This window comes from Vicugna pacos, chromosome 35, assembly GCF_048564905.1.
Source record: "Vicugna pacos chromosome 35, VicPac4, whole genome shotgun sequence".
Lineage (NCBI taxonomy): Eukaryota > Metazoa > Chordata > Mammalia > Artiodactyla > Camelidae > Vicugna > Vicugna pacos.
This window is the reverse complement of record NC_133021.1, coordinates 10857540-11121537: the sequence shown is the minus strand read 5'-3', so window position 1 is coordinate 11121537 and position 263998 is coordinate 10857540. Positions and strand designations below refer to the sequence as shown.

General features: G+C 44.1%; 2 protein-coding genes and 1 pseudogene across 3 annotated transcripts; all 3 read right to left on the bottom strand.

The window, feature by feature from the left end:
- Nucleotides 1-37613: 37613 nt before the first annotated feature.
- Nucleotides 37614-161973, bottom strand: FAM171A1 (family with sequence similarity 171 member A1). The gene is made up of 8 exons (XM_072955035.1): nucleotides 161666-161973; nucleotides 89255-89482; nucleotides 83962-84054; nucleotides 69755-69913; nucleotides 64683-64859; nucleotides 44186-44302; nucleotides 41146-41260; nucleotides 37614-40578 (listed from the first exon to the last, which is right to left on the bottom strand). The coding sequence occupies exons 1-8, from the start codon at nucleotides 161760-161762 to the stop codon at nucleotides 38874-38876; spliced, it is 2691 nt and encodes an 896-aa protein (XP_072811136.1). The 5' UTR covers nucleotides 161763-161973; the 3' UTR covers nucleotides 37614-38873.
- A 46733-nt stretch (nucleotides 161974-208706) lies between these two features.
- Nucleotides 208707-211437, bottom strand: LOC102530229 (NEDD4-like E3 ubiquitin-protein ligase WWP1 pseudogene; annotated as a pseudogene).
- Nucleotides 211438-234040: 22603 nt separating this feature from the next.
- On the bottom strand, nucleotides 234041-237546 carry LOC107034305 (cell adhesion molecule CEACAM16-like). 2 transcript variants are annotated; one of them, XM_072955109.1, is made up of 3 exons: nucleotides 237225-237546; nucleotides 235638-235964; nucleotides 234041-234460 (listed from the first exon to the last, which is right to left on the bottom strand). In XM_072955109.1, the coding sequence occupies exons 2-3, from the start codon at nucleotides 235948-235950 to the stop codon at nucleotides 234396-234398; spliced, it is 378 nt and encodes a 125-aa protein (XP_072811210.1). In that variant the 5' UTR covers nucleotides 235951-235964; nucleotides 237225-237546; the 3' UTR covers nucleotides 234041-234395. The 2 variants fall into 2 exon arrangements, with proteins under 2 accessions (XP_072811210.1, XP_031526850.1); XM_031670990.2 differs by having other exon boundaries at nucleotides 234041-234265.
- Nucleotides 237547-263998: the final 26452 nt, after the last annotated feature.

The following is a 263998-nucleotide window of genomic DNA, read 5'->3' as shown; positions in this document are numbered from 1 at the left end:
CCATGGAAATCCATAGTTAAAATCCTTACCGTGGATTTTCGTAAACACTTAAGGTACCATGATGGGAAGTAGAGACAGTTTTACTTGTTTCTTCTAAGAACAGAGATCTCTTTCAGGAGTCATATGTGAGCACATGATTCTCCTTCCCACTTTTTCAAAAGTAAAATATGAAGGGAGAAGAGAGAAGGGACTCTATCCAAATAGTAAAGGAGGAAAGAATGTTTTCTCATTGCTAAGACCTTTAGTCTTTAGATAAGCTAATACCACCTCTGGTGCCATCATCTGCTGAAACCCTGTGCGTGGGGCTCCCCAAGAACCTCCCGTTCAGACTGAGTTCATCTGCAAGGAAAGAAGCCTTATGTATCTCACCGAGCTTGCTCAGATACAGAAACTCATGGGCTTACACTGGCGCTCCCGTTGTGGCAGAGCTTGGTGAGAGAGTGCTTGGGAAAGCCAGCTCTATTTTCTCAGAAATTTGAGAACAGCATGAAGATAAAGGCTAGTCCTTGCTCCTCATCTGGATAAATTTGAGATGAAAAGCTGGCTGGAGCACTCAGGGTTGTGGGAGTGTCCCATGGGTCAAGCAAAGACCAGGAATGGCACCTGGATTTGGGCTGTCTTGCTGGCACCCTGCCCAAGAGAGCAGCCATCTAGCCAAAAGGACCCCAGCAACAAGGAGTCGGGAGTGGATGATCACATACAGGGGCTGGTGGAAGGGATTAGATGCTAACTAGATGGAAACATACGGGCTGTCCAAAGGGTTTGTGTAAAAGCACCACCAAAGAATCAACACTTAGATACCGGTTGTCACCCAGCCGGGCACTGATAAGCAAGAGGAAATTACACTTGCACCAATTAGCTAAAGCAGGTTACACCCTTTTCCTCTAGTCCCTCTTCCCTACCAGCTGGACTCTGGAGGAACCAGGCCCCGAAGTGTGGGGAGATCTTATGAGCCATGGGAAGAGCCAGATCCAAGGGTGGGGGTGAACTTGGCATTGGACAGAAGATTAAAGATTCAAACAGAATGTGACTGGAGTGAACTTTTTAATACTTAAAGTCACTGAAAGCTCTGGAATCTGCCCAAGATTTCACTAAGGTTGGCAGAAGGGAGATTCGAAAGAGCAAGTTTGAAAGCTATGATTAAAGAAAAAACACACCCATTTTATTTTATAAAAACAATAACAAAGCAAAAAAACCCCCACATAGGTATCATTTTATTTGTAAATAGTGTCTCCAAGCAAACAAAAATGGTACCATCCTTTCAAGAAGAAACTACAGATAGATTCAGATACCTGCACCTTCCTAATTTGTGTTTGTAGCCAAGGAAGATTCACATTCACAAGATATACACAGAGTAAACTCCAGTGTTAAAAATTTGTTGTGGTTTATAACCTGGTTGAATTTGTAGAAATACTGAATTGGAGAATGCTTTCAGGAAGTTTATAGAAGGTGATTTAGGTCACGCTTTTTCATTAGACACAACCACCACCCACCCACAGAGATTTCTCAGGGTTATCCTTCTTGCCCACTTGGGACGGGCACTTGAGTTGTTTGCTCTGCAGTGGAAATGGGTTGGTGCCAATTCAAACACACTCTCTCATCCTCGGTTGTCTCAATCATCCCCTCTTTCAAGTAACCAGAATCTTGCCTATAGGCAATATAGCATGTGGCCGTCAACAGAGTAAACTGATTTGACCCTTGAGAGAAGCCAATGCATGGTATTGGAGCTATTTCTTCTCCATAGCTTAACTTATAGAAAAAGAACGGGAACAGATTTGTAGATACAGAGAACAAACTAGTGAACACCAGTGCGGAGGCAAGATAGACGTAGGGGATTAAGAGGTACAAACTACTATGCACAAAATAAATAAACTATAAGGATATATTGTATAGCAGGGAAATATAGCCATTATTTTGTAATAAACTTTAAGTAGAATATAATCTATAAAAATATTTGATCACTGTGTTGTATACCTGAAACATAAAATATTGCAAACCAACCAGACTTCAATGAAAAAAGGAAAACACTAATTCAAAAAGATATACACATCCCAATGTTCACAGCAGCATTATTTACAATTGCCAAGATGTGGAAACAACTTAAGTGTCCATCAGCAGATGAATGGATAAAGATGTATATATACAGTGGAATACTACTCAGCCATAAAAAAGAATGAAATTTTACCATTTGTAACAACATGGCATTATGCTAAGTGAAATAAGTCAGACAGAGAAACACAGATACTGTAGAATATCACTATATGCAGACTCTAAGAAATAAAACAAACTAGTGAATACAGCAAAAAAGAAAAAAAAAACCCAAACCAAATAGACACAGATTTAAAGAACAAACTTGTGGTTACCAGTGGGGAGAGGGAAGTAGGGAGGGCCAAGATAGGAATATGGTATTAAATAGGTACAAACTGCTATGTGTAAAATAAATAAGCTATATAATACAACACAGAAAATATAGCCAATATTTTATAATAACAATAAATGGAATATAACCTTTAAAAATTATGAATCACTATGTTGTACACCTGTAACATATAATATCACACATCAATATACTTCAAAACACAGGAAAAATAAGAAAAAAATGAGGCAAAACACTTAACAGCTTGTTTCCCAAATAAAGACACAATAGCTAGCTAAAAGGTGGATAGATTTTTCCCATTTTCTTTCCCATCTGCAATCTTTTTTTTTTCTTGACAATCCTTCATTGAATAGAAAAATGCTAACGTAAGTGGTGTCCAGTCATATTATCCTAAGTTCTACATTAGTAGGTGGATTCTTCATGTGCCATGCTGCATCAGAGCAAATTATGTGTCTCCCTATTGCAAGGCACTGCCTAACACAAAAGCCAGATTAGACATTCTGGGCATATCCATGACCCTCATTGTAGTGACAGAGTCTGTCTGTAGTGAACAGATTTATCTTTCAACAGGCATAGAACCAACAACACAGAAAGACTGGAAGTAAACTCAAGCGATGTTTGGGTTTAAGTGGAGATCATGTCAGGAGGATCATTAAAAAGTGTCTGATTATCCTGAAAGTCTTGTCCTACATGACATCCTGGACATAAAGAGCCCTGGTTTTAAGATCAAATAGTTATAAAAATAAAAACAACAATGTCATCCTTCTATACTTTTTTCTGCCTCTGTGATCTCTTATTTAAGATAGATTCTCTTACCGCCTACAAATTGGGCTCACTTAAAATAGCTTATGAAGAAGTCCATATTATGTGTTCAAATTTTTCTTTAGCAATTGTATATCAAAACAATGACTTTCTCAGGAAAACTGAAAAAGGGAGCGTTTGAGAGTATGAGTCTGCAGTCGATTCTGGCCCCGCTGCTTGTTAGCTGTGTGACTTAAGAAAAGCTACCTAACTTTTCTGTGCTTCTATTTCTTTTCTTAGGGGGAAAAAAGAGCAATTGGGAACATTTAAACATTACTGAGCCTTCCCATGTGCCAGTAAATCTGATAGAATCTGCTACTATGTTGGATGGGGGTGAACAGGGAAAGGCAGGAAGCAAGAATGAGTCCCTGGATTATTTTATTCAGAGAGAGTTTTATACTGAGTCAATTTAGCTAAGCTGGAACTACATTTCCCAGACTTCCCTTTGCACATAGTTCTGATTTGCATGGGCTCCAAGAGACATTCTGTGTGAAATTTGGAAGGTGGAAGTAAAGCATCAGCAATCATTTTTGACTCTCCGAAGGTGGATGCAGGGCACCAGCTGCCAGGGCAGCTCGAGCCCAGTGTCACTCACCTTCTAGCTCACTCTCCGGCAAGAGGAAGCACTGGGACCCATAGCTCCTCCAGTTCCCCAAGACCTCCTCTTGCAGCTTCTTGGAGTTCTAGGCCAGGTGCATGAGCTGCTGTGCATGAAGCTCTGAAGCTTCTCCTGAAGGTCAGCCTTAGCAGTGAGAGTAGAGTGGATGAGAAGCAAACACTTATTCCATGGAGTTTCATAGTTTCCAGTTGTCCTCCACAGGACCCACTTCTCCCTCGCAGGTTCCCACTTGTCTGTGTCCAATCCACCTTCCCTTTTCAACCAGCCACAGGGCTGAAGGTTCAACAGCTGAAGCAAAGGTGAGATCCTGCATAGAATTCTCCCCCATAATTCAGCACTCACACTTGTAAGGTCTAACTCTGGTAACAAGGCCTTTTTTTTTGTTGTACCAGTCAGAGACTCTGCCTTTCTGATCAAACCCTGACCAATACAAGAAGTCTTGCTTCTTGATATTCCAAAATTTGCAGAATCAGCAGCAGGTAAAAGCATTGATTGTGTTTTCAAAGAAAGTAGTTACCTAAATATTCCTTATCAGGTGGGGCAGTTTCCTAATCTAAGGACGCTTATTCTAAAGCACTGGGTTTGCCCTATAAACAGAGGGAACCATTATGCAAGTGTACAATCATTCGTAGAGATTTTACCTCTATGAGAGGAATGAGAAGGTGATAGAATTATTAAGCCTCCTTTAAACACACACACACAGACTGGTTCTTTATATGGTATCCAGATTATTTTTAAAAAACAGAATCTATGATGGTGGTTAAGAACAAACAGGAGGTGAGGAAGGGAAGGAAAGGGGAGAAGACAGAGAATCAAATATAGGAAGCCCTAGTCAAGGGGTGGGCAGAGCCATGACCCAGGAAGAAGACTGGTCTACTGACCACCCAGGTAGAGCCAGGAGAATGTTTTATAACCTAGGGAGGAAGAAAGTTTCCAGGAAGCATCAACCTGTCAGTGGAGGAGAGAGGAGCAAGGTAAGAACTAAACGCTGAGCATGGGCATCTTACCAGAAGCAGTTTCTGAAGAAATCTGAAGCAGTAGCTGGATCACAGCCATAAGATGCGACTGGAAGGCGAGAATTTTAAGGCTGGTGAGGAAAGAGAAGGAAGACACAGATAGAGCGGTAGGATTGGGAGAAGAGAGGCTTAAAAAAGTTAAGGGGGTGAATGGGGAAGTAGTGAGCTGAGGGGCAGAGACTGCTGTCCAGGAGCGAGGGGGGTTGCCTGGAGGTTGTGGGACAGGATTAGGTGAAGGCAGCAGTAGACGAGTGGGCCTCCAATCCAGCAGAAACACCCTTCCCTGGAGGGAGGAACGATGGCAGACGGATGTCGCTCACCCAACATCCTCCTCATCCTTTCCTCCTTTGCCTGCCTGGGAACGCGTGTGTCTGTCAGGACTCTGCCCTCTTCCATTTCTAACTCTACACCACCTCCCCAGGCAAGCCCTCCTCTGTTTAACAGCCCTATCCATCCACCCATGGCTCCAACATGTTTAACCTCATCTGTTTTCCCACTAGCCTTTCTCATTATCAACATGTCACCAAACTGTGTACATTAACCCACCACTCCCTCCTAGTCCAGCTCAAAGGAGAACACTACGTTAAGTCCCCTGTGACCCCTGTATTTTCTAGCTGCACTAGTTATCAGTGTTAGTTGCATCACCATCGCCTCATTACTTAAACTAGGAAACTGGCTGTTCTTTGCTCCACAATTACCTTCCCTCTCAACATTCATCCATTTACCAAGTCTTACTGAGCCTACCTCCTAAATCTCTCAAACGTATTTTCTCTCCATACCCAATGCACCTGCCCTATATCAGAGTCTGATCATTTCTTGCCTGCCTCCTTCCCATGCAATCTACTCTCCAAATTACTCTAATGATCTTTGACAGTTTTGGTCCTTTGCTTAAACCCTTCAATGGTCACAGAAAAAATCCAAACCCCACTATTTAGTAAACAGATCATTTAGTTCCTGCTTAACTAGACCTTTGTTTCTTGCTTATCCTCTGCACATTTCTATGTTTGAGGAATACTCTTCATGGTTTCACAGTGCAGAATCTTTGCACATGGTTTTCACTATGCTTAGAGTATGTCCCCCCATAACCCTGATCACATTCACGATATTGAAATCCTTCAAAGCTCAGTTCCCTTTTGACTTCTCCTGTGAAATTTTCCTTGATTTCTCCCCAGAGTTGTCACTTTCTGCCATGCTGCCCCAGTACTGGGTAAATATTGCAGTTCTTACACTCCATTACATTATTTGTCCTGCATCTGCATCTCTTCTGGACAGTGAGTTCCTTGACAAGAAGCAGCACTGTCAGTCATGTTCAGTGTCTTAAAGAGGCTTCAGCATAGAGCAGGCACGTAATGAAATTTTGCTGGGTTAAATTGAATTTTGGCTTCCCTCCACCACTGTGGTCTTTCCCAGGAATCACACGCACGATTTTCTGAGAGCCACATGTGAGGGCTAGTAGGCAGAGCATTCCAGGGCTGGGGCATAGGCTCCTAGGCTCAGCACACACAGTTTTATCTCCACTTGTTAAGAGTGGAATGCAGTAGAGGGTGTCAAGGACTGTGAGGGATCTGAGGCATTACCTGCCATGCAAGCTAACAAGTTTGCTAGAAGATAGGAAATTCCTCGATCAGAGACAAGGGACTTTGTCTCACGGTGAAGCAAGCAGCAAGAGCATCAGCCTATTTATGTCAATTCCCCTTGTCCCCAGGTCCCATGGGGCAATGCAGGTGGATGTCTGTACTCTCAGGAGTGTATTTCTCAGAGGAATCCTGAACTGAGGGAATCAATTATTTAAAATTTTTTAAATAAAATTTAAAAAATTATAAAATATATGCAATATAAAATTTGCCAGTTTAACCATTTTTAAGTGTGTGATTCAGTGGTATCAAGCATATTCACTTTGCTGTGCAGCCATGACCACCATCCATCTCCAGAACTCCTTTCATCTTGCAAAACTGAAACTCTGTGCCCATTAAAACTCCTCCTGTTCTGCTCTCCCAAGCCCTTGGCAACCACCATTAATCTTTTCATCCCTGTGAATATAACTACTCTGGGTACTACATGTAAATGGAATCATACAGTGTTTGTCCTTTTGTGATGGCTTATTTCACTTAGCATAAGGTCTTCAAGATTCATCTATGCTGTAGCATTTGCCAGAATTTCCTTCCTTCTCAAGAAGAATAATATTCCATTACGTGGGTATACCATTTTTTTGTGCATTCATCCACTAATGGACCCTTGCATTGCTTCCACTTTTGGCAACTGTGAATAATGCTACTGTGAACAGGAGGGTACAAATATCCGTTCATATCCCTGCTTTCAGTTCTTTGGGGCACATACTCGTAAGTGGAAGTACTGCATCAGATGGCAGTTCTATTTTTAAGTTTTTTGAGGAACTGCCATACTGCTTTCCACTTTCCATTCCCACCAACAGTGCACAAGGTGGCAACCAAATCTTTTACAACGAAAGTCAGTATGCCTGCCCATTCCTCTAGAGAGAGATGCTAACTCTACCGTATAAATATCCTCATAAGATAGTCCAGAGCAAAGGGCAGTCTGTGCCTTTCTTGCCAAGACATGGAAAAACATGAACAATGCACAGAGAATCATCTCTAAACAGTATACCTTACTTCCTCAACCCCATTACATCTTCTTGGGGTCAGCAACCATGTCATACTTTTTCTGTAACCCACATTTGTAGTGAATTGAATAGCAGCTCCACAAAGGTAAGTCCTTGTCCTCTGCTCTGGAACCTCTGAATGCACCCTTAATTGGAAAAAAGATCTTTTCAGATAGAATTAACTTAAGGATCTCAAGATGGGATCATTCCGGTTTGATTGGGTGGGTCCTAAATCCAATGACAGGTTGTTCTAAGAGCAAAGCAGAGAGAAATTAGATACTTCTAATTTCTAGAAGGGGACCACATTAAGTATTCAGGAGTGCAAATCATTGTAACCAGCTCCAGAAAGAAAAAAATTAAAGAATGTAAGTATTGATCCTCTTCCCTCTTGTGGTTGATAAGACACTGTCAGAAAAGTAATTAACACATCCATTGTGGAACAGCGACTTGGCAGACATTTCCTTGGACCATACATATGCCACCAGGGTCAGCTGGGGTAGACAGAAGGAGTTCTGGACTGAATGATGGAAGGTCAATGGGCACTGAAGGCTCAGCTTTACTAGCTCTGGGGCCTTAACCCCACAGAGTATCTCTCAACCCCACAGAGCATAGGTTATATTAGGGACAATACTGTCTACTATCTAACTACCTGTACCATATGGTTGCTGTAAGTCTGTCCAGCTCATCTAAGAGTTGGTGCAAAGGAAACTATTTCAGAGATCTTCGAGCACTTCATAGATGGATAGAATTACCAAGAGGCTAGGTTTTACAGTGAGTATAGCAGTGCTTACATTCCAGTGGAAAAAAAACCTAATGATGTATCACCTTCTATTGGCCTGCCTTGTTAAAGACCAAATGTTCAAATGGTCTTGTTCAGTGGGACAGATACTACTTCACAGCATCACTGGTATGAGTCTCCTGGAGAAGGTGGGCTTGGAGATGAGTTGTGCATAAAAAGAATCTGTGGGTCTTGCGTAGAGAGATCAGGAGCCTCTGACGACAAATCGGAGCAGGAAAAAGAAAACCCAATGTCTTCTGCATGATTGTCCGGGAAAGGACTCGTGAGTGGAGCTGAGAGGTGACATAATTAGGATAATTCGAAAAACAGTCTTGAAATCAAGTGTGAATAAATTGAATCCACTGCAGATGCATCCACCAATTATGTTGTCAAGGATGCAGGTGGGAGAAATGGATTTAACTACAGTGTTTTGAACCTCTCGCAAGGAACAGAGTCTGGAGGCAGAACTGCCAGTGAGTGTGATTTGTTTCGGATGAGAAATGATCCCAGAATGGTCCAGAGATGCTACGGTGAAGGAAAGAAAAACACCAAGCAAACCGCAGACACAAACAACAAAAATCCCCCAACATTTTAGCAACAAGAGCAAGTTTCAGGAAGGGATGGGAGATTATTCAGAGGTTCCATGCCTGCAGGAAGGTCCAGTGGACACTCAGATGATCCAGGGGGAATGTGTTAGATGCTTAAACATAGTTATAAACCTTTCTTGTAAATACGGGGAAGTATGACTGCACTTAAAATTAATTCCTACCAGGCCAGCCTTTGAATTCCTTATCTTTATTCTTCTTTGGCATGTCAAACTGATTTTTTTGAAAACAGGAGGCTTATGTTCCAGGTGAACACAGTTCTATTTAGTTACCAAGAATTTACTGCGTATTTTCTCTGCGAGGGGTTGGGAGGAGGAAACAAAGTGTATTTATTATGGCAGGAATTGAAGCAGGGAGTTTCCCCCCTTCTTGAAATATACTTGATTTATTTATTTTTATTGAAGTATAGTCAGTTACAATGTGCCAATTTCTGGTGTACAGCATCATGTCCCAGTCATACATATATACATATCATCATTTTCATATTCTTTTTCACTAAAGGTTATTACAAAATATTGAATATAGTTCCTGTCCTATACAGAAGAAATTTGTTTTTTAAATCTATTTTTATATATAGTGGTGAATATCTTCAAGTCTGGAACTCCCAAATCCATTCCTTCCCATCCTCTTTCCCCTGGTAACCATAAGATTGTTTACTACGCCTGTGAGTCTGTTTCTGTTTTGTAGATGAGTTTATTAGCAGAGTTTTTTATGTATTATTTCCTATTAATCTCTGCTAGAGCTCTGTGGTGTAGGCATTATTCCTGTTTTCCATTTAGAAATCTGAGCCTTGAAGAGGTTATGTAACTTATCCAAAATAGTGTCTTAGCAAATTCTTGTAGCACTTAGAGCCTTGGGTTGCAAATGCCTATTTTCTTGTTAGAGCAGGCACTTGTCTACACAGCGTGCCAGTGTATTCTGTCATCAGAACCCACTTGCCTCTGCAGACGTTGCAAATGCCAGCTCTGCACCTTTGCTGCCTCTCTGTCACTTAGAGGTGGCACCATGATCCATTTAGTCCATGAGACATGAAGACCCCTCCTGGGAGCTGTCAGGGGAATTTTAAGACATGATGCATTCACTGAGCAGCCACAATGACTGTCCCGCCACTTGGCAGAGAGAAGATATGTGAAGGGCTTGGTCTTCAGTGGGGGTTCCTCGCAGAACCTCCGAGCTCTGGGACTACCACCTGCAGGCTTCTTGTTAGGGGAGAAAAATCATCTCCTCATGTTTAGGTTCCTTGTGTTTGGATGTTCTCTTACTTGCAGCTGAGAGCACTCCATCGGTACAGGCATGCCTTGTATTCTCATTTCAGTGCCCCTGAATTCTCACCACCCGTTTTAAGGGAGAGGGCCCTCCCCGCCTGCATGCGGGGCTGCACAGGGGACAAGCAGCCTGCCTGGGGCCAGCAGGACCACCCAACTACCTTGCATGAATGCATCACCCCTAAACAGGTGTGTAGGTCAAATTGGATTCTCTCTTTGGGAATTTGAACTGGAGATACAGGGAGATGGTTGTTCATTTAACAGAAGAGGGAGAAATAAAAATGAAAATGAAACAGGGGAAAACCAAAAAACAGAGGCTAAGGGAAAAACGGAGTCCTATCAAGGTGGTGAGATGCACTCCAGGAACATCCTCCCTAAACTCCCGATGCCCAGAGGGAGGGATGACCTGAGGAGGGGGATCGCGGTGTGGACCTGATGTTCCCATCAATTCCAGGCAGGCCTGAGGCCTGAGTCCTCCGCCCCTGCCTCAGCTGAGTTCTGCTGTCTGATGATCCTCTTCTCCATTTCATTGTTAGTTTCTGGGGAGAATGGGCCGAGAAGGGAGCTGGGCAAAGAGAGCCCAGGCTGAGAGTGTTGCTTGGGTTGGTGACTCTGTTCTTTGCTCCTTAAGTATCAAAGAGACCAGGAAAGCAGGCTGTGGTGTCAGGGGCTCCCAGAAGCCCTTGGATTCTAGGAACCCCCCTGAGATCCAGGACAGGCCCCGGGGTACTCACAGCAGCCTAGGCCTTCCTCTCCACTGTAGGACCATGCCATTTAGTTGCCAACTATACCAGCATATTTTTTAAATTGAAGTATAGCTGCTGAACAATATTATATATTATATAATTGTATCATATTATATAATATTATATAAGTTACAGATATATAATATGGTGGTTCACAATATTTAAAGGTTATACTCCATTTATAGTATTATAAAATATTGGCTCTATTCTCTGAATTGTACAATATATCCTTATTTTATTTTATACATCACGGTCTGTACATCTTAATCCCCTACTTCTATCTTGCCCCTCCCCTACCCCACTGGTAACCACTAGTTTGTTCTCTATGCCATGAGTATGCTTCTTTTTTGTTATATACACTATTTTGTTATATATTTTAGATTCCAATTGTAAGTGATATCATATGGTATTTGCCTTTCTCTGTTGTACTTATTTCACTTAGCATAGTACCCTCCAAGTTCATCCATGTTGCTGCAAATGGCATTTTTTCATTCCTTTTTATGGCCAAGTAGTATTCCATTATATATATATATATATATACTGCATCTGTATCCATTCCTCTATTGATGGACACTTAGGTTGCTTCTATGTCTTGGCTATTGCAAATAATGTTGTTATGAACATTGGGGGTGTATGTATCTTTTGAAATTAATGTTTTTGTTTTTTTCAGATATATGCCCAGGAATGGAATTCTTAGGTCATATGGTAGTTCTAGTTTTAGTTTTTCAAGAAAACCTGCTGCTTTCCACACTGCTTTCCACAGTGGCTGCACCAATTTACATTTCCACCAACAGTGTCTAGGGTTCTGTTTTTCCCACATCCTCACCAACATTTGTTATTTGTGTTCTTTTGATGATGGCCATTCTGACAGGTGTGAGGTGATACCTCATTGTGGTTTTGATTTGCATTTCCCTGATGATGAGTGATGTTGAGCATCTTTTCATCTGTCTGCTGCCCATCTGCATGTCCTCTTTGGAAAAATGTCTATTCCTTTCTTTTGCCCATTTTTCAATTGGGTTGTTTGTTTTTTTGATGTTGAGTTGTATGAGCTGTTTATATATGTTGGATATTTAACGCCTTATCGGTCATATCATTTGCAAATATTTTCTCCCATTCAACTGGCTGTCTTTTTCATTTTATCAATGGTTTCCTAGGCTGTGCAAAAGCTTTTAAGTTTCATTAGGTCTCATATGTTTATTTTTGCTTTTATCTTCTTTGCTTTAGGAGACGGATCCAAAAAGATATTGCTACAATTTATTAGACCAGCATGTTCTTAAGTAGCTTCAGACTTGCATGTCGTTCATTGTCCCAATCAGTCCCTATACCTGGGCACCCAGGCATCCAGGGCCTGGAGTAGCCAGTGGTTCCCTGTTGTCTCCATGAGGCTGACAGCGAGGCAACTTCTGGATTTCTTGATTGCTTCACTGTCACATGTAGCTGTGGGGAAAGCTCCCACCAATCTGATGTCCACTAAGGCATGTCCTGCAAACAAGCCAGTCTGCCTAGCTCAACTTGCTGCCTGTTCTGCTAGATTCTAATTTCTTTATGTATTAGTCTGATCAGGGTGCTGTAACAAAATACCATAGACTAAGGGACTTAAATAATTGAATTTTATCTTCTCACAGTTTTGGAGACTGAAAGTCCAAGGTCAAGGTACCAGCAGGGTTTGTATCTTGTGAGGCCTCTTTTCATGGCTTATAGATGATCACCTTCTCACTTTGACCTCCTGTGGCCTTTCCTTGGCGGGTGTGCAGAAAGCAAGGGAATGACAGTGAGTTGTGGAGTCTCTTTTTATAAGAATACTAGCCTATTGGATCAGGGCCCCACGCTTAGTGACCTTACTTAACCTTAATTACGTCCTTAGAGCCACCGTCTCCAAATACAGCCGCATTGGATGTTAGGGCTTTAAAATCTGAATTTGGGGAGACACAACTCAGTCCATAGTGCCCTGAAAGTTGTAGCCATGTCTGTCTCAGCTTTCAATCTCCCATCAGAGCACAGACCTGACATAACTTGTGTCCAATAAATGCCAGTTCAGGGAAGTCATAAATGGAATGACAGAGCTTGGATTTTAACTCAGGTCTTCTAGCCATCAAATCAACTGCTGGACACCTATGGGCAGTTAAAGGAAGAATAAGACATAGTTTTCCCTCTAGGAGGTCAAACAGTTGAAATAAATGATATCATGAAACATCATGCCATGGTGAGTGAGCCTACTGGGATGCACAGAAGGGGTTCTAAAGGGACAGGACATGAGCTGGTCCTAAGAGGCTGGCTTGCTTTGAGACTTTGGAGAGTAAGTGGGAGGAGAAGGGAAGGCACTCCAGCCAGGAAACCTTGGGATCTCAGATCTGAGATCTGAGGTCTGAGATCAAAGTCTGAGTTTCAACACGATGGGGGCTGGAACAGAAGTGCAACACAGGGTGAGAGTTCAAAAACATCAGGACCAGAGGGACCAGACAGCAGGACAAAGATGTGGAGAGTTCTGGAAGATTCTGAATGAGAGGATGACATTTTAAAGTCTAAAGTAAAATTTCCACTCAGAACAATAGTTCTGACATTTCAATCAACTGTTTCAATCTTACTAGGAAATGCAATCCTTTCCTCAGGAAAAGGAATTGTTTCATGGTTGTGATAACTAATAATGAACAGCTTAGGAAAGTTTTTATTTTCATCATCTGGACTGTTGATACAATTGTGCAGACGGTGTACCATTTTAAAGTTAGAAGTGCATCCAATATTCATGATGAAATTTTAAGTGAATTCTTTATACAACCAAGTATATCTTTTCACATACTTTTTTCAACCCATATATTGGATTGTATAACACCTGCAGTCATGTTTTATGCTTTTACTTGTACTTTATTTTTCTAAAATTATTTGTTATTTGGGACAAGTGAACTCATGGAAATACCTTTCCAAGATCAAGCCTGACTTCAGAATTTTCATATACACATTCCAGGAGAAAACACCAAGAACACCATATTTTTCAAAATAGAGTGACATGAAAGATTGCTCTTTCAGCTACATGCCACTCCTCAGCAAAACTATTGGAAACCATACCTGCTCTTGGGAAACTATTCAGATAGTGTGATAAGATGACCTGCTCTGTAAATATTAAGAAATTCAAACTTGAAGAGCACTACACTCTCACCCTCTACTATCTGCAAAGTGTCATCACATCCGCCCCTCAACACCCCCAAGGGTCCACCCATGGAAACAGTGATGTTTGAAAATTATTGTGAGACATTAAGGGTTTCTAAATACAAATGTAAGCAAAACCAGAAGCTTTTAGGATGTGTGGGTGTTTAAGAGAGCTCCTTCCCACGTGGGTATGGATGTCTGTGACTCTCTTAATGGGTTAGAGTTTAGAGAAGTCAGCTTTTTAATTTTCACGTGATTCTAAGATGATCCTTGTGGATGGTGTCACACAACTTTCCACATTTAGTTGATTGGCTGGTTCATTCATTCTGTTTATTCTCCCAATATCTCTGTGCATACCATCACCCCAACTTTGGGCATATTTGGGGCACAGAAGAATAGCTATTGGGATTGTAAGAGTCATGCTAAATACCCCTTCAGCACTGAGTTTAACAGTCTATTTTGGATCTAATGTTCTACACCCTCCTGTCTCACATGAAACCCTTTCATTCCTCCTCCTCATTCAGATCAGCACGTGGCTGCCTTGTGGTCTCTGCTCTTTCCCTGCTCCCTCTTTCTTTCTCTCCCTTTGGATAAAGGAAAAAGAAATGGTAACAGATGCCACTTACTTTGGGGAGATTTTTCAGGAACCAGACCTCCCTGGAGGGCAAATACACTGCAACAGAAAGTAAAGGTCAAGCTGAGTGCTGGGAGGCTCAGGCTTTTGGTTGGCTGTCCTATGGATTCTTCTACTGGGGACTGATTCTTCAGTCACTGCAGCTTTTAGCAGAAGAGGAACAGCCCGGTACTTAAAAACCCTGCACCTGCCTTCATCTCAGACTAGCCTGAAGGAAGGGACAAAAAAAGACCATGCTTGGGTTTCAGGGAAACCAAATTTCTAGTGGCCTTTCAGACTTCTGGTGGGTCGTCTTTTAGTTTTGGACAAGTAAGAGTATGGATGCTGAGAGGCTGAGGGGAGGCAAAAATGATACCTCCCACTAAATCTGGCCTCCTGCCTGAGCATCACGTTTCCTCACCAGGCCCCAGCTCTGACCTGACACTTTGGAATGTTAAGACAGGTTCATTTAACTCCTGGATCTGAGCTTCCTGCTTCTTAGCTTACCCATGTCTGGCTTTGATCCTGGATTTCAAAGCCTGGTCCGGCTTGCTTTATTGTCTAGCATTGATTTATTCCTCCTGCTGTTCTGGATTCTCAACCTTGGTTTCTGATAGGACAGGGCTAAAAAATACAACGGGGTCCCTGGGAAGCACCTGAGTCCTCTGCTCAACTCTGGGCCATTGGCTACTAGATGGGGCCACACAGATGCAATTTGGGTCTCAGGCTCTAGGACCCTCAGGTCCTCTAAGCAAGTCCCCAGCAAGTGACTGTACTTGGTCACAGGCTGCACAAGGTCTCAACTGAGTTCCTGGATGGGGATTTGAAGGCCCAGCATTATCTGGGCAGAGAGCAAGTGTCAAGGAACTTGCCTTGCCAGCTGTGAAGGACATCCTTCTGCTTCCAGATTGGGGTCAGGAGTTGTAAACAGTGGTTCTTGTGGCTTGCAGGGCACCCTGGCCTTATACTTGTGCAAAGAAGGGCCACCTTGAGCCTGCACTGGCCCCTTTCCACTCCTGGCATCCCAATTTCCATCTTCAGGGTCCATCAGAGGCAGTATGCCACCCACCCCCAAGGCTCCAGTGTCCCAGAAGACTTGTGTTTCAACAGCTTTACAAACCCTTCACCTGCCATGCTCTATCTCTACCCCCACATTCCCGGATAAGCAAGAGAAGGTCTGTGCCTGTCTCTGAGCCCTTCCATGACTCAGGACTAGGGATCTCTGGATGCAGACTTGCCTACCCCACCCATCGTTCCCAAGAGGCTCCAGACAGAGCTGGAGGATATTTCAACATCTCCCGGAAGTTGGTTGCTCCAGAACAGGCCTCCCTGCCCCCCAGGTGCCTGTAAGGAATTCAGTTCTCTGCTCTCCACTACTGCTCTTGACAGGAAGGGTCCTCACCTGGGGCTTTCCCAGACAATTCCTTCCCTGGGGAGCCAGCCTGCCCCCAGAACTGGTTTGCTACTTCATGGGCAGAATCACTCCTGCCTTGATTTCCCTTCTGACAGAGCAGTGGCCAACTCGCGGTTCTCATTTCTTCCAGTCCTCATGGTCATTTTATTCCAGAGACCTTACACTTTTTTATTGTTATGAGAGTTTGTTGGTTTGTTTGTTTTTTTCCATAGCTAACGGGTCCCTCCACTGGCTTCCCTAACTTTAAGTACTGCAGAGAAGGAACCAGGGTGTAAGTCTCCACTCCCAAGGGCCCCCAAGCACCTTATGTAGATGAGACTCGTCCCCAGGAAGACAGTTTTGTCAAGCCAAAGATAAAGGGTCTGACTAGCTCTTTCTCCCAGGTCAGTGGATGCTACCTGCCTTACACGTATGCAACTTAAACGATTCTTCCAAGAAGTGGAAAGGTCTAGCCAGGTGACATCTAGTCATTGCAAGTAAGTAGGAAATTTAAATAGCAGCTTCTGCCTCTATGAAAGTCGAAGGGTAATGCCTTTCCTTCTGCTGATTACCAGGAGAGGGATATTAGAGTCTTACTGCCAGCATCCCTGAGCTCTAGAACTGCTACATCTTATTTTCAAATCCTCTCTCTTTTACAGGGTAGAGGGTTCTTCACGTCTGCCTGTGGGTAGAACACATCTTTTGTGCTGCGGATAATGAGAGATGATGCGAGAAGGCTTGTTTTCATCAAAATGTTCTAAACGGCCTGGTGTACTGGTAGCTCCAATCACACCTGACTTTCTTTTCCCGTAACTGTGACAGTGTGAGCTACAGCATAGCACACTCTGCATACCTCCGTGGTGGCATTTCTCAGCGTTGTAATGCAGTCAGAGTGACTTTTGGGGACTCATGCGAGTCGTCTACAGACATTCAGTTTCAGTTCTCATACATCAAGGGACCGAATCACATGACATGTTCTTGAACAACAGGCATTAGGGAAAAAAAAAAGCCTCCTTAGTAGTAGGTGAGCAAAAGGAAGCAAAAAAATTTGCAAATGACAGCAGTGGCCCAACTCTAATTTCATACCCCTTACCCTGCAGTTAGAAGGTTCTCAAGAGCTGGACATCGCCCCTCAAGGCACGTCTGGTGGGAGGAGGCAATGGTGCTGGTGACTTTGTTCAGCTGGGACGTGGCTACCTCTGGGCTTTCACTCTCAGTGACTTTTTTGGTCCTTATGGAAGGTTGGGAAGGGCCGAGTTGGCTTTTAATAGATCATCTGAATAAGCAAGATTTTGCTGCAGCAGCCCCTGTGTGGGGCTCAGCCCTCTTACAGAACTTCAGATCCCACTGGCTCTTCTCGCCTAGGCCCATGACTGCAGACAGGAATGGCCCGTCTTTAATTGTTCCCTTCATTTTCGCGTGGGAGTACAATATTGATTGATACCAGACCTTGGTACATTTCTCTGCACATCTTGTGCTGACCAGTACTTTGCGAGGCGTGTCTTAAAGCATTTCTGTCTGAACCCTGAATGCCAGCGTCCCTGTAATGATTTACAACAGGAAAAGCCCCCAAACCTGGAATACTATTCCACCTTTCCTGATTCTAACAAGGTGAGATACTCACAAACAGAACTTTAAAAGTGACCTGTTATGCTTGACGCTCACCTGCTTGCATGAGTGAGTGTTGAGGGCAGAACCTTCATTTATTTCTGCACCTCAAGAACTCTGTTTAGTGCATATTGCCTGGCTACTGCTTGAGAAATAATGGCTTAATACCGAACGAGATTGCATGAACTAAAACAGCACATGCTGTTGTAAGAGAATTTATCCTCCAATGATTCAGCCTTTAAGGATCTCGAGAAGTGCAAGAGAAATCATTAGAAAAACTAGAAAGATAAAAATGGACCAAATCTGCCACTTTTTCAACAGGAAACTATTGCTTAGCACAAGTCACCCACCTTCTCCAATAAAGAAGGGAGCAGGGAAGAGTTAATGTGAATTCAAGGTAAAAATAGCAACTTGTAACTGATGCATATTTTTTTCAGCAGTTACTCCCCCCAAAACCTTCAGTGTGGAATGCTTTGGATAGATTATGACAGGGACTCCATATGTCGGGCGAATAGTGAAAAAACTCACCAGCTGTATCAAGTTCCTGGTGTATTGTCTTCAAAGTTTCTCAAATGATTCTCTTTAAAGGAGAACAGCCATTCTTAAAGGGCTTACCTTGGGCATGTTCTGTAGGTGGCCTCTCTATGGGCAGGGAAACCAGACTCAATCTAACCCTTTATTAAATCTGCAAACAGGCAGGCTGGGCCAGGGGACCCCTAAGGGCCTTTAGCTCCTTGTTGTGTGATGACATCAAACCATCCGACTAGATCTGGAAGCAGAGCCTCTTCCTCCGCATGTTTTTCTCCTTACTCCTCTGACTTACAGCTGTGAGGGCAAGTGAGAAGTTGATTTTTAAAATCCCATAAGTGGCTCAATTTTGGCAGCTCCTGCTCTCCCTAATCCTCACCTTGAGAGCCAACGTAGAGATCTTGCTGCTGCCCCAGAGGACATGGAATGGATACAGCCTCCCCACGTTGTTTCTTCTTCTGGATGTGGGCCCCCAATCCCCCTGCTGCAAAGCACCCTCCTCTGTCTTGGGACTTCTACTGCCATCCTCCATGGCCTTCTTCTTCCCAGTTCTTTACTTCTGATTTTTTTTTAAAGCATAATAGCACAATTATAAACTAAGAACGAATCCTTGTTGCCACTGCCTAGGACAGTGGCAAAATACCAAATGGTATTTTTTTTTAAAGTGAAATCATTTAAAAAGTAATTACACAAGGCCCCTAATATATAAATCAGTGAAGATTGGAAGATCCTGTCTTGGCTTCCTACCTTACAGAACCCCTGTATACTTTAGAATAATTTAAAAGCCAGTTTCTTAAGATACTGAATAAACAGAAATTATGAGGGAAAAAATAAGCATCAGTAAAAATATTCTACCTGCCCCCTTCGCTGTTACACATGTACAGTAGAAGGAGAGAAGACCAACTTAGGCTACTTTGAAGAGAGCTGTCTTTGGGTTCTTTCATTTTCCCATTCATATTTATGATGGCATTATGACCCAGTCAACCAAATAAAGAAAAAAAAATTGGAGTAGGAAGTCAAAGACTGTGAGTCATATCAGTCATACTTTTCAGATTGTTTTCCATTATAGGTTGTTACAAAGTACTGAATACAGTTCCTTGGGTTACATGGTAAATCCTTGTTGCTTATGTACAGTTGTCTGTATCTGTTAATCCCATACTTCTAATGTATCCCTACCCCACCTTCCCCTTTGGTAACTTTATAGTTTGTTTTCCATAAGACTAATTCATTCCTTTTTTTAAAATTTAATTTAATTTAATTTTTTTAAACATTTTTTATTGATTTATAATCACTTTACAATGTTGTGTCAAATTTCAGTGTAGAGCACAATTTTCCAGTTATACATGAACATATATATATTCATTGTCACATTTTTTTCTCTGTGAGCTACCATAAGATCTTGTGTATATTTCCCTGTGCTTTACAGTATAATCTTGTTTATATATTATATAATTTTAAAATCCCATCTATCCCTTCCCACCCTCCACCCTCTTGGCAACCACAAGTTTGTATTCTATGTCTATGAGTCTATTTCTGTTTTGTATTTATGCTTTGTTTTTTTGTTTTTGTTTTTTAGATTCCACATATGAGCGATCTCATATGGTATTTTTCTTTCTCTTTCTGGCTTACTTCACTTAGAATGACGTTCTCTAGGAGCATCCATGTTGCTGCAAATGGTGTTATGTTGTCGGTTTTTGTGTCTGAATAGTAATCCATTGTATAAATAAACCACTTCTTCTTTATCCAGTCATCCGTTGATAACATTAATTCATTCTTAAGAGAGTAAAGGCTGATGTTTGTAAGTTAATCTGCCTCTGGCCAACCTGAGGTCTCTGAACTCTGTGCTTCATGTGGCTCTGACATTATTTAGCAAGAGGTGTCCCTCTTCTGCTTCCACATGGAGGCGGCTGTTGTTCCGGTCTCAATAATTCCACTACATGATTTTCTCTGCCAGAATTTGTCTTTCAAAGATGCTCACTCTGATCACAACTTTAAGATCTCAGACAGACATGTTGACTGTACCTCTTTTTTCAATTGAAGTATAGTTGATTTTTAATGTTGTGTTAGTTTCAGGTGTACAGCAAAGTTACTCAGTTATGTGTGTGTGTGTATATATATATATATATATATATATATATATATATATATATTATCTTTCAGATTCTTTTCCATTATAGGTTATTACAAGATATTGAATAGTTTCCTGTGCTATATAACAAGTAGGTCCGATTTTATAGTAGTGTGTATATGTTAATCCCAAATTTCCAATTTATCCCTCCTCTCCCTTTCCCCTTTAAGTTAACTAAAAGTTTGTTTCCTATGTCTGTGAGTCTGTTTGGTAAATAAGTTCATTTTTCTCATTTTTAAATTTAAAAAATTTTTCCTTTCAGTTTTTTTTTAATTGAAGTATAATCAGTTTGCAATGTCTCCGTTTCTGGTGTACAGCCTAATTTTTCAGTCATACATTTACATGCATATATTCATTTTCATATTCTTTTTCATTATAAATTACTATAAGACATTGAATATAGTTTCCTGTGTATCATTTTTTTTAGATTCCACATATAAACGATACCATATGATATTTCTTTCTCTGTCTGACTTACTTTACTTAGTATGACCACCTCGAGGTCCATCCTTGTTGTTGCAAATGGCATTATTTCGTTATTTTTCATGGTGGAGTAATATTCCATTGTATATACACCACATCTTCTTTATCCAGTCAGCTGCTGATGGACACTTAGGCTGCTTCCATGTCGTGGCTGTTGCAAATAGTGCTGCTATGAACATTGGGGTGCATGTGTCTTTCTGAAATAGAGTTTTCTTCAGATATATGCCCTGGATTGAGATGACTGGATCATATGGTAACTCCATTTTTAGTTTTTAAAGGACCCTCCATGCTGTTCTCCAGAGTATCTGCATCAATTTATATGCCCATCAGCAAGGTAGGAGGGTTCCTTTTTCTCCACACCCTCTCCAGCATTACTTATGTGTAGACTTTTTGATGACTCCCATTCTGACCGGTGTGAGGTGATGCCTCATTGTGGTTCTGATTTACATATCTCTAATAATTAGTGATGTTGAACATTTTTTCATGTGCCTGTTGGCCATCTGGATGTCTTCTTTGGAGAAATCTGACTGTACCTGTTAACCTATTAACTAGTCCCATAATCTTCTGGAGATTCAGGGTGTCAATCCTACATGAAACCTACACTACTCTTTACCTGTAGTTTTTCTGTGTGAATTGACTTAAACTCAGTCATCCTTCAGGGTGAGTGAGTTTCACATACAGATGTCAGAGTCTTATATCCTGTGTGCTTGCACTCTTAATGTCTCAAATAGGTATTTTTGTTTCCTTAGCACAATTGCAGGTTTATTGGAGAACCAAGGAGGAGAGCCTGGGATTCAGGGGGAGGCACCCACTCTTAGTGGACCACGGCAGTTTCATACGTAAAGTGGTTGAAGTATTTTCCACAGAGGCAGATGTTATGGCTCCAGGACTTGGGGCTCTGTGGGTTTGTCAGGAGTTTCACAGCCTGAAGCAAGAGTGCCAATTTTCTATTCACAATCATTTCAAACAATTTAAGACCTTTTATAATGGGGCTGATTGATAGAGCCATTACCCTGTTACTATCTTAGTCATAAGTACAGGGTATGAATAGATGATAGAAAAGAAATGGGATGATTTTGTCCGTACATTGAAATATTCAGAGTGACTTTATCAAAGCAAACAGATAGCAGATAATCATCCTTGTGCATAGTCTCACTGAGAATGTGGTGACTTAATCCACCAAGAGTTTCTGGAATCCTGAGTTCCTAGGGTAGGTCAGTGTTACAGGCCTCAGAAGACGGAGGGAGAGAAAATGTTGAGTTATACCAGGCGTTTTTCTAATTATTTCAAAGGTTGTTCTCAAATGAAAAAAGAAATTGTTGTTACTATGGTATTCCTGAAAACAGAGAAATTCTGATTCGTAAGAGATGCCATCGTCCGACAGCCAATGTCCCCAAAGATAAAGTTTAAGACACTTTTGTTGTGAGTGTGAGAAGATTCCCACCTTTTAATGAACACATTCATCACCACTTCATATATTTATCTTTTTTTGTGTGTGAGAATGTTAACATTTTACTCTCTTAGCAAATTTCAATTACTATGTAATAGGCATTATCAACTACAGTCACTGGGGTTTTTCACCCTATAACAGAAAATTTGTACCTTTTAACCAAACTCTTCCTCTTTCCCCCTGCCCCCTCCCCCTGCAGCAAACTACTTTTCAATCTTCTGTTTCTACGAGTTTGATTTTGTTTCTTAGGTTCCACATATGAGTGCTATCATGAAGTATCATTCTGTGTCTGTCTTGCTTACTTCACTTAGCATAATACCCTCAAAGTTCACCTGTGCTGTTGCAAATGGCAGGATTAAGTTTTTTTATTCAATTAAACTAAATAATTAAGGTCCATTTGAAAAATTCATGATGCTTACACGGTAGTAAGTTCAGCGTTATATATTCAAGGCACATCTGTCTAGAGTCTTAGACACCGAGAATAAACATCCAAAGAAATGCAGCTTTGGAACTGGAGAGCTGAGTCCTGGTAAATAAGACTGTAAACCAACCACATCCTACCCTTGGTTCCCACTGCCTCCTCTCCTCTTTTCTCAAAAACCCTCTCACTTGACTTTCTAAACTGAGTGCGAGCCTCTCCTCCTTCTTGGACCTTCCCAGGCTCTCTTAGCCTTCTTAGCCCTTATCTGTTTTACCTGTGGGTTTTGGTTAAGTCATGCTGGGCTTTGTCTCAGCAGAAAAGGCACCTGTTCCTAAATTGACAGCTGTGGTTGACACTGACGTAGATGCCTTGGCCAGGAGAGTTGGTTGTCTGTTCACTGCCTGTGCTTTGGGCTTTTAGTGTGGGTGCATGTTAAGGCAACATGTCATCATAAAGTCAGACACAAATGGATTTGTCCCTATGAAATTGACAGGTGTACCTGCCAAGGGGTATAGAAGGCTTAAGGTAGAGCTTAAGGGGAACAAAGAAGCTTAGCTAGTTAAGACAAAAAAGGAAGAAGAGAAGATTTTAAAAAATTAATTAAAAACAGATCAATGCAAACATGGGATTTAAAAGACAAGTAAATTCATTTTAAAGCACACTCTGTTAATCAGACAGTTTCTGCATCTTAACTTTGATGTCTTTGTTCTCACTCCGTCCTTGACATCAAGGGCAGACACTATGTTTTTGTGACCAAGTTACAAAATAACTTTTATTATCATTCACAGAACTCATGATTCTTTTGTACCTTGTCTGTATCTATGATGGGAAATTACTATAATTCAAAGGCAGGGGAAGTCAGGAATACTTCTTTGTTCTCATTTGTAGACTGGAGAGCATCTAAAATGCAGTGAAAGGAGACTTTGTTGTTTTGTCACGGTGACTTATGATCACTACTGTGGTGACTTATATGTGTAATACCTGGGTTATAAGCTATGTGGGACTTTATGATGAAAATGTTCATATCCTTCCACAATGAGACAGAAGGGAAGGGGAGCAGGGCACATCTTTAAAAGAATGACACAGTGATTGAAGATTCGACTCCCAGTAGACCTTGGGCTTTGTTATACACTCATTGTAATACGTTAACTGCTACATGGCACTCCCACAGGTGCCACGACAGTTCTGAAGCTGACCGTAAAAGGTCAGAAAGTGGGGCGCTCTCCTACACTGTTGGTGGGAGTGCAGTTTGGTGCAGCCATTGTGGGAAACAGTATGGAGATTTCTCAAAAGACTGAAAACAGACTTACCATATGATCCAGCAATCCCACTCCTGGGCATATATCCAGAGGGAACCTTAATTCAAAAAGACACCTGCACCCCAATGTTCATAGCAGCACTATTTACTATAGTTAAGACATGGAAACAACCTAAATGTCCATCAACAGCAGACTGGATAAAGAAGTTGTGGTACATTTATACAATGGAATACTACTCAGCCACAAAAATAATAAAATAATGCCATTTGCAGCAACATGGATGGCCCTGGAGAATGTCATTCTAAGTGAAGTAAACCAGAAGGAGAAAGAAAAATACCATATGATATCACTCATATGTGGAATCTAAAAAAGAAAAAGACAAATGAACTTATATATAAAACTGAAACAGACTCACAAACATAGAAAACAAACTTACGGTTACCAGGGGTGAAAGGGGTAGGAAGAGATAAATTAGGATTTCGAGATTTGCAGATACTGACTGGTATATATAAAATAGATAAACAAGTTTATACTGTATAGCACAAGGAATGATATTTGATATGTCCTGGTGAAAAAGCATATGAAAATGAATAAATGTATATTCATGTATGACTGAAGCATTGTGCCGTACAGCAGAAACTGCCACAACATTGTAAACTGACTATATTTCCATTAAAAAAAAAGGTCAAAAAGTGGGTGGTGGCCTAATTCCTGGGAATCCTCACCCCTTCCTCAAAGTAACTGGAATAATCTTCCCACTTGTTAGCATATGAATTTACCCATAAAAATGAACAACCCCCCACCTCATGATCACTCTCTTGCCTCCTGAGATGGCTGACATTCTGTCTACAGAGTGTGTATGTCTCTGAATAAATCTAGTTTTACTCAATAATGGCTCGCTCTTGAATTCTTTCCTGCATGAAGTCAAGGACCCTCCCTTGGCAGGGTGTGTCCCAGAGACTTGCCCGAGATCTGGGACACGACCGTCCTCTCATACCCCATTTTCCTCTATCAGTAGAAATCAGGTTAAAAACTCCTAGGAGTGTATACTCCAGTTGATTTACCCTTTCAAAGCACAAGCATGTCTTCAAGTGTCTAAGTTGTATGTAATGTGTTTGCATAATGTAATGCAAATGGAAATCCCATTCTCACTGACTAGTCTATTTAAGAGCTGGGTTGCCAAGTGTTGAGGTGCACAATTAAGACCACACACCAAGAGGAAAGTAGAAGTCGAGTGTCCAAACACTGTACTAGGATAAGCAAGAGGCTAAACAGGAAAATGTACCAGCCTCCCCTCACCCTTGTTCCACTTTCCCCATGGAATACATGCAGGTGTGGGCATCAAGTCTGGTGTGGGAGGGCAGCTTCCTGACCAGCAAGTTTTGTAATTGCTGATGGTTGGACCTGAAAAATTCCATGTAGGTTTTTAACCAGGTGCTACATCTGGCTGGTAGAAGGCTTTGTTTCTGGGCTCTGTGAGATACTAGTGACAGACAAACTTGAATTTGCTGACCACAAAGGGGAATTTATTAGAACGCTTTTAATGATGAAAGGGAGGGGATGAATAATAAAATTACAGTGGAAGGACAATGATACAGGTGAGCTTTGGAAGCCAGGATTTTCCTTTTACTCACTGCTTCCCTGTGTGAGTCAAGTTCACTTTCTCTTATTGTGGCTTGGCTGCCTTAGGAAAATGGGGGACTTCATTGGAAAGTTAGTAGGGTGGCTCAGGTCATCAAAGGAATATGACTATTAACAACTTTAGAACTTCATATATGCAGCTCTAGCTTGACCACTAGCCCCAATTTTCCCAGTTATAGTGAAAAAAATTTAAAAAGGCAGAGAAGAACTCTGATTGATTCCTATCTATCAATCACGGGTATATGGACCAATCACTGTACACCCACAGTGGAGACATGGCCTCTGGGCTTCACCCTCACTACTAGCCATCATTTTCCTAGAAGGAATAATTAGCCAGAAAGAGGCAAAGAAAATACCTCTTTAAACACATGAGAAGAAATGCTGTTTTGGTACTGTATCTAAGAATGTGAAAGAATTATTGAGAAAAACTGAGCAAACATCAGCCAAACAACTTGTAGAGAAAGCATCAACAGTCACTACATGGTTCAGTAACTTTATTCTTATATTTTAAAGTTAATTCGTTTGTGAGCCAGTGGGTTTTTTTTTTTTTTGAGCTCTGTATATACCATCCCTCTTCTCCTTTGTACACACACACCCCGCTGTGCAAGTCTGAGGTTACCAAAGGAAAGAAAGATGAAGCTTCTGTTCTTAAAGGAAATGACATTTCCTCTGTCTCTCTTGATTTTCACCTTCAAGATGCTCAAGTTTTAGTTGACTAGCCCGTTTCATTCCATCTGCCTCTTGAAGTATACCTGCTTTCGAACCACAAATTTTTTCCTGAAAGTCTAAATTCTATTCTATTTGCCCAGTGTGTTGTCTTCTCAGTAGGCTAGAAGGACCAACTGTAGTTCTGGTTCACATGAGATGCCCACAGAAATCAATGCTTCACTGCAGTTAACGATGATGTCTTTGGCTGTTTATTGCTGGATGCCCTGTCTCATCCTAATACCGACTGGCGATGAGCCAAGGTTAGTATGATAGAGTAGTAACCACTGGAAAAACAGCTACCTTTCGTATGAGACATTCCAAGCCTTCTCTGGCCGGGAATCACCTCCATGCTGGGAAGCTCCTTCTCTGAAGATGCCTCTCTCCAGCCTTCTCTTACCTTCCAATCTGGAAAAAGGCAAACCTCCCTGAGAAAGAGTTCCCATTCTTCTTCTCTCACTCAAGACAATGAAAATCTGTCTTTCCAGCCTCTTTGAAGGAAAAAGGTAATTGACCTCTGATACAATTTGAGCTGCTCTCTATTTCCAGGGAGTTCTTTTATATTTGTCCCCATAATGCTCCTTTTGTGTGTCTCCTGATATCAAACATGAAATTTTTTTACAGCTGAGCATTTGATCTCACCTTCGTCTACTTTCCTACCTTGTCTGGCTTTTTAAGGGGTGATTAAAGTCACAGGACTCCAAAATTTCTCACTTTGGGGAGTAAGTATCAAGTTATCTTTCTAAGACTCACAGGATCCCTTAGGACCTCAGTGACTAGCACCATGTTTCTTGAAGGAATTTATAGTTATGGTATACTCCTTATCAAATTGTCGGCATTCTAGAGAACAACATTTTTAGCTTTCCGTAAGACTCTAATAACGCTGTTTCATAACCATGCAGAAAGGCAGAGGGCATAGGTCTGTGGGTGAAAAATATCCCGTGTGAAATCAGTAAACAAAGGACACTGCATCCATCAAGCCATCAGCCACAATTGCTGTCCCTGACTTTGCGCCCTGAGGGTTTTAAGGATGGAGAAAGGCAGGACACTGGCTGGATAGTTAAGGTGCAGATCAAAGGAATGGTTCCAGTGAGTCCAGACTCTTACATCTTCCCATACATAGAAAAGCACTCAGTTCACTACCTTGAGATGTCTGTCTGTTTGTTTTAATTAACAGCAATCTTTTGACTATCGGTTTTGTTTTGTGTTTTTGCAAAAACTCCTATGTATCCTGGCTCTTCCCTTACCTCTCGGGAGCAGTCCCTCAGAGCTACCCGAGAGGCTGCCTACTGGGCTTGCGTCCACAGTATGTCCACCAAGTAGAAACATCATTCTCAGCTTTTAGCTTGCTCATTTTTTTTTCAGTTGACAGGGCCATAGGCAAGTCACCCTGCTCCTCCAGTTTCCTTGTCTGTGAAATGACAGAAGAAATGACAGAACCACAGGTCACAGTGAGGACTAAATGAGCTGATGCGCAGGAAGCATTGAGAACCTGCCTGAACGCAGCAGGTACTCCGTGTCCCCAGAAACAGTCTCAGTGAGGCTGCTGGCCGCAGGGGGCGGGACACAGCGCCTCCGGGCTGGAAGTCTGCAGTTCTGGGTTTCTGTTCAAATCCTGGATCCTTACCAGGGTTTGGGCAACACATTTCCTTTTAGTATCTTTGGATGCCATAGTGGAGTCACATCACCTGCTTTGGCTATATTTATTTGGACCTATTTTTATTCATATTAATGTTTTCGTTTTGTTTTGTTTTTAAATACAATCAAATAAGCAAGGGGAAAAAACCCTAATGCCTATGGATATCATTCTTTGCCTTTTATAATGTCCTTTTTTAAAATGAATTGGCTCTTATATATGTAGTGGAACACAACTCACCCATTAAAAAAAAGAAGGCTATTTTGCCATTTTGCGGCTTTTCATTCACTTTTTTTTCCACTTCAAAAACCAGAATTTTATCTCTGGCAGAAACATTTCTATTACATCAAAAACAACAAAATACCTAGAAATAAACTTAACGAAGAAGGTTACCTATACCCTGAAAATCTAAATTACACAAAGAAATGGGAAGATTTCTTGTGCTCTTGGATCGGAAGAATCAACACTATCAAAATGGCCACACTACCCAAAGCAATCCACAGATCCAGTGCAATCCCCATGACAGTACCCATGACATTCCTCACAGAACTAGAACAAACAATTCCAGAATTTATGAGGAACCACAAAAGACCCAAATAGCCAAAGCAATCGAACAGCAAAGCAAAATATGTGTGCTGCATCTCCATTATCTATTCAACTATTGATGTGCACTTAGGATGCTTCCTTATCTTGGCAGTTATAAACAATGTTGTTGTTAATAGCAGGGTGTATGCATCTTTTTAAATTAATTCTTATTTTGTGGTTGGCTTTATTCCTTTGATAACTAAGTTTAAAAAGCTAAAGCTCTAAACGTTCTTAGAAACAATGAACAGTACATACATGTAAATTTAAAAATATATGTGCAGTAAAAAAAAAAATCTATCAAGCCCTGAAAAACATGGAAGAAACTTAAAAGACATATTACTAAATGAAAGAAGCCAGTCTGAAAAGGCTACAAACTGTATGATTCCAAACAAGTGACATTCTGGAAAAGGCATAGCTACAGAAACAATAAAAAGATCGTGGTTTCCAATGGTTTGGGGAGGGGGAGGGAGGGAGGAATGAATAGATGGAGTACAATGGATTTTTAGGGTGATGAAATTATTCTGTATAATACAGTGGTGGCTACATGTCATTATGCATTTGTCAAAACCCATAGAATGTACAGTAACAAGTGTGAGCCGTCATGTAAACTATGGGCTTCGGTTGATAATAATGTGCCCATGTTGTTTCATCGATCGTACCGAATACGCCACACCGATGAGGGGTGTTGAGGGTAGGGGAGTATGTATGTGTGGGTTGGGAGGGGTATGTGTGAACTCTCTGTATTTTCTGCTCAATTCTGTTGTGAACCTGAAACTGCTCTAAAGGAATAAAGTCTATTAAAAGAAAAAAGAAAAAAGAAAATGAATTGGCTCTCCTGTGTGTGTTTAATGAGCTCATAGGGTAGGGAAAAAGGAGCTTTCCAGCCTTTTAAATTTGTAATGGAGGCAATTTTTAAAAACAGTTTCACATATCTGAAAACAAACAAGCAAACAGGGACACCGTGACAAAACAAGGTCATGTGCGTGAAAGTCGTGCGTAAACAAGAAACCCTTCCCGGGGCTCCTGTCGTGCAGGAGAAAGGGAGCATGGCTTTCTTGGCAGAAGACAAGCCATTTTAGGCCTAAGCCGTTCTGTGATCTAAGCCTAGCCACCGTGCTCGCCCTGGCAGAAGAATAGGTCTCAGCAGTGAACGCTTTTAAGGGGACAAAAGAAAAAGGACAACAGCTATGACCAGGCCAGGGAAATAACTTCACATATCAGACCATAAGTCAGTTGCAAAGACTCCCAGTGCTTTTTCAAAGGTAAATATTAGCCTGTAGCACTTTCCTGAGCTGTTTTGCAGGCTCCAAACCCCCTCGGGCTCTTGAGCACCTGGCTAGAGCCTAAGGATTGATGACGCTGACTTTGGTGACCCTTGTGACATCAGTCAACTAGAGCCTGGATGCTGTCAAGCTTTGCCCCAGTTCTATGCTGAATTCTGCTCTGCCCAAGCCCCTTCATGAGTACATATGCACCCTTAGCTTAAACCTTCCCCAGTTTTGCTGTTCAGAGAGACGCGGTGTTGGGAGATACTCCTGGAGTTCTCACTGCTGTAGGTGCTACATCCTTCCTTCTCCTGCTCTCTGGCTTGGTTGTGTCTTTTGGCTCAACACCCACTAAGAGGCGAACTCAGTTTTGGGGTAACAAGATTACACTTTGTCTTTTGTGGTTTGGCTCCCTTGTACAATTTTGACACCAATTCTGATATGCGGGTTTTCCACCGCTACCAAGCAGCTCTCCAACACCAGCTAGTTGTCTTACAGCTGAACTCAGTTCTGGCACCTCCTGCCTGGAAACAGCATCAGATCTCATGGGTTAAGGGCTCAGTCCCATAAGACTGCCCCTGATACAGATGCCACTCTCTGTCCAGGTTGTCACTTGGGCTTCTGATCAAACGGCTATAGTCAGAGGTTCCCACCACCTTCTCCTTGGGTCCCACTAATTTGGCTAGAGTGGCCCACAGAACTCAGAGACATGTTTTACTTACTAGAGAACTGGTTTGTTAGAAAAGGATATAGCTCGGGACAGCCAGATGGAAAAGATGCACAGGACAAGCTGGGGAAGTGGGTAAGAGCTTCCACGCTCCCTGGTCGCATCAGTCTTCCTGAACCTCCACGCGTTCACTGGCCTAGAAGCTCTCTGGATCCTGTCCTTTTGGTGTTTTACGGGTGCTTCAAGACATAGGCACTATTTATTAAATCACTGGCCACTGGCAATCAATTCAACCTCCAGCTCCTCTCCACTCTCCTGAGGTCGGGGGGGTAGGACTGAAAGTTCCAACCCTCTAACCACAGGGTTGCCTCCCCTGGCAATAAGCCCCCATCCTTAGCTGTGGTTCCAAAGTCACTTCATTAACTTGAACTCAGGTGTGGTTGGAAGTGGTTTGTTATGAGTAACAAGGCACCTTTATCACTCTCCTCACTTGGGAAATTCCAAGGGTTTTAGGAGCTCTGTGCCAGGAATAAGGATGAAGACCAAATATATATTCCTTCTTAGGAATCACAACATCACACCTTATTTCGCTCGCCTCCCACATCTGATGAAGTTCTTCACTTAACTTATGCTAGTTTGAGTTTGGTTTCTGTCACTTGCAACCATGAGAACACTTTGTTGTTTAAGTGACGTGACTGGTTTGGCTCTCACACTTGTGGACAGTGAGGCAGTGAGTGGCTGGGACAGCAGTGCTGCTTAGAAATGGGGCGGGGCAGGAGGGACAGGTCTGGGAGAGATTTAGCACGTAAGTCTTCATTTAAGCATGTATTTACTTTATCCTGACAGCAAAAACAAGCTTTCTGGATCAGAGGTAGACCTATTGTTTACTGAAAAGATATCTTTACCCTACGCTTCATTTTACCCTTTGCGGCAACGTGATGAGGACAGACGTCACAAAGTGGGGTCTGTACTACAGGAGAGGAATTGCTGAATTATGAATTTTGGAGCTTGTAAAACAATCCTCTCTGGGAAGAGAAGGAATGGTCCCTTGATGTTACAATGAATGTAAATGAAGATGAATGAATGGCAAAGCAATGGCTCCAGAGGAGATAAACCTATAAATCTATTTGGAGTAATTCACACAATGTCTTTCAAGGAATGGTTACATTTACTTATCCTAAAACTTAGGATACCAGTAAGTTTTGCTCAGAAAGCCCTGGCCAGCCAGAAGCATGAAACAGTCACGTTGCTTCCTGACAGCAGGTAAAATTGTTAGGGTGTTGTGCCTGAGCCTGAGTGGTGCCTGGGTGGAGAGGTTTCCGGCTGGGGAAATTGTGTATGGTGAGGCTATTTCCTGGGGTAGCAGATGTGGGAGGAAAGTAGGAGAAACCAGCTTTTTTGAGGGTGCTGGCAGGGAGGTTCATGGGATGATGTATGATGATTCCATCTCTGGGCAAGTTGGTTTAGGTGCTGGAGGACCATGTGGATGGAGATGCCCAGTTAACAGTTGGAAACTGAGTCTGAATTTCAATAGCAGATCTGGCTGCAGATGCAGCTGTGGGAATCCTTCACAGGTGATGCTGTGGAACAAGGTGTGATGATAAGGGGAATGTGTAGTACGTGAGCAGGACAGGGGACACTGCCCGGGGTGGTCGACGTCCTGCTTTTCAACAGGCAGTGTGAACAAAGCAGAGAAGAGCCCTGGTCACATCTCTTAGGCACGTGCTGCTCAGCCTGGAGGATTGTTATTGAACGCGTTTGCCCTTCCCAGCTGCAAATCTAGGGCAGGGCAACCAACCTACCCTAATCTGTCATTCCCTGAGCTACCCAACAGGAGGCGCTACCAAACCACAAAGTAGCTTCAGAATTTCTAAGGCAGTGGTTTACAAGTCTATGTATCAGAATCAGCTGAGGAAAGTATTTGTTTGTTTTGTTTTAATATCAGTGCCAGGTTTCCCCTGCAGAGATTCTGATTCTGATTGGTCTGTGGTGGGGTCCACATACTTGCCACCAGCTCACAGGCGATTCTCCTGTGCTTCTGGGTTGGAGCACCCCATTCTCAGGTTACAAACACATGATCTTCCTACAAAACCAACTCAATGAAGGAATGAAGAGGCTACTGCTCTGTTTTCCAAAGGTATTTATCTTTGTGGCAGGTAGCAAGTAACTGTGGATATTGGGCACTTACCCGAAAGTTATTGCCTTGTAATCAGCATCCTCACACATGTTTCGAGACCACCATGTAAGGAAGACGCATCTTTATTGAGCTCCTGGGTTGATGTTAAGCACCTGGCAAATCATTTTGTGCAGAGAGCGAGCCATCACTCAGATGAAGCTTGGGGGAAGCAATAAGCACGGGAAAGAAGAGATCTTGTTGTTTTGTCTATTGTTTTCCTAAAAAGCAGCAGAGAAGCTCCCGGGATAGCAACAACAACAAAAGATCATTGTTACACTGTAGCAACAAGATTAGGGAACTACAAGATTGGAAGAATAATTAAGAGAAATCACAACTTTTATTTGTACCGTAATTTACACTTTACAGGGCACTTTAATGTTGTCTCATTTTAACTCCCCCCTACCCCTGCTCTCAGGTAAGCAGCACAGGAAACACCATCCCCCTTCTACAGCCCCCGAAGTGTTACCTGTCTGATTCCAGGAGCCAGGTCTGATGCCCAGGTGTTCTGCATCCAAATCCAGGGTTCTTCCCACAGCCTTGGAAGTTTAATAACTAGCATGGCTTACGATGCCTTACACTCTGGTTGTTGAGTATCTATCATACACAGGATGTGAAGAGACAGTGGAAGCTGCAGAGGAACTGGCCAGAAAGAGCAGGGGATACAGAAGCCTCCTGAGGAGGTGGACACATGCAGAACCAGGCATCAGGAGATGAGGCCCTGTCTTGTGCAATGGCCTGAATGTTTATGTCTTCCCCGAATTCATAATTTGGAACCCTAAAGCCCAAGGTGATGACAGTATTAGGAGGCGGGACCTTTGGGGTGATGAGGTCATAAGGGTGGAGCCCCCATGAATGGGATTGGTGCCCTCATAAGGAGGCCCCACAGAGCTCCTACCCCCTCCCACAATGTGAGGGCAATAAGAAGGTGCCAACTGTAAATTAAAGGGCCCTCCCCCACTCACGCTGGTGCCCTGATCTCAGACTTCTGGCTTCCAGAATTGTGAGGAATAAATGTTGTTTATAAGCTACCCAGTCTATGGTATTTTGTAATAGCAGCCTGAACAGACCCAGACACCCCGTGTGGTCACTCACTGCCTGCGTAGGGGAGGTCATCTCAAACCTCTTGGCTCCAATCCCCTCTTGTGGGAGATTATCAAGGCTCTCTCATGTTCCACACTCTCAGTGGCTCTAATTCCTGCTCCTCCTCCTGCTGAGGTGAAACAGTCTTACAGGAATTACTAGCCACTTTTCAGGGACCAGAATACCAGCCTTAAACAAGTCACAATCATAGTAAAGAGCGATAAAAGCATGTATCAGGGATTTTGGTGTACATTTGTGCCCACAGCTTTGAAAATAGTTTGCAAGGGAAAAGAGAAGGCTTGAAATTTCTCCTTCCCCTAATCGATTGGGACAATTTCTCCCCCCCTCACCAGCCTTCTTCTCCTGCTCCAGGATCACGACGACCATCATGCCCACCTCCACGGGTTCTCTGTGATGTCCAGAGTCCTCATAAAAGTTCCAAAACATAACTGCAACTTGCTTTAATTAGTGTCAAAACAGCAAATAAGAAACCATGGAAAACTGCAAACTTCCAGTTATAGGTTATGAGGATGTAATGTACAGCATGGTGACTATACTTAGCAACACTGTACAGCACGTGTGAAAGTTACTAAGAAGAGTAGATCTTAAACGTTCTCATCACAAGAAAAAATTTTGTAAGTACGTGTGGTGATGGATGCTAATTAGCCTTCCTGTGGTGATCCTTCCACAATATCTACAAACATGGAATCGTTACGTCGTACACCTGAAAACAGAGCAACGTTGTGTGTCTATTATACCTCAATTAAAAAAAACTTTAAAGACAAAAAAAATTGTGGAACTTTGAAATAGTTGAAAAATCACAAATTTCTATCTGTAACTTTACTCATTTTTATCTTGTTGTCCTCCAAATACAGAGGTCTACATGTAAAATGTAAGAGGATGAACATGAGAAATCAAATATCGTTTATTGGACTTGTGGCCTGATTAATTTTAGGGCTTATTGTCTGTTTCTTTTTTGGTTCTGGTCTCATTTTCTTGGGCGCTTTGCCTCACTGTTTTAGCATTTATCTGTTTTAGTTTAGACTAAATCAAGTTCCCAAAGCATAGGAGCTCTGTCATTTAAATGAGGTTGCATATTACCTAGCATGGTTTAGGGCACATAAACTCATTTCCTTCATAAATGCCTCCCAAGTCCTGCAGCCAGACCTGAACCACAAGAAGGTGCATGGTGCTCTCCCCAGTGAACACTGCCCATCTTGCATCCCAAGTGATGCTATTGCTTGGAAAACAATTGCACTTTGAATTTTCTGCTCTAATTAGCGGTTTCCCTGTGAAAATTCACAAAGCAAGAGACCAGGTTTTGGAGTCAGGTAGACCTTTGCTCCTCTGCTCTTGCTTTCTGGCTCATGGTCAGCCTGGGTGCTCTAACTCACGCCTGAACCAAGCTCATCTAACACACGTCTTCTCCCTATCAGGCACACCACAGCCTTCCTGCACTAGGGACACTAGCCAGCACTTCAGCACTACACTTGCAGGCCGTTTTCGACAGCAAGATCACCAACAAAAAGCACAGAACTGCAGACAATGTGGCAATAGACAGATTGTAAAATAGGGACACTTGTTTACAGTCTGAGGGCTGAACCAGGAGGGCAGAGCATCTCCTGGTTCAGCCTCAGCTGGGAACATGCATGCTGGGCAGCTCATTGCTCCGTGCCTGTGTGAATGATCTTGAAAAACACACTGAGGGTTGCTCTGGGGGCACAAGTGCATTTCAGCAAGTAGTCAGACTTGTGAATATGGAAATCCCAAATGAATATGGAATCCCCAAGATAATTAACTGTATATTTGAGGTTAACCTCTGTACTCAGAGGTTATCTACCTTTATTGTATCTGGTGGACATAGACCTCTGCTACTGTTATATTCGCTATCACTGAAAGCATCTCTCCTAACTCATGTGCAGTGATGTCAATCTGGAGAATTGAAAGCGGCCACATGGGAGTATTTACATCACAGAAATTGGCCAATGCTACAAATTGAGGCTTGATTTGTTGACTGTCTAGATTCAAGAAAGGGATGGAGAAGATGTTAATAATGCAGATTCAACCTAAAACTGTATCACGTCTGGAGTTATTACATTGCCAGTAGTGCAAAAAAAATGAGAAACTGTTCTTCTAGGGTTCAAAACACTATTTTCTAAAGCAGCAAAGAATCCGTGATTGATCAGTGAGTGAAGTTCTGACATGTATCTTCGTTATTTCAGTTACATTAATTAATCATTAAAGTAAAAAAGTCATGTTAAAACTACACCCTTTGGTCAACTGCAACAACAGATTGGCTACGACTGGAATCAATGAAAGCATTCTTTGAGAATCAATTATCAAATGGAATTTACAATTATGCATCTTATTACAATTTGTAAGTTGTATCCAGTACATCCCTTATCAGAAACATTTATAACTTAAATGCATTCATTTCCAGAGTGCTGGCTGTGTAAGTGACACACTGCTGATTCTAGCTGACCTCTAGTTGGGTGTAAAACAAAGAATAAACCTCACAAAATTTTGAGTACTGAATGAGTTATTGTTTCCATGTACAGAGTCAACAAATGTCAGTCCCATCTCCTCACGCATCTCACCTGGAGGACCGAACCAGCGTCTGAAGCATCCCTGTGCACACGCACCTGTCTTCCCAGCCCTGGCCACAGAGAGCAGTTCGTCTAGGTTAGTCTCCATAAGAGGCAGGTGAAAACTCACCACTAGGTGGCATAAGCAAGATACCTTTGCCAGCTTTAGTTCTTCACACAATTTAATTGATTCGGAACACTGTGATGAGATAAATACAATGTTTCAAGTTCACCCAGTTATGGTGAACTTTCCAGACAATTCTAGTCTGGTGATCACTGTTGGCACCCTGAGCAAAACCTTTAGCCTCTGAGCCTCTTGGACAAGTGTAAAACGAGTAAGTTTCATCTTTAGCAGAACCATTTCCCTTTGGCAAACTCACTGTCTTGTCTTTCTAGGGACATAATGTCTTGTGACCACTGCTGGCTGCTCCACACTTTCCGTAATCCTGAATGATCCAGGTATGTCCTAATAAGCAGGGATCAGAAAAGCCCCCTGTCCCCCAACCTTCCTTCCACGTCTCCCATAATCAGTACTGACAGGTAATGTGTCACCTACAAGTCACAGGTAACACATTGTAAACGAGGCTCTTCTGGAAACCAGTGCTTTAAGGAGGTGATGGCATTCGCATCCTTGAAGGAAGGGCTGCAAAGGGGTGGGGACCTCCTAGTGTTCCCCCATCACCTATGTCTGGCCTCAGGTATTCTTGGAGAGGCCACGTAGTTTTTTTTTTTTTTTTTTGGAGCGTAATTGACAAATGACTCTTACCTAGAGTCTTAGGGAAGTCTGCAAGGGTTTCTCTGCCACCTATTGGTCAGAATGCTCACTTGTAAACAGTCCCTCACTTGTTAAATCACAGACTCCCATCCACTCAGATGCTTCAATACTGTTAAGGATTCTCTCAACCATTTTAAAAGCAGAAAGACTAAACATCAACGTTTGAGAATTATAATAATAAAAACCAGCTTGATTCGTTTTCCACCTGTGTAGAACTCATAATAAAGATTTTACAACAAAGCAAGCTAGCTTAATTTCCACTGATCTGTTCTATGTTCTGATGGCCCCATTAATGATTTTGATTAACAGTTCCACACGTCTGGGATGGTTCTGGTCATTTTAATGACATCTTTTTGGAGCTATTTCAAGGTGGATCAATATTAAACATAAAAAAAATCGGTTTCTTGTAAAGTGCAGAAACACAATAGAATGTTACATTGTGTTCTTGAATGAAACTAACCAGCAAGGTGGATTTTTAGGATTTAACCATCGTGCAAATTCCTCGGTGTCTATGTGTTAGTCTCTGAAAAAAAAGGTCCCATTGGCATTTCAGACTGCCCAAGGAATGAAGAGTGAATTCTTAATGGCAACTCTGAAACTAATAATGGCTCAGAATGAATGAAAAGGACCACAAAATAGTTTTTTTTTTAAATCAGAGTTTATTCTGAGTTTTCATTTTTGGATAACCAAGCAGCTCTTCAAGGAGAATGCACAGAAGAGTCATTCTGGCACTTTTGGATAGTACATAAGATTTTTTTTAATAGTCACATTCAGTCTACTTGCTCAGCCCATACTCCATGTTTGGCGAGCAAGATCAGCCCATAGGATTCCAGAGTTAATACGTAACCATATATACAAACAGCCAAGAAAACCATAATGGTGGCTAGTGGCCAAAGGGGTGGCACAGGGGAGGGGATTGCTAAAGCGTCCTCTAGTCTATCTCCGCTAAACAGAATCCACGTCACACGTGAGAACGAGAGAGTACACAGAGTTGAAATGAGAATTCTGAGCACAAATGGGCACTTGGCAGCATGCAGTTTAAAGAAAAGGGGTATCGTTTAATAGCTTTATAAAATCCAGGCTGTTCAATGAAAGAAATTAAGAAAAACAACAACGAAAAAAAGCAAAATAAGGGACTGTCTGTTGTCACTGTAAAAAAGGCACTTGGAGTTAATGGGACCAGGATTGAAGGACTGGCAGCTGATAAAAACTTCAGTACTATTTCATTCAAAGGCTTGGATATTATGAGATGACACTCAGGAGTTCCTGAAAGCAGATACCGAAATAAACCACTGAGAAGCAGAACAGATGAAAATGAAGGAATAAAATCCTTACAACCAAATTGCGTGTGTGTGTGTGTTTTAAGCAAACCAGAAATGAAACCTAACCAAAGCAAAAATCTAAGCAAAGTAAGACCAAGAGGCAGCGATGCATAGTTTCCCTTGGAGATGATGCATACCTCGAGACACTAAGTGCCAAGCTAGTTTCTCAGTAATAACTTCACAGGAGCATTATTGTGATAAAATGGATTCAAGCAATGAAAAGAGTTTCATCTGTTCCCAGAATCTGGGGGAGAACTGAGGTTATCAGCGGAACCTAGCGACATCACATGTGATGTTTTGGTGTCCTCGGGGGTGGACACAGCAGGTACGTGGGACGACATTGACATTCAGACACTGAGGTCAGCCATCTCCCTGGAGGTGAGGCATCCGTTAACATCACCTTTTCTTCTGAGTAAGACCTTTACTTCCTCTCTAACACTTACACAGCCAACGGTAATGCAGAAAAAACGTCCACTTCCCTTAGCGGGAGAGGTTCATCTTCCTTCACAAACAGGTAAGCGCTTCTGTAAGAAAGAATTTTTGGCAACTGTATCATATTCCCCTGGGGGGTGGCTCTGTGGTCACTCATTTGATGTTGAACGCCATCAGGGGCCTCTCCTCCCGTCTCTGCCATGGGCTCTTCTTGTCTTCCCCTTGGTCATCATCGTCCTCTTCATCTTCCTCGTCCTCCTGAGCAGATCGCCTCTGGTCAGGACTGGCTGTCGGCTCCAGGGGGACATCGGAAGTTCGTTTTGTTGTCTCCTCCTGCAGGCTGGGCAGCTGGCCGCCACTTCTCCGGCCAGAGCTGTCCAGCAGGCACCGCAGGGCACTGTCCTCAGGGGTCCCGACCGTGGTGCCACACTCACTGCCGCTCTGGTCCATGTCATCCAGGTACATGAGCTGCGTGTAGGTGGAGCTCTCTGCGGCCCTTGGCTCTTTCTGCGGATGCTCCTGGACCGGTGGGTGGCTCTGCGGCAGAGATAAGGGGTCTCCTCTTCCCTTCCGGGCAGATTTTGGTTCATTCATATCCACGCCAGAATCCAGACTGGCATCATTACTTCCGTTCCTCCCAGCTCTTTGGAGATCAATGTAGGAATGTCTGACATGTGCGTTGGACCTACCATCCAGGGAGACGAACCACGCCCTGGGGTGAGGGAGGGGCTTCCCACCCCCCAGTTCCAACAGTGCCTTTTCGGTCAGAAGCTGGACCTCACTGTTCATCTGAGCCAAGGCTGCGTCATTCAGGGACGCTGGGATGGAGAGGGACTCCGACATGGACGCATTCTGCGGGGCCCACTCCCGGGCGCCGGCGTCCTGCAAGTGCTGCTGTGAGATCGCCTGGCAAGACAAGGGCTGGGCTTGGGTCTGAGAGGAGGGGTGTGGGAAGATCCCTGCGTGAGGACTGGAGAGCTCAGCCTGCAGTCTTTCTATCTCGAGCTGCTGGTCAGATGGAACGACCAGGGGCTGGCCTACGTAGGAGTGGTCCCCTGGGAGTTTCATGTAATGAGCTGGGATGACCAAGGCAGGTAGAACTTTCCTGTAAACGCTGTCATTGACCTGGTCCACAGAACTACAGCAGATCAGCTGGCCGGGCCGCGGGAAAGAGGTAGGTCTTTCCAGGTGGTCCACTGAGCGCGACATCATACATTCAGCAGGTCTGCGATCCAGCAGCTGCTCTTTCTCCGGAGATGAAGGCGTAGGGTACTTATGTTCCTGAATGGTGAGCTTACTTCCTGTGGAAATATGGTTTACGGAGGCCTGACCGTCTCTGTCTTGCTTTTCAAATAAGGGCTGTGAGAGCATGGCGTTGTAACTCCTCCTGTAGTCACTGCCGCCAGGGGACTCATAGCCTTCCCTTTCCATCGATTTCCTGGGCTTTAAGGGGAAAATCTCCACTGACTTATGGTAATCTTTTCCCAACGTCCCGCTCGGTGTCAGGTTATCAAAGGAGATTTGGCTTTTATCCTCCTCCTTGTGGGACAGGAGTTCCTCCCGAGAGCTGAATTCCTGTGAGGTGCTGTAGGAGAGCTTCAGCATGGGCGTATGCATGTCCGCTTCCCCGCTGGAAGACATCACTTCTAAATGGACTCCGCCCATCAGCTCCTTTGAGCCTGGGACGTCCGGGCGGCCCTGACTGGTGACAGAGAGTGGCCCGGGGAATTCTGACTCCCGACGAGAAAACAGCAGGTTGATGTGTGACATGGAAGTTGACTGGTCTCTTTTGGAGCTCTCCAGGGTGGCAGGGAGTTGCAGTTTTCTGGGGTGCTGGCGGGGCTTCAGGCACTTCCGTCTGTGAGCAAAGATACAAACCTGAAGGTTAGAGGTCCTCAGAATGCTGAGTTTTCAAGTCAAAATCTCATTCTCAATTCTCGCAGGAAGATACAAGACAAAACAACTAATGGAAAACCAGAAGCCTTCTCACCCCACACCCTCAGCCTTATTTTGATTCTGAGGGTCTCAAACCGCAGCTTTCACCCTGAGAACATCCAAGTTATTCATTCAAAAGTGGGTGCCCCAGAGTCGGCAATAAACATTCTTGCAAGCCGAGCAGACGAGGCATCAAAGTAAGAACAATTCTGCTTTGTTCTTGAGAATATCACCTCTTAATTACCATTTAGGAATATTCTGAACAAATCTTCATGATGATCAAACCTTTTTAATGACTCCTTCCTAAGAAACATCATGCATGCATGCCTGTCACGTCCTGTGTTTGCAACTTACATGACATACATTTGGTTCTTACGTATTTTCTTATGAGAAAAAAAGGACCTCGACTCAGAGAAGAGAACTCAATATCAATGCTTGTGCAAGAAATTTCAAATTTAAAAAGTTAGCACCCCGACTGGTGAAACTTTACCTGCAATAGTACAAAAGGAGACACAGCAAAACCAAAAGTATGAAAGCCATTCCTCCCAAGATGGCCAAAAGAAACACCGTGTGATACGTGGTGATGTCCTGTGTGACAACGGGACCTAGAAGGTCAGAAACGGGCATTTTAGATTTGTGAAAGCCTTTACATAAAAAGAGGGATTAACTAACTGAGAGCGTGACGTTTTTCTTACTCTTCTTGGCTGGGGCGTGGAGCAAGGCCAGCAACAAATGCATCACCGTGTGGCTGCAGCATCATCCTAGCCTCCCTCAATGAAAAGGGATCCCCATACCATCACTGAGCACTGTGAGCACTCAAGAGTCTACGTGTAGTGACCATGTCCCTCCTTAGCCAGGAGGAGAGCTGCACCCAGTGCCATGTTCATCATGCTGAATATGTGGCCTTTTAATACCAGAAAACTGGATGCGTAATCATACAATGAGTGGGACTCATCGACTCAGAGACCTGGCCTGAACACCTGAGGATTTTATGATCCCGTGGGAGAAAAAAAACTCATGAGATTTTATCCTCACTTTCTCTGGGCAATGATTACTATGTAGAGAGCCCTTGGCCGAAATAAATCGGTTGAAACGTAGGAAATAAATTTCCTGTGACTTAAAAAAAAATCTGCAGCTCCTTACGGGGGCATCGAGAGTTTCTAAAATGTCTCCCATTTACAAAAAATAAAATCTTCCTCTTTAGCACCTCTTCAAAATGGCAAGTCTGAACTGGCCGCAGACGTCTCCAGAGCTTACAGACAAGCTTATCAGAGGCAAACATGTTTTCTTCTTAATTTACATTGGGAAGAATCCCAAGAGGCAGTTTAACTTACTGTTTATGTTCAATAGTCGTAAGAACCTATCTTAACGTCCCTGACAATGGATTGACATCGAAAACAAAAATCCCCCCAAAGTACAATATTTGGGCACAGAATTATTGGCATCCAGGTATCCTGGCAGGGCACCAAAAGATGAGAAGGTAGGAGTGTGGTTACACATTCCGTCGGAGTAGCGTGGTTATGATCACCAAACATCATAAACACCCATTGATTGATTAATGTTTGATATTCTAAGGGATATCGTTCTTCAAAAATCTTTAGAAGGAGCTATATCTCTTAAAAGCTACATGAATCCAGGGGGACTTGTTGATTTTTGAAAATAGTGACATCACTTAAGTTCAAAAGATAACAGCATTCTCTCCTAACTATAAATCACTTCAGTAGGAGTGAGTGGGAGTTACCATTTACAAAAGATGGAAAAATTACTGACAACTATGCATGGCCTTAATTGTTCAGAGAAACTTTTTTTTTTACGTAGAGACCACCCCACAGACATAGGTAATGCCTTGGCAGGTAGTCACCAAGAAATCGGGGTACTCATAAAAATCATTCACAAATAACTGAAGCCTGGTCCTTTTAAGCACTTAAAATGTTATTATTTTAACTTCTGCCAGTGGAAATCTTGATAAAATTCATAGCCATACTTCACTTGCTTCTTAGCCAGAGAATGAAAGAGAAAACTCTAATTATGTTCTTGTTGGTTTCAGGCTCATGAAAGCACAGTGTCACTGTGATTTGTTTTAATAAAAGTGACAGGTGTGAGGACACCAACAGATGTGTTTCTACATTAAAAGCCACCAGGGGCTGTAATTTGTATGCTTTTTAGAGCTTTTGGCCTCTTCCTTCCCTCCTCTCAGGAAGCTTGGGTCAACCTACATGGAGTCATTCTTTTTCCCTTCATTACAAAAGCATCTATTAATCTGTCTCATGATGGGAAAACTGAGAGCCACAGTTGTTTGAAATGGATCGAAAATAAAAGTTAACTCTAATGTGTGGGCTTTGTGGCCTCTACGATGGTGCTTAAGGAGTATCTTTTCTTTCTTTCCTTACTCAGAGTCATATTCCAGGCATTCCAGATTTGGAGACGGGGCATTTCTGAAGCCGGTGCATGCCTACATGGCTACGAGACCATTCTTGTAAAGGGAAACATATTTCGAAAACCCAGAAGTGAAGTGACATATTCTCAGGATGGGAGTCTAAAGTACATGGAACAGATTTTTCAACCCTCATCTTGGATTGACTTCCGTCAAATTAGTCACGTTGGAAGTCTAAGTGTTCATTCCAGTGAAAACTCCATCGCTAAAATATTCTGGATTCCCGTTTTGGAACTGCTTTCATGGGTAACTGACAAGAGACAACTTTTAATCCTAGCACATTTTGGCCTAGCTCAATTACTTACTCTATTCACCACATGTGGAGGCGGGTGACTTTTAGATGCGTTGAAGAAAAATCAAAGGGACCCTCTGAGTATAAAGAATGGCCACCCATGAACAGTTTCACTAATGAAGACTGTCCAAGGGAGGTAGGTCCAAAAGGCATTTTGAAGTAATAGAAGCCACCACTGGAAAGACTTCTTCTAAGGTGACTATTTTGGAAAAAAAAAAAAATTCTGGAACACTCACAGGGATAAATCAGGGCGGCTAGGTTAAAAAAAATAAACTTTTAGTCACACTTTGAACAATACAAATTAATTCACATATCCTAAGTGGAGATGAATATTCTTTTAGACATAAAGTAACAGGCTTGCTTTTAAGCCTTTCAGAAATGCTCATTCCAGGTTTTTGCCCCAAGAAGCCTCCAATGAATGGTGACTTTTTGCTAGCTCCTCTGGTGAGTGCCTTTCGCTACACGTTCTCTTCCACCAGGCCACAGCTGTTTCAGGAATTAGGGAGGAGGTTGAAACCACGTCTGTGGGCTTCAGATTAATAATTCCCCATGGCAGCTGTCTGAGCAAGACAGAGACTGGAGACAAGACTCTTTCCTATGCATTCTTCTTATCCCAGATGGGAGAGTTCCAACCAGAACTTCCCCACCCCCACAAAATACCTTTGTCTCGTCGTTTGATTTTCACATTTCCAACTGGTTGGAGGAAGATGTGACTCCCTGCTGAAGTCACTCTCAGAATCCTACTTAGCCTGAAACCGCAAAAGAGTCACTCTCCATCACTGCAGGCGTTGGGGATGCTGTTACCTGGACTGGGAGGAGACATGGCTGCCACCCAGTACCCCAGCTGCGGGGCAATGTACGTCCACGTCAGCTGGCTGTCTTCCTGGTGCACAAGGCCGAGACCACTCTTCAACCACGTTCCTGTGGGATGCAGGAAAAGAACTTTAGCCAGAGGCACGCAAAACTCCTAGTTAAGGTTTGTACAAGTCACCTTAAGTGTCATGTGTATAACCCATGAGAGCCCAAAGGGTCCAACCGTCGTGGAGGGACTGCATTTCACTTTCTGCAGAAATTCTTTTCACCTCCTTTCAGGAAAGAGTTGGACTTTCATTTCTCTTTGTCTTCCTGACTTAATTACTTTCAGCCTCTCTATCACACAGCCCTGCTTCCAAACACAGATCATTTTGGCAGAAGCATTTGGAGGTTATGACTTCTGCCATCATGGCCGATCTCTTCCAGAAGCCTTTGGAGTTTTGAAGCAGAATAAAGGTAGCATGAAAAAGGTTGGTGGGAGGGGAAAGAAGAGGGGAAACTCCAGCGCTATTTATATTCTTCATCCTCAAGCAAATAAACGGATTTCCTACCCGAAGTCTCAGACTGGTGACATCAGAGTTACTTCAGGAAGCTTTAAAAAATACATAGACATCTTGGTCCCACCTTGCAAGCTTGGCTTAGTTGAGTATTTTAAAAGCTTCCAGTTGGTTCTGATGCTGAGAGACACCGAGTAAGCCCAGGGCGGTGCTGTCTTTCAGTTACTACTTTAACTAGTATTTCGCATTAATGAGCACCTACTACAAGCTAGCTAATCACAGTGATGTCTTTTATATATATTACCTACAGTTCTCACAACGGTCCTACAGAGTAGGACTTATTCCCCCCTTTTGGACAGGAGACTGGTGAGACACGGAACTCTTCTGAGGCCCCCCGGGGTAGAGAGCAGAGCAGGGGCACACTAGGTCTGTCTGTCTCTCTCTCTGTCCTCAAGGCCAGTGCTGCTGCTTCCGCTCTGCCCTGCTGCCTCTCCCACAAAGCTCCCCAGGGTTTGGTAACTTTTTCACTTTGTAAGGTTCCCAGGAGCAGACCCCATTGCCCAAGACTCTGGCTATCACCTGTCTCACCTGTAGAAGCCCGTGCTTTGAGGTGGGGGCGCAAAAGAGAGTGCTGGCTGGGCCCCCCACGGCCAGTGCGCACCCCGCCGACTCAGTAGCCTGGAGTCACAGGTACCTTACACCAGGCTCCAGCTCTCCTCTGGGCCCACAGCGCTCCGCACCCACAGGCCCACCCCCTGAAATGGCTGTGTGTGGAACCCTGACCCCTCTAGGCCTAAAGGCTCCAGCTGTGCACCAAATATGCCACCTTCCAGTCTCCAAATCCTTGCCTTTCCCAGGTACACACATCACTGAGATGCCAAGAGTGGATTTCTTCCCCTCCTGAGGAAAGAAACAATACTTGGCGCTGCTTCTAGGGCCTCTCCGTTGCCATAGCAACATTCAAATACAGTGGATGGAAAGGTGCCCCAGCCCCGCCCTCCCGTCCCTCCTCCCAGCCCCCCCACGCCCCCGCCCTTCACTGATAGCAGCTGAACCAAGAAGGAAGATGGGGGAGGCCAGGCAGGTGCCTGGCGTTGTCTGACCTCCCCACGCAACGGGCTGAATCATGGCGCCAGGGCATTTCAATTCAACTTTGACTAGACTATAAGATGGAAGTTTCAAAGATGAGCACGAGGACAAGGATGCTCAATTCAGCTTCACTGGCTGAAGAGCATCCACCCAGAGATGGTTCAGTCCCTCCAAGCACCACTCACTCCACGGGGCTGCTGAGGAAAGGGAAACGGAGGGCGTTTGACAAGTGCAGCTAGATGGGTTCTGTGTTGGGTCAGAAAGTTTTCCTGAAGGCAGAGAACAGACTGTTTGCCACCACTTCCGGTTTTCCCCTGGGGGTCCCGTGCTATTTAGCTCAGGACTTCCACACCCCACCGCCCTGCCCCCACACGGTCTCCCGCAGGAGCAGCCCGGCCAGCCTCTCCTATCAGCCAGGAAGTGGCCTGCATTCCTTTGGTTTGCAGTTTCCCCCAGATTAGATTCTTGAGTCACTGCTCTTCAAGGGGAACAGATACTAGGTTAGGCTTACGGGACCCAGAGGAAAAGAGCTGGAGCCTCAAAGAGTCCTGATTCCTGCTCAGTCAAGGGCAAAGCTCCCTACGTGGATGGGCCACATTGCCTTGGCTTTCTACAACACAGCCAAAATGGGCTTTTAAAACACTTCCCAGTTATACTGGGGGGCAAATCTAGTGGGCAGATACACACACACACCCGCACCCAGCTAACAGGACCCCAAGTCCAGCCTGAGGGCCCATGTGACGCTGGTGGGAGACGGGAAGATGGAACACAAGCTGCTTAGGGAGCGTAGGGAGGAGTGTGCCACCTGGGGCGGGCAGGGAAGGCTGGGGGTGAGTCGGCGTCTTCGGAACAGTCAAGCTGTCACCTGGGAGTGGGAGGCGGGAGGCGGGAGGGAGCAGCAAGAAAGGAATCAGAACAGCATGTACAAACACAAGATGCCCAGGGAAGGAAGGGGAGGGCTGGGCAGGGCTCCCAATGCCATCAGCAGTGGGAGGCCACCAGGACCTGTAACTGGAGGCACAGAGGAGGTGAGGTCAGAGCTTTCTGACCGCCCGCCCTTCCAGGTGCGGTGCCACCCACCCCCCAACCCGCTCTTCTCAGGTCGGTTCTCAAAACATACACTTTTACCTGAGCCAGCGACTTTGGCCCCCAACTGTTGTTCCAACCTCACGTGGTTCTCCTCTCTCCCAAAAACCTACCCATCTTTCAAGATTCAAGACACATCCTGTGTCTATCCTGAGTCCCTCCAGCATGTGTCTCAGGGGTCCCAAGGCACAGATTACTACCTCATCCATTTTCCAGAAACCTACGCTGTCTAAGTTGCTAACCTCTCGTCCAATGTCTGATGTCCTCGGCCAGTGTGGGCCTGTGTCCTGTGCTCCTTTTGTCTTCTCGTCATCTAGAAATATCCTTGGCGTGGGAACGAGGTAGTACCTGAGCGTGAAAGCCCCAGACGTGCAGCCCCCCTCCCCCAGTAATACCAGGTGACCTTCCGTGCAGGGCTGGGTGTGGCTGGCAGGGAAGGTCTCCTTACGGAAGTGCAGCTGAGATTGGGATTCTGCCCTTTCAGACCAGAGGGAACTAAGCCAGCTGGGAAAGAGGCATTTATTTTGGCCTAAGTTTTCCACAAAATGTGCATGCATTCAGTGAATCAAGGGTGACACTGTCTTAGGATTCAACAATCACGCTGTTATTGGCAAAAGCCTTGTCCAAGCTTTCTGTGTTCTGCGGGAGGAAATTCACTACAGGGAACACAAGAATTAATGAATTGTGTACTAGGAACATATGCTTCTCATTACTGAAATCCTGATGGTGTGGGAAGAGGATGTTTTCCCACCTGAGCTGCACACACGAGAGATTCTTGTCCTCATGGCCAGGGAGCCAGTGCCGGGAATCTTCACTGGTGATGGGACAGAAGGACAAACAGACCTCTGTAGAGTCTCTTCTGCTGAGTAACGTCATATGACTGCTGGACTCTTGGCCAGGGTGCAAAGATCAGGTCCTCCCTCATCCCCGTGGGGGCCTTGGCACTGCTCAGACAGACTGGGGAGGATGCAGGTTGCTCCTGCTCTGTGGAAAATTCCAAGTGGGAGGCCTCCTGCTTTTTCTCCTTGTGTCTGCCCACCTGCCTCCTGGGTGGGGCCAGCCTCTGGGTACTCCTGGGTCAGCACAACGGCCCGGAGGGCTGTCCGGGTGAAACTTGTCTCCTCTGTGGTCCAGACATGAGGGCAGGCCCTAAGGTATCACAGCACGACAGGGCTTCCTGATGGCTCTCTCAGGTGTCTCTTGACGAACAGGCAGTCCAGGCAGCTGCTGGGACACGCAGAGTCTCCAGGCTGCTCCGCTGGTGAAGGTGCATGGGCAGGAGGACCCCACGCTTTCTCATGCCCCACCCCATCCGCCCGGCCAGGCTGTGGCTTTCACGCACAGCTGCGACTGCCCCGGCTGCCCGGGGAGGGTAGCCGGCTGTTAAGTGGGTGTGGCAGGAGCAGGCAGGCTGGGGACCACGAGCATCTCTGTGCTCTGTCTCTTACCCCCTGGCATATCTATTCCTGGGACTGCACGTGTGTGGGGGTTGCAGAGACACCCCCGGCATCACCAAGGAACGAAACTCCACATCACTGAAACTTCTAGATCAGCAGTTTTCAAATAGTTTTTAAAGCATTTTAACACTGTCTCTTTACTGGAATCTTTATATTAAGAAAATTAAGAAATTATTATAGAAAACAGATAAAAGACAGGCTTCTCTGCAAACAGGTCACAAGAACCCTCCCACCCCAACCCTGCAACCCCCGGGACATCACCTGAACACAGTTTGGAAGTTATTCTTCCATGTAACTTGTTTCCCAAAGTTTGAAAAGGCAGTTTTACATAATTCTAAAAAGTATCATTTACTTCTGCCTTATAATGTTGAGTATAGTTTTGATTTTTCGTGATCATTCAGGGTCAGGATTATGATTAACTGATGTTGGTCCTAAATTCCTGATGCTCTTAGGTCTCTACTGAGGAACGAAGTTGTTTGCTCTTATGCTAAATACTCCCACCCACAGCCGCCTTCTCCTTCCTTCCCCGATTCCTTCCACACTTCCTCCCTCCCCTCTTCCCTCCCTCACCCTTCCTACACGCTGTCATCAGCATTTCTGTTATCAGCTTTGCTCCTTCACAATCAACAGCCCCCAACTCCCAACTAGGGGCATCTACTACTGGGAACCAGATAACCCACTGCGTGAAGACTGCATCTAGAATAAAGTCTGCAGGCTGCAGCGTGAGGGATAAAAGCAGAGGAACAGAGCTCCTCTGAGTCCAAGCTCAGTGTCTTGTTTCTTCAGTACACACCCTGAGATCAGTTTTTGTCTGAATTTTCATTCTCTAAGAGTGAAACCTCGCACATTGGAAAGATTTAGAGATCCTTTCAAGGATAAATGCTTTGTTAAAAAACCATCTTCATCTTTTGAGACTGTGTTAGTTATGTATTTAGCTGTCAAGATCTGTTCGGGGTATAAAGCACCATGAGTTCTTAACTTGGAAGCTACATTTAATCGCAATGATGATTGCACACAGTAATTGACAGGCTGAAAGATATGCCTTATGCTCACCTGTGAGATCTGATGGGGTCTCATAGCAATCACCAAGGGTGCTGCTTTTTTGCTTGGTTACCAAGCAGGAATGAAACCAGCTTTTATTTGCAAAATATAAAGAAAAGTGAGTTCAAAACAATAAGGTCTTAATATATAGCACAGGGAACTATAATCAATATCTTGTAGTGGCCTATTATGAAAAAGAATATGAAAAGGAATATATATATATATATTCATATATATTCATATATATATATATATATATATATATATATATATGAATCACTATGCCATACACCAGAAACTAACACAACATTGTAAATAGACTATACTTCAGTTCAAAAGAAAAAGTGATTTCAAACTGTAAACAAATGCCTATTAAAGGGGAAAAGAACTCTTAAAATATGAAAAAAGCAAAAACATAATGTCTAACTTGAAAACGACCTCTGGGGTTCAGATTTACCTTGCTTTTCCTGCCTGGCCCACTTATTCTGCCTCGAAGCCCCCATTTTATCAGCCTTGCCAGCTCATCTCAGCATTTAGTAACAAGTAGAAAAATCTGTTATGATGAGCACTGTTGATTTTGAGAAGGAAATTAGAAGTGAAAACCTGCATTCTAACAGATGACAAGTTGAAGCTGGCATCTGGCACCTTAGCCAATATATAGAGAAACAAGTCATTGCTCTTACACTGGGACTTGTGACCACGTCACACCCCAGGACACTGGGCAGATCCAAGTCCAGCACAATCAAGGGCTGACTGACCACATCGATGACTTGCCTGGATGAAGATAAGCCCGCCTGGGAATTCTAGCTCTGCCCCTTTCTAGCTGTGTGACCCCAGGACATGCGAGGGTGGCCCCAGCTGAGGAATGGAAGGTCCTTGGCGGTCTCACGGAACCCAGGGCGCAGTCCTGGAGCTGGTGGCTTCACATTTCCTTTGTCACGTGAACAATAAACAGCCTCATCACTTAAGCACTTGTAGTTGGGTATTCTACTTTGTGCCACTAATATATTCTGACTGATACATTTTTCCTGAAAGAGACAGGAGTGAGTTCCACTAGGTCTACAAACTGGGACTCGAAGCAACTCCACAGCCCCTCAGAAAACTCATCTCAGACAAAGTTCTATGGGTTAAAAGGTGAATATCACACTGAGAAACAGAGCCATTTCTATTCCAACAACTTAGTTGTTCACTGCGAAATATTTGGCAACATTGGTGTTGAGAGGTGAGCCACATGCATGCATGACACAGGCACAAACTTGGACAGTAGGAACCTCTGGTGGTCTTGCCTTTCAGCTGTTGGTTATGGCCAGTGACCCTCTTGCTTGGGTGGTGGTGACTCCTGCTGAATGATCAGGATGGTGTGGGCATTAGCTTATCTCAGGGCTGTCTCCTTAAGAGGCATGTATCTCTCAGATCCATAGCTATTGTTTACTATTATTGCTGCTACTTATAATCACAGGGCCTCCCCAGATTCCCAAATACACTGGATTTCTCTAGAGACTGGCAGTGACTTATTTTCCAGGACTTCCGTCTGCATTATCTTAAACTATAACTTCTACTGCCTTTTTTTACCAGCTGTACGGGTAGAAGTGTTAAGCTCTGAGTCTATTTTATTGCATGCTGCAACAGAACTTCAGCGGGACAAGATCACCTGTGAAAGTCAGAACAGGAAAGTCCACCAGCCCTTATGTCCCGTCCATCAGCACAGCAGAAACAGCAGCAGCGCGTATTTTTATGATATTGTGGAGTAGTCTTCTCCCCCGCTGCCCCCCCACCCCAATTAAAAGCTATGCCTTTCAATAGCTATGTTCCTGTTTTTGGAATTACTGTTTGTGAACTCTGCGAGGTGGATACATTCCTTGTTAATGACACAGCAGAGTGTTTCACCTGGTGCTCTATTATCTGATGGCTCCTGTTGAAAGCAATGGAATTGATGGGTGAAAGTTACATACAGATGGTTGGATTCCTGCAACTTTGGGCAATTATATCTCAGGACCAGTTCAAACAGAAATAAAATTAAGGGCAACTCACTATCACCGATGACCTTCTGTTCAAAGCATAAAATCACAGCTATATTGAATTATTAGAAATTAAAACAAGAAATGAATCAGTGTTCAAATACAACATGTTCCCTGGGTATTTTTAGGGTTAGTTTTGAGAAATGGATTCTTAAAAATAAATTTAATCCAAGCCACTGATTTTTTCCCCCTTTAAGCTTTAGCTGAGCTATCACAAGACTTACTGAGACAAATTTTAGGAGAGAGCAGTAATGGGAAAACCATAAAGATTCTGGCAGAGTTATAGAAAGCGTATGCCTTAAATAGGTAGCCAGAAGTATTAGGATGCATAATAGCATTAATAAAACTTAATGAGAGAATTTTGAGTTTACAACAGGTATATATAAATTTCCAGAAAGCAGTATCAGAGTGCAGGATAATTAAGCCCATTTGGAGAGAAATTCTGTTCATTACCCACTAAATCCAATATCCATCTTGCAATTACATGTCAGAAGGGATTGGGTAGGGAAGGCAGATGAGGATTATGGGGAGCACAGCCACTAATCCCCAGCATTAAAAAACTCGCTCAGAATGAAGGGTGGCATAAAAACAAGTAGATGAACATCTGGACAGAGGTGGTAAGATGCTCTTGACCACTGCTTGTAAAAAGAGCTCGTTACAGCGGACATCTTGTTAACATGAAGATTCTGATTCAGTGGGTCTGGAGCACAGCACGAGATTCTGCATTTCCAACAAGCTCCCAGGCCGTGGACCACTTTTGAGTAGCAAAGCTCTAAATTATTTTCACAGTTGTGGGCGTGACGATCCTTTCAGAAAACGCTGGTACCATTTCCCACAATGTTGCCGGGGTGCATCTACTGGGTGGCCAGTACTTGAAGCAATTTCAGGAATATTTCTCTCAGGAATATTATTTCAGAAATAATTCAGTCACTTGCCAGACTACCGACCAGTAGTTGACAGCCATTTAAAGGAGGCAGTGCCTCTCCGTGAACTGGCTGCTGCAGGTCTGGCTAAATTGGTTCCAATCTTCAGACTTTGTGTTGGCCATTTTTTTTTTCTGCCCAGAGTGTTCTGCCTGCAAGACATTCCCATGTTAGGCTCCTCGGTGTCTCTGGATCTCAGCTCAGATGTCATTCCTCCAAAGGTTCTGAGCAGCCAGTCACCTTCTCTGACATCACCCCACTTAACCGTCTTACAGCACTTAAGCCAGTGAAGTAAACTGATGGTCTGTCTCCTCCATTTAGAACAAAAACCTCATGATTACAGGGACCTTCCCTGACTTGTTTTGTCATTGCTTTATCCCAAGAGCCTTGAACAGTGAAACCTGGCGCAAAGAAGATGTTCACTGTCTGTTTGCTGAAATGAGTAAAGTGTTCAATTTTTAAAAAGGGAAGCCAAGAACAGAATTCCACAGGAGATCTTTCCATTTTTAAATGTTGGCAGTAAATTAAAACATAACAAACAAATAAATAACCCCGAATCAACTGTATGGGTCAAACAAAACACATCTGGGAATGGACTATGGTTCCGCAGCCCCAGATCCAGTCCATTATTCTATTAAAGCCACATTAAATCTTGGCATAGACGCAGGAATGCACAAAATCGGATACTCTCGAACAGGAAGGGGATTTAAGTCTGAAGGAAATCGCGTTTTGCATCTCCCCTGCTCCATTCCTAGGATACTGGGCATATGTATCAAGTACTCCCCTGTGCTAAATTTTGGCTTCTTTCTGATTAAGAAAGAACGTAGCCCCCTACTTCCAGGGTTTCTCTGAGAATAGTAATGAAAAATGTTGGTCTGTGGTCATACCTGTTTTGCTAATAAATAAGCCCAGCTGAGAATGAGCAGACAAAAACATCTTTCCACGAACGATCCTGTTTTTCTTCCCCTTTGATCTAGGTGAACTTCCCACATGTGAAATGGCCAGGCTGTCACGTACAACTCCTCTATGGGTCGTAATGCAGAGCCAGCAAGCACGCTTCTGCAGAAATCTTTAACAAAACACATCCTGCGCGGGCTGGGTTTGCTCGATGTGCGTGTTCTGTGTACGCATGTGCTTGCGCATGCATGCAAATCATTTTTAAGGGGTGATTCAAGAGAAGGGGCAGCAAGAACCAAGACATTAAGAACTTAATACACGCCTGGCAATGCGCTAGGTGTTTACGTACATTATCTCTCTCAAGTCAAATTAAAAGGCAACATTTATTCTGAACTTTGAATCATTTGGAAACAGGGAGACAGCAATGACATTCAGAATGTGGGATAACTCGCAGAACAAGAGTACTGACCAATCAGACTGGATGTTCTGGCAAACCAGCTACAAAGCTTCCTTGGATGAGACTGGGTATTAAATTTGAGGACACGAAGACTTCATGGTACCCGTCCTCCTCCCTTATATTATGCTTTACCCCCAAAGCACAAACTAAATATGGGCTGAATAAGAGCAAAGGTGATTATAACAATGGCCAACATTTATAGAGCACTTTGGCCAGTACCAGGCACTGTTGTAAGGGCTCTCCATTCACAGCCACTCTATGAGGCAGAGGTGACAGCTATTATTATTCCCATTTTATAGGTGAGAAAACAGGCCCAGAGAGGTTAAAGGACTGGCTCAAGATCAACAGGAACCAGCGTCCACGTCCAAGCTGTCTCAGTTGCTGGGCTACAGACCGCTTGTGTTCTAGCCGCTCCTGCCAAATGCCGTACAATGTGCAATATTCAAATCTATCAAAAATAATTCTACCTTTTAATTACCCATTTCAGTGGAGATAATTGAAAACAGAGGCATTTTAAAAAATACTCGGTTTTAAAATAAATTATGGCAGCTTTGCCTTCCTGATTATTTTTCACCCAGGCTGATATTAGACCGATCATCTGAGATGCTGTGCTTAAGACCAAGGCCAAGTGGCAGCAAAGCCAGAAAGCTCTGAGGCTTCCAGGTGATGGGGGAAGCCAGCCGGGGGATGCACACTTGCCACAGATAATCTACAAATTAGATATTCCATAAGTGGTAATGAAGGGCTGACTGTAACATGAGACACTTACTTTCAGGCAGAACATATTGATGTATACACTCTAAGGCCACAAAATGAGCAACGGTCATTTGTAAAGCTTGCCAAAAATTGTTTCTGTTCAACTCAAGCGTGAGAAGTTCTCGTTCTGTATAAAATGACCCTTTAGGAAGATTAAGTCTCTCTGAATAGGGTTTCAAAACAAAAGTGGCCCTGAACCACAACTATAAGATTGCTAGTATGATGGTCTTCTTTTCTGAAAATTCTCATTTTTTTTTTTTTTTGGTTGTTGCAGGAATTGGGTGGGCAGGGGTTCTGCAAATACAAAAGGCTTAACAATTTTTAGGAATGGATTAGTATTACAAGAGTGTTTTTTGAGTTGCTAGGCAACGTCAGAAAGCAAATGTCCATGTTCTGAGATCACTCAGCATTCGGTCTCTCCATGTTTTCTGTGGCCTGACTCCATTCCACTTGGGCAGCAGGAGTGGAACATCACAACTGTGATGCTGATGGTCCATGGTGACCAAAAGATACCAATCTGTGTCTCAAGAACAGATCACAGTTTGTTGGCCACCTGGCAGCAGAGATCTGTGGCCAAAGTTTTCGCTGGACTGGTGTTTGCCAAATTAAGTCCTGCATCTTCAGAGTTCTTTTTGTTGCACTGCTTCAAAGTCAGCTTTCTTTGCAGGTAAATTACCTTTTCTTCCCCCTTCTATATGTCGAAGAAAAGCCCGATTCACTTTTATGGGCAATTTTAACATCTGGAAGTGCAGAGACTCTTTTCCTGAGAATTATTTCTTTGTTTCTAAGAAATTGCCTTCATCCTGGCAAAATCCATTTCAGATCAATTTTCTTTCTTTCTTTTTAATGGAGGTACTGGGGGTGGAACCCAGGACCTTGTGCATGCTAAGCATGTGCTCTACCACTGAGCTATAACCTCCCCGCTCAGATCATCTTTCTTAAAGACAGATTGACATTACACTTAGATAGGTAAGTCTGCTTGCTTCTTTGATTCCCTTAACTACTGAGTCTGTTCTTTTTGGGGAAAAAAAAAGATAATGTGTATTGTTCTAAAATTAATATCACATCATGTAGAAACATGAATGCCCTTCTTTCGTCCTAACTTTTGCCCACCCAGTGCCATGGAGATCCCTCTTGTAATTCACTCACTGCACCTCTGCATGGCAATATACCACCTTCTATGTAAAACATGTGGCTCATGATCTACAGAGAAAAGGACACCCCAGTAATACTATTTTCATCTTCTTAAAGTTACAGACCTAATTTGGTGCTTCAAGAACTCCCATACCTTTCTTCCCTGGAAAAACCATGAGATGGAATCAAATCTTACATCTGTATTTTAAATCAAGTTCCACCTTCAAGAGCAGGCTGGCCATGACTCACCTAAAAGGACTCGTTCAAATGAATACAGCATCAGCAGTAATGTTCCCCATCTGATGCAGAGACAAATCCACCGCAGGGCAATTAGGAGCGAGTATTCCTGAATGCCTGACACACGTGAGCCATACAGCAGAAGAAGCTGGCTTAGCATACACCATTTCTATAGCAACGTGCACGCACTCTGCAGGCTGTGTTTTGGGAAGGCAGTTAAAACTGGATTCTACAACAGAGCTTCCTTGGAATCTGCTTTTCCTTCCCTCCATCTCATTAGAAGGAGGGTATCCAAACCAAGCACCCTAAGTTATTGTGAAAAAGCAGAAACTTACCCCATAGAAGAGCTTAAGTTGTGATTTCTCTGCCACTCAGTGTCGGTGGGTCACTCTCAGTGCAAACCACTGACCTGGTCTGCTTATTCACAAGCGGCCGTTCCCCAAGGCACTGAGTCAGATTGCAGCTGACAACCCAGAATGCGGGACAGCCATCTGCTGTCCCATTTATAGACTAAGGAGAGGGGATGTCTGTACGAGTGAGCTGACGTCTCATCTCCTACTGTCCAGAAAGCCTCAGCTAAGATGCATTCACCATGACCAACAAAACTACATCTGCCAGACCAGGGAAGGAAAGCTGCTTCCTTCAGAGGTCAGCTGGACCCTGGACACAGCTGACAAGGTCACTTCAGCCCAGCGCCTCAGACGTGCCTTGATGCCAAGGACACAGGCACTGGCGTCACACTACTTTTCCAAAGACAGAGCACCGTCAGAAGGTCTCAAGTTAGGGAAATTTGCGAATGCTCCAAAGGAAAAGACTGATCCTCACCAAACAGAGCCTTCCCCACACACTTTAACACGACAGTTTTTTGCACAGCATGTAAATGTGGCACCATTTTTGATTCTAATATGTACAAGTCAGGCTTCTTAAAAAAAATCATTTTTTGGGGAGAGAGTATAGCTCAGTGGTAGATCGCAGTGCTTAGCATGCACAGGGTCCTGGGTTCAATCCCCGGTATCTCCATCTAAAAACATAAATAAATAAACCTAATTACTCCCAATAATACTAAAAAAAATTTAAAAAACCAAAAATTAAAAAAAATCATTTTTTTCTGAGCATACACACAGTCAATTCATACTGTTGTAACATACTAAACAAATCCCAACTTATGTTCTAGGGGAGTGTTAGTAAATTAGGTTACCCCCCAATGAACAAGGGGGTTAAAATATGGATATGATAATTTTTATAACGGAAAATTCTTCACTGGTTCCAAAAAGTATTAAAAGGACTGTGGCCACTAGAAGGGAAAAAAAAAAGCAAAGGAAAAAGATAACTGTGATAAATGGCAGCATCAAATATTGACCCACTCTAACGACGTTTGGAATGGAGCACCTCTACTTCTCTCATAAGAGCCGACTTTCAGTTATCCAGCAGTCAGAGACGAAAGTATTAGAGTTTGCATTAAAACGTGGATTTATTTTTCAAACAGAATTCCCGTGGAACTAAAAAACAATTTCATTCTTCTTTACAGAGTGTGAAATCTTGCCCTATACCTAAGGTGTTATCACTGAGCATCAATTGTCACTCTGGCAAAAAGCCGGAAGGCTGCCTGGATGCCAGGCAGTATGCATTGGGACTGAATCAGGCACCCCAATTTGGCTCTGCAGAGTGAAGAATATACTTGCATTTTAATATGAAGTGGTAAGAGTTTCCCTGCTGAATGCATCTTAGATCAGGGGTCACAAACGTTTTCTGTAATAGGCCAGATAGCAAATACCGGTTGGGAACCATAGCCTCTGTCAGAACTCCTCAACTCTGCAGGGGGCAGGAAAAGCACTCACAGACCACACACGAACAAAGGGCATGGCTGAGTCCCAGTGTCTTAGTGCGTTTGGGCTGCTCTAACAAAATCAACTGGGTGGCTTATGAACAACAGAAATCCACTTCTTACAGTTTGGAAGATGGCAAGTCCAAGACCAAGGTGCCAGCTGCTTCTGTGTCTGGGGAGAGCCCTCTTTCTGGTTCACAGATGGCACCTTCTTGCTGCGTCCTCACATGGGGAAGGGGTGAGGGGGCGCTCTGGGACCTCTTTTCTAAGGGCACTAATCCCAATCTTGAGCACTCCATCCTCATGGCCGAGTCACCTCCAAAGGCCTCACCTCCAAATACTATTTATCTGGGGGTTAGGATTTCAACATACACATTTTGTGGGTGGGATACAAAAATTCAGTCCACAACACACAATAAAACTATTCGGGGGGCTTACATTTCATAAAATTTTCTTGCATGATGAGATACTCTTCCTCTTTTGATTCTGTCTTCAAACATTTAAAAATGTAAAAGCCATTCTTAACTTTCAGGCCATAGTTTGCTGACCCTTAATTAGATGGAAAATTCTTAATGGATTCACACATTGCTATTTCTGGCTGTTAAACATTTTGAAATTGTAATGACTTTGATTTATCTCAAAAGCAGATAATTTAAGGTATTAAACTGGTTTGAAGTGGTTATCCTATCTGAATTAATTATAAAGAGCAGACAGTAAATAGTGTTACATGCTTAAGATGTGTTCCTATTTTTTCCTGATCTTATAATACACTCTTAGAACTTTTCATTTTACTGCAGTAATTTAATTTCTACTTAAATAAGGACATTTTTGATCACATATAATAATAGTAGGAAAACCCCTTATGAAATATGTAGATTTCTATTGAGTTTAGTAAGTTAAAGAACATATGGTTTCTTTGAAATGTCCATCCAATCTTAAAGTTTTCAGAAAACATATTTTAATTCATTTGATCATTTTTGAGTGACTATTCAAACGCTGGCTTTTCTCTGCACACATACAATCTGTTAGAACCAGGAATTAGGCAGTTACGTTTTTCACTGTAGATGATAAGTTAAAAAAGAATGCTTAAAAGAAAATAGATCAACTACACAACGGAGACAAAAGGTTCAAAGCCGTGGGGGTAATTTGCAGAGAGGAAGGGGAGAATTAGATAACCTACATTTTAGAGACTTCATAACCATGCACATTCCTTTGTTTTCACTGATCTCCATTGTTTACTAATTTCCTTTTGCTCCTGTAATAAATTACCACAAACTGAGGGACTTAAAACAACACAGATTTATTCTCTTACTGCTCTAGAGGTCAGAAGTCCAAAAGCAGTTTCACTGCGCTACAGTCAAAGTATCAGCAGGGCTGGTCTTTCTGGAGACTCTGAAGGAAGAATCCATCTCTGTGCCTTTTTCCAGCTGTTCGTGGCTGCCTCTGTTCCTTGGCTTGTGGTCCCTTCCTCCATTTTCAAGGTGCATCACTCCAACTTCTGCTTCCATCATTATGTTGTTAGCTCCTCTGATTCTGATCCCTCCTGAATCCCTCCTATATGGACTGTTGTGATGACAGCGGGCCCATGTGGATAATCCAGGAGAATTTCCCCATCCCAAGATGCTGAACTGAATCACATTTGCAAAGTCCCTTTACCATAAGGTAATATTCATAGGGTCCCAGGATTAGGATGTGGAGATATTTGGGTTGGCGGGAAATCATTCAGCCTGCCATATAGATCCGAAATTATTTTAAAAATAAACTTTTGTTGCTTGTGAGCTGTGTACAAAATAAAATGATGAGAACAAAGATGCTGCTTCTACAGACCTGTGACAACTGCAATGACAACTGCACGACTCCCTAGCAAAAGCATCACTGTATTAGGAACACAGCCTTTTATACTGCTTTTCATCCATATTCAGATCTGTTCATTCAGAAATGAAGAGGCAGGAAGGAGCAGATGAATCATCACAGTGGGGATGGAAGCTCTAAGATGGAGAAAAATCCAATATAGCTGTTCTCTCCCTAGACGAGCACTGAAAGCATCATACTTGTATAGATATATAGATACATGTTTACTATAAGTATATAGACATGTAAAGGTAAGTTCTAGGTATAGAGTAATCTTAAGTGCAAATGTTACACTGTAATATCTTAAACTGCCCTGAACCTTAAAACATCTAAATGCTTCTCATCTGATCCAATCATCCAGCAAAAATTTTAGTTGGGAATCTAGCACGTGCCAGGAACTGTCCTTGATCATGAGGATTCAAAAATAAGGAAGACTTGGGGAGGACACAGATAATAACTGAGAAGCTGCCAGGCTGTGTCCTCACATATGTCTAGTACCACCGCTAAATGTACAATGAGCTTAGGAGCGGCCAAATTACTGTTCAGGGCATAGAGAAAGGGATTTCAAAGGAGAGCTCCTACTCACAAGTGTGACAAGCTATGAGAGAGACCTAGGCTCCTCCAGGGAAGGGCAAATGGCTTGGTGTGGGAGCGATGGAAGCTGTGCCATCGAATGGTTGGAAGTGAGCCGGAGAGCCGGGTAAGGGATGGCTCTGAAGAGATCTGTGTGCCATGTGAATGAGTATGGACAATGAGAGGTTCTGAGATGTTCTCTGTGGGAAAAGGGTCTGTGGTTTTGAAAGACAACCCAAGGAGCAGCACAGAAGACCTGGTGGAGGGAAGGCGAGGTAGAAGATAGTCAGACACTGCTGGAACTGGCCAGAAAAGAGGGAAGAGACAGACAGAGGTGACACAGAGGAGGAGAGGAGAGGAGAGGCTGGAGAAATACTGACTTGACATCCACAGGACCTTGCAAGGGACCAGACGTGGCGGTGGGTGGGGCAGGAAGGAGAAGCAGAAGAATAAACGGGGGATAACTCTTGGGTTTCTGCTTCGATGGTCTGATATCCTTAGCCAAGAGAGGAAACATGGAGATGAACAGGTACAGGGGCTGAAATAAGGGGAGTCAACAGGTCTGTTTCAGGCATGTGAACCTGAGTTTCCCACAGGATATGCGGGGACAGATGTCTAATAGACAGAAACACAGAGATCAGATTTGGGGGCACAGGTAGCTATGGAGATGTGGGAAGCCAGGAGGTGCCCCAGCGACTGCATTTAAAGTAAGTGAGGATCTGGGCTTAGAGCAGAGCCCAGGGTACTGCAGGAGAGGAGGACCCAGGGGACACTGAGTCACCGAGCCAAGGGAAGAGGGTCTTCATTTCGAAAGAGTGGAAACCATCTCACGCTGGAGAGACGTCCAAGAGGATGAGGGGGTCGCTTGATTCTATGAACATGCAGCAGCTGCTGAACTTAGTAACTGTGGTTTTGGGAGAGTGGATGTGGACTGCAGGACTGCAGTGGGTCAAGAAATGGAAACAGCACATAAAAATCCTTCAAGAAATCTGAGCTAAGAGGAATTTGGGAAAGTGGTTTAGATGTTATGGTTTGAGAAACACTTTCACAGAATGGGGAAACCTTTGCTCACTTAATAAACTTTTAGGATGTACTAGGTATCAGGCACTGAACTCAGCTTCTTACAGATCTCACCAAATTTATTCCTTGGGGTGGTTAATTTGTTGTGTCTACTTAGCTAGGTCACGACACTCAGCTATTTGACCAAACAAGCCTGGATGTTGCTGCAAAGGTATTTGTAAGATGAGACAAACATTTAAATCAGTAGACTGAGTAAAGCAAATTATTCTTCTTAATATGTGTGGGCCTCATCTAATCAACTGAAGGTCTTAAGATAAAGACTGACCCTCCCCAGCTGAGGAAGAGGAAATTCTGCCAGCAGAGGTCCCTTTGGATTCAAACTGCAACATCTTCTCTGGGTCTCCAGTCTGCCCACCCTGCAGATTTTGAACTTGCCAGCCTCTACGATTTCATGAGCCAGTTCCTTAAAACAGAACTCTCTCTCTTACACAAACAGATACACACATAACACACCCACCCACACACCCACATCCTATCCATTCTGTTTCTCTGGAGAACTGCAACTAACAAATACACTCTTCATTTCACCTTTAGGTACTATTTTTATCCCCATCTCACAGTTGGCCCAGAGAGGTTAAGCAGACTGGCCAAGGCCACACAGCTAGTGGGCAGCAGAGCTGGAATTCCAATCCATTGCGCCTCAGAGTCCCTGCTCTGAACCACATGCTCTGCTTCACAGCACTGCCTTGACATGCTGGGGGACGACCTGGACAGACAACAGTGACAGGGAGATTACACGAGGGAGGAGAATTGACAGACGCACATCTTACACAAGTGAGGAAACAGGTGCAGGTGATCTGTCCAAGGTGGGACTTAGAGTTTTCCAAGTGGCAGACTCAGTGCAAGCTTTCCCCTCTCCTTCATACTTTCTGTCCCTGCTTTGTTGTCCACATCCTTTCCTCCCTTCAGAATTCCTATCTTTCTCAGGGGTTCTCTCAGGCACACCCCCTCAACTCATTTCCTCTTGGGAGCCCAGGGCTCCTTACATCCTGACCAGGACCACATGCCTCAAAAAATCACCAAGTCATGAAGAATGGACACCAATGATAATGTGCCCATGTGACTTAGTGTATCACATTTCCTTCTAACGACGTCAAGTTTGGTACATCTGATAAAGTCAATGACTTCTACATAAAGAATTATGCAGTTTGTTAGCAACTGTCTGGAAAGTAAAACACAACAATCCTCTCCTCCCCAACTCCAGAAAGCCCAACAAGCCTTTATTTCCAAATATAAATTCCTAAAACTAGAATTTGATTACCGAAGGAATTAGGTGTCTTTGATTTGATACCAAAAATCTCCCCATTATTTTTATGCATGGTCTATCAGTTTAAAATTCTGTACTGGGTTACTTGAAAACTGGCATTTTCAAGGGGAGAATAGGAACCAATGTGCTGTCAAAATCCTAAGCACAAGCATGTTCTCCCATATTCTTATTATGACTGTCAACTGGAAAACTTCCTGGAGGAAAATTTGGAAATATGTATCAAAAGCTTTAGAATTCTGTGTATCTTAAAGTCAGCTGTTTCACTTTTAAAATTTTCTCCCAAGGCAACAACCACGACTGTGCATAAAGATTTCACTACAAAGATACTTATCACAGCACTGGTAAGAAAAGTGACATCTTTTACTTTTTGAAGGGAGAGGGAATAATTAGATTTATTTGTTTCTTTATTTTTAATGATGATACTGAGGGCTGAATCCAGGACCTTGTGCATGCTAGATGTGCTCTACCATTGAGCTGTACCCTCCCCATCTTGTGTAATTTTTTTTGTTTGATTGATTTGTTTTAGCAGAGTATTTTTTTTTTGGTTCTTTTATTTTTTAATTAAAAATTTTAATTTCTTTTTTTTTTAACAGAGGTACTGGGGATTGAACCCAGGACCTTGTGCATGCTAGGTATGCACTCTACCACTGAGCGACACCCTCTCCTTGATGTTTTTTCTATTTGCAGGGGATCGAGCAACTGAACTATGGCATCTCCATGTAAGGGCATACTATGCACTCTTAACGTGGACACTGTAGAATAATAGTTGCTATGGAATAATAATGCTATGGAAAGACGCTCATGACATACAATTGGTTTTTTAAAGGCAAGTTATAGAACAGTACATAGCATACATTCCCCTTTCTGTTAAATACATATTTTTGGAAGGCAGCCTCCAAAAGGGCCCAAGATGCCCACTCCTGGTGTCCACACACCTGTGTGGTCCATGCCTGGGCTGCACCAGTATTGGGCTCTGTGACCAACAGTACATGGAAAGAACTGAGGGGAGGCCACTTCGACATTAGGTTATAAAAGACCTTGACTTCCATTTTGCCCGCTTGTGCTTTTGTATTTTTAGTTTATTAGGTAATTTCTCTTGGATCACTCACCCCAGTGGAAGCAAGCTGTCACGTTGTGAGCGGCCCTATGGAGATGCTCACGTGGCAAGGAAGTGGAGCTTCTAGCCAACAGCCAGGGAGGAACTGAGGCCTGGAAGTGCACTCACCAGCCCCTGCTGAACCCTGGGACATGCTGGCTGACAGTGTGACTGCAACTTTGCTGGATATTCTGATCCCAAACCACCCAGCTAAGCTGTGCCTGAGTTCCTGACCCTCCATATGGTGAGGTAACAGATGTCTGCTGGTGTTTAAAGCTGCTGAGTTTTAGCACCACAAAATAACTAATACATACATGCCTAGTGAAATGGCGGGAAGGAAATACTGTGGGTTCACTTCCAGACCGGCTGCACTATATCCAACATCACAGTGAAGTGAGGCACAAGATTTTTTGGTTTCCGAGTGCGTATAAAAGTTATGTTTAGGAGGGGCTGTATAGCTCAGAGGTAGAGCACATGCTTAGCATGCCCGAGGTGCTGGGTTCAATCCCTAGTACCTCCATTAACAAAACCCTAATAAGTAAGTAAATAAATAAACCTAATTACTCCCCCCAAAAGTTACTATTACACTGCACTGTAGTCAAATAAGTATGCAATAGCATTATGCCAAAAAAAGTACATATTTTAAATAAACAATACTTTCTTGCTTAAAAATGCTAACCATCACCTGAAAACACGGGATTGCCACTAATGTTCCATTTCTAAAAAATGCAGTATCTGCAAAGTACAATAAAACGAAGTGTAATAGAACAAGGCCTGCCTGTAACCCGGAATACTATTAGTGGGTTTCCCTAGGTGGTGGATCATGCGAAATTTTTATTTTCTTTTTTCGTACAGTGGTGGCAATGCCTTTTCGTTCTTCAAGAAATAGAAAAAAGAAAGCCATGTGACCAAAAGAGATCATGTGACCCGCAAAAGACTAAAATGATAAAGATTAGGAGAGCCAATTTAGCTCTAATAACCTTGAAAGATTCTCTTCAAGCAAATTAGCTTAAACATGCAAAAAAAAAAAAAAAGAACTCCAAAGAGCATGTACACCTTAGCTACCAGAAACCACACAATGCACTGTGAGCAGCAGCATTCAATAACTTACAGGAAAAGAGACTTGTATAGGCTGCTTAGACGGGGAATCAAACAGTCATGAAGACATCTGTTAGGGGACAGCCGGCACAGGAGTCTTGCTTACCCAGCTTCTGGTCAAACCGCCATGCTGTGACATAGGCATTGTGCCTCAGATTGCTCTGTGTGGCCAGGGGCACGGTGACATAAATGGGGCCATCCACCAGCACCGGCGTTCCATCACTGCTGAGCAAGTGGACGCTGACAGCTGTGACCGGCGTCAGGTCGTACCTGGTGCTGTTTCCTGGAAGCAAGAGGCACTCTCCATCACATGCACACAAGGGACCTACGTGGGGTTGCAGAAACTGTTTACAGAAAAACATAACAGCTACCATCTACTGAGTACCAGACCTCCTGTAAGCTAGGGACTGTATTGAGCACCTGACATATATAATCCTCACCATGACTTTCTAAAGTAGGTAAAACCCCCATTTTACACATAAATAAACTGAGGCTTAGAGAGAGTAGTAATGGGAGCTGGTCTACAAACATACATTAGTCTGAGGGTAGGGCTGAGATCCAAGTTCAGCTTTTCCGTTTCTAACCACTGTGCTGTGCTTTCAAAGAGAGTCTCCGAAAGGAAGGGAATGTCGATAATGTGAGAGGAGGTGTGTGTGCAAATGCCTGAAATCGACTCCTAGACAAAGTGAGCCCTGCGCACATGTTAATTACTTGGCCAACGACCACAATGAAACCATATGCTTCAAATCAGACTCCTTAAAAAAAAAGAGATAATTTCTTCAAGGAGTACTTCAAAATGTCAGCTTACTTCTTCTAATAGTACACTACTGAAAACTTGGACTTGAAGTGTTTATGAGTTATTTTGGTTGCCATTGTTATTTTGATCTGTTTAAAAGGAACTTAATAGACCTATTATTCTACATTAGAGGCCTTTTTTTCCCAAGCCAGTGCTTTAATGACTGTCTGCAGATAAATTGGGGAACGCTTATGAGAGCGATACTGTATTTACACACTTAAGTGATCCATTTGAGAAAAAAATTTCTCCAGTGAAGTATAATATTTCATACAAAATGTATTTTGTCATAATTTAAAATCTCGCCTTGAACACAGCAACAAAAACACAGTGATAGGAAAAGTTAAGCTATATTAGGAGATAATTTACAGGATTTCTTATTAAACTACTTACATACCTACCTACCTATCAACCACATGAACTAGTGCAAATACCCAATTAGGAGTAAATTTAAACATTTAAAGCAAAGCTAGTGAATCTTATTTAATTTTTGTTTAAAAATTTTTTTCAGGGGTGGTAGTTAGGGTTTTTCTTATTTTTTTATTTTTTAGAGGAGGTACTGGGAGTCGAACCCAGGACCTCATGCATGTTAAGCATGTGCTCTGCCACTTGAGCTGTACCCACCCTCCCCTTCTTGTGAAAATTAAAGTTTCAGCGAGTCATCGCTAACTCCTTCGTAGAGCCATTGCTATACAGCTAGTGAGAGCACTGTCTTTCATGATTTACAGCCATCTCTCTTTTCCAGTGAAGGGAAAGGCATGGAAATGAGGATTTCATCAAAACGTCCACATTGGAACCATGGATTCAAGTTCTGAAATCTTTTATTCTGGCCATTTCACTTTAGGGCGAAGAAAACCAAAACCTAGAATTTACCATATTGCTGGTCAACATGGAGATGACCTTGAGATGGGGACCTAAATGTGCCAATTGCCCAAAGTTGACCCAGAAGCAAAGCCAGGTCTCCGGTGGATCTCTCTAGGCTCTGTTAGACTATCTGGATGAGACAGAACTTAAAACAAAGAGGAATTAAGTAACTTGAATGAGTTCCGAGGAATGAGGTCATGCCTCCAGCTTAGGGTTTTATGTTGGAGCACTGTGTTGCTGGGGAGGCTGGATAGAGGTTTCCTAATGGTCTCAGAACACACACTTTAGCATGTTCCCCTACTTTCCTTTCAGTCTGTCCATTTAAAGTCAACATTTTCCCCCTAATAATGTTCAATTAAAATAACCAACATGCCTCTGTCTGGTGGCATGTACTAGCCTTTGTATAAACAATTTAGAGATAAGGTTTTCAGTTAGTGCTGCTCCTTTCATCAAACCTACAGCAGGAAGTCTGTCCAGGGACGCAGCAGGTAGAGCAGAAAGGCACTCTGGACTCATCCTCCATCCCTTCCTCCCACTTAACGCTGCCTCTTGATTCCTGGAAATGGAATCCCGTCATCCCCAGATTTTCCCTTCCGATGGCCTTGCACATCCCTGGCCTAGGAAGCCAAGGTTTCAGTACCAGATCCGCCACCAACTGCTCAGGTGGCCCCTGGCACGTTACTTCATTCCTCTGGGGGGGTCTGTTTTATCTGCAAAACTAAGGAGGTTGGACTAGATGCTTTCCTCTGAGTCTATGGAAAGAAATGACCTTCACCATAAACATTCAGAAGTAAGTAAAACACTGCAGAAAGGGGCACATTCATGTAAAGCAATTTCGCCAGGTGCATGTGATTTAACAATCTTTAAGGAGTTCTCTGTTTGAAGACATCGCAGGCGCCTGTATCTGCCTTCTGGAGGTCTCTTTCCTCTCTTAGTGTTTCTGCTCCTTCCAAAGGCCCCTCTATCCTCCCACTTTCTTTATTCTGGAACCATTCATACTTTGAAGGGCTAAATTGTTCCCTTTCCAGCCCTCATTTTGAGATGGCAACTCTTCACAAAACACTGAGTTCTACATATAACAAGTCTTCCCTTCCTGCTCCACGTTGATGGTCCCTGACTCTTGTCATGTCTGAATAAAGACAGGTGTCTATCAGGCAAAAGCAGCACCACTGGACCAAGCTAGGAGGCCTCCAACTCATCACTTAGAACAAGAGGGGCTTTGCTCAGACAGCATCTAAGGTTCTTTTGGCTTTGCGCTCCATCATCAAACTTTCTGGATTGTGGGGAAATCTCGCACGAGTCATAGACTCATTCTTCTCTGTCTTCCTGGAGCTACTAGCAGAAGGTTTCTTAAAAACCCCTTGAGAACATCACAGATCAGTTCTGTGCTTTCTTAGCAACCACCAGGGAGAGCGTGATGCTGAGAAGATGGGCAGGAACGAATGAGATGGAGTGGCGGAAATCTCCACACGGCTGTGTTTCTCTGTTTACAACTCTGGAAACTCCCGCTAATGTCCTAGGAAACTCCCTCTAATGTTTAGGAAACAACTTCGTTTAGGACATGCCAGGGAAACCAGCCCATCTCCAAGTCAATTTGTGGCCTCCATTCACTTCACTGGATTCCAGTTACGACCTGTCATCTCACATGGGTTTGTGTGGTCCAGGCTCTCACGTGAAGTTGAAACCTCTCAGATGCAAATCTCTCAGATATGAAACATAAAGCCGGAGGCAAACGTGGGGCAGAACGGAAGCCCCAGCTGGTGGGCTGCTGGGATGCTAAGCAGAACCCACACTGTGACTGCCTTTCCTGCTAGGGGGTCTGCTTCTTCCTAAGTCAACTGGCCAATTACTTCAGCAGAAAACAAGTTGAATATAGCCTTGCAAACACCTTCTCTCTTCCCTCTGAAATAACACAGTGATTTTAAAATAAAACAAACTCCCCTAAAATCAATAGTCCTACGTCCTTGTGTTCCTCTTCCCCCCGTCGTTGTCCTGGATTTCATAACTTATTCAAGAGCTCTTGGAATTGGGGCACAGAAAAATGATTGCGCTCTGAGGAATGAGGTCATCCCTCCAGCTTGTGGTTTTATGTTGGAGCACTGTGTTGTCGGGGAACCTGGACGGAGGTTTCACGATGGTCTCAGACTGTACTTCATCATGTTCCCTGAAACACTACTTTCCTCCTAGGCCTGTCCATTTAAATTAAAAGTCAACATTATTTCCCCTAGTAATGTTCACTTAAGATGACCAATATGCATCTGTCTGGTGGCCAGTGACTGACATATTCATGGCATCATTATCATACAAAAACTAATGGGAGAAGAAACATTTCTCAAAACAGGTACCGCAGAAGGAAGAAAAGCAGGTAACAAATCACTAGGTCACCTCGATTCATAACCAGAATATTTATTAACATTCTACAAAAACAGATCAGATGTTACAGTTCTAAAAAGCTTTTGCAGAATGATTCATTTATGTAAAGCACTGGACAATTAAGTGAAATTCAATCAAAATGTCCCTGGGAAATGCAATAACGTAGTTTCCTAGCAGGGATTTAACCCAGAATGGTCTCTGGTTTTCTAGTTTATGCTGCGACAAGTATAAAGTGTCGGGGAAAAGAAGGGAAGTGGAAACAAGAAAATGGTTCAGGACTCCAGACTCTACCACCCTCCTTCATCAGAAGGATGACCAGGGACCACATTTGCACCAAGTTCTGCTGGCCACGGACAGAGGTAGAAGGTAGTCTTTTACGAATAAGGAATTATTACTTATTTTCTGGCTGGTGGCTTTGAGTTTCTCTGATCTTCGGGCAATGTGTGTCCTGCCAGCACAGGGTGAGAATGACTGGGCTGACTCAGAAGTCTGCCAGGAGACAATTCACAATCAGCTATAAAGACTGACCACTCTCTGCTGAGTGGAAGGCAGAGAGATGGCAAACTCAAAGAAAGGGAGGATGGGAGAAAAGGCTGGCTGGACTCAGCCAGCAGGGCCCAGAGGCTCCCCACTCTGAAGGGCTTCACTGGTGGGGTGGGAGCACTAGTGTGCTCCTCTCTGAATCAGACCCAGTGCCACCCGCCCCCTCCCCTCTTAGCTGTGACAAGCGGCAGGGCAGGGCCTCACACCTCTGCACAGAGGACAGGCTGCTCTACCAAATGCACAGTCCAGGAACAAGTGGGACAAGGCTGAGGACAGGTGGACAGGAATCCTCTAACTCTGATCTGACTCTTAAAAAAATTCAATTAAAAGAACTTCTGGGCATTAAATATATTTAGTCTGCCCAAAAGAGAGCTCGGAGAAGGTGCTTAAGGAAACTGGTACTAGCAGAAAGGCTCAGGGAGACAAATTCACTGAATTTCAACCCTGTAGTGGTACAGACTGAATTCCTCAAATAACAGTTCCCATGCACTTGGATCTGGACAGATCTCCTGTTCTGGACCTTCTCCCACTTAGGACTCACACCTCCGGCCACATACAAAGGTGCAGCTGCTACGCCAGCTGCAAAGAGAGGAGACTCCGATTACCTGTTCCGTTTCCATCTAATCCTCGCAAATAAGGAAACCCGTCCACCTCTGAGGGAGAGCTGGCGGCCGTGAGAAAGGCAGTCAGGTCACTGTAGCTGGTGTTCTCAGGCAGCCGCAGGGCCCGTCTCTGGAAATGCACACGAGGCTGTGGCCTGGCACCTGTGGAAATTAACGTCTGAATTACCTCCCAGAGGAGCAGTTTCTGTTTTTAGAAAACGCAAACCCCAGGAAAGGCTCCTCTAAGATCTCAGTGTGCCTTCCCCCGCCCCCACTCCTCCCCACGTCTCCTCTCCTCGCCCATTCACGCGGGCACAAAGATGTGACAACATGCTATTATGGGGAGAGGAATAATAGCCCATTGTCACATTGGCTTGACACAGGATATGATTTAGGTTTTTCACAAAAAGCTCTATTTGTGAAAGGTCTTTTCACTGGCCGGCCTTCGCCTCTGGATACGGGTAACGTTTGGGGAAAGAAAGTCCACGTAAGTGAAACGAGTAGATGACAATTAATCTCTTGATACAAACAAGGCAAGAGAAACCCTTTGATACCATTTCAAACACATTCCTGGTCTTCCTGGTAAAATCTGGTGTAAGTGCACAGACCAAACTGCAGCAGAGCCAGGAGACAGAGGTGCAGCCGGACAAGAACTGCACACTAGAGCCCCCAGTCATGAAGCCGTTCCCGCCAGTGCAAGCTGCCTTTCGGAAGCCCGTCTGTTCCGGTGGGGAGCATACTACTCAACAGGGATTACACTGCGGTTTTTATGATGAGACTCTTGCAAGGATGCGGGGACTGCTCCCTTTGGCAAACTCAGTTCTATGCAGAAAGATGGGTGGAGCCCACGGCCCCGTTCAGACAGTTCAGACAGTTACGCTTGTGACACCATCGGTACTTCGACTTGGCACCAGATGTTGTTTTGACTGTAAAACCTGAACCTGTTTTTAATCTGTGCTGTAGCGACAGTCACAAGATGTAAATGTGCTAAATCATTTTGCACTAACCCAGCAAACACATCATTAAGACAAAAATTAATAGAGATGAGAGTTGTAGCATTTACCAACAGAAATACACATTGTTGAAATAAAGTGGTTCCTTAAAAGTGGTGGTCTGCCCTGATGTTCTGATCATCGGCGGTCCCACCCCAGGCTTGAGGGAGCCCACGTTTCCATGTGGTTGGCCGGGGGCTCCCTCTCCCCAACCATGGCTGTCCAGACACAACAGCCCTGCCCAGGGTTCATGGTCTTCATGTCAACACCAGAGCTCCCTTTCACTCTGGGTCAGAAACTTTCAAGAGGGGAACAAGCCTACTAGAAATGTTCTAGAATAAAGGAGTTTTGGATCTCAAAGGATCAATTAGTCCAAGTCTCCTCCTACAGGTGAGGCCACAAAAGCCGAATGGACTCACCACCAAGACAGATTTATTTACAGGGCAGGCTGCCTTGACCACTTATGGCAGAGGTGGTCACGTCACGATGCCACCCCATCTCCTGAGAATCACTGATTACACTTTGCAAGTGACTGGTTGGTTCTCCATAAACACAGATCCAACTTTAGAGCTCGTGGGAGCCAGGTGCCCAAACTCACCACAGTCCTTTCGAATCCAGTTGCCTCCTGAAACCAAGCAGACACACACCTCAGTCCTGTTTCAGATCATCAGTGCCCTTTCTTGGTCCCTACCATAAAGCTATGGTGACACACTGGCATCCATGTAGCTATGTCCTTTAACTTTCAGTTCTTCGTCTGCTCCTTCTTTCCTCTGGTTTCACAGGACATTGGTGTCTCCTGCGGTCACCTCCTTGGACCACACAGAGCTTGGACGCCTCACGCTCCCGGGACTGCTCCACGCTGGGCTGGGAGCGGCGGCCTCCTCTGAGCCCTCCCCTCCGCTTCCTGTGCCTGCTGCCTGCCTGGTCTCCTTCTCCCAGCTGCCCTCAGACATGGAAAGTCAAAGTGAACCCTTTCTTTTCCACCTCCGCTCCCCCAACTCCCTGACAACACTCTCTGTTGCTATTATCATTTTCATTCAATGATAGTGAACGTTCTGTGACTTATTTCCCTTTCTCCGCTGTCTTTCAGTCTAAACAGTGCTGCTGACTCCTGGGTTTCAGACACAGGGAAACAGAGAACTCGCTACTATGAAGAACAGGATGGCATGTCTGAAGTGCGACAGTGCAAGGAGGGGCTGTCCTCACAAGGGTCAAAGCAGAAAGCAGAGGCCAGGCCGGCTGCCCCAGAACAAGCCCCCTGCGATGGGCAGTTTGAGCTCACTGGGAAGGCTCCGTTGGCTGTAAGGCACAGAAACCCACTCAGACTAGACCATGGAAAGGGGGAGGGTGCAGAAAGATGAAGGGGAAACACACTGAACCCCAGGAAACCAGCCCAGCCAGGACCTAAAGGGACCAGCCTTGAACCCAGAGACCACAACCAAGGTTATTCCCAGATCTCCAGCCCCTGGAGGGTCTCATCCAAATTCTTTTTTTTTTTTAATTTCTATTTTTCACTGGGACACTATTCACTGATTAAACGTAATGAACTACTAATACATAACCTACAGGATACATGAATGAATCTCAAAAACATTATGCTCAATTAAAGAAGCCAAACACAAAAATCTATACACTATGTGGTTTCATTTAGATGAGATGCTGGAAAAGGCAAAACTATAAAGGCAGAAAATAAATCAATGGTTGCCAGGAGCTGCGAGTGGATGCAGGCAATTGATTATAAAGGATTTTGAGGAATTTTTGAAGGGGTTGGAGATGCTCTATATATTGTTTGTGTTGATGGTTACACTATTATATAATTTTGTCAAAACTGATCGAACTTAACAATTATAATCTGGGCTATAAATTATATCCCAATAAATCTTCTTTTAAAAATAAAAAGTAAATTTTTAATAAATTGAAGTCTTAGTTTTAAAAAGTTCTGCTTAAATTCTATCTAAAAAGGTATTCCTTTCAGATTGAGGGCAATTTTAAATAGGTGACTTTTATCATGGGTTCCTTACTTAAAAAAAATTGAAGTATAGTTGATTTACAATGTTGTATTCGTTTCAGGTATACAGCAAAGAGATTCAGTTATATATGTATATTTCGTCAGACTATTTTCCACTTTAGGTTATTTATTACAAGATACTGAATTTTGTTCCCTGTGTTACACAGAAATCCTCGTTGCTTATCTCTTTCATGTACAGTAGTTTGCATCTGTTAATCCCACACCACTAAGTCATCGCTCCCCGCCTCCCGTTCCCTTTTGGTCCCTGTAAGTTTGTTTTCCATGTCTGTGAGTCTGCTTCTACTTTGTAAATAGATTCATTTGGATTATTTTTTAGATTCCACATATGAGTGATGTCGTATATCATCTCAGTTTTGTCCTTCTGTCTCTATGGGTGTCTGCCTCTGTCTGTCTCTGTGTGTCTCTCTCTCTCTGCTTCTCTGTTTCTGTGTGTATGTCTCCATCTCTGGCTCTGTCTCTATCTGTCTCTCTCATGGTTTCTCTTCGTCTCTTGCTTTAGCATGCATTTCAGTGGCAGATGCAACTCTCCCCTGGCAGCTCTGCCTTCCCTCTCTCCCCAGTGCCTCCCTTCCCTTTTCTGGGCAGGAGAACTTGCTCCTTGGCCAGACATTCGAGTCTGTCTTCTGTGGCTAGGGGAGTGGGGGGGCACAGAACGTGATGCTGGGACAAGCTCACCAGAAGCAGGTGTGCCTGGTCTAGCGGATTTGATACCTGCTGTGACCAGCATGCCCTGATACCTCTGCAGGATCAAATACATTTCCCCTGGAGCACAGGCAAGACTCTGACTGGTGAACTGACCAAAGGAACATCTGAGGACTGTAAGCGTCGAAGTATTTTAAGCCAGAGTGTAAATAAAATCCAAAGTAGGGATATGTGGGGTTGGGGAAGGCAGTTATGTTCTTAAGCCTAAATTCATGTATGAAAGCTGCCAAATGCCCACACATTTCAGGAGGGACATGATTGGATGGGGTGGGGGGTAGGAGGATGGAGGGGACAGGATGCATCTCCCCCATCTTTCGACAGCAGCTGTTTCAAATGTCCTCCATTATTCTCAAACTTGGGGCTCCACCGCCCCAAACACTCACACCAAGCCCCACTGAAAACACTGGGGCCACCACTTCCTGTCTGCACTTCAAAATCTTTCTTCCCTCTTCTCTTCAGCCTCTTCTGTCCCTGCTCCTCTCCAAGGTCAACCCGACTGTCCTAGTTTTTGCTTGTTTTACTGCCAGCATTCTTGCCTTCGCCTCTCTGTACCAGGTTCCCTCCCCAGTTCAACATGGCTTTAATCCTGTCATCCCCATGAGCCTCCTCTCCTTCCACCCAACCCCCAGTGATGTGGCTGTTGCCCCCAACACACACTGCTTTTGGAAATGTCTGCTGACGACTGTATAATCTGCTAACCCTGTGACCCTCTCTCCGCCTCCAGGCCCTCGGCTCCTCACAATGGTGTACACTGTTCACTGCCCTTGCCCAGAAGCCCCCACTCCTGGCATTCACCGTCCTGGACTCTGCTCTCTCCAGAGCTGGCTCGCTTTCTCCTCTGCAAGTGCTTTTTCCTTCTCCCACATGCAGTGAAGCAGTTGCCAGAGGGCTCCACAGCGGCCTCTGCCAAGCCTGGCCCCCTCCTAGCTGACGCGTCTCCACTGCTGCAGTCTCCATGGTTTCTTTCCTGTCCCGCCTGGGACTCTGCCAAGCCCACGTCTGCAACTCCTCTGCCTTCCAGACACCTTGGCCTGGACGCCTGTCAGGCCATCTGAAATGATCACTACCCTCTCTCTTGCTTAACAAAACCCCATTCCCCTCAACACCCGGCTTTGACTCTGGGTCATCACCATCATTCTCCCTTCTCCTCTTCTGCGCATTCGCCCAAGTGTCAGGGCTGCCCAGTCTTCTCTTACCAATGTTTCTAGCATCATCTTTTCCGCCCTTTCTGCCTCCACCCGACATTACCCTACTTACCCCCGTCTCAGCTACCGCCAGAAATCTCCTAAGTTCCCTTGAGCTTCAGCCTTACCCCATTCCCACCTCATCTACTGACAATTCTTGAATTCCTCTCTAATCACGTTGTTTCCTCGCCCAGAAACCTTCAGTGGATCCACCACTTACCAAACCAACAACGGCAGCAACAATCATAGACCAACATAGACCCAAACTCCAGAGGCACAGTTCTGTGCTTTAGAACTTACAGAGTTCTTATGCACACACTATTTCACTTCACAGCCCACAAAAACCCTGGGAAGAAGGGGCACTCTCCTCTCTTTATGGAGGAGGAAGCCGAGGCCAGAGAGGCCCAGAGTCATTCTGTTGGCTTCTGTGGGTGAGGCCACGTCCTTCTCCACGGCAGAGCGTCTCCCCGTTGTCTCTGTTGCAGATCCTACGCCTCATCCAAGATGCACCTGAAAGGCCCCCTCTCCGTTGGACCCCACCCCAAGCTCTGAACTCCGTTTGTATACTTTTGCAGCACTGAACTTTCTGTGCCTTCTATTATGTTTCTTTGTATATTTGAGCATCTCCCTAACCGGGGGCACCATGAGCAGGCAATACGAGCAGCAGAATCACTGTTTAAGTCTTCCTTTTCCAACTCTGAGCTGCGTGGCTTTAGGATTTGGGTCCTCTATCTGTGAAACGGGCATGGGTCACACCTGTTTCATAATATGGCTGTTGTGCTTGATGTTACGCCATCACACTGCTGCCTGGTACACAGTGGGTGTGGGATCGGCAATAATTTCTCATCTCTTCTCCCCTTTTATTTTTAAAAAGTTATTTACTTTTGTTTTTTGGTGACGGGGAGGTAATTAGGTTTATTGATTTATTTATTTTAATGGAGGTACTGGGGATTGAGCCCAGCACCTCGTGCATGCTAAGCATGGACTCTTCCACTGAGCTACCCTCTCCCTCCTTCCTCTCCCCTTTTAGATGGAGCTCTTGAAGAGCAGGTGTTCTGTGAAACACATGGCATCATGTCCTGGGAATATTCACAGAATTAAGTGTAAAGGTTAGTTATTCCGGGCAATTTCTTGGATCCTAATGGTGGTCTGTCTCAGTTCCGACCAGGTCAGGGTCCCTCATTCTCAGCACTGTTAGCATTTTGGGCCAGAGACTTCTTTGCTGGGACCCAGGGGCTGTCCTGTGCACTGGGGCATGTCTAACAGCATCCCTGGCCTCCACCCATTAGATGCCAGCAGCGGCTCCCAAGTTGTGACAATCAAAGATGTCCCCAGACATTGCCCCGGGGGTGGGTGGGGTATTGCTTCTGACTGAGAAGACTGCACGAGATACTGAGCATCCTCAGAACGACCCAGAAAACACGTATAGGGTCTCCTTGGCTGCAGGCATAGGATATGTGAGGAGGAAGAGGATGGAGGCCCTGACGTCCTGGAGCTCAAGGCTAGAGAAGGTAGCCATGGAAATGGCTGAATCATCATAGCACCTTAGATGCCAAAATAGAGAACTATGCCCCAAAAGTTCAGCAGAAACTTCAGGAGACCGCCACCCACTGGCCAGGACAGAAGTTCCAGGGGTGACATCTAGACTGTTTCTGGAGGCTGAGAATTCCTTAGGCGCCTGGTGCAGGCTGCATGGGCTCTGGGCAAGGGGGAGGCTGTGAAGGACCTGGTACGTCCTGATCAGGAGTATAAACTTGAGATGACCTGCAGAGGAGAGTCTATGGGGGTTACTGGGACGGGAATGAGAGAATTGAGTTTGTTTTCAACCAATTCTGGTAGCGAAGTTGGGGAAGGCAGTGGGTAGAGAAAGTGTAGAGTCAGAGCCATCAGCCAGGAGGCTCTTGTAAAACACCCAAGTGAAAAATGATAAAGCTCCAAATAAAGACAGTGGCCCTGGGCACCAATACAGAAGAGGTGACTGGAGTTGAAAGCTGCTTTTGGAATAGGTAGATGCAGGGAAGAAAGAGCCCAGGGAGGAGGAAGAGAAGCAGTGAACGAGAGATGGGCACTGGGAGTCAGTGAGGGAGGGGAGATTTAGGAGGAAGGACAGGCTTGGGTGAGGCTGGGAGGACCAGGACCAGAAAGAGGCCATGGGAGCTGGCAGCTCCATCTCCATGAGCTCAGCATGAGAAATCTCTGAAGAAAATTCTCAAGGGCAAATGGCTCCGAAGTTTGGGTGGAAAAGGAAATGAGGAATAGGGACTGAGAAGGATTTCCTAGGACAGGAAGACATGTCAAAAGTCCCCTTAGGAAAGGGGGCAGAAGGAAGGCTACCATAGGCAGTCTTCCCTGATGGCCTCCATGTTCCCGGGAACCGTCGTCAAGGTCATTGCTAAGAGGAGGGCACGAAAGTGGGGAGTGTGGGGTGGGAGGGCTGACAGGAGCTGCCTGGGGAGTGAAAAAGGGACTGTCCAGGGGACAGTAAGAAGAACAGCAAAGAGGACGGACACCACTGTCAGCTGGCCGGATGCAGTGTGGCTGTGAGCAGCCTGGGGAGTCTTTGTGGTACCTTCTTATTTACCATCATCACAACAAAATACTGTTTCTCCTGAGACATCTTGAAGGTCTGCCAGGTGCTTTGGGAGGCAGAACTGCAGGCTGGCTGCCACTCCAGTCTCCAACATTGCAACAACTCATACCTTATGGTTCCTAATCTTGAGATTTAAAGTTTGGAATCACTGCCAGACTCCTTCCCGAAAGGTTTCAGTGTGGGTGCGTTTCTCAGCAAAGTACAAAACACTCTCCAAGAAGATGATTCTTATGAAATCATTGACAAATGTTCTCTCTCTCCACTCTCCTAGGATCTCACTGCAAAGTTTAAAAGTCCCTTGTATTATTACCATATCATCCAGGAATTTGACTCTTGGGTATACAGCCTATGAAAATGAAAGCACTATTTCGAAAAGATACATGCACCCTAATGTTCATAGCAGCATTATTCACAATAGCCAAGATACAGAAGCAATTTAAATGTCCACCAATGGATGAATGGATAAAGAAGATGTGAGATACACACACACACACACACACACACACAATGGAATACTATTTAGCCTTAAAAGGATGAAATTTTGCCATTTGCAACAACATGGATGGACTTAGAAGGTATTATGTTTAGTGAAGTAAGTGAGACAGAGAAAGGCAAATAATGGTATGTTTTCACTTATATTTGGAATCTAAAAAATAAACAAATAATATAATAAAACAGAAATTGACTTACAGATACAGAGAACAAACTAGTGGTTTCCAATGGGGAGAGAGAAGAAGGGAGGGGCTACAGCGGGGTAGGGCATTAAGAGGTATCAACTACTAGACATAAAATAAATAAGCTACAAAGGATACAATATATAGCACAGGGACTATAACCAATATTTTATAATAGTTTTAAATGGAGTATAACATGTAAAAATATCAGATCACTATATTGTGCATCTGAAACTAACACAACATTGCAAATCAAATATGCTTCAATAAGAAAATAAAAGTAAAAATAAAAAGTGAAAGTAATTTGCAAGCGTTCTGTGACAAGGAGCACATTTTCAGACCCAGCCTCTGATGGGAAAAATCCCTACAGTTAATCAATGACTACATCGGCCCTTCCCTTCACCACAATGTAAAATTGCTCTGGGCTTTCTTTATAAAACAACGTTAGCGATGATAACACAACCACTTTTCCTCACGTGGTTTTTCAAATGAAATCGACTGCTAAGGCCAGTTCCACTGGAAACTTGCGCTCGCTGTGCGTGTGAAGGCATTCCACACGGTCTCACCTAGTCTGATGAGAATGGTTTCAGGGTGCATACAGTCAGAATCTAAATAGATACCATACCTCCAGAGAGCAAAACAAGTGAACGGTCTTTGGATTTTTCAAAAGGAAAACTCTCACCAACCATGAGTTTATTCTGTTTTATTTGGTTGTAAACATTTGAAAACAGAAACTTCACCTGAAGCCTTCAGCATCTTCCCGAGGACTACATCCCTGCCTCTCTCATCTCCATCTCTCAGACAGTGGCCTCCGTTCTGTCAAATCTTTTACTCCAGTGTCACGGAGAACCAAACAATGGGACATCACTCAAAACTATGTGCATAACGTGTGTAAGGCTTAGTCACCAAACTATCACCACATTACCTTTCTTTCCTTGGGGGAGTCTAACCTATGATAACCTCCAAGCAACACAAAAATTCCAGTGACTGGCAGTACTTACATTTCTGATTGGCAAGAATTTATTTTCCTCCTCTGATTCCATTAAACAAATGTACCTAACCCTCCAGCTTGAGAATACAAATTTGATATATCATTTACCAATTCAGTTTTACGATGGTTTATCTACATATGACTTTCCTTCCAAGTGTCAAAACCATCCAGGTGTCATTCCTGCCATCCCTCGACTCTACTGTGACAAGGAAAAGCACGACCAGCAATAATTAAACTCATGAAGTAGGATAAGTTAAAACATGAGTGAAATATTGATCATTTGAAAAAGCTGGAATGCAAACGAGATTTTTAGAAAGGGAGAAATAAATGGTTCTCTGTTCCTGGTTATATACAGGAGGGGAGTAATACACTAGATTGAATAAATTAACCATAACAAAAACTACCTGAATGGCTTACATCCTGGGACTCATCCTACCACCATACTTTTAACTCCTTAGAGAGAGAAAGAGCTATTTGGATACTCTGACGGTGTGTTGGTGTGTGTGTGTGTGTTTATGTGAACTGTACTTCTTGTAGCAGCCACAACAAATAAAATAATTAACCACAGTGTGAGTGATCGAGACAGGAAGTGCAAAAAGTAGTAGGATTTGGACGATTTTTAAATATTTATTTGCTCAATCTGCCAATGAATTGCTCATTGTGTACCAATCATAAGGTGGGCATGGGCCTGGCTCTGGGGGTGTTTAGATGAACAGAACCCCCTCCTTGCCCCTCAGGCTTTACAGTTTCAGTCAGGGAGGTAAGGTACACTACTGAATATGGCAGAAAGGGCAGTATTGTGGTAAGACACACAAACCCCCGGCTGGAGGGTTGCTTTAATCCACCCTTCTGGTTACTGATAAGGACAAGTGGGGGAATAAGGAAGTCAGGGATGTGTGGACTCCAAGGCTGGAGTCAGAGGGATGGAAGGTGCAGGAGTGGCTGGTTCAGGGCTCAGGGCAGCTCTGGGACCGCATGGCAGGAGTTTGTGGGTTTCACTTGAATGCTGTGCTATCAACATGACTCCATGAAATCTCCAGGATGCTACCAACTGGCTCCCTTCTTCTGACTCATACTTTCTGTTTCCTTCTAACCTGGGCAAGGCACGGCATGACTCACATCTCCAGGGAAGACACAGAAAAGACCTCCTGTGAGGGGTGGCCCTGAAGATGGTCTTGATGTCCAAGGAGAGTCTGAAGACAGACGGGAAGATGGGGTGTGGAATCTCAGGTGGAAAACAGGGAAAGAAATTCAGTTAGGCTAGAACACAATGCATGAAGGAGAAGAGCCTTCAGCAGGGAGGTTGAGGCTGGTGCACGCTGTGTAAGGAGATGGGATTCCAATCTCTGGGCAAAGGGGAGACACAAGGGGAGTGGGAGAAATGCAACCTGCCCCAGAAAGATGACTGGCAGCTTGGTGCAAGGTGTGCTAGAAAGGAGATAAAAGAGGTGGGAAGTCTGTTCATGTTCTCAAGTCCAACTCCAGTCCTAACTCAGAGGGTGGACACAAGCACACTAATTGGAAGCTACTGCAGTGGACTGGGTGGAGACTGATCAGCGTCTGCAAAAGGGCACGAGCCATGCAGTGCAAATGGACAACACATGGGCAGCAGAAGGAATTCGAGTGTGGGCAGACCAAGGAATAATCACTGTGAAATTACTGGGGTTACCAGCGCCAGGCTCACTGTAACTCTATGTTCTATGACATGGATGCTGAGGTCCTTCATGAACCCCTCAGAGCCACCAGAGGGAACAACCCAGTGTCAGGGCTGGCAGGGGACAGTGAGGAGCAGAGCAAGTGGTGACAAGGAGGTTTGGAAGCCTCCATGGGGTGAAGTGTGGCCCTAACAATGGACTCCATAGGCTGCAGTTTGAGCCCTTGCCACAAACACTTTGCTAAGGTTGGTGACACTCCCAGGAAGGAGACTGGGAAGGGATGACCCACATGGGTGCCGTGCCTGTCAAAGGTGGATGTGAATGAGAAGAGGTCGACAGTGGGAAATGGAGGGCTAAAGGGGAGGTATGGGGGGAAGGGACAGGGAAGCTGCTCTGTGGGATGCTCTGTGTATAAATACAACCTCCACCCCTTCTCATCAACGCTGACCTTCCAGATGACCGCAGCAGCCACCAGAGGCTCAGGGCAGGGTACTGTCCAGCTCTGAGTGTACGGAGTTTATTCCAAGGACAATGGGAGAATGAGAAAACCGCTGGTGAATGGAAGCCAGGTGACTTGGTCCCTGTAACATTGTGGAGAAAAATTCTGTGGATAAAAACCTACTGCAGTTTCCTAAGGGGAAATGGTGGCAACACTGACAGAGAGAAGAGGTTCTGTAAGAGAATCAGAAGTGAGAAGAATCAAGGGCAATTCTAAGTGTCCTAGCTTGAGCACTGAGGTGTATGTTTATATCATTTATTGAGATGGAAGGTAAAAAACATTAAGCAGTCTCTGCGTCTGTGCTGAGTTTGAGATGCTGACCACATGTCCAAGTTGAGATGTTAAATAAGGGTCCCCATCTTGGAGGAAATTGGGAGTAATCAGTATCTAGGAGCATTAAAGCCATGAGTCTATGAGATCTTCTAGGGAGAGCACTAAGAAGAAGAAATGCAGGCCCAGGACAGTCATGGGAGTGACTGGGAGCTGGAGACAAGCTCAGGGGGTGATGTCATGGAAGTGACAGGAAGAAAAGTCTAAGACGGAGTGACTAGTTGTCAGTGTTGAATGTTGTGCAGACATCCAGGGAGAGGAAGAGAGACAAGTCCTTGGGTTTGTCTGTCTAGGGGTTGTAGAAGACTTCAGCAAAGCAATAAGGAAGGAAACTGGAACAAGGTATTGCTGAAGAAGCAATGAGAGATGAGAAAGCAAGATGAGGACAGCAAAATCCTTCCAAAAGGACAGCAGAGAAACAGAGCAGTGTCTGGAGCACAGGATGATCAAGGAAGCATCTTTTGGAGATGCATGAATGTGAACACTTGCCCACTACACAGTGGGAGAGAACAGTGGTGTGGGAGTGAGAGGTTATAAATAGTCATTTGGAGAGTCAGAAAACAAGTAGCTATGAAGTGTCTTCAGTCCTGCGCTGATATCCAACTTGAGGTCTGTGGAGCCAGAGGATGCAGCTGTAGGGCTTCCTCCAGCCACGTGTGGGTGTTCTGGTGTGGCAAGGAGCAGCTGAGGTCAACCAGGGTCAGAGGTTACTTATTCAGGCAAAGATGGCAGTATTATTCACAACAGCCAACACATGGAAACAACCTAAGTCTCCACTGATGGAGGAATGGATACAGGAAGTGTGTGTGTAAACAATGGAATATTACTTAGCCATAAAAAGGAAATCCTGCTATTTGGGACAACATGGGTAGACCTGGAGGGTATTATGCTAAGTGAAATGGATGACAAAGAAAGATTAATACTGTCTGATCTCACTTACAAGTGGAATCTAAAAAAAAAAAAAAAAGAACTCATAGAAACAGATTGGTGGTTGCCAGAGGTGGGAGGTGGCGGGGGGTGAGGGGAATAGGTAAAGGTGGTCAAAGGCGCAAACTTCCAGTTATAACATTAATAAGTTCTGGGGATGTAATGAACAGCATGGTGACTACAGTTAACAACACTATATTGTAAATTAGACAGTTGCTAAGAGAGCAGATCTTAAAGGTTCTCATCACAAGAAAAAACTCTGTGAGGTGATGGATGTTAATGAGGCTTACTGTGGTAATCATTTTGTAATATATACATATATCAGATCATTTAAGGTACATGTCAATTGTATCTCAGTAAAAGTAAGGGCTGGGAACCATTATCCTTCAGCTGTGAAACAATAACAATAAAGCTAATTAAAGAAACATTGAAGGTACCAAGGCCAATGGGTTTAGGCCACCATGTGGTTCTGATGTGAAAGGATACTGAGGACCCAGGCCTGCCCTGCTCTCTCTTAGGGGCAAAAAAGATGATAATTTAGGGCTTTCACTGTACAGATGACATGAAAATTTGTATCTCTGTTCTGTTTTCTCTCCCAAACTCAACTCAAGGCGTTTCTACTTATGTTATCTTCATATACCTCTTTTAAGAGCAGCAGCTGCGTGTTAACTTCTTTGAATTTTTCCACAGCTATTCAATTAAAAAAAAAAGAATAAATGAGGTCACTTCACCTGCAAATGGCACATGAATATGGTAGGTGTAAAATAGTATTAAAATAAAGGAATAAAGTAAAAAAAACCTACTTTGATGAAACATTAAAAGCCAGCAAATATCATCCTCAGGCCCATGATTTAGATGTTAGAAACTGATCATCTCAGCACAAGAATATGTTTGACACTGCCTTATTCCCAATTCCAACCCCAACACCTAACCCTAACCCAATACCACCCAAAGGGCGAGTCCCACAAACCTTCTACACCAGCTTCTCTGTAAGAGAAGTTATAGGGGTGAGGTCACATTTACACACATCCTTGCATGTGAGATGAATTAAAAAATAAAAGGACAAGAGAGAGAAAAAGGGCACACTTAAATGCCTATAAACTAAACCTTTTGTTTTTTTTTTAGTGGAGGGAATTTTTTTAATTGTAAAAAACATATAATACTAAATTTACCTTCTTAACCAGTTTGAAGTACAGTGCAGTAGTGTGGAGTGTATCTACATTGTCATGCAACAGGTCCCTAGAACCATTTCGTCTTGCAAAACTGAAACGCTATACCCTCAAGTGCCCGTGAACCGTTTAAGAGGGACCCCGCCCACTGGTCAGTGAGGCCCATGGGGACCCTGATCCCACAAGGAATATTCTCTCCTTTGGAGAGGAGAGATGCGGTGTGGACAGAGGGGTGGAGCCCCTCTTTCCTCTCGTACACTGAAAGGCTGGGTGTATAAGGAACCAGGTCATAGCCAGCAGCTTCACCAGAATGCCAGTGTGTTGTCCATTCGCAGAGACAACAGACACTGTTACATTCAGCTGTGACACATTCACTGCCCTCACTCCCTGACAACAGCCATCCCTCATAGGAATTTAATAGTTGGCCCCAAAGTTACCATTGCTTCTCTTTTTAAACTTCAGACGTACCTTGGAATCCTGAGACTATCTGGACAACATCTTCATATACCATCAGGGTGGCAGATCTTTCTGGAAGCAGGCCAAGGCTCAGTGAAGAAAATACTGCAGAAACAAAAATGGATATGAGGGAATTCTCACGTTTAAATCACTCCAATTTTTTAAGTACTCGGCATTCTTTGGATTCTCTGAGTTCAAATCCATCAATGACATTGATTTTTAATAGTGTGACATAATAATTATGCATTTGGCTCCTAATACAGAGCTCCTACATACCTTGGAACTTTCTGAGTGATCAGAGTCTCTCGTTCTGATGAGGAGACCCTGGGTGGGCTCCTGGAGGGGGGCTGGTCACCAAAAAGACCAATCCACATTAGAATTTTGGAACTTTCAGCCCTACCTCCCATCCTTCAGGGAGGGTAGAGGGGGTGGAGAGTTCACTTAATGATTGATCATGCTGATGTGATGAGCTTTACATGAAAGTCCCAAAGATACAGGCTTTGGGGAGCTTCAACCCAGGTGTGAGAGTTTTTTTTGGAGGCGAAGAAGATAGTCTGGAAGTAGGCAGTGGTGACGGTTGCACGACATTGTGAATTACACACTTTACAATGGTGAATTTTATGGTTCTATGAATTATATCTCAAATAGAAACACAGAAAAAGAAAAGAAAAAAAGAGAATTCATGTTGGGGGTTCAAAGTTGGGAGAAAAATCTCTACCAAGTTGGGGGAGGAAGGATGTGTGTGAGCCAGGACGCAAGGGAGAAACCCTAACTTGGGTAAATCCTACATAATCACTTCATGGGTAAATTTAAGCATCTTTAACAACGATCCCTTTGCCCAATGACAGGGTACCTAACAGTCAGAGAAAAAGAGCCAGATAGCTCCTGCCTCTAAGAAACTACTCACCTCCAGACTCTGGTTTTATTTTCCCGCCTCTCTAAGTGCAGACGCCTGGACAATTCTGCTCCCTTCAAGAGTCCACACAGATCCTGAAGGCTTTTTCTGCGCCCTGAAAGCCTCTGGGGCACTCCGAGCTGGAATCACCTGTGACTGGCCTTGCGAGATGTATGCGACCATCACAGAGGGTTTTGAGACATTTCTAACCTACAACATTCGGTACTTCCAAACATAAGGCATCTGCTCTAGCACACTGTTCCTCAAGCCCTACTATGTGTAGGAGAAAAACTGGTTTCTCCTATTGAGTATGATGAGAAGGAGCGAGACACCTGCAGGCGCTTCCTGGGCAGGAGGGAGGGGACTACAGAACTCACAGGGCCTGAGCGCGCTGGTGGGTGGAAGGTGGCAGAGAGACGCTCAGATCTGCAAGCAGATGGTATTTTAGCTATCGGAGAGGAGAGACCGACTGATGTCTTGTTTTTAGTAAGTAGAGAGAGAGGAACATCTAACTACCTGGGAGAGGCACGAAGGCTCCTGAGAACAGAAAACAGCCACACTGGGCATTAAAGGACAGAAGACAATCTTGCAGAGAGAACAGTAAAGGAATAACAGTGCAGACAAGCACAGAGCGGGTATCTCGTTATGTGGACAAGGCACACAGAGAAAAAGAAAGAGGTGGGGGGGTCCTTGAAGTGTATTCAGTCTAATTGATTTAGTTTTAGAAAGGATTCAGGCTCAGAAAGCTGTGATGGGCTTACATGTGTGGGGATAGCTGGGGGCGGGCAGGCCTAGAACCCAGGTGCCTTCAGGCCTAGTCCGAAATTCTTTGAATTAAACAACATTTTAACCATTATTTACTCATTTAAGAAAAAAATGTGTACGATGAAAATGGTTGCTTTTCCCCAAACGATCATATTAACAAAGTCAAAGTGAACGTAACTACAGCACAGCAGATCCTTATTTGTGGATTGAGTATTTGCATATGTGTCTACTCACTAAAGTCTCTGTAACTCTCAAATCAACATTCATGATGCCTTCTGTGCACATGTGCAGAATGGCCAAAAATCTGAGTTCCTGACATGCATGTTTCCAGCTGAGGTCAAACCTGGCCACGCTCTGCCTTCTTGTTTCAGCTCTCAGACTGCCAGGGTCCTTTTTGACGCCTATTTAACGCCAAGTTTTTGCACTGCTGTATTTTCTGTTGGTGATTTCGCTATTTCAAATGGCCCCCAAGAGTTGTGCTGAAGTGCTGTCCGGCCTTCCTGAAGGCTGGGGTGTGCCTTAGGGCAGAAACACACATGAGACAAGCTTCACTCAGACAATGTTTATGGTGCAATGTTCGGGAACCACTGATAAATACTGAGTCAGGCATCTCCAAACAGAAAGACACGTAAAACAAGGTGATGTTCTGATCGGTTGATGAAAGTGTTGTGACTGGAGGCCTTCAGGAACCTAACCCTGCATTTCCCCTTGGGAGAGATGACTCGGGATTCATGAATTCAATGTTCTTGGTGACTTTGGGGAACCTAGCTACCGGGACAGAATCAGTGGTATTTTGTGCTGCTGCCCTCCAGCAAAGGTGGAGCTGTGGTGTGTGGATACCATTTAAACTCCACCCCTTCCTCCCTGCTCTGGGCTGTTTCCAGTGATTTATTTTTGGTGTGAAAAATGGGGGTGGTCAAACATTTTCTTTCATTGTAACTTAGTAAGGATCATCGTTCCTATTGTGCTGGCCTCCTCAGGGTTATGACCCAGGCGCACTCCCTTCCACTCTCTGGGGGAGCTCACAGTTTGGAGCCTCCCCTCAGTGCTGATAATGACCTCAAAATACACCTCCACCTCTGAATCGTATAAGTTCCAAACTCTTTGCAAACTAAAGGCCGACACCCTTGGCATCCCACAGGCAGCTCAAATCCAATCTATGCTAAATTCATCATCAGTGGTGACCCCAACACTCATTCCCTTTCTCCTGTCTCCCCCACCTCCACCCCTACTTCCATCCATCTTTGCCTGGGCCTCAAGCCTGGGGAGAGGGAGGCACACAGGGAGGGAGGAAAAGGGTCTTTCAACCTACAGCATTAATGGAGTCAAGTTTAGGGACCCACAGGGTGGCAGGTCTCCCAAGCCAGTGCCCATCTGTTATTCTACCCACTATCACTGGCCAGAAACCTGAGATTCAACTTACATTTGTTCTAATTCATCCTTTCCCCCATGTCTTTCCTATCCATTCTCCAAGGCTTTTGGGATTTTGTGGGTTGAGTATTTCTCAGATTTCTCTTTTTTTCTCTAAAATTTTCCTAAAGGACTTCTTCAGTTGTACCTACTTCAAATTCACTTTCCATAACTCTCAAAGCAGTGGTCACAAAATTTAGTGAACATTTTTATCCATAGATGTCCAGCGGGGTTGGGAGGGGTAGGAGATGCTTTTTGAAATACACACTCCTGGGTCAATCTCCCCAGTTGAACGACTGAGTCCTGGAATCTGTATGTTTTCACAAGCACCTTCTGATGCTAATATCTATTCATCTTCAAGACTCAGATCCCCTCTCAGCCTCTCCAGGAAGCCTTCATTCACTCATCTCGCTGGCTAACTGTTCCTCCCCAGCATCCCCTACGTCCACATGCACATAAATCTATCAAAGCATTTATCCCATTCGAAGGAATTGGCTTCTGTGGCTGACTTTATAACTAGATGATAAACTCCGTAGGGGCAAGTTCTGAGTTTCTAGATCTGTATTCTCAATGGCCAGGGCAGTGTCTGGCACATAGTAGGCATTTAATAAGTATAAACTGAACTAAAGAGAATTTTGTGAATGAGGGTAGACTCGGGGGCTGGATAAGACTGGCACAGTCACACTTAGCTCCCATGTGTCCCCAGTGGCAGCACGGACACTGATGGGGCATGTCCAGGGGCACAGACATGAGCACTAATGTTGGTATTTTGCCAGGCACTGTGCTGGGTGCTGTATATTTATTGAGCACCTACTAGGCCCTGAAAGCTGGTGCACCTTTGTTGACTACTTTTAAACCCAGAATCACTCTACAAGGTGGTATCAGCTCCATCTTGCACAGATGGGCATCAGAGCTAGAGGGGCTCGAGCACATATTTGGAGCCAGAACCCAGGTAAGTTCGTTTCCAAGGCCTACGCTCCCCCAACCCCTACCACCCTGGCAGCAATGGTGCCTGAAGAAAATGTGGTCCAGGCATAAGACGGAGCCTGAATTTATGGGACAGAGAGGGCACCAGCTGCTGCTCTCCACCTCCACCATCCCCAGCTGAACCCATGGTCAGGCACCATCCTTGCCCCTTGTGGTAGACTGATGGCTTTTCAGTGGTGAATGGTAACATGATCTTGTGATTTATAATAAGAAATATATATTTGGTCTTGGTCTCATTCCTGACTCAGAGTTCCTAAAACCCTTGGAATTTCCTAAGTGATATGGGCAATAAAGGACCATTTGTTATTCATAACAAGTCCCTTTTAATGGGAGTTTAAGTTAAGACAGTGATTTTTGGAAAGCCCCTAGATAATCCAAGGATGGGAGCTGGTTTCCAGGGATTCCAACCATGTGATTAGAGGATTGGAACTTTCAGTCTCATCCCCCTGACCACCAGGGAGCGGAGAGGGCCTGGAAGCTGAATCAAACACTAATGACCAATGACTTAATCAGCCATGCCTATATAATGAAGTTTCCATAAAAACCCAAAAAGATGGGGCTCAGTGAGATTCTTGGTTGGTGAACACTTGGAGGTGCTGGAGGGGTGGCACACCTGAGGAGGGCATGGAAGTTCCATGCCCCTTCCACATACCTTGCCCTACACCTCTCTTCCATAAAGCTATGCCTTTAGTAGCCTTTGTAACAGGCTGGGAATCTATTAAGTAAGTACCCTGCTGGTGTCACAGAGTCTGCAAATTGCTTGATGTGTGGAAAAATCCGCACACATTTGGTGATAAGAAGTGCCCAAAGTGGAGGGGAGTATTGAGAGTGGAGGAAACACACAGGATTGTTCTTCCTTAGCAGGTAAGAAGGTGGGAAAGACAGTCTCGCCATCATTCCCCATCTTTTGGCCAGCCTTGCTCTCAGGCCCCTAAAGCAAGATGAGGAAGCCTCATTCCAGAGCACTGCCCCAATTCCCCTGGCTAGTTACAATCAGTAAGGTTCAGAATGGAGATGGGGAGATGAGCAGAAAAGGCTTCGGTTCCACTGTTCATCTAGTAACACAAAGCCCCAATCAGCTTCGTACCAGGATCCCACCTTTCCTTCACATAAGGGGCCCCAAGAGATAAGGCAGAGAATGAACAAGTATTCTCCTGATAGTCTGACTTACAAAATTGTTTCTGTATCTGACTCCACCCCTAGTCTGACCACGAGCCCTGTTTTAGAGAAAGGTTAAGACCACCTTACCGGGTAGCCGGATTGGCTTCCACGGGGCAGAGTTTGGTACGTAGGCGTGCTTCGTGGCGGTGACAATCAGCTGACTGCCCAGCTTATACTGGAATTTGATGAAGGCAATGCCATCTGTCCCCGAGGTGCCAGAGGCGACGGAGACCTGGTTGGTGAAAATCTCAATGAGGGCATCTGGGATGGGCTGATGGGTGCTGGCATCACTGACGTGGACCTTCAGGGTAACCTCTGGAAGAAGTACAAAGCAACAAAAAAACAGTAGCTATTAATTGGGCAACTTCAACAGCCATTCTGCTACAACCACAAAGGCAGGAAGAAAGCAGAACATGCTAAGAAAATCTAGAGCTATATCCAAAATATGAATCATTTTAAGAAGGAAACATTTTCTTCTTAGAGATCATTTTTTACTTTACATGATTTCCTGTTTGCTTCAAAACCACTGCCCATCACACACTGTTTCCCTCTTGGCTCCTGCTCACACCAACACTTATTTGAGAGAAAAATTCTATCCCTTTAAGACGCTGTGCAACAAACACAAAGCTCTTGTATCCTTCCCAGTGTTGCTGGCAAACACAGCCCAAGCAAGGCTCAGGCTGCTACAGAGGGACCCTGCAAGCACTAAAATCTGCAGTCATTTTCTTCAACAACCCTAGTGAACATGGGTATGTACAGCGTGGGGTTGCTATGCTGGTAACCATAAAGACTAGATTAAAACATAGCCAAAATGTCTTCAGGAGGGAGGATACAAAGAGTGAGAGGAGAGAAGGTTAGAAGAAAAAAATGAAAAATAAAACATTTGAAAAGATAGCTGAAGTTGAGTTAGTAATACTGGCAAGACCAAATAATGAATATGGGAAATGGACAGATGCAAATTAATGTTAAAAATTAAAATGGAGTGGGAAACTCTCATTCATTCATACAAGAGACATTTATTGAGCTGACACTCCAAGACTAGAATCATGAGTAAATGCACAACTACAGTGGTGAAGGAAAGTGAGTAGACAGGCAAGCACCATGCCTGGGAGATGTACAGTGGAGGCACAAAGGGAGACTCATGGAACAGCATGTGCAAAGGCTCAGAGGCAAGAGGAAGCCATGCTTCCTGGAGAAATGGAAATAAGTTCTGCAAGCTGGATGGGGAGTGTGAGGGGCATGAAGCCCAGGGAAAGACAAGGCTAGGGAGGCCAGCAAAGGCCAGATCAGCTATGGATTTATAAGCTAAAAGGATGATTCTTTATCCTAAGGGCAATAGGAAGTCACAAAGGTCTTAAACAGGGGATTGAAAATCAAACGTATGCATAGAAACACCTGGCTTTGGGTGAAGGATGGACTCAGGGAGATGCAAGACTGGAGACTGTACACCTAATTAAGAGAATTCTATAATAACCCAGCAAGAGGTGGTGGTGGACCACGGTGGACATCAATAAATGGACGCTGATTCCAGATATATTCCAGAATGATCAATGTATTCTGCTCTAAGAAAGCCCCTTTGCTTAGGTATGAAGGGAATAAATGGTGCCCAGTGACCTAAATCCACTTGTCACTTACAGGCATGACCTGCCAGACATTGTGAGCTGCCTCAGATCTGAAAGCATTACTGGTGACTTGGGATAGGGAGGTGGGACAAGGAAAAGCAAAGAATTGCCAGGTGAGCAGGGAGCTCACATTCATAGAACCACTGAAGTCCAGCTCGGCAGAGAGACTATTAAGGAGGCTAGGTCAAGGCAGGCTGGGGAGCAGCCTGAGAGTGAGGGGAGGAGGCGTGCCCAAGCTGGCCTGGTAGGAACTGTCCAGTGTATGTGTCTAGAGTTCTATGCAATTCACACTCTGGGTTGGAAACTCAGCTCCACCCTATTTTAGCCACATGGCCTTGGGCAAGTTACTTATGCTCTCCAGGTCTTGCTCCTCATTTATAAACTGGGGATAATAACAATATATATATATCTCTCAGGATAAGCACAAACACAAGCTGGAGCCATTACATTATTCCAAACACTATGTTTGAAAGCATTTGGTCATAGTGTCCAATGGTCCCAGGAAAGGGCACAGAGAAGAGAGTAGGAGGGGAGGAAAGTTTAAAACAAAGTGGAGGGATGAGACATCCCTCTCAGGGGTAGTAACTTGACAGCCCAAGCTCTTCCTCACCTGGGGCAACCACACTGAGAATTTCTTTTGGTTCGAGTCGGCGACTTATGATGATAAAGCAACCTTTTCAATTACTGTAAATGTCAGTTAGTTGATCACTTTCTCACTCATTTTTTCACATACTGATGAGATAGGCTGGGATGTGGGACCCTTTACTGGAGTGCTTGCATCTGTACAAACATTTCCTCAAGCAACAGAATGCAAAGAAACTATAAGGGATTGAAAATAACTGCAAGCATGCAAGGTTGGGGTAATTACAAACAAAAAGATACAAAAAGAACACAGACCAACTGCCACTTCTGAGCTGCCAAAGCAAAGGCAGGGTACTGCACACGATTCCCACACAAAGCAACAGCAAGAAGGTGGGTGGAACACTTAAGCCACGCCTCCTTCACCACCCATGGACCTGCTGCCCTGTTGTTACCCCATTTAAGGAACCACCTTATGCTTCCTTGGGGAGTGAGCAAGGGCACATGATACTTATTTTTGTTGCCTCGTGCTGCAGCACGAGCCCCAATAAAGTCTTGCTGGAATTTCTCATCTGGCTTCTTCTCAATTTCTATTGATTAAAGACTTCAAGAGCCTGGGTTGGTATCACTGACTTAAAACATTTCTTGAGTAGATGACCGTAAAAAACTGCTAAAGTATCCTAGATCTACGTACTATATAAGGTCTGCATCAAATAAATCTCTCAAAACCTTGTAGGGAAAAAAGTAAGTGCTACAGAAACTGAACCTGGTTACTTCATACTATAGGAGGAGAAAACTACTGCCAAAAGAGGGATACAATCAACATGAAGGAAATCAGGACATAACATTACAAAACATAATTAGCCGATTCCTTCCAATCTTATCAGTGTTATCTTAATGCAGACTTGCAGTACATACAACCACACATGTTTTCTTACTGAACTGGGTCTTCCTTGTCTTCAGGTGGCATGGGGAGATATCACATGGATGAACTCAGCTGTCATTTGTACCTGCATAGCAGAAATCCTCTAGAACAGGGCAAGCGGGACGGTGAATCTGCAGGGCTGCACCGATGATTTATGTAACCTTATGTTTATGCAACCCTTACTAACAACTGGGATTACAAGGCTTCTGCTTCTCTTCAGTGTTTGCTGGAAAGGCAAGAGCAGCTGAGATTTGGACAAAGCCAAAGGATTGGTAAATAACCAGAGAAAGAAGGACTTTTCCTATAATCGATATCCTAGATTCTACCACTTGAACTTCTTCTAATACAGAAAGCCTAGTTTATGTTCTGCAATTGTATACCTTGGAAGGAATTATTTAGCTACTTTTTTTTGGTGTGATAGGATGTGAAAAAATGTCACTATGGTTAGGTAATCATTAGAGACCACTGGGGTATCATTTTTTTTAAAATGTGCAGTTTGCCTTATTCGTATGACAGTATAGCATGAACAGTAGCTCTCATTCAGTTAGACTTTATTTTCTTTTAGAGCAGTTTTAAGTTCACAGAAAAATTGAGCAGAAGTTATAGAAATGGCCCATTGGGGTATTGTTTGTATAGAGTAACACTTAGATTGTCCATTCAACAGCAAACAAAATTATTTGAATTAAATGACAACCAGGAGACTGATCTCATGATGAGGAGGGACACTCTTTACTATTTATTTATCTAATTTTGCAGATGAAAGGAAGACTATATCAATAGTCTCAGACCTAAATATGCATTAAGATGCATTATTTTTCTTTGTTGGTCAGTGAGAACTTTATGGATCCTGCTGAGCTGGAGAACCTGATTACTAAATTGAAGCTGGGACATTATTCTTGTACTCTTGACCCTGAACATCAATCACCAAGTTCTGCTGATTCTGATTCCAGAATATAGGTCTCAAAGCCAGTCTTTCTTTCCCATCCTTGTTAACTCTGTCCTAATTCAGGCCCTGGACATCTATCTCCCAGACTGCTGTTCCATCTCTCTACAGAAATTGCCACTGTCTTCAAGACCTGATCGCTGAAATCCCACTGAAGCCAGAGAGACAATCTGAAATGCTGATATGACCATGTCCTTTCCTCTTCAAACCCGTTAGCTCCCCACCAACTGTGGCTGAGGGCCAGATGTGGCCAGATGCCTGTTTGGCATGGTTCATCAGCCAAGAATGGTTTTTACACTTTGAAATGATAGGGAAATGTTAGGGGAAAAAAGCAATAATAGTTTGTATCACATGAAAATTACCTGGAATCCAGATTTGTGTCCATAAATAAAGTTCTACTGAAACAGAGCCATGTCCAGTCATGTACATCTTGTCTAAGGCTGTTTTGCATTTCAGGGGTGAAATTCAGATGTTTTGACAGAGACCAAAGGACTGCAAAGCCTAAACTATTTCCTTTTGGCCCTTTAAAGAAAAATCTGCCCATCCCTGACCTACAGGATCCATTTCAAGCAATCCAAGGTCCTCCACAATCAAGCCCCACCAGATCCTCATGTACCATAGCCCCAGACACAGTCCTGGACTTTTCCTATTTTCTTTCCTATTGCTGCTTCTCATCTTTGTAGGAAATGCCTTTCTACAACCTTGCTTTCACGTTGCCAATTCCTGACCACACTTTGAGAGTCCTAGTTCTGGTGTATTCAAAAACCTGTTCCAGACTTACCAACCCCTCCCCAAACTGGGTGAGTGGCTCCTCACCTGGGCCCCCAGAACTGGGAACACTGGCACTGCTCCCTCTCTATTTTCATCTCAGTCAGGTTTTTTTCATACATATATACACATATATACAGAAGTATAGTCAGGTTACAATGTTGTGTCAATTTCTGATGTACAGCATAATGCTTCAGTCATATATGAACATACATATATTTGTTTTCATATTCTTTTTCACCATAAGTTACTACCAGAAATTGAATATAGTTCCCTGTGCTATACAGTCTGAAATTGTTGTTTATCTATTTTATATATGTATTAGAATCTGAAAATCTCAAACTCCCAATTTATCCCTTCCCACCTCCCCCCATAACCATAAATTTGTTTTCTATGTCTGTTAGTCTGTTTCTGTTTTGTAAATATGATATTTTTCTTTCTCTTTCTGGCTTACTTCACTTTGAATGACAATCTCCAGATCCATTCATGTTACTGCAAATGGCATTATTTTATTCCTTTTTTATGGCTGAATAGTATTCTATTGTATAAATATACCACATCTCCTTTATCCAGTCATCTGTTGATGGACATTTAGGTTGTTTCCATGTCTTGGCTATTGTATATAGTGCTGCTATGAACATTGGGGTGCATGTGTCTTTTAAAATTTTATTTTTCTCTGGGTATATGCCCAGGAGAGGGATTGCTGAATCGCATGTTAAGTCTATTTTTATGTTCTTGTCTCCTTTATCAAAGATCAATTGACCAAAATTTCGTGGGTTCATTTCTGGGCTCTCTATTCTGTTGTATTGATCCATATGTCTGTTTTTGTACCAATACCATACTCTTTTGATACTGTAGCTCTGTAGTATTATCTGAAGTATTGGAGGGTTATTCCTCCAGCTTCATTTTTTTTTCTTCAGTATTGCTTTGGCAATTCTGGGTCTTTTGTGATTCCAAACAAATTTTAGGATGATTTGTTCTAGTTCTGTGAAAAATGTCTTGGGTAATTTGACAGGGATCACATTAAATCTGTAGATTCCTTTGGGTAGTATGGCCATTGTAATAATATTAATTCTTCCAATCCAAGAACATGGGATATCTTTCCATTTCTTTAAGTCATCTTTAATTTCCTTAGTCAATATTTTGATGTTCTGCACGTATAAGTCTTTCACTTCCTTGGTCAGGTTTATTCCTAAGTATTTTATATTTTTGGATGCAGTTTTTAAAGGGATGGTTTCTTTACCTTCCTTTTCTTATATTTCATTGTTAGTGTAAAGAAATGCCACTGATTTCTGTATGTTAATCTTGTATCCTGCTACCTTGCCAAATTCTTTTACCAGCTCTTGTTATTTTTGTGTGGTGCTTTTAGGGTTTTCTACATATAGTATCATGTCATCAACATATAGAGTCTTACGTCTTCTCTTCCAATTTTGATACCTTTTATTTATTTTTCTTGTCTTGTATGTCTTGACTTCCAACACTATATTGAATGGAAGTGGTGAGAGCGGGCATCCTTGTCTTGCTCCAGATTTTAGTGGAAAGGCTTTCAGCTTTTCACCGTTGATTATTATGCTGGCTGTAAGTCTGTCATAAATAGCTTTTATTATGTTGCGATATGTCCCCTCTATACCCACTTTGGTTAGAGTTTTTATCATAAATGGGGGTTGAATTTTATCAAATGCCTTTTCAGCATCTATGGAGATGATCATGTGATTTTTGTCCTTTCTCTTGTGATGTGATGTATTACATTGACTGATTTGCATATGTTGAACCATCCTTGTGTCCCTGGGATGAATCCAACTTGATCATGGTGTATAATCTTTTTCATGTGTTGTTGGATTCTGTTTGCTAATATTTTGTTGAGGATTTTTGCTTCTATGTTCATCAACGATACTGGCCTATAGTTTTCTTTTTCGGTAGTGTCTTTGCCTGGCTTTGGTTTTGGGGTGATGGTGGCTTCATAGAATGAGTTGGGGAGTATTTCTTCCTCTTCAATCTTTTGGAAGAATTTGAGAAGGATCAGTATGAGCTCTTCGTATGTTTGATAGAATTCCCCAGTAAAGCCATCTGGTCCTGGACTTTTGTTTGCAGAGAGGTTTCTTTATTGCTGATTCTATTTCACTTCTTGTGATTGGTTTGTTCAAATGATCCATTTCTCCTTGATTCAGTTTTGGTGGACTGTGTGTTTCTAGAAACTTGTCCATTTCTTCTAAGTTGTCCAGTTTATTGCAATATAGTCATTCATAGTGTTCTCTTATGATTTTTTTTTGTATTTCTGTGGTGTTGGTTGTAATTTCTCCATTTTCATTTCTTATTTTGTTATTGAAAGTGAGAGGATGGAAAAGATGTTTCACACAAATGCAAATGACAAGAAAGCAGGAGTAGCAATACCCATATCAGACAAAATAGACTTTAAAACTAAGGCCATAAAGAAAGATAAAGAAGGACACTATATAATGCTCAAAGGAAAAATACAAGATGAGAATATTACATTCATTAATATATATGCACTCAGTAAAGGAGCATCTAAATATATAAAACAAATACTAACAGACATAAAGGGAGAAGTTGATAGTAATACAATAATAGTAGGAGATTTTAACACCTCATTAAATCATTGGACAGAACTTTCAGACAGAAAATAAGGCAACAGAGAAACTAAATGACACAATATAACAGTAGAACTTGGTTAATATTTTAAGACATTAAACACACCTCCCCTCCAAAACAGAATATACACTCTTTTCAAGAGCTCATGGAACACTCTCTAGGATAGACCACAAACTCAGGCACAAAAGAAGCCTCAACAAATTTAAGAGAATAGAAATTATTTCAAGCATATTTTTTGACCACAATGGCTTGAAACTAGAAATCAACAACAGAAAAACAAATGAGAAAAAAAGTGACAGCATGGAGACTAAACAATATGCTACTAAAAAACCCAATGGATCAATGGTAAATCAAAGAAGAAATTATAAAATACCTTTAGACAAATGACAATGAAAACACAACCACACAAAATCTATGGGATGCAGCAAAAACAGTTTTAAGAATGAGACCTTGACTGACCACCAGTTCATAGCGATACAGGCTTTCCTCAAAAAACAAAAACAATCTCAAATAAATAACCTAACCTACCACCTAAAAGAATTAGAGAAAGAAAAAACAAAATCTAAAGTCAGCAGAAGGAAAAAAATAAGAAAGATTAGGGAGGAAATAAATAAAGAAGAGGTTAAAAAAAAAAGAAAAAAATCAATCAAACTAAGACCTGGATTTTTGAAAGAGTAAACAAAATTGACAAATCTCTGGCCAGGCTCATCAAGAAAAAAAGAGAGATGACTGAGTCAGTTTTATTCAGTTTTACTGTATGCCGACGATGTGGTTAGTAGACAGTGGTGATCGGACCCTTGAATTGGAGGGGCTCTGGGCTTGAGACATTAAATACCAAGTGTAATTACAAATCGGGGAAAATGCCTCAAAGGAAACCTGGGTGCAAAAGGCCAGCATGATGGAGGAGGCCTGACTTTCACCTGTGAAGGCCATTTGAGGAGAAGTCATTTAAGCTCAGGCCTGAAGGAGACGCAGGAACTGGCCAGGCAAATGGGCGCAGGTGAGCTACAAGTGCCTTGAGGTGAGAATGGCTTGGTTGCTTGAAGGAAGTAAGAACCAGCATGGAGGGAAATATCTCCACACTAACTATCTCCTAAGACTGCAGTGTGGGAGCTGCCAGGCACAGGCAGGTCCAATTCAAGTTTAAATTCGGTTCAATGCCAATTCAAATTTAAATTCCTTGTAATTAAATTAAATTAGAAATTGAGCTCCTCACCACACCAGACCCATGTCAAGTCCTCAACAGTCACATGGGCGCTAGTGGCTCAGATACTGGACAGCACTGGGAGGACATTTCCATCACTGCAGAAACTTCTTTCAGATGGAGATGTAATGTGTTACAAATGTTAATCTCAGAATCTGGATAAATAAATCCAGGGTATCCAGGTGGTTCAACAAACTCCCAAGGAAAACATATCAAGTATGACTGTAGCACTCCCAGATCTGACCTTCACTTGAAGTCCTTACAGTGACTTACAGACTCCTGGTGCTCTCCACCCCACAACCGAATTACCCTCTAGCCTCATTTCCTATACCTCTGCCCTGCCCCCATTCAAGGAGTGGCAAGGTGGCCAGGGACCTCTGTGTTGTTTCTTTGCTTGGCACGCTCTCCCTTGGACACCCATCCACCCAGCTCCCTCTCTAACCTCCTCAGCCTCTGCTTAAATGTCACCTCCTGAATGAGACCTTGACTGACCACTAGTTATTTTTCTTTTTAACTTTTATTATGGAAATCTTAGAACACTTACAAAAGTATAAAGTATAGGGAGTGGGTATAGATCAGTGGTAGAGCACAGGCTTAGCATGTACCAGGTCCTGGGTTCAATCCCCAGTACCTCCACTGAAAAAAAAGAAAGGGAAAGAAGGTAGAAAGAACAGTATGAGGACCACCCCCCACTCAGCACTAAGTTTCAAATATCAACTTTCTACCATTCCTGTCACATCTGTGCTCCCCTCAACTGATTTCACCTTCCTTCCTTCCTCAATTTTTTTTTTTTTTTTGCTGAACCATTTTGGAGTAAATCCCAGACATCCTGTTAGGTCACATTACTTCCCCATATATACATCAGTTTACAAAAGATAAGGACTTTTAAAAAACATGCCCCCAAATGCCATTATCAGGTCCAATTCATAGAACAACCTCATACCCAGAAACTATTCAATTTTCTCTGATTGTCTAAAAACATTTTTTCTTTACAATTCTGACCATCCTATCTAAAATGTCAATTCCAGCCTCTCCCTGAACCCCTGATATTATTGTGTTCTGCTTTTTCTTTTATGCATTACGCGGATCAATTCCAATATGTTTATCATTTGTTATCATTTATTTATTATCATGTGTTAGCTGTTGGACCCTTCTGGAACGTAAGCTTTGAGAGAGCTATTTTGTCTTTTTCTCTTTTCTCCTCTATTCAAGTATCCCAGGCACACAGAATAGCATCTGGCACAGAAGCACTCAATATACATGTTGAATAAATTACTAAAACTAATAGGCATTTCTGGATACCATCTGATACCTGCCTAAATATCTCTGGGTTTTTTTGTTCCACTTATATCTTATTCATTATTGTTCTAAATAGAGACTACCAAAATTCATTTGAGAAGCATTAATCAATTCAGATAACTAATTAATTGTACTTAATCAGAAAATACTTCTTGATCAGCTACTATGTGCTTGGTATGATGCTAGGAACTGTGTGACTTTAAAAAGAGAAGAATAAAAAGATATGGTTGGGGGGACAGTAAAACTTAGTGGTAGAGCACATGCTTAGCAAGCACGAGGCCCTGGGTTCAATCTCCTTAACTCCATCAACCCAGGACCTCCATTAAAAAAAAGATATGGCCACTGTTTGTAAGGAGTTTATAGTATTTTGGGGGGGGCAGGGGGTCCTCGGGAGAGGTAAGACCAATTCTTGTGCTAGAGAGCAAAAAAGATGAAACTGGGTGAAAAAGAGCAAAGAAGAGACTAATAGGGTCTGGAGTTTGTAAACATAAACACAAACAAATAAACAAAGAAAAAAGATCTGACAGTATCTGTATACAGGTAATGTAGGTGTGACAGTAAACATTTAAAAAGGGGTACCTTTGGCTCTGCAAGCATGTCTGGCATGAAAATTGGCCATGATTATGCTTTATTGACTTCAATGGGGAAATGCTTCTTGGAAGAGAGCAAGGCTGAAGCTGAGATTGGAAGGATGGGTAGCAGGGGAAGGTAAGCCTGGATGGCCAGCATCTTCTGAAGATTTCAGTAGGTTCTTATATCATGCGTTTGGTCTAGGGCATAAGCCAGAAACTTGTTTTCCCAGCTTCCCTGGCAGGTAGGGTGGAGGAACGGATTTTGGTTCTGCTAACATAACTTCTGCTAATCTGCTCCTCCCTCATGCTGGATTTTGATTTAGAAGACAGCAACATAAGGAAGCAGGTGTTTTCTCTGACTGCAGGGACCACAGAGGAGGCAAATTATTTAGGAGCAGCAGTGTGAGAGGTCCTGTCTCAGTGCAGGAGGGCAGTAAGGTGTCCCTGGCTCAGTCTCATCATATGGCCAGGAGTCTTGTCCTCCCAGGAGTTCTGTGAGCTAGAGTGGGTGGGGGGTCTGCACTCCTCAGGTTGTTTGCTGTCCTGGCATGACTCTATATGGCTGAGGACCATCTTTTTGAAACTGCACCCACCTCCCACCCCCTGGCTTTCCTTTCTCAGTATCTGTGATGGTTAATGATATGTGGTTAATGGCCCATCCTCACTGGGCCATAAGGGTGCCCAGATATTTGATCAAACATTATTCTGAGTATTTCTGTGAGGGTGTTTTTGAGGGAGATGAACATTTAAATCGTGACACTGAGTAAAGCAGACTGCCCTCTCTCCTGTGGGTGGGCCTCATCCAGTCAGTTGAAGGCCTGAATAGAACCAAAAAGGCTGACCCTCCCAAAAGTAAAGGAGACTTCTTGTCTGCCAGCCTTTGAACTAGGACATTGGCCTTTTCCTTCTTTCAGACTTTGATTGACATATCAGCTCTTTTTGGATCTCAAGCCTGCCAGCCTTTGAACAGAAACTCCACCCCACTACTGGGTCTCCAATTGCTGACTCACCATACAGATCTTGGGACTTGTCAGCCTCCATGGTCATATGAGCCAATTCCTTAGAATAAATCTCTTCCTATGTGCGTGGACATCCTAGTGGTTCTGTTTCTCTGGGGAACCCTGACTAACACAGTGCCCATTACAAGTTCCAATTCTGCAGTGCATGGTGGGTGGAGCCCTGGAGGGGGGGTGTTGTGCTCAGGTCTCTTTTTGTTTCACATTTCTAGTCAGCATATTATTTCATGATCAGGAATTCAGCCCCTCTAAAGCATTCTTCTCAAATTTTCATCAGCCCGTGGCAGACTCAAGAAGAAACAAGTGCTGAAGAATTCTTCCTCAGAAGGTGGAGGTATACAGCTTGGTGGTAGAGTGCATGCTTAGCATGCATGAAGTCCTAGGTTCAATCCCCACTACCTCCATTTAAAAAAAAATTAATAAATAAACCTAATTACACCCCCCCCACAGAAAAAATGGAAGATGGGTGCTGTTATACACTGAATGTTTGTGTCCCCCTGGCAAAAAAGAATTCTTCCTCCACTATGATTCAGAACTCCCTTGCTCTGGGCAGATTTGAAGAGTTTGGCTCTGAGGGCACAAGCCAGTCCATTTTCAGTAGTGCAGAGAGCATCTGCTTGGTGGGCAGAGTGAAACATCATCTTTTAGTCCAGCATTATCTTTTCATCATCTCCTTTTTCTCTGCCACAGATTTAGAGCTAAATGCAACAAGTCTGTTTCAAATTGTGGGTTGTAGAGGAAGTACCTACACAGCAAATTTAGAGCAAACACAATGGCAGGGACGAGAGCAAGGAATCACAGTGTATACTTCACAAGTGCACAGCATTTAACAGAACTGCTTGCAAACCCTGGGAAGCCATGCAGAAAGCATGCCTCGTCTTCCCTTCTCCCTCTCCATCTTCAAACAAGAATTTACAGCTTTAGTTATTTTTCTACAAATGACAGAAGGCACTTCTCATGCAAACTCCAAAACCAGCATTCTCAATCTCTCCTACATTCTCGTGCTAACAGGTACACCTCCAGATCACAGCGCCCTCTGTGGTTATCTCTGGGAACACAGCTAGGAGGATCACTGTCACCTGCGGTCTGAACAGCTTACATGGCTCGGTTTTCTATCAGTTCGAACAAACTGACTCATCGTGGAACGAAAGTCTAGTGTGGGCTCCTTTTTTTGTTTTGTTTTCTTTCTGTGAAGTTTTTGGCTCCCTCTGACCGTTTTTCATGCCTTTTTATATTCCCTCAAATTGGCCTTTATTTAGGGATTTTAATTTTTTTCTTTCCTTTTGGTGTTTAGAGCTGTTGGTTTCCACAGCAACCCACCTCATCAGGAACCCAGTATTTGCTGGGTTGGTCACTGGGCTCCGAAGAAAGTCCATTTCCACCAGCAGATCAAGCCAAGGCTTTTATCCCAAGCTGCCTGGAAACCCTGTGGCTGCTGACCACCAAGGAAAGCAGGGGAAAAGCAAGTCACTCAACTCGGCCTCCAATGCTATGATTAGCTGTATTTAACCCAAATTCAGGGGAGTCTCAATGGCTTTCCATCTGCTAAGTCAAACAATAAAAAATTGCTTGCTCATTTAAAAATGTTTTCTAAATGGGAGGCTATTTTTAAAATGTTGCTAGGCCTTTTTGCTCTAAGAGATTTTGCCCCATATTATTTGGTGCTAACATTTAACATTATCTGTATATTCACAGAATTGCCATGTCTTTCAATTACAGGCACATCCGAAGTGCCCAACATGTTAAAGAGCAGCTTCTATTCATTTATTTTAATTCTTTTAGAAACACGAAAGGTTTATTTTACTTTGCAATCTGATGAAATTAGAATGCGCTTTGTCACACTAATGTTTTCTTGTAATTTATCTTCTCTGGTCTCATAGAGTGCATATGCATCTTATATTGTTCAATTTAATTTTCTTCTCAAAATTTAGTGAATCATATTCTTCAAGCAAATTAGATATTTCCTAAAAAAGATCTATAATATTATAGATTGTGTAATTTTGAGTATCACATAATATTACTCATTATATAATCTATACTAACATATAATGCATTATTAATACAATTTATTATTATATTAATGTAGTTTAAATATATTATTACATGATAATAATATATAAATATATTAATAATCAATATATTATATATAAATTATATAGCTATATTCTGTATCAATATATTACATGTATTATTTATTACCATTAGTTATATTATGTATTACATAAATTAATATATAACATTATATAGAATATCATATAAATATTATATGACATATTATTATATATTATCTATTACATATAATATACAATATAGTTCAATAAAAGCCTGCTACAATTCGTAAGTTTCATCCTAGGACTCCCTTGCATCCAGTTTCTAGCTGCACTAAGGCATTAGGGAATTTTTGTGTGTTTTATTATAAAAGGAATATTCAGTTCTGTGTTCTGCAAAGACGAGAAGGGACAGATGCAGACATATGCCAGGGGGACACATCTGCTGGCACCAGTCCCTCCTGGTTCCACTGATGGTCCCTCCCATCCATTATCTATTTGATCACCTTTTGCTGGATTGTACTGATAGCTGCCCTAAACCTTCCTATTAATCTGAGGTCACAGTATCTGACACAGATTTCTAATCCATGAGGGGCTTATTTTCCTCATAAATGTGTCTCTTAATTTTCAGTGAAGGATTATGATCTCCATTCTTCCATTTGAATTTCCCACTTGAAAAGGCAAACAAGAGATATGTTTGCTACTGTGGCCCCTGGGAACACAGGATCCCATTTTGTGCCTTTCTGTGTTTGACAGCCTCTGGCAACTGACTCATATCTGAACTTCATGGAAAGATGGCTTCGTGGGAAACTCACAGTCACAGCTTCAGTCTGGAATGCAAGGGAGAGACCTGTGCAGGCAGCCAGTGAGTGCTGCTCACAGGAGCCGCGTATGCTGGCTGCCTGCCCTTTGTAGGGCACATGCTTCCAGCTTATTCCCCATCACCGTCTCCACAGACTCTTCCCACAACACATCCTCTCCCCTCAACCCCTCCTGCCTGTCCCTCTCATACATGAATTGCTGCCTTGGCAGGGCTGCCAGGATCTGTGGGGCCATAAATCAGTGGATTCCTCCCTCTTCCCATAAGAAATCTGTATGATGATCAAACTGACGATCATCTCGTTAATAACGCTTTCTAACCAACATCAAGTTGCCAAGAATGTCGAAATATGCAGTAAACATTCACAAAGTCACAGCAATTAAAGAAGCGATGACACATGCATATAGACTACATGATACATATACATGTATGACATTGATTTCCTGTTTTTCTCAAGTGACAGGATGCCTTCTTCCCCCCACTGAAACACTGTATAATGTAAATAAAAATGCAATACTCAAATACTAACAACTTCTTACAACTTTTTGGCTAAGGATGCTATTAAGTCTACCTATTCATCAGTAAGTCAAATGGCAGAAGTCATTCTCTGTCATTACACCTGTATAAAACGAGGCTTTGGGGGACTGGTTGCATGTATAGTATATGCTATAAACACAACTATAAAGTGACTACACTCTTGCAACTAAACAAGGGGTTATTTAGGTTAAACGTCCCAGGATAATCTGAAAACTATTGCTGGATTTGCCTGATTCAACTGTAAAACTTATTTATATAACCAAGTGCTCCCAAACAAAATAATTTCAGAATGTTACTATGCTATCTGACAGCGAATGAAATGGACACAATTCCACTCTTTTTAAGTGGCATATTATATGAAAATATGATCACTTATCTTGGGGGAAAGGTCTCCCAAACACTCAAACCAGTTTAAAATTAGAGAATGCTTTAATCCTTGAAAAGGAATTAGAATTGAAGCAGTTATTGAGCAGTTGAACCAAAACAATGCTAAATACAGCTAAAAAGAAAAGCTGCAGTTCCAAATCAATGCATATGTTTATGAACCTAACAACACCATCATTTTAGTCAGATACAGGAAAGTGTGTAACGACTACAATGTGGAAATGTAAATATGGTGGATGTTTCTCTAAGCTTCACACAGTATCCTTTACAATTAAACAAGAGAGTTAAGCTGATGTAACACTGTGGTAACAAGAGGCCCCACAAGTATTTGTAAGGAAGTCACTGTAAGAAGCCACTTTAAGACAACTTTGCTTTTTTGGTGTCTTAAACTTTTCACAAAGGCACAAGGTCCCCTTAAGAGAATCTGGAAGGATCTGGAAACTGTGAAGTTAATGAGCAATATTAAGCATGTCTATAAAATTAACATACACACCTCAGCCAAGCTTTAAAGATGTGTTGGAAGATGCTAGTGGAATGGTTGCCAAGGGAACGCAGAGGAGGAGAAATTCTCTGTGTGTGTTTTTCCAGATCTCCTTCTACATATGCACTTTTAATAGCTTGTCCAGGGCTAGGTTAAGAGCAAAACTATACCGCACATATTTTGAATAAAGAAGCCTTCAGATGTTTATTATTAAAAATTTATTTTTAGCAAGTCATTTCTCTCTCTAGGAAGGAGATCAGTTGGAAAGTGCTAAGTGGAGTTGGCTGTGAGGAAACTAACATTAATTACTTTTAGAATTAAAAAAAAAGGGCCAAAAAAGCAGGCAGAAGAAGTTTCTGGAAGGCTGTGAATGGCCCAAGTGTGTGAGGCTGTCTGGCACTTGTAGTTATTTATTATAAAAGAAAAAAAAGTCTTTGAAGCAGCTGTAGTCAGAGCAGTGATTACATTATACATACTTGCTTATCTTTCCAAAGAAGCAGAGATATTTAACAAGCTACAGTGAACCTACAATTATTTTTTTTCTGAACTGTAAATGGAAAGTAACCTTTAGAAATTGTGTAAAAATTAAAAAAAAATTAAAATAAACAAATAAATTTGGATCCCTCTTATTTCTCTCCCTTGCCTGATTGCTGTGGCTAGGGCTTCCAAGACTATGTTGAATAGGAGTAGTGAGAGTGGGCAGCCTTGTCTTGTCCCAGATTTTAGTGGGAAGCTTTTGAGTTTTTCACCGTTGAGTACTATGCTGGCCGTAGGTTTGTCATATATAGCTTTTATTATGTTGAGATATGTTTCCTCTATACCCACTTTGGTGAGAGTTTTTATCATAAATGGGTGTTAAATTTTATCAAATGCTTTTTCTGCATCGATTGAGATGATCATGTGGTTTTTGTCCTTTCTCTTGTTGATGTGACGTATTACATTGATTGATTTGCATATGTTGAACCACCCTTGTGTCCCTGGGATGAAGCCCACTTGGTCATGATGTATAATCTTTTTTATGTGCTGTTGGATTCCATATGCTAATATGTTGGTGAGGATTTTTGCATCTATGTTCATCAGTGATATTGGCCTATAATTCCCTTTTTTGGTGGTGTCTTTGCCTGGTTTTGGTATCAGGGTGATGGGGGCTACATAGAATGAGTTTGGGAGTATTCCCTCCTTTTCAATCATCTGAAAGAGTTTAAGAAGGACTGGTATGAGTTCTTCTTTGTATATTTGTTAGAATTCCCCGGTGAAGCCATCTGATCTGGGACTTTTATCTGTAGGGAAGTTTTTTTTTTATTGCTAATTCAATTTCATTTCTAATGATTGGTTTGTTCAAGTGGTCAGTTTCTTCTTGGTTCAGTCTTGGTGGACTGTATGTTTCCAGAAATTTGTCCATCTCCTCTAGGTTATCCATTTTGGTTCCATATAATTTTTCATAATATTCTCGTATGATATTCTGTATTTCTATTTTATTTGTTGTAATTTCTCCCTTATCCATTCTTATTTTGCTGATTTGTGCTCTCTTTTTTTTTTCTTCTTTGTGAGTTTGGCCAGAGGTTTGTGGATTTTATTTACTTTTTTAAAAAACCAGCTTTTGGGTTGATTGATTTTTTTCTATGGCTTTTTAAATCTCTATTTTATTTATTTCTTCCCTGATCTTTATTATTTCCTTCCTTCTGCTGCCTTTTGGGTTTTTTTGCTCTTCTTTTTCTAATTCTTTTAGCTGGTGGGTTATGAAGGAAATTAAAGAAGACTTTAAAAGATGGAAAGATATCCCATGCTCTTGGATTGGAAGAATCAATATTGTTAAAATTTCCCAAGGCAATCTACAGATTTAATGCAATCCCTATCAAATTACCCAGGACATATTTCACAAAACTAGAACAAATCATAATAAAATCTATATGAAACCACAAAAGACCTAGAATTGCCAAAACATTACTGAAGAAAAAGAAGCTGGAGGAATAACTCTCCCAGACTTCAGACAATACTATAGAGCTACAGTCATCAAGACAGCATGGTATTAGTACAAAAACAGACATATAGACCAATGGAACAGAATAGAGAGCCCAGAAAAGAACCCACAAACTTTTGGTCAACTAATCTTCGACAAAGGAGGCAAGAATATACAATGGAATAAGGACAGTCTCTTTAGCAAATGGTGTTGGGAAAACTGGACAGCAGCATGTAAAAGAATGAAGCTAGAACACTCCCTTACACCATACACAAAAATAAACTCAAAATGGATCAAAGACTTAAACATAAGACAAGATACAATAAACCCCCTAGAAGAAAATATAAGCAAAACATTATCTGACATATATCTCAAAAATGTTCTCCTAGAACAGTCTACCCAAGTAATAGAAATAAAAGCAAGAAGAAACAAATGGGACCTAATGAAACTTACAAGCTTCTGTACAGCAAAGGAAACCGTAAGTAAAACCAAAAGACAACCTACGGAATAGGAGAAAATTTTTGCAAGTGAAACCAACAAAGGCTTGATCTCCAGAATATATAAGCAGCTCTTACGACTTAATAAGAAAAAAACAAACAACCCAATCCAAAAATGGGCAGAAGACCTAAACAAGCAATTCTCCAAGGAAGAAATACGAATGATCAATAGGCACATGAAAAAATGCTCAGTATCACTAATTATCAGAGAAATGCAAATCAAAACTCCAATGAGCTTTCACCTCACACCAGTCAGAATGGCCATCATTCAAAAGTCCACAAATGACAAATGCTGGAGAGGCTGTGAAGAAAAGGAAACCCTCCTACACTGCTGGTAGGAATGCAGTTTGGTGCAGCCACTGTGGAAAACAGTATGGAGATTCTTCAACAGACCAGGAATAGACTTACAATATGACCCAGGAATCCCGCTCCTGGGCATATATCCAGAAGGACCCTACTCCAAAATGACACCTGCACCCCAATGTTCATAGCAGCACTGTTTACAATAGCCAAGACATGGAGACAGCCTAAATGTCCATCAACGGATGACTGGATAAAGAAGAAGTGGTATATTTATACAATGGAATACTAATCAGCCATAAAAACCGACAACATAACACCATTTGCAGCAACATGGATGTTCCTGGAAAATGTCATTCTAAGTGAAGCAAGCCATAAAGAGAAAGAAAAATACCATATGAGATCGCTCATATGTGGAATCTAAAACAAACAAACAAGAAAAAAACTATTAATACAAATCAGAAACAGACTCACAGACATAGAATACAAACTTGTAGTTGCCAAGGGGGCAGCGTGTGGGAAGGGACAGATTAGGATTTCAAAATGTAGAATAGATAAACAAGACTATACTGTATAGAACAGGGAAATATATACAAGATCTTATGGTAGCTCACAGAGAAAACAATGTGACAGTGAATATATATATGTTCATGTATAACTGAAAAATTGTGCTCTTCACTGGAATTCACAACACTGTAAAATGATTATAACTCAATAAAAATGTTAAAATAAATAAATAAAATACTAAGATCCTCTATATACCCATTAAAATGTTTTCTTTTCTGTTTCAGAAGAAGCTTAATTATCGAGAGCACTTTAGGGTATTTGACATGAACAATCATGACTACTGGGGAGTGTGTACAGATCATGTGTTCAAACAATCGGGGTTGGCTTCCAGGCTCCTGACTTAGGAGCTGTGTGGTCTCAGTCAAGTCCATCGGCCTCCTTGAGCTTCCAGTTCTTCAATCTTCTAAAACAGGGATTCCAACTGCTTTGAAAACACTATAGGATTAGGAGGAAGAGGCCGGGTGATGACGTTTATAAGGCTTCTGCTAGCACAAGGTCACCCCCAATCTTGCCTCCTGTCCAGCATTCCTCTAAATTTACCTGGTGAAACAAAATCTCAAAACCACCACTAACACCTCCTCCTCTTCCCAAAGCCTCTCAATGAAAGAAAAATTAAAAAGGAAAGAGAATGTGTTTCTCAGAGCACAGGGCTTAGGACTCTGATCACCTGTATTGGAGTCTCATCTTCACTTACTGCTTAATGCTCTTAACTAGGGTTTTTCATTATCTCAAAAATGGGAATGATGCCCTCCTTAACCATGTCAGAGGGCTGTCATGAGATAGTGAGTGTAAGGTGCTTAGCATATAGTCCAGCATACAAGGAGGGTTCAATAATGGTGAGTCATTTTTATAATGAGCTTACTCTTTCCTACATTTGACTCTGAAACAGGGATCATCAAGGGTCTTTAGAAAGTTTACAAAGCCTTCCTGAAAAGGTTCTTGGGAGGAGCTGACCACAGCTGCCTACCATTCGTGGAAGATTCTTTTTCTTCTTCACATCCACTGCTGACAATTCTCAAGGATACAGAGAGCTGGAGGGATGTCAGGAGCCATCGCTAGGCTCTGCCTAGTGTGGATTCTCTGCTGTCTCTTGTATTTCTGCACACTTTGTAGGTGAGGCACTGACTACCCTTTGTCGTGGACTATCTCTTTAAGGATGTTTGTTTAGTGAACATTCATGCAAGACAGTCTCTCCCTCTGAAGCAAAGGACAGTAGAGGTCTGATCACAATTCCAATGTGTGTGTGGTAGGGGACAGGGGGTTTCCACACCACCAAGAAATTCTTGGACATCAGTTGGGTGTCCTCCAATTAAACCGAATTCTGACACTATCTACCTGTAGACAGCATCAGATCCCCCAGGTTAAGGGCTCAGTCCTACAAGACTGCCCCCGCTCCTACATCAGACACATCACAAGTCCAGTTTGTCACTTGTGCTTCTGACCAATTGGCTATAGACTGGAGGTTCTCAAGACCCCCTCCTTGGGTTTGATTAATTTGCTAGGGTGACTCTCAGAATACAGAGAAACATGTTATTTATTAGATTTATGATAAAAGAATATCATTTAGGAATAGCCAGATGGAAGAGATGCATAAAGCAAGGTATGGGAAAGGGGCTTCCATGCTTTCCAAGTGCGCCACCTTCCCCAAATCTCCACGTGTTCACCAACCTGGAAGCTCTTCAAACTCCCTCCATTTTGAGTTTTTATGGAGGCTTCATAACATAGGCATGATTGAGTAAATCATTGACCACTGGCAACTGATTCGATCTTCATCCCCTCCTCTCCTCCCTGGAGTGCATGGGGGTGGGTAGTGGGACTGAAAATTCCGTGACTGGTCCCCATCCTGACTTGTGTTCCAAAAGTCACATCATGAACATAAAAAAAGACACCTTCATCACGCTTATCACTTATGAAATTACAAGGGTTTCGGAGTTCTGTGCCAGAAAATGGGATGAAGATGAAACATCTACTTCTTCTTATGAATCACAGTGTCACAGGCAGGCATGCCTACTGCCCATTACAAAAGATTTGAGTTCCCTAAGCTCAGGGTTTCTCTCCTGTAATGCAACCCACTGCCTATACAGGTGTCATCTGGCCCACTCTGAGTTGCCTTATAGGACATGGGGCTGATACTGTGGCTACTGTTACTACTGTAATAAACAATTCCTCATCTCTGACCTGAAAGTGTTATGTCTTCTGCCAGCATCTATAAAACCATGGCAGATTGGCTTCCCAGCTGACAAGGAGAGTAGAATCTCCTTTTTACAGTTCTTAACAGTCACTCAGGAACCCAAGGGAGTCAGGAATTATGAAGGCACTCAGGCAGGAACGGAGGGGGCTAAGGTCCTGGGAGAAGGGCCAGGAGAGTCAGAAAAAAAAATACCAGAGACAAGACAGTCGTCCTAAGTCTTGGGTAACGCCTTTTGGCTTATGAAGGTTTGTTTTAACTATCAGAATTTCAAATTCTGTGTTAGCCCTCTATCATGGATAACCAAGGATTTCCTTTTCTCTTTGAAAATGCTAACCACTTCCACACCTCTCGTGACACCTACTCTCACTTAGCGGCCCCTCTGTTCCAGTTATCTTCCATGGTCATTCCAGTGTGTTAGACATAGGCTTAGCCCCCCCTGCAAGGATGGTAAGGAGAAGCAGAATCTGGGGGTTTTCCCCTCCAAGCATTAGGGAGCATTTTGTTTGTTCTCAAATGACTGATCATTTTAGTTCTCTTTTAAGCTTTAAGTGTTGAAAAGTCATACTGATGTCATCACAAGCAATAACAGGAGTGGCATGAAAATTCTCTGCTGATTAGTGGCTAGCTGCTATTCATTTAGCATCTGAAAATGGACATTTGTTTAGTGAAATACCATTTCTACTTTTTATATCTGTTTGAGTAAGTGCTGTCTTCATGAGGCAGCACTGTAAACTATGCTCATGCCTACACATTACAAATCCTTATAATGTTCTAATTAACACCTATATTTATGAAATCCAATTTATAGGGGTTTTCCAAGAAATTTAGATGTTTTCACAACACATTTTAAATTTCCTGCTTCATCTGAAGGGGAAAGAAAATCTGACTATTCTGAACAGCAGAATACTTGGTCCTTGTGATTTTTTTCCATAGTGAACACCAACATATAATATTTTCCACACCACTTATGTTTATAGAATGGTTCTTCTTTGTGCCAAATGCATTAACATTTCGCCTTCTAACTTTCATAGCTCACGTACTGGCATCAATGTCAATAAAGGGGTTTTATTTTCCACTCTCGCCTTGAAAAATAAGTGTTCCCCACTCCTCTTCTCTGCCAACTCGACTAATAATTCTGTAACATAAAACGGAGATTTATTCTTCCAAGTTGTAATACAGAAGATCTGCCATATTTTGACTTATACTTGGAAGTTGATGATATTTTTAGCTCTGCCTTCACAAAGGCATTATTAAACGTCACCTGTTAAATGGGTCACAGATGTATAGGTACAGGGAGTGAATATTTGACTCAGGCCAAGAACTCAAAAGTTACGAGTGGCCAGGCCAATGACCGCATCCCAAAGAGAGCCCATTGGCCAAAGGCGCTTGGGATACAAACAGAGGCAGAAAAGTCCACATATGGAAGAGATTAAAGTGAAGTCCCAGGCTGGCCCACCGCTGATGGCCTTCCTTGTACATGCATCAGGGAGGGAGAGTGTCGGTTAGTGAAACTTCCCACTGGGAACCTGGGAATTGGGACGAAAGCAGCAGGAAGTGTCAGAGGCTTCATCCCCACAAAGAAGAAAGAGTGAGCTCTTGGCTGTGCTATAACCTTGAACCCTCCACTGCAGATGAAGAACTTGAGGTTTTCATTCAAGGTGACATAGCTGGTTTGTAAATAAGATGGGACTGAAAGGGTGAGCAGGTGTATTAATCATGTCTTTTTATTCTGTATTTTGAAGCTTTGACATCTTGGGGCTTTGGTGACCCTGGAAGGAATGCAGTTTCTAGGGCTAGTTAATTACTAGAGATAGCCAACTACTTTCTTCTAGGGCTGACCTGTGAGCATGCCTTCAGATGCAAACTAACCCACCCAGAGCTCACACCCCCAACAACCTCCTTTATACAGCTTGAATTCCAGGCCCAGGGTGCTATCCACCTGCCCTGATCTCCCCAGGGCCTGATACCAGGCAACTGGAGACAGCCCCCATACCCCAGAGCCTGCTGAAATTATTCAAACTAGCCAATCTGAACCCTATCTAGCCTGCTTACTCTGCTTCACTGATTCCTCCTCAGGGAAGCCATAAAAGAGATTCTTGTCTATATTCCCCCTTCACTCCCCCTGCCTCCTAACTGACCTTGGGGCTTCGCTGCTTGTCCTCCTGGGGAGTGGTATACCCCTTCCTCTTGGGAACTGTGAGTATAACAAATTATCTCTTCAAGGGCAGTCATCTCCTGGTCTGCTGGCCTCTGCATACATCAATAATGATATAATCTATATTTTTAAAACAATAGATAACACAGTTTTCCTAGCTGAGGATACACCATGAGCAGAGAATTGGTGCAGAATTAGGTAGAATTACACTTGCTATGAAGAAGAACTTTCTAAAAAGTCTTGGCTACATGAATAATCAGTATGTTCTTCATCACAGCAAATACTTAGCAGTGAGAAGAGAAAATGGCTTCAGGGAGGCACGAGAGAGGATGTTCAGTGCTGATGAACCTCTGAGTTAACTTCCAGGCTCTGCAACAGCCATAAAAGGACCTCATGTCTCAGGGCAGTAAATGAGAAATGGCAGATCCTCAACAGCAGAGGATCACTGAAGATCTCCGAGCAAGAGAGTGAAGCCATTCATCTTTTAAGAATATGCAAAGTGGACTGCAACAAAGGGACGCTGTAGGTGGAAGAAATAATGTGGAGATTCCTGTTGAAGTCCAGTCCCAAGACCGTCTTGCTGGTCCATATGTGGGGTGCATAATGGTGGGACAGAAATAGGAGGAAAGGGAAACCTGAACTTGAACTGATCCCCCCCCCCACACTCAACACAGGTGAGGAGAGAGACCTGGGCAGAGGCTCTCAGTGGAACAGGTGTCAAAACATCAAGAGGGCAGGGTCTGACAGCCTGGATGTTGACCTGCCAAGGACCCACCCAAACAGTCCATGCATATCATGCTCAATACGTCATGGGTTTCACACTCAAGTGCAACTTGACTGTACATTTCTTGCCAGGGCCAGCCCCTAACTTCACACTCAGAAGCACATTTATCTGAATCAGTTGATACAGAAAGATTTTAAGTTATGGATTTAAGTTCAGGTCTTCAGGCTAAGGCTAAAGGCAGGTAATGTAGTTTTGGTTCTCCTTTAAAAAGTCATGTTCAAGTATTATAACTGTGCAAGGGAAAATCATCCTGTCATCAATATCTACACATTTACAGTGATTTACTTAGCTTTTTCAGGATGAGATGTTTTTTGAAATTGATGGTCACAATCTTCTGATTTGGGGTGAAGACTCTCAAGGACAACCCAAAAAACGTAAGTGAGGTTGGTGGCAAGCAACTGCATCCTAAGCACAGCAATCTGCACACAAACAACTAGCAATTGCTTCCAGATTCTCATCCTTCTGCTCAACTAGGTCAGATCTACCTTCTCATCAGAACTAAACTCAGCAAACATCCACCATGGCACATACTTCTGCCAGGACAAGCTTCCCAGAACTAGGCATTCTACGGTAATTCCTGCGTGACCTGGTGATCCTCTCCAGGACCTCGGGTGGTGACATCACGTGGGCGCAGACACACACTTAGATCCAGTGTACTGCTGAGATGGCCTCTGCTGAGTGATCTTATTTCCTGTTCTCATGTGCTGACCCAGGATACAGATGACAACGCCCACACATCCTCAGTGGGGCCAGTACTTTGACAGGTTTTCAGGAAGTTGTGAATTAGCACAAATCCTACAACTTCCCACTCGCTTGCTCAGTGCAGTTGGACGCCACATACATGGGCCAGATGGGATCTGAACCCACGACCTTTGCGGAACACCTACAGTGTTGTAAAAAAGCTTGCACTAATGGGCTATATACAGGATTAAACAGTTATGATTTCATCCTAAAGTAGGAAGGGACTTGAGGAAGACCCCCAAGCAGTAACACTGACCACCATAAAAATGTAAATACATTCTTCCAATATTGTGATGCTTCTTTTCCAATCAACCAACTAACTGAATATTTAACGCTTACTTAGGGACATGGAGGCAAAGTGGGTACTTTTAATTATTAGAAAGGATTCAACATCTTTATCATCCTTGTGCTTCCATATTCACATCATAACCTTTCAAAATCAGTGGTTGCCATGCACACAATCCAAATACAGAACATCATGCTCCATGTCCAAGTATACAAAGTACACACAGAGGATTCTCTTAGGAAGAATGTGTCCCCATAATTAGCCAGAACGCAAAACTGTTACTTCATTGTGAAAGTTAATAAAAGCTAGGAGGGTAAGGAGAAAGTCTTGTAAATAGAAAAACATCTGCTAACATTTAGTTTTTAAAAGCAGAAAGTTCATTCTTAAAGGTATGGAACAGCTTAGACATGTTCAACAAAGCCTATTTTGAACAATATTTTCATAAATAGCTGCCCTAGTTTTTCAACTTAAAAAAAAAAAGGCAATCTTAACATGAACAGCTACTTCTTGTTGCAAATCTGGTCCTACTTTAAACTTTGAACATTCTGTGTTCTTGCTCATTTCTTATTATTATGTAATTTGTAAACACTAAATTAATAGATGTACAAAATTTAAACATGAATATAATACATGTTAGAGGCAAAGAGACACCAAGTTTACCTAATTTTCTAGTGCTGAATTAACTTATATTTAATTCACTGAAATAACTGATATTCAGGTAACTCTATACAAACTTACAGCTCACAAATTAAAAGCTACTTAAAACAAAACCCGTGATTGCCCAAGTTTAAAATAAGAGACTCAGTAGCAATGTGAACTTAAATCCAAAAAGAAAACAAGACATTTGAAAGTGAAGACTCTAACCTTTAAATGCTTGCTTGAGGACTTAAAAGAATTCACATTTGCTATGCTTTTATTCATTAAAAACACAGGAAAATGCTAATATTTTAATGTCGAAAGCTTTCAGCGATCATGAAATTATTTTTGCTTAATGACAGGGTAAATCTTCAATTCAGAGGAAAGAACATAAAAGGTACGTTTAATTTCTAGACTCTGATCTCTAACTTCGATGGGTCTCTGGGGTTGGGTTTTCAGCGCCAGAAATAAAGCTGCCTTCTGGGTCTAGGACCAACCATTCTGATCATAAGAGAAAGCTGAGTTTCACCAGTCAATTGTACGCGATAGTTAAATTGCTCCTCTAGCCCTGAATAACCAAATATTTACATTATTTATTTCCAAATACCCTGTTTCCAACTTCTATTGCCAAGCCTGCATGGGGGCAGGTGTGGCTTGAGGGAACAAGTTTGGTGAGGAAGGAATTTGGTGGGAAAGAGTACCATAAAAATGACTTAAAAAAAACCTTATAGATGTATGGAATATTACAGTTTACAAAGAACTGTCACACAGGCTCTGTTATTTGCTCTTAGTAATAATCTCATGACACAGCAGGTAATGTCCCTCCATGCCCCTGCCTATAGTAAAGGTAAGTGTGGCCTAAAAAGCTTAAAATACCCTAAAAATGGCAGAGTTGAGAGGCAAGCTGGACTGCCTTGGGGCCCAGCAGTGCAGTACCTTGTGATCGGCCTGGGCTGGCCCTGCAGAGATGCAGCAGCTAGCCCCAACTTGGCTACAACCCTACACTAAAAGCTCTGGAAAAGCTCTCCCTACTTGACCTCTCCTCAAAACAAAACTATCTTCTTGAATAAAGATGTGTTGGATTTAAGCATCAATTGCCCAGACATCTTCTCTCCCACCTCCACCTCCCTAGACCTGGGAAGCAGCTCTGTGGTAGGACGGACCTTAGCCATTCAGTATGAGAAGGGAAGGGAGAGTCCCAGGAGGGATGGAGCCCAGGTTGCACTGGGCACAGGGAATCCGAGGGATGCAGGATGGAGAGTTCTGAGCATCACCTGCTTTTCATGTAGTTACAGCCCACACGGTCCTCCCTGTCCCCTCAGACGACACACATGTACAACTATTGCCTTCCTTTTAAAAAATGGGCCACTTATATTCCAAGTCTAAGCATTCCTATTTGACGACTGAGTTGGCTTTTGTATTTTTATAAGCATGATATGGGACAAGCTTTCTGCCAGCTCAGGTATAATCTCAACGTATCGGGTTTCCAAAATTTCCATTTGCATTTAACATTTCAGTGAATTGGAATGGAGGGATGAGAAAGAAAACAATTCAACCAGGATTCCCTTTTAATTATTTTTAACCCATTTGCTGCAAAAGGAGGTAACAGTGTTTAAAGGTTCCAGTCCGTGGGAAGTGACCTTCTCCGTGCAAATGCTTTTGTTTCCTCCTTTAAACAGATGTGATCTTCCTCTGGCCATTAAAAATGAGTAGCAAATAAGTAGTAAATAATCTCCATTCACCCTGGGACTCTCCTCAAAGAAGTTCTACGGGGCTGCCCTGGGGGCTTGGACTGAAATCTCGGCTCACATCCACTAAGTCTGAACTTTCTATTCCACCAAAGCTGCCCGCCATCCAAGTCCCAGGCACTGCCTTTCAAATCTGATCAGATCGGAATGTCACCAAAAAAAGGAGATAAAGAGTCCCCTGCTTGTCAAAGTGCTCTTGAAAGAACAGGGGGAAAGAATGTACGTTCAAGGTCCAAAGAAGCAAGTTAGACATGGACACGATACTCCCAGTGACATGTTATCCCTACACCAAACTCCCATCGCCACGTTGCTGCTGCGCTATGAAGGGAGTCAGCTGGCAGGTGGGGAGGTTTCCAATACTGTTTGGCCTTAGAGTCCCTTCTTTAAAATACTCTGCTAAAGCTAAGTGAACGTGGAGACTGCTCTGGTTGGAGCCAGCGGAGGGAGGCAGGAGAGAGCCTGGTGGCCTGGAGCGCTGCCTTCTCTGAGACCCTCACCTGTCTCTCCACACCTGTGTCTGTGCCACTTAGGCCGAAGTCCACAGAAGTGCTCTCTGCAAATTGAACTGTGACTTTAAAAAAAAAAAAATGGCACCAGAACATAAATTGACTACGATTCTGAGTTCACCACTTTTTCTCGATAAAGTAAGCAGAGCACTGATTTCATCCTGCCGTGAACTCTGTGCCTCACTGGATGCCAGGAACAGAGCATGGGTCTGGGGAACCAGCTCCAGGAAGTCCTGGAGTCTTAACAGCCCTTGAGCAGAACGTGTTTCCTCCGCCATGGAAACACATTTGGAAATCCTACTCTGAACAGCAGGGGCTGCTTTGCAGCAATAGAATCTTCTCTCTGTTCCAGGAATCAGCAGCTGGAGAAAGAGAATCTGAGAGATCCCAGGAGCCTCAGGGGGCAGAATTCCAGCACCTGTGGCTGAAATGCCACCAGCTTCCCTGTCTATTCTATGACTGGATAGCTTTGGATATTAGAAAGTCCTTCCTTTTCTTGGCCTAATATTTTCCCTTTTGTAATTTCTCTCTCCTTATCACCCTAACTGGGGCCTTGGGAGTCAAAGATGAACACTTAGCCTCCTCCTAAAGACCCAGCCCAGCAAGAATCCTGGAGACAAACAGTATCTCTGTCATAGATGGCCTCTACATCAATTAGGTATACTTTATTGTCAGCTTTATTATAATAGAGGAACTGACCATTTTTCAAATATAGGAGACCTGTGCACACTGATAGATTTTAACTTTTGTGCTTTTGCCTATTTCCAAGTCTTTTATAATTAAGCACATCCAAACTAAAAGGAAGATTAAGGTTCATAAATAAACATTCCAAGGGTAAAAGAGGATAGCCCACATGAGTGGATAACTTCATTCACTCTTTACCTTGTCATACTTAGTTTGGAAAAAATGAAAAACAATGTATTTCTGGATTTGTAGGAGTGTGTGACCTCAGAAAAACAAGTCTCCACTGTTCCCAAAGAGCAGAACTTTATTGAGGCCACACTCTGAACAAGTAGGAATTGCTCCTGTCCTATATCCTCAATCTGGGAACACAAGAGCAGGCAGGGATCTGTCTTGCCTGAATCTTCTCTGTCTCGCTGATAGATATTTCCTGTTGACAATGTGCTTCTCTGATCAGAACCAGAGAAGCCAACTCCCGTTGCTGAAACCCGATGATATGAAGGGTGAGATGCCAAGAGTCTGATCGCACGGTCTATGGTAGGACAAACCATCACCCTGTCATTGGAAAGGACTTCAAAACAGGAAGCCACATACAACAGTATAGAAACACAGGCCTGAATGCACACCATCATCTTCACTGAGACCTCAACATCATTGGCAAAAAACAAAAAGAGAAGAGAAACCCATTTGGCATGTTTTAGAATTCTTTAATTTAGCTGATTAACCAAACATGCATTGTTAAAAATGCAGTAGACTTGGGTACTTGTAGATTTTAACTTTTGTAGTGTTGCCTGTTTGGATGTCTTTTTTAAGGCCAGATATGTGAGGAAAACCACAATCTGGGGCATGAACCTTGTTCATGTATAAGGAAGATGGTTATTGGGCCCGACTGGCCAGATACCCAACACCACAGGCATAATGCGGCAGGGAACTCTCTGAGAGTATCAAGTGATTTTCGGGGAAAGAATTCAAGGGACTCCCACCCCTCCTTGTCCCTGAGGCAGATCAAGGCATTTCATCCCAATCCCACAGAGGGGAGCATGACCTTTGAATGGTCTGCCTTCCCGCTGTGCCAGGGGGAAAGGTCAGGGAGCACGTGGTGCAAGGCTTCCCCACCCCGGACTGCCCCACAGGCCCCAAGCCTGCAAGGTGGCAGCAGCAGGAAAGGGGCTGAACCAGCTCCGTCTGGGCTCTCTCCCTTCTTCTCAACCAACTTGACTGAGGTATAATTTTGATGCAAACAAGTCCACCCACCTTAAGGGTACAGTTGGAAGAATTGTGACAAACATACATACCCATGTGACTGGCACCACAATTCATATGAATGGGAAGTTTCCATCACCACCCGAAGTTCCTTGTCCCCTGGACTGTTTAGACCCATTTTATCCAGGTGATGAAGAAAGAGTGGTTTCTACTCTGGAGCTAGGCAGCTTTGTCGTTCATCAGCTGTGTGACCGGGCTAAATCATCTAACCCCTCTCTATCTTGGTTTTTCCATCTGCAAAATGGGGACAGTAATAACACTTAACACACTGTACACTTTGTGTGTGAATTACTTGGTATGACGAAGTGACAAGGGCCAGAACACTTAGAGTTGTGCCTGGCATGTAACTAGCCTTCCGTACATGTCAGCTGGTACTGCTGCCGCCACCATCACCACCACCATCATCATCATCATCATTACAAGAAAGAGCTGCACTTTCTTCTCTGTGACTGATTTTCTCTACTGCGGAGGGTGCTTGTGACCAGGCCCGGGAGAAATCACTTTTAATGCCACATTATCCCATGATTCTACTAGACTTAGTACAACTACAAATACAGATGTATTCACAAACGTCTCAGTAACACTCTCCTCAACTGAAAGAGTTGACTATACTTTAACATCAGGTGTGCTGAGACGTTGGTCACGTTGGCAACCCATCTCTACTCCTCTGAGACCAACCTGGTGTCTCGCTCAATTCCAAGCTCAGGTCTTAAGATGGTCTGATGTCCTTTCTATTGTGGAAAAGGAGGGCCTGGAGTCAGCTGAGATTTTTACCTTTTTTCCCTTAACCATCAATGTAAGATAGGAAATTAATACAGAAAAAAAAAATACAAAGAAGAAGAAAGAAACAAAAGCCCACATACACAACCCCATCTCCCAGAGGCAACTAAATCTAACATGCTGGCATACTTCCTCTCAGGGCTTTTTTGGTTTGTTTTTTACTTTTAATTTATTGCCATTTTTCATTACATAGCAAGAAGGTTATATTTTACATGTACATTTGTACATTTTTCACTTAAGTTTAGCCAATAGGTATTTTCCCTTGTCAATAAAAATGCATGTTAATGATCACATAACATTCCATCCTAGGGATGTGTCCTATCACCGTCCCCTATTCTGGACTTGCAGGTTGTTTCCAGCTTTGCATTACTACAAATAATGCCATAAGTGCCCTTGGTATAACTTGCCTGTTTGGAATGACAGGCATTCCTTGGTTTATTGAGAAGGTGTATTTTCTGTTGCGACTGTCTGGGCTGCCTCTGGGAATTAACAGATACCAACCCAGAGGGTGGCCTTCTTCTTCACCAAACTGGCCACTCTCCATGTTTTGGAAGGGCATGCTTTGTTGTCCATCCAAATCGCAAAGTTGGCATTTGCTAAGTGAAGGGGTTCTTATGGCCCTGCTCTTATGAAGAGAAGATTCTTCTAAGGGATCCAGTGCATTTGGTTCTTGAATTCTAAGAAGCCATCCCAGCTTTTAGGGCCAGCCTTCTAGATACTGCCATAGTGACTAAGGCAGGAGGGACACTTCCATCCAAAAGGGGCCTTTTTGATTTCTTAAGACACAATCATTTTTTTTTCCAGTCCTCAACAGGAGCAAAGTTTTCAGCAGAATCACAGAAAAAGCCATATCTGTCAGATTCTATTTTTCACCCATCTGACTGGCAAAAATTGAAAAGTTTGATGATACACTGTGTTGGCATAACTGTGTCAAAAAAGGCACTCAACATTCATTCCTGGTGGGAACACAAGTCAGCGTAACTGCTTTGGGGGGGCAACTTGGCAACGTCCATCAAAGTCACAAACGCACATACGCTCTGACAAGCCAGTCTCTTTTTAAGAATTTATTCCACAAATAGACTTGTGCAGTCTCTGACACAATGTCAAAAAAGACGTTCTGTTCATCAGGGGTCCTAAAGCAGGCCTGGGTGACACAAGGGGGAAACATTAAGCCAATGTTGGGGATTCTTGTTATCTAACAGGAGAGCTCTCTCAACAGACACATTCTGGGGGAAGCTGATGAAAGATTACAAGGTGTTGACAGTTGGACAGGGAAGAAAAATAGACTTATAAGATTCAAGGAAGCAGGCCAGAGGAAGGTCATGGCAGACAAAGTGAGTGTGTAGAAAGAAAGGCTCTGGTGAAATGGGAGGGCCTGAGGACAGATAGGGTCAGGAAGGCCTCAACAGAGGCTGCATAAATTGTCTGCAGACAGAGAGCAAAGCAAACCTGGATGGTTGGGGGGTGGGGCTGCAGTTAGCAGCAGCAGATCCTGAGGCCTGGGGTCACTAAAGTGAACTGTGGAACTTCGGATTGATTGATTGATGATTTTTTACGTCTTTAATCCATTTTGAGTTTATCTTTGTATATGGTGTTAGAGAATTTTCTGATTTCTTTCTTCTACAGGAAGCTGTCTGATTTTCCCAGCACTACTTATTGAAGAGACTGTCTTTTCTCCATTGTCTATTCTTGCCTCCTTTGTCACAGATTAAGTGACCACAAGTGTGTGGGTTTATTTCTGGACTTTCTATCCTGTTCCATTGATCTATATGTCTGTTTTTCTGCCAGTACCAAACTGTTTTGATTACTGTAGTTTTGTATATAGTCTGAACTCAGGGAGCATGATTCCCCCAGCTCTGTTCTTCTTTCTCAAGGTTTCCATGGAACTCACTTATATGCACTGTTGTCTAAAAAAAAAAAAATTCCAGGTGTACTAGTATTTTATACAGATACATATGATATAACATAATTTATAAACTTATACACACATTAGGGGCATATGTTCCATTATTTTGCTTGAGGTATGCAATGCGAGAGGTTAGCAATGAATGATCTCAGTGAATGGGGAAGGCTGGAACTTTCTTAGCATGAAAGTAACATGGCGAAATTTGTTGTCAGGCAGGACACCAAGAGCTCAAGACTCCTCCACCTTAATTCCCAGAGCAAATGAATCTGGAGGAGGAAAGGGATCAGGGACCCTTTCCAGGCAGAGCTGAGGTCCAGCTTGGCCCTTTGGGGATGGAAACAGCTACTCAGATCAGAGACCAAATCCCACTGCCACACAGAGAAGGGTCCTGAACCTGACTGCATATCTGTGGGGAGCACATCGAAACAGAAAGATGGCTGTTAACTCCAGCCTCTTGCAGTGAAAGCCATTCACCTTCTTCCAAGCAGCCCGTGTCACCCACTGGGACCTCGAAGGACAGGAATCTCAGGCCAAGTCCCCTAGCAAGTGCTAAAACTGGCTCCTCTCAGGGGCTCCAGAAAACATCAACTTGGTTGGTTATTTTTTAGGAGTTTTGAGGTGTATGCAGTCTTAGTTTTCCTCTGTTAGGTTGTGCTTAAGTCTTTCCTTCATATTCTTTTAGGTGTGCCTAAGACTTTAATTCTCTTTCCATCCCTTTGAGACCTTCTAGGGGTGTACGTGTGGCTACTGTAGGAGCACGGCTCCCTGGCCCACACACTGGGGGTGTAGAGATTCTTCCTCTTTGGGGGTCATGTCTGTACTGTCTCTCTTGCTAAAAGCAAAACGTGAGGCAGTCCCAAACTCTTCCAGGGAAAGCAGTGACATTTGACAAGTCACAAGAGGAAAACTCGGAGACCTCTTGATGGTTCATGAGGGATAAGAAACTTCAGAGGGAATTGAAGAGAGAAAAGAAGAAGAACCATGAAGTTGCCAGTGGGATGTTCACTCCCACCCCTACTTCAATATAAAGACCATCACGGCATTCAGAGTACAACCAAGAAGGCTGAGGTGTAACATATCTGGAAGGAGACAGCCAGACTCGAAAGGATGGTGCAGAGACTTCGGGAAGCACAGGGCACATGTCCATTTCTATGCCGAAGCTTGTGTTTGGGATGTATATTTAAAACCAAGCGGGACCCCACAGGGCCATCCCAGGACAGAATCCCACATGTCTTCCTCCTGCCTCTTGTCGGCAGAAAAACTTTAGTCAAAGAATAAATTTAATCAGAGAAGTGAGAAAATGCAGAAGCAAAGAAAAGCAACTAAACAGGACAAAATAATTATACTTTAGTCATTAAATAAGGTTTGAAGATCTTTAGTTCCTCTTCAAGGGCTGTAGACAATATTCTGAGCCTTACCCTTTGAGCAGGCAGAAGAAGTTTACACGATGACCAGACTGTAGCCATGACATGAAGCTGCCACAATTCCAAGAACTGGCTGCAAAGAAATCAGAACAAACTGACCCTGGAACTGAAGATTAACTGTACTTGAAACAATCAGTATGACAGTGATCAGACTACCACATGACTGATTTCAAGATGACTGTCGGAGCTGACTGTGCTATTCTGCATATAGCCCTCTCCCCCAACCTAGGTGCCCCTGAAATTCCCCTTTAAAAACTCTTGCCCTCTTAGCAAAAAGGCAATCAGCCTTTGGACAGGAGTCTGCCTTCTCCCCAGGTTGTCAGCCTCCTCAATAAAGCAACCAATACTTTCTTTCTATCAACACTTGTCTCTCAAATACTGGCTTTTGAGCAGGGAGCAGCTAAACCTGAGTTTGGTAACATATTGAACTGAGTCACAGAAACTTGGCCTCTCTTGTCCATCACTTGTTCATTCCATAAGAAAGCCCATGTTTGCCACAAAAGAGAAAAGATACATCTTCTCTCCATTAAAAAATAAGACATGGCCAGAGATTTTGAACACACATGGGGAAGACTCTTGAAAGTGGAGTGGGAGTGGGGAAACCAACAAAAGCAAAAAATAATCTCTCAATTCAACAATGCAAGGAAGGCACAGAACATATGCAAAAATATTTTTATAGCTTTCTTCACCATCTGGAGCCCTTTTAATTAAAGATATAAAAACAGCAGGTAAAACTATTTAAGATTTTATATTAAATAGATCATTTTCTACCACACAGCAGTCATGCCTGTAGGAAACTGCCTTCTCTTCCTTCCACCTACATAGTTACAATAATGTTGTGCAGTGGATGTACTGACAATTCTTAGTGAAAGGTATGGAACAGTTTGGGTAATTCAGCTACTTTCAATTTATCTAAATTAAATGGTTTCTAGATAACATATTTAGAAAGAGAGTTTAATGCTGATGGAATGTGGAGATTTTTGTGTTGATCTTGGCATTGAAAGTCATATCACTGTCACAAGGACACTAAGTTACATTTGGTCATTTTGTGGCCTGACTCAGACTGGCCACCATATAAAAGAATTTCCTTCTATGTTCAAGTTTGCTACTGGGGAATGATGATATATGATCTCTTAAATATTCAAAACACATTATTATATTCTTTAAGTAAGAGATAAAGTAGCTCATCTGATCTCCCTTCGGGAATCAGCTTTGAATCTTAGAAGCCACCCAATAGGCTTGCTCTACATTTCTTTCCCCACTAAAACTATGACCCAGTTTCACAGTGAAATAGCCAATTTACAATTCTGTACAACTTCCACTAAAATAAAAACATTTTTGGCAAACATTCAACCACAAAGAAAAACCAAAACACAAACATTTTCAACTTTTTCTAAGTCTTGAATTTCAATGTATTCAAATACTAGCCTTCCGAGACAGAAACCTAAACCTTCTAATTAAAACAGAGGGAAAAAAAAAATTGACGCTTTGAAATTGTAATGGTTTGTGCCTCAAGTCAAAAAGAAAGACCATCTCAACTGCATTTCATATCATTATAAGCTCATAAAACTATACAGATCCAACCCCTTTATTAGATAAAATGTTTAGACTAGAAATTGACCCAATAGTTGTTTCCAGCTCTGTAGTTATGCAAAGAATACATCTAGCTCTGATTTTATCTTATGTTATTTATCATGTATCTGAGAAACAAATAGATACTGTTGCTGACTTCTAGTCAGGACAGCTATACATGACGATGTGCCACAATGCAAAATTTTGCAGGAAATAAAACTTTAGTGGTTATAATCCCTTTCACATGAACACTCACTGTGCGTCTCTGTAGGCTCAAGTGCTAACATCAGGCCTGATAGAAGCGTAAAGTATTCAATCTTTAAAACCTTTACTGAGATTAGAAGACTGCAGAAAAATACTACTGGGGGTTAAAAACAGCTTTCTGAAATTGTTCTAAATGGACAAATAATGCTTTGCTTTTCTTGACAGCTGTTCAGTAACGGAATACAGCTGGGGAGAGTCAGCTGCCAAGAGATTTCTATTTGGTTTGCTACCAGGTTTTCTTTTCCAGAATGCTTTCCAATACTCAGATGAGTCTTAAATCTTGAGTGCATTAAAAAAGATGATTCTTATTTTAATTTTTATCCATCACGTTCCACCCTTGTTAGATAACATAAACCGTGGATTTAAAGGAGACAGCCTTAAGGTTAAGGCTAGTCCGCTCACCTAAACTTTCGCTGGACACAGTGAAAACAGAATGATTGTCTTTAAGTTACTTCCAGCAGGATACTGTACTCATCCAAATGCACCGATCCCTAGTTGACAGTATTAGTCACTGTTACCAAGACATTTAATAGTAACTATTAATGTTCAAATGAAAAGCATGAGGATGGTAGAGCTCTTCCAGAAGTAGCAAGGGAGCTGTTCACCATGTGGTCTCCTAGAGTGGGGATATTCTGGGAAATTGATCTGTGTCTGGGTCTGGTCTTCAGCCCTGATGGAGCTCTTGCCCCCCGATGGACTCACCTTTACCAGGCTGACAGAGGCTGATGTATGAAAACAAAATGCCAGCATCTTAATGTGCAATAAAAAAAAATACCTCTTCTTAAGGTGGCAATACTCTCATCAGATAACTGGTACACTCTCTCCCTTGTAAGCCCACCAACCCAAGAAGGTAACTTATAATCAGAAATTTACTTGGTGCATCACATAGAATTAGAAAAACTACAGCTAACTATAGGATTCAAATGCATATCAACTGCATCAGGCTAAAATAAACCAATGCATACATCTCTGCAAACAGACAAGTCCTATGAAAAGGACTGTGATATCTTCTACCCTACCTGTTATGGTTTTACTTAAAAGTAAGTGGAAGGCAATATAGTCAAAAGAAAAGAACATGGTAGTGGGATTTGAGCATGATACAGCACCTAGTCTAGTTTCAACGATTTAAAAAATCCTTAAACACAGTGCAAACACTTTCAAAGTAACAGCCATTCACTTAACAGGAAAAGATTCTACTTTCAGGATGACTAAAAATATAACGGTGAAAAAGTCTATAGGGAGCATAAACTATTTCAAAATGGAGCATCCAAAATGGGAAGGCTAGCGGGTAATCAATTTTGCAAGAGTGCTATCATAGAACTTTTAGCTAGAATTCTTGAAATTCATACATTGATGGCAAATGAAGTGAATGACAGCAAGATAAATATGAGCCTTAATCTCCACCCCAAAGTATGTAAGATTTAAGATGGAAACTGACACACATAATGGTGTGATTTGGATTAACAGGGAGTTTAACATCTAGGTATCTATCTGTCACATCCAGTTGTCATGTGTCCAGCTAAGATCCAACTTTTTCTTCCATCTCTTCCTCAGAGACGACGAAGTTATCTAAGCAGAGAAGTCCACCCCAAGTAGGGCATGAATGGTAGACCATCCCAGTGCAATGCAGATCCTTCTCCAGTCCTCAAATGACTCACTCTTTAAGAGGCCCACCCTCTTTCTTCTTTGGGGGAAACATTCTTTATATATTGTAACCAAATGTATTTTATTCTCATAGCATAACATACTGTTAATGCTCCAAATTTTAGACATTGTCTCCTGGCAAACAGCAATCTCCACATTGCAGTAAAGCATTTCTGGTGGCACTAACTCCAGCCGACCACCTGCCTTGCTCACAACCCATCTATCACACATTATCAGCTGAGATTTACTGTTTGTATTCAGTGGTTGTTTTACTCACATCACACACATCTACCCAACAAATGGTTAACAGGTTTCCTGTCAACAATCTTAAAATCTAATCACACACCAATGTCTATTAAAGCCTTAGATGCAAGGCTGAGGGGATGAAAAGGAATCTATGATAAAGAACAAAAAAACACTAGCCCATCAGTATCCTCACTGTTAGGACAGGATTCATAATTCAGTCATGGATCTAATAACAAATCACAAGCAGACCAACGTGGACTAAACAAAAAGCCTTTACTCTTCTAATAAGTCTCTGGGTGAACCCTTCTGCCGGGATGCTGCCCACCCAGCACTCGTCCCCCACAGCCCAGGACTCAGAACAAAATGGAAAAGCAAAGTAAGGGACAAGACTTGGGGAAAGTTGGAGGCACATCACAGAACACAGCTGTCTAATGATCCATAACTAACAGGAATACAATGGTTAGAATGAAACAACAAGATACAATCTGCACTCCCTCCCTCCTTCCCCAAGAGCTGGTGGAATCCCAGGTCACCTCTCTTGCAAAATAATCACACAGAAAGCACCGTCTACAATTTCTAGTTTCTCTTAAGTGGAGAGAGAACTTTTAAAAACCCCTGAGAAGCCACCTACTGCAGAATCTTTTCAGCTTTTAACAACTGCCTGCCTTCCGATCTTTTTTATGATTGTTAGACTCAAATCTTTTTTTTTTTTTTCCAGTGGCTGGCCTTTACTGAATCTTTCCCAAACGTCAATCTAGTTTTATGAAAAGATAACTTTCTCTTTGCATGCCTATGGTTCATGTAATGTTTAATTAAAATCAGCTATTTATTAACAAGTTCAACTATCAATAACAGTTTGAGAATGAAATCCTCTAAACAAGCTCCCAGGGCAGTACTGCCAGTGGAACAGGGGGCCAGCTGACCATGCTTCAGCCAGACCCAGGCACCAACTGCATGTTCCAAACGGGGATGTGGGTCAGTTTGGTAAGCTTGGAGGGTTTACGACACCCCAATCTATCACAAGGTAAAAAGAGGATGACTGTCTGGTTTATATGGTAAAATGCCTCTAAATTATATCAAGAGCTCTCACTAGATCACCTCTCTGCTCAAGACTGGTCTTTGGCATGTCTTAACTGATTTCCTCGGCTCTCGGACCCCACCGACTCTGGCCCTGCCAGCTTCATTCCTCCCTCTCTGGGGACTCCTCTCCCCCATCTCCACTGCAGGTTCCCTGACTGCCCCTGGTCCAGCTGGTCCTTGGCTTCAGCCCTCCTCCTGGCTTTTCCTCTTCACTCTGTCCATCCACACCCTACCACCCTTCCAGGCCTGGCTTAGTTTCATCTTCTCCTGCCCCATTTCCAGGCTTTTCCTCCCCCAACACTGTACCCCAAACAAATACTCCTGGTCTACATCAGAGCTTTTTATGTTCTGCTGGAACTCAGGGTTTCCAAAAGCTTTCTGTGTTGTGCAGGAGCCCTCGAGTAGAATCATGCTTGAAGACTCACTAAATCCCAGAACGTGTGTGCCATTTCTTCTCATCTCCAACTTACACACTCATCTTCACTTATGGCAGGCTTGGCTTCTGGGTCCAGTCAGGCCCAGAAGGGAGTGACGGAGGCGGACACTGAGTGTGGGCCCTTGTAGGTAAATGCTGTTAGACTCTGACCTGGGTGAAGATGAGTCACGAATAGTCAGGAGAAACTGCTCTGCCCAATCCCATCCCTCTGTCTTCTCATATTCGGTTTTCAACAATGATCACTTCCGACTCCTACTTGTAAACCGCCTTTCTGACTTCAACTTAGTGCAGATGAAATACATCCAGGGCCAAGCCTGTTCTAAACACTCTAAGGATGCACAAGATTAGGAAATGTATGATGAACTGTGCGGTAAAAGAATCATTTTCCATGGCAGCTAATTACCTAATTTATCTGTTGGGCAAATTTAGAGTCTTCTATGTGATGTTCTATCATGAACTCATGCAAGACTCAACTGGACTCACTTATCTTCTCCCTGCCCTGACCCCTCCCCTGTAACCCACGATTTCATTTGCAGTGGGTTTGTTGATGCAGACTCAATAGTAATAAAAATAAGTCTCAACTGGCTGCTTCAAGTGGGAGTGAGAGCTTCCTTCCTTCCTTGGTTTTGGGTCAGGAGGACACAGCCACACCTGGCGGTTTTTTGCCACGAAAATGTGGCAACGATGTATGTGAAGTGATTAACCATCTCTTTCTTCCCTCAAGGACACATCAGAAATTAATATACACTCTAGATTTCCGTGAAACATTCCCTGAAAAAAAAATTACCTGAGATCCATCACTAGGAGACAGTATAGTATAGGGGGTTAAAAGCTCTGGAGCCAGAATACCTGGGATCAATCCCAGCTTGGCCCCTTGCTTGCTGAATACCCTGGAGCATGTTGCCTACCCTTCCCAGACACTTCCTCACGGGTATTAGGGAAGGAACAAGTCAGTGCATGCACAATGCTTAGAACAGTGCCTGGTGTGCATGCTATGTGCTCTGCAGGTCCTAGCTGCTATTGTCATTTCCATGAGGACAGCAAAGATGACCCAGTTGGCCACTCTCTCCATCTCATAACTTGCCTCAGAACAGTCTAGATAGGGATAGCTATGTAGATGCTGGGTAAATCTACCAGTGCTTTTCCATCCTTTAAGAAATATCCTTTTAAAAACAACTATGGAATTATTGGTTTTCCAGTATGGAGATTCCTCAAAAGACTAAATATATACCTACCATATGACCCTGAAATCCCAATCCTGGGCATATACCCAGAAGGAACCCTAAGTCAAAAAGACACTTGCACCCCAATGATCATAGTAGTACTATTTACAATAGCCAAGACATGGAAACAACCTAAATGTCCATCAACAGATGACTGGATAAAGAAGTTGTGGTATATTTACACAATGGAATATTACTCAGCCATAAAAATAACATCATAATGCCATTTGCAGCAACATGGATGTCTCTAGAGAATATCCTTCTAAGTGAAGTGAGCCAGAAAGAGAAAGAAAAACAGCATATGATATCACTCATGTGTGGAATCTAAAAAAGAAAAAAAAAAGATGATGAATAAACTTAACTATAAAACAGAAACAGACTCACAGACATAGAATACAAGCTTGTTCTTGCCAGGGGGATGGGGGGTGGAGAGGGACAGACTGGAAGTTAGAGATTTATAGATACTGACAGGTATATATACAATAGGTAACAAGCTTATACCATATAGCACAGCAAAATATATTCAAGATCTTGTAGTAGTTCACAGTGAAAAAGAATTTGAAAATGAATATATGTATATTCATGTATGACTGAAAAACTGTGCTGTACACCAGAAATTGACACAACATTGTAAACTGACTATAACTCAATAAAAAATATTGATATGGGAAGAAAGAGAGGTTCTCCATGCTGGGGTGCAGAATAATGTGAAAAGCCAGCAACAACATATTTTTGGACAGATCTTCATTTATGAGTTTAAAATATGTATACTAACTTGAGCTAATAACTAAGAGTTTATCAACAGGAGTCCTGACCAACTATGTCACTGGTGATTTCTGTCCTGAGCACATGACCAGAGAAGGTCCAATAAGAAGGAATGGCAGAGTTGTTTCTGGGGATGCTGGGAACAGGATGGATATGGCCCTATTACCCACTGGAAATCATCTGAGAATCACCAGGGGACATCCTTAGAATAAAGTTGACACCAAGGAAAGCAAAGCAGATAGAAAAAAGAAATCACGACCCTTAGTGAGTCTGCTGAGCCATATGAAGATTTTCCTGATGCCAATAACATGCCTTTTGTCTTTTTAGTTTAATAAACCAATACTCCCTTAACTGTTCAAGCTAGTCATGAGTTGTGTTTCTTTTACTTGCAATTGAAAGAGTCCTGTTTCAGGATGCATTTAAGATAAGCACTTTATTGCAAAGCATGGCACTGCAACTGCCCGATGTCTGTAGGTTTAATTCACTTGGTAAACATTTCCCCCTTCAGAGATGATTGGTATATTCCAGACTGAATTATTTTATTATACTTTCAAATTTATGATTCCCTACTATTTTTTTTAACTTGGGGGTAATTAGATTTCTTTCTTTATGTAACCGAGGTACTGGGGACTGAGCCCAGAACCTTATGCATGCTAAGCACACGCTCTACCAACCTCATGATTCTCTACAATTTTTAAAGGTACACAAAGCCATTTCTTTGGGAGCCATGGAGTAGGCAAATGGAAGGGAAAGGGAAAAAGCAGGAAAGCTTCCATGTAATGGCCCAGGGAAGAGAGCTGACAGGTAACCGGATTCCACAGATTCGCACAAAGACACCTTTCAGTCGTTATTAATAAGATCACCCTAATAATAAAACATGAACAGTTAATTCCTTCTGGCACAAATGTAAATGCCACCCACAGGTGGTCTTTTATCCCCCTTCCCCACTGTTGCCTGAGAAACGCTCACTAAGAACTCATGACAGTAAGTAAGGCTCCTGCAGCATGTTTCCACCCTCCCCCGCCCTGTGATCTCCCTGCAAAGTAAGGATATTCCCATGGACTGGGAGGCATTCTCAAGCCTGCATTGTAAACGGAGAAACTGAGGTCTGCAAAAGCTGGACTTCCACAGGACTACAAAGTGGAAGGAGCCAGATAATGGAAGACCCAGGTCTTTGAACTCAAACCCACAAGACCTTTCACCGTATTGCTTTGTGTCTCCCCAATAATTCTGGAATTATCTCTTGTCTATGGAAGCCAGTCGGTTGCCACAAAAGAATTCTTCCTCAGACCTCACATAAAAGCAAAAGATTAAGAAACAGGCGTGCCGGACAGTCTAAAAAGGGAACCACCAACATCTGAACTTTAAATAATTTTAAAATTATTTAGAAACACACCCGTTCATCATACTTCTGGTTCCAGCAGCCATTCCAAATCCCCACAGGGCACAAAGCTTTGGCTGGTACTTGGGATACCCCACATTCAAAAGTCAAATATACGCTGATGACAGCACCCATTTTATAGTTTTTGAAAATACAATTAAGATCCAAGATCTCAAGTACTGTTATCTAGAATACCTAAAAACATGCACTAGCATTTTTAGAGGGATTTGTAATTTTAAGCTCAGTTTTTTAGAGACATAACCAAGCATTGATCCAGGATTTTCCTTTCTAGGACATGAGATACAGTATTTGGTTTACTTGGAATTTCCTCAGTTTTGGTGATGCCCAATACTTTTATTCTTTTTAAGCCAGAGTTTTCACATTTCTCAGTGCCAGCTGGGGTCCAGAAGGAAATGGGGCTATATTCTTCCATAGAAAGACAAATATTAATGTGGGGTCTGCTTGTACAACACTCTCTTTCCTGTGATATATAAGTGGTTTTCCAATCTTACCGCATGGAAGTGATGGTACAAATATAAAGTCCTCATGTGCTAGACAGAACTTACAACCCTTCAAATAACTAATATCATTAACTAACTCATAAATGTAGCCTTTCCAGTACAAATCAAGTAACGGCGACCCATTGCTCAGGCTCACGGTAGGTCCCGAGCTTTCCAACAGCTCTGTTCAGGGTCCTCTGTGATTTGACTCCATTTATTCTCTCCTCATCCCCTTCACAAATGTTTCTTCAAATCTCCTCTGCAGAATAAGCAGGCTGTAACGAATTGCAGCAAATCTGTCTAAGTCCAGGTAGGAAGGAAGAGTTTGGAGTCACTTTGCAATCTTAGGGTCTTTATGGGAAGGAAAAGTGAACAGAGTCTGTTAAGGGATGATCCAAGCAAACTGACCACCCTCCCGCCGCCCTCACCTACCCTCCAACACATCCTCAACACAGAGCTGACCACACTATACAGTACTTTCCATTGTATATTCACAACCACCCCATGGATCAAGTGTTGCAAGTCACCAGTGAAACCTCCCCCTGGCAGTTCCCAGCTGCCCACCTTACAGCACTGAAACCCCATACTCGGCTCCTGGGGGAACTCTGTCCACTCTAGACATCACTTTCCTTTTGAGGCTCCTGGGATCTGGGACCAGGGACCGCTAAGGCTTTTAAAACTCTCTCTTTTGGCTCCTCCTACAGCTTCTCAGCCTACCCTGGTCACTGCTTCCATGCCCTCTGGGACATCCATTTCAAAGTCCAAAGTTTCATCATTAGCCTTCCTACCTGAATCACTGGCCAACGTTTGCAGATCTGCCACCTGAATATCCCAGGGAGCCTCTCCTCCTGAATCCTCAACACAAGCTTACAAAATAACTCACCCAGATATTACAGCTCTGCTGTTCTGGCCTCAGCCAGGCTAAACTTTCTCCCTACAGAAGCCTTTGAGGAGTGGTTTAACTACAATAGTTTTTTTCTAGAGCCCTTCCCCCTTTAATGAGAAATACAGCTCTCAAAAAATTGAAACCATCCTCTAACTTTGGACTTTAGAACTTGGTTCCTTGATCCACAGGAGACACAATCACACCTCTTTGTGTGCCATTTTATGGACTGATAAACACTCCTGGCATCAAAGCTGCTATAGGAATTGGGGGATCTGGGGTTAGCATCTCTTAGACCTCAAGTAACTGATTAACAAAAACTTCAATGGATGAAATATTTGGTGGTTAACTACTGAAGTTATTAGCCTTACTTCTGTTTATAATCTGCTGCAATAGTTAACTAAAATGAACCAGATGCAACCATGCAATTACAGGATATTCCAACTACATTTCAAGAGGCCAAATAAAAGTAAGATTTCAAATTTTCAAAATGTTGTTTCCCAAACTGTGTTCATAGGACATCAATAGCCCTCAGTGTCATGGGAAGGGAAGGCATAAATACATCTCAGGAATGTGGGTAAAAATGTGGGCTGTAGTCTTGATGGTGGCACGTAACTTGAGCTGTGGGCAGGTCTTTTGATTCAGGTCCAAAGTTCTTTCTACCATATCCTCTTGTTGCCTTCTGAAAATGGCTGAATTCACAAAAACATTCCTAGAAGCTTTCATGATTCAGGACCCACTGCTCAGGAACATGGCTAAAGTGCATCAGGGATTCTGCAAAATCCTGATTCAGGACATGCACAAAAACTGATCTAACCTCTTACACTGTGGTAAGAAATCAAAGCAAACTCAAATAAGTTAACATTTTAACAGTGCTCTCATATATTTTATAAGGAGGAAATTATATAAATTTGTACTAATAAATAAACCAGATTGGTGGTTGCCTGGGCAGGGTTGTGAGGGGAAAAAAATGGGTGAAAGTGGTCAAAAGGTACAAATTCCAACTATAAGAGGAGTAAATCCTGGGGATGTAATGTACAGCACGGTGACTAGACTTAACAATACTGCATTGTATATTTGAAAGTTGCTAAGAGAGTATGCCTTAAGAGTTCTTATCACAAAAAATTGTAACTCTATGTGGTGATGGACAACTAAACTTATTGTGATAATCATTTCTGAATATATACATGCATCAAATTGTTATGCTGTACACCTGAAACTAATACAATGCTATATGTCAATTATATCACAATTGAAAAAATGAATTATTAAAAAATAGTAAGTTACACAACCTAAGTGTCCACTGAATGTTTAAAGAAATTGTGGTGTGTGTGTGTGTGTGTATTTATTATTCACCATTATTCTGCCATTAAAAATGAAATTGTGCCATTTGCCACAACATGGATGGACCTCAAGGGTATTATGCTAAGTGTTATAAGTCAGACGGGGAAATAAAAATACCATGTGATCTCTCTTACATGAGGAATCTAAAATGAAAAACAAAACCAAAACCTACCAAGCTCCACAGATACAGAGAGCAGGTTGGTGGTTGCCAGAGGTGGGATGTGGGAAGTGGAAGTGGAAGAAATGTGTGAAGGGGGTCGAAAGGTAAAAAGAAAAAAAAGGAAAAAAAAAGCCCCTACATTTTAAAATGCTGCTTTGAGGGGGCGGTACAGCTCAGTGGTAGAGCACATGCTTAGCATGCATGAGGGCCTGGGTTCAGTCCCCAGTACCTCCATCAATAAAAATGAAATGAACCTGCCCAAAAGGGGGTGGGTATGCCAGAGCATAAGGAACTTGAGCTGTCAATCAACCTGAGCGCAAGGAACCTGAGCTGTCAATCAGCTTGACCAATCAAAGGACCTAAGCCATTAATCAATCAATCAATCACAAAAAATGCCCCTAACCCAGGATATAAGAAGGAAAAACAAAAGGAGCAGTGCCATTTCCCTCTGTTGGATGGGCCTTCTCCCAGTTCGCAGGAGTGTACGATCTTTTACTACCTTTTTACTTCACTAATAAAAATCTTGCTTATATTAGAAATAAATGAATAAAGAAAAATAAAATCAGTATAAAATGCTGCTTTATACCAAGCATATTTGCTTAATGAAAGGTTTTGTTTCTAAAAAGTACATAAATTAAAAAATCACGATCCTAAAGTAGGTACCTCATCAGAGCAAGCAGAAGGAAAATAAAATGTGGGCCAAAGGAGATTATTAAATTTTAAACAGCAATTAAACATGTACAAAATATGTGTTTCTATTTACGATAATGTTGACGTTTGAAAAATAAAATGCTAATGAGCTCGTCTGATTCACAGCCTGAAAGTGACAAGGAATTTCCCATCTTTCTGTCATCTGTTGTAGAGACTCCAGGGCACATCTTTGTGGGTTAACTTTTCAACAGAAGCAAACAGTGCATACAATTGTACTTTTTTTTTTTCACTTTTTCAGTTTTATTAGGTAGAATTAATACATTTTGACTGCAAATATAGATTATATTCCATGTGAATACATATATACAATATACTGCACATACTTTTAGTTTACATATATGTACTGATCATTGTTTCTAAGAACAGATTAGAGCTTTAGCTCTTTAAACTTGAGTAGTAATCAAAGGAATAAAGCCAACCATAAAATAAGAAACAACAGAATGCAGTAATTCAATCAAAAGGACAGTCAAATATGCTTATAACATATTCAAGAAATCAATCATCTAAGTTATTAATAATAAGTAGTTCATTCGTGTACGTATTTTTAAATTTTATTTTATTCTTAAATTCCACCTATAAGTGATATCATATGGCTTTTTTCTTTCTATTTCTGGCCCATTTCACTTAGAAAGACAGTCTTCAGCTCGAACCATGCTGCTGCAAATGCCATCACTCATTTTATGGCTGAGTAGTGTTCCATCGTATATATGTACCACCTCTTCTTTATCCAGTCATCTGTTGATGGACATTTGGGTTGTTTCCATGTCTTGGCTATAGTAAACAGTGCTGTTATAAACATTAGGGTGCATGTGTCTTTCTGAATTTTACTATTCTCCAGGTATATGCCCAGGAGTGGGATTGCAGTATCACATGTTAAGTCTATTTTTAGTTTTTTGAGAAACCTCCGTACTGTCCTCCATAGTTGCTGCACCAATTTATACTCCCACCAACAGTGCAGAAGTGTTCCCTTTTCTCCACACTCTCTCCAGAATCTATCATTTGTAGACTTTTCAATGATGGCCATTCTGGCTGGTGTGAGGTGATATCTCATTGTAGTTTTGATCTGCATTTCTCTGACAATTAGGCATGCTGAGCATTTTTTCATGTGCTTATTGGCCATTTGTATGTCTTCACGGGAGAATTGCACGTTTAGGTCTCCTGCCCAGTTTTGGATCAGTTGCTAGTTTTTTGTTTTTGTTTTTGTTTTTGTTTTTGTTTTTGTTTTTGATATTAAGGTGTATGAGCTGTTTGTGTATTTTGGAAATTAGTCCTTTGTCAGTCGCATCATTTGCAAGTATTTTCTCCCATTCTGTAGGATGTCTTTTCATTTTGTTGATGGTATCCTTAGCTATGCAAAAGCTTCTAAGTTTAATTAGATCCCATTTGTTTATTTTTGGTTCTATTTCCATTACTCCAGGAGTTGGTTCAAAAATATATTGCTGTGATCTATGTCCATGAATGTTCTGCCTATGTTTCCCTCTAGGAGTTTCATAGTATCTGGTCTTACACTTAGGTCTTTAATCCATTTTGAGTTTATTTTTGTATATGGTGTTAGAAAATGTTCTAATTTCAGTCTGTTACAGGTAGCTGTCTAGTTTTCCCAGCACCACTTATTGAAGAGACTGTCTTTTCTCCATTGTATATTCTTGCCTCCTTTACTGTAAATTGACCATAAGTGTGTGGGTTTATCTCTGGACTTTCTATCTTATTCTGTTGATCTATGTGTCTGTTTTTATGACAGTATCATACTGTTTTGATTACTGTAGCTTTGTAGTATAGTCTGAAGTCAGGAAGCATGATTCCCCCAGCTATGTTCTTCTTTTTCAAGATTCTTTTGGCTATTCAGGGTCTTTTGTGTTTCTGTACAAATTTTAACATTTTTTTTGTTCCAGCTCTGAAAAGAATGTCATTGGTAGTGTGATAGGGACTGCACTGAATCTGTAAATTGCCTTGGGCAGTATGGCCATTTTAACAATATTGAATCTTCCAATCAAAGAACATGGTATATCTTTCCATTTGTTTATGTGGTCTTCAATTTCCTTCAGCAGCATCTTATAGTTTTCAGCCTATAGGTCTTTTACCTCCTTGGGTAGGTTTGTTCCTAGGTATTTTATTCTCTTTGGTGCGATGGTAAATGGTATCATTTCCTTAATTTCTCTTTCTGCTATTTCATTACTAGTGTATAGAAATGCAACTGATTTCTACATAGGAATTTTGTATTCTGCAACTTTCCCAAATTCATTGATGAGTTCTAGTAGTTTTTTGGTCACTTCTTTAGGGTTTTCAATGTATAGTATCCTGTCATCTGCAAACAGTGACAGTTTTACTTCTTCATTTCCAATTGAGATTCCTTTTATTTCTTTTTCTTCTCTGATTGCTATGGCTAGGATTTGCAAAACTGTTGAATAAAAGTGGTCAGAGTCGACATCATTGCCTTGTTCCTAATCTTAGAGGAAACGTTTTCAGCTTTTCCCCATCAAGTATGATGTTAGTTGTAGACTTAGCACCTGGCATCAGAGGTCTTTTGGTGTGATCATTGGGAAATCTTTGGTTTATACATGAGTCTACGAGGCAGTAATCTGAGAGAGAAGAGAATGATAACAAAGAGGATGTTTTTCAGAGCATGGGACCCTCAAAAAACAGAGCTGAGAGAGAGGGGAACCTATGCAAAAAAACCAGGGTGGAGGCTACCATCTGGTGGGCATCTGTCACCCCAGCTTGACTGGAGCTGTGGGTGTTTTTGTATGTTGCTCTTGAAGCAAGGCTGCAGTGAAAAAGACCCAGCACTCCCTCTTTCCCCCCCAAAAGAAACAAAAAAGAAAGGAAAAGGAAGGCCAAATGGGGCAGTTATATCAGTAAAATATATTTGCCCTCCACATGCAAGAAGGGGGAAATTTTCACCCAATACTTTAAGACAGCTGAGGCCAGCACATGGAGACTGTGGAGTCTGCAAGAGCATGCAGCCACTATGCAGAAACATTTTCGGTGGACTGAAAAATAAATCTGTGTCACATGTATTTCTTTGATGTTAAGGTGGAGCTTTTCTACTCCATTTTAGTATTTCTGAAACACGAGTGTTTCCTAGTCAACGTGGGTCAATGATGTGGTAGCGTCTGACCAGCACTAAGGAAATACCGCTCAACTCTCCCATCATTTTCAGCTTTACAGAAATGATTCTAGTTAATGAAATGCCAATTAAGTGTAAAGTGTTAGATCACTCACCAGACCTACACATGTTCCCTACTCAACAACACTATGTATGCAAATGGTTCTGATAAGAAATAGGCTCTTAACAGATTAATGGATTTGGGGATCGCTGTGTGAATTTTATAAAGATGGTGCCACATCCCCTCCCTCACCCCTACAATGCTTTTAGGCTGTGGTCAGGGTTCTCTCTGAAGAAACAGTGCTGCCTCTTCCAGGGACATGCTCAAACTAGATGTCTAAAGGTTTCACCCTAAAGGTTTCACCCAACACCTATGAGCAAGGTGGGAAGTTAAAGCTGTAAAGAAAACCTCTCCCTGATTTTTCATTTAAGAAGATATAATTTTTTAACCACCTCTGCTGGCTACCATGAGAGCTGAAATCCTGGGGTTCCCAAGTCAGTGCTGAACAATGTTGGGGGTTGGGTGCTCCAGATGGGTGGCCAAGTTCTTCTGGATAGGGCTGTGTCCAAGTGTCAGGACCACCGCTGGGCTTTAAAGCGTTAAGTGCAGAGACAACCTGCCAGTGCTGGGCTTAGCTGGAATTCTTGCAGCTTCTGTCTTTCTAGGGTCACATATAGGTGGGGCTGTGGACTGAATGGTATGCCTCTCAAATTCATATGTTGAAGCCCTAACTCCCAATGTGACTCTATTTGGAGATAGAGCTTTTACGAGGTGATTAAAGAGGTCTTACAGGTGGGGTTGTATCCAGTAGGATTGGTGGCTTTATAAGAAAAGGAAGAGATACAGATCTTTCTCTGTACCCCTACTCCGGTCTCCACCATGTGAGGACACAGTGAGAAGATGGCTGTCTACCAGCCGTATTGGCCAGCTCCTTGATCTTGGACTTCCAGCCTCCAGAACCATGAGAAATTTTCTGCTATTTAAGCCACTCAGTATGTAGCATTTTGTTATGGCTGCCCAAGCAGACCAGTTCAGTGTATTGTTAGGATATCAATTATTTGGATAAGTTGAAGCCACACCCAGACAGGAGAGAGTTCAGGTTCCAGAAGACCCTCCCAGAGGCTACCCCAAGCACTTAGAAACAGCTACATTTACCATCAGGTTTGCTCCAGGTCCACCTCATCTTTCAGAAAGTTTCGAAGCCCTATCTTGGAGGAAAGGCACTCATCTGTGGTCTTGTACAAAGAGAGTGGGGGCTGGACTTGTGTTCAAGTCCCTGCTCTTGCCACAGAGGGTCACACAAGCCTGGGAAAGTCATGTCACCTCTACGAGTCTTCCTCACATGTAAAACTGGGACAACACAGCAGTACCAGGTAAGGATGATTTTGGCTGCAGGTAACAGAAACCCTAGCTAGCAGCAGCTTAAAGGAAGAGGGACTTCTACTTCACAAAGAAGCAGAAGTCCGGAGGTAGCAGTAGTTGGCCAGGCTCTGCATTATTATAAAAAACTCATTTCCCTCTGCCCCCCTCCAGGGGTTCGTTGAGCCATCCTCAGCATGTTTTGCTTTTAACTGCTTCTTTTTATCATTATCATTATTATTGAAATATAGTTGATTACAATGTTGTGTTAGTTTCTGGTGTAGAGCATAGTGACTCAGTCATATACATATACGTGTGTATATATATACACACACATATATACTCCTTTTTCATATTCTTTTTCATTATAGGTTACTATAAGACATTGAATATAGGACCGAGATTTGCAGATGCTAACTACTATATATAAAATAGATAAACAACAAATTTATACTGCATAGTATAGGGAACTATATTAAATGTCTTGCAGTAACCTACAAGCACTTTAAATTAGCAGCAGGAAAAAAAATCCTCTTTCAAGATTGTTATGGCTCACTTATCATGGTTGTAAAGAAACTTCTACTTAAAAAACAAAATACTCTTCTTAGCAGGCATATCATATAAACCGTCCAATAAACATTTTCACTGAAACACTCCCTTTGGAATTCATCCTGAGGTCTGATTCAGATGCATATGATCTGATCACGACAGTTTCAGAGCTACAGAAACCAAGTTCTCACCTAGGTCACACCTACTCAAAAAATAAATTTAGTACAAGGGAAATCTTAATAGTTCTCTATGTAAAACTGTTATATCTCCAAACACAAGCAGAAATTCGTCTTCTTGTAATTCAGACCTGGAACAGTTGATAGGAAAAGGCACTATTTTGTCTGCTCTTTCACCATAGATATAAAAATAAACAATACAATATGCATGTCAGATTAAAATGAATGCCAATTTATAAAGGAAAGAGCATTAACAGTCATTAATTACAGTACTGTTTTTGCTTCTGCTGTCATGACTAATGATCTGTTCTGACATTTTTACCTTTATTATACTTGTTAATGCCCCCAAATAAATAAATTCACAGTAGAGACCTAATAATTTATATATATTTCACCTGAAATCGAAATAAAGGAGACCAATGACATTTGTGAAGAATGTATCCTGATAGTATTAATAGATATAAATTCAAATACAGCATATATTTTCCCCCATAAAACTTGTATTTTTAGCTAATAAGCATCACCTTCTAAAACCTCTTCACTTGCATCCCCAGCACCAACAGTTAACTTCCTCCTTAAGATTATTTTTATTTTTTAAGTAAACTTTTAATTTGAGAAGAGTTTTAGATTTGCAGAAAAACTGCAAAGATAATACAGAGAATTCCCATATTCCTCTCACCCAGTTCCCCTATGATTGACATCTCATATTAGAATACATTTGTATATTTGTTACAACAAATGAACCAATATTGATACATTATCCTTAAGTAAAGCCTATATTTTATTCACATTTCCTTAGCTTTTTCCTGATGCCCTCTTCCTGCCCCAGGATGCCACATCACATTTAGTCATTCTGTCTCAGGCTCCTCCTGGCTATGACGTTTCTCAGACTTCCCTTGTTTTTGATGATCTTGACACTTTTGAGGGGCACTGGTCAGGCAATTTGTAGAATGTCCCTCAGTTTGGTTCTTCTGGTATTTTTCTCATGGTCAGACTGAGGTTATGGGTTTGGGGAGGAAGACCACAGAGGGAAAGTGCCTTTCTCATCCCATTGTACCAAAGGTACCTACCATCAACATGGCTTACTACTGTTGACCTTGGCTTTGGTTACCTGCCTGTCTGTCAGGTTTCTCCACCATAAAGTTACAGAGTTAGTCCCCCACCCCCTTTCCACACTATCCTCTTTGGAAGCAAAGTCACTGTGCACAGCTCACATGTAAGGGGCTGGGGGTTAGGTTCCCCCTCCTTGAGGGCAGAGTGTGGACATCAGTTATTTGGGATTCTGCCGGAGAAGAGACTTATCTTCCCTCCATTCATTTATTCACTCACTCATTTATTCCGTCACTCCACTCACTTATTCATTCATCCACTTTTTCATTCATTCACTCATTCATTCATTCCTTCACTCACTCATTCATTCATATCAGTATGAACTCCTGGATACTCAGAGTTAATTTTTAGGAAGAGGTAGGAAAGGATTTTGCTGTTGCTTGTGCACGTGCAAAGGCCAGGGAAGACAGAGGCCACACATGTGGACACATGACTGTCACTAGCCTCCTTCACAGCTCATGGCCCACAATTGACCTTTCTGCTGTGAAAACACTATAAATTCCTTGGTGTTGCAGAACTCTGGGCTAGTCTGAGCACCAAACTGCGAATGCTGAACCCACTTGGCTGGCCATTAGTGCCTTGTGTTCCCTCCACACGGGCACTCAGAGGATCCTTTGAGACAATGCATGACGCTGAAACACAGCAGGTCTCAACTCTGGCTGAATCAGAGGGGGCACTTTGGAAAATTACCCATGTTTGGGCTAGCAGAACCCTGACTCCAAGTCTCTGGGTGCATCCTGGGCATCAGCGCTGCTTTAAAAACCTCCCAGGTAATTAAAATGCCCACCCAGGGTCGAGACCATAGTTCCTCACAAACTATGAGCATCTTGAAGGTGGACACGGTTTTCAGCACTCTGCCTTACAAATGTAATATTTAATAAATGACTGTCAAACAAACTGAAAGTACTCACAGATCAGGCAACTTCTACAGCCATATGAGGAAAGCAACCTCAGGGATGAGAGATGGAGTTGCTATTTGTGATGTCATCTTGCTGACTGATTGTGCAACATTGTTAACACCTCGTGTCACCTCCCGCCATCTCCACTCCTAGGTTGAAGGAGGTACATGAAAGAGCCGCCCTCTTACTTCTCCCTAGCTTAGGGCTGAGATGTGTTCTAAAAGCTCTTAAAGTTGGCAAAAGCAGCCATCTTCACCAAATCCTGGGATGTCCCTCTGAAACGTCACCATGACTTGAAAATAAGAGCCTCAAATGGCGAATCCCAGTAACTAACAACTTTCTGCCAGTAATAAGGGTGGCCAGATTCAGCAAATAAAAATGCAGGATGCTCAGTTTGAATTTCAGACGAACAACAGATAATTTTTTTTTAGTGTAATTATGTCCTGGGCAACATTTGGGCATACTTACACTGAAAATATATGCATTGTTTAACTGAAATGCCACTTACCTGTGTATCCTGTATTTTTTCTGGCCTCTCTACTAGTAATGGCCCCAAAAGAGTCTATTGGTTGCCTTGAGTTGCTTGTTTCAGGAGAAATGGATAATAGTATTACAAGATAAAAACATCTGAAAACGCTGTTTGCTCCCCAACAAAATACTTTGGTATTTGTGGCACAGGAACTATGGAGAACAGAATAGGATATAAGCAGAATACCCCTTTCTCCTTTTCAAAGAACTGAGTTCTTCAGCTCTGAACAAAGGACACAACAGAAGGGAAACTTTGGTTGCTGGCTGCAGCTAAGCCAATTTACCAAACAAAGGAAGCATTCAACTCACACTTTACATCACATTCACACACACACACACACACACACACACACACACACACACACTTCAGCAAACTCTATGTAGAAAGCAGAAACAGTGATGAAGTGTTATCTGGCTAATCATGTAATCATGAAGTTCTATTACCTGTTTCTGCTCCTGTACGAGACAGAGGAAGGACACACAGCAGAAAAGGGAGAGAGGAGGAGGTCAATTGGTAATCAGATTTGCTCCTTCAGCAAACACTGCATGAGGACCAGATGAGCAGGAGAGGCAGCTCTGGCCTCTAGGAGCGACAGTTGTATTGTTGACATGCTCACACAACTGCCCACTGCAGGGCATTAAGTGTCAGGACGGAGTTTTCTGCTGAACCCTCAGCACCTGGAACAGTGCCTTGAACACTGAAGCATTCAATCATTCATATTCATATTTGGTTATTGTTGGATAAATAGCACAGGTATGCACACAGACCTGAAGGAGGAAAAGTGGGGACCAGAGATGGCTCTCCAAGGGGAGTGATGCCTGATGCTTTAGGAAGAGTGAAAATGAGTGAGTTGGGCAGAAGCGTTCTGGGCAGGAGGAGTGGCTCCTACAAAAGCCAGAGAGCTGGGCTCCCGTGAGTGAAGACATCCACCCACCAAACAGCTAAAGCACAGGGAGTTCAGGAGACAGGCTGGACAGGGGACAGAGATCTGGGAGTCCATTCAGAAGACGACAGGAAGTGGAAGCCCCAGTGGACAGAGGATGCTCCAGGGATCTGCAGATGGAGCGCTAGGTCACATCTTTCTCTCAAGGGGAAGCGGAGGAAAGGGGGGACCCAAAGGGAACTAAGAAAGGACACCCTTAGCACGAGGAGAGAACCAGGAGAGGCTACTGCCATGGAAGTCAGGATAGCAGGTCATGGAGATAGAGGCACCGGTGTCAGAGAAGAGACAGGGCAGAGGGTTAAGGGATGGCTTGGGGGTGACAGGTGTAGAGGCTGCGTGTAGACAGCAGCATTTGTGACAATGGAGTGGAAGAAATGAATGGTTTGAGGGGGCAATGGGGCCATCAGGGTGCCAGTTCACAGGTGTGTCCTTAGAGCAGGAGGGGCCTCAAGATGTGCTGAGATGAAGAAATGGAGCCTCAGGCAGGAAGATGCTGATCACACAGCTGGCAGCTGAAAGTTGGGATGCTGTGCCCTAGGACTGGCGGCGGGGGTTAGGGGGTGGGGGTTTTTCTTAAATTCCTCTCCCTTGAGCTACAGTATGAACCAGCCCTGGCCCAGCTGGGTTTAAAGCCCACTCCTGAGCATTCATCCTGGCTGTCATCTAGGTGAGTGGACCTCTTCCAAAGGGGAGTAAATGAACATTTCAGGGGGTAAGGGACTAGGCGATGCAACTCTGCCTCATTCATTTAAAAACACAAAACAAACAAACAAACAAAATCCCCATGAGCTGGAAAGACAATGACTCACAGGTCATCATTCTGTTGGCTCATCCAAGGTCTCTGGGACTCTTCAGGCAAGCCAAGAATCTCCACGGAGATAAATTACAGAAAGGTCACCCAGGAATCCTGCTGCCTCAGCAGTGCTGGAGCCATCTTCCACACACAGACAATGAAGAAAATGCAGCTGGGGCAGCTGGCAGAGTCGGCTGCTGTGTTATTGTGTTATCTGGGTGTGGTACAAAACCCACGTCTTTTGAATAAAGCAACTCCAAGATCTAGTCATTCCTTACTCCTTTGAAAAAAAAAATTATGGAAAGGAAACTGGGGACTCTGCATCCTTGAGTGACAACAGTCAACTATTAGTCCTTTAAAGAAGCCCCAAACAGCAGGCAATAAATGACCTATTCAGTATGCGATTTGGGAAGGGGTGGGAAGGGATGGACTGGGAGTTCAAAATTTGCAGATACTGACTGGTATATATAAAACAGATAGACAAGTTTATATCGTATAGCACAGGGAAATAAATTCAATATCTTGTAGCAGCTTATGATGAAAAATAATATGAAAATGAATATACGTATATCCATGTATGACTGAAGCAGTACACCAGAAACTGACACAACATTGTAAACTGACTATATCTCAATATTTAAAAAGTACAAAAAAAAGATGCCATTTGCACAATCATAAAAAACTGCACTAATATGAAACAGATAAAAATGTGCAAGCGTCATGGTTCATAAGAGTTGCACTCCATTTAAAAAGAAATGGTATAAAAAGGACTACAGGAGGGAACTTGTCCTCTGGGAACTAAATCGCTCCCATCCCATCACTGGAATGGCTCCCATCAGATTCCTTACCTCTAACCCTTTAGGACTTGTTAAGATAAACACAGCATATTCAATAACTCTGATCTAAACTAAGATCTGGGAGTAAGCAGTTATTTTCAACAATTTTCAAAGTCTCCTCCTCCTGCTGCCAAAGCTGTTTTCTGTGCTCTTCTCGATGCAGTGATGTGGACACTTTCTCTTAACTCCACTGGAAAAGCAAGAACAAGAATGGGGAGAGAAAGGGAAGGAGGTCAGGAACAAAGATGGATAACTGCATCCTAAATAAATTACACGAGATTAGCAGAGGAGGTGAGACTTATGGAAAGTGATACCGGCAAAGCCAGAGCCTTTGATGTTGGCATATCTGGTTGAAGATTAACCAGTGAAGCAGAATAAATGGGAAAAGAGGATTTATAATTATTTGGGAGAGGAAGATAGATCAGATGTGGCAACCAGTTCACAGACTTGGCATAACACCCTCTGCTCATTATTCCCCCATGGTATGAGATGTAAATTTATTAGCAAGTTCAGAAACTCCACTGATAATTTGTCCAAACTGTGAGTGGGAATCCCTAGAGCAACTGAGAGACGCACTAAGAGGAGGGCGGAGGAGGGTGCGTGCGGGCTGACCGCCTCCGTGCTGTACTAATACATGACTGCAAGCCACATTTTTTCTCCTGTATGGAAAAGAATAATCTCTCTCCTGAATAACTCTCAGGATTATGAGGAACAAAAGAGATAATGTAAAGCACTTGAAAATAACAGATCCTAATCATTTAAGATAATAACATCAACATTTTGGTGGTGAAAGGTGAGGAAAGCAGACTCTTTGTTGAATGGATGGATGGGTAGATGGGTGGATGAACCGATGGGTGGGTATAAATATGGGTATATGGATAGATGGATGAGTGGATGGATAGATGGATAGATGGATAGGTAGATGGATGGATGGATACATGGATGGTTGAGGGGATGAATGGATGGGTAGATAAATGGGTAGATGGATGGATAGATAGGTGGATGGATGGGTGGATGAGTGGATGGATGGATGGATGGATAGGTGGGTGGATAAGTGGGTGGGCAGACAGATGGGTAGGTGGATAGGAGGGTGGATGAGTGAATAAAGAGCAGCTAATCAAGCATGAAGCAGCTAACAGGAATATAAGGTTAGAAAGCATCTAACTTCAAGTCTTTTCAGATCATTCTCTCAGGTAAAGGCCTCCCTCCCTAAGGATTCTGAATCTAGAAATGGGAAGATATGAGCAGGTAATAGCCCTATCTAATGAACGAAATGTTATCTAGTGAGTATACATAACAACACCCCTGGTCTGAAAGCTCGTAACTCCTTTCTCACATTTGCTTAGCATTTATGTAGTACTTTAACATGTATTGGTTTGGAATGCATAAGTTTAATATTTAATATGACATTGAATTGATTTCCAACAAGACACTCAAAGAATAGTCATTTAGGCAATACTTTTATCTTTAAATTTAAAAAGGCAAATAAGGTCCAAGAGTGTTTTAAAAACCTGTTTCAAACAGTGGGGGAGAAAGTTCATAATAGGAGTCTTTTTAAAAATCAATTTTAATTCCAATTGAAAACCTAAGTTACAGAAAAAGAATTAAAAAAAAATACAAAGTGTGTATTAAGAGACATTTTAACAGTCGGCTTTGCCAAGAGGTGAGTGAGCTCAAAGGATTACTTTCTGAGTTTAATTTCACTAGGCAAGGAAAAAAAATGTATCTCTCAGCTGTGCACAGAGTATCTGCCAAGGGAGGTCATTTAGGAAGGAGCAGCTTAATTTTGCTGTGGCCACAGTAGTAACCACAGTCTGTGAGGGCTCAGCCTGGAAAGCAAAGCCACATTTTACAAGGGCTCCCTGTGCTCCAGCAGGTGGGCTGCAAACTTGACCAGACTGCAGACACTGTGCCCTCCACCCTCACCAGTTGAATGCATTAACTTCTCCATCCCTTTACCATATGCTTTACCACACTCAAAAACATGTCCAGCAGATGGCAGGTGACAAAGAAAGAAATCTATCAGCCCTGCAAAAAAGTTGAAAAAAAAAAAAAACAAAACAACAAACCTTGTTCTAAAGAGGCATCTAAAAACCAATCACCTTCAACCTCTGATTAGGCAGGAATATTTTAAATAATCAAATGACACTAAACACAAGGAACTTCTTTCATTCCATTCTCAAGAAGCACTGCCCTTTTGTATTACAATATTTGGAATAACAGACTTACATGGCTCGAATGAGGTTCTGTTTTCCTAACTCAGAATAGCCACAGATTTTCTCAGTGTCAAAAAAATATCGACACGGTAATAGAGTGACCAGCAGTTTCCAGAGAATGAGTTTCTACCACATTAAATACCCAACAAATGCAGGGCTCTGGGGGCCCACATTCAAGAGTCAGACTGAACAATCCTATCTCAAGAGCATCAAAGCAAGAAAATGTTTTAAGTTCAGAAAAAAATCCTCTCCTTTTACAAAATCTCTCATGCAAACAGCAGAAAGGCTATTTAAGCCACTAAATCTGTCCGTCTGGTAGAAGTCCAAAGAAGCCAGGCAACAGATTGGAGAGAGTACCTCTGCTAAAAGGGCAACTGCACACACAGCAGGGAAACCACACACAGGTGCCACTGCTCCTTGCATGGATACAGTTTCTTAAAAATATCAGGCAGTTCTGAACTAGACTGAAAGTTAGGAAAGGCTACATGAGGGAAGAAACAGAACTGAAAAAAAGAGGACCTGACTCAAACACCCACTTCATCCCCCATCCCATACGTAGATCTATGGAACAGCTCAGTTCCATGAAATCTGCATGTGGACACGCACATGCGTCTGAAATGCTAAATGTATATTTCTAGAGGTTAATGGCACAAGCAGAGGAAATAAAGAAACAATTGTATCTGGTCTCCATTTCCAAATGATATACCCAGTCTTTAGGGAAGCTTTTTCAATCTCAAGGAATTTCACTTTTTACAGTAGATCATTTCTTGGAGTGCTCGACTCTAATTCAAAATTTCTGACTACTGTGAATAGATATGCTTAATACTTTATTAACTTTAAGAAAAGTCTGCTAGAATACTTTGAGGAATTGAATCAATACATGAATAACTCAACAGGGTTAACTAAGTATCCCAAGTAACTTCTAGGAGCTGCTTAGTCATTAAGAGATCCTGGCACTTGTTGGAGTGTATTGACTCTTACAACTTCTACCTGGAAGGAGGTCTAGCAGAACCTTATGAAAATAAATACTCACCAACACCATAACCCAGGAATTCTGCTCCTAGATATTTTCCCAAGAGCAATGAAGACATGAAAACATATGTTTACAGAACAACATATTAAAATATTCACAGCAACTTTGTTTACAATAGCCCCAAACCAGAAACAAATTGTGTGTTTATCAATAGGAGAATGGATGAACACACTGTAGAATACTCCTCCAGTGGACTACTATTCAGCAATAAGAATAAGCAATCCATTGGTACATGTGACAAATGGATGGATCACACAGGAAAATTATGGTGAACAAAAGAAGCCAGGGTACATACTGTATGACTCCATTTATAGGAAGTTCTAGAACAGGCAAGAATGGAATCTGTAGTGGAAAAATGAGAACAGTGGTTTCCCCTAAGGGGTAGGAGCAGGGATTTACTGAGAGGGGCATGAGGGACCTTTCTGAAATGACAGCCTGTATCATAATGGGATTCAGGATTGCACAGGTAAATGCATACATCAGCACTTGAGATTTGGGTATTTCCTTGTATGTAAATTATCCTATGAGAAAAAAATCAAACAAATATTGAATAATTAATAATATGCATGCCACAGTATATGGAAGCAAGGGCACTGATATCTGACATATGCTTTAAAATTCATTTAAAAATCAGATGGACTGATTAATGGATGGACAAAAGGATAAATGAGTTGGTAGATAAATAACAAAGTGAGCAGAGTAAAATATTAATTGTAGAATCTAAATAGTGAGTATGGGGTATTCACTGTAAAATTCTTCCAATTAAAAAAAAATTATTGAAGTACAGTCAGTTACAACGTGTCAATTTCTGGTGTACAGCACAATGTCCCAGTCACGCACATACACACATATATTTGTTTCAGTTTTTTTAATGGCCAAACATTTTGGTGAAAAAGTTGGAAAAATCTATTAAAGTCCCATAATGGCATCATTTAAAAATTTATTTTCACGATCATCATACAAAGAAAGAGGAACTAAGGAGCTTTTTTTTAAAGAGTGAAAAAGATTAAACTTTTTCAAGTAGGTTCAAATATCAAATAAGTATTATATTTCACACCTCCTTTGGAGTGAATAAAGCCCTTACTTGATGCTCAAGGAGAACAAGGGCATCTTTACCATTCAAACATACTCGAAGGCCTGTCTTGCAAATAACTACATCCTTCCCTACCTCTGACTCTCCAATCGCTGGGTTCTAACAAGCTTCTCTTGTTATATAAATAGTCTGCCAAATATGAATGGGCTTCAAACACAAGCCAGAAGACTCCCCCAGGCCCAGCTGGGTGTAACCCCAAGTCCCACCCCACTCGACTCGACCTCGGTCAGGAGCTCATGAGAGTGACTGGTGAGGGTTCCTTATCGCTTCCACACATCTGCATCCCACACAACGTTAACACACAGGGCTCTGCTCTTAGGAGATGCTCCAAAGTAACTGTTCAGGGTGGCTTTCCATGGCTCCCAGGCCAACAGGGACCACACAGCAGATATTTTTGTCTTTCATCATAAAAACGAACAGGTCCATTCAGAGACCCTTATTTGTACCAGTAAAATGCCACGAGGATCCCAATTGTGTGCAGTTTTAATTTAAACCTCCAAGTCAGAAAGCAGCCCAGTCTGAGGGTGAAGGCCAGGCTGTCTGGTGTCACACGGTGGACTCTGTCACATACTGTGTGACTTTGGGCAAAAGGTTTAATTTCTTTGTGCTTCATATTCTCCTTCTATAAAATGAGACTGATATTTGTAGCCTGCAAGATTGATATGAAGATTATATTAGGATAATCCACCAGGTACTCAGCATTGCGCCTGGCATTGCAACAATCACTCAAAACATGTTAGCTAATCACTCTGATTACTTTTCATGTCTGAGTGAAGCTGAGAGTGCCTGTCACCATTACACTGACTTAACATTAAGTATAAGAGAGATATTGCACATATTTACCATTCAAATAATTCAGTAAGCTGTAGTTATCGAAATAAACTTCACTTCCAGGTTCTCAGGGTCAAAATACCAATACTCAGGACCACTATAAATATAGAATTTGGTATTGTATAAGCTGCCTGAGGTTTTCTTCACGTATGCCTCCAGAGTTAAAAGTTTAATCCCTAAAGTTTAGAGTTTGGTCAGCAGAGTTCTAAAATCTCAGGGCAGGAAGGGACAGAGAAGTGACTCATCCAACAACCCTTCCTGAGACTCTTGGAAAGAACACCCTCCGTGGTCTTCCTCCCTGCTCTTCGTAATGTCTCCAGTGGCAGGGAAATCTGCCTCCTGAAACCCTCTGTCCACTGCTGATGGCACGACCCATCTTTACACTATGGCTGTAGGCCAGCAGGATGCAATCCCCAAAGATGTCCATGCCCCTCAACTTGGAACCTGCGAATATGTTACACTGAACGGCAAGAAGAACTGCAGAGGTAATGAAGGCTATGCACTTGGAGACAGGGAGCCTGTCCTGGATTACCTGGTTGACCCAGTCTAATCACATGAGCCCTTCAGAGCAGAGAACGTCCTCTGGCTGTGGTCAGAGAGGGCAGAAGGGCAAATCAGAGAGCGATGACATGTGGGAAGGTCTCCTCATGCAGCTGCCAGTCTGGCAGTGGAAGGGACAAGGTGACAAAGAAAACAGGTGGCCTTAAGGAGTGAAGTAAGGTTCCAGACTGGCAGCCAGCAGAGAAACGGACCTCGGTCCTCTATCGGTGAGGAACTGAATTCTGACAACAGTTTGAGCGAGTTTGGGAGTGAGTTCTACCCAGGAGCCTACAAGAAGGAACACAATCCCGCCAATGCTTTGATTCTGGCCATGTGGTGCCCCAAGCAGAGACTTCGCTGAGCTGTGCTGTGCCCAAACCTCCCACCCCTGGAAACTGTGGACAATAAGGACATTGCTTCAAGTCATTGACTTGGGGTAATCTGTGAAGACAGCCATAGAAAATGAACGCAGTTGATCTTAAGATACTTGAGGTTTCCCAACACACCTTCGGGTGCCTTTTTTTGTTTAGACCAAACATTCTCTGGGACCAGACCATCTTTCTCAAATAAGACCTTGAGGCTACCCATGCAGCTGCCCTGTTTTCAAGAACAACAATAAACGTCTGGAGTTCCTCCATCTGATGAACTCAGTTCAGCTATTCTGGGGCTGAGCCTGTGATGACCAACTGGGATGCGGCTGTGTCAGAGGGTTGTGTGGATGCAGGGGCCTCTGGTCCAGCCCAGCGCTTGCTAACATCATCAATGGATGACCAGATGATATGGAAACAGCAGCACATGAAGCCAACCGACTCAATTTCAAGCTTTCCTTGGAATGTGTTCAGGAGGGTCAACAGCAATCTTAAATCTAGCATCTAGGACCAAATACAATCCTCCAAGTGTGGTCATACCAACACATGACAAAGGAGGTTTATGTCCCAATCTGCCTACTTGAAACCACAAATTCAAAGCAGCTCAAGATCACCCTGGAAGTTTTGGTAACTAAGTCATACCTTCTACTCACTTTTTACTTGATTAATCTTACAGACACCTAAAAGATCTAAGTCTTTTCCCCACTGGCTAAAAAAATACATATGTAACTTCCTTTCTACTCTACAATTTTGTTATCTTTACCCCACAGTTACTGCCTTGGGAGAGGTTTTTGGTTTTTGTTTTTAATTTAAATCTTGCAAGCCCCTTGCTGTAGACTGATGTCCGTGTCCCCCCAAAATTCATATGTTGAAACCTAATCTTTAGTGAGATGGTATCTGAAGATGGGGCCTTTGGGAGGTGATTAGGTCATGAGGCTAAAGACCTCATGAATGGGGTTAGTGTCCTTATTAAGAAGAGACCCCAGAGAGTTCCCTCACCCGTTCTGCTAAGTGAGGATACAGCAAAAAGACAGACATCTACAAACCAGAAGTGGGCTCTCACCAGACACCGCATCTGCCAGCACCTTGATCTTGAATTTCCCAGCTTCCCAAACTGAGAGAGATAAATTTCTGCTGTTTATAAGCCACCTGGTCTGTTGCTTTCTTTGACAGCAGCTTAAATGGTCTAAGACACATCCTTCTCAGCTTTATTTCATAAGAACATATGATCAATGTCCCTGCAACGTACTCATCCAAGTCATTAATAAAATATTAAAATCAACTATACATTATAAATAATCAAACAAATTAAGAATAAGCAAATAAACAAAGTGTTGTTAACAACAAAATATTAAGACCCAAGTTACATATGCTTTAATTCTCTCTGGGAAGATGGGTTTCCATTAGAAAATGCTTCTGACTGAGCCTTCTCTTTGAGAGGAGAGATCTAAGTGCTAATTGTGGTGCAAAGGAAGCAACCACAACCACACTCAGCTACTACTGGTATAAAGTCACCCACGGAGGCTGTGCTAATGGCTGGTTTGAAGTCAGACGTCTTCCTAACATAACCCACCTTATGGGTTGAGGGTAACTTTCATCAGCGTTTCAGTGCCTTCAGTTCAGCCCTGTAGAAATTACACTGAAAATCTTCCCTTCAATACGAATTCAACAATTCTTCTATGCAAATCCTCAGCTCAAAAAAGTAAATCTAGGCAAATGAGACTGGACTTGGACCTGGTTATCTTCTCTTATTAAAATCATGCTTCTCTATTCCTGTTGGGTATAGCTCAGAACAAAACAAAACAAAACAAAACAAATCTTTTGTAAACTCAAGACTCATTTCCAAGTTCACTTCTCCTAAGCCAGCTTTTCCTATGACATTTGCTACTTCCCACAATCCCCAAAGACCTCGCTGGTTCTCATATTTGAGTATGTGTCTATGTTTTATATAAAATTAAGTTTTGAAATATTTGACTGTATGAAATCCATATTTGATCACCTTATCTCCCCATTCAATGTAAGTAATATGAGTTTTACCTGTTTTTTACCTGTTTACCTGCAATTATTATTCAGAGCTTCAACTGATACTGGAAATCATCACAGTACCAATATTGTCTAATCACTGCTGTTGCTGATTAAATATTTGATCACCAAAAGGATGTCTCTTACTCAACAGATCTTTTAGGAGCATTAAGCGATGTTCTGTGTGCTTATGCTCTCTGAAATACAACTTCCTGTGGCTTACTGTGGACAGACCCTTGAAATACCTAGAAATAAACATCGTAGACAACTTATAGCTGGGTCTTAGTCATGCAAGCATTAATGAGTTTCATCTTACTCAAGAGACTCTTGCCTAATTACATAAAAGTATCTTGGTGATGCCCTTAATTGATTTTTCCATTTCTTCTCCAATTGGATTGTAAAATACAAGAGGGTAAGGACCCCTTGATAATCAAGCTTACCCAAAGTACACCGGCCCCTCTACACCACCCTCTTTCATCTACTAAGTGTTTAGTGTACTGCCTTCCTACAGCAGGCGCTCAACCTTCAGGATTTTAAGTACAGAAACGAGGGGCACAACTGCGGGTGCAGGGAACTGAGGCTGCGCCACCAGCACCCAGGGGACAATGAATGGAACACTTTAGCTGGAAGGGATAATTCCATCCAGCAAATAACAGGAGAGAAAGTTGGAACAGGCATGTGAGGAAAGACAGAAAGGCTGTCAAGACCAGACTTCATAATTTAGCCTTCATACTTTGGGTAACAGGAAAATTGTCAATGTTTTTCTGCAGCAGAGAAACATGACTTAAATGGTGTTGGAAAAGAGCCATGTGGAGAGAGCCTGGGTTGAAAGGACAGACAAAAACAGAGAGAGAGGAAGACATGCTGCTGTCCACAAGGATCTGTGGGGGCACAGGGAGGCCAGGAAGGGAAACTGAAGAGGAAGGAATGCATGGATGTTCATGAGGTGGGAGGGAAGGAAAGACTGATAACTCCACCTAAGGCAACGTCTTTGGCCTTGGCATAACTGAGTCATTCTCTCCCTTTTTCCAATATTTATTGTTCTTTAGGCCAAAGCCCTGAAATTGAGAAGGTTCAAGCTTCTGTCTTGAGTTGATTCCTCAGGAGAAAACACTTCATTATCTTTCCCCCTCTCCTGGCCTGTGAGGTTGGAACCCCAGGCCACTCCACCAAATCACTAGTGACCCCTGCAGCTGCTGCTCTGGCTCCTGCCTGGATGCCACGTGGCTCCCCTCTCTGAGCTACAATAGTCTTTAATCTTTTCCTGGTGAAACAGAAACTGCCCGAGACCATGCAGTCTCACTAAAATTCCTATGTTTCCTCACTGGGGCCATGTCAAGGACTATCCAGTTGTTTCCACACTGCTCTGCCCAACTCTTGCATGGGGGTGTCTTTAATTGTTCCCATGGTTCCAGGCCCCAGAGGTGGCAGGGCTCATTTGCCTTGAGACAGGCAGAGAAATACCAAGGAGATGTGCTGGGCCTCTGAGACACACCTGGGAGGCCATTTCAATTTGGGGGTGGGGTCCTGTATTGCTTTATTATATGAAAGGCATCCGGGGCTAACAAAATCATAACTTTCTTTTATCTCATTTAGTTACCAATAGGTATGTTTCAACAAAGATTAGAGCCAAGTTTAAAAGCAAGCCAGATTTCTAAAAGAGGCTCTCTATTCTCTGTGCAGGTGTGAATAATCCCAACTCTAGAAGGAACACAGATGATTTGATGCAACTTGCTTACACGTCACAGCCCACTGAGCACCTCTGGAAAAAAAAGTTATTTTGGTGGTGGTGGGGAGGTCCTTAAGGTGTTCCCTGAGGATCCCCAACATGGTACCAATTTGGCAGAATTCTGTTAGATGCAAAAACTTCATGCACTTCTCTGAATGTTATCTTCAGCATCTTGGTCTCCCAAAGTGGTCCACGCTGTAACATGTCCCTGGCTGTATGGGTGCATCTCCTCTCACAGTCCTTGGGGGCTAGTATCTGTATTAGTTTCCTATTGCCACTAAGTGAAGGACTACAACTCAGTGGCTTAAAACAACACAAATTTACCATCGTACAGTTCTGGAGGTCAGAAGCCCCAGAATAGCATCATTGGGCTAATGTGAAGATGTCAGCCAGGCAGCATTCCTTCTGGAAGCCCTAGGGGAGAATCCATTTCCTTGCCCTTTCCAGCTTCCAGAGGCCACCTGCGTTCCTTGGCATGTGGCCCTTCTTCCGTCTTCACAGCCTTCAGTGAGATATCTTCATCGTCTCTTTGATTCTGACCCTCTGTTTCTGTTGTCACATCTCCTCTGACTCGGATCTTCCTGCCTCCCTCTTCTAAGGATAATCCAGGATAATATTTCCATCTGGAGATCCTTAACTTAATTAGCTCTGCAAAGTCTCCCTTGCCATGTAAAGTACTATCATATTCACCGGTTCCAGGGATCAGGTCATAGACATCTTTGAGGGCCATGACTCGACCTTCCACAGGGTCTGTGTGGCTAGAGAACACCATTATCTGAGGTCACCTCACTTCTTTCGACCTGGGTTTCCTCATCTCCAGAACAAGAAGGATAAACTTGACCTTGAAGATCCTTCTGATACTATATGAACATATCCACCCATCTAAAAAAATCTATATAGATGTGTTACAGAAATGCACCCCTATGATCAGTGACTGTATGAATTATAAGAGAGAGAAAGGATCTAAGGGGACAGCCAGGTTTGAGTCCAGTGAATAGAAAATTTAAGGTATGCTGGACTGGAGGAGACTGGAAGATCAGGAGTTTGAAGTAAACTCACCGCACTGAATGGAGATGTCTAGTAGCTTGTTGTATATAAAGAAACGGAGCTGGACACCAGGTCAAGGCAAGAGAGAGAAACGTTGGAGTTATCCACATAATAGGGTTTAATTACTGGCATCACTATGGATTAAGAGATTCTGTAAGTGGTAAATGAAAGAAAAAAGAGCAAATGTTTGCAGACTCACTTTAATCTGAGAGGAGGAGGAGCCAGCAGATCATTTCAAACAGAGGCTTGATCAGAGGAAGGTAGAATCATCTTCAATATGTGGATTGAACTGTTGATTTTAAGGGAACTTATTATGAAACCCTTTCTAAAGTGGTTAATTACCTCAAATGTTGCCTACTTACAAGTTTGACTTTACAAAAGTAATGGTTTTTCTGAATTTAGGGCAAACTATTGCATCACACTAAAATTTCTTTAAGAACAATTACTTCATGCACTTAATTGGTCTATTTGGGGTGCTGAAGCTTAATTTAAAAATTCATTTAAAATATATATCACTTCCATGGATGCTATAACTGAATAATTTAGCCAGGACTGTGGTCGTTAAAAGTCCTGAAGCCATATTTGGTGAAATCAACTGAAAATTAACTTGTTTACAATATTTCTCTACAATTTGATTAAGCTATAATAGCATTATTGAAGTCTATGTGTTATCACAGGACAAATTCTTCCAACTAGGTTTCTGAAATATTTTTACATCCAATTCTTCCTTCAATATGCAGTATTATACATGTCTGTTATCTGTCCAACTTAGCTTCATGTACTTTTTTTAGTAACTAGCATTTACTAAAATTACTAAATTAGTATTTAACAATAATAAAGATTATCAGATTTACAGAGATATCACTAATTTGTTCAAAACTAAGTCTTGATTAAAACTTGGAAAGTACTTTCATTTGCAAGCTATTAGTTCAGAAATCCATGCAATATTTTCTTTCTTTTGGTTAGATTTTTAAGCTAATATGCTATAAGTTATAACGCACTGTTGGACAAATACAAATAGGATAAAAAATTAATTTATAAAGTCACTTCAAAGACTTTGCCAAAAACTCCCTAGACAGTGCCATTGCTTCTGCATAGAGCTCCATACCTGGCTTGCAATGAAGCCCAGAGATCTCAGCAAGTTCAAGTCCGGTAGTTTCTCAGGATGTGAGCCCTTGAGTTTTAATTAGATGTTATGCTTATAATATAATGTCAGCATATATTACACTTGTTGGATGACCCTCCTGGTAGTTTACATCCCTTCATGGTCTTTCAATTGATCATGATGTCCCAATAGCCGAAATTTGAGTATGGCCAAGAATAGATCTCTGGAGAGAAGAGAGATGGCCAACCACTCACCTCAAACATTAAGACAGATTGTAACTTTTCTGAGATGACCACAAAGTTAGTACATCATTGCAAAATACCTTACTATCATTAGACAATGAACAGCATAGTAAAGATCATACAATAGCATTCTGAGCATGAAGCCCCTAACCTAGCTCAGACCTTTCTTTTAGCACGTAAAGGGAGTGCTGGGGTTCAAAAATACATCTCTGCAGAGCACATGTGCACAGCTTACTGCTCTTCAAGTAGCACCACCCCCATCAAGCCAGCCTCAGTGCACAGTTGTGTAAGAGGTGGAGAAAGTCAGAACTAGTGGGTTCATCTGAATAACAGTTCTGATAAAATTCCCAGGGGAAAAAAAAAGGTACTATAAACACTTTAGGACAACTTAGGTGAAAACACTTAATAAAAACATGTAATCTCATGCTGGAGCTAGTTCAAATTCATGATCAACAAAGCCAACCCTCATAGTAACAGCTGTTGTCTTTGACATTCCTTGGTTGATTCAAAGCAACTACAGTGGGAAGAGCCAAATCTTAAATTTTATCTTGAATATATAAAAAGCAAAGTGATGTCAAGAAGTTTTGCAGGTTAGTTTCCTCAGATGACACAACAAAGATTCATTTAATAAAGGTGTCACTTAGCCCCAGGGGTCTAATTGGATTACTACGGAATGTGATGTGTATATTTGAGTTCACTCTGTCTAAACTCCATTGGTGCACAACATCTATGCGAGCCCAATGCACGGTCAAAGTATGATTCAGGTGACAGTCTACAATAAAAACAAAACTCTTATCAATTAGTTTTTGGGGAAGGTACCCATTGAAGTTTGCTTCTTAAAATGCATTCATGGTGCACTATAGTATATGTACTAGCTTCTCTTCACACCTTCACTCTTTCAGCACTACCTGAGCACCCACCCTGTGCAAGACCATCTACCACCGGCTGTGGAAAATGCAAAGTAAAGTCAGAGGTAGCATTTGTTTTCATTATGTATGTGATCCAAGAGCACAGAGAAGACATGAATTTAAAAACTATGTTACTCTATGTGGAAAAATACAAATGAATGAATATAACAAAATAGAAACAGACCCACAGATAGAACAAACTAGTGGTTATCAACGGGAAGAGGGCAGGGAGGAGGGGAAAGATAAGGATAGGAGTTTAACAGGTACAAACTACTATGTATACAATAACTAAACTACAAGGGTATATTGCATACTACAGGAAATATACCCCATATTTTATAATAACTTTAAATGGAGTATAAATTAAAAATTTTGAATCACCATGTTGTATACCTGAAATTAACATATCATAAAACAATTATACCTCAATAAAAAAATTAAATAAAATTTTACAAAGTAAATAAAAATTATGCTACAAGATAAATGTCAAGACAATTTGAACTCAGTGGGATTGAGTCCATTCTCTTAAAAATGATACGACTCAAAATCCAGACACCAGTTAGTAAGACCCTCAGTTCTGGTAGAGGCCCTGGGCTCAACTCTCTACAAAGCCATTCTACACAATCAAGAACATAATCCTGGGGGAAAATAGTCCAAGATACTTGATACACCATTCCAACCTACCACACCCACGTAAAAACCTATTCTTAGCCATGGCATAAACAGCTCACAGGTTGACCATTTCTCACTTCATCAAACATTCCACTTCTGAGATTTTAGTTACCTAATCTGATTTTTAGCAGCAAGGTCTCTGTAAAAGTTGGCCTTTGATCTAAACATACTAGGTTTTTTCATAACTTTTTTTTCAACTGAGGCCAGGCCTTCTCCTATTTTATAAGTTCATGAACTTAATATTTCCATTTTCCTTCTTCAAGTGCAAAACAAAAAATTCAATCTGTACTTTGGAATTAATGGCCTGGTTGAAACACAAATATCATATTCATTAAAATCGCTGATTCAAAGAGCAGTAGGGTATTAATGAAAGAGGCTACAATTCAACACTGATGATCTAATGTCCTAAACATTCATTTCCCACATGGAAGAGATATGTGAGTCTTTCTGTACCTTATTAGTGTTCCCCCTTCCATAATACACTACTAAAGTTATGCACAACTCATAAGGGTCCTATTCCATCACAGCTATAGAAAAAGCAACGCATAAAATAGATGCCAGCAAATGGTACAGCAAGTGATGAATATGAAAACCTTTAATTCAACAAGCAGGTAACAAAGTAAACCCAGTGGACTTTGGGTAGAACCTCCCTTCCCTGTGGCAACATCAGAGGTGTAAATCGATTCAGGGTTCTCTGCTCCCACGCACTCTGGACTCAGAATATGTGCTGTAAGGGAAGAGGGTTAGCATGAGGAAAAGGTTGGGGGTGGGGGAGGTGTGGTAAAGCAGGGTCCCAAAAAGAAAATGGAGCTAGCTGGGATGGAGGGCTGCTGTGCATTCTGTCCGCTGGGCAGACTTCACAGAACACACACCTTTCTTCGAGGAAAGGACACGGGCAAGGTGTCTGGAGTGGGGTTGGGGGCGGAAAGCATCTACAAGGCTGCAAGGAAACCTTCACGGGAGACCTGAGAGGCCCAGCGAGGGTGGCAGCGGTGTCCTGGGTGGATGCCAGATGTTCATCTGCCGCGGCCTCACTCACCCTTGGAAAAGCCAGGCACCAGAGAAGCACTCAATTTAGACCCCACAAACGCATGCAGTGGAAGCCTCGGGTTTCCGCCCAAATCCATTCTTATTTTAAAAACAAAAGGCTCGTGGCCATTCTCAGAGACGACCACATTGCTTCCAGGGGTGGCAAGCAGATTTGCAGAGGCCAAAGAATAGACAAAAGGCATGAGCTGGCGACATACATCCCTGGAAATAATTTTTTTTTTAATTGATTAGGGCCTCCCAGTTCCAATTCTTTCTCCTCTTACAGGGATGATTCCTGGGCCCACGGGCAAATCCCTTAAGGCCTGGAAAAGACGTCGGATAGGGAGGGGAAGCAAACCTCGAAACTTTCCCAAACTGCAGCAGGCTGGAGGCGGGCAGCGGCCGCGGACCTCTGGATCCAGGGGCGCAGGGGGCACCCCAGGGGCGGCGGCCACCCCCTCGGTCACGCAACAAAAGGGCCGAGCGCAGCCTCCGCGATCAGCATTTGAGGACCTCCAGCCCCGAGGAAGGGGAGCTGGCGGAGGTGACCCGGGGCCAGCCGCTCCCGGGCGAAAGAAGAGATGGAGCCTCATGTCCCTGTGGCGCATAAAGGAACTTAGGATGCATCCAAATCAGCCACCCAAGACAGCAACAGCTGATGCCACCCGCACCCCCAGCGGCCCACGGCCTCCCGGGTGCATCTGCCCGGGCATCTCCGCGTCCCCGGAAGGCACCGCCCCCAAAAGAGAGCGGCGCGGGGGCTGCAGGCCCGGCGGCGGCAGCGGCGGCGGGGACTCCGGCCGCCGCGGCGACACAATGCGGCCCGGGAGCCCGGCCGCCGCCGCCGCCGCCGCCTCTGCCGCAGGCCCGCGGCCGACACAAAGCCCTCCGCCCGGGCCCCGCCGCCGCCGCGCACGGACCTTGGGCTCTGGCGCCGGGCTCCCGCAGCGTCTTAGTCACCGCTTTCCAGACGTGGCAGCCCAGCAGGCAGAGCAGGAGCGCCGCCGACCTGCTCATCTCCACGCCGCAGGGCCCCGGGCGGCGCGGGCTGGCGGATCACCGGCTCGGAGCCGCGCGTCAGGGGCAGCCGGCCGCCGCGCCTCCCTCCATGTCGCCTGGCTCCGCGCGCGCCGGGCCCGCCGCCCGATTGGCCGCGCCCCCGCCCGGCGCGGCACCGGGCCCTGCAGCCCACGGCGGCTCCCGCCTCCGCGCGCCCGGGTGGGTTTCCCGGGAGAGCTGCTGCCGCGCCTCCGCCGACTCCTTAACCCCTTCGCGCCCCCGGCCCGCCCGCCCAGCCACCCCGCCGTGGTGCCGCCTGGCGGCCGGTCTGGCGGCCACCCGAGAGGGTCCACCCCGAGGCCCGCAGGCCTCCCGGGAGCGGTGAAAAGCGACCTTGGCACCCAGATCGCTGGCAGCCTAGGTTCCCCGCCGCTTTGGAATAACAGCACCTGCCTTTCAGGCCAGTAGCCTTGCAACTGATTGACTGAGGGTCCTGGGTGGCACCGGGGCCTCACAGTGTGACCCCACAAGGTTTCCACAGGATAATACCACCCTGCAGCTCTTCACGTCCCAATCCACCCATGAACTCCAGGGGAGATTTGACACCCAAGGTCAGAGGTCAGCGGGGACAGAGTCCCTCAACCCACGTCAACTGTAGGTGGCCCTCAGTGCCTGAGTGTTGACAGGCGAACATCTCTAGGTTGAGTTGTGCTGGGGTATTTCTAGAAGGTTAAAGTGAGGAGGAAATTTACATTTAAGAGGCCCTAAGTCCTTTCTTCCACTTTAGTTTTGTCTTCATAATACATGATCTCAGAATTAGGTACTGCGAATCCCATTCACAGATCAGAATACAGGAAAAGGAGGGGTAAGGAATTTGTCCTTGGCCCTTAACCGGTGCGTGATAGAGCCAAGGTTCGAATAAAACGATCTTTCTGGCCCCAGGGTAGAAGCTTTCTACAAAAACTTATGCTTCCTTTAAGCCGAGATACCCTACTCAGCCCCCACCCCAACTTCCCTTCTTTTATTGGCTCTTGCTGTGTGCCGTTCTCCATACAACCCTCATGTCCCCCTGACTCTCTCTACTGCGCCTCCCACCAACACTGCAGGGACCCTGAGGACAGCTCTGAAGAAATCCACACCAGACTCATCAGAGCCCTGGTGCTGCCTCCAGAACACTCCAGTACTCCAGCAGAGGGTTATTGCTGTGATTTTATTAATTGGGCATTAAGGCATGGCAGGCACTGCACCAAAAAAAGAAAGAAGGATAGCACTTGCCCAGTTGGCTTATTATAGACAAATCATTTGTGAGGTACAGTAAAACCAGGAGAAGAAGCCCATGTGGTTGTTATCGGCATCCTCAGGGCCAGTGCTGCAGTTAATGCACGTTGTGCCCCTGCACGGGGTGGCAGGTTGTCAGGAAGCTGGAAGAGAAAACCTACAATTAGGGACCACCTGATACCTCCTTCTGATTTCTAGCCTCAGAGTCTTAGGGTTATTCCGGGGTCCACATCAGAGCTCCTCCCAGGGGAGGGAGCATATGAGATGAATGACAGTCCAGATCAGTCCTCAACTCCAGCTTGGCAACCGCCCATAGGAACACAAAGTGTCCAGGCTGGCTAGATTGCTGGGTGGAGGATGGCTTTTGGAGCAGAGCAGTCCCAAAATTTTCAAGTCACTTTCTTGGGGTAGGGGACTGCTTCTAAGGGAAGTGATATTAAGCCCATCCCAGAGTTAAAACTTCTCACTACAAATCTTTTGAAGATGTGTCTTTGTCAGGGATGTTGGTTATAAGAAACAGGATTAGCCTGAACAAAATCATCATCATCATCATCATCATCACCATCATCATCATCATTATCATTAAGAACTAGGTCATTATTGGGGGATCATCTGGGACTCCTACAAAATCCTGGGACCTGAAGTGTGAGGTCTCCTGAGGGAACGAAGGACACTTATATTTGGAGTTCCTAATATATGCCATGCTTGCTGGACTGAAGATATTTGCTTATAAGAATTTATTTGGGTAATATTATTATTCCTATTTTACAGTGATAAATAATGTACCCACAATATATGGGTCTGATGACAGCAAACTCAAATTCCCTATACCAGGTTACCTCTGAGAACAAATTTCATGCAAATGATTCGTTACCTCTAGCTGTGTCCAAATTGGTTTAAATTGCTAAATTGCTAATTCCAGTAAGATCTGAATCCAGTTAATAGTATCTAATGAATAGTATTGTACCAATGTCAATTTCCTGGTCTTTTTAATGTACTATAGTCATACAAGATGTTACAATTGGGGGAAGCCAGGTGCAGTGTGCAAGGGACCTCTCTTTACTGTTTTCATAACTTCTTGTGAGTCTGTAATTATTCAAAATAAAATTTAAAAAAAGCAAAAATCCTTGTTCTATATCATTTTCCCTCCTAAGCTTTATTGTTCACCCCAAACGCTGGTATTTGGGATCCTGTAAGTATGCTAGTATAGAGTTTTAGAACTTGTAAGAGTGGTAGAAGTCTAAGGAAACACTAATTGATTAGTCTAATCAAGTTTTGGTCACAATCAGGACATGTAGATGTTCAAAATAATAGCTGTTGTTTGTGTAACAAAATTTCTGTGGATGACAGGGCACTTCAGAAGTGTATGCATCTTGATAGCAACACTGAGGCTTGTATAAATAGTTTCACAACCACTAGCCCCATCCCATTTTGTAGATGACACAGAAAGAGGTTAAATACTTTGAAGAGTGCATCATCTCAAAGCCAAGAAAAGTGCTGAGGGACCCGTGAGCACTTGCTCCCCAGGTGGATGTTTTCCAGCTACTTGGGTGGGACGATAAGAAAGTACAAATCCTGCGAAATCACATAAGCAAGCACTCTTCCATATAATCTGTCCAGAATTATGTAAGAATTAAATACTCCCCCCTTCTCCTCTACTGGAATAAAAGTATACAGTTTACTGTTTCTCTAGTTCCATTAACCAGACTCACACTTGGTAACTATGGGGGAAAAAACATCACTGCTTGAGAGGGAGTGTTTGCAGAACAATGGAAATCAGAAGAGTTCTTTCCTTCTAGAATTTTCCTATTGCTCTTATTAAAGTCTCACATTGTTCGACTGAAGATGAATTATGACTGTACTTACTTAAAACTGCTTAGAAGTTGCCTGACTGTGCATTTCATTTCCATTTTTGAGTTCTCTGCCAAAAGCAGAGATGCCATATACAGAACTTTTCCTGACTGAATTTTTCCACAGACCTTGATTCCAGAGGCTCCGTGTAAAGATTATTTATTCTGTTGAAATCTTTCCTGATGTCTGTGCCCATGTGGTGGAATTTTAATTGTCTGAATTTATTTCAAGAGGAGTTGTCCTTCCTGCTCCCCTTTCTCTTCTTGCCCCCTCTGCTCCTTCTCATCTGCCCCAAGTAAGAAGCTGCCTGTGAACAACAAACTAATTTGGAGGTTTGTACTGATCAGGAAATGTGTTGTGAATATTCCAATTCCTGTTTGCTGACTCTTTTATTAAAGTTAGATAAAATGTAGCCAGAGATGGAAATTGGATGTGCTCTGTATTTTCTTGCAGAACTTGTTGGCCATCTACTTGGAAAAGAAAAAAGAAAAAAAGGTGAGGAGATTACTAAGAAGGAACTGATGTGTTCCATTAACCCTAACACTCCCACATTCCCTTCTCTTGGTGACTCACACCCATGTCAGTCAATCCATGTGTCTTTCCAATAAGATCTTTCCGTTTCATCAGAGAAGTTGCAAATGTGTATTAGCCTACAAGAGTGGATCAGTGATAGTGTAATTTCAGACCCCGTGTCTGACTGTTTTTCTTTGCATGCCCCATAGTCCCTAGAGGAGTCTGGGATGCATCAATAGGTCTTGGCCATTGGAAAGGATAGTAGGAGGTTGGTGGCTACCTGAGAATCTGGTTGCCTGTTCCATTACAGCAAGGAGAATCTTCTAGCTCAACCCTTTGCTGGTCATTGAATTACTGTCATATAGTCAAGGAGGGGTCAGGGGAAGTAGGAAAGTAAACTTTTGTGGATGAAGAATGTCACCTGCCATATCAGTAAACAAAGGATGTTGCAGCCATCAAGACATTAAACCATCAGCCACTGCAGCTGCCCCTAGCTGTGCATCCTGAGGGGATTCAGGATGGAGAAAAACAGGACACTGGTGCTAGATAACTGAGGTGCATGTTAAAGGGCTGATTTCAGTGAGTCCAGAATCTTGCATATTCCCACCCACTGAAAAGTGCTAAATTCATTAATTTGAGATGTCTGGCTTTTCTTTAACAGTAACTTTTGATGTTCCAACTTCCTGTCTTTTTTGTTTTTGTCTTTTCAAAAACTCCTATGTATCCTGTTTCCTCCCCTACCTGTTTGGAACAGTCATTCAGAGCCATTTGATGCTGTCTTCTGGGCTGAAGTCCTTAGTATGTCCACTGAATAAAGCATAATTCTCAACTTTTAGGCTGTGCTTTTTTTTTTTTTTCCAGTTGACACTTCCACTCTCTATCTGGATGAAATGTCTGTCTGTGACTACTGCATCTGCCTTAGAGCCTCAGAAGAGACATCAAACAAGGCAGAGACTGGAAAGCTGTTTTGTTTTTTTCGTAGAAAGCTGAAAGAGTTAAGGAAAAGACAGGAAGCTAATAGAGAAAATGGTGAAGGAAATTAGCACTAATTGATCTCTTGCTTTGAGACTCATTCTGTACCCAGAACAGGAAAGAAATCTTCGCTGTGCTGTAGGCCCTCATGCCCCGTAATCTCCAGTCAATTTTCAAGTTAATGCTTTCTGAGTGGTCCTTTCTTATTATTTTCTTTTCCTTTCTTTTCATGTCCTTTCTGTTTCATTTTGAAGCTTTTGACTCAAAGGTACCTGCTGCTAGGTCATTTCTCTTAATGCTCTAGTCCTGTTTAATTATTAAACAAAGAGTCTCTCCCTCCAAGAGTCCCCTTCACTACAGGCCCTATAAACATGGAAATGGGGCTGAGGAGATGATTTGTCTGTTTAAACAATACAATAGGTTTAGATGCACTTACTTTGAATGTATATGGCCTTAGGAGATCATTTTCTGCATAAAATTAAAGGATTGAATAGACTGTATTTCTCTGGATGCCTCTGAAATCCCCCTCGGATGAGTCTTAACCAATGATGTATTTGGCTACTGTTTTCTTCTATTATCACCTTCTAAAGAGATGGAAACATTTGTAGATGAATGGAAATTCACTAGTATGTATTTTAAAGTTTTGTGAAAATTTCAGTAAATGTTTTATAGTTGTATTCTTTCAAAGTCTTCAAAATGTAAACCAAAAAGTGACCTCCCCCAACCCTCCTGAAAAAAGAACAAATAAAAATCAGCTCAAAGTTCCAACTTTCCTGTTTGCAGAGATCAGGGTGAAAACCAATGGTTTTCATCAAAAAAGGAAGAAGAGGGAAATAACATTCATCATAATCCTTGAATGATCTGGTTTTATGACCAAATATAAGAGTCCTTGATTCTACAAATGCATTTTGTGTCTCAAATGTTTATTTGCAAGTCTCACTTAACGTTATAAATTGTCGTTGTTAACCCCTCTGCCCAGTAATATGTCTGAATACAGGGCAAGTTTTTCCAGTCTAAATATGCCTAAATGCTATTTACACTTTTGCCAAAGGGATATTTATTCCTGAGATTAATGGGGTACGCAGAGGGAGGGAGGTTTTTTTATGGCGGGAGCTAGTTCTTGGTAGGATGGTTAATTGTACAGGACAACTTACTGGGTTAAGAGATACCCAGGTAGCTGGTAAAATATTATTTCTGGGTGTGTCTGTGAGGGTGTTTCTGGAGGAAGAGATTAACATTTGAACAAGTGACCTGAGAAAGCAGATGGCCCTCACCATCTGTGGGCAGGCACCATTTAATCCTTTGAGGGCCCAAATGGAACAAAAAAGGAGAGTAAAGAGAAATTTGCTCTCTGCTTGAGCTGGGACATCCATCTACTCCTGCCATTAGACATCAACACTTTTGGTTCATGGGCCTTGGGACTCTGGCCTGGGGCTTACACCACTGGCTTCCCTGGACCTCCAGTTTCCAGACAGCACATTGTGGGACTTCTTAGCCTCCAGAATCATGTGAGCCAATCCCTCATAATAAATATTTCTCTGTATATCTTTCATATTGTTTCTATTTCTCTAGAGACTCCTACCTAATCCACTTGGGAACTATGGATCTGGTATTGATTTGGAAATAAAGATGCAATAAATTAAAAACTTTAATAATCATGGTCTGAAAAAGCTTTTCCTTTCTCTGAGCATAAGTTAGAGACTCCATAATTAAGGGCTAAGTTGATGGAAAGACAAATCTCTCTAGTTTCTAAAACAGATGTTCTATAAGGAGTTAGGCCCTCACAAAATTGATGGAAGGTCTGGAGGAAGGGGTTCCAGGCCAAGTCTCCAGACCAGCACTGCCACCTGGGGACCTACTCACTCTGGAGCGGTCAGGAAGGTGGGGACATGAACTGTCCTGCAACAGTTGTATTCAGGAACACACACTAGCACCATCCAGGGATCAGGAAGCAGGGTTTCTTCCCACCCTCTTCCTAGAAAGACCTTCTAGACCAGTGTGGCCAGCAGCCGAGAGCATCTCATCAGGAGAACCCCACTCCACCCAGAAAGCCTGGCTGCCAGGAAATCTAGAAATGACTAAATCTAGGGGGGAAAATCCAACTTCTGGAGTGCAAGATAACATGCCAGAAGGAAAAGGCATAGTTGCTGACTGCCAGTTCACAACATCTCCACCGAGTCCTAGAACCTCGTGGTTGGATGTTCTGTCTTGACCACCGCACCAGTTCTAGGTTCCATGATAAATGAAAATACCCCTTTAGTGTGGTTTCAGTATCTTTTCTGCATTTTTGAATGTGAAATACACTGGTAGAAATCATGGGATGCTAGAATTCAAAGGAACTTGAGAGAATGGGTCCATCCTCTGTTTCACAGATAAGAAAGCAGAAAATTATAGCAGGAAGAGGCACCAGCCTAGGGTCACCCACCTAGGCTGGGTAAGACAGGCTACTTCTGCAGAAGCAAGGAAGGTCCAAGAGAAGAAACCACCAGGCCTAGGTGGGAATGTGGTCAGAGGGAGAAGCTCACAGAGGAGTGTGGCACCTGTGGACAGGGCTTTTTTTCCAACGTACTGCCATATTCCTGGCACCTAGAAAAATGTTTGGCACAAAATCCCCCTACTCAATAACTATTGGCAAAAGTGAAAAATTATGACTTTCCTTGAAGAAAGATTTCCTTCCTATTTATCTAAATATAAATAGATAAATTTATGTCCACCCTGCTACATTGGACTGATGTATGAATTAGCAAATATTGATGGAGTCATTAGCATGGGCCCAAAGTTTAAGAAGGTAACACAAGACCCTCTCCCACCTTCAAAATTTCTCTTTTTTTTAACTTTTTTATTGATTTATAATCATTTTACAATGTTGTGTCAAATTCCAATAGTACAGCACAATTTTTCAGTTATACATGAACATATATATATATTCATTGTCACATTTTTTTGGGGGTGAGCTACCATAAGATCTTGTATATATTTCCCTGTGCTATACAGTATAATCTTGTTTATCTATTCTACACTTTTGAAATCCCAGTCTATCCCTTCCCACCCTCCGCCCCCTTGGCAACCACAAGTTTGTATTCTATGTCTGTGAGTCTATTTCTGTTTTGTATTTATGCTTTTCCCCCCCCTAAACTTCTAAACTCTTCAGAGGTTCCTCCTCAGACAGGCAGGTCTTGTATTGGACCCTGAACTTGAGCCTTCCCACCATGGGACCATTGCTGATGCTGATCCTCTCATCCCTTCCCATCTTTCAAGATGCAGATCAAGGCACATCTCTACCATGTCCTAAGCATTCAAGTTTCATTCCACTCACCAACCACTTTGTAAAATTAGTTATCATTACAATTACATGGTATCACCTGTTGGAAACATCTGTTTTCTACACATAATGTTAGATTATGTACAGAAAAGACGTATAGCCAGGTTCCAAAGTGAGCTGGGGTCAGCATGGCCCAAAGTGCGTGTGGTCTGTCTGTAATAGTCAAAAATTGTAACATTTCGTGCTGCTATCTGGGAATGTGTGTATAAGCATTCAACCTCTGAAAGCACACGATGCTTGAGTTCTGGCATCAGTATTCTGGGTAAAGATTTATGTAAGCAATAACTCCAGAATCTCCTCAACAGGAGGCAACCTTCTGTCATTTGAGATAAACTCAAAAGAGTAAATCTGAAAATCTGAGCATAACTTTTCCGCAGCAATGTCCTGCCTTCCCAACTTACAAGTGCTTTGAAGGAACCTCCTTTTTGACATCTTTGTAGCTTGCTCAAGATCCCAACAATGCACTGCTTAGAGCTGACTTTCCCCCAAACCACTGACTTGCCCATGGCTGGTACCTGTAGATTTGATTGATTGGCTATCCTTCAGAGGGAATGTAAGGTGTCAGGTGGAATGGTAGACTATGGTGCATGTATGATTTTATTCAAAAATCACTCTTTCAGCTATTTTGAAAGAGAAGTGTCACATAGCAGCAGCATTTTCATCTAAATAAAGTATATTCTTTTCAAATAAATATTTTTGAGTAACCACTCTGCAAGACAATGACATGTCTCCCCCTCCACCCAAGAATCTGCCTTTACCTGGGCAAGGGTGTTGGCAGATCTATGACCAGTGGTCTTGTGGATATATCCGGGAGGAGGAGGATTTGTCCCCAGGGATGAGGGGAAACAGGGACTTGGAGAAATTTAGTCATGAGGCAAGAGTCCTTGAAAAGAAAAAAGAATGGGGTACAAGCCACATGGAAGAGCCCAGATGCTCACTCTGCACACACTGACAGCTGATTCTCAGGACCCTTGGTGGGAAAGCATATAGTAGTAGCATAAACAATAACATTCCTAAGCTTACAAAAAGCATGAAACAAACAGACTGAAAAATCCCACAACCTAGACACTTCCCTTCACCCACTGCCAAATCCATGCCTTGCTAAAAGTGGACTTCCTTAGCCAGGAGCCTTACTCAGAAGCATCTCTGCAGCTTCCCATGTATAATAAATCCTCTACATGCAGAAGAGGTAGTATGGTGTTAAATGCCTGATTCCAGGCTGACCAGGCTTGGACTTCAGCTCTGTGACTCTTGGAGAGTACGTTCATCATTCCTTGCCTCCGTCTTCTCCTCTGTCAGATGGGGATGGAAACAGTAGTACTACTTCCCTAGGGTTGTCATGGGGCTCCAGAGATCAAGCACAGAGCCCGACTGGTGTTAGCAGCTGTCTGTACGCACAGTGGTCATTACCACCCTGCAGAAGTATGCTGGTTCTGAAAATGGGAGGGCTCTCAAGCAGTGGTGGGTGCCACTGGCTTGGCCTCAAACCCACCCTGTGAGGTGCTGCTGGCTGTTCCCTCAGCACTGCTGGCTTCCACACTTCAGATGAAGTGGGGATGCTTTCACTGTTGTTCTCTCCAGAACAGTCAGTCACGTGACTTGGCATTTTCTTGCTCACAATCCCTGCTGGACTGTAGACCCTGCACAGACTCCCAGATTCTAGGAATGAAGGAAGCTGATGTCTCCCAGACTAAGACAGATGCTTCCTGGAGGTGGGTGGAAATCAATAGTCTCTGGGTTCTTTTCCTTGGCCTGTCATGTGGTCGTAGCATGTCACACGGAGCCCCCAAGTGTAACAGGGTTGGGATAATAATAGCAAGACTGCCTTTAACAACATGCAGGCTGAGGGCTGGCTGAGAAAGTCAGGAGGGAGAGAGACATTTGCTCCACCATCTGGAGTCTGCAATGTTAATTTATTTACCAGCTGACACTTTGAAAAATAATGAAGTTGTCAAAATATGAAGATTCTCTCTTAACAAAGCCACAAACAGTGACACATAATCTGGAGTTGATTCTTTTATAAATATCACAACACAAAACATTTTGCAAATTAAAATTGGAATACAGAAGAGAAAATAAAGCATTTAATTTTCTTGATGTCTTTGGAATTTGTTGCTCTAAACTAAGACCTGAAGTCAAGAGCAGGTAGGTACTTGGGACTGACAGAAACTTGAATGGGATTCCTACAGCAAATCTAACTTCAAAATCAATTCTATTAACCTCTGCCCCAAGTACCCACGCCCATACACCAAAAATTATGGTCTAGCTTTTTTTTAAGCTTGCGTAAGTATAAAAGACTTTAAAATCTGGGAGAGGTGGTGAGCCAATTCCCATCAATGTGAAAGAAATAGTGCTTGCAGGTAAGAAGTGATACATGAGTTACAAACATGCAACAACAGGCACAGCAATCCAGGAGAGCAGTGGGAGGGATCGCAACCGGGTGAGTTCAGTACAGTCAGCCCCAGAAATTCTAGAAAAAGCTGCATGCACTAGAGCAAACCATTCAACTTCTCCATCAAGGCAGCTGCAGCTGTAACTTGATCCCAGTGCACATTCATTGTTTCATCTGTACAGCATCCAGTCTCCCTCCATTTGGTAATGGAACTGATACTAAAGCGTCCACATTCACTTTCCTCTCAGTCCAGGTGATTTAGGGCTGGCTCCAAGGGTGGACATGCGATCCAGGTCTGGCCAATCAGCACGAAGTTCCCCCTTTCTAGTCACAGTTCGGGGGGGGGGACCATGATCCAGTCAGTCCAAATCAGACTCAATTCCCAGACTTCTTTAGAATTTGAAACTATTGGGAGAGAGATGGACTTTTCCAACTGGTATTAACTAGAGGAGAGGGTAAAAGATGGTGACCTTTGACTGCCATCTTGCCACCATGAGGTAAAAACCTAGAAATGAAGTCAAAACAGGGCAAAGCAGAACTTAGATATGGAATGACTTGTGCCCCTGAATCCAGCCAGTGTCTGAAGCTTGCTGTCCTTGGAACTGTCACTTGCTGAGTGCATACAATCCTATTTATTGTCCTTTCACCATTTTGAATTGGGCTTTTGATACTTACAACCCAAAGAGTCTGGCCAATGCAGTTGGAGAAGAAGGAGAGTGGATGCCCACAGTTTGCTGGTTCTTGATGCTTCCTGAGGGATAAAGTGGCATTTACCTAACTTTCAGATGCCAGTTAACTGTGTGTTATCACAGTGAAGAAAACTTTCCAGAAGACTTTGGGGAAGGCAGTTTGAGGATATTCCCCACTAGACAAGTGTATGACAGACACACAACAGCAAAACCAGAAACTCTGGACTTGCTGGCCAATCCCTTCTTTAATCCTTACTTCACATCAGGTAAGGGAAGTCCTTAAAAGCATGGCCATTCTTTGTATATTAGATCCTATATTTTTATTATATTTTGAAACTTAACCTACCATTGTCTTCTCTTTTGTTTATCACACATACATTGGCATCACAGACACCAACGGTGCCTTTTCATTTCCACAGTGGAACTTAGTTGCCTTTTATGCCCAAGCAGTCACAATCCACCACCACTTGTGATGCTTCCTGGATAACTGAAAGATAGTAGCAATCTTTCCTGTGGAGCTAATCATAAAGCCAGACCTACTTTGGTAAACACTTTAGAATATAACCATCACTAAAAACTAAGTTTCAGAATATGAATGCAATCCTGGCCAGCAAAAATAGAAATCACCATAGAGGAGTTAATTAAACATAATAAACAGTTGAGGTGGAACAGGAAGCTGCTATTTTTCCTGTCTCCATAGCTTCTATTATAGGGGAAGGAAGAGCTTATCAGCAAAGAACCAGGAGCATGAGAATAATGGGCAGCTCATAGCAAAGACTGAGTGTTTGGCTCTGAAGAAAAGCAAAGTCACAAATTTAAATCCCTGGTGGGGTTTCAGCTCATGCCTGGGGGGAAGGGGAGGGGATACTGACCTGTTTGTGCAAATCAGTTATCTATGGAGATCATCATGTGAAATAGCCATGTTTATGGTTATAACTGACACAGGGATTCCTGGGTAGGTGTACCAAAATACTTTGTGGTGACAAGATAATACATGTCAAAGAACTTTTGAAGACTGGAAAAAAAATGCATAGGAGATATTATGTGAAAAAGAAGAGGATGAGCAGAGGGAGGGAAGCAGGCGGAAGAAGGTATGTGAAGAGAAGCTGTTCTCTTCTTGAACTCCGGAGACTCAATGACAACTCATGAAGAAACTGAACAGAAAACACACAGCACTCCAAAGACATCAGTAGGACTGAAACTTGTAATAACTTAAAAAGCAACTTGAATGTCCACTGACAGATGACTGGATAAAGAAGATGTGGTCAATATACACAATGGAGTACTACTCAGCCATAAAAAGAATGAAATGAAATACCATTTGCAGCAACAAGGATGGACCTAGACATTATCATACTAAGTGAAGAAGTCAGACAAAGATAAATATCATACGCTATCACGTATATGTGGAATCTTAAAAAAAATGATACAAATAAACTGATTTACAAAACAGAAACAGACTTACAGACATAGAAAAGAAACTTATGGTTACCAAAGGGGAAGAGGGGGGAGGGATAAATTAGGAGTTTGGGATTAACAGATGCACACTACTGTACATAAAATAGATAAACAACAAGGACCTACTGTATAGCACAGGGAACTATATTTAATATTTTGTAATAACTTATAATGGAAAAGAATCTGAAAAAGAACATATATATATATATTATATGTATAATATATATATATATAATATATATGTATAACTGAATCATTTTGCTGTATACCTGAAACTATCATAACACTAAATTAACTAAACTTCAATTAAAAAAAGACTCAGTGTGAAAGGGGACAGGAGTTTTCCATGGGATTTTACAAATATCCAAGGCCCTTCTCTTCAACACAGAACCTCACACAGTTACTGATGGGTGAGAATCACCTCTTTCCACAAGTCTTTAGAATTCCACACATCACCTGGCATTTGGAATGTGGCTGTCCTGAGAGCAGGGTCACCCTTGGCTAAGTGGAAGGGCTCTGGGATTTGAAAATGGAACATTTTCTCTTTACTGGAGCCCAGGCCTCACATCTCTCCCCCATAACCTGAAGATAGCTGCTCACATCTGCTCATTTCCTCCCCCATGGAGTGCACCATCTGCCCCAGTGAAAGACAAGAGAGGCTCGTGGCTGCTGAGTTGCTGCAGACAGAGCCCCAGGATAGACCCCAGGGTCCAGCTCATGAGGAGAAAACCCAAGAAAAACTCCTTATGCTAAGTTGGTCAATATTAAAAGGACAGTAAAGGGAATATGAGGGGTAAACATGAAATGTTTCTTATAATTTAAATCTGTTCCTAAAGTAACCATTTGTGCTGAAGCCCTAAGAGCTGAAAAGGTGCCAATTATAAACAGAAGGGAGCTGGAGGAAAATCTGATGAGAAGAACAGAGTGAGAATTTTACCACTTCAATACATGGTACAGTTATATATTTCTGTGCCAGAGATGCAGAAAGATGCAGGGAAGCTGGAGAGGATCTGACAGGCATGAGGATCATTTAAGAGGAAAAAGAACATCAGTTTTCTACAGCTGACCAACAAGCAGTTACACTTAAGCACAGGAATGAAAAAGAAGCTAACTACCAAGTTATGGTAAGAGAATGAAACTATATAAGAAGAAGTGAGACTATTTAAGCAAGTTTTCAAAATGGCAGTCAAATAACCAAATACATAAGATTGAAGTAAGAAATTTAGGTTTGAACCTCCCTCACCCAAATTCAACTAGTACCCAAAGCTCAACTGGTTAGTTTATTTGGAATTATTAATTTTCAAGGAAGTAATGATTGTACTCATTTCATATTTCCTCCAACTTCAAGAATGTCTCCCTTTTTGGGGAAAAGCAGAGATAGAGACTTGATAATTTGCATGATTTTGCCAAGTTACTTTCTCTTTCAGACTCACTTTCCTCATTTCTAAAAAGTGGGATGAAAATAACAACTGCCTTACAGGATTTGTGGAGGTGATGCAGTGTGACAATGTATGGGGAAAAAAGCACTCCGCATCCTGAAAGCTCTTATACATATGATGAAAGTGACAGTGAGCTCCTTAATATTTCAAATTTCCTTTTTCCTTATTGTGGTTATATCCATGGAAATCATGACTTTCAGAGTAAGTTTAGGGATTAGATGTTCACTTTAGATGACCCTAAACATTGGACACTGGGGGATGAGAAACACCAGCACCCTGGAGCAGGCATTAGGAAAATTCTGAAAATAAAAATCACCATGGGTTGTATGTAGGTGGCTGTCCCCAAGTAAACCACCATGCCTGACCCTAACTAATAATACTTATAACATGAAGTTAAAATAAACATTGAAAGACAGTCAAACCAAAGGATATGCCATCAAAAGATGACTGGCAGTGATAAGTATAGGAGAAGGGAGGGGACCACCATCTTTCCAGTCACCCAGGCCAAAAACCAATGAATCATGAGTAGAGGAAATGAGAGTTGGTGTTTAATAGATACAGAGTTTCAGTTTTGCAAGATAAAAAGAGTTCCACGGATGCATGGTGATGATGGTCACACAACAAACTGAAAGTATTTGACATCAGTAACTTACATGCTAAAAAGTGATTAAGATGATAAATTTTATGTTATGTGTATCTTGCCACAGTTTAAAAACTTGTGAAAAAAATCTGAGTCACCTTTGATTCCTATATTCATTCTTTAATAAGATGAAGAGAGATTTTGTGAGGATGGAAGGTGAGATTCTGAAGTCAATAAATGTTAATATATCATTACTGACTCCCAGGTTCCCCAGAGATGTTTCTGAGTACCAGGGTTTTTCTCCACCAGGTGCTGCTAACAACACATCTTCTGTCACCAGTTCCTCTACAGCAGCCCCAGGCATTCAAATTTGCAGCCTGAGCTTGTAGCCTCACTTTATTTTTTTCTGTTTTTATTGAAGTAAAATCAGTTACAATGTGTCAATTTCTGGTATACAGCACAATGTCCCAGTCATGCATACATATATTCCTTTTCATATTCCTTTTCATTAAAGGTTATTACAATATATTGAATATAGTTCCTGTGCTCTACAGAAGAAATTTGGTTTTTAGATCTATTTTTTATATATAGTGGTAGCTTCACTTCTCTTCCCTCAGACTGGTTCCATGTGAGAGGACTAGGAAATAGACGGGAAAGATACTCTGAAAAAAAAAATCCAGCCTTAGTCTCCACAACAGAATGATGTGACTTCTAGGGATTTTCCATGTGTTTTAGGATAACAGGAAGACTCATTATGGTTTTATAAGAACTCTAGTGGCCTTGTATGTTAGATCTCCAGCTCCTTGATGGTTTCACTATTAAACAGAAGCAAGGGAGTGCCCTGGGAGCCAGATTAAGGACTTTGGCCACAAATAATTTCTCAAATCCTGGGTCAATAGGCGACGTATAACACAAGATTCTCATCCTGGCAAGTCCAATGCTAAAAATGAAAACAACATAAACCAAAGAAGCAGCAGACCAGGAAACCAGTATAAAAACATCCAATAATTTATTTTTTGAAAACTGCTATCTAGTGAGGAACTATGGGTTTCCATCTCGATCCCTGTGGCTAACACTGGAAACTACAGAGGCCTCAGGTATTGGTAGTGGAAGAAACTTTTGCCTCTCCTTATGACTGACCCTCAGGGAAGCAGAATGTGGAGGGGGTGGTACTTCAGGAAAATATAGAGGCTGATCCTATAAGAGAACTACATTCATGAAAAGCCGCAAGGCCAGAAATGCTTTGACTCACAAATGGTGAATTACATTCAAAAGGAGGTTGAACTGTAACAGAATTTCAAGAACATTAAAAAGCTGCATGTATGTGTTTGTATGTGTATGTGTGTTTTACTGTTTACTCCTTGTCCAGTAATTCCACTCAGGAATCCTTGCAGAAATAACCAAGACCATCATTGCTTTGACAGCTTTTACATTGTTTTTACAGCTTATAATAGCAAAGAAAAAAATTGGCAGCAACTTGAATATTGAATTATTAAATAAATTATGATCTTCTAAACAATGAAATACTATAAAGGCATAAATATGATGGTGAAAATCTATATATCGATGTGAAAAGATACATATAGCTTGGCAACATGTATCAATGCTTTATTTACTTTTTTTAAATTTTATTTTATTGAGTTATAGTCAGTTTACAGTGTTGTGTCAATTTCCAGTGTAGAACACAATCTTTCAGTTATATATGAACATACTTATATTCATTGTTGCATACTTTTTCACCATGAGCTACCACAAGATCTTGTATATATTTCCCTGTGCTATACAGTATAATCTTGTTTATATATTCTATAATACCTGTCAGTATCTACAAATTTCGAACTCCCAGTCTGTCCCTTCCCACTCCCCTCCCCTCTGGCAACCACAAGTTTGTATTCTATGTCTATGAATATGTTTTAGTTCTGTATTTATGTTCATTTGTCTTTTTCTTTTCTTTTCTTTCTTTTTTTTTTCAATGAAGACATACAAATAGCCAATAAGCACATGAAAAAGTGCTCAATATCACTAATTATCAGAGAAATGCAAATTAAAACTACAATAAGGTATCACCTCACACCAGTCAGAATGGCCATCATTCATAAGTCCACAAATGACAAATGTTGGAGAGGCTGTGGAGAAAGGGGAACCCTCCTACACTGCTGGTGGGAATGCAGTTTGGTGCAGTCACTGTGGAAAACAGCATGGAGATTCCTCAGAAGACTATAAATAGACTTACCATATGACCCATTAATCCTACTCCTGGACATATATCCAGAAGGAGCCCTACTTCAAAAAGACACCTGTACCCCAATGTTCATAGCAGCATTATTTACAATAACCAAGACATAGAAACAGCCTAAATGTCCATCAACAGATGACTGGATTAGGAAGATGTGGTATATTTATACAATGGAATACTATTCAACCATAAAAGTGACAACATAATGCCATTTGCAGCAACATGGATGTCCCTGGAGAATGTCACTCTAAGTGAAGTATGCCAGAAAGAGAAAGAAAAATACCATGTGAGATCACTCATATGTGGAATCTAAAGAAAGAAAGAAAGAAAAAAAGGAATGTATCAATGCTTTAAAAAAACGTATGTGGACTTTATCTCTTCCTCTCAGGAGTTTATCTTCAAACAATTATAAAATAAATCCAGGATGTTCAGTAGAGCAATGTTTGCAGTTACAAATACTGCTGTAACATGAAGTTCTATTAATTGCGATTCATGAAACATATTGTGATGTAATTATATCATGGAATATCATGCAGACATTAAAATTATGCTGTAATTTATGTTTGTTGCAAAGCCAGCTAACACTGTAATATGAAGTGGAAAAAAATTCACCAAGTGGTGATTATTGTATAATTCCAACTTAGTAAAAGTAATATCTATAGAAAAAAGTGTGCACACATTCCTAAATGTGTAATAATATTTATCTCTGCATGGTGGAATTTTTAGCAATCTGTTTTTATGTTGTTTTTCTAACAGCAATATATTATTTTTGTAGTAAGAAAAGTTAACAATACTATTTCCATGATTTTTTTAAAGCACATTAAGACAATATTCAATAATTCATTCTAATACAGTGTTTCCCAACCTTTCTTTCTTTAACGTCCCTTAAGGATCCTCTTTCAGACATTGTTTCCAAATCACTTCTGCCATGAAATTTTAAAACCACAGCTATATGGTGTATCTGTTTATGTACTGTACATTCATCTGCTTTACACATCGAAAGAGTATGATTTTTTGATCCTCAAGAAGAAATCCTGACTTCTATGTGGGAGCATTATTGTCCCTGTTAAGAATTATGTTCTTAAAGGACAATGAGAATGTGTGCACAGAGACTTATTTAGTCATCCTAAATCACCCTAAACTTACGCAGTCTTCTATTTAATTCCTTCTTCTGCATGGTTTATTTTATTCTTCTACTAATACATGTCAGTTGGCACCTCAAAGTATTCTACTGTTCAAATTCTCTTAAGGCTCCAACTTTTCTGATTATAGGGTTAAGGATTATAACATGAGTCTGGCAGACTCAGATGTTCTACCCAATCTTGCTCCCTGTCCTTCCTAACAGGTGTTATGCCCAATAAGAGCTCCAATGCAATTTCTGCATTCTAATCTCCATCTGAATGTGTTTTTTGAGGAGTGCTGAGATCTATAGGCTGGAGGTCAAGAAGAGCAGGCTGAAACACTCAGGAATAAGCTGAAGCTCTAGCCACAGCCAAACTTTCTTCTTCTTGAGGGAAGCCTCAGCTCTGTTCTCATGGCCTTTCAACTGAGTAAATCAGGCCCACCCAAATTGTCAAGAGTAACCTCCCTTACTTAAATTCAACTGATTATGGACCTTAATCACATCCACAAAATACTTTCACAGCAACACTTAGATTATTCTTTGAACAACTGGGATTGTAGCCTAACCAAACCAACACATGAAACTGATTACCACAGCCCTTCCTTTGTCCACTGGACACCCATGCACATCTCCTTCAACCATAGTGAATCTCCAAACAAAGACAATAACAATGTCATAGTTCCACCTAATGCTATTCAACTATCCTGCATACAACTGGAAACAGTAAACCTTTCCCCAGAAGAGGATGGGCAATGCTCACTCTTCTACTTTGATATCCTCTAACTTAAATACTGTGATATATAAAGTTAATACTGTGATATATTAAAGTTATATAAGCAAAGCTATTAATACAACTTATGTTAGATGATAAGGAAAAACTGAAGGAAGAAAACAATATATGTGTTAATATATATACAAATATATTCATAACAAAATAAAGAAGAAACACTCCTAACAATTACAATCATTATTTCTGTGAGTGGCCATATGGTCATAGCTAATATTTGTAACCACCTTCTTCCACTGTCCAGTCCAATTTTCTTTGCCCTCAGCAAGTATGGTTACCCTCAGTTGGCCCTAGTTCTTTGCCTGGTCCTAGTTCTTTGCCTGACCCAAATCTTCATTCCTAGAAGTCAAGATCATTATCAGTTCTCCTGGAATTCGCTTGTAATTTTCTTCTTCTTCAATATCATTATATTTTACCCCCAACTTTATTGAGATATAATTGACATACAACAATGTGTAAGTTTAAGGTATACAACCTGTTAATTTGATACTTTTATGTATTGCAATATGATTATCATCATGGTGCCAGATAACATCTCCATATTTCACATGAAAGTAAGACAGTGAAGGACAAATAGTATTGCAATTTTCAGTTAACTTTTATCACAAGACATGGTGGTACTAAGAGACACCCTGAAAGTTCACCTGTTTCTAGACATACTCTTCCTTACCTCCACTGAATAGTAGCAACACAATTCCCTATGGTAATCAGGATCAATCACCCCAGCCAGTACTGTAGTCCCCCTCTTTACCTGTTGACTCGGAGGCACAAGGAACCCAAATGGACCTGATGGCAATCTCAAATTCTAGTTTATGGAATCACTGTTGTGCCAACTGAAGATTGGGACCCTGTTATGTGGGGTGGAAACATCTGGACTGATGCCTCTGAAATTCTTGGCTCCTCATATTTTTCTGAACCCCCTGGGTTTGTAGAAGTGGCCATTCTGTTTTGTGAAGGGCTGGTGTCCCTCCATGGAAACTCCACCAGAGAACTAAGTTGCAAGGGAGAGCTTGAGGGGACTTCCAACTGACAAAGGTGAAAGGAATGTGCTGTTGAGAGAGGTCCCAGCATCTCTGTGAAGCTCAGCACCTGGCCATCCTCTTTAGGTTCAGGCAGATAAGAGGAGATGCTGTTAGAGAACTGGGATGATAGCAACAGGGATGATAAGATACAGACTAATGGGAGGCCAGGTGGGATGCATGGGGCCATACGAGCCAGGTGAGCATGATGAACTTTGTGAACAGTAAAATCAGAGTAGCAGCCAGGGTAGCCAGCTCCATGCTCACTCTACAGTGGAAATAATGTCCAGATCTGATAAGTGTCTTCTCTTGTGGACCAGGCTCAAGCTCTAAGGGTATTCCAACCCTGATATCAGAGCTAGGGGCTTGTTTGCCACCAGTTCACCTCCAATATTAGAAATAAAAGCATACTTAATTTTTGCCTTCTCCTTCATTTGAATCCTTTTCTTTTAATAATAATATAATAATAAAACAACAACCAGTGCTTTATCTTCATTAGGAGATAAAATACAACAATTTTGAGAGCTGAAACAGTTTTGTAGCAGGTCAGCAATGATCAGAAAAGTTGGGTTAAATTTCACTTTTTTAACTCATAATATATACATGTTTTAACAGCTAACATTTGTTTTCCTTTCCATATCTCCCAGGGAGAAATTATCACAACCAGAACTTTGAGAAATTCCCTGTGCATCTGGGGGAGGAGAGAAAAAGGGAAAGAACAGGGAAGGGACTGAATTATCACAAAGCAACTTCTTTCAGCCCTGCCAGGGAAAGCCATAAGAATTTGTCAGAAGACCATCTTCCTGAGGGGCTAACTCACTGCTCACTCTTCTCTCATGCCCTGCCTTTGACTTGTTCATAGTACAAAAAGTTTATTCATATGCTCTCTGATGCTGATAGTTGTGAGTTATTTCTATGGATGGAGTTGAAGGACCCAGTTAATCACAACGCACTCTGCCCTGAGCTCAGAACTTAAGAATATGCCTGAAAGAAGGATGGGGATCAATGTATGAATTTTATTGCTGTGCTTGCACTTGTGACCAGGTGGTCTTCTGAGAAGCCATTCCCTCCTTAAAGTGAGCACACTTGCTGGATCCCATGGCTGCAGGCTGCCCCCATGGGTGGGTCTACCTGGGTGTGCATTTTGATTGGAAGAGGCATGATTGAAAGGTGATCAGTGCAACTTGTAGGGGAGCCCCACCCAAGAAAGAGTCAAAGAGATGTGCCCTTTATGAGTATCTACTTTTACTGAGTTCACCCGTCTTTAACAACATATGGAACAATATCTCGGTCTCCTACTGCCTCACCAAATGTAGCAAAGAAAAGCCAATGAGAAGTGGAGAGCAAGCAAGTTTCTCCCTACTAGTTTCCTGGGAAGCTGGGAGTCTTGGTAAAATTCCCTATTATGTAAGCCAGTAGGAATTTTGGAAAAGGGAGAAAATGATTCTTCTACAGCGTACAAGTGTTTCTGTATAAATTCTGTTCATTCATTCATTCATTCATTCAACACTTACTGAAGTTTTACTATGTACCAAGCATTATGCTAAGTGCAAGTGATCCAAACACAAAGAAGATAAAACACAGTACATCTGTTCACCATTCTGTAGTGTGGTATCCCACCTCATCTAAGTCCCAATTCTCTGCAACCCCAAATGCTATGCTTATTGGTCTTTTAAAAGGTAGAGGAAACTGCTATATGAAAGAATGCATATTACTGTGTTACAAAAAAAAGCAGCTTACTAATTTGTGTAAGGCACAAAGTGACTGATTTCAGAAATATGGTACAGTGGGAATGTTCAGTTCCAGAAAGAATCCACACAGAAGGAAAGGGAAGGAGACCCACTGACAGGGAAAAGTTAAATTTGCTGGGATAGTGCAAGAAAAAGAAAGAAAAACTGGTAAAAACTTACTACTAGGAAAAAATAGTGATAGTTCTTTCTGCTAGGAAAAATATCAGGCTGGACTCTTGTTGGAAGAGACTTCCAGCAAAATTAACTGAAAGCTGCTTCTTGGGAACAATGTTTAATACTAGTAATCAAAGAAATGCAAGGTGAAAAATAATGCGATGCCTTCATTTGTTCATAAACTTGTCATCAATTCAAAATAAAGGTATTCTGAGATTGAATCAAGATGGTGGAGTAATAGGACCACAAACTAGCCTCTCCTCACAATACAACAAAAACACAAATGACTTCTGAACAGCCATCAAGAAAAAAGACTGGAGTCTAGCAAAAAGGATCTATTTCAACTGGAAACACTGAGACAGAACCACAACAGGGAGGTAGGAGGGATGCTCTCATAACATAGTCAGGCCCCATACACTCTGGGTGGGCAAATGACAAGCTGAAGAGCCATTAAGTCACAGAGGTGCTCCCACAGGAGTGAGAGTTCTGAGCCCCACATCAGGCTCCCCAGACCAAGGTTCTGGCAGTGGGAGGAGGAGACCCCTGGTCATCTGGTTTTGGAGGCCAATGGGACTTAAATTCAGGAGCCCCACAGGACTGGGAGAGACAGAGACTTAACCCTTTTGGGAGGTGTGCGTGGGATCTTGAGTGCACCAGGTCCAGGGGCAGAGAAGGTGACTGCACAGGGACCTGGACCAGACCAGCCTGCTGGTTTTGGAAGTTCTCCTGGGCAGTTAGGGGACTGCTGCAGCTTACCCAGCAGACAGAAGATGGTGACAGACATTCTGGATGTGCTCATCTACATTAGCTTCCCTGGAGGCTGACATCTTGATTGGATTAATAACACCAAGACCCAGCCCCACCCAACAGCCTGTACGCTTAAGGGCTGGGAACCCTTAGGCCAAACAACATACTGGGTGGAAACACAGCCTCACCCATCAGCAGACTTTCTGAGTGACAAACACCTCTAGGCAGGGCCCTACCCACCAGAGGTCTAGGCCAAGCTTCACCCAGGAGTGGGCAGACACCAACCCCTCCTGCCAAGAAACCTGCATAAACCTCTAGCCCAGCCTCATCCACCAGGGAGCAGATACCAGAAATAAGAAAACAATAACCCCAAGCCTGTGGAAGGAATCCACAAGCACAGGACAGACTCTAGACTGGGACAAGCTTGACACTGCCCCTCAGGTGACAAGAGAGTAGTGTACTGCAGGGATGCATACAACATCTCCCACAGAGGGCCACTTCTCCAAGGTCGAGAATCATAACTAGCCCATCTAAAAACACAAAGAGAAAGACAGACAAGATGAGGTAGCAGAGGAGTATCTTCCAGAACAAGGCACAAGAAAAAAATCACAGAAGAAATAAATTATGAGGAAATAGGCAATTCATCTATGAAAGGTTTTAAAATGATGATGGTGAAGACGTTCAGAGAACTCAAAGTACAGATGCACAGAGTGAAGTTTTTAGCAATGGCTGGAAAATATAAAGAATACCCAAACAGAATTGAAGAAGAAAGTTATTGAAATGAGTAACATACTAGAAGGAAACAACAATAGACTAAATGAGGCAGAAGAATGGATCAGTGAGCTAGAAGACAGGAAAAAGAAAAAAAGAATGAAAATGAATGAGGGTAATTTAAGAGAACTCTGGGACAATATGAAGTGCACTAATATTCACATTAAAGGGTCCTCGAAAATGAAGAAAGGGAGAAAGGACCCGAGAAAAATTTTGAAGAGGTACTAACTGAAAGTTTTCCTAACTTGAGAAAGGAAACACTAACCCAAGTCCAGGAAGCTCAGAGAGTCCCACACTAGATCAACCCAAAGAGGAACACACCAAGGCACATACCTGGAGCCTAGGATCTCCCACCAGTAAGGTGTGCAGCAGGACAGTGGACTAGGTTCCTCATGTCCTGTCATTCCATTTCTTTAAGCTGAAGTCCCCTTCCCATCAACAAATGGACTGTATCCAAGCACCCACTACTGTCACTGATTCACGTGGGGCCCCCAAAGTCTCTCACATGCTTCTTTGTCAAGGTCCTTTGCAGGGAAAGATGATCTTGAATCCCAAATCACTGCCATTAATCTGCCTATAACGTGTTATAGAAGCTACATTTACTCCTCAAGAATGAAAGAAAAAAACCCCAGAAAATTATAAAATTACAGCTCTAAGATAACACAATCATAACCACATAGCAAAAAAACCTTTTCTTCCCCAGTTCAGATTTCCAAGAAAAACATAAAGGAAACAGGAAGGAGGCATGACACCTGTTTTCCTGGCTCCTTTCTCTTTTAGCAAAGGTTAATCTTGCTCTCTCATAGGTGTATACATTTGAAAAAAGACACACTAATGATGTAACTTAATTTTTAAAATGCTGATTATAAAATAGATATGGATCTGTGTGTGTATTTAAAAGCATTGTGGAGCTGCCAAGAGACAGCAACATGCAGGCAAAATGATGGTTGCCACTGGTGATTCTTCTAGAATTCAAAGAATTAAGAAAATCCATTCCACCATGGTGTTCAGTTGCCTGTAGGGGCTTTGTTATTCAAGGAGATCTAGGAAGGTCAACCACGGCCAGATGAGGTCTGCCATGGTTCAGGACATATTGGAAGTCTATTCCAGTGAGTTAATCTACTCTTTTATTTTTTTTTAATTGGAGAACAATTATGATGCATTTATTTCTGGTGTACAGCACAATGTCCCAGTCTTACATATACATACTTTTAAAATAAAGTCTCAGATTGTGGTCTCTTCGGTGTCAAAACAGGATAAGGTTTCAGCCTTCCAGAGAGGAATTGCGCTTGCTTCTGCTGGTGCCTTTTTAGAAGAAAGTTCCTGGCTTGCAGTTTTCCAGACTGCAAAGAGAGTGCATTTATGTCCCACCTTGGTGCCGTGCATCCTGTTGACACAATGATGGGTGAGCCACCCACCCCTTTATACAGTTATGTTTCTTCACTGTTGCTCCTGCCAGGCAATTAATTCCTTTGTCTCATTGACACTCCGTCTGAGGCGCTAGCGCTGCAGGATCTCTGAGCAAGGACAGAGGAAAGTTGTGACCTGACTCCCTATCCAGCAAGAGCTTCCGGCTTTGTCGTTCATCTTCTTTGCTCTGGGTCACCTGTTATCAGTCAGGGCCCCAAGGTAACAGGTGGCTTTAGTGTCCACCTACCCTAAATAGACTTGGGTTCCTGCTTTGTTCCTGGTCTTAAAAATTCACCTCACAATCTTATAAGTTCACTTGTGCATAAAAAAGATGATTTTTATATCTGACCTAGCATTTTAGTGTGAAGGTTTCAAGCTGTCTTATCCACATCATAATTCTAGAAACTGAAGTCCTATTCTTTGCATCTATTCTTTTTAATTTCTGGTGTTTACTTAATAACGAGCACCATAAACTTCTTAAATGCTGACCCAAGAGTTGATGGAATACACGAGGAGGACAGTTGAATTAGAAATAGTCAGGCCCATGGGGACATGAGAAAAAAACAGAGTCTAGAGTTACTGAGTTGTTGGGATCATTGGTGGTAGCCATGTTTTGCGTGTGTGCATGTATATGTGTGCATGGGTGTGATGTAGGGAGTGAGGGGGAATGTCTGCTGCAGGAGAGCAGATAGTGAAAGTCAAGTTCTTAGGAGACAGCCTGGCAGTTGTCCCCGTTCCGTCAGCTGCACTTGTTGCAATCACCTGAGTGGAAAGACATTGATGTCCAGGAGGTAGAGAGATAGAATCTGCCATAACCTCAAGAAGAGGACCAGGGGCTGGATGACTCACCTTAGAAGGAGATGTGAGCATGTGTTTGGGAAGGAACAATACAGCATCTAGCAATGGAGGGACAGAGGAACATAATGGAAACCACACTGAATGGCAAATCAAAACATGTGAATCCAAGTCATGGATCTGCAACTAATGAGACTCTGTTATTTTTATAAGATTGATCATATTGAGCTCCAGATGTCAATAAGGTATCTAGGCTGCAGGGTAATTTAGGGTGGTGAAGAAGAACATGGGCTTTAACTTTGGAAAACAACATGAAGTTTCCTAAAAAATTAAAAATAGTGTGACCATATAAGCCAGCAATCCCACTCCTGGTATTTATCCAAAGGAAATGAAATCAGGAGTTTGAAGAGCTACATGCATTCCCATATTCACTGCAGCATTTTCTACAATAGGCAAGATATGGAAACAACCCAAGTGCCCACAAATGAATGAGTGGATAAAGATACATATTTTATATATTATATATATCATATCTATATGATGGAATATTACTTAGCCATGAGAAAGAAGGAAATCCTACCATTTGTGACAGCTTGAACGGAACTTGAGGGCATTGTGCTAAGGGGGATAAGCCAGACAGAGAAAGACAAACACTGTGCATCATTTCTATGTAGAATCCAAAACTCTGAACTCGTAGAAGCAGAAAGTAGAATGGTGGTTACCAGGGGCCAGGGATTGGGGAACAGGACAGATGTTATTTTTTAAGGCTACAGTCTTGCAACTGGTAGATAAATCAGTCCCAATAAATCGAATCTAATTCACAGCATAGTGATTATAGTCAACAATACTGTATTTGAAACCTCAAAGTTGCCAAGAAACTAAATTTTAATTCTTCCTAACACAAAAAAGAAATGATAATTATATAACATGGTAGAGGTATTAGCTAACCCTACAGTGGTAATCATACTGCAATACACAAATGTATCAAATCAACATGTTTTGCACCTTAAACTTGCACAATGCTATATGTAATTATATCTAAGTTTTAAAAAAGTATGGGTTTTGGAGTCAGGTGGATCTGAACTTCAACTTGCTCATCTATAAAACTGGATTAATGATACCTCCCTCTTAAATTATTATGGAGATTCACATGATGACTGCCAAACTGTTAATAACTTTAAAAAAGGATTTGTTATTATCTTTTCAAGTTGATGGAAATTTTGGAATCAGTGATAAAAATGCCAGGTATTGGAGTTAGGGTGGCAGCTAGAGCAAGATTATCATCACCGATTATACCCTTTTGTCATTGCTGATTTTGGCCATTTGCTTTGCATTCAGCATTTAAACTGTTTTTTTTTTCTGATCTGGTTTATGTTTTCTTCTAAATTTGTGAAGTTTGGACTGTATGTTGATGCATATACTTTATTGATTATTGGTATTATTCTGTTGGTCCTTTGCATTTCTGTTGATTCCAGAATATTTGTTTTTGATTTGAATTTTTTTACTAGACAGATAAGACATGCAAGTTTAGCTTACTTTGTTAACTTACTGTTATCCCACCCCTTGTATTGGGTTTTATTTTTCAATGTTCCTGTTATTTTTCAGTGTTCCAGGAATGTAGTGTTGTAATTTCTAGTAAAAGGGAATTTAAATAACTATTTATTGACTCATTCATTTATTCACTTATAGTTATTGAACTCTTACTGTGCTAGACATAGAGTAGGAAGACAAGTAAGAGACGATCCTTTTCCTTAAGATGTTTGGTATTGAGTAGAGGAAAGGAATAAAGGGACATACAAGAAAAGCTTCCCAATTGCATCAAATAAAAAGTATAGGAAGATTGTAATTTTTAATTACTGTCCTTTTCTAAATGAAATCCTAGCTTTGGTAAATACCACTTGATTTAATGTAATTTAATTAAACATACATCTTTTTGAAAAATTGAAATATAGCCAGTTTACAATGTTTCAATTTCTGGTGTACAGCATAATGTTTCAGTCATACATATGCATACACATATTCATTTTCATATTCTTTTTCATTATAGGTTACTACAAGATATTGAATATAGTTCCTTGTGCTATATAAAAGAAACTTCTTTATCTGTTTTACATGTAGTAGTTAGTATTTGCAAATCTTGAACTCCTGGTTTATCCTTTCCCACCCTCTTTCCCTCTTAGGTAAGCATAAGTTTGTTTACTATGTCTGTAAGACTGTTTCTGTTTTGTAGATAAGTTCATTTGTGTCTTTCTTTCTTTCTTTCTTTCTTTCTTTCTTTCTTTCTTTCTTTCTTTCTTTCTTTCTTTCTTTCTTTCTTTCTTTCTTTCTTTCTTCCTTCCTTCCTTCCTTCCTTCCTTCCTTCCTTCCTTCCTTCCTCTTTCTTTCTTTCTTTCTTTCTTTCTTTCTTTCTTTCTTTCTTTCTTTCTTTCTTTCTTTCTTTCTTTCTTTCTTTCTTTCTTTCTTTCTTTCACATATGAGTGATATCATATGATATTTTTCTTTCCCTTTTGGGCCTACTTCACTTAGAATGACTATCTTTAGGTCCATCCATGTTGCTGCAAATAGCATTAGTTTATTCTTTTATGGCTGAGTCGTAGTCTATTGTATAAACATACCACAGGTTCTTTATCCAGTCATCTGCTGATAGACATTTAGGTTGTTTCCATGTCTTAGCTATTGTATATAGTGCTGCTATGAACATTGGGGCACAGGTGTCTTTTTGAAGTAGGGTTCCTTCTGGAAATATACCCAGGAGTGGGATTACTGGATCATATGATAAGTCTGGTTTTAGTTTTATGAGGAATCTCCATACTGTTTTCCACAATGGCTGCACCAAACTACATTCCCACCAACAATGTAGGAGGGTTCCCTTTTCTCCACACCCTCTGCAGCATTTATCATTTGTGGATTTTTAAATGATGGCCATTCTTACTGGTGTGAGGTGATACCTTATAGTTTTAATATGCATTTCTTTGATAATTAGTGATATTGAGCATTTTTTTGTGTGCCTATCGGCCATTTGCATGTTTTTATTGGAGAATTGCTTGTTTAGGTCTTCTGCCCCTTTTTGGATTGGGCTGTTTATTTTTTTGTTACTAAGTTGTATGAGCTGTTTATATATTCTGGAGATAAGCCCTTGTCAGTCTCAACATTTGACGATATTTTCTTCTATTCCATAGGTTGTAGTTTTGTTTGCTTACGATTTCCTCTGCTGTTCAAAAGCTTATAAGTTTAATTAGATCCCATTTGTTTAGTTTTGCTTTTATTTCTATTGCCCAGGTAGACTACCCTAGGTATCAGAAAATGTTTTTCCTATGTTTTCTTATTGGAGGTTTATACTGTCTTGTCTTATATTTAACTCTTTAAGCCATTTTGAGTTTATTTTTGTGTGTGGTGTGAGTGAGTGTTCTAACTTCATTGATTTACATGCGGCTGTCCAGTTTTCTTAACGTTATTGCTGAAAAGATTGTTTTTTCTCCATTGTATATTCCTGCTTCCTAAACAAATACACCTTGAAGACCTACTAGGGTAAGTCCTGGAGGATGAATAAAACAATATCCTGATTCTCAAGGAGTCTGGAGGTTGGTGATGTGGATTTAGATTTCCTTGTACACCTACCCTGGCCCCTGCCCCATTGTTAATTGACAAGATTCTTGGGTAAGCAAAATTGAAGGAATTCAAGATGGCATATCCAGGTTCATTAAGTTCTCCAGGAATTCCCCTTGTGCTAACCTCTATAAAATATGATATTTAATAGTTGCATTGCCTCACATGTCTTAATGAATGATTATTGAGATAAGATGTATTTCTCTGAAATGGAAAGCATTGTTTATATTTCCTGCTGAAATTGGCTGATAGTAGTTTCAGTAGCTGATCAAGTTCGTTGATTTCTCCTGAGTGGATGTTTATGTTTTGATGGCTTTCCTTTCATAAATCACCTTTGTTTTCTTTGGAGAGTCTATTATAAGCAAAATTACTTGTTAATATTAGAATAATTCCTTATTCCACTGGGAAGGGAGCTTTCTGCTAATCCCCTTCCTTTTTGGCATCTAAGTATTAAGAAAGAGCACAGAGCCTGCCCTAGAATTGTAGAATTCATCTTTGGAAAACTGTGAAACATGGTATATTTCTATTACCTCATGGGAATTCAGCATGCTCCTCAAAACACTGTTTTTATTACAGGGAATTTTCCATTGTTTCAAACCTAAATTAGAGCATGGTTTTTCCTCTTAAGCTAATAACTCATTCAAGATTTTTCATTTAACAATTTAATTATGAAACAGCATTTCTTTAGTTTTGTTGTTAGATGATTCAATATTTACTTTAAATTCTTTCTATATAAAATCAAAACGACTTTTTTGATTCACTCACACAAAAGTTAATCTGTGAGTAAAAGAAAGTAAATTAGAAAACAAAGAAACCAAGCCAAAGAAACACACAATTGTTTGGCAATTTATGCTGCCATCCCCAAACCTGGCTCATTGCAATTTTCACTTTCCAAACAATACTGAGTTTTCCTGAATGGGACATTAAGAAGGTTCTGCACCCAATTCTGTCATAGGGATCTTCCCTACCACCAAAAATTTTCAGACACCAATTGGGTATCCTACAATTGAACTCAATTCCAACACTATCTACCCAGAGGTGGAGTCAGGTCTCACAGGTTAAAGGCTTAATACTACAAGACTGCTATCACCTGTTCTTTTGGATTGGTGATACATTGGAAGTTACAATGACTCTCTCCTTGGGTCCAATAAATTTGCTACAGCAGATCACATAACTCAGATAAACATTTTACTTACTAGATCACTAGCTTATTATGAAAGGATATAAGTCAGGAGAAGCCAGATGGAAAAGATGTAGAGTGGAAAGTGTGGGGAAGGGCCCAAAGTTTCCATGCTCTCTCCAGGCTCCACACTCTTCAGCACCTCCATGTGTTCAACAACCCAGAAGTTCTCCAAATTCTGCCCTTTGGGGCTTTTACGGAGGCTTCATTACATAGGTATAATCAGTTAAGTCACTGGCCACTGGTGATTGATTCAACCTCCAGCTCCTCCCCCCTCCTCAGAAGCCAGAGAGTGGGAGTGAAAGTTCCAACCCTCTGTTCATGTTTGGTTCCCCTGGCAACCAGCCCCCACCTTTAGGTGCTTTCCAAAAATCACTACATTGACATAAACGCCAGCGTGGTTGAAAGAGGCCTGTTATGAATAACAAAAGACACTTTAAATCTAATAACTTATATAAGTTAGAGTTTCTTTATCTTTTCCCCACTTTGAAGGAGAGAGGATTTAAGGGTGGCTTGGATTCACTAATGAGTTTTTGTTATGCTGACAGCAAGAGAGGTGTAGTGGATTGGGGGGATATAGAGAAGTCTAAATATAGATACATGAAAGAATGCATAGAGACTCAGTAAGATTAAAATATCTTAGAAGAAGAAGCATTTGGAGGAGATTTTCATTTTCTATTTCAAGAGAGGAGGAGATGGAGAGATGGTAAGCATTTGCCATGACGTGGCATTTTAGGGAAAGTAATGAATTAAGAGGAGTTTTAGGAAGTTTTCATGTGTGTTTTACAATGTAATTTCTCCTTTCCTGTCTGCTTATGAGGCATTCGAGAAATACTTGTCTTACTTTTCTAGGCTCTTTAAAGTTTGAAAAGTTCTTTCTCACTGTGTCATCCTGCTAAGACCAGTTTCAAGTTAGCCTGATTTATTGGTCTTTGATCAGCATCCTCCTATTAGTCTGATGAGGCTGTCATAACAAAATATCCCAGACTGGGTGGCTTAAAGAACAGACATTTATTTTTTCACAGTTCTAGAGGCTTTAAGTCCAAGATCAAGGTACCAGCATGTTTGGGTTCCACAGAGGTCTCTCTTTTTGGTTTGCATATGGCTGCCCTCCTGCTGTTTCTTTCCATGGCTGCTCCTCTGTGCATTGACACATCTGGTGTCTCTCTGTAAATTCTAATCTCTACTTCTTAGGAGGATATCTATCAGATTGGATTACAGCCTACTGTAACAGCCTCATTTTAACTTAATTACCTCTTTTAAGACACTAGATCCAGGAAACAGTCACATTCTGAGGTACTAGGGGGTTAGGGCTTCAACATATGAATTTTTGGAAAACACAGCTCAGCCAATAACATTATCCATAGAAGGAAAATGTAGGTCATCTAGGGCACACTCTGGCTAATTAATTCAGGAACATGAATTGTTAGAACTAGAAGAAATTTCAAACTAATCTACTCTCACTGTATCAATAAGAAGTATAAAGCCGTAAAAGTTATGAATTGCCTAAGTTCACCTTGTTACACCTCTGTTTCCATCAATGGGACTTTGAATATTTATTTTATTCTTCATAGTTCACCTCAGTCATTCTTACTGTGCATGATTCCTTTTTCTGACTAAATCACATAGTTTGTTACTTTGTGCCATCTCCCCAACCACGAGTTCTTTTAAAAGTCAAATTTGAATATATTTGTATTTGCTTTTGTAAGTTTTCACAAACTAAAGGATTTTGGATCATGTCTTTAGGAATTTCTACACAATCTAAGGTATCCACTAAAAAATTCACTAAACTTTGGGATCAGGTACCAGACAGAAAAAAATGCTTCTTAGTATACATATTATTTACCTGACGGTAAATGCTTATCCAGGCAGTTTATTCCCATGGAGTGGGGGGAGTTTTAACTTGATACCTCAGTAGGGAAAATGATGGGAGGAACCACTCTCTGTCTTTTCACCTGAGGGAGGAAGTGATTTACTTGATCAATGAGACTGGAAGAAGGAACTGAGCATGTATCACTTGGCTCCTTTTTTTAATTTTCTGGCTTACTTGTCTACAGAGAAGATTTATTGGTCTCTGTTTCAGTTTTCCACGAGGTAAGCACACATGCTCCACCTTTTGGATTATGGGATCATTTCCCTCTTTCCTCATCATTGTGGTCCAATAAGCATTAGGCAGCAATTTAGAGGAAATGTGCTTGCTCTGCAGGTGAAAATTCTCCTTGGGAAAGTTGTCCTGAGGTCTAGTCTTCAGACAGATTATTAGAGAGTTCCTTATAATCTTAGGTTAGTTTTCTTTTTCCTCAATCCTTGACTTATCAGGAATAAGGTTAATATTTTGATCTTATGTCTCTAATTACTGTATACATTCTTAATTTCTTCCTGAATTTATCTGGGGGATGTTTGATTATTTATCACCTTTAAAACCAGAACAATTTAAAACAAAGCAAAACAAGTTCCCATGTGTCTGTTTAAAAATGGTATCAGGCCCAGAGACACTGTGATCCCCAATCAGGATAAATATGAAGGAAATCAGATGTAGGCACAACACAGTAAAACTGTCGGAAAAACAAAGCCAAAGGAAAATACCAAAAAGCAGCTGGAGGGTGATAATCCAATAATAAGCAATAATAAGACTGACAGCTGACCTCAAAGCAGGAACAATGGAAGCCATAATTCAATGAAATGACATCTTCTTAGTGATGAAAGGAAATAACTAAAAACCTTGAACACTGTATTTAGTAAAATATATCCTTCTCAAATTGTCTTGAAATAAAGATATTTTTGGAGAGAACTTATTATCAGCAGAACTGCACTACAATTTAAAAAAGACTAATAAAATGTATTAATCTCTGGCAAGAACAGATCAAGAAAAAATGGGAGAAAGAAAGAGACGAAGGCATAACCAATATGAAAAATTGAAAGGAATTCTAACTATAGACCTTATAAATAATAAAAAGATGCTAGGAGAATATTATGAACAACTACCCGTAAATTCAACAAATAAGATGACACAGACAAATAACCTTGAAAAACAAAGCTTACCCAAACTGATAGAATAAACAATAGAAAAACTAAATGGTATTATATATGTTAAGTATCATTTAAAACTTTCCAACAAAGAAAAATCCAAGCCATACGGTTTTATTAGTGACTTGTTCTAAGTATTTAAGAAAGAGATAATACTAATCATACACAAACTCTATCAAAGAATAGAAAAAGAGGGAATGCTTTCTGCCCTCCCTTTTTTTTTTATAAAAATGAGACTAGTATAAACTTGATATGAAATATGACAAGGACATTAGAAGAAAAGACAATTACAGACTGGTCCCTTTCATGAACACAGAAACAAAAAATCCAAAATGAAACTCTATCAAATTGTATCTAATTATTAAATGAAGGATACTAAATCCTGACCAAACAAGGTTTATTTCTGGATTATAAAATTACCAAGAAATCTAGACATCAATCCATATAATTCACCAAATCAACAGAATCAAGAAGAAAAACCATATGAATTATCTTAATATGTATAGAAAAAACATTTGATAAAATTGATGGGTTAAAAAAAGTCTCTCAGTGAAATAAGAGTAGAAGGCGACTTCCTTAATCTGGAAATGGTGTCTACAAAACCCAGCAGCTAACACACTTAGTGGTGAACTGAATGCCTTCCCCTTGTGGTGATCTCTCCACTAACACCATTTCTATTCAACATGGTACTGGAGGCCATGGCCAATGCAACAAGGGATATATAAGATATAAAAAAGTAATAAAGTGATAAAGATTACAAAGGAAGAAGTAAACTGCCATTGTTCCACATATTTCATGGTTATGTGTATGAAGAAATCTAAAAGAATTTATAAACAATGTATGGGACTTATGTGAATTTAACAAGGTTACTGGATTCAAGTTCAGAATATAAACATCAGTTGCCTTTCTATATGATAGCACTAAATAATTAGAAAATGAAATTAAAAACATAATTTAAAGTAACGCAAAATGTAAAATACATAGGAATAAATCTAAAAGATGTATAAGAAGTCTGTACCAAAAACTACAAAGTATTGCTGAGAGAAATAAAAGAGAATCTAAAGAAATAAAAGAATATGACATGCTCATGGCTTGAAGACTCAATACATTCTCAGTTTCTCCTGAATTGATCCACAGATGCACTGCAACCCAATAGAAATCTGAGCAGAATTTGTTTTTGGTTCAAATTAACAAGATGATTCTAAAATTTATGTGGAAATGCAAAGAACTTAAAATCTCCAATCCAGTCTTTAACAAGTCAAAAAATGAACACTCATACCACCAGAAATCAATTTATTATAAGATTATAATATTAATATGCAGGGTGGTATTGGCAAAGGGAAAGTCAAACAGATTAGTGGAACAAAATAGAGAGTCTGCAGACCTAAACATACGGTTACCTGATTTATGAAAGATCTTCACTGAAACTCAGTAGGAAAAGGACAATCTTTTGAAAAAATTATGCTCAATCAAGTCTCTACCAATATGAAAAAAAAAAAGCATTAAGCATTATCTCTATCTTTTACAATAGCCTGAAATCATTTCCAGAAGGACTGTATACCTCAATGCAACAGGTTAAAAAAAAAAAGCTTTAAGACAATAACACAGGGCAATATCTTCATGATCTCTGAAGAAGGAAAGATTCCTTAAAGGATATTGCAAATATTGAAAATTAAGAACTTTCATTCACTTAAAGAAACCATTTGGAGGCCAAAAAGGAAACCTGAGGGTAGTACAAGATATTCACAGCACACATCACTAACATGCGCTGATTGTAGTTTTGATTTGCATTTCTCTGATAATTAGTGATATTGAGCATTTTTTCATGTGCTTATTGATTATTTGTATGCCTTCCCTGGAGAATTGCTTGTTCAGGTCTTTTGCCCATCTTTGGATTGGGTTGTTTGTTTGTTTCTTATTAATTTGTATGAGCTGCTTATATATTCTGGAGATCAAGCCTTTGTCGGTTTCATTTGCAAAGATTTTCTCCCATTCTGTAGGTTGTCTTTGGAAGTAGAACTTGATGAACAAAATATTGACAGATGATCGGGCTGTTAATCACCCCTTGTAGAAGAACTCACCACTGGAAACATGAAAGGGAGGCTTGATTATTTACAGTAGGCAGGGAGAGAGCAAAACATTCTCTGTCTTGTCCAGCTAAAGGAATGAAAAAAACAGTCTTTCAAGTCACTTACAATTAGGGGCCAAACTGAAGGAAGCATGGAAGGGTTAGGAGGACCCAGCTGTAAGGCTCCCACTGGCTCAATGATTGCATTAATAGCTCTTAAGTTATGTATTAATCACCATTTGCCTGACTTTTTTGGAATGGTGAATATAGGCATATTCCATGGACTTGAAAAGTGTTCAATATGTCCAGCAGCCAATTGTTCCTGAACTGATAATTTTGCTTGAGAAAGACACTCCCCTTTTAGGGGCCACTGCTCAATCTAAATGAGTGTGGACAAAGTCTAGATCAGTGGAAGGGGAGGCATCTCAGCTGTGGCCCCTACCAAAAAGAGTATATAATGACTTTCCATTGTTTCAAAAGTTCTCTAGCCCACAGGGAGACCAGAATGGGTAGAATAAAGGGTTGGCTGTAAGCAACTTGCCCCTCAGGGCATTTGAGAGGTTTCTTACTTTGCATTGGCAGATTTGTCCTCCCAACACCAGTAATGACTGATTGGCCTACAGATTTTTCCCACTGAGGAGACCACTCATGTTGCACAATAAGAGAAACGCCTGCCCCCATATGTAACAATCCATGAATAGTTATGCCATTTAGATTTACCAGTAAAAGAGGCTGATGAGACCCAATCCTTTTTGTCCAGTAAAGGGCTGGTGTGGCTAAAGGATGGCAGGTTTTAAAGCTGGCAAAGGTCCCCTTAAGGGGAGGGAGCAGACATTTTGCAAGTCAGGTTCCCGGAGAGAGGACATGAAGTCCAGAGGGTTGTAAACGCACTTTCACTTTGCCAGTAACATTAGAGTCAAGTAACTGAGGTAGAACCAGAACGCCTTGCTGTGATAGGTCTGAGCAGCCCGTGATTAGACCCTGGGTCCCTTCAGGGAAAGCGCCCGAGAGGCCAGTGGAGGCGGAGTGTATACAATCTTGTTCCCTAAGAATTAATTCTGAGGTAGAACATAAATCCACTGTGGAGGCTTTGCTGAAGGGGTTTCTGCAGGGCTGGACTGAGGAGGCTGGGTCATAAAGATCTGTGTTCGAGCTGGCCAGGCAGGATGGCTCCACTTGGTGTTTGGGATACAAGAGCAAGTGCCCCCTTTCCCATTTCCCAAAATTGGATTGCCATCCTTATCAAATTTAGAGTGACATTGGTTTGCCCAATGTCTTCCTTGCCACACTGAGTGCAGTCTTTTTTAGGTAACTTCTGAGGTGGACCTCCTTGCCCTCCCTTATTGGACTGGCAGCACTCCTATTGAATATGGCCAGGTTACCACACTTAACGCAGGTCACAGCAGAAGGGGATCTCGTTAAAGCTGCAAGGACCTGAGCACGATGGGTTTCAATTCCCACATTTTGGCAAGCCTTTATATAATTGGCTATATTTTGTTTTGAGTTCAAATACTGGCAAGAGCTACCTGGCATTAGCATTAGCATTTTCATAAGCCAGCTGTTGCAAAGCATTTTCACTGCTTCCTGATAATCTACTTGGTGAGAGATGCTCTGTTCTAAGCGATTAATAAAATCAGCATAAGTTTCCGTGGTGCCTTGTTGAATGGTAGCAAAGGAGCCAGTAGCAGCTCTGGTATCGGGAACCTTAGACCATGCTGTGAGAGCAGTATCAGTACACTGCTTAAAAGTCAGCTTCTCCATATGGATCTGTTGCTGAGTATTAGCATATTGACCTGTTCCTTCAAGCATTTCTACAGATACATCAATATCAGCATCTGCATTATAAACAGTTTGTAAGAGACAAACTTCATGATATTCAGAAGACCAAACAGCAAATTGAACATGAGTCCAGACAGTTTTTACAAGAGCTCTCCAATCCCAAGGAGTCATAACATATAAATTTCCAATCATATCAAGAATACCTTTAGTAAATGAAGTCTGAGTCCCATTTTCCATAACAGTAGTTTTTAGTTCCTTGAATACTGAGAAAGTGACGGTCTCATGCTTAGCACTTTGCCCGCATCCCACAATTACTGGGTAAGCATTCAGTGCTCCCAAATGTAAGCCTTCTTTAAAACATTATTGCATAGCAGTTTACTTATAATCATACTCCTCAGGAAAGGGAGGAGGAGGTGGTGGCAGAAGTAAATCGATCTCCTGTGAAAGAGGGGCAGATGGTGCAGAAACGACTGGGGGCAAAGAAATAGGAGAGGAAGGGAGAGAATGGGACTCAGGTTCAGTGTCATTATTCTGTGAGGAAGAATACAAGAGACATAAAACAGTGTGTACTAAACTCCAAGTAGTTAAAATGGAAGTGGGGATTTTCTCCCCTTGTTGATGCCTACATTTTAAATTCTTAACGACCCATCTCCAGAGTTCCAAATTGATTGTTCCATGGTCTGGAAACCAGGGACAAATCTCCTATACTATTTATAACAATTTTATAAATTGCTCTTCTGACACAGTGAGTTGCTTTCAGCAGATGCTGCAATGTGCAGAGGTAGATCATTTGTTCCTTAGTTAGTTGACCCATAGTAAGAAAATGAAAGGAAAATAAGGCTCTCACTGAATTCTAGGCACATTAGCAACTATCTCAAGTAGGCACTGCTGTTCCCTTACGGGGATGAAATTTATGGGGATCCAGATGCAGTTTCTTTCTCCGGCTGAAGCATGCTGATTCTGTCGCTGTGCGGTCAATCATGTTGGGGTCACCAGTTGTGGGTTCTGTCTGGCAGAAATCCCACCAAGATAGAAAGAATTACTTGAGACTCTGTGGAAAATCAAGAGAGTGAGAGGGAGTCAGAGGTCAACTCTTCCAGTCTCTCAAACACTCCCATATTTATTGTGCACAATTAAAGAAAAGATCAAAAAAGTTGTGTCATGGAATGCAAGAGCTTGAGGAAAAATGGGATTGGGTAGAGATCATAAATTCCACACTAAGTACAAATGCTTAATTTATCTTCAGGGCAGTCGTGGGGAGAGGGGAACAAGGTACATTCTTCAGTTATAAGAAGTTTATTACAAAACAGACTACCAGACTATCAGTTTCTTGTCTTGGGTGTTATAGACTATCTAAACAGTAGAAAGCATGCCCAGCATTTATAGCTGAGGGCATGGTCATCACTTTGCAATTAGCAGAGTAAATCCTGAACTATGGACCTATGCTTAAAATAAGCTGTGTCCTGCATTTATAGCAAGGGACACACAATGGCTTTGCCATTGCAAAAGCAGCCTAAGCTAAAACCTCAACTATGCAAGCAAAATATTGTCTGCTTTTTACAGCAAGGAGACAGGAGTGCAGATGCACATGCACCTGGTAGCAAAGCACATTTGTTTTTCTTAAAGGTCACAAGTGGCTGGAGTCTGTTTCAATTTATTAACCCAATCTTGGGCTCCCACAATACGTCCTGGGGCAAAGTGCAATCACTGACCACGTGAGACCCAGAAGTCACACATGGACCTATGAAATGTCTGCACATATATTAAGGCAGTATTTATTTGAGGAAGGCTGTAAGCAGAGACTTTACATAACATTCCATGAAGCATGACTTTTCATTAAGATCAAATGGGCACTGCAAATTAATTTTGCTCATTTTTAAATTTCAAATTTCTTGTGCAGACACAAAAAGTGAAGTGATAGCTGTCAATGTGTTTGCTCTATTAACAGAACAAGAACTTTTCAAACAGTTATATGATAATAGTTTAATAGCAGTGCCATCAATGTGTCAAAGAGAAAATCACTTCAATAATGGCTGAATTTTTCTTTCCAATTGATTGAGTCAAAGTAAAGCTTTTAAAATTCATTCTGTGAAAGGAAAAACGTAAGACATGATGGTGAATTCTACCATAGATTCACTTAAAAAGTTCAGCACTAAAGACAATATTTCTGTGGTGATAATACAAATATGAATTTTGGAAGAATATGACATTGAGATAAAAACAATATTATTAAATTAAGAAACCTATGGAGTAGAAATGTAGTTGGAATTGGTTGTAGTGCAAGCATACTTTATTAATGTGTCAAAAAAAGTCCTTTTTTGTACATTAAAGGACACTATCAAGAGAGTGAAAAGACAATGCAAAGAGAAGAAGAACATATTTGCAAATCATATATTTGATAAGGGGTTAATGTGTAAAATATATAAAGAACTCCTGCAATTTAATGACAACAAACAACCCAGTTGAAAAATGGGTAAAAGTCTTATATTTCTCCAAAGAAGTTATATAAATAGCTAACAAATACATAAAAAGATAGTCAATATCACTAGTCACTAGAGAAACAAATAAAAATCACAATGAGATACCATTTTATACCCAGTAGTATGGCTATTAAAAAAAAAAGGAAATTAACAAGTGTTGGTGAAGATGTGGAGAAATTGGAACCCTGTACCTTGCTGGTGAGAAAAAGTGGCACCACTTTTGTGGAAAAAGTATGGCAGTTCCTCAAAATAATAAATAAAAGTTATCATGATTCATCATTCTATTTCTAGGTACATACGGAAAAGAATTGAAAGCATGGACTCAAATGGTTGTATATTCATAGCAGCATTATTTATAATAGCCAAAAGGTGGAAACAGCATGAATGAATACATAAACACAATGTACTATATACATATGTATATTACACCCACAGAATACAATGGAATATTATTCAGCCTTAAAAAGGAATGCAATTCTGATACATGCCACAACATAGATGAATTTTAAATACATTATTTTAGTATTAAACTAATAAATAAGCCAAGCACAAAAGGACAAATTTGCATAATTCCACTTATATGAGGTGCCTATAGTAGGCAAATTCATAGAGATAAAAAGTAGAATAGAGGTTACCAGGCACAGGGGGAGGGGACATTGGAGAACCATTGTGTAATGGGTACAGAGTTTCTGTTTAGGATGATAAAAATGCTCTGGAAGTAGTGGTGATGGTTGCACATTATAAATATACTTAATGCCACTAAATTGTGTAGTTAAAGTGATAAATTTTGTTATGTGTATTTTACCACAATAAAAAATGTGATATTTTACTAATCTAAATACATGTACACTTGTCTAAATTATATATATACTCTTTCTATTTGCTCCCATTATTAATTATCTTAGAAATATTTGAGCATTTGAATATTAACTTGTTAATATACCCAATGTCCTGAAATGGTATTAGAAAAAGGTCCTTTAAATTTTGGTTGAATTTTGTTCACAATCTATCAAAAATACTAATCAAAATGTTAAAAAATGAATACCAAAACCTTGCAGCTTTTGAAAGTTTTATCAATTTTAATTATTGAAAACTGAATTTGTAATCAGAGAACCATTGAAATATACCCCTGTAACAGTTACTGGCAGTGGGGGATTAAACAAATTAAATGAGGAAAACCCAAATATTGTACCAAATTTAATTGTCAAATTGTACTTTGAACTATATTGACATTCTTGATAGAGTTCTTACTTTTAATTGGATATATTTATTTTCTAATCAGAAGTGAATTCAGAAGGCTTATAATTTTTCTGTAAATGTATGCAGCAAAGAAATTTAAATAGACAACATCTTTCTTAAGTTTTGCTTATAAAAATTGCTGAAGAAAAATATTTTGAATAGAGGAAAAAGTATCTATGGAAAATTTTAGGCATAAATATTCACACATTTCAAGGTTACAAAAACTAGAATTGAGATGATCCTTCATTTAACACTTTGAGCTTACAAGGTACCTCAGAATCCATAGAAGTGCATTTGTATTAAAATATATATTCTGTCAAAGAGTCCACTGAAATTGTCAACCACTAAATATATTAGGTATAAAATGCAACAATGATGAACTTTGCAAGTAGTTTCACAAAACATACTGACACCATATTAAAATAATGTTCTTCAAAAAAAAAAACTAGCTGTGGTTAAAACTTTAATTTATATATGTGAATATGTACCAAAAATATTTACCCTGTTTAAAAAAATTCAGAGTATCAATATGAAAAAATTTTTATAATTTTATCTTAATGTAAATGGGTATACATTATTTTAATATTTTAGAAGGGTTTTTCTTTTTGAAAATCAGTTTTGGATCAAAATCTTTCTAAAGGTCTCCTAACATTGAATGAACTCATTGGCCAATATATAAATTTTTATTTTAACATCACCCATTCCTCTCAAAAGCGTCTCAGTTTGGATGATTAAAATACATGGTCAACCTATCTTTGATTCAGCAACTCCACTCCTGATGATGGTGGGGACACAGGAGCAACATAAGATGTGTAAGAATATAACCACACACTGGGAATTACCAAATGTTCAAAAATAGATACAGTAAGTAGATTAGATCTCCCCACGGCTCCACATTAGGATCACCTGTTAGGCTTTCAGACCACATTTCCAAGGATCCTTTCCTCTGTCTCTAAGACACACTGCTAACACCTTCCTCTGGAAGTTATAAGAACCCAAGGGTTCATGCCTTCTTCCTAACTCTTCCTCTTTGTCAAGGCGAAGCCCCAGACATAAAGCTGAGTGTGAATTCAACTCCGTGAGCAATCATCACTGCGGTTTCACCTTTCTATATAGTCCTTTTCTGATCCCACTATTGAAGATGCAGTTTTGCAATGAGACAGGTGGCCAAGTCGCATTCGACTTCAGTCCGTGGGGGGCTGGGGTTGTGTTTTAGCATTTTGACGTCCTTATTGATGAGGTCAGTAGATAAAAGGATTAAGACCATCTTGCAAAGAAGAACTTAAAATTTCCTCACCAAATGGCTGCTAATCTCTTTCCCATCTTGGAACACAACCCACTCCCTCACATTTAATAGTGACAAAATCACATCATCAGCATCCTCTTTTAGCCCCTTGGGCAGACATGAAGATGTTTCCACACTTGGAGCAGGACAGTAAATGGAGCTGCTGGGACTCTCCCACCACCCTTCCTCACTGAGGAAGGAGTGATGCTTTCAGAAGTGATGCTGCTGCTCTGCCAGTCTTCCTTTACTGAGTAAAATTTTTCTTCTCTTAGAATTATACAATTTAAGCTGAAAAGCATTGGAGTGATGATTTACCATTCTTTTCAGGGATGGGAAAATTGTACTCACGTGGTAGCATCAGGCCCAGGTGGGCACTGGAGCCTGAGCTCTCGCAGTGGCTTCTGGGAGCCTGTCGGCTCCACAGCCCCCGTGCCACATTGGAATGGGCTCTGTGGGAAAGTACACCACAAAGTAGCCAAGGCTACTAACCAGGAAGCTGATTGCCTGCCTAACACCCTCAATCCCACTTTATGCTGCACAGTTCTGAAGTAAAGTATATTTAAGGCTGTCTTTTTATGAGTAGTATTATAGTAGTGTGGTAGTTCATAAAAACAAAACAAGACAAATCCTCACTATTGGCTATACAATCTTTACAGTATTGCTCTGTTACATATTCCACCTTAATATTTTAATTAGTTTTAAAGAGTAAAGTAAGTAAAATGAATTAAATAAAAGATCTTCTGAGGCACTGCATTTATACTTTATGCTTGACTAGAGCCTACTTTTTCTATACCTTAGTATACCTTAGTATACCTTAGTATACCTTAGTATAGAAAAAGTTCTGTGTCAGATTATCTAGAGCTCAATAGATGGCGCTGTTACACTGTCATTTTGGTCAGATTTCAGATTGCTTTCTGGGATGCTAACCAAAAAACTTGTAATATAATTAGAACAGGAGTAGGGAGGGAAATCCAGATTTCTTAACCTAGATCTAGGCAGACACTAACATTCTAAGTCTCATTTTTTTCCCAAAACTTATAAAATTCTGTGCCTTGAATAAATAGAGATAATGTGAAAACATTCATTCCTTGGGTATTTATCTAATACCTCTCCCCTGAGAATCTGGGGACACACTGCTTACAGTTTCTCTTCGGGTCTCAGATAGGGAGACAAATCCCCTCAGAAATCTTTTACTGTTCTTTTCATATATAAGACAACAAGAGTCAGAGATGTCATGTTACTTGGCAAATTGAATTTTTACTTCTGGAAAACTGCCTTTTGGTTTTTAAAATATTACTGATACTCAAAGAAATAAGGCAAATTCTATGTGATGCATGAATGAATGTGTACCAAGCCATTTGGCTACAGCCTCTTCCCTGCCATCCTCCAGGCCCATCACTGGAGCTAGCATAATTTAATCATCATTCAGTTTTCTCTTTTGTCTTCTGATTAAATTTTCAGGGACACAAAACAGGATAGATGCTAATATAGCAAACAGACTCACCAACTACTCCACTTAAGAAAGAAAATATCATGGGTACACTCAAACACTCTGTGTATTGTTTCCATTTGCTTTTCACTTCCCTTCTCTCTAGTGACATTTAGGGTCTAATTTTTCCACTCATGTCTTTGTCATCCCTCCTCCTGTCTTTTTGCAAGTTATTTTTCTCATTCAACGTTAGGATTTGGAAAACTATTCGTGCTGATGTCTAGTTCATTCATTTTCACCTTTGCACAGTGAATGCATTTTCCATTCTTGGTATAAGCCATTCTTCCATTAATGCCTATTTATATTCCTTCCAATTTCTTAATGATGGCAGACAACATGCATTCTTGTTTATATATGAGATAATCCTATATACCTTTACATTTTGTGCACCTTAAATATTTCCTAACAACCCTAGAACATAAAAAGCAGCATCTCCAGTCATTGCAGCCAGGTTAGTTTATATTCCCTCATTTGATGTAATTCTGTGATTTCTTATAGGAGTTGACAATTTTAAAATATTGGAAGACAATAGACTAGGTGTTAAAGCCATTTAGAGGGTAATTCAGCCTCCCTTGAGTTTGTTTTCTCCTAGAAGTGAAATGGAAGGGTGTATGTGTGAACATTCCACTTTACTTTCAAATGCCAAATAGCTCTGCAAAGTCACTGTGACCATTCCTAGTTCTACTGTGCTTGGAAACTCCGGTTCCTCTTCATCTTCTCTAATATCTCTGTCAATCTCCTCCTTTTAAAACAATTTTTTCTTATTGAAAATTTCAAACATATACACAAATAGAGAGACTAGTGGTGCTGGAATGACAGATGGAGCTGCCTTCCACAAGGGAGGGAGGAAAATCAGCCAAGTGCTAGGAGTCAGTTTCCCCAGGTTGTGATGTGCAGGCTTTCTCAGATAGACATGCACGCCTCTGCCCAGATAGACATGTATGCCTTTCCTTATATAGAAAGATGGCAATACATGGACCCAGCACAGACTCATGGAAACAGAGGCTGAGGAGGAATATCACATAGCAGGAACTCCAAAAAAACAACTTGTGGCTTTTCTTTTTTCTTTTCTATTCTTTCTTTTTTTTCTACTGTGGGAGTTCCTTTGTTTAAAATATATTTTTATTGAAGTATAGTCAGTTTACAATGTTGTGTCAGTTTGTGGTGTACAGCACAATATTTCAGTCGTATAGGAATATACATATATTCATTTTCCTATTCTTTTTCACCATAAGTTACTACAAGCTATTGAATGTGGTTCCCTGTGCTATACAGTATAAACTTGTTTATCTATTTTATATATATTAGTTAGTATCTGCAAATCTGCAACTCCCAATTTATCCTTTCCCACCACCTTCCCCACTGGTAACCATAAGTTTGTTTTCTCTGTCTATGAGTCTGTTTCTGTTTTGCAAGTAGGTTCATTTGTCTTTTTTTTTTAAATATTCCACATATAAGTGATATCATATGGTATTTTTCTTTCTCTTTCTGGCTTATGTCACTTAGAATGACATTCTCTAGATTCAGACATGCTGCTGCAAATGGCATTATTTTATTCTTTGTATAGCTGAAAAGTATTCCATTGTATAAATATACCAGAGCTTCTTTATCCAGTCATCTGTCAATGGACATTTAGGTTGTTTCCATGTTTTAGCATTTCAAATACTGCTGCTATGAATGTTGGGGTTCATGTGTCTTTTTTTTAAACAATTTTATTGATTTATAATCATTTTACAATGTTGTGTCAAATTCCAGTGTAGAGCACAATTTTTCAGTTATACATGAACATATATACATATATTCATTGTCACATTTTTTTCTCTATGAGCTACCATAAGATCTTGTGTATATTTCCCTGTGCTATACAGTATAATCTTGTTTATCTATTCTACAATTTTTGAAATCCCAGTCTATCCCTTCCCACCCTCCACCCCCTTGGCAACCACAAGCTTGTATTCTATGTCTATGAGTCTATTTCTGTTTTGTATTATGCTTTGTTTGTGTTTCTTTTCTTTTTTTCTTTTTTTAGATTCCACATATGAGTGATCTCATATGGTATTTTTCTTTCTCTTTCTGGCGTACTTCACTTAGAATGACATTCTACAGGAGCACCCATGTTGCTCCAAATGGCATTATGTTGTTGGTTCTTGTGGCTGAATAGTATTCCATTGTATAAATATACCACTTCTTCTTTATCCAGTCATCCATTGATGGACATTTAGGCTGTCTCCATGTCTTGGCTATTGTATATAGTGCTGCTATGAACATTGGGGTGCATGTGTCTTTTTGAGTTAGAGTTTCCTCTGGATCTATGCCCAGGGATGGGATTGCTGTGATCATAGCCCATTATTTTAAGTTTGAAGTCGACCTGGCTGAATGAGGTGGAAGCCAAGTTCATGTGCATTTTCTTTCTTTCTTTTTTTTTTACTTACATCAGATTTTAATTTGTAATACATCTTTGTAGTTTAGCAAATGTGCTTGATAATGAAAAACAGTGTTACTTACTTAGGACAAAAATAATAATCTTTAAAAAAGGAGGAAGGAGGGACCAAAATATTTTTATATACTTATTCAGATACATAGACTTCTCATGAATTTAAGAGGAATGAAGATATTTAAACACTAATAATAGAAAATCGTTAGCCTTATTTGAGTGTTCAGATGCTTATGTAAGTCTTCATCTGGTTTTATAAAATCAAAACTTTTAACACAAACAAAGCAGAAAGGTTCACTTTTCCTTTTTATATGTTCCTAAGTATCAAACTGCATCAATTTATTATGAATTAAATTTAAATAACATCACAGAGTTTTAAAACAAAAGTACAGAAATGTCTGATTCTTTTTAATTCCACAAACACCTAGCATCCCAAAGAAAAATGTAAACAAACATCTAAGCTGCTCAATGAATTCTCTCCAATTTCTAGAATAAACTAAATGCTACTGGATCTAGTATATGACTTCCAAAGAGGGAAATTTTTCAACTATTATATTTCTTTAAAACAAATTGACAGGTTCAAGCACCTGTCTTCAGACAAGACAGCAGCATTTTTAAAAACATTCAAAGTAGGATTTGGCCTAAGCCCTCTTAATACCTTCCTGAATAGCCATGCAACTAAACACCCTCAGGAGATGTTACATGAGGGGGAAAAACATGGAGCACCTTGAACTTCTTCCCCTGGATAACAGAAACAAGGTAAAGCAAATCCAAATTATTTTTCGAATGAACGGCTGTCATGTGTAATACACTTGGCACTCTGTAAAACTAGAGCCACTATCATATATGCTTATATAGATATATGCTTATTATTTTTAATAAAGTTTCTTGCTTGCTTCAAAATTTAAGGATGATCTTTTTCCTGGTCAGTCACTTCAAGGGAACAATACTTAAAGTAGAAAAGGGTGAATTGTTTTGGATATTTGGAAGAAAGGAAAACATTTATACTTTGAGAGGTTCAGAAAATTCACTGTATAACATGAACAGCTTATTATACACTATCTGTCCAATTTTTCTTGGCTGGGGCATTTAAATGCAAGAGCTCCTCCAAGACAAGAAGCCACATTCATTCTTGTCCAAATCCCTCGGTCTGTTCTACTGCAAAAAGAAGTTTTTCCTTTACTTGTTCATAACTCTTATATGGTGGTAGATCCAAGCGATTAAAACATGTGTGGCTTCTTGGTAACCAGGTGTCTTTGCCAACTTTTTCAATGCAAAATTTTTGAGGCCCGTTACTTCCCATGAGCTCAGAGAATCCTCCCAGCGGCAGATGGCAGGTGCCCGTGACAAACTGCAGGAGCCGCATTCTTACATCGTTGTCCATCTCCTTCACAAACTGCCAGAACCAAATGATATGCTTGCTGTTTCCTGTGTAATGTCGGTACACGGTGTTTCTCTGCCAGTCTGCCAAGTCCACCTCCTGCATGCCACACAGCATGATCTCCAATTCTTTTTCATTAAAGTACTGCAGCCACTGAAGGGGAACAACTTCATTAAAACCGCCGTTGAGGAAAGCTTTGGTCTGTTCTTGTACTCCTTGAGAAAAACGCCACTCCGTCATTAAACCAATTTACTCATCCTTATTCTCCTCCGTCACCAGGATATTGGAACCTCCCAAATTCAAGTCACGTGAAGTGACTTTTCCCAAACTCTCCACGTCAACAGAAAAGTACATTTCTAAGCCACATTCTTCAATGTTGTTGTCTCTTATCCAGATAAGGGAGTTATAAAACTCAGTATCAATAAACTTCCCATGAAAAAGTGCCATAGCAATAATGCGACCAGTAAAACAGAAGTAGGAAAGATGGTCTGGATTAATGGTTGACACTGGTTCTATCTGTAGACAATAGTTGTTCTTGCCATACTCAAATAAGCAATACATGGGGTTCAAAACTTCGTGTGAAAGTAAGAAAAAACATTCTTTTGCTAGACCACCATAATCAAGTCCTTCTTCTCCTTGGAATATGACATATAAACGCCTCCTCAAGTCATAGGGTTTTAATGCCGTAATATGTTGGAAGGAATCTTCAAACAACATCTGCCAGGACACAGTGATCTTCACGTGGCTGGGTAGTGCATTAGATGGGCACAGATAATGGCAGTGAGCAAGCTTCCACCTCAAGCTGCGTTCATAAGCAATCTGTGGACCATCTTTAGTTACAGACGACTTCCCATGGTGAGGATCTATGAAGGTTTTGTTCTTGTGTTATGATCAACAGAGCACCTCACGCCTTCCTGGGTGTAGCTGATTGCCCAGACTCCCGGCAGGGGTTCTCCATTCTGTAAGCCTTGAGGCCTGGGATCCTCCCACTGGGTTGTTTTCGTGTTATGATTCACAAAGTAAACTCCGTCTGTTGAATCCAGTCTTTTTCCCAGCCTGGTGGCAAAGGCCCATACGGGTCAGTTTCTGCAACTAACATTGAAGCCGAGTAGAGGCATCGCTGCTTGAACTGCTGCGTGACTCCCCGCAGCCGGCTCTGCTGGGACTGCCACTGCTTCAAGTTCCGGACAGACTCCATGGTGGGCCGCGGCCAGGCGGTTGTCCTGGAGTTATGATCCACATAGTAAGCTCTTCCCCAATCGTCAACTCTTCTTTCCCAACCTGGAGGTAAAGGCTGCAGCCTCTCCCACGTGGTGGTTCAAGTGTTACAATCCACATAATAGGTTCTACCGTGAGGATCTTTCCTCTGTTCCCACCCCAAGGGCAGAGTCTCTGTGCTGGTGTTTGCAGACTGCGGCCGCATGGGTTCCACGCTCCCACCTGGCTGTCTTCATTTGGCTGCTTCAGAAGCTGAGCTACTCCTAGAATTGGAGGGGGAAGGCGCTAACGTGCATCTAGCCTCAGATCCGACTGCTGCACTGTTAGGATGAATACATTCACAGCTTTCTGGGGAAGCCCGGATTTCCCGAACTGGAGGATCTTCCACAGCAGTGCTAGAGCAATCTGAAGACAGGTGGTTTCTCCACACACTCCCGTGGTACCCGCAGTGGGAGCACCACCAGCTGGTGCAGATGAGGATGACTCTCCACTGACAGTGTCATTGGCAGGCTCAGATGTGAGTGGTTTTGGAGCTGGTGTGTTTTCGGGTCTGGCAGCAACCTGAGCTGGAGATGAAGGTGTGTTGTCTCCATTAACTACGTATGAACAGCATGAGTTTTGTACCACAGTGTTTGTAGGTACATGATTATCTATTCCACTAGTCCCCTCAGCAGCCAACCTGGTGGCTGTCCTTGCGGAAGGCTCTCCATTTTCATGTCAGGCATCACCATTTTGCTGTATATCTATGGTTGGAGATGAGCTGCAGTTTGTTACGCTTTCTTGCTCAATCACCAGTCCATCGAGCACAACGGTTAATTCACCAGTTTGCACTACACCATCCTTGGTTTCCAAGGAAAGTTTTAATTGTTCTTTCACTCTTTCCAATTTTCTATTGTGTACTAAGAGTGCTTGTTTCAAATCTATCGTTGCTCTCCCTAATAAAGCATCTGCTTTTAAAGTGTGATGACTCCAAACTCAAAACTCCAACGTGGTCTGTGGGGTCACATTTACAGTTAGCTGTCTATCCCACTTTGGATTAGAAAAACTACTGGATTTTGCTGTTTCCTTACTTTCTCCATCTACTACTACTACTGGATATACTGCTGTTCCAAACCAGTTCTTTTTTCTTTTTGGTTTGGCACTAGAAACAGTTACCTGTAACCGTAACCTTCCACTGTGGTTAGCATCACTAGTATCAGTCGGTGGTGAAGCATTGGCCATGTCCCCAAATTCAGCGACCAAACCCGGGCCCAGGAGGCGGGGGCAGTCTGGCTCCCCTTCTGCACCGCATCCCACTCCCATCCCTGGCGGACTGGTGGGTGGGGAACGGGCCAGGCCGGTTGGGGCATGACTCAGAGGCGCGCTGCAGCTGGGGGCGCGGGACGGCAAAGGCGGGCCTCTCCCGCGTCCCCTCCCCTGCCGCCCTTCTCCCCGCCCCGGGGAGGGGCCTGGGCCTCGCGGGGCTGTCCCGGATGTCCCTGGAGGCGGGACCGTTGCTGGGGTTGAGTCCCGGTCACCGGAGCAGGAGGCTTTGGGACCTGGTGGGGGCAGGGGAAGGGCGGCTGCACTCCGGGTCTGTTCAGGCGGCACGCAGAGCCTCCCTGGTTCTCTCCATGTGTCTCCCTATGTCTCTGCAGTTCTGTCACTCTGGCCCTGGCCTCCCTCTGTCTCCAGCCCCACCCTGTCTCTTTGTTTCCCAATCTCTGCGTCTCTGTCTCCTCGGCAGCGTCTCTCTGGGACCCTGAAAGTGGGTGTGGGGCCCCGGTTCCCAGGCAGGGACTTTGCCCCAGACTGGGGCTCCACCCGGTGCATCGTTAAACGGGATGTGAGGAGCAGCTGTGGGCAGACTCAGGCCGCAGCCCTTCCCCGTTCTCTCTACCTCTCTGGCTCTGCCCCTGGGTCCCCTGTAATGGGTGAGCATCTGCGGGCAAGACCTGGTTTCAAGTCCCACTTCCACCCCTTGCTGACGGTGGACCTCAGACAAGTTGTCTCTCTTAAAACTCAGTTTGCTCTTCTGGAAAATGGGGCTGATGTCAAGCCCTGGCCCTAGAGTTGTGGGGGCTACAAGGGAAGAGGCGAAGGAATTAGGTTGGAAAGTCTGGGTCCCACTGCCCCCGCCCACCCATCCCTGGTCTCTGGTGACTCTCAAACACAGGGGAGGGACAGGATGTAGAATACTACCCCTGCACAGAGGGAAAGTCAGCCTCAGGGGATCAGGGCTTGTCCAGGTGATGACCCTAGGAGATGGTGTTGGCAGGACACCCACCCACCCCAGGCTCCCTTATGGCAGGTGGCGCGATGGCTCTCGGCCCAGGCAGGACTGGAAAGGGGGATGTCTGCGCTTGGCCCAAAGAGGGGTTGGAGGGGCTGAGGGGGAGGGTGCTGGTTCTGAGTCTGAGGATGGATGAGGGATACGAGTCTGAGGGAAGAGGATCTTCGGGAGGAAGACAGATCTGAGACAGAAGTAGGTGGTCTAAGGAAGGGGAGAGAGTCTGAGGGAGGAGGTGAGAGTCTGAGGGAGGAAATGAGGGTCTGAGGGAGGAAGTGAGGTCTGAGGGAAAGGGAGATGGTCTGAAGAACTCTAAGAAAGACCAAGTGAGGGCAGTGGCTCTGAAGGAGGAGGAGAGAGTTGGGGGAAACAAAAGGGTCTGAGGGAAGGGGAGATTTGAAGAGCATCCGAGAGGGGAGGCAAATTCTGAGGGAGGAGGAGCAGTTGGAGGAGGGCCTCCTTGGGCTGGAGGGAAGAGCGGCATGCTTGGGGAACCTGCAGAGACTCAGGGGAGGGAAGAAAAGGGAGGCTGGAGTCAGCCCCACCCCGCAGCTGTCTCTAATTTCCCAGAACCTTCTGCTGCTCAGGAAAGTCCCAGCTCCCACAGCCGCCCCCCTCCAGTGTCGGGAATGGAGGATGTGGAACCAGGATGGCTCCCCCTCCTTTTCCCTTTGCTCCCTGCACCCTAGGCGGAGAGGACTAGGGTCTCCCCTCACTGGGCTTTGAAATCTGGACGCCCCCCGCCACCAGTAGGGGCAGTCCCTGGATGAGTCCCAGAAACTTCCCAGAGAAGGCCCAAAAGTCCTGTTTGGTGTCTAACCACTTTCCCTCATGCAGGCGACCCTTTGTACCTGTTCAGTTCTCCTGCCTCCTACTGCTTCTTCTCCCCTTGTCCTTCCCCAGACCTCCCTGGGGAAGGAAGGACCACAACTGTACCTGCTCGAGATCCGAAGAGAGAAATGAAGTCCTAGCTAGAAAGCTGCAGGTCTGGGGCAGCTTTCTTGCCTTGGGGGCCTCAGCTTCCCCCTCAAAGAAGAGAAGATCGGGCTGGTCGGGCCCTGTGTTCCTATTGACTTAATTCCCGGGCTTGTCCTGTTGGCTTCTGGCTGAGGCCAGGATACAAGTCCTGTCTCCTGCTTTCATTAGTTATGTGACTTCCAGGCAGTTAGCTTGCTCATTTACAAGACAGACTAAATCAAGAAAATACACTTCCATTCTACAGGTTCTGAACTACAGAAAGTGCCTAATATGATGTAGCTGCTACTATTATTCTTCCTGTTATAACCTGGCATAGGAATAATAATTATTATCAACCCATAATTTCAACAGCGGGATCCATTTCTTTGAGGAACTTAGCATCCAACCTACTGGGCTTAGAGACGTGGGTTGGAGTCTTGGCTCTGCCATGTGTTGGCTGTGTGACCTTGGATAGGTGGCTGCCCCTCTCTGTGCCTTTCTATGACTTTATGGTTGAGGGTAGTAACAGCTTCTGCCTCCCAGGATTGCTGAGCAGATAAAGTGAGCCCAGGTGTGCAGAATGAACAGCTGAATGAATGAATGACTTCTATTCTTGTGTCCATGTTGCCTGCCTTCACCCAGCAGGCCAGGCCTTTCTTGTCATCGTGTTCTACTCAGTGATCAGCCAAGATGGCCCAGTCCTTCTGGCTGAGTTCCCACTGGGGATTGGCCCATTTCATTCTCTTGACACCTTGTGAGGAAAAGTCAACGAAAATCGCTATTTTTACAGAGAAGGAAACAGGCACAGAGAAGTCACTTCTTAGGATCATACGGTGAGAGACTGGGGGAGTCAAGATTGTAAGCAGGTCTCTGTGACCCCAGCTTCTTGGTTGCTGTACCCGCTGCCCTGGGTGGGGTGGTCATTAGTCCCAGAGGTCCAAGGACTTCTGTCTCAGCTCTAATTCCAGTTACTCCCGGGGAAGGAGTAGTTTAGATGGGGAAACTCAGGCACAGGAGGGCAAGGTCACGTGCCCAAGGGTCTACACTCTTTCTCCAATGCTATTCTGCTGCCTCCAGGCACAGGGAATTTTTAAGCAGACAAGAGAGAAGTTCACTTTGCAGCAGGAGGAAATAGAGTTAGATTTAAGAGTCTCGGGGAGAGCAAGTGAATTTTGCAGATAGAGGGAAACAGAGACAGTGACCCTAGATGGAAAAGGACTTGCCCAGGTCACACAGCCTTGCGTCTGGGCTCTGGGTTGAAAGTCCTCCCTGGGTCTGCACACAGCTCTGCCCTCTGAGGCTCCACCCCATCCTCAGGGGTGAATGCAGGCCAGCTTCCTGGAGCACAGCCTGCGCCTCCTGGTTCCTCCCCACCCTGGGGCCTTGGCAGCTGCTGGAACCCCTGGCACCAGGCAGGATCAGCGTATCTGGGGCCTAGGCCAAGACTTAATCTTCCCCTTTCTCCCTGTTGCTGGGTCTACATGCACGCCACTGAGTCAGAGGATTACCACATCGTCTCCGGGCAGGCTTCGAGACTGGACACCCTCCCCCCCGCACCCCTCCCCTCAACTCACTGCCTTGATCAGACAGGGGAGGTGGGAGGAGTTCGGGGATATCAGCATCTGCCCTGGGCGGCTGCAGGGGGTGGTGGCTCTGGGAAGGTCAGGTGGAGGGCAGAGGGGTCCCAGCGAGGTGATGATGGTAGACAGCCAGGCGTTACAGTGCTAGGCCTTAGTGGAAATGGGGCTCATCTGTAAATGAGGCTCACTGTCTAACTGTTTGGGTTCAAACTTGAGCTCAGCCACTTACCAGCTATGTGACCCTGGGCAAGTGACTTACCCTCTCTGAGCCTCAGTTTCCTCATTTATAAAATGGGGGCAGAACCAGAGCATGTGTCACAGGGCTGTGGCAAAGGTCAAATGAGTTCACACCTGTTGGCACAGGCCGACATGGAGTAAGTAATTAGTACGTGGAAGTTGTGATTTTCAAATGTTTGCTATTAATACTGAGTATGGGAGTGTTGCCACAGAAGCACACTGCTTGGATCCCCTTTGAAGAAAGGACTTGTGACCCAGCTGCCAGGCATGTAGGTGGCTGGCAGCCTCAACAGCTGGCTCCTTCAAGGGCTGCCTCAGTGTGTCAGTCGGGGGCAAAGTCCCCTGGGCAGCCTCCAGCCATTGACAGAGCCAGGCAGGATGGGGGGGTCTGGCCGTTTCCGGCCACTGTGGGATTCCTCTAATGCAATCTTTGCTTCAGCGGCTCCCTTTTGGGCTGGCATCGTGGCCTGATGGTTCTCTTGCCCAATCCTGCCCTCCCCTCCCTTTCTCACATAAACCTTTTGCCCTCCTACCTCTCAGTGTCTGCTTCCTGGAGGACCACATCCATGACAAGGCACTTGGGAGTCAGACAACTGAGTGGGAGTATTGGCTCTGCCTGAATGGCTTTGGAGCGGCATCTGATCTCTCTGGGCCTCAGTTTCCCCCTCTGAGTCGTGGGGATGATAACATGATGGCTGAAAGGATCCAGTGAGTCAGCTACAGCGCCTTAGGACCTGTTGCCTACGTCTTCCTTATCTAGAAGGCTGAGACAAGTTGAGTCTGGGTCTACCTCCCACTCTGCCAGTTCCCAGCCATGCGGCTGCTGCCAAGTGCTTTGCCCTCTGAGCCCGGTCTGTAAAGTGGGGATGGGCCCCTCCCTCCCCGGGTAGGGCACTGGCAAGGGCAGGCATGGGGAGCCCCGCTGAGCCTGGCTCACTGGATGCTCAGTAGCCAGGTGGCGTCACCACTGTGAGTGCCGTGGCAGGGGAGGTGAGCAGGGGTCTGCACGGAGGGCGTGTTTGACCCCCGTTGAGGTCCTGCTCCCAGGCTGACAAATAAAGGGAAGTCCCAGGGCTGGGAAACTGTGGTGTCTCCTGGAGAAGTTCCCTGATACTAGGATACACCATGGAGGTGGGAAGGGGAGGCCTCTGCCTTGCTCATTCTGTCAACCAGAGAAGGGGAAGGGTGTGAAAGAAAGAGGGCCGGGCGGGGAGGGCAGGTGCTGGTTGCAGGGGCTGCCTCCCTCAGCAGACTAGAGCTCCCCAAGGGTTGGAGGAAGGCCACCACCACCAGACTAGGAGGCCCCTGAGGTGGGGACACGTTCCCCATCAGTGCAGGGGTTCCTTTGCTGGTTTGCCTTGGGTCCTTCCTCCTCCATCAGATCAGAATCTCCCTGAGAATGAGTATGACTCCGCAGATTAGATATCTCTACGTGCGGGCACTGCCTCCTCTCTCAGACCTGGCCCTCCTTCGGGTGGTGGCTGGGCACGCCTCTTGTTAGACTAGGAGCTCCTGAATGAGGAGCCAGCGTGCTTCCATCATTGGTTGCGTACATTGTTCTCAATGGAGGGGGACAAGTTTGCCTCCCTCCCAGGGGACGTTTGGATGAGTATTAGACCAGAGCTTCCTGAAGAAGGTGGGCCTGCCTCCACCATCACACTAAAGCTCCCTGAGGGCGAGTCTGAGTCCTGCCTCCTCCATCAGGCTGGCTCACTGAGCTCTGGAACTTGAATCGGCCATCGTACTAAGAGTGCTTAGTGAGCGTGTCTTGTCCCCAGTATTAAAGTATAAGCTATGAATTACCCAGGAGGAAGCTGCGGCCTGCCTCTCCCATCAGCCTAGCCACTCCCTGAGATGGTGTGAGCCTCCCTCAATGAACTGGAGCCCCCCTTCCCAAGCCCACCTCCCCAGGGCAGAGGGCAGAGCCCATCGCAGAGGAAGGGACGGCACCTTCCCTGAAAATCTAGCCTTTTCCCTGGAAGTCGGTGCCTCCCCAGCCTGAGGCCACAACCTCCCCTGCAGCCATTAAGGCTTAAAAACACAGATACAAAAGTTCCCCAGGCTCCTGGGAAAGCCAGGTCATGCCAGGCCCTTCCTCATTTGAGCTGGGGCCACAGTGGACTCACCTTCCCTGTCCCAAACTACCGTCCTGGCCGGGGCTACCCCTGCCCTGCCACTTTCCCATGGCAGACATGTCACCACTACCCCGCCTGGTGGAATCAGGTCGCCAGCTGGAAGCAAATCTCCACACGGCAGCCTCCCAGCTGCACAACCCCAGGCAGGCTCAGTTTCTCCATCTGAAAGCGTGGGGCTGGCGCCAGGCCTCTGTGAGTTTGCACTGGCTATGGGCTGGCTGGTGAGAGGGGGTGTCCAGAGGAGCTGTTACCATCAGGCTCTGTGGGAGGTGGGGGTGGGTGTTGGCTGTGGCATCTCCTTGGCGACATCACCCACCTCTCAACTTGTCACTTCGGCCTCCTGTGGTCACATAGCCGTGGAACGTTGGCTCACTTCTGGGAAAAATCAAACCATTATCGTGAGTTTCAGATCCCAAATTCTCTTCTGTGGGTTCCCACCGCACCCTCCTGCCTCCGGGCTCAGGAATTTTGCCCCTCCTGGAGAACCAAGTCATCTGAGGAGCAATGAAGAGATGGTGGAATCATGGGATTTAAAATAATATATATATATATGTTTCTAAATTAGGAAATACGATGTGGCGAAATGCATAAAATGCAATGTTCCCCTTCATGAACGATTATAAAGGGCGCAGTTAGGTTCAGAAATGGTTCTGCTGATTCCTCAGAAGCCCCTTCAGGCCTCTTCCAAATCATAACTCTCTCCCTCCCTCAAGGTAACCCATATTCTTTTATGTTTTTATTGCTTTCCTTTTACTCCCTATGAATACACACCTGACCACTACAGTTTTCTTTCTTTCTTTCTTTCTGGAGGGGGAAGTATGTATGTATGTATGTATTTATTTATTTATTTTAACAGAAGTGCTGGGGATTGAACCCAGGACCTCGTGCATGCTAAGCATGTGCTCTACCACTGAGCTATACCCTTCCCCTTCTTCAATTTTTAATAAAGAGGATCTTTCAGTGCAACCTCTTGAATCCAGCTCCTTGCATTGCATTTTATGTCTGTGAGGTTCATGCATGTTCTTTCATCTGTTGGAGTGCCTTCATTTCCGTGACTTTGGGTCTATCATTCTCTGGCCTGGAAAACTATAATTTCTTCATCTGTTCTCCTGTTGGTGGGCATGTGAGCGGTCTCTCGATTCTGACTCTTTGGACGATGCTCTGTGCATCCCCTGGTGCCTCCAAGCCCACGCCCTTTTCTGCGTTATCCGAGAGTGGTAGGGTTGGGGCATTGGGTTGCAGCGGTCCAGCTGTGGAAAGATACAGCCACATGGCTTTGCACTGATTTTCACTCCCATCTACTTTGCTGCTTTGAGTTCTACCTGCCCGACATCATTGTTGGCACTGGATCTGGTCAGACTTTTGAAACAGGAGTCATCCTGGTGTGTGTGTGTGTGTGTATCTTCTGGTGGTTATAATTTGCAATTCCTTGCTCAGGAACGAAGTTGAGCACCCTTTCCTGTATCCACTGTCCACTGGAATCCAAGCACAACATAATCTTCAAGACAAAAAGCTCTAGAAACTTAGAGTCTTAGTGGCAAAGGATTTTAGAGTCCCAGACTTTAAGGAACAAGACATTCCAGAATCCTGTGCCTCAGTTTCCTTGTTTGTGTCACAGGGATTATTCAAGTCTCTGACTCAGAGGATTGGGGACAGGATTCAAGGAGTTATATGCACACTGAGAAGTGAGCCCGGTGCATAGTGAGCGCTCCGTAAATGTGATTTCCCCTCAGGCAGGAATTTCATCCATCTTGTTCTTTTCTGTGTCCTTGGCACCTCCAACAGGATGGAAGCTCAATAAATATTTCCTGAATGGATCTTAGCCTCAAAGGATCAAAGAAACTTGCAATTGTGGAACCTCAGGAGCAAAGGCTAACAGAATTTAAGAGATGAAGACTTATCAGGCCAGAGAGTCTTAGATTTGCCAAGGATGCGTTTTTATCACGTGTAGTTCCTAAGACTGACTGTGTTCAAGTTTCAGAAATGAGGACATTCCATTGGTGGAGGCCTCCTAGCTCTTGGAAGTGTCTCATGTGGGACTGAAAAGACAAAACCTCTGTCTTCTCACCCTGCTTGTTACCCCCACTTCTCATATCCATCACCTCCCTCCTCACCCTCCCGACCTCTTCCCAGCTCATCCTCCCTGAGCAAGTGAATGGATCTTAAGTAAGCTGCTCCCACCTAGGGTGCTAGGGTGTCAGCCAGAGAAAGTCCAGGCTCCTGCCATGAGGCCTTGAACCAGGCATCACCTCCCTCTGCCTTATCTCCCCCTGCCCTGCCCCCACCCACACCCCTGCTTTTAGCCATGGCCTCTCCCCCCACCCTCCTGACCACACATGCCCCTTTAACTTCAGCCTCAAAAACCCGTCTCTTCATCGAGATCCAGACCAGGACACATAGGAGGGGTTCAAACTACATATCATGTCTCAGCTCTGGCAGCCTGTCCTCCAGGAAGCCCTCCCTGATTTCTTTCTGTAGGCTGGGTCAGGTGCCCCTCTCTGGATTCCCCAACTCAAAGCCCCAACCATTCGGAGATGTTGCTGTCTAGGGGCAGCTCAATCTCCCCTGTGTGTGAGCCTGTGAGGGCAGGCTGGGGCTGTGCTCGTCCAAACACTCCCTGGAACAGCTGAGATTTCAGGGAACAGGTCCATCAGCTCCACCTGACTATTGAAAGAGGCTGCCTTACAATGCTCTGAATTGTGCACCTGGGATGCCATTCCTCTGGGACCCTGGGATGGCTCTCTTCGCTTTTCTAGGTCAACAGGTGTGCCCAGTGGTTCAAAGGGACTCAGGTAAGGTCCAATGGTGCTCAGCCCAGGACCTGCCCTCCTGAGACACAGTAGCCATTGTGAGCAGCTCAGCTCTCTTGTCCCCAGTTCTACCCTAAAGGCTCATAAAGCCTTTCTGTTTTATTTGTAAACGTTTCTTGCATGTACCCGTGTACCTGTGTACCCACTGTGAGACCCCAGACTTCAGGACCCATCTCCCCAACTCCCCACTCCTTCCCCTGAGGCACAGAGAGGTTAGGGGCTTTGCCTAAGGTCACACAGCCATGAAAGGGCCGGGGAAGTAGGCTTTTTAAAATCAACTCTATTGAGACATAATTTACATACAACAGAATGCGCTCAGTGTACGTGGTGCGAGGGATGAGTTCTGATAAAAGTTTACAGTCATATCATCACACTCGAGATACAGAACACTTCCATCGCCCCCAAACTACCCCCGTGCCCCTCCAGTCAAACCCTCCCTCCATCCCCAATCCCTGGCAGCCACTGATCTGTTTTTTATCCCTGTTGTTTTTGCTTTTCCAGAATATCACATAAATGGTATTATACATCATGCAACTTTTTAGAAAAATTCATTAAAAAATTTGAATACAGTAAAATTTACTCTTTTTGGTTTCCTGTTCTATAAGATTTGTGCCATGCATGCAGCAAGGTAGCCACCACCAGAATCGAAATGCATATTTTTTCCATTACCCCCAAAATCCCCTGCTGCTGGCCCTCTGTGGTCACACCCTCTCCCGTCCCGCCCCCACAACCACTGATCTGCTCTCTGTCCCTACTGAGTGGCCTTTTTCAGAAAGTCTTATAAACAGAATAACAGAGATTTGAGTCTAGCCTCTTTCACACAGCTTGACTCATCTGAGATTCATCCACGTGGTCGTGTGCATCAGAAACGTGCTGCATTTCATGACCATGCATGGATGGACCACAGTTGGCTTATCCATCTACCAGCTGAAGAACACCTGGGTCATTTCCAGCTGTTGCCCATTCTGAAGGAGTGGTTATAAACACGCGTGTACAGGTTTACATGTGACCCTAGGTTCGCTTTCCTCTTGGGTGAATACCCAAGGACTGAAATTGCCGGGTTGCGCCTGGAAGTGTGTATTTCACCTCTGGGGAGGCTGGCAAACTGTTTTCCAAAGTGGCCGCTCTGCTTTGCAGGCTCACCAGCAGCTCAGGAGAGTTCTGACTGCAGAACTAGGATGTGAGTCTGGGTTTGTGAGACGGGGCTGAGCTCTTGGTCACCAAGCCACAGGGCTCCTGTAAATGATTGCAACAAAAACTCTTTCCCCTTTGATCACACCATGCAGATGCTTAAAAAAAAAAAAAAAAAGAGGCAGTTCTGGGCTGATGTGGTGCGATCTCCTAGGCAAATTGCTAGAAGGAAAGTCCAGAACAGGATGAATGTGTGCATTTGTGGAAAGAGGGGAGGGGAAAGAAATATGTGTACATATTTTCTGGTCTATTCACAGACTATCTCTGGAATAAACACAAGAAGCTGGTAAGAGCAGAAACTGGGAGGTGGGAACAGGACTAGGGAGGGGTTGGAGCAGAGGTCAGATAGATAGGCCACATCTCAATTCTGTTTTGTGCTTTTTGGATTTTGAAACTTGTGACTGTCTTACTGGTTCAAAATAGACACACACATTCCATCCACGCCACCGACAGGTATTTCAGGCCTGGCTCTGGCAGTGAACAAGTAAGATCTGACCACTGGGGAGTTGTGTCCTGAGACAGATTGTCAACAAGACATGGAAAATGTAGACAATGTCAAGTGTTTGCTATGGAGAAAAATAAAACTGGCAAGTGACTGGGGGTAGGGTGGGGTGGGAGAGTGGGGAGTGGTTTAAAGTGTTTTTAAAATCGGGAGGCCCTCATCAGGAGTGACATTTGGGCAAGATGTGAAGGAGGGAAGAGAAGAAGCCATCTGGACATCAGTGGGAAGAGTGTTCCAGGCTGAGGGAACAGCAAGTGCAAAGGCCCTGAGGTGGATTATACTGGCTGTTCGAGGCTGGTTGCTGGAGTAGAGTGAGCAGTGGGGAAGTGGAAGAGAGATTGGGAAGACGAGAGCCCAAGGACAAGGGAGGGTGGGACAGATTGTTTGGATCCTGTGGGCCACTGCCGAGACTTTGGTTTTGCTCAGAGGGAGATGGGGGCCGTGGCAGGGTTCTGAGCAGGGGAGACATGTGACCTGACTTAAGATTTAACAGAGTCTCTCTGGCTGCAAGGGTTTCCCTTTGCAGGCAGGGCAGGGACAGACGCAGGGAGCCCAGTGAGGAGGAGACCGCAGAGGTCCGGGCCATAGGTGATGTGGTGGTGGCTGCATCAGGTTGGGTGCAGCTGTGATGAGGAGAAGTGGCTGGATTCAGAAGCTAGTTTGAAGGTGGATACCCCGATCTATCTTACTTCTACCTGTGTTGAGGGGGTGCTAAGAAGCCCAGGGAACCAGGATGGGGAGGAGTGAGATCAGAGAAAACATCCTTGGGGCCCTGATGTTTTAGCTGAGACCTAAAGCAGCTGAGGAAGTATTTGAAGGAGGCCAGCGCCAAGATCTTTTAGCAAAACAGAAAGGAGGATGGACACAGGCAGGGGTCAGGCCACATGGTGCCCAGTAAGCCTGGAGCCCTGGAACAGCCCTTGGGTTTTCTCCTGAGAGCACTGGGGAGCCACAGCAGGTTCTGAGCAGGGATCAGGGTTGAGTTTTGAAAAGACCCCTCTGACTGTGCAGGGAGACCAGCTTTGCCTCGAGCCAGCAGGTGGCTTGGGTGGGGAGGGTAGGTGAGGGAGGGGTGACGAGCATCCATTCCAGAGATTTAGGAGCTAACTTCCTGGGAAAGGGAGATGGTGGGGTCTGTGCTGACTTCTGGGGTCAATGTCAGCTAGCATCCTGGGGGTTTCTCACACCTGAACTCAGCGAATCTTCACAACCACCCAGAGGAGTATCCCCTTTTCACAGCTGGGGAAACTGAGGCCTGGAGAGGCTGCAAAGTTCCCAGTCCAAGGTCACACAATCGGGAACTGGAGCGTGGAGATTTGAACCCACAACCATTTCCCTAAGAAAGGCAAGGATGCAGCCCCGTCCATCTCCTACCCTCCCGGCTGCCCTCCAGCAGCGACCTCAGGCAGGGTTAGGCCACCACCCTTCCCTCCCTCCCTGACCAGAGCCCCAGGCCCAGTTCTGGACTTTATCCCCAGCCACCACTCAGGTCAATAAAAGTCAGGCAAGCAGTGCAGAGGCCAGCAGGCAAAATTCTCCTCCTCCCGGTGCCAGGGGAGTTACCCAGGGCGCGGAGGGCAGAAGGCAGATGCGGAGAAAGGGGCCATGGGGGAAGGGGAGCATCTGCAGTTCCGCGGTGCTGCCTCGTTGCCATGTGCCTCAGTTTCTCTCTCGGTAAAATGGGTGGGGCTCCTTGCAGGGACACAAGAAGGACCCTCAGGCGTCTTCCCTTCTGGTCGGACTGGGAGACAAAGGTTTCCTCAGTCTGATGGGGAGACAAGGAGCTCCACCCTGATGGAGGCGATGAAGAGCTCTCACTAAGTCTGCTGAGGGAGACAGGATTTCCCAGACAGGATAAAGTCCCAGCTCCCTGGATAGAGAGCAGGTGTCTAGTCTGCATTTCCAGTCCGCTGGGGGAGGTTAGGAGGGCCCATTCTGATGTGTGAGATGGTTAGTTTCTAGTCTGAGGGAGGAGGCAGGTAGCCCCAGCCCCAGTCTGAAGGGGGAGGTAAAAATTCCTCCTCGACGCCCCCTCATCCTGCCCCACTCTCTGTGCTCCCCAGGGGGAAACAAGATGCTCCAGCCTTAGCTTCCAATGTGATGAGAGAAAATGTTTGCTCCAGCTCAGCCCGCTCTTTCCTGAGCCCCCAGAGTCCAAGCAGCACCTGAATGCTTGAAATGCCACTGTTAGTCAGCTCCAGCTCTGGAGGGGGCCACGACCAAGGGCCAGGGAGGCAAAGGATTTGGGGGATCCAAGGGCAATTCTGCGGGTATCTGGGCCTGACGTCTTCTGTGAGCTCAGATGTGGATGGTGAGGTACTGGTGCCACCTAGTGGCATCTATGGACCAGGCCTCCCATCCAGAGCTGGAGGAAAGCTGAGGCCCCAGAGGATGTGAACCTCTAGATGCAAGTCCCTCCCCCCGAAAAAAAGAAACCCATCTGTAATTCTGTGGCTTGACTGTGCTCATCCTCCAGGTGTTCTGGGGGGAGGGGTCTTTCTGACCTATAAGTCTGCTCCTGCCTCTCTGCTCACAACTTCTCCATGGCTCCCGAGTGCCTGAGAAGGAAGCCCGCATGTGGGCCCTGAGGCTGGCCTCTCTAGCCTCTCCCAGACCGCCCTGTGCTTCAGCTGAACATGAGTAGATTTTTGAGCATGTCAGACTCAGAACCTACCTTCAGGCCTTTGCACAGGCTGTTCCTTTTGCCTGGAACACCCTTCCCTGCCTCTTCCCCAGCATCTCTTGTACTCCTCCTTCAGATCTTGGAGTAGATGTCTTCTCCAGGAGCCCCTCCTTGACCTCCCCAAGTCAGGGTTACAGTCTTATGGGGAGTGCTCTGTCCCTACAGGGCCTGACACTAGCTACATAATCCAGGGAATGTTTGTTTAATTAAATGAATGAATGCCAGGCTAAAGAGTTTGCCAGGGCAGCCAGAGGAGAGTTTAATCAGAGGAGGGACAAGGTCAGATTTAGAAGCTTCCAGCTTTCCTCTTAACCCTGAGCCTTTGTATATGTTGTTCCTTCTTTCTGGAACATTTGCACGTATTAACTCCAGCTCATCTTCTAGGTCTCAGTGGGCCACTGCTTCCTCCAGGAAGCACTCCCTGACCCCCGGGGTCAGGCATTCCCCAACCTGGCCTCCTGGGCTCCCCACATCTCATTCCTGACCAATGCTGGGTTGTCACTGTCTGTGACAAGTCTGTCTCCCCTACTGGGTCCTGGAAGGACGGGACTGGGTTCTGTTCATCCACTGTCTTCCTGCAGAGCTTATAATAGAGACATCCTTTTGTGAAGACCTGGGCTTCAATCTCAACTCCCCCATTTGCAGCATGTCTTGGGTGAGCTCAGGGCCCTCCTGGAGCTCCAGTTTTCTCGTGAGAAATGCGAAAAGAATGGGTAGTTCTTCCTCCAGCCTCCCAGGGACATTGAGGAGACAAGACCCTGGGTCCTGAACTGACCGTGTGCCGGGTGACTGTGGGTGACCCACTTCCCCTTTTGGGGCCCATCTGGCTGTATGAATGGGTGGCAGGGGCCCCATCCTGCCGGGACATTTCAGGAGGCCGGCGTGGGGCTTCCCAAGGCGGGAGGGTCAGGGACAGGCAGAAGGAAGAGGTGTCTGCTGGGTTAGGGGAAAACCAGCCTTCCCCATCATAAAACGGATGATGGGAGGGAAACAAACAAGGCTGGCTCCACCCGGGCGTGAGGGGAAGTTGGGGGAGAGGATAAAGGGCCCCTGGAGGGGCTTGTGCCAGCTTCCCTCCCAGAGCCTGTATGCCGTGGGGTCCAGGCTGTCTGCCCTGTCACTGGCCCCACCTCCAATCCTGCTCTGCCTGCAGCCTTCCAGCCTCACGAATGGCAGCTCCATCCTGCGCATGCTCGCGGAAGAGCTTAGAGACCCCTCGACTTCTCTCTTCCCTCACACTGAATCCAGCCCATCAGCGAATGCTGTTGGCTCCACCTTCAAAGTCCATCCCCACCTCCACGGCCACCATCTCGGTCCAGCTGCCACCACTGCTATTGCCTCCTCACTGGGTTCCCTGCTCTTCTGTCTCCCTCCAATGGTCTCTTCCAGCAGGGGGCCAGAGGGATCCTGTTAAGACCTGAGTCATGGCCTGTCCAGCCTCTGCTCAGACCCCTCCTGTGGCTCCCACCTCACTTGAGGTAATGGCCAAGTCCTTACTGCAGCCTGCAAGGCCCTGCACGCCCCTGTTTCCCCTCTGCCTTCATCTTCTCCACTTCCCCCACACTTGCTCCACTCCCATCATCCTAGCTCGAATCCACTTTCCTGCCTCTGGGCCTTTGTACATCCTGTGCCCTCTGTTTGCAGTGCCTCCTCCCCACCAACTGTCCACCCAGCTCCTCTGATCTTTCAGGTCTCACCTTGTGAGAAGCCGACTCATGCCCCCCAGAGATATACACGTTGGAATCCCTGGGACCTGCAAATGTTACCTTGTATAACGGAAAAGACTTCACAGAGGTGGTGAAGTTCAGGATCTTGAGATGGAGAGATTATCCTGCGTGATCTGAGTGGGCCCTAAATGTTATCACAAGTATCCTTATGAGAAGGAAGTAGAGAAAGATTTGCTACAGAAGACACAGTGCTGTGACAATAGAAGCAGAGACGTGGGGTGCAACCACAAGTGAGAGACGCGGGCAACCACCAGAAGCTGGAAGAGGCAAGGAATGAATTTTTCCCTGGAGCCTCTAGAAAGAACCAGGCCCGCGGACACCTCGGTTTTAGCCCCGTTAGATGCATTTCCAGCTTCTGCCGGCCAGAACTGTAAGAGAATACACTTCTGCTGTTTTAAGCCACTGAGTTTGTAGCACTTTGCTTCGGCAGTCACAGGAAACACACGCACCTGAAATGTCACCCCTCTGGGAGGCTGCTTCGGAGCCTCCACCTACACTAATACAAGAACCCACGCTTTTCCATCGGAGCATTATGACACTTTGTGATGACTTTGTCATGACCTGTAATACCTGTCTTCCAGTCTGGGCTGTGAGCTCCGTGAGGCCAGGATCCCAGATGTCTCATTCAGTATGTGTCCCTGTGACCTTATGCAGGACCTGCTGAGGGTCTAGGCTCAACAGATATTTTGGTTCAAATTCATTCATCCATCACTTATCAAATATTTATCAAGTACCCAGTGTTTGCCTGGCACCGTTCTTGGAATTGGGGGTTGCGGACCGTGACTCTGCCCATGTGTCTCCCCTGATTATGAACCGAATGCTTGTGTCTCCCTTAAATTCACATGTGGAAGCCCTAACGTCCCCCCTCCACTGTGCACCGGTACGTGGAGATGGGGCCTCTATGGAAGTGCTTAAAGGTGGGGCCCCAAGCTGAAAGGATTAGTGTCCTTCTAAGAAGAGACCCGACAGCTTGCTTCCCTCCCCTCCACTAAGCTCACAAAGAGCCCTGGGCAAGATGGATGTGCCTGCAAGCCACAGGAGAGGCCTCAGACTGAAACCCACCTGCTGGCACCTTGCTCTTGGACTTCCCAGCATTTTGAACTGTGAGAAATAAATTTCTGTTGTTCAGGCCATCCCATCCGTGGTATTTTGTTACGGCAGCCCAAGCTGACTCAGATACCCTCTAGCATTTGCTGTTTCTCGGTTGTTTTTTCCCCTCATTCCACACTGCTTTACTTATCATGGCTGTGGTGGTTTAAAAATCTGTCCACAACTTCTTCAAGGATCCTCCCCTCAAAGGTGAAGTGAATCCCCCTCCCCTTGAATATGGCTGGATGTGGTGACTTGCTTCTAGTCTGTAGAATACGGCAGAAGTGAAGGTGTGTGAATTCTGAGACCACTGTGGCTTCCTTCTTGTCCCGCCATGGGATCACCAGCTGCCTTATCATGAACTTTCTACGGAGAGGCCTGGGTGGCAAAGGACAGAGGCCTCCAGCCAACAGCCACATGAGTGAGCTAGGAAGTGGATCCTCCAACCCCCAGCCAAACCTTCAGATGACTGTGACCCAGCCAACTTCTTAACTGTACCCTCACAGGAGACCCTGAGCCAGAACAATCCAACCAAGTTACTCTTGGATTCTTGACTCACAGAAACTGTGAGATAATACAGCTGCTGATGTTGGGGGGGGGAATTTGTTATGCAGCAGTAGATAACTGATACAATCACTGTATGGTATGTTTTGTTATCTGGTAGGACAAGCCTCCTGATCATTACTATGGCTATTTATTGAGCACCTACTGAGTGCCAAGCACTGATTTAGGTAGTAGACAAAAGAGATAAATGTCCTGCCTCATGGTGCTCACAGTCTGGTGGAAAAGACAGATAACAAACAAGTGAAGAATGAAATACATAATATGAAGTGCAGTATGTGTGTCATAAATGCTCTGAAGAACAAAGCTAGATAAAATTAGGTGTTCTGGGTAGGGGGTATGTGTCCCTCTGTGGTGTGATATGTGAGCAGAGATCTGAATGGAATGATTCAGATATCCATGGTGAGAACATTCCTGGCAGAGGGAATGGCCAGTGCAAAGGCCCTGAGGCAGAAATTTTGTGGTTTGGTCAAACAATAGCCAAGAGGCCAGTGTGGCCAGACTGGAGTGAGAGGAAAGGAGAGGAGGAGGGGTATAGACTGTGATCCGAAGAGGAGATAATTCCAGAAATGTGATCTCACCTCTGGGGCCTCTATTTCTTCTTCTGAGGAATGTGTACCTGATACCTGGTTCTGAAGGTCACTGTGGGAACTCAGGGACATTCTGCCTGTGGTTAGCAGCACAGGTGAGGCCCTTTGGCTGCCCTTGTCCTATGCAACCTTGAGGGGCTGGGACAACCTCTCTGGACTCTTCACTGTGTGTCAGGACAGGCTGGAGTTCACCAGACTCCCTGCTGGGTTTTGGTTCCCAAGGTCTGGCCTTGGCATCTTGGTGCCAGGCACCCCCATCTTCCCTCCTCCCCTCCCTGCTTCTCACCCACCTCCTTCTTCCCCTTTCATCCTCCTCCTCCCTCACCTCCTCCCTATTCCATCCTCATCCCTTCTTCCCCTCTCCCTCCTCTTTCTCCTTCCTCCTCCCTCTCTCTCACCCTCCTCCTCTCTATCCTGAATCAACATTCTGGCCTGGGGGAGAAAAACAGGGCAGGCTTCCTTCCTCACCCTGGCAGGGCTCCAGAGACTGACTGGGCTATTGTGTGTTTCGGCCTCAAGGTCATTCCTGCCCGGAAACTGCCCTCCCCACTGCAGAAAGTTTACTTGGGTGAGGAAGGGATGAATGGGGATGGGGACAGGGGCAGAGGCAGTGCTGGAGGTCTGGCCTGGCTCCCACCCATGGCTAGAAGAATCTGAGGGCCCAAGAGGACCCCAAGCACCCTCTGGGTTTTGTGGGGGGATGTGGGGAGACGCTATCAACTCCTTAGGGCAGAAGAGGGCCCCAGTCTCAACCTTCAGTCTGCAAACCTGCCCTGTGGTCCTGGGCCAATTCCTGGCCCCACCCCTTCCTGGCTGGCTGACTTTGGGCAAGTTGCCTCCTACTCTTTGTGCCTCACTTTCCTTTTTTTTTGTCAAACAGTCCCTGTATCTGTGTCCCCCAGTGTCTCAGCTGACAAAAATCACCCAGGATCTTTATTTTTAAATAATCCAGCTTCCAGGTCCTTTCTCTGGAGACACAGTTTCCCTGGGCCCAGGTAGGAACCTGGGAGGTACGTTTTTAATAAACAGCTAGGAGACTGTGGAGATGTGGCCCCATTTCAAAGGGAGGCCTGAGGAGCAGGCTGGGGAATCAGCGCTGAGCGCACGTGGCCCAGGCACCTGTGATGATTAGCGTTGGCATTTGGAAAGCTCGTACACATGGACTAGTTTTCTTATAGGCTGTTTTCAAGTGGTGACAATTTTCCAGAACATCCTGTATGACATAAAATGAGGGAAACCTGTGCCATAGGATTAATTAAGTCCCCAAGGAAGAAGACATTACGGAAAAATGGTGATTTGGGGCTTTTTCATCTGCCTGTTGCTCAAACCTAACATCTTCATGGTTAAAAAGCGCTTACGGTGAGGAGGGCATAGCTCAGTGGTAGAGCGCATGCTTAGCATACATGAGGTCCTGGGTTCAATCCCCAGTCCTGCCATTAGAATAAATAAACCTCACTACTCCCCAAAACAACAAACAAAAAATACCTCTATGTACAAATAATATATAATATATTTTAAATAGATTTAATAGGTTTATTTATAAAATATTTATAATATTATATATTATTAAAATATAATATTTTTATAATAAATAAACCTAATTACTTCCTCGCAAAAAACCCCAACAGAAACAAAGAAAGAACCAAAAAAAAAAAGTGCTTGTATTAACTAGATTCTTTCCTTGTATGGACTCATTTAATGCCTTAGTCCTAATTCTTTTTATTGTATCTGAAGTCTTAGTTTTTACTGGGTTCTCATGAGCTTTTCATCGCTCAGGCCTTGCTCCCATCCTGAATCAGGCAGGTGCTGGCCTCCAACGGGTATTCGCCTTCTAAATCCTCTAGACGTTCCACTTCTTAATACTTCCGTCCTACTGGCTTCCGGAGTATCTGTTACCTGGGCTCACCACAGCAGGAGGAGGCGGGCACTGTCATTATGCCTGTTTTGTGGGGGAGGAAGAGCCGGGCTGCCTGGAGGCCCACAGCGAAGGCGGCCAGCTCAGCTGTGTCGGGCTCCGAGGCTGCGCCCTTGCCCGTCAGCCCTGCTGAGGAGTGAAGGGGATGCGTCAGCTGGCATGTACACACCCAGCAGCCGTGGGGACCATGGGACCTGGAGCGAGGTTTTTGGCTCTCTGTGCCTCAGTTTCCTCATCTGTAAGGTGGAAGAGTTGCCAGTAACCACTCAGAAGGGCTGTTGTAGGAATTCATTGAGACAGAGCACACAAAAGGACAAAATTGATGCTCGGGATAGAGGAGCCATGATTATTGTATGATTGTGTTACTCTTTTTTTCCTTTTTCTTAAAAAAAAATGTTCGTTTCTTGTTGTTACTCTTTCTTGGACTCTTGAGGAAGGGGACCGGACTGCCTGGAGGATTCAGTCCAGGACCCAGAGAGACCCAGGGGGATAGGAGACTTGGTCTTGGGGACATCTGACTCCACATCCTGAGGAAATGGCATCTGGCTTGACCTAGAAAACTGAGCTGCCCCCCTCCTGTGGCCCCTCCCCCTGGCCTCATTCTGCATTGCACAAAGCAAACCCCAGCTGGACACAACCCAAGTCTTTCCCGAATCCTTGCTACTGTGGCTGGAGCTTTTTCTCTTTGGGCTTAGGTGAGAAAGGTCATTTTGTCCAGCTTAGTAGGTAGGAGATTCAAGGTCTGTCATGGCAAAGCCTGCCAGCTGCCCACCTGGGATCCATCCTTCCCATCTTCTTTGAGAGCAGGACCCTGATGTTCTTTGGTGCAGCCATATACCCAGGGAAAAGACTACATGTCCCAGCCGCCCTTGCAGCTAGGCTGGTCACATGACTAAGAGCTGGCCAATCAGATGTAAGTGGAAATTGTAGTACTTGGGATTTTGGGAAGGGTTCCTTAAGAAGGGCACAGTCCATAATCTGGCATGGGGCCGTTTTTACCCTTTGTTTCCTTCTTTCTGTTTCCTGCCTGGAACATAAATGAGGCAGCTGCAGCTCCAGCAGCCATCTTGGACCATGAGGTGATCAAGAGAACGAAAGTCCCCAGCTAAGAATAATGGAGCAGAAAGATAGAAAGAGCTGTGTCCCTAATGGCACTGTGGAACCACCATTTCAGCTCTGAACAATCTGCTTATGGTCACTTTTTATGTGAGAGAGAAATAATCTTCTATCCATGTAAGCTACTCATATATATATACACCAGTTTCTCTTTTTTATCTTATATATTAGTGTCCTTTCTCTTTGCTGTTTGTGTTACATTATTCCCAGTCTTTCTTACCAGCTATTGAAGAAAAATTCTAACTGATAGGTATGTCACTGACTCTTATGTGAACACGGAGGTGTGGAGAGAACTTTGATGCTATTTCTCATTTGGGGCTGGTCAGTGTTATTGGGGTTAACAGTACAGGTTTAAATCCATCCTCACTTTCTAGCTGTGCTATTGCCTGGAAACCTCATCTTGGAGATCATGGATTTAGCTAATAGCCTTCAAACTTCATGGAGCTCTCTTAGTGCTCAGTTTGGTAGGACAGAGTCAGTGGACAGAACTTTTAGCTCCCTCCTTCCTTCATTGGCCAGAACTGGTCATGTGGCCACCTGTTGCTGTAAAGCAGTCTGGGAAAGTGAGTACCTGACATTTTCAGCTCCTTTTATGGGAGGCAGTGCCTGCCATCATGAAAGAGGAGAGGGGAATGGTTGCTGGGAGCTAACCACATTCTCTTCTCTCTCTCTCTGAGAGAGAGAGAGAGAGAGAGAGAGAGAGAGAGAGAGAGAGAGAGAGAGAGAGAGAGAGAGAGAGAGAGCGCGCATCTACCCTGGGACAGACCCTTCACTTTAATCAAAACAGTTTCTCTTTAATTTTATATGTTAGTCTCTGCTGTTTCTTGTTACATGTGCAAACAGTTTGTCCATTTCACTGATATTTTCAAAGAACCAGCTTTAGGTTTTATTGACTCACTCAATATTTTATTTTCTATTTCATCTATTTCTGCTTTTACCTTTAATTCCTTACCTTTTCCCCTTTGGTTTATTTTGGGGACTTTTTCCCTAATTTCTTGAGTAGAAACTTATTTTGCTCACTTTCAAGCTCTTTTCTTTTTAATACTCTCAATGCATTTAAGTATTTAAGGCTTTCATTCCCCCGCCAAGTGTGGCTTTGGCCGTATCCCACGGTTTCATTATATAATGTTTTTACTGTCATTTGATTCTGGTTAGTATTTTGCATTTTAAGTGTCCCTGTAATCCAAGTATTATTTAAATTCAAGGGTTTCTGGGGGCAGGGGTATAGCTTAGTGGTAGAGCAGGTGCTTAGCATGCACAAGGTCCTGAGTACAATCCCCAGTACCTCCATTAAATAAATAAATAAACAAACCTAATTACCTCTTGCCCCAAATTAAAAAACAAACAAGGAAAAAAATTTTTAAAAAGGATTTCCCCCACTAAATGTTTAGAAATTTGGGGTGGGGAATGGGTTCTAGCTTTTGAATTGTTATCTACTTTCATTGCATTGCATTTTAAATAAGATACTGACCTACCATGTAAGCTTGCACTTGAAGAAAGGGCTCTGAGGCTAATAAAATGGTTTGGAAAACTCTAGCCTATCCTAAGTCCACACCTTTTTACTGATGGACAAATTGAGGGTCTAGTGAACCCACAGCAAATGTAGGATTCCAGCCCAGCTTTTATAACCCTCCTTCTGGGTATCTTTCACCACTCACCATCTTAGCTCAGCATGGCCTCCCCAGAAATGCTCTGGCCTGAAAGTTTTGGAGAAATCTCTCTACTAGTCCTTTCCATCCCTGCCCAAACCTCTCTTTCCACTCCAAGCCTGGAGTCTGCTATCGCCACTTCTAACACCAAGAGTCTCGCCAGTGGGTCATCTTGAGTGGGTGGGGGCCTGCGGCTCAGACTCTGCTAGTGGGAGGAGTTAGAAGACACACTCTCTCTGCTTCCTGCTCCCCTGTTCTCCACCCCTCACCCCTACCCCTGCTCCATTTGCATTCATTTATTCATAGGGGATTTTTGTGTTTAGAGGAGGAGGGAGATATTTTAGGGCCGTGCAGGTGATGTGTGAGAGATATGAGGGGTGGGGGGGGAATTCCCAGGACAACGGAGGACACAAAAGGGCATCTTTGGTTAAATGGATGAAGGCCAGAAGGTGCTGGAACTCTTCTTGAGAAATGTGGTCATTCCCTGTCGTGTGCACAAGCAGCTTGGCATCAGGCCCTGGGTTAAGGAGCGGGGTGCAGTGTAGGAGAGGGCATGTCCAGCCACTCTTTGGTGCCAGAGGAGGGACATTCTTTGCCCCACTAGGAAGCAGGACCCTCAGATATAACCTGGGGAGATGTGGGAAGGCCTGAGGCCCTGATATCAAGCAGTGGGTGCTTGGAGCCCTCGGATTTGAGCATCCCTGTGGATGCATGCACCCAGACTGAGAATAATCTCGAGTGGGAAGAGCAGCAAGTGTGGCCAGCAGGAAATGGCAGGGTTGGCGGTGGCGGAAGGATAGGCTGACACATATATGTGTTAACCAGGACGTTTATGAACTCTGTGGCTCTCTGACAGCTCAGTGAAGGAGTAGGGCCCTGGTGGCTCTAACTCTAGGTTGGAAACAGGAGAAAAGTGGGCCATGGTCCGGCATTCTTGCTAGAAGCGAGAGGTCCTCCGCTCAGGGGGAGGAGACGAGGAGGGTGGCACAAAGCGCTCATCTCTCTGGAGGTCTCCAGGGCCACGATGCTACTCCAGGTCTGTGCGGAAGGATGGGCACAGGGGCGGAGGAGACTGTCAGGGAGGTAGGGGACCAGGTCCCCAGTGCCCCCATTTCTCCCGCTCCCCTGCCCAACCCTAGCCTCCCAGCGGCCCCGCCCGCCCCCATGCTCAGCCTGTGCCAGGTTCAGGTTCAGGAAGGTGGCGTTGATCCTGGTGCGAGGAAGGGAGGTTGACTGTGAGAAGAGAGACAGGATGAAAAGGAATTCCGAGGCTTCATCGGGGGTGGCCTGCTGCCGCTGACAGGCATTCTCCCTCCAACATGGACCCAGAAAACCAGGGTTTGAGTGAGTGGATGAAGGAAGGTACCAGGGGTGCTTCGCAGTGATTGAGTCCCTGATCCTGGAAGCTTCAAGTCTGAGGCAGGAGGTCACTATCCTTGACTCAGGGACATGGCTTCTGGGACTGCCTGGGGGAAGCGAGACTCCAGACTGGGGAATGACCTAGCCCATGGTGTCTGATAGCTCCTGGTCAAATGTGTAAAACTTGACCCTGCCTCAGGGACATGGCCTCTCAGAACTCTGGGAATGCTCAGTCTGATGGGAGAAATATGGTCCCTGACTCTGGGAGCTCCCAGAGTGATGGAGGAGACATGGTCCCTGACTCTCGGAGCCCCCAGACTGATGACAGAGATATGGTCCCTGACTCTCGGAGCCCCCAGACTGATGGAGGAGACATTCTTCCTAACCACTGGGAATTTCCAGTCTGATAGAAGAGACATAATTCCTACGACCTAGAAACGTCCATCCTAATGGAGATCACCCTTATTTCAGTTTGAGAGATGTATCTTACCTTCTAGGGGTAGAAATTCTGTTCTCACTCTTACTATAATGCAAAGGACAAAACAGGACCCTTGTTGTCTGGGATGACAGTCTGAAGAGGGAGGCATGGTCCATCCTCACTCTGCACCTCTAGCCTGATGGGAGAGGTAAGCCTCCATCATTAACCCATCCTCCCAGCGTGGTGGTAGAGGCAATATCTCTTGTGTTTTAGGGGCCACCCATCTGCAGGAAAAAGGATACCTTATCCTCAGGCTACGTCCCATGTTTTAAAACCTTTGGTCTGGTATGCCTCTGCCAGGAGCGAGAAGGCACAGAAGCCCTGCTTAGTGCCCCTGGTCTGATGGAGGGAGCCTTGCTACCCCTGGTCTAGGTTATCAGTTTCACAGAAGAGGCAAGAGCTCCACTGGGGAGTCCCAGGTCAGACGGAGGAGGCAAAGGCCCCTTCCTTCCATCTGATGGGGAGGCATATCCATCCTTGACCTCTCTTCCTAGACTCACGGAGGAGGCAAAGGCCTCTTCTGGGAGCCCCTGTCTGAAAAGAGGTGCCCCCCGCCCCCTCCCCCACAGTCACGGGCCACCTGCAGCTCCACTTCCAGCGTCTCAGTCTTGCCCTGCAGTGTGACAGTCTTGAGTGTGTAGCGGCTGGCGTCTGTGAGGCTCAGCTTCTGCGCCAGCAGCGAGCAGCTGGGGAAGCCCACCTCCCGGCCTGTGTGCGCGGGGCCTGCAATCCAGTTCCCCGACGGCAGTTGGCTGAGCAGCCGGTTGGGCTCGGAGGCAGGCCCGCGGTACCAGGCGTAGACCAGCAGGTCCTTGGGGTAGCCCGGTACGGTCAGTGTCACGTCCTGGCCCTCCATCGGCCTGCTCGGCACGGGCACGATCATCATGGCCACTACTGCCGCTGGGGAGAGAGCCGGAGGGGCTGGGTCAGCTGGGCCAGCACAGGGCATAGCATCCCCTGCCCACCTCCAGCCAGCTCGCCTATGCCTCCCCCACTGGCTGTGCTCCCCGTGTGGGGTGCTGGGAGGGAGACAGAGGAAGCAGGTGACGTGTGGTAGTGTAGGCGGAGTTTGTGTCCCAGCAATGCCCGCTAGCCAGGGAGCTGTGTCTTCCCCCATCAGATTGGGAGACCTCAGTGGGTGGGGGCCGTCTCTCCCCCACTAGACTAGGAATTTCCAGCCTTTGGGGGGATATCTCTCCCATTAAACTAGAAGACCCTAGAGGGGTGGGCCATGCCTCCATCAAACTGGACACTCCCAAAGTCTAGGGGCCATGTCTCCCCCATCAGATTGGAAATTCTCAGAATATGGGGGCAGTGTCTCCCACATCAGATATTTGGGAGCTGTGTACTCCAGGTTGTGTCTCTTCTGTCAGACCGAGAGACCTCAGAATATGGGGGCTATAATTCCCCATCAGACGGAAAGATTCCAGAGGGTGGGAGGCCATGTCTCCTCCATCAGATCGGAAATTCCAGATTATTGGGCTGGGTCTTTCCAATCAGGCTGGGGACCTCAGAAGTTGAATGGGAACATGTCTATTCCATGAGACTGGAAATTCCTAGGAAGTGGGGGCCTCTACTCCCGCATCAGATTGGGAGTACCCCCAAAGTGGGACTGTCTCTCCCATCAGACTAGGAATTCTCAAAAAAAGGGCCATGTCTCCTCAAGACCACGTCTCCCCTATCAGAATACAAAATCGTCTCAAGTGTGGACTGTGTCTCCTCCATCTGACTGGAAGCTCACTGAAGGTGGCTGTGCTGTCTCCTTCATCACTGCTTGAATGGAGTATGAGGCACTGACTCTTCTCTCTGACTGGTAGCTCCTTGATAGGGAGGCCCTGCTTCCCTGTTTCAAGACCATCTCTCCAAGGGCAGCGCCCATGTCTCCTCCATCAGATCAGAGTCTCTCCCAGTGGGGGAAGGGTGGTGCCGCCCTTTCCTCTGTCTCTCCCCTGGCACCTGCCACAGGGTTGCTGACAGTTCAGGAGGCTCTTGGGGATGCTGTACCCACTCCCTGCACATACCTGCACACCTTGGACAGCCCCCATCTTGACCTGCACAGACAGGGCTCTGGGCAGCGCTGAGGTCATCTGGTCCACCCCCCTCTGTCTTGCCAAGACCAGCTGCCGGGGCTCAAGTGGGTGGGGCTGGAGGTACACTTACCTCTGGGGATGCCATTTCTGCTTTGGGCAAAAGAGTATCCACCCTTTGGATGAGACCCAGCCTGTTAGTAGGAGGGAGGGTGGAGGCAGGGAAGGACTGTTCCCACTGTCCCTCAGGGGACGGTGGCCACTTGGGAAGGAACCAAGGCGGAATGAATGAGGCCCTAATGTTCAAAGCCACCATCCCCAGGGGAGGAGAAAATGTCCCCTGAGGCTCCTGATGGCTCTGAGAACACCAGCTGTGTCTGCACTACCCCCACCACCAGTTGTTTAAGGACAGGGGCCAGACCGTGCCTCCCTCGCTGTGGTTTTCCATTTGCCAACAATTGGCTGTGATTGTCCGGAAGCGGATGCACGTGTGCCTGTGTGCGCATGCGCTGCTCGTCTGCGCCCTGGGCGGCGGCTCGGGCCGCAGCGGGAGAGCGGCAGCAGGAGACGCGGGCGGAGGGGCGCGGGGGCTTCAGGGCAGGAAGGGGTGGGGCGGCCAGGAGGGGCTGCTGCGGGGCCGACAGGGGGCGTGTCCCGCGAGCCTCCGAGGAGACGGAGCAGACGCCCTGAGGAGCCACCGTGGGACGGCGGTTTCGTCACAGCTCGTCTGTGTGTTCTCCAGGGACCCCAGGGACACATGAGCCTCGGGATCCTTTAAAACGCCGCGGCAAGGAGACAGCACCGCCACCCCTTGTGAACATCAGTCAAACAGCAACGGAGCGACTCGGGGGAATTTACATCTGTTTTACTCTTAAAAGCCTCTTGAAAGAACAATTGATGCGTTCATTTGCTTCCTCTGTCACGCTGATGAAGCCGCCTTGGCCGCGGCACAGAGATCTGGGACGGGAGTGTCAGGTCTCTGTCTGCTTGACCTCGTGCTCTTCAGTCGAACTTAAACTTGGTAAGAGCAAGCGATCTTACGTGTATGCAAAGGATAAAGCGCCCAGAGCCTCCGCTCATCAGCACTGGATGCCGGGGCCACCTGCTAATATGCTCTGGACCTCAATTTCTTCCAGTTTAAAATAGGAATGATAATATTCTACCTTCCAAGATGGTTAGAAAGATTCAATAGACTGATGAACGAGTGAACGTGTTTGTCTAAGCACAAGGTGCGTGGAAGTCTTTTAGTAGAAGCCCTCTTCCCTCCCCTCCTCCTGCATCCCCCATCTCCTCCTCTTCCTCCTCCCCCTCCATCTCTCCTTCCTTCATTTCCTCCCTTCTCGTCCTGCATCTCCTCCTCCTTCATCTCCCCCTCCTCCCTCTTCCTCCCCTCCTCCCTTTTTCTCTCCCCCTCCCTCTTCCTCCCCCCTCCTCTTCCCTTTCCCCCTCCCCTCCTCCTTCTTGGCAACATGTGGCCACATCCTTCTGGAGGCCCCTCCCCACCCCCACCCGATGGAGAACTAGCCTTGGATTTGTGGGATGAGTGCATGCGTGTTCTTGCTGCAGAGGCTGTGGCAGACAACTTGGGAAATTTGCAAGAGTTGCCCAAACAGTTTTTGTCGAGCCGTAAGTGCTCATACTTCTCTCCCAGTAATTTCACATCTAGCAATTTATCTTCAGGACACAATCTAAGATGCACTTGGAGATTGTCACACAAAGATACTAATTCTGCTGATACTTTGCAGGAAAAACGGCCAATGGCCGAAACGTCCTCTAGTTTCTCTCCATCTCATGACCCTGTTTCCTCTTCCCTGTCCACCTAATTGTTGTCTGTCCCTGCCCCTGGATGGGCGCCCGGACAGTGGGGTCTGGTCTGTCTACACAGTTCTCCCCATCCCCCAATGCCACCCCCACGGAGCACAGCACAGGCACATGGTGGGTCTTTGTTAGAAGAATGAATGGCCAGCAACAGCAATCTGTTATACACTATAGAGCCTTGAACTATTCAAGTTGTGGTTTTAAAAGAGTTTAAATTGTAAGTGCAAAATGTCCCCAAAACGTTAAAGAAAACAGTAGACTTCCAAACCACACAAACTCCCTGGGATCACAGGCGTGATGAGCACCTCAGCCAGGTCCCCAGGCCAGGCCAGCCCATGGGCCAAATGCAGCCCCACCAAGGACAAAGCTCATCACCTGCCACCATTCACCCCCAATTGCTGACCCAGGACTCGGTCCTTTAGGAGGTATGGTCATGTTTCCTGAGACTCTGAAGCATGTGATGGGGTCCCCAAGACCAGCCCAAGGCTCAGTGGTTTGCTAGAAGGAGCCACGGGACTCAGGCTGTAGTCGCCCTCACAGCGAAGATCTGTCATGGCGACAGGACACAGAGCCAAGTGTGCAGAGGGCGGGCGCCCAGGGGAAGCCTGAGGGCCAGGCAGGCTCCCAGTCCCATGTGGGGAGTCATCCGGACATGTTCAATGCCAAAGAGATGAGCTGTGACCCCACGTGTGAGATGCTGTCTCCCCAGGGGGCCCGTCAGAGGCCGTTCCCAGGTGTCCACCCTCTGCCTGTGGGCACCCAAACTCCAGACTCCAGGGAACCCGGCACTCAGCACAAACCACCAGTCACAGAGGGTGGCCCAGAGCACCCCTCCTTGTGGGGAGTCAGCATGCAGGGTCCCCAGGTGCCGGGCCAATCGCGCAGGCGTCTTGGAGGACAGCAGCCAGGCCTGTCGGCTGACTTCCCAGAGCACATGCTCCCTGTAGCCGGCCCTGGTCTCCTTGCCCATCTGCTCAGCCTGGCTGGGGCCTTGGCTGCAGGGCCGGGGGTGGGGTCCAGCTGCAGACGCTCTGATGCTCGAGGACGGGGTGGGCACCCCAGACCCCCTTGCATCTCTGTGGCTCACAACTGGCAGGCACTTGTCCCCAAGGTCTGTGGGAGCCCTGAAGGGAGGGGGCAGCCACCATTCCTGCACCCCCACCTGGCATCTGGGTCCCCACCACGTCCCTGAGTTCCCTCCCTGTCCCTGGTCTCCCACCCACTCCTGGGCAGGAGGCACCACTGCCCTGGACCATTCCTGTCCCTCTCCCCAGGTACCAGGTGATGGGGTTGAATGAAACTCTTTTAGCTCTAACATTCTTGGAGTCTTTTATTTTTGGGGGGTAAAATTAGATGAGAAGGAAGCTTCCTACATGTAGCAGTCAGTTCTGACAGAAAAGGCAGATTGAATTATTCCTGAGTCTGTGTCTCCTTTCACGTAAGAAGAAATAAAATTGTACCGCTCGTTTCCTCCCTGGGACCAGACCTGCCTGCTGACAAGGGGCCTCATCTGTTCTCCAAGGTGTCTTAGCTCCTGCAGGACGGCCGTCTGGGCTGGGAGTGAGCTCGTGTGTGTGTGACTGTGTGCGAGCGCCCGTGTGTGCAGGTGAGCGTGTCCTGTATGGAGGGGTCCGACACTCAGGGCAGGACAGGGGCCTGACATGTATGGGAAACCACGACCCAGAGACGGGAGACCAGGGCACAGGCTTGGTGTTTTCTTTTAAGCAGGAGAGGAAGCCAAAGTTTCCAGGTGTTTGCTGGTTACAGTTAGGAGACTAACATGTTTTGTGCAAATAGAGTAAAAGTGCAAATGACAGGCACGCATCCACGAGCAGACGCCCGGGGAGCGGATGGGGAGCCTGGTTTGACACGGCAGCAGGTGGCCAGTGGCCAGGGAGACCACCCCAGCTCCCGGGACACCCGCCCACTGGGCTGTGCTATGCCGAGTCTCCAGGAAACACGGGCTGGGGCCCAGACGCCACTCTGGGCAGGGCCTGCCCGCAGCGTCTCATGGGGAGGCGTTCGGGGAGGCGGCTCCTGCCGGGGGGAGGCAGCGGGAGAGGGTCCCAGGGGCTCACACACCTGGTCAGCGGTGCTGGGCAGGACCAGTCTTGGGCCCAGGGTCAGAAGGACACTCAGACCAGCCCCGTGCAGGGCTGCGGGGTTTCTAAAGGATCAGCGTGGGGGGCACCCCTGTCTCCCGGCCTGTGAGGGCAGTGGCCTGCGGTCTGACGGCTCTCGAGTTGGGGGCCACGTGCCGGGGGCTGGGTGTCCCGGGGTTGTGTCCTGCCGCGCCAGGGGCTGCCTTCAGGCTCTTGTCCCCGCTTCCCTTCCTGAGGGCAAGGCTGTGCTGGCCTGCGCCCTCCCTGACACCCTGAAATCTGACTTCCGCATCTTCACGGGGTGGAGGGTCTTCATGTCTCCTCTCCTCCGCCCCCTGGGCTTTACGGAAACTTGTGGCCACCTAGTCCAGCCTGCAGCACTGGCCCACTGCCCTCCCCTTCCCCATCAGGTCCTCGGCCTCTGCCCCTCCCTCCGATGTGCCCATGTCTTGCTAGGCCACCAGCTTCTGGCCCTGGGATCGTCCTCTCCCCTCCTTGACTCACATTCCTCCCGTTAAAGCCGGAAGGGTGTCCGGCGCTGCCCGGGGCCTCGTCCTCAACAGTCCTCCCGGCTGCTTCTCCATGTCACGAAGGAGGTTATTTTGGTTACGTACATCTGCAAAACACATCTGTTAATTTTCCATGTTTGTTTATCCACAGTAGAAGTCGAAATGGGTAACTTTCCCACTGCAGTTCACAAATAGCAGGAGGAGACAACACAACAGAAACACTCAGAGAAGATGGGGGCTCTCGTTATCCTGCAAGTAGGCAGGTGGCCAGAGAAGGTGGGAGCTGGAGGAAGGGGGTCAGGGAGGAGGGGACGCTGGATGAAGGAGGGGCATGTGGACACAGGTGGGGGGCACTCAAAGCCCCTGGCTGGATTCCATGCCGCCTGATTTTACAGAGCATGAGACCCCCAAAGAAGAAGGGGTCCAGTCCACCTCACCCCAAGCTTAGTCGTGATGGGACTAGAGGCCATCAGATGTCCTCATGGCCACATGTGCCTCCAGCCCAGCCCTGGGGCGCTAGGAACTTGGTGAGGGTGGGAGGATGCTCTGGTGGCCTGGAGGCTCCTGGGGGCAGAGACATCCAGTAGGGCCTGGGCGCACGCTCCTGGGTGGTGGTGGGGTTGTCTAGATCACACGCACCGTGTGTCTCAGCTTGGGCCGGATGCACGGACAGGTGTCCCTCCCAGCTCTGGAGCCTGGAGCCCGGGACTGGGCGCCTGGTGGGGACTCTGGTCCTGTGCCTTCGCCGTGTCCCCACGACAGAGAGAGGGCATCCTGAGCCTTTCTTCTCCGATGGGACACGAGATGCTACTCCCATAGTGGGGGCTTCCCCCGTGTGACCTGTGTCACTGCCCACAGACCCCGTGTCATGACACCATCCCACTAGGTGTTAGGGTTTCAACTGAGGAAATTTGGGGGCACAAACATTTAGTCCGTAACCGACCCAGAAAGAGCTGTCATCACCTCAGCTCATCTCCGTCCTAACCCTGCAAAGTGGGTGTTGTCGCCTCACCTTACAGAGAAGACACGAGGCTCAGGAAGGAAACTTGCCAAGCGTGTGAGTGTGTGTGCACGCGTGTGTGTGCACATGGAACCAGAGCTGACCTAGCCTGGGAAGCAAGGGGCACACACAGCCACAGTCCGAGGCGCTGGGTGTTAGGGCTCCAGTCTGTGGATTGTCTGGGGGGACGCTGTTCAGCCGCAGCAAGATTTGAAGGTAGAGCAGCCTGGAGGGACTAGGGACGGGGTGCTGAGTAGCAGGCTGTGGGAGCTGGGCCAGCTCTGCCGGCTGCTGGAAGAAGAATGATCAGAAGAGGATGTCCAGGGTTGGGGAAACAGGTAAGAATCGTCTCCGGCTGAGGACAGGCTTGGGGAGCACCGAGGGCTGGGAGCTCCCTGGGGGCAGTGGGAGGGGGAGAGGAGGGGACATATGTCCGGCTCCCTCCTGGGGGCCCCAGGAGTCCCTGCCCTGCAGGGGAAGCCTCAACCCTGGCTCTTGCCAGGAGCCTGGAAAGAAACCTGACCGCAATTACCTTGTTAGCGCTCAGAACTTACTTTCTCCAACGACACACTATTTGTGTGTGTGTGTAAAGCAGTCATTGAACTATCAAATTGTAATACTATATTTGGCCCCTGTAGAGATTCCATTACCATTTACATAAACTAATGGCACAGACTCATCAAGTTATTAATATCTGACAGTGGCACAATCATCCTGTTTACATCTTTGAAGAGATTTACAGATCACACAACCGTATATCACCCTGGAACCGAGCGAACGCAGAGATCTGGAGGGGGCTCCCGAGGGCAGCGGCACTGACCTTTCTGGGAGGAAGTTCATGACCAGTTTCCCTGATGAGCAGCAAACTGCTTCTCCACTCTGGCCCCTGTGATGATGGCCCTGGTCCTGGTTTTCGGTGGTGTTGGGTCCTGTCTGCTCAACAGATTGGTGTGTTTTGTGGACAAGCTCTTTTGTTAGGTTTGGGTTTGTGGACCTGCCCACGTGCACACTCGACCGAAAAAGGTAGGGGTCCTGCGCACCCTGGACAAGGGGGGGAAAGAGGGAAGGGGCGCGTGGAAATCGGGAGAAAGCCCCCCGGGATGGATCGACGTGTGGGAATGCCCACTCAGCGCTTCTGTTTAGAAACATTCTGACTGAAGCTGGATCCAGAGTGAGGGTTTAATCTGCCAGGTAGCCCATTTCCCCCACATTCCTGAAATGCCCTTTTGTCCACAAATGCAAGGTCAATCCCAGACCCGTCTCGCCCCGAGGCTTTCTCACGAATCCAAAGAGTACGTTGCCCCGTGACCCTAAAAGGCCAAGTGCGGGGGTGAGTTTGGCGGGAGGACCCGTGAAAGTTGACGCAGCCCCTTTCCACCTGTGTTGGTGAGCTCCGACCTTGTGGGCTCAGGAGCAAGGAAGGACACTGTCCAACCATCTCACTGGGGTTCAGAGAAGAACTTGAACAAAGAGCATCCTTTGGTTGGCTGTTGATTTATTACAGATCTCTCGTTCACAGCCTTGAACAGACCGCTTCCAAAAGTCATGTGTGCCTGAGCCGTCCCGCACTCTCCAGCTGTCCTTCGGACTCAGCCCTCCTCAGTCTACCTGGGGGCAGACAAGGGCGGCTCCAGAGTGTGTCTGGATAGGGGATGTGATGGGCTCCGGGCTTGCCTTCCCTCGTTCTGCAAATTCCCTGGGGAAACGTTTCTCTGCTGACGCCCCTTCAAGGTGGTCCTCCTCATCATGGCCGTGCTCTGCTCCCAAACATGCCCCACGGGCCTCCCGAAGCCACTGAGCCACGCACCCTGGGCTGAGCGCTCTGGACCCCAACAGAGGCTTCCTCTAGGCTCTGTGCCTTTTTGGGCAGAGGCGTCTCCTCCCCTCGGCGGTGTCGGGGAGAACGCAGGCCCGTCCATCACCTTGCTTCCTTATGGCGTAAATTTAATCACGCAAACCTGATCTCAGGTCTTAATTAGATTTTTAAAAAATGTGGCCTGTTCTTTCTGGGAACAAAGCTTAGCGTTTCTACCCTACTTCCTCCGTGAGCGGCTCATCTGTGGAGCAGGGTCTTAGTGTTTGAAATCCAGATCCCCCTAGGACGCCCTCTCGGCTCCTTTCTGCACAATCTCAGTGTCTGATTGGCATGGCCAGGAGCACATGCACCTTTTGACAGAAGCTCGCAAATTAGAGATGCGAGCCCCGCGAGCCCCGCGAACCCTCGCTGCTTATCAATTTAATATGCTAGAACAGCCTGAATCTGTCAGCAGCCATTATGCGGAATCATATTGCGTTTCCTTTTCTATAAATCCAGTTTATTACTCCGCCAGACAGAGGGGGGGCCGATTACCCTGGTTTACCAGTCTTCTCTCAGCTCCGTGTTGGTTCCCTCCCCAGGAACATGCTGGTGGAGGGCAGGGGGTCCCAGAATCTCATTCCTGGGCAGCTCCTCCCAAACCCCAACCCCTCTCCAGTGTCCTTGGGGGGAGGGAGAGGCGAGGCCCCAAGAGGCAAAGTCCAGTCTGCTGTGCCAACCTGAGTGTCCAGCGCCACCTGCCGCCTGGCCAGGTGGCCCAGGGCCCGGGCTGTTCCAGGTGGTGGCCTCGCTGTGTTCCTACAAGGCCTTCCTGTGTCCATACTGCTTTCAAAGGGAAGTGTGCTGGGGCCTGCCTGCTATGGGCACCTCAGTGCCATGTCCACAGTTGTCAAGACCTCCCCTCCTCATGGCCCACTGATGCAGGAAAATGGGGTGCGAGAGGATGGCCGTGTCCCAGGACTTGGTTGAGTCCCTGGGATTCATCCATCAAGTGTCAGTCCTTGGCTTCACACAGAAGAGAGTTCAAGAGGAGCCACAGGTGAGTAAAAGCAGGTTTACTCAGAGATACACACTCCATAGACTGAGTGCAGGCATCTCACTCAGAAGGGAGAGTGGCAGGGAGGTGCGGGGGTGACAGGTTTTACGGCTCGGTTCTCATATGGTGACAAATGGGAGGATTCCAGGCCACACCCACTTTCAGGGTCAGGCTCAGAACTGCCAGGGCACCGATGGGAGTGCCATTCACATGCTAATACATTGCAATGAGCAGACAGTGAATGTCAAGGTCGACTGGGTGTCAGCTCCCCTGCCATCTTGGGCCTCAAGGCCTAATGAGAGTTGAATTCTCCGCCATCTTGGTGCTAACTGCCATGTCCTTCCTTGAACACCTGTGTCCTGACGATTCCCTCCTGTCACACCATGGCTGGGGCAAGGTGCCGGGTGGCATTTGGACACAGGACAAATGGGGGGACAAAGTACAGGGTGGGTAATGCTAGTCTCAAGAATGGGGTGAAGCCATGAGATGCTTCTGTGGTTGCTAAAGAGACAGCTGCTTCAGGGGGTTCCTGCAGCAGAGGGGGTGAGGGGAGAGAGGCCGGAGTGGCTGTGGTGTCTCCCCAGTGACAGCCACAGCGAAGCTTCACTGCCCCAACACACACAGGAACTTACACACACACCAAGAGCTCACACTCCACACACACAGAGACACCAGGAACTCTACACGCACACACACTGATAACTCGTATTCACATACATGCACGTGCACACACCGGGAACTCACACTCACACACACTCACTCCTCGCATGTCTCAGTGCAAAATCCTGACATTCTGGGGGAAAGCAGATAGATGAGCAATTAGGAGCAAGGTGGGATCACCCAGAGCCCCATGGCTGCGAGCGTGCCTCCTGCTCCTGTTTGCTCTGCCACCGTGGAATCACCCTGATTTTTTTTTAAATAGAAAACAAAACCGAGGAAGACAGAAAGCCTGACACCAAACTTTCCCGCCCTCCAGGCTGCCTGGTGCCGCCGTCCTGATTTTCACGGGACCTGCCTGATGCCGGCAGCTGGCTGCTCTGGAGAAGTGGCCCGGGGTCAGCAGGTCAGTGTGCATCTTCTCAGGCCTCCAAGCACAGAGGTGGGTACAGCTCCCGCCTGGTCCTCTGGGAACCGGCTGCCCAGTGCTCCGGGCTGACCCACAGCCCCACAAAGATGACCACATCCCCAGCCTCAGAACCTGTGAACGAGTCGGCCTGTGTGGAATGATGTTAGAAACAGGGGAAGGGGCCATGGGGATTCAAGTGGCCCCCAGAAGCTGGGAAAGGCGGGGATGAAAAGGATTAGTGTTTCCTTCTCTGCACCAGCTGGAGGCAAGGCCGTCTCTTCCACAGCTCCTGGCTCTCCCTCCACCAGGTGTGCTGGGTTCCATGTCAAGCAGTTCTGGCTCTAACAGGAGTTAGCACAGACCCCATGGGGTAAGGTGGTCACCTGGGCTTCTAACTGACCTGCCATGAGTCAGAGATTCCCATGACCCCCTCCTAGGGATCAGTCCTTTGCAAGAGCATCTCCCAGCACCCAGGACCACAGTTTACTTACGAGGTTGCCGGTTGATTATAAGGGCTATGACTCAGGAAGTGCTGGAGGGGAGAGGGGCCCAGGGCGAGGTGTAGGGACAGGTGTGTGTGCAGAGCTCCACACCGGCTCCTGACACATCTCCCTCCCAGCACCTCCATCTGCTCAGCCAACCCCGGCCTGGAGGGGTTTTTGTGGCGGCCTCATTAGTGGGCATGACTGATCGAATCACTGGTCACTGGTGATTGATTCAACCTCCAGCACCTCTCCGCTCCCTGGAGGGTCCAGCCTGAGATCGCTTGGTTGGCTCCCTTGGCAACTGGCCCTCCTCCTTAACGACTTTCCAAAAGTCACTTCATTACCTTAAACCCTGGCATGGTTGAAGAGGCTTGCTACATGGATAACAAAATGCACCCATTTCATCTTCTTCACTCTGATCCCTTAGGAAACCCCGAGGGTTTTAGGAGCTCTGTGTCAGGAGGGGGAAAGGCCAGACATCCGTTTCATGTCACATGTCAGGACACAGCCAGGGTCCTCCTCTAGAGCCTGGGAATGGAGCCCAGCTCAGCCGAGACCTAGATTTTAGCCCTGCAAGACCTGTGTTGGACCGCTGACCTCCAGATACGCCAGGTGATAAATCCATGTTGTGTAAAGACACTTGGTTTGTGTCCTTTGTCACAGCAGTCATCAGAGACCGACATGGGTCTGGAGCCGCTTCCAACCACACATCTTGTCCTCCCAAAAAGATCGGCCCTGAGTGGCTTAGCAATTTGGCCTCAACAATACCGGTGACAGCTTGCTTAGTCTTACAGTCGTGTAGGCTTGTGCCTCTTAAGCAGACTTTGTTTTCCTCTTTTTGTTTGGTGACATACTGTCTGAGGTTTTGGTGAGAACTGAACTCAGAAGACGTGAATTCACATCATCCATCTACAAGATCGTGGATTCTTTCTGGGTGTCCGAGGAGGGAGGGAGCACATTAGGATTCCACGTGGTGGGTCCACCCACAGACTGGCTCATAAACTATGTCCCGGGCTTCTGGGGTTTCGTCCGATCCCCCCTAGAGCCTCCAGGAGGAAGGCAGCCCCGCTGACCCACCCTGGACTTCTGGCCTCCAGAACTGTGGAGTGATGGATCTGGAAGCCACCCTTTGCCCAGATGCCCACCTTGTACCATATACAGAGATGGTTTCTGCAGAGTGAAATGTCAGAGGGGGTCCCAGCTGCAGGAGAAGCCTTGCGGGTCCCACATCCCCACACACTCGGAGGCCTTCTCTCTGCTTCATAAATCGAGCCAACAGCAGAGTTTCTGAAAGTGTATAAGGTAGAAATAAGGCTCCCTGTGGACAGAAGAGCCACAGAGAAAATGAAGCACTCTCCCTCCTGGGCCTTTTGAGGCGAGGGAGACGAAGGCCCCGCCACACTCTACTCCAGATCAGAGCTTGCTCCTAGACCACCATCACCAAGGAGACCAACGTGGCAGCATTGTTCTAGCACGCTTCTCCACGAAGTGCAAAACATGCGATAATCATTATTCTAATGTCACTGGGGGCCTCTTGGTCAACTGAAGATGTTTCAGACGCTTCATTTCCCAGTCAAGATTGGCTGCACAATACTGAGGGAAACTCCACAGAAAACAGCCAAGCCATGAATCAGAGGCACCGCCCAGAGAGCATCTGACATCCAGACAGCCTGACGAGAGGGGAAGATAAATTTTCATTTTTTGCATTTGCTCCGTTGTCCTCTCCATCCCATGTGCCGTGCTTTGCTGTCCCCGGCTCTGTCCCCAGGCCAGGTTTCTTCAGTGAGGCTTGTCCGCGTGTGGTTAATAATCACCAAGGTGACCTGCGTGGCCTGGGTGCCAGAGCAGGGGTCCTCCCTGCTGTCCAGCTTCCCTGGGGGGGCAGCACTGCTGGGGGCGCGTCCATGGCCCAGCTACACTTTGCTCCCTCCTCAGAGAGCTGGAGAGACGTGGTCTCATTTCACCTGTTTCCTGGATGAGCCCCAAGCTCTCCAGAGCAGAGGTCCTCAGATCCTGGCCCGCCTCGAGCTGTCTGTGTGAATAAAGCTTTATTGGCACACGGTCACCCATCTGTCCCTTCGTTGCCTACAGCTGCTTTTGACCTGGTTGCAAAGGAGACCCTGTGATCCTCAGAGGCCAGGATGCTTATTCTCTGGCCTCTAAGGGAACGTGTTTGATTCCCGTTTAAATCTCTTTAGTGACAGATGGTCAGGGAGCCCTAATTCCTTGCTCCTTGTTCTGAATGTCCTAGGTCTTTGCACAGAAGCCCCTGCCTGGGATGCTCTTCTGATGAAATTGTGTGTCTTCAGGCCCAGGACACATGTCCACCAGACATGAAGGATTTTCTGATACTGCCCTTGTGAGCTGATTCCTGCCCCTTCTTTCTCCAGAGGGGGCCCTGCTGTACTGCCCAGCTCCTGGGCTGGAGCTCACTGTGTCTGATGCTGTCATGCAAGGATGCGGGGACAGCCAGTGCCCACAGGGAGGTCAGGCCCTCTCCTTCCTTCCTTCCATCCCCCTTCCCCCTACTCTCTCCAGCTTCTCCTGGGATCACCTTCCACTCAGATGCTCAGTGTCTGTCCCAGAAGAGTCCAGAGCCCAGAGAGAAACAGACTGGGTTTATCTAGAGGTTGCCACACCTGCCCAAAGCCATTGATGCTGAAAACATTGTTCAAGGCTTTGTTCTATAATGTTTCAGCCCTGGGAGACCCCAAGAACAACTTCTGGATTCATCTGGACAGTGAGGACCCAGAGGAACCCCATCTGGGAGGGGACAGGTCTCCAACGGGGGGGGGGCATTCTGGACCATGCCCTGCATGGCAGAGGAAGAGGGACAGGTAGGGCAGGGGGGAGGGGAGGACGTCTGGAACAGGAGGCGGGGCTGGGGGTGAGCCCCCTCGACCCCCCTCCTGCTGCTTTCCGTCAGCAATGGCCACAGCAGGGCGTGTTCCAGCTACACAATCTCCCTTAAACGTGCGTGAGGGGGTGGTGGCGGGTGACTGTCAGTTCTTGGGGTAAACTCTTCCCTGGGAAATCTTGTTTCTATCGCTGGACAGAGACTCGCTCATTTCAGGAGCGCAGAGGGAAGGGTGAGTCTGGAGCCTGCCCCTCTCAGGGGAGGGTGTGCAGGAGTGGCCCCTGACAGTATAAGGGTGTCTAGTGGGGACGGGAGGAGAAGCCGGGGGTGCTCAACGGCTCTTCCCAGAGCCACGGGGATGGCGTCCTGGCTGTGTTTACACCCAGCAAGCAATGGACGAGCACCCTCTTCTTCCCTGGAGGTCAGCCCCCCGGGGCGCGGGTTTCTGGCGAGCCCCTGACCTTGCTGTCTGACCCTGGTGTGCTCACACCCCTGCATTACCCGCTCTATTTGCTTTTAGGTTCTCAAAAACAAACAAATGATATATCTAAAAACCAAACCAAACCAAACCAAACACCAAAACCAAAAACGCCCCCCAAACAACCCAGAAAACCTGGCAACAATGTAAAAAAATCCTGCCCCAAAGAGTAACTCTAGAATATGTGAGAAGAATTTCTCACAATTTCCTTAAAATAAGGAGACATATGGACTCTCCATTTTATTTATTTCATACTGAATACTGCTGGTAGAAATAACACAAGATAAATGGGGCAAGGAACAAGACTTCACACAGCAAAATGGGTTATGATCATTTTCACAAAATATGTAACTGGAATAACTTGAAAGGTGTAGAAATAATGCACTTAAAAAGCAAATGCAATGCTTAGCATTGGTATCACTGGCTGAAAATGGTCTAGTCAAACTGATTGTTGAATTAGATATTTGTTGTAAAATTGATACCCAAACGACTGATTCCTACAAAATTAATTTCAGTAAAATAAAAATGAAAACAAAACTAAATTATCTGGATCAAGTGAAAAATAATTAGGGAATTACATTGAAACATTCCTTCTACAAATCTTGATCAATGTTGTGATTCTATTTTAAATATTTATATGTATTAAAATTCACTCAAATATCTGTATGGATTTAAAATATGCTCTTCCTGTAAGATAGCCACTCTCGCATCTATTCATCCACCCACCTGTCCGCCCAACAATCCATCCACCCATCCATCCACCCACACATCCACCCACCCATCCACCCACCCACCCATCCACCCACATTTAAAGCCAACCATCCCGTCACCCAAACACCTGTCTACACATCCATCCATCCATCTATCCATCCAATCATCTTTCTGTTCACCATCCCTTAATCCAGCCAGATAGCTTAATTCATCCTACATAGCTTGAAGTCATTTAGAAGAAAATATGTAATAAACAAAATAATCAGTATGTTAGAATCTGGGAAAACATCATCAGAATCAGAGCTCAGACCACTGGGAAGACGAGAGAGAAGCTATTTCAGCTTCTTCGGGTCCTGGATCAGCACCAAACTGGAGCCACACACTCAGCTCTGGACTTCTTGGTAGAAAAAGCAAAGACAGTCAGTTACATATCCTTACTGTTCATTAGGAGAAAACACACCAGTGGGTTAAGAACAGTAAACCCTTGCTTAGCATTCAGATCTGTGACAGCATTTCCATCAGTGGTACCTCACTGGGGCAATCAATCACAGAGCACCCCCTGTTTTAATGCCTCTGTTCATTTTAGAGAAGACGGTAACTCTGAGCGTCCCCACGGGCCATGCGAGGCTGGCGGCGTCAGCAATGCACTCTCAGTGTGGGAAGACAGGATGGCAGGTCACTCACAGCAGGAGGAACAACCTCGGGATTGTTAGATCTGCTCTGCAGAGCTCAAACTGATGGAGTGATCTTCTCTGCAAAGCACAATAATTGAGACTCCAGTCACTGAGAGCAGCCAGTTCAACAATGAATCTGAATTAGTGAGATGAGGTTAGTTGGTGAAGAGCTATCTCTATCCCTTGACCCTCAATCTGGTTATTTCATTAAATCATAGTTTAATTGATGGGTGAGCAATACAGCCATGTGTAGTGGGTAGGATGGTGCCCCCGCCTCCAAAATGTGTCCACCTGGACCTCTTGAGTGTGACCTTATGTGGAAGATGTCATGACTGAGGATCTCAAGATGGGCTCATCCTGGAGCTTCCAGGTGGGAGCAGATCCGTGGGGGAGTATCCTATGAGACAGAGGAGGAGGAGGTGTGAGGACGGAGTCGACGGCTAGAGTGATGCTGGGGAGGGCCAGAGGCACCGGGGTTGCCAGCAGCTCCAGGGGCTGGAGAGACACAGTGGGGGCTTGGTCTCCAGAGGGAATGCCCAACGGACACCTTGCCCTTGGCCTTCTGACTTCCAGAATTGCAGTCTGCACTCATTTGTTATGAGTACTCATTTAGTGAATATCACTTTAGGTAGAAGATTGATTGATGACTTTGGATTCAGATCACCAGCTATGGTCAAAGAAATCTGCAGCACAATGGATATGTTATCTGATGGACGCACACTCTCTGTAGGGACATTTTCTTTATGCCTCAATGTGCCTCCCCTGAAGGCAAGTGCTGGCCACATGGAGCCCACCTCTGCCCTGGCTCCACTGGGCCCCAACACCCCCTCCTCGGCCCTGCCTGAGTGGCGGGCTCTCAGTGGGATGTCCACGGTCCTCTCTGAGTGAGCACCAGTTGTCTGGAAGTGAGCTACCCTTTGCTTGGTCCCAGCTCAAGGACTTCTTTATCCATCATCATCCTGCTATGTGCCCCGGAGTCCATTACGTGCTCATTAATGGAACTGCAGACAGTCCACTGTCCACTGGGGGCCAGGTCAGAGGGACAGAGAGCCACTTCAGACCAGGTGACAGGCACACCTTGAAAACAACAAGCAGTTGTCCTGCGATGTCGGAGTGTGTGGTTGGCACGGCACTTCCCTCCTGACGGTGCGCTGGCCGCAGACTGGAGTCCCTACCTGGTCACAGACTGAAGCCAGGGAGCACCCCCTTCCTGCTTGTTAGGAAGCTAAGTTTTCAATATTAGGACACCTGTCGAGGGTAGGCCTGTGAGATTTGTCTGAGAAACGTGAGGGTTTGTGCCCGGCGTGGACGTCAGCACCTCCTTGAGGCTGCACTTGAAGTCCACGTGAGCTGTGAAGTTGACAGCAGCCTGGGAGGGGAGAAAGGCTCTCCTTTCCTCGAATAAAGTCTTGCCGTCTCCACTGCGCACTCACGACCTGCTGTGAGTGCGTGTGAGGACGGTCTGTGCGTCAGGGTCTACTCAGTCCTCCGGGTGACGGCGAATGGCACAAAGTTCCAAAGCGAGTGGCCGTTCTGGAGGATGGAGTTTTGAAGAAATGGGCAGTTTCTTTATCGACTGCTGCATTTGTGAATCTTTAGGCAAGTCCTGACAGAAACAGACGAACTCATTTGAAAGTCCCCTACATCCCTGGTGTTCCTAAGAACGATGCTCGCTGGAAGCCCGGGTACCAGGGCTCTAGACTCTGTAAACGGCTGAGGTTAAAATGCAGAAGGAAGAACAGCCAGCTGTGGCCCCGCAGTGGAAGCCAGGGCATGTGTGCAGAGCTGCGGGCTGGTAATTCACAGCTGTTAGATTCTTTTGAGAGGTGATAAAAACTTTTTCTTGGGGCAAGAAAGTATGACCAAAGATGAAGAGAAGTGTAAAGCACTCCATGTGAAGGCTTTGATGCAGTTCTGTGATGCTAAGTGGTGAATAGCTATCAGCTTGGAATTCTCACCTAATCAATTCAGCAACTAATTGTGTACAGCCTGCCTTCAGTGAGCACCAGACTGGGAAGACGAATTGGGACAAACTGGGAGGATCTCTTGTGTTAGTCCCAATATTAAGGGACAGAAGAAAAATCTTTTTAAAGTGCAGAATATATTCTTTATTTTGGGAAATCAAATCTCCGCATGTAAAAATATAAATTCATGTGTCAAACTGCATTAAAAAAAAAAAGACTTGCTCTGTCTGGAGAGACAGCAACCCAGCTGACTGGATAAATAGTTGCATGAAAATAGCTGCAACTCCACTGGAGGCTGGAGAAGCCCCCTCCCCTCCTCTGCCCTCCCCTGCCAGCCTGGCCCCTAGTATCTTTGCAGCCCCCCTCCAGGGGTGAGGGCAAGGCCTTCCACCCAGAGTGGCCTTGCTGCTGGGTCTGTGTGGGTGTCATCCCCAGGTAGTTCCTAACTGCAGAGGGAAACTATGTCTCTGTCAATTTATCTGGTAAATAGTCATGCTCTAACGGAAGATATATTTTGAATTTCATGTATCACTTCTCAGAAAAATCTCAACCCAATATGTGAGCCATGGGAGAGCACCACCAGGATGCACAACTTCAATGTTTCAATTTTTAAGGTGAAGTTTCTGAATAAATAAAAGGATTTGGAATGTGCCATCGGATTTGTTTAAACAGAACTTGCTTGCTAAAACACATTCTTCCAGACAATTTGGAATGTGGTTATGGACGAAGACAGAGAAAAGGAGGGTTAATTTTTATTTACCTCAGGAGACAACATGACAAATGCTTGGGCCCCTGCCAATTTGCCACATGCCCAAATTGAGGGGACGTCCCCACGAACCTGGTGCAGGCATTTTGGGGACCTAAAGCAGGAGCCCAAAAAGAGGCCTCCTCACTGTGTCTTGAGCATCTGAGTTTAGAACCTGTTAAAGGCATCCTGTTCTAACCCCCAGCTTAGATGAATGCACCATCACAATGACCCGGAGGGAAGGGCTGAATTCAGAATCTCAGATGCCCAGAGTCTCGTGCAGGAACATGGTCACAGGTGGAGAAGCATCCCCGCCCTGGGTGCTGGCCTGTGGCTGGGCTGCCCACTCCCCTAGGCAGAACTCTGGGTCCTGGGCAGCTGGATGTGGGCTTGGAGGAGGGGTGCCCAGATTCTGGGTAACTGTGCCCATGGAAGTGGTGCAGCCAAGCAGGTCAGGGCGAGCCCCTCTGAAACTCTTTGTCTGATGGGCAAGCAGGGCCAAGCCAGCCTCTGTCCCAAAAGGAAAAGAAACGGTCATCTTCACAGAGGGTGAGCAGCTCATCCAGGGCAAAGGTCATGATTAGGTTGGGTTCATGGCTCCTGACTTGATAGAAACTCCTTCATTACCAATGTTCCTAAGATGGGGAGGGCTGTGGGGAGATGCTGGCTCTCTGTGTGGACCTTTGCAACAGCTCATGTGCAAAAGAAACCAGTGGGGATAATGTCTGATAATTATTAAGTACAATTTGAAATAGGAAACAGACATCTGAAAAACATTTTGAACAAGTTCTATTAGAATTTAGAACCATTTACTTGCACACTTAGAAAGTTTTCATAAACTAGCATTCGTCAGGAAGAAGGGGTCCCTGATAGTAGCCAGAGAGCCCCCTAAACGATTGTGTTGGGGCGGGTTTGCTAGGCTCCTAACTGAATTCTTCCAGGTGGCTGGGGTTTTACCCACAAAAGCTGCCCTGCATGTCGTCACGTGGACATCTCTGTCCCCAGCTCCATGTTGCTCTGAGGATGAATTTCTGGAGGTATGATTACAGCATTAGAGGGTGTTGACTCTTTTAACTCTCTTCCCATATATTATCAAATTGCTGTAGAGAGAGGTAATTCTAGTTTACATTTCCACCAGCGGGGAAGATGATAGCCATTTCACTCCACCTGCCTTAACATCAAATATTATGTTTCTAAATTGCCAATTTGAAAAATGCAAAAAAAGATCCATAATTGTTCTCATTTGCATTTTAAAGTTACTCGTGGGGCTGAGTGTATTTCATATGCTGGGCCCTTCTTATGTGACTTTTCTGTTCAAATCCTTTGTTTCCTTAGTGGCAGGTAAGCCCTCCTCCCAAATGGCGAGGATATTAAGCCTTTGTCACACTTAATGCTAATATTTTTCCTACTAAGCTCTGGGTTTTAATGATAGAAGGAAGCCAAAACATTATTTTATGACAATAAATATTAAGAGTTGAACTCTCCTATTAAATGGCAAAGACTAGCAGATGAGAATAGAATACAAAGCACACTGACGGAGAACAGACGCAGAACAAGTGGTGGTTTCATGCTGGTGCTGACTGAGCGAAAACGCGCAGCCTGAACGCTGAGTGGTGCAGTTTACTGGGCAGACTTTCTGAGGGCTCGAGACCGGAAGGCGGCCTCCGAGAGCCCTCCGAGGGACTGCTCCAAAGAGGCAGGGAGGAGCCAGGAGGTTCTTGCCACAAAGACCAGGGAGTCAGGACATCCAAAGGTTACTGTTAATTAAAGAAAGCCAGACACCTCAAGCTGACAAATGTAGCGCTTTTCTGTGTGTGGAAAGGTGCAGAGGTCTGGGCTCATTGAAATCATCTTTGATCTGCACTGAGCTCTCCAGGGCCAGTGTCCTGTGCTTTCCCGCCCTGACTCCCCTCAGGGGCACCATAGGGGGCGGCTGCAGAGGCCAGGCTGCCTGCTTGTCCACATCCTGAGCTCCTCCGCTCACTGTCGGGGGTGGCTGGAGCAGCTGGTGACTCGGTGGACAGCACCCTTTCTGCACTGATGTGGCTGCAGTAGTTTTCATTCACATTAGTTATGATAAAGAAAAGGTTACCAGGTGTTGGCCATTCTTTACTATGTGACTCGTGGGGCACTTCCCTGGGGAAGCCTTTGGGCTGAGCTTCCTTCCCGTAAGTGCTCACATCCCCTCTTGGTTCATATTGGTGGCACTTCCGTGAACTGTTTACCCCCACGTGCTTGCTTGATTCCTGTCTTCCATCCTGCCGTAAGTTCCTGAAAGCAGGGCAGGTGTTTCACTGCGGGATTCCTGCCCCTGTGCTGGGTCCTGGCACTTGTGTGCTCTGTCAGGGGTTGCTCACTGAAGGACTCTAAGTGTGTTATCTCAGTTAGTTCTTACAGCGGCTCTTTGCAAATAGGTATTATTGCTCCCAGTTTATAAGTGAAGAACCTGCCTCTGAGAGGTTAACTGATTATCCTCTAAGTGATGCAGAGAGAGAAATGAAGCCTTCCTGGTTTTGATTGTTGGCAAAACACCATCACTGCAAGGGGCAGGTTGACGATAAGACAATAGGAAAGGTTTATTGAGCAAAAGCAAAGGAAAAGAAAGGAAGGGTGGTCATGTGATTTTAAAATAAAGGTCAAATTGAAGGTGACAATCACTTAGTGGACAAGGACACTGTGTGTCAACACATGGTCATTGTATCACTCAGTGAGGATGTGTCAGTTGAACATTTTATACTAAATACCAACATCTCAACATACAACCGAAACACTTTTAGAAATACAGATATAAGTGAGCAGAAACCAATGCATGGGAGATTATGTGTCAGCTAGACAATGGGTAAAAGAAAGCCTGATGAGTTTGAACAGTCTTACTAAAATGTCACACAAATGCGTTTCTGTCAAACGTAACACCATACTGAATCCTTGGTTCATCCTTTTGCGCTGCTGTGGAATGGCTGCAAAACAGTGACATGTTAGCCCGTAGTAATAATGTCAATTAACTCTGATGCGTTAAACTAGAAAGCAGCTTAAACATTCCCCACAGAATGCACATTGCTCGTAAAGTTTAAAAAAAATTCTGTAAAAATGACTCTCAAGTCAAAACGTACACAAAACTAACCAGAGAAGGACAAGGGGGCTGGACTCTCGGAATCACCGAGGAGACACCAGTGAAGAGCCGATGGCAGGAGGTGCCTGTGACAGGCGCTCAGTGAGAAGCTGGGACAATCCATTTTATGGGGCAGAGGTAATTAGGGTTATTTACTTATTTGTTTGTTTAATGGAGGTGCTGGGGACTGAGCTCAGGACCTCATGCAAGCCAAGCACGCGCTCTGCCACTGAGCTGTCCCCTCCCCCTCAGAAGGCTTCATCTGATGGCTTTTCCTCTTTGCAAACCCTCCTCGCTCTCATTAGGCTCCTGTGGGCACCTCCAGCATCTCACAGCCTGAGAACTAGATCCATCTGCTGTGGTGGTTTCCTTCCTCCCTGCTTTGACATCCTGGAGTGGGAAGTGGGGGTGGAGTCCCCAAGCCTCAGTCCTCAGCTGGGACTTAACCCCATCCTTGGAGCTTTCCTGCCCCCGGGCCTGCCTGGTGCAGGCGGGTCGCATCCCTCCTGGAGCAGAAACACCACAGACAACTGGCTCTTGGGGCAAAAAAACCTCAAAGCAAGTAAGTCTTTCTGGATTTCACCCTCCGTCCTGAAGGAAACTCCTTGACAGCACAGATCTCGACATTCCTGAATCCCCAGAGCCTCACAGAGGATGGCCAAAAAAGGATTTACTGAGCGGAGAAATTAACTAACTAACCAATTAACTGTTTTTGACTGAGATTTAATAGTTAAAGAAAAACATCACCACATGTAGCAAAGACACTGGGGATGCACAGCTTCAGCTCCGACACGGAGAGGCCTTGGAAGTCATCACTGTCACCTTTACAAGACAAAACTGGAAACTCTGAAAATCCACAACATTTCAGGACCCATCAGTGAATGGTGGTCATGGGGCAAACCCCCAATGCAACAACCTCGAGAAAAAGGCAAATGCAGAGAAATACAGCTAAGACCTGCTCACCTGGAGCAGAAACCCCTGGGCCATAAGTTGGTAGGAGCATTTAGATGGTCATTTGGGGAAGTTTCTGGAAACTGAGTGTGGATGAGTATGAGGGTGAGAAATTCCTGGGGGGGGCATGTGTTCGGGCGACCCCGCACCTTTGAGGTTGCTTCCTGCTGGAGCCTCGCTGGATCCTCACTGTCTGGATCAGAGAAGCACCCCTGTGGCCCTGGTCGGGGAAGGAGGTGTCATCCTTGTGAAACACACCCAGGTCGTCCTCCGTACAGATACCAACTCTCCAGGGAAAAGGATTTTCCAGAGGCAGCTCTGAATCCTGGCCTGGAGGGAGAGAGCTCCCCTCTCCAGCCCTGTCCAGCCTTCCTGCCCAGCCTGTGGGGAGGCCACAGCCCACACAGCACAGTACATCGTGGTAGATGGGGACGCTTTGTGTCAGTCAGGATGGAGAGAAACCCATGGGAAGAACGCATCAGGGTCCACTGTGCCAGCTTCCTGGGGCCACTGTAACAAATCCCGGAGCCCGGTGCCTTCCAGCATCAGAACCTCGTCTCTCCCAGCTCAGGAGGGTGAAGTCTGACTTCAAGGTGTAGGCAAGGCCCTGCTACTCGACAGGCTCAGGGGGAGGACCCTCCCTCCCCTCCTCCAGCTTCTGGTGGCTCCAGGACGTCCTCAGTGTCTGATCTCAAAAGGCTCCTCTTTCTGCCTCTGTTGTCTCACCCCTTCTTATGTGTCTGTGTTCTCTTCTCTCCTCTCCCCTGTAAGGACATACCATTGGATTCAGGGCCCATTGGGATCATCTAGGAGATCCCATCTTGAGATCTGTAACTTCGTCACACCTGCAAAGGCCCTTTCCCCAGCACAGTCATGCTCACAAGTTTTGAGGGTTAGGATGTGAACATACTTTTGGGGGCCACCCTTCAGCCAAGTACACTCACTGAAAAGCTGAGGCTTAATTGGAAAATTGCAGAACGCTGTCTGGACCACCCCCCATGATCACAGACAGCACTCAGAAAAATCACAGTGGATTATTCAGCATGATCACAGCTAACGGTGCTCGGGGCACAGAGACCATCCGAGGAGGAGCACTGAGCACAAGGCCAGAAGGACACAGACGCCAAACTCAAGGCCCTGGAAAGGCATGAGACCACCGGCACCGCAGCCGCACACACGTTCAGCCCAGACTAACCAAGTGCTCATGGTGCTCAGGCCACACGGTGGGCCCAGCTCTCGACAGCAGCTTACAGGGAACCCGAGGGCAGGCACGCAGGAGACCAGGTGAGGAGGCAGGGAGAGGCCGGCCCTGCTGACGCCTGGACCTCAGAGGCTCAGCCTCCAGGGCTGGGAGGGAATAAATCCCTGTGCTCTGAACTGCCTGCCTCTGGTGCTTTATTAATGCCACCCAAGCTGGCTGATGCACGTGGCCAGGTAGTGCGCATGGCCCCCAGCCTGGAAGGTGTGAGCGGGGTGGGTGCATGACCCATGAGGAGGCTTTTGCTGAAGCCATTTGGGGAAAAGGAGCTCCTGTCCCTGAAGAATCTGGAGTGAACAGCACCTAAGCTGGGCATCACTCGTGGAGGAAGGCTGGCTGAGTGGGGTCGGCTCAGAGTCAGAACCATGGACAGAGAGTCCATTCTGAAGGCCGGTTTGTGTCCAAGGCCAGCTGTGGGGGCTGCCGGTCGCCCCTCGGGTCTCTTAGGCAGGGGATGCTCTGTCCTCAGGACTGCGTCCTGGCCCCCCATGTGCAGCGCCCCCCGCCGCCGCGGCCTGGGGCACGGTGTTGGGGGGCCCTCCCTGAGGAGCCGGCCCAGGTTCACATTCCGACAACCTCATCACCCCGGGAGCATGCGCAGAGTGACGGGAACGCGGGCTGACATGCGAGGTGTGAGTCTCCAGCTCTGCTTTGCTTTTCTTGAGCAAGTGGCCTGATTTTTGTAGAACACGGCTTTTCCCTGGAGGATAAGGTGAGCAGATTTCTGGAGCTTGAAATGGCAAAAGTCATTAAATTAACCCGCTTCCTCTTGGAACACCTTCCTGGTTTGTTCTGCAAGTGACAAGAACAGCATGGCTGAGCCTGGGTTCCGGGCGGAGGGGCATGCAGTTTCTGGGATCCGTTAGGTGCTCCATGGATCATGCCGAAGCCAGTTTCTGTCCGATCATAACATTTCCCTCATCAAGATAAACTGCTCAATTTTCCCATCATTTCAATGGGTTGTTGTGGCAAGATAAACTTGTCAGAGGAAATTAAATCCCGTGTGGCACTTTTTCTTTTTGGAGGGAGGTGAGGACGATACAAGTGCATTAGAATGGATGCTGCTGACATAATTAAGAGGCTCATTTCACTAAGAATCAGTAACCGTGGGAGGCTGAAGCAGTCACTGGGGAACTTACGTGTTTCCAGCCATGAGAGAAATTTATCAGAGGGGAAAATGTTCTTAGAAATTTATGGAAATGTGAAGTCAGATGCTGCAGGTGTGCAAGTGAGATGGACCATGGTGGGGGATTGGGGTGGGGTGGGGTGGGGTAAGGTGGGGGGTGTGCTGTGTAGGCACAGGATGCTGGGGGCAGAGAGAAACCTCCACCCAGGACCCAGCCTCTGTCCTGAGCTGTATGAGGTCCTACACAGCCTGGGTCTCTCCACCTGGAGCGCACTTTGTGCCCCAGTGGAAGTCTCTGCAAATCCTCCTTTATCAGCTCTCCAGACCCCTAAAGATGCCGCAGCCTGAGATCTCGGCCCCTCCGAGCTGCTCAGAGAGGGTGCCGGCCCTGACTTTGTGGCACGCCCAGACACGGAGGGAGGCTCAGAGCCCACTCACCCCGCCCCATGGCTCGCCTGGACACCGGATCCTGGGAAGGATGCCCCACGGCCTTTCCCGACTGTACACAGAGGAAAGTTGCTGCTCTTCAATTAGCAGCATTTTAATACCCATGGATAAAAAGAAAACGATGCAAATTGCATTTTAGGGAACTTCTGTGATACAGAGAGGTTTCATTCTTAGGTGGTTTTCTTTGACTTTCAACCCCTCATCAGATGCCCTCAGCTTATATGAGGTTTACGGAGCACTAAGCAGGTGCCAGGCATTGCGTGGCACTGGACCATGGTCCTCAGGGACAGAACAAAAGCAAAGCCAAAACCACAGCCCGCGCCGGGCCGCGACTCCCAGCCCTGTGGGAAGACAGGCACCGGCAGCCTCTCCCTCCTCCATTCTCTCTGCCTGCTGGTCTGTCTGTCTGTCTCTCACCCGGGTGATTTTCCCCACGCAGGCATGAGGCTGAGGGGGAGATATTTAACCAGAGCCTCCAGGCCAGTGACAGGTCAGTCTTTGAAGTGCTTTGTGATGCTCCGCCGTCCCAGCAGCCCAACCCCACCTGAGGTGTGGGTGCTCATCAGGAAGTAAGCCAGCCCTGGACCGTGATCCGATGACTGATTTACAGAAGACGCAGGGAAGGAGGGACATGTTCCAGAAGGGAGGAGGAGGATGAATGTTTGGGGCCAGGCTCACCTGCTCAGCAAGTGACTATGTGACATGGGAGGAAGGCTGCTTCCCTCAGCATCACCGGCATGTTCGAGGGACTGGGGGATGTAGCCTTGAACCAAAAGGAACCAGCCTGCCCTGGAGAGCCGACATCCTGGTTGGAGAAGAACCCACACTGGGAGTGCCGGGCACGGGGTGGCTAGGTTGTAACTGCTGTGGTGACATCCTGCTCTGGGTGTGGAAGGATGTAATGTGGGTCTACTGTCTGCCAAGTGCCCCCCGTCTCAGGATGGGCCCCAAGGAGGTCATCCCCGACAGACGGCCTCATGTGGATGTGTTTCCACCGCTGAGTTCTCCGTGGCCCAGAGAACCTGACAAGACTCGGTCCACTGAGTTTGATTTAGTGCCTGATGGTTCATCACTTGATGGAATATTACTCAGGCATTCAAAATTATAATCACAAAGCAAAGTACAAAGCCACATAAAAATGTATGTAGTGTAAAACTGCATGCATGCTGTGATTGCAACTGGGTGAAAACTCTGCATGTGTGTGTGTGTGCATGCATGTGTGCACACATGTCCCAGGAGAGTGGCCTGGAGACACACAGGGAGAGCCGGTGGGGTCGAGTGCTGCCTCGATGCCTGTAGACCCCTCTTCTCTCCGATGCTCCCTCTTCTGTGTATGCAGTCCTGTGCGGACAGTCCCTGGATTCTGGGCAGTGCTTCACCTGCACTCACAAAGGCCAGACGTGCCTGCGAGATGGTGAGCTGGTCCTCCCCACCGGGGACACTTTGCCTGACTGTCCTGGGCCAGGACATCTTGGAGGCGTCCTCTCCTTGCAGAGAGGCCCCTGAGCCGCAGGTGGGAGGTACTTGCCATGGCCCTTTGCCTGAAATCGCACCTTCCTCTGCATCTTCCGTCCCCCGTGTCTTCCAGCATCGCTGCCTGATCACATCCTGGAGGTGGGGTCTGCTCGGGGGAAGTGGCACTGAGACAGCTAGCTTGAGGGTCTGCCCCCTTTCCTTCATGCTCACTGCTCTGCTCTGGGCAGACCCTCCATGCATGGGTGACACCGGCAGCTTCCCGGGGCCCCTTGTTCCTGGTCCGCACTCTCCACACATCTGCCTGTGCACCTGTCCTTCCATGTCCAGCTCTGGTGACCTGTCCCTCCAGCGAGCCTGGCCTGGATCCCTGCTGACCGCTGCGCTGAGACACCACAGTGGGCAAGGCTGACGAGCCCCCTGCGGCCTGGAGCTGGTTCCCGCTGTTGGTGCTGCCTTATCGCTCCTTTACCCAGAAACCCCCATTTGACTTGTTCTGAACAGAATTGAGACCAGATTCTCCATTTGGCAGGCGAAGCGCCCCACGTCTGTTGGTGAATGAAATATTGTGGCCTCAGTGAAGAGTCGAGCTTTCAGTGGAAACTGAACAAGTGAGTGAATGAGCAGATGGATGGAGTGAGAGTCAGAAATCTCTTCCAGTGTGCAGCACCCCCCCTTCCTCACCCACTCCCCTACCCTGGGCCCCAGCAGCCCTTTGCCTCATCTGCTTCCTGGACACAAGTTCCTGCTGCGCCCAATTTATAAACCTGGGTTTCACTAAACTTGACTGCTCATTTATTGTGCCAGCCGGCCCCTGCTGTCTTACTTTGGCTCCAGGTTCTGCTAAGACTGCTCTCCTCCCTCCCCTTCTCCCCCTGCTCTTTTATCTCCTCCCCGATCCCAGGTGTTGATCCCATATGGTTCTCCCCGGCTCTCCTGCAAACACAGCCCAGTGTTACACGCATTCCCCAGCTGCGCCCTCCAGCCTCCCCTCCTCCAGCTCCCCATGCACCCTCAGGTTCCAATCATGGTTGTCGCCTTTCTGTCCCTCTAACCCCTCCCAGGCCATCTGCACAGTCGTCCCCTCTGCCTGGAGTGCCCCCAGCCTCCTTCCTGCTTCACGGTCACCTGGTCCCTCAGCTCAGCATCACAGCTCAGGGGGTCCTCCTCAGGCCCAGGCTGGGGCTGAGCCCCGGACACACCTGCTCGTACGTGGCCACTATCACAGCCTCACACATGCCTGTGATCAGTTTTCAGATGTCTGCTTTTTACCATCTTCCCC

What these genes read in the sequence shown, in the direction of transcription:
- FAM171A1 (XM_072955035.1), bottom strand. Translation starts at nt 161,762, where the DNA reads ATGAGCAGGTCGGCGGCGCTCCTGCTCTGCCTGCTGGGCTGCCACGTC. An exon ending in GCCCGGCGCCAGAGCCCAAG is followed by an intron (nt 89,483 to 161,665) that starts GTCCGTGCGCGG and finishes TACTTCTTCCAG; the next exon opens with AGGTTACCCTGAAGGTCCAC. An exon ending in GATAGTCTCAGGATTCCAAG is followed by an intron (nt 69,914 to 83,961) that starts GTACGTCTGAAG and finishes TAATTTCCACAG; the next exon opens with GTGCCAGGCCACAGCCTCGT.
- LOC107034305 (XM_072955109.1), bottom strand. Translation starts at nt 235,950, where the DNA reads ATGATGATCGTGCCCGTGCCGAGCAGGCCGATGGAGGGCCAGGACGTG. An exon ending in AGTGGAGCTGCAGGTGGCCC is followed by an intron (nt 234,461 to 235,637) that starts GTGACTGTGGGG and finishes CTCTTCTCACAG; the next exon opens with TCAACCTCCCTTCCTCGCAC.